The sequence below is a fragment of the Epinephelus fuscoguttatus genome, linkage group LG3 (assembly GCF_011397635.1).
Source record: "Epinephelus fuscoguttatus linkage group LG3, E.fuscoguttatus.final_Chr_v1".
In the NCBI taxonomy this organism is placed as follows: domain Eukaryota; kingdom Metazoa; phylum Chordata; class Actinopteri; order Perciformes; family Serranidae; genus Epinephelus; species Epinephelus fuscoguttatus.
In genome coordinates, this window is record NC_064754.1 from 22,428,426 (window position 1) to 22,716,783 (window position 288,358).

Sequence of the window (288,358 nt, forward strand, 5' to 3'; positions counted from 1 at the left end):
CAGGATGACAGTTACAGCAACAGCTACATGGTCTTTAGTCTTGTGGGGGGTGAGGTGATCTCATTTTGTTACGACACTGCACACCTTGAGACAACCAGGTGCTAATAGACCTATATTTTGTACAACATACAATACCACTAAAATACACTGTTATGTAAAAAGCAACATTATTAAAGCAACACCTGGCCTGCATCAGTTCTTGAAAAGCCAATAATTATGCACATGTAAGGTATAGTTGCCACTAGGGCTGGGGCAATATGATTATCTCACAATTTGATACTACCGGGTGCCAGTTGAAAATGTATTGCAATTTCTAAGTACTGCAATTTTATATTATGATTTATTGCAGTTTGGGTATATTTAAACACTAAACCATGGGGAGAAAAAGTTAATTCATACACTTCCAGAGACTGTATATCATGAGACATATTTCCCAAATCTATGCACATCATACTGTCACCAATTCAATATCTGACTAATACCTCCCCTTCTGTTCCTGAGTTATGGTGCTGATTAACAGCCAGAAAAGTGCTTCTGCAGAACAGAACTTTGGGATATAAATGTCATCATTTTATAATTTTATCTAATTAGACATTTGTGTGATATCTTGTCATTATTGGAGCATGCATTTTTGAGTTATGGGCAAAATCATGTTTTGTAAGGTCACAGTGACCTCTGACCACCAAGTTCTAATCACTTAATGGTTGAGTCCAAGAAGACTTTGTGCCAAGTTGAAGGAATTCCTCTGATTTGTTCTTGAGGTCATTAAGGAAAAATATCTCCTTTTTTACAAATATCTTTGTTTCAAATCTTTAACCACTAATTTTATTATAATGTGTTTGTTGTTATGTGATAAAATCAATATTATTTAATCAACCATTATCACGTTTGTTAAACTGTAAAATATCGATATTGGTATCAGCTGTGCTCCAGTTGCAGTGCAACCAGCAGGGGACACATGAAGCTGCCACTACCCCATCAATTAACTGCTCTGTGAGCCCAATGATGCCTTCCAGGGCAAATGGGTCTCTAGAGGAATGTTCATTTTTAACACTTGTGGTGTGTTCCCCATTAATGTGACACACATCTGCATAATTTACTGAAGTCTATAGTGCTGACTTTTCACTCATACTAATGATGTTAATTAACCAGGCATGTTGTTAGCAGGATTTTGTTGACAAGAGCACATTGCCATTTCTTATATAAATCACCACCCATATAAGATATGGAGCATCGACTACACAATTCCTCAAATTAGTTGGAAAATTGCACACGTGGCTTCTTATGTCGTTCCCACACACCACAGTTGTCCCTAAGCATGTGTGTACCTAACTGGACCCAAAACACAGCACCCCAGGCCACCTTACAGTCTGCTCCCATCAGTGCAGGCAAAGGTCCAAGAGGACAGGCTGGGCCCACTAAAGCTCACAAGCTCCCTGCTGCCCGGGAACAGCCTCTCAGCTCGCCTCATAATTATTCTGCTAGCCCTGCTAAGAAGCCAGAGACTCTCTCCCTGCTCCATTACTCACACACTGCCAAAGATACTGCATAGAGGCTCCCCAGGCTGCACCACTACACAGCTACGACTGTGTGGGTAGAGGCACACGTGTAAACAAACAGAACAGGCTCAAGTTGCGCTTTAACTTCGCATCGCCTCGTTACGACACACAAATAGTGATTAGGATGCTTTTCTGCCAACAGCTTAAAGCTTTTAACTGAACGAAGGATAAAATGTTTCATGTGTTGTAAAGCGTCAGCATATGCTTCATAAGATCTATACAAAGGCTGAGTTGGCTTCCTTTTATATGCAGCATATGTTTCTTGCGAATACGGCCATAACCTCACTATGGGTTTGGATGTGTGGGTCATGATTTCCATTTCTATCACTCATAATGCTGCTGAGAAAGATGTTTAAGGAGGAGAAAAGGGAGCTGGGAAAGTGGTAAAAGTATAGCTGAAAAAAAAAGTAAAACAGTATAATGCTATATAGACCCTTTCATTGCTATTTTGTTGGTAGGGCAACAGCTCACTGTTTACATCCTGTCTGCTATTGCATAAACAAACAGGAAATACAAAGGGATCCATTAACAATGTTTATGTTGTCAAGTTTGAAAAGGTCTATAAGCAGTCTTGAAAACACGTCCACAGATGGGGGTTATGTTCTTCAGGTCCCCATGGTCAAGCGTGACATGAAAATAACCCTGGCACAGCCGTAGATGATGACATTGCCAGTAATCTAGTTTTCACACATCAAGCATGCAAACCAGCCGCTCACATGAGCACTGAAAAGTAGCAGTTTAAAAAGAAAATGAGTAAAAACCTGTCAGCTGCCATATGTTAACCCGCCATCCCATCAGCCACATCTGACAGGAACATGAGCGTTTTAAAAATTCCATTTGAACAAAGCATGAAGCCACCTGATGGCAAGACTTAACAATCTGCAGTATGTCATAGTAGCAGTTCTAATTATATGCCAATATGAGCTTTAATAAGGTTATTTACAAAGAGATTAAAGGTTACAAGCAGCCTGTGCAATGAAAGACAGACTTATGTGGGATGGAGTATATCTCATGATGTGGAGTACGACATTTATGGGATTAAATGTGACTATGAAGCTAGTCAGCCCATATGCTGCATTTAGTAAACCAGAGGGCTGAACTGAATCCATAAATCTATGATAATGAGCTAGCTGACAGAGTTACACGTCAGTCCTGTTTCATAGTTTATTAAGTAGATGAAAAAAGTACATCACCAGTATCAAGGTTAAAGGGGAAAAAAAAACATTAGTTCCCATTTAAGATGGGACGGACCTTGTACAGATAAAACTACAAACTGTGCAAACATGCACACTCATGCCCACCTGCACGGATTCTTGGACACTTTTATGCCCTTACCAAAGAGGTATTTATGGCATCCCCAATCAGATTATGTTTTTTTATCTATTATAACATTACTAGAGTTGACTTAGGTAACTATTTTTATTACAGCTGTGCTCACCCCATTTGTCTCGCAACCAAGAGAAAAACTAAAATCCACTCATGAATCTCTGGATCACACTATGGGAACCACTGCGTCACAGAATAATCGCTCGTGGCTCGTCTTTTGTGAATAAACATTGCATTTATATGAAGAACTGCCACACAGATTTGTAAAAATGTGAGTAGAAATGTAGATTTTTAGGACACAAAATTAGTAGTTGCTGTAAAAATAAACTGAGCGTACATGAGATGGTAATACAATTGTTTAACCCCAAATCACCCTTGTGGTGGCTCCCTGAGGACACTGTATAAAGCATCTTTCCAGTGGAAGGAGCATGGCATTAGATACAGCATAACAGGCAAACACTAGTGAATGTGCTCACTGTAAAGTCTATATTGAAAAAAACACATATGGACACTTGAGTTATTAAAAAAAAAACACCTAAATAACAGTCTCATGGATTACAGGGGCATCTGTGGTCCATGGCCTCATTGCAGTAGCCCAGGAGAACAGCACCTTGGCCTGTGAAGTTCATGGAGAACAAATTGTAAATGTAATTTAGGCTGCCACAGCACTGCAGAGCCTCAGACAAGAGGATGTCAAGAGAAGTGACTGCACTGAGAGGGGTGTGGGCAAAGGGAAAGCACAGGCAAAGGAGAGCCATACAGTTCTTCAAACAACAGCTCCATCTAGTGGTTAGCTGAATAAAACTAAAAATAGGAAATTACAGGGATTTTGGTTCCTGTCCAAGGTGACCCATGATGTAAATTGCTATTCTGGCCTTTGGACACTTGGCAAGATTTTATTTAGAGGGTATCTCTCGCAAGACAATGGGCTGCATAAAACTCCACAGTGAAAACTGTAGCAATGACTAGGAATAGTGAAGCCAAGGGTGAAAATAAATTACAACACACCTTGTATGGAAACTACAGCAGTAAGATAGCCCCTTTAAAACTTCAACAAACAAAAAAAAACACTGCTACATCTGCAAAGTTTACTACAAACACAACTTTTCAGATATTTTGACAAAAAAATCTTTACACAAGGTCCACCATAATTTATGTTTCTTGGGCTTTCAACCACATCTTATTCCTCAGTGGATGGAGCTGCTGTTTCCAAAGTGAAAAATGATCCTACAAGCTCAACTTTCCACATATCATATTTTACGTTTCACTAAGGTGGGATTTAGGACAGGTCTCTGACTTCCTATAAAAAAAAATATACCTTAGAATAGACCTTTTTCACAGCAGATATCTGAGTTGTCATAGCTGGAAAAACACAGGTGAAATTGATCAAAATAATGATGGTACAGCTCCATTAAGTGTCCCAGTAGGATATTCCAGTAAACGAGCATGCACAATGCCAGGACCTCCTCTAAATGGAATGAAGCCATCATTAATGTTATTAAATACACCTGTGCTTTTCTTTCAATGACAAGTCAAAATATCTGCTCTGAATAAAGGTTTTGCTATTTTTGGTAGTACTACAATTACCTTTGAGCTGTAAAATCACTATTCTTATTTATTTATTTATTTATTTATTTATTATGTAATTTCGGTACAGTGAGGATACTTGTTGTCATCGTTGTAATTAGTGCCATTAGTAATTTTATTGTGGTTAATCTACTGGTTTTGTTTGTTTTCATTTAGTGTTGTTTGTTTTTGATTATTGTTTTGTAGTTTTCCTGATGTCTTGCTGTATTCTGTTTCTTTTTGCCTTGGATATTTAATTATATATTTGTTTCACACTATGACGGATTGTTTGCTTGTGTGGACCCCAGGAAATGTAGTTGCTACCTTGGTAGTGATTTATGGGGATCCACATCAATAAAATAAATAAATACACTAATTGAAGGGTCGGAATATGTCACGTAATATGTACTGTCTTGCTAAATTTGTAAATAAATAAGTCATTTGTAATACAAAAAGTTAACCTTTGAGTTCATTTGATTTTAGTCACAATGACATTACTAGGACGGCTAACGTTACTCCCAAAGTCAATGAACTTCAGCCTTGCTGCGTCACCGCTTTCCATTAAAGTTAACGTTAGCTAGCTATTTAGCTTTAACGTTAGCCTTTTATTTTAATAACCTAACTGTCAATATCAAAACAAGACTATTATGACAGAAGTTCACTTTGTGTCTCTCATGTTTTACATGTGAGACTTATTTATTTACTTTGACTAACTTTGAGTCGGGGAGTGAGTTAAGCTAATGCTAGCTAAGCTAATGCTCGGCACCTCAAAGACATTTGTCCACAATTATTGCATTAGCTAATGCTAACGTTACAGACCAAATATGTATAGATAAAACTTACTATTGTTCTGAAGACATTTCCGGATTCTTCTACACAAGTGGAACAAAAATAAATCCCCTTTCCACATACTGTAAATAAGCTTTAAAGAGTTTAGACACACTCCAGAAATTACTACTTTTTATTTCCTACGACTAAGCTTGTCAAATAAACATGGCGACCGGAAGTGACATAAAAACTTTGCTTACCACCTTGCCTTGTCTTAATAATAATCATCTTAATAATACATATACAGTAAATACTACATCTAACTGAATTATGTTTACACCTATATTGATTTCATCTTCCTTAATGTTATATTTTAATCATTATTTCATTTGTCTTGCCTTGAGCAATAGGTCATTAATTACTTACTATACGTCATATGGGAAACCAAAAGACAAGCTTGGTACATGTTCAATTGAAGACATGGACATGGCTTGTTTGATCCATTACTATTCTGATGGCAAGATCAAATTGCTCTGCATGTCTGGACAATTTTCTTGATTATCCATAATTCAGTTGTAAATTATAACTTTGACAGTAAAGTGACAGAGATCTAGGAATTAAAGACGTGCAAATCTGAGAGTATGTGGAATGGCATCAATTTTCTAATCTGAATTTGATTGAAAAGAAAAAACAAACAAACAAAAAAAAAACCACCATGCACATTTTACACTGGATTTTTTTTTTTACCTTCTACTCTGTTTCTTTACCTTCTGTTTCCCACTTTGATTTCCTAATCATAATGGAAAGACATCACAATGGAAAGAAGAAAGACAACACATGCATAAGAGGTTGGATTTTATTTAGTCCACTTTTAAAATTTACATTTTCTGTCGAGATTCATTAAAAAAGATAAAGCATCATCAGCTCTGCAGTCCGTATCACAAAGAGACTGCAATAAGGAAAGAGTGAAGTAGAATGAAGATGACTTAGTAGGCACATTTTTCAAATGATACATGTTAATCTAATTGATGGCAAAAATATGTACAGCAATGATTTTATCTCGTGGTAGCACATGCTCGGGACTTCTGAGTGAGAGTTCACAGGTTAGTAAAGCACAGATTTATGCAGACATAACGACTTTTTCACCGTCTATTAAAGATGTATCAAGTTGACTACATGAGGCAGTCAATTTCCCAAAACTGTATGCCAGTTCAATTTGAAATAAATTAAACCTACGACGAGAGAGAAATGAGGAATATCAATGAACTTGTGAAACTAATTGACCGGCGCTTGTCAAACTAAGCATTTTAACAGACTAGAGCAAATGTTCCTCCATATGAATCAAGAATACTGAGCTAAAAGTGGACAGGACATCCACCTGATGAAATAACTTGAGAAATAAATTAGAAATGGATAGTTGTATTATTAGTACCTGATTTTCTCTCTCTCTAGCCTAAGTTTGATACCTTTGCATAACTTATAGAAAACCTGTCACGTTCTTTTTAAAAACTCACAGTAATTCATTCATTAATCACAAGTCCTGATACCACCTAAGACAGGCACAGGATTCTACCCTGCAGAATCCACATACCTTCGAGTCAAACACACTGGATATTCCACACAAATAAAAGACACTTTTCCTGTTTATATACATAACACTTTTGTACAGTCTTTGCACTTCCATTATAACAGATTGAAGCATCTCCATGTACAAAGTAAATGGAAATCAAATCATGTTCAGTGGATTAAACCTTGAGTGAATCCAAAGCTTAAATTGAGCACTTGGTTACATGTAAAATGAACGAGTTCAACTGCCGTTGCATTGAAAGTCAAAAGTAATAAAACTATGAAATTCTTTCGCACTGGGTTATTCTGGGGATCAGGTTTGAAGTTTGCCTTATACAGAGATCGGGGTCAGTTTCAGCCATCCAAACTATCTTAGTGAAGACGTTGTAAAACTGACCTGGGACCAGTGCCCATGGAAACTTCACTCCACTTGAACGGGAGAAACTGAAAAATCAACACTGTTAACCAGCTATCCTAAGGCGTAGAGTGTTGCATTGATAAAGTACTGTGATCATGTTATCAAGTGATTTCACTTACACTCCAAAACAACATCAAACAGCATTATAATTTAAGGAAATGTTAACTGTGGATCAGGCCACCAGCCATTGAAAGGTGAACAACAGAACAAAAAAAAAAAAAAAAACAACTAACCCAATATAGGAGGCAGTGAATGTTCAAAGTTCATGAGTCTGCTTAAGTCAAACCCCGTAGACAAGTCCAGTCATTCCACCTGCTTTCATACTGCATACAGCTTATTCCTGGCTCACATCCCTTCCTACAACTGTACACACAGTGCTGTCCTAGGCCTGACAGCAGTGTAAACTAAACACCGTTGAGTGGCTATGAAGCTCCACTGGCCCCTACACATGAAGGATCTTGCTGAGGTGGAACGTGACAGCTGGACCATCCCAAAGCACAAACCAGAGCCTACACAAGCGTAAAAGGCCCAACGGTCTGGGGGTTTGGAGGGTGGGTTGGCAGTTGGGACAACATGGTCACTTGGGTCCCTTGGAAGGGGTGTCTGTCTCTGTGGATTGGCGGCCATCGTTCCAGGCCTCCCGGGTGCTCTTGAGGGCCTGTGTCCGTTGCTGGTCCACAACCACGTAGTCAACACGCTCATCTGATGCTGCCATGCCAGTTCCATTGCTTTTCATCTGAAGAACAAAAACACACAAAGGTCTGTCTTAAGGCTTTAGCACACCAAGTCCATATTTTTCGCATGTTTTTTAAAATACCTTGTCACCTGATAAAGAGTGTTATGCACAGAAACCTTGCACACTTGAGTCTGATGCATTTTATTGTTCTATTTCTTGCAAAATCACAAATCTAAAGACACTTTTGCTCCCTTGCTTCTCTCCGCTCACCTCTCTAGACTGTCACCACTCTCTGCCGGGGTCCTGCATTTGGCACCGGGGCTACCAGAGTTATGAAATGGTACTGTGCTGCTATTAAATTGTATTATCAATGCTGTTGTGTATTGGTGGATAGGCTAACATTACCATCTCTTGTCTAAAATTTCAAGAAGGATATAGCTTGTATATATTTCTTCCCGTTTCTTTTTGCGGTTGTATGTGTCCCGCAGGTTATACCACACTTCCTTCACTGCTTTTTGCTCCAACGACTTTTAAAAGGCTTTTGACAGATGCAAAAAAAGCAGGAAAAAACAAACTGGTCCAAAAACGTAAATGAACATTTTCTGAATGTGCAATGGCCTTTAAACCAAATTCAGACCAAAGATTCATGACAAGCCGAAACTGTTTTAGAATGTTGCACAGAAAAGTTGCAGTACTGTGATCTGTCCTGTCTCAGCTCAACTCAAGCCTGCAACTCCTCGTCAAGTCACCAGGGGCTGGTTTTAGAACCTAAGGCATGCCGCTTCTTTAACAGACAACCAACTTGTAGTGAATAAGCTGGTCGAGTCAGTAACAAACTGTCAACTGGTCAAAATGGCAGAGTTTGGGAAGGAGGAAAGAGAGGATCATTTCATAAATTTCAAGAACAGCTGTGTCTTTGAGACACAACCCTTAAAATGTACTCAAATAAGAACAGAACTGTTAAAACAAGCACTGGTTGGTTATTTAAACTGTCATCTGAAGCCCAGATCACTACTGGAAGTTATCCCACTATCACTATCCTCATTCATATTTTAAGATGCTACAAATTATATCCAGCTACAAAAAAGCCTGAAAAACTGGGAGTTAGAACAGAGAAATATTGCTTAAGAGATGATACACTGTCTTGTCCAGTCGTATTGGTGTAAACTGGCAGGTTTCAGATCGCTGCAGACCGGTGTTCTGCAAGTAGTTACAAGTTTCAACTCCTCTCGTCGTGAATCTTTGGTCTGAACAGGGCTTGCGAGTTTCTTCAAAGTGACTTGTGAACACATGGCTCAGAATGTGAGGGCTAATAAATTCCTACCTTCCGAGGTGGGGTAGACTTGCCGGGGTCAAGATCCAAATCCAGGTACTCCACCTGTTTGTCTCCCTTCGGCTTCACCATCGGGCTGCTCCCACCATCCGCGGTCATGGGGGCACCAAGCTTCATGTTCTACATAAGCCAGGAGAGGATACTTTTATTGACAGAAGAGGAGCACTGACTGAGACAGTGTCAGTCAAACAAAGCTCACATCTTAATACAATCTAGTACTGTCACAATAACCAACATTTGTTTGCTACAATTGCAGGAGATTTGATTTCCTAAAAAGTTTGTACTTTCGCAAATAATTCAACCCCAACTTCAGAGGGTGCGCATACAGGTGCAGATGGGTTTGTGGACTCACATTTAAAGGATTAAAAATAGCACTGCAATAGAGAAAACCTAACATTCCTGGGTAAGGTAGTCAACAAATCACAGTCCGTGTAAACTAGTTGTCAAAACTGGAGCAAGTAGTGAGTGACAGAATTACTTAGATGAAACAGATCATCGCTTTATTATAAGAATAGATTTGTTTAATCAGTGAACATCTTTTCATCTAGCTGGTCCCATCTAACAGGCACCAGACTGGCAGAGTTTGTTCGCTGAAGCATTGGATGCATCATTTTGCTGATACGGCCAACAAAAATGGGCACCCAACCAACATGCCAAAACTCCAGTTGCTTCAAAGCTGTCCAATGAAAAACACATAACTTTACAAAGCAACTCAGAATTTAACATATTTTAATTTGAATTCTGAGAAGGTTTTTGCACTGGTTCTGATTGCAGAGTTTATGTTAATGCTTAGTTTATGATGCTTTCCATATTTTATCAGATTTAAGATAGAGATGAAAACAAAATTCTGGTATTGTGACAACACTACAGTTCATGTAGAACCTACAGGTAGTGTTAATTTCTAACTACAAGTGGGGTGGAGTTATTAAAACTAGGATGATGACAAAACTAGGACATTCTAATAGTAAGGAAAGTGATGGTATGTAACATCTAGAAATCACTGCAGACTGTGTATCAAACCACAGTTTCTAGCTGGGAGTGATAAAAGCACAGCAAAGTATGCACTATATACTTGCTGGATTTCTGATTTAACAACACCTGGAACTGGTAACCTCTGGTGTTCTGACAGGGCAGGCCATGCATGTCTAACCTGACAACCCTGCTCACCTCCTCTATGGTGTCAAGTTCCTCCACCTCCCTCTTTACAGGGGTGATGGGGACTGTGCAGTAGAAGGACTCCTCTCTACACAGAGAGAAAAGGAAGCAGTGACAAAGGGAATAAAAAAAGAGAAACGGCAGATGGTCAAGAACAAAATGCAGGAAAAAAGAAAATGGATGAAGCCAGAGTCTGGTGAAGCCAAAGAAATGATAAGCTAGGGAGAAAGAAATGAGTGATAAAAGAACAGGAAGTCAGCAGACAATATAAAAGCAAACGCTGGAAAAAGTTAAATTGTTACAGCAAGAAAAATAGGAAAATGATACATCTAATACCCAGACTGTAAGAGAAAGAATCCCCGATGACAGAAATGTTATCCCATCGGTGTGCGGTTGATGTAGCCAATATTATTCTGGATACATCAGCCAAGTGTGTCTGTTTCCGCAGGCACCACTGAATGACTAAAAGACACTTGATTTTGATTCCACTTCAACCAATGCCCAAATAACAAAAAGGGATCTTTTGAGCTACAGTGAGGGTACTGATTTAACAAAACAAGTATTTTTTTTAAGAACACACTACCTGGAAAGCAAAAGAACAAAAATAGAGAATAAAGAAAGCAGAGCGGCAGAACGAGAGGAAACTGCAAAGAAAGAGTTGAAGTGGTGAGGAGTCCGTCTGCAGCAACCAGTAATTTGTCCACACTAATGTATGCCTTAGGGAGAGGAGCGAGAACTGGAAAAGGGTATTTCTAATACCTTCTGTACAACAATTACAGCCTGAAATTCTAGGTTGCATGGTGAAACTTTGTCTGCCCCACAAAAACTCCACTGTATTTATGGTGCATCTGTTGTGAAAACTGTTGTTGTTCGTATGTAAATGATGTAAAAATAGTTTCAACAAACACATATCACAATAAAAATCAAAATAAACATTTAGATTTTTTCTTGCTGTGATTATCTGTGATTTGAGAATATAAAAAAAAATCATGCAACTTCTTAAATCAGAGGATAGTTGTGTGTTACATACTGGTTCATCTGTGGACATACTAGAGACCATGGCTACATAATTCTCATCACAGTCCTCGGAGTCAGTGCTGGAGGCCGTACTATGCACTGACGGGGGTCTTGTTGGCATTGGAAACCTAGAGAGACTGAGCAGCATGCACAATGTTTACACACCGACTTCCAGACAAACACAGTCTCTGGTGAGCACAACATACAATACAGACATCACAGCTAAAAAACCACTGCAGCCAGAAGAGTCCCTGCAGCACAAAGCACAGAAATAGACCTCATCCCAGATAAGACAACAGACTGCATTAAGTATCATGTAGCTCTGAGGCATATCCCAGACCAGTTTGTATGAGCAGTGCTACTTTGGTCACAAAGTGACTACAGTAATGCATGAAGTGTTAGTGCCTACTTCTTTAGTTAAGTGTAACCACTACAAAAAAGGGAATGTTCACACCAAATAATATTGTCACTACAAAAAAGAAACGCAACAGCAGCTGCTTTGGTAACCTGGAGATGAAGTGCAGCAATTTATTTTTATTGTCTCTCTAAAAAGTAAAATTTTTCTCAACTCTAAAAAGCACTCCACTCCTCCCGATAACAATTGGCTCTAAAAAAAAATTACTTAATCAATTAAATAAATGCTTACAGGGCAGCAGAGTGGTGTGAACATGCCCTTAGCTGTTAGCAAAATGCAGAACTACAAAAAAAATGCTGCAGATCATTTTAGATACTTACTCCCGAGCGAATGACCGTGTGACAGGCGAGCGGACAGGCGTACAAGGCTCTTCCCATTCTGGCAGTGGTTTTATCTCCAGTGGAGCGGGTCTTCCTGAAGCAAGGTACACACACCAGTCAGTCGCTGCTCAAGACGCACACTTTAGCGACATGTATGTGAGGCTGACAAACGTTAATGGCAGAAAAGTTGCATATAATGTATAACGACCTAGGTGTTCATAATATAACACTGTAAGAGTTCGAAATCATTTCTACTGCAGATCAAGACTAGAATAAATGATGCATAATGAATATAGATGTAAACAAGCTTTTATTTAGAAAAAAAATGTGTTTAGAATGATTACAAACAGCTGAAAAATAGATGAGAAAAACTAGCAGAAATACAAAAATCTGGGCCATTTGTAGTGCAACTCTCTTTAGTTTCAGTAGTTATTGCTTTATAAATTAATAGCAGCGTTTTTCTTCTCATTTATCCCTTCAGCGTCTTGTATGTCCTCATCACAAGCTGTTCATGTCTGCTGCAAACTGTGGTGAGACTTTTGTAGCAAGAAAACAACAACTTTTGGATGTGTGAGGGAAAAAAATGTGTGAAACATAGTTTAAACCAATAAATACAAACTGAGAACAATGGGCCTTTTGTACAGTGAGAAACTCTGTGCAATGTAACAGCTTACATGTTATCAGAGCCTAATAATGTCACCGTTGGACTAAAACATTGTAATCTAAAGAAGGTAGCCACTGCTAGTTTGCACACAAGCAGGAGAGATCATCTGTGTGAGTCTCTCTTTCATTAGATGATATCATTGTTCAATTTCCTCCTGAAGAGGTATCTACTTCTTTCCAGAGCCGAGTGAGTGTCTGTCTGACAGTAATTCTGTTGTGGCTGCTACATCTGAATGTGTGTTTTGGATGCAAGATGTGTTAGACAACAACACAAAGAGAAATGTCTGGAAAGAGAAATGTTAGTGAGTAGTCATATCAGAGTGAGGGGATATTTAGGTAAGGTGGTAGTAATTATTCTTTGAGGCATGTTGCGACTCCAAAACTGAATACGGTGCAATTCATTGTGCATAAAGTGCACACTCATCACCCTCCTGCTGGGATTTAAAATAATTGGACTGGATTAATGCAACAGCTCTGACACAATGCTATATTCTTAAACCTATTTGGGTAGCTATGGAGTAACAAGAGGAGTCCCAGAACATGCAAAGAGTCGAGATGAAGTTTGGACAGGTCAAAGAATGCAAAGTTTTCACATACACAATGGCAGTTCAGTGTGGAGTACCTACCCTTGCGTCGTCCCCTCGGGAATTCACCTACGGTTTGAGAGTCAGTTCGCTCTAAACCGACACCTTTTGCTCTTATTATTTTAGGACTCTGACCTGATTGGTGAAAGAAGACTTTGCTCATTACAAAATTTATTTGGTGATCACAACAGTTTAGCCCTACTGTAACAACTGCGCTGCCATGCAAAGCGAAAGACGAGACTTTGCTTGAACAACAAAACTACACCCTCACGTACACCCAATCACCTTTTTGTGCAGCACAGTTATCAAGAGGATGATTGTCATGACAACAGCAGACCCATATTGCCCAACATGCACCTCACTCCATGCACCACGGCTTCCCACACAAAGACTGACATCACAGCTGTGCATGCACGACGAGCTGTGTATGAGCACTGAGAGTACACTGAGGAATCATGTCATGATGAGGAGAGGACATACAAATCTGCAGTCGCCTACTGACGAGACACACACTGTAGCTTCTTTTGCATTAACACACTGATCACAACATTTTTCTGCAGTGCTGACAAGACCAAAAACCTAAATGTGCCGGAATATCAAATTAAGATAATTAATTTCAGCGGAATCACATATCATGGTGTTAATTAAGCAAAAGCCGCTGGCTGGCCTTGACCACAGATGCCAGATGCAAAGCCTTCACAACCAAAGCAGAGAGAGAAGCGCTCAGAAGATGAACATAGCTGGTAGTGAGTTGAATTAGTCCACAGTGTAGAGGAATTTTGCATGGCTCATGGTAGAGAAAGAAAAGAATATCATCCAAAGTAAAAATTAAAAGAGCTATCTGTGCTAAATACTGGTTCTAAAATAAAGTACAGCTGCAAGGACATCCAAGTTGCTTAAATCCAAAATTTTATACCGAGAGCAGTGGATATAAGGTTTAGATCTAAACTATAATAATGATCTAAATTTGTGTAAAACCTTTCAAATAATCAATTACATTAAAATTGAAATGCATCAACAAGATGGCATCAAAAGAGGAAGGCAAATCAGGAGGGTTTGCAGATATTTCCACTCTGTTCAAAAACAGAAGTTAGATACACTTCCATTTCTTAGCTTTCCTGATAAAACCAAAAAATATGGTGGAGACAGTCAAAAAAAACATAACGTGATGAATAGTGCTTAAGATAAATTTAATGTCAACAAAAAAAAGGATAAAATCAGGGTTGCTGGACAATATGAAACAGAGAGAGGAAGTGACTTTAGTTGTTCTTTTATCTCAGACATGTGTTAGGATGTCTTGGCATGTTTCGGCGGAAACTTCTGCCTTCCTCAGAAGTGTCACTTGGTGGTGGTTGTGAGGAGTCTTTATCAGCTGATCAGCTGAAAAACTTCTGAGGAAGGCGGAAGTTTCCGCCGAAAAATGTCAAGGTATGTAACATCCTAACACATGTCTGAGATAAAAGAACAACTAAAGTCATTATCAGAAACTAAAGACATAATGAACACCAATGAACTAGAGAGAGGAAGTGATAGCGAAGGAAATCTAAAAATGACAGGGCCAAAACTACATAAGAGAACAATTCTTTTTAACGCCTTACATTCTGGACATTATTGATCAAAAACTACAGGCCTCGATATAAAATGCACTAATATCCCCTCAAATTTGGTTGCAATAATTAAAATTTTCTAAAAGCTGTTTAAACATGTTTAAAATGCAAGAGGATCTGGTAAACACAGTTGTGCTGAGGACTAGCTTATAACTGACTGGCTACTGGCAGCTTTACATTTTCCTCCCCTAACTACAGTTTATATATTCTGGAATGAACTTTGTCCAATACACTGCACAACACAAATTATTTAACATACAGAATTTAGGAGGTATGAGTACTCCCCGTGTTACAACAATCACACATTTTTTAAACAGTGGAGAGTCACTGCTTGTAGATGTACATCCATGTTTCATGAGCACTTGAGATTTCCAGTTACGGCTTTTTTTGCGTGAAATATGAGTAAGACGTGAAACTAGTTGGCCTTCAGTATAGCAGCTGGATGATTTGGAGAAATAAAAATCTTTTTATAACTTTTAGTCATGGAAGTCCATGACTGCAGTAGACGCATGCCAAATTTGGAAATGACTGACTCAAAGGTCACAGAAAAGAAAAAGACCACAAGTGATGCATGAGAGGATTCCCCCACTGGGAACAGTTAAACTCCATAACATGTCCTATTTTCTTCAGTGACATTAACAGCCCTTGCTTTTGGTTTGCCTACATGACGACTCCCTGTCTCCCTGACATCCTTCAATTCTCTTTCTCTCTCTGCCCATTACTGAGCCTTTCAATCTGCCCAGATTGTAATTCCCCTTGCTATTAGGTCTTTCATCAAAGAGCGCCATTCAGCTAAAGGGAACAAAGGGGATGGAGGTGACCACTCCGTGCTTCGGTCACTCCATGGCACAGGGACCAGCCCCCTCCAAAACGATCTACAGGCCTCTTGAGCTCGGGACAAAAGTCCTTTTGACAAGGAGCTTACTGTGTTGGATATAAGAGGATGTAGCAAGCCCTAAACTAATTTATCAAGAGGTGAAATAAGTTGGTCAAGGGCAGGGGCAGAAGAAGATGATGGTATTTTATACACCAGACAAACCAAGGGAGACAAAATGAGACAACACATTTTTTCACATTAATAATGGCAACTGAAGTATGATGAAGAAGGACACTGCTTAGAGATGGTTGGAAATGGTGAAATGTTGTGCAGATGGCTGTATGACCATGAGCCAGCACTGTGAGAATAGCAGCTGAGTGTGAGACAAAGCGTGGTCAGTTGTTGCATTAGTGAAATCTGAGCATACTGAAGCAAGTTAAGTGCAACAATACACTTCAGCACACATCAACCCCGCAGCAAGAACTTCACAAACCTACAGAATATTTATGAACCACAGTCAAAGCCACACGTGCATACACAGCCACTGTCCTCTCACCTTTGCGGTCAGGTTTGAGATTTCGGTCCACAGGCGGGGGCTGGCAGTCACTGAGCATTGGCCTGCGAGGAGGGGTCTTGGGACTGGAGCGAAAGCCCATGTGGGCGGGTGGGGGGACCTGCTTTCCCAGGGAGGGGAACTCCATGGTGCTTGGGGTCATGGGCACATAGTTTGGTTCGTGCAAGGGCTCCGACAAACTGCCTGAGTGATGGTTTGACGGGGAGTTGGCACTCATGGGTACATAGTTCTGGTCTACCTCTTCTGTGGACTGGCTGCCCACTGGCATCATTCCTTTGTTTTTCTGAGGGTGACAAGGCGTACATACATATTTACAAACAATGGATAGGCATAACTGGTATGAGGCTGCTGCTGAGGCCACAGAGGAGCAGTAATAATGTTCAACATTATCTCTACATAATAGTTGGTAGCTAACACCCCATCAGCAAACTAAACACTGAGCAGTCATCTGTAAACAGACTCTCTTTTTGTTTTGGATATTGTATTTGACAAAAGCACAAATAAAAAGAAGCCTGAGAACCAGCAACAGCCAATCAATATTTTCAGTATTTCTTTTAATTTTTCCCCACCACACCAGACTATCCGTTATTTTGCCTGCACATTTCATGTACATAAAATATTGAGCTTATGCACAAATGCTAAAAGTAGTGGGTGGGTGTTGGCCCAATATTAGGCCAGGTCATCTGCCGCAGCACTCCATCACTCTCCTTCTTGGTCAAATAGCCCTTACACAGCCTGGAGGTGTGTTTGGGGTCATTGTCCTGTTGAAAAATAAATGATCGTCCAACTAAACGCAAACCGGATGGAATGGCATGTCGCTGCAGGATGCTGTGGTAGCCATGCTGGTTCAGTGTGCCTTCAATTTTGAATAAATCCCCAACAGTGTCACCAGCAAAACACCCCCACACCATCACACCTCCTCCTCCATGCTTCACAGTGGGAACCAGGCATGTGGAATCCATCCGTTCACCTTTTCTGCGTCTCACAAAGAAACGGCGGTTGGAAACAAAGATCTCAAATTTGGACTCATCAGACCAAAGCACAGATTTCCACTGGTCTAATGTCCATTCCTTGTGTTTCTTGGCCCAAACAAATCTCTTCTGCTTGTTGCCTCTCCTTAGCAGTGGTTTCCTAGCAGCTATTTGACCATGAAGGCCTGATTCACGCAGTCTCCTCTTAACAGCTGTTCTAGAGATGGGTCTGCTGCTAGAACTCTGTGTGGCATTCATCTGGTCTCTGATCTGAGCTGCTGTTAACTTGCGATTTCTGAGGCTGGTGACTCGAATGAACTTATCCTCAGAAGCAGAGGTGACTCTTGGTCTTCCTTTCCTGGGTCGGTCCTCATGTGTGCCAGTTTCGTTGTAGCGCTTGATGGTTTTTGCGACTCCACTTGGGGACACATTTAAAGTTTTTGCAATTTTCCGGACTGACTGACCTTCATTTCTTAAAGTAATGATGGCCACTGCTTTTTCTTTAGTTAGCTGATTGGTTCTTGCCATAATATGAATTTTAACAGTTGTCCAATAGGGCTGTCGGCTGTGTATTAACCTGACTTCTGCACAACACAACTGATGGTCCCAACCCCATTGATAAAGCAAGAAATTCCACTAATTAACCCTGATAAGGCACACCTGTGAAGTGGAAACCATTTCAGGTGACTACCTCTTGAAGCTCATGGAGAGAATGCCAAGAGTGTACAAAGCAGTAATCAGAGCAAAGGGTGGCTATTCTGAAGAAACTAGAATATAAAACATGTTTTCAGTTATTTCACCTTTTTTTGTTAAGTACATAACTCCACATGTGTTCATTCATAGTTTTGATGCCTTCAGTGAGAATCTACAATGTAAATAGTCATGAAAATAAAGAAAACGCATTGAATGAGAAGGTGTGTCCAAACTTTTGGCCTGTACTGTAACTTGAAAGTGTTACGTCCCTATAAACAATTCCAATCAAGACTGTCAAAACATCCACAGTCATAACACAAACATCTTCCCTTTAAGCACTGTTAAATATTTTCTTATCTTCAGACAAAAGGTGTAGGAGATGTTTCTTTTACCTGCTTGACAGTTTGGACTGTGACTCCAGTCTTCCTCAGAAGTGTCATCTGACATGTTGCTGACGTGTCATTTATCATCAACACGTCAGATGACACTTCTGAGGAAGACGGGAGTCACAGTCCTACACCTTTTGTCTGAAGATAAGAAAATAATGAACAATTTTAAAAAGAAGACAAAATTAACCTAATCAACCCTTTAAGCAGTCAGCTGCGACTTGAAAGCGCTCCAATGTTCAACAGAATTGAGTTTAAAACTGGTGAACTTTGGTGCAACACTTACAAAGTAGCTGTTGAAGCTTTCGTTGAAGTCAAACGAGCAGCTTTTCTCCGAGGGGAATGATCTAGGAATGTCATAGCAGTCCTGGGATCCAAAATCTGCAACAAAATAAGAACAAATAAAATCACCAAATATACATGATTGCAAAAAGCATATACTGCAGCTTTATGAAGATATTTAACACTTAATGATTTTATCAATAATAGAAGAGTGCCACACATAGTTTCCCACAGCAAAGCTATATGCCTATTTAGCTATGGCATAATCTAACAATACAAACAATACAGGCCTAATTAAAATATTGTATGTGTTTTCATGAATCTGCAGAGCTTTTATTCAGTGGGAGAGAGATCGGCAGCAATACAGTATGTAATGGCTCTACCGTGGAGCACATCATTATTGTTTTTTGCATTCTCATTAGGCACTGATGCAGTCGCTAATGCATTTCACTTACGGCCACAAGAACCACAGCAGTTCCAGGGAAAAGCTTGTAAGGCAAATGAGAGTGTCAGCTGAGGAAGACTAAGTGGGGGGAGACCATGACGAGGAATAATTACAGTGAGAAACATTATTTCTTTGAGATATTGTAACTGCCTCCAAGACAAGCAACACTTGCAGTTTCAAATGGGTCAGATTAAATCCTGTTTGTTTCACAATAGAAACAATTCACCTGAACCAGGTTGTGATTCTTTAAAGTGTATTTTCAGTTTGGTACTCCTTACACTTCCGGACACCCTGGCTTGGTTATATGTCATCAAGATGCAGAGCAGAAACTTATCTTCACCCCAGTCTAATGTTGGGAGAAATATCCACAACAGCCTCAATTCTACTGAACGTGAACTCACACAACACATCATCTAATGAGCCCCGGATATCCACTTTTACAGGTGTTACGCACGAATAAGACTGGTTCACCAAAGACTTCAGACACTCTTGGGTTTTTGTGAGTAATTATCTTTCCACTAATACCTATGTAATGACAATTGTCACCACAAGAGGGAGGAGTAAATGGCAGAGTATATTATGTTGTGTCCATACTTACTCCAGAAGCTTCTCTCCTCTTGTCAGAAAGTTGGGTTTTATTTTAAGCCTTTCCACAAAGGATGTTGTGCATTGATTTCAGATTGATGCTATAGATGTAACATTTTATTATTAAATCTACTTATTTTCTAATTTTACTTAGCTGTTACCTGCAGAAGGCATCTTGTGTCTACACAGAGGATCCTCTCAGGCTCTGACTTTTCAGATTTTAGTACAAACTTCCCTTGATTACAGTGGAAGTGATGACAGAGCTCAGAAATTGCTGTTATGTTACAGGGACTTGTAAACCCCTATGTTAATAGATAATACATTTATCACATGTTTGTCAGATTTAGAGGACAGCACCAATGCTCCCAAGGTTAGTGATGTGTAGTACAGTATACAATATGTGAAACAAAAAAGGCTCTACTGTAGCTAGCAAAAGATATAATGCAAAAGAAGGTATGCATTTGTCCACATAGGAAAGGACATGTCGACTATAGATATGAATTGCTGCACAAACCATCATCAAGTTCCTTATTCATCACCCATAAGAGACATCTGTAGAGAACTGTCCGCTCTGTTTTTGTCTGACAATTTGAATGGACTGTGAACAGAAGAGTAAAGGTGAAAAAAGGATTTGCAGCTGGGAGAAAACATGCCAAGAGCTCCAGTGATGTCTCTTATCATCCATCAAAAGAAAGTGAAAAGGGTGCCGAATGCCTACATAAAAGCTGAGCAAAAGCCGTATAAGGTTGATGAAAAATATCACTGCACTTAAAGGTCAAAATTTCATAGAGGGAAAGTGGCTGTGTGAATGTGTATGTCCTGTTAAACACTAAATTTAGTCTTTAAGTTTTTCCAGGCCGTAAAGCCCACTTTATAATTTCAAAGCACTTTTCTAATGCATTGGTGATCTCTACTTAGACAACATCAAAAGAAAAAACAAAACACACAAACAAAAGAAAAAAAAAAAACAACAATTCTCCCTGACACAAACCTTTGCGGAGGCGTGAACTGTCCACAGTGCCAATAGTGTTGCTGCGTAAAGCCTTATTCCCAGCACTAGTAGGCACACAGTAGTTTCCGTCCGTCTCTGACGCTGAGCGAGGCACACAATAGGTGTCCGTAGGTGAGCGTTCAGCAGGGGGTGGCGGGAGTCCTGAGGTGGAACTGAGCGAAGGCTTGGGTGGTCTAGGAGGGGGTACTACATCTCCCCCACCCTCTGTGCCTCCTACCCCTGTCGACGCTGACAAAGTGCGGGGCACCTGGTAGGTACAGTTTGCGCCAGGCGTAGGTGGGATATCATAACTGATGGAAAGGTTACGCATCTGCGACTCCATCGAGGGTTTTCGTGACGGTGTGTTGAAGACGTAGAGCTCAGAGCCGTCCACGCTGTCTGGATGGGCCAGAGGGGAGGAGGCTGACTTTGGGAGCAGCACAGTGTCCTGGGAGTAGCTGCGAGGCAGGTGGTAAAGGCCGCCGTCAGTTGAGAGTGAGGCACCGCGTGATGGAGGCGAGTCGTAGATGGAAGAGGCGGAGGCAGGGGCTGGGTGCTGTGGGAAGAAGCCGTTGTGCGAGGTGTGTTTAGCTGAGGAGGTGGAGGATGTGGGCGTGCGGTGAGAGGGGACGTTGTCATTCAGGTCTGTCTCTGAAGAGGTAGACTTGGAACACTCAGCATGGGCTCTGAGAAGACAAAACACCAGAGAATTAAATATCCACTACTGATTAAGGGACACTGAGAAATCCACTCAATAATGGCAAGCCTTCACAACACTGTCTGCAAGCCATGATTAGTAACTCAAAGTTATATACAGACATTTTATCACTAATCTTTGGCACCTCTTTCCATATTAGCATCTCTTGTTGGGTCAAGTGAAGGTGGATGCTGGGTAAATGTTAAACATGCAGGCAATGACAAAATAATAATGTTAGGTAAAGTACAGCACACTCTGTTCTGATCCACAAGGTCAGCTCATTGCAAAAGACTCAAACACTTCAAATCTAGAACTAATAATCATCTACAGAAGTCATGTAAATCTACAGCATAATTTATGAAGTGTTTGTGTGTCTCTGTTGATCTGTCTTGTTTTTTTAATACATGTGCAACACTCCACACAAGCAGGCAGTTCCAGCTGGATGGCTGGCCACTCACAGACTAGCCTGGGGAGGAAGAGTCTTGCTCTCACACTCCTCCAGGAGTAAATACTCCTGGTCTCCCTCCAATGGAGAGTGAAGCTGCATTGAGCTACACACCACACAGCGGCGACAAGGACGAGAGTGGCAGTACAGTTAAAATGCACAGAAAGAATAAATGGGTTGGAAAAATGTACAGAGAGAAGCTTATGTCACAGTATAGCACTCCAGCAAAGTGAATACGGAGACTCAGATGCAAACAAACTCACCTGTTGGGTTCGGGCTTTTTGCTCTCACAGTTGACCAGCCACAGGTAATCCTGGGGCTCCTCTGAGCTGGACTGAGAGTCCAGGTGTCGCACACTGACTGGTTGGTATGGAGGGGGCACGCTGGACAACACTGCTGCTGGACCGACAATATTACCCAGTGCTGGGTGTGGTGGGGTGTCCACTACCAGGCCTCCGATGGCTGACTGGTGAGCAGCTTTTGCTGCCTCTGGAGGAGAGAAACAAGACGGCGGGGGTTAACTCCTCTCAAGACTGTTAATGTTTATGTGTCACCTACTTTAGTATATCAAGCCTGCTTTAAAGTGCTAAAAGGTCAAATACAACAGCACAGATACCTTCAAAGGGGGTGGGACTCTGCCACTGAATTTGTGATCACCTCCAATAATGACAGAATTTAAGACACTGTTATGAAATAAAGCCTTAAAGAGACAGTTCACCCCCAAATTAAAAATACAGATTCTTCCTTTTACCTGTAGTGCTATATATCAATCTAAACTGTGTAAGTTCCCAATTGTTGGGAGATATCGGCCATAGAGATGTCTACTTTATCTCAAATATAATGGAACCACATGGCACTCAGCTTGTGGTGCTCAAAGAACCAAAAATACAGCTGAAAATCCACAGACCTTGTTATGAGCAGTTTCAAGGAACTATTTTCCCTCTACCAAACTACACCCACTACCCATATCACCGTGCTAGTCTTTCACAATCCACCCCACTGAAGGAACGATTTCAAGAGTTTCACTGAGCTAGCTAACATTACAGTCAGCCGAGGTGGACACCGTTAATGTTTACATCTCGCTATAACCAGCATGAGCCTCTTGTCCAAGAGTAGACGCAGGCTGTGTGTTCATCTTGAGTAAACAGGTCATGATATCTGAAGGAAGACATTGCTGGTGAGTTTTTCAGAAGCTTATTTTGATGCTTCAGGCACCACAAACCGAGCAACATCTAGTTACATTATTTACATATTTGAGAGAACGCAGACATCTCGAAAGGCGATATCTCCAACACTCTGCAACTCACACTAAAACTATGTAGAATGATAAACTGCACTACACTGGGAAAAATATGTATTATTGATTTTTGGGATGAACTGTGCATTAATACTTCAGGCAAAGAAACAGAGGTTCTGCTTTGTACAACAGAGGCCATATAATGAATGAGTTACATTATTATTTGGAGTGTAATCTAGTGACTAAATTGATGATAAAAGACAAGATGCCATCAAGATCTGTCAGACTGGGCTCAGCAGATGTCAGAGAATGACTGATGAGCCTTACACATTGTTCTGTGGCCTTTGTGGTAATAAATCAGGGCGGCACACGGCACACATTAGAATATCACCAGCCAGACATTAACTTCATGTAAAGCATCAGTAGTTCAGCAGTTGCTTTATTCACTTCAGCTGGACCCCTCTGGATGCATTTCATTAAATCCAGTGGACATATTGGACTCATTTCACTGGATCCATTTCTTTTCATCGTCTTAAACTAAATTTACTACATCTGTATTGGTCTTACTGTAATAACGTTGGATTATAACCACTTTGCTGTGTTTTTTTTTAACCTATGGCTCCTACTGAAGGAAGTCGTGCCCTGCTCCTTCTGTGAATCTGTAAAGCCCACTGAGACAGTGCAGGTGATGTTGGTGACTGATGATATTAGGAAGAAAGTAAACAGTAAGCTGTGTTTGCCAGAGTCAACTCGGGCTAAGTAAACTTGGACCCAAGCTGTTTCCTAGCAACGTAAATCCGATGTAACAGTCTATAGTCCCCAGACTGACACTACAACAACTTTACATCTCTTTAAAGTCCGAGCCTGAGCGGCTGATGTGTGTAGGCTTACTCTGATGAAACAACAACTCAAGGACAGATCTCAGATATCTTTTCAGAGTAGCTTAACCCCAAATGAAAGCTGTTTGCCTGCAGCTATGACACTGTGTGCCCCTTCTTAACAGATGCAATGAGCTACAAGAATCTATATCCTCACTTCTTACTTGGGTGGATTTCCTGGGGGAAATAAAACCTTTTCGAATACAGTGCACTGTCCAGCTTGAGAGGAATGACATTATATATGTGACAAGATTCCTTTAATAACACTGGCACTGATGACTAATATCAAAGTTGAGGCACACCCCACTCATTTCTGGGAGTTTACACAAAAAAACATCATGAATTAGAGCGTTCATCCTTCTTGTCACGTCCAACACATACATGCATGAAACCCACTTAAAAGCTTCATTTGTCTGACTACAGTGTTTGCCTTCAGAATCCCACACACTCCTTCCCAGACAGCATTTCCTCAAGGTCTCCGCTTTGTCACAAAAATATCAGAGTCCTTTTCAAACTGTTCTGCTCAGAGCTGATTGTTGCACCACACTGAGAGCCAACATGGCTGATGCATATGCTCAGTGATATATTTCTATGTATTCATTCCACATCTTTGTACTTTTCTTCTGCTTTTTTTCACAGTTCTCCTCCCACTCTCTTCTATAACCGACATGGTTTTCTCTTACACAAGGTCCCCTCTTTCCCTTCTTTTAAAAGTCAGGTTCTCTCTTCGCAGTGCATCATCTGCTCCTCTCTCCTCCTCTGCTATCTCCTTCCCCTTTTCCCATTTGTTTGTAAAGGCTGTATGTGCTGATTCACACAAGACAAGGGGAAAACCCCCTCTGCTCATAATCATCTACCTCCTACACTGTCTCTAAGAGCCTTCGTTCCCAGGCCCTCCTAATGTTCCCTCCTCTAATATCTGGCCAGCCATGAAGCACTCTAGCATGGCCACACACACGACAGAAGATGGGGAGTTGTGTCTCACACGCAGAGAGAGGCAAGTGAGTGCAAAAAGGGAGAGCCAAGGACATTCTTTTGTAATAAGAACTGTGAAGAACGCTATCTGCAACGATATTTGTCTGCTGGACCCAGTTTCTCCTTGAAAGGGCTTAACTGTTTGTTTGCACATCGGGGTTTTAACAGCCAGTTCCAATAATTGTGTTGAAGAGGTGCCATGAATGTTGTTATCAGGGTTGCCCTACAACACTGGCTATGTAACAGACGCGGAGGCATAGTCACAATGCTGTGGAGAGGACGACCTTGGGGCAGAATAATCAGTGACTCAGTTGCCAGGTTTGAAAAGTGCATTCTTCTCCTGAAAGACTCTAAGTTGCGTGATATGTCATACAGTGAATTACTTCTCGTCACACTAAAATGCTTACGTATTTAGCTGAGGAGGGGGGAGAAGCTATTTAAGACTGAGATCCAAATAGCAAAGCTTGCAATCAGACTCAAAGACAGAGAGGGGAAACAAGAGTATGCAAACGAGAGAGAATGAGAACCAGATTAGAGGGAAAGAACTGAAGAGGGGCAGCGAGACCAACAGGCACACAATGCTTTGATTATCCAGTATTGGGAACAAGGGTAACGTGAGACTCAACACAACACATGGATCAACACATGGATCATTAGACCTCGGCTGAGAACTTTGCTGAATAGAGGCCTTCTGGCACATTCGGCTAGTACACCTAACTCCTTCACAGAGAAGGGGCAGATATTTGAGAGGCACAACAGTGGCATCAAAAGAGAGACCAATCTAATGTACAGCAATTAGCTTATGAGCTAATGTATTGTTCAATTGTGGTGATATACTGGCTTACAGGTGGTGATGAAGTACACCTTGACTCTTACAACCAATTTTTCTTCTGTTTACAAAAATACATTATAGGAGGTGTTTAATGTGACTGCTGGTCATTGACAAGAACTTTAAATTCAGGGTTATCACACATTTTCATGGACAAAATTTCAAACTTATCCCTGACTTTCAAGGACCAATAATAATTTTTCTCGCCCTACTTGCCTGGCGTTTTCAAACATATCAGATTCAAACTCTATTCAAACATAATGTCAGCTAGCTGGAGGGAGATAGGAAACGCAGGGAGAAAATGAAGAAACATACATGATGGTAAGCGTCACACATCAATGCATATTAGAGCGCGTTAAGTCAGCAGCTACAGAAAACAAACTTGCCATTACGCTACATTGCGTGGAAGGTTATCCATGCTCTAACAATGTCATTACGCGCGAAAAATGTACTTAATAAAAATAACTGAAAGTTTTGGGAAAGTCATGGAATTTTGTTAAGGTCTGGAAAATGTGATAGTGAAATTCCAGGTTTTCCCATGACTGTGGGAACCCTGAAATATGAGGCCAAAATATCCCATATACAGCTGCTGCCCTCTTGTGCTGGTGACGTCGTTTGGAGACAGAATCCAGCAGTAGCAACCTCCACGGTTTCGAGTTCCTGCTTACTGACCAATACTGAGAAACACCATTGATCTTGAGCACACCGACTGGCACACACAGCTGTCAATGACAACGTCAGACCTCCTTTAATTAGCATCAATTAACAACTTAAAACCAAACTTATTCCTTTTCCAGATTTTCCATGACTATGGGAACCCTGTATATTTAGTTTTGTTCTTACAACCAAAAAATGGCGGACAGATTCAGCGACATATTTGTAAAAGCATACCCGCAGCACAGTGCATCCATTACAATCAAATAAACCTGCTACACTGAGCTGAAGCCACGCTTGCCAGCACAGGCACCGCATAGCTAAGCGCTTTTTTTAGACAGCTGATCTATTTTTTTGGTAATTTATTTTCTCTACATGCAGCTCTGCAGTCTTTCAACGAGTAAAAACTACATGTGAGTAAAAAAACAAGTACATCTATTTAATAATGATGAAAGTGAATAGCTCATTGTACCAGAGGCAATGTGACACAGCAGAGAACATTGTGGGTGTTTTTATAATTCACATTGCTATCAATCAAATCAATGCATCCTGTATTGAAAAGCCATCTAGTTAATTAATTCAGTACCAGTTAATAACGCATACGCTTTCAAACCCTGCATAACCAACTGCATTACCACTTATGCTATACGGCAAAATTGAATATGCACAAAGTGAAGCTGGCAGCAACCACACGTTACAAAGATGGAGTCCATCCTTCCCTGCTTACGTGACACGCATTGCATCTGTGCCCCATGTAGTTCTGCTGTTAGTAGCTTACTGAAAAACTGTAATGTGTTTGAAGTCACATTTTTTTTTATTCTGTTTTGTTTTATTCAACATTTAGTCAGTGGAACTCAGTTTTAATTTAGGTCCAATTTCATTCAGTAAAGTCAGTCATAATTCCCTCAGACAGTCTCATAATACTGTGATGGATTTTGCTGCGGAATGTTTCTCGAGGCTGTAAAAATTCCAGTGCGAGGTAAACATACCTTGAACTTTGTGTTGAGTCATCGAGACTGAGAATGTGCTACTGACTCACCGTACTACTTTCACATCATCTAAAAATGAAAATTATTTATATCACTACTATTTTATATTACTGAGGTCTTCTGCTAAATTGGGCATCACAATTTACTAAGTAGAACTCAGGTTTAACAAATAAACACTAAAAATATGTACAGTGCGTCTCTAAGACAGACGAGCCTTTTTGGGGAAACTTAACGTTAATTCGCTTTAACATTGCATGAAGCTAAAATTAATACTGGATTATGCTGAAGTAAGTTCTGTTTGTGGGTCATAAGAAATCATATATCATCTTCTAGCAGGAGTAGATGTTTACTGTAAGCTAGCTCCGCTCCATTAAATTTAATATAACAATATAAGTTAACGGAGTAAGGCAAGCTTCGTTAAAAAGAAAAACAACCGACACTTTGAGGTGGCTACTGTGATCTATCTTAGGTCTGCCTGAACAGAGCCAGTTATTTCGTCTCTTCTTGATTTGTCAGGGCATCATAAACACAGATTTTGCCATGATTGTAGTTGTCAATATTTTTTTTCAATTCACGCTGTTGTTGCAATTTAGATCAGAAAACAAAAGGACAATTACTTGTCACCCAAATTTCGTTGACAAAATGAACAACACTGTTGGTGCATGAGAAGATCGATACTGCATTAATTAGAGGTGTAAATCAGTGGTTGCATCATGATCCTCACTGTCTTTTTCTTGGCTGTTTACCACTATCTGCTTGGTGTTAGGCTACTACATCACATGGTGATGTTAACAGTGGATGGATTTCTGTGAGGATTTCAGATGCTGCACATCACCTCCTTAGTGTGCATACCTTAATGTCACTGCTGTAGTTGTAAACTGCGGTCTTTTATGAATAGCTGATATCATTGGTATTTTATAATTTTAGCAATACATTAGTAAACGACAAACCTAATCTAGCAAGTGAGATATTAGCAGTGCAATCACAGGCTCCAGCCTCAGAGACAAAAGGAACAGAACTGAAGTCTTCAAGGATGTTCATCACTTATCTTCATTTCAGTTGTATTGAACAACTTTGTACACTACTAGTGACCTTCATTCAGATTTGTTCTAAAAATGAATATCCTTTAAACGCATAAAGCAAGTCAAAGCAGATTACCTGAGATATCTGACCACTGAAGCACAAAATATACAACACATAGTATAGAGTGAAAACATGTTGTTCTGATGAAGTAAAACTTTAATCCCTATAATCTCAGCTGTGCACTCACAGGTTGAAGCAACAGTTACAGCGGCAGCAGCAATGTGTGGCTGACTATCTAATGCCAGTCCTTACCGTCATCGGTGGGGTTAAAGCCACAGATGTCGCAGATACAGCGAACCCACTTATTCATCTCTTCTTCGGTGTCAGCCACCAGGTAGAAGACACGGTCGATGGTCTTGATGTCGAATATGAAGCTGTGCTCCAAGTCCTTCTTGTTGAACGTCAACCCAGCGTCCACCTGAAGTGACAACAAATCTTAGTTTAATAAGACATCAGTCAAAAAGAAATAGAAAGCTAACTCTTTACAACCTATTTAAGAGAAAGCCACATGAATGGATAAGTAGTCAATCTAAAATAGGTAGTTGATTGATTGATTCGTTGGTCCATCAGCTATCAGTCTGACAAGGACTTAGCCAGTGGGGACAACAACAAATATTTTGGCGTTTCCAGTGTAGCCAGCAGGTGTCAGGGCCAAGACTTTCTCCTTTTTGCACCGGTTACTGTATAATAATCTCTATAAACACATATTTGCATATGAACACAGATAATTAAAAAAATATTCACTATAATAACAAGAACAAAAGCTAAACTGTCATCCAACAGTAGCCCGTGGGTTCAAAGATTGCATTTCAGCCAATGTATTAGCCCATTCAAACGTGACTGTTCAATAATACTCAGACTGCAAACAGAAACCAGAATGTTTCTAATACTAAAATCTCGTCCCATCACATACAGATTCAGCATTCGTATACATATATCTGTTCAAACTATCTGAAGATGTCACCATGGCCTCTAGAAAAATTTAACAAGCATTTCCACATTTTTTTTTACATTTTGTTGACCAAACAATTAAAATTAAAAAAAAAGTATTAGTTGGCAAGCAAAGTAAGTTCTACCTAAAAAACTCCAAGCGTGCTGTTTTTGCCTCGTTGACGACAATACAGTTACACATATAAGCAACAGTTTTTTCCAAATAAATACATAAAAGTCAAAGTTGAGGATTTTAAAAATATCCGCCTTATAGAACCACCTGTTAGGTTCGTGACAGCTTAACTTTTCTTTCTGAGGAGAAGAGCAGCTTAAATGTTATCAATTATAAACCATTAACCTCTGAAATGTCATGATTATATAAGGGACATAAAACGTGATTATTTAAAATTGACCTTAATTAATAAGAATGAATCACAAACTCAGAAATGTGGAACACGTCTTTTCAGTTTGCAGGCTGATAGTAACGATGAACCGTACCTGCTCACACAAGTTGAGATCAATCACGCGGATGGGCTTCTTGGCATGGTCATTCTTGTAGTACTCCAACACGTCTGGGTCGCCTGTCAGACGGCCACTGCGAAGAACAAACCACCGCTTCTTCCATGCCTGCAAAGAAATGAGGCCAAAGGTTATATGTGTGTTCTCACAATGACTGCTCCATTCCCCAGTGACCATTGGCAGTGTCCAAATGCTTTATTTTTCTCAGTTTAGCCAATGTGTCCTAGCATAGCTTGTGTCTCTGTATGCACTCTCCACCAGCTGCACTGCCCTCACTGAAGAATACTCAGGGCCAGAGGGAAGAGGCCCGCAACCAGAAATATGTGTCTGGGACAACCAGAACAAAAGCCACATAGTTTGGTCTCGCACCCTGATTAGGGTGAATAACCAAATCTATAAAGAGAAACAGGCAATTAGGTCTTTTCTTTCAAATGGGATTTGTTGTCTATGAGAAAAGGGCACCGCAAAGCAGACAAAAGAGTTTAAATTCAGGCAAAGCAGACAGAGAAAAAAAGACGTAAGCAGCTGGGAGATTTATGACTTCACTCTGGGTACATAAATAAAGGACAGTTTAGTAATGAAATCCTTTACTGAAGTACATCAAGGACACAGACAATGTGACACCACTTCCATCCCTTCTTATCTGGGATAACTTAATATATCAGTAATATATTATTGAATTATATGATCAAAAATGCCCCCGTGCCACTGCAATTCAAAAAACAAAGCTGTCTTACCCGTGAGCTGGCAGAAAAGACAGCTTCAGAACTTGTTTACATATCATGCATAGCAGTCATATCACAGATTGTTGTTTAAAAGATAAAGGTCAGTGGGAGTGAGAAGCCTCTTCGGGCTTCTCAAAAATAAATACGAAACCAGAGGCAGCTTAATTTTGGCACTACACTGACACCGCTCTGTTTCCAGATTATGGGCTCCACCTCATGCTGTTTGTAGTTTTATTTAGAGAACATATCCAGTGATTCATTTAAATGCAGACTCAAGAAGGTCATGAACTCTTAAATTTTGCTGAGTCATGGCAGTTGGGCTGAGTGTGTTGTTGTAAGGCTCAAAATAAGCACTCCAGAAAATACTAGCAACACTTTTCTGAGCAACTGCTGGATTATATTGTAAAATATGAGAGTCATCCAAAAAATATTGATACTTTTTCAATGCTTAAGTTAGGACAAGTATGTATTGGCAACAAAAAAAAAAAACAAATCAGATGATTGACTGAATGTCAGAAACGTCCCCATTGCTGTTTGAAATGTGAATTTGACAAAACCAGTACTCAAACAAGCACCACTGAGATCAGACAGATCAGGAAGCGTACCAACAGAGTGTGAGGAATGCAAACTAACACTTTATTGTTGTTGTTTTGGGGTAAGATTTTAACCGTATTAACAATGCTGTTGGTGTGGAGGTTTTTTTTTTCATCCCTTAGCTGTTTTTCCATCCACAGGGTGTCCTTTGTTAGTGGGCCAAGCCCTGACTGAGACAGCATGATGAGCATCAGACCTTTCCCTCCACAAACAGGATGAAGAAACATGCAGACCCGAAAAGCCCCACCATTTTAAACTGCTGACACACAGACGTACAGGAATCACACATTAAATAACACGCACTGTTCCATGTGAAAAGAATACGCTGTTCACATCCCACACTGACATATTGCACTCACACATGCAGCATATGTTTGACACACTGTAGTTCAAAAGGACTGTATTATATAATCACAAACACACCCATGTAGTCCAAATGAGGCTTAAACCTATTAAACCTACATCCTTTGAGGCAGACCCATTTAAATGCCAAATTTAACCATAAACGCTAAAGTGAACGTGCAACAACAACACTGATGTGTCTGTGTTATGTTGGTCAGACAAAGACAGTGGGTGTGGAGAGGGAACCTCTCTCTCTGGCACATGACAAAGCAATCTTGGGTCAAGTTACCCTGTGGGGACCAGAGGGACCGAGAGCTTAGGTTACAGCAAGGCCAGGCCCGCCCAGGGTGAGTCTGTTGACAACTGGGTAAGATGTACATGCTGAAGACAGAGGCAAGAGAGACCTGTTTAACAAAACTGCCTAACAGTCATGGAGTAGGAGTTCCTTTTAAAATTAATAGGAAAACAACACATAAATTTCATCTTAAAAACTGAAGGGATTAAAGTTCAGAGATGAAAAAACTTATACAGGTGTGGGATCAAAAACTGAAGAAAGAAATCAGACACAATATTCACACAGTGTTCTGATACCTTCCAAATGCAATATTATAATCTTGATTAGATTTTGTCAACTCTAAAGCTGACCCAAATGCTTCAGAGCTTCAATCATTGCCATGGTAATCAACGTTCAAATCAGTACGGCCCATAAATTAAGGAATAGCAGTTCAAAAATATCCATTGTGCATCAGCATAATTGTTATTAGTTTTCTCAGACAAGTACTTTCAAGTACTCCAACTCTCTCATCTAACATCAGTCACCAGCAGTCCAGCATTACTGAAACTGTGACCACACGTGACAGGCTTATAGGTATGCCAGCAAGATGTCAAGAAAGTCAAGCGTCTGAAATAGCTTCAAAATTTGCAAAGATGACACCCAACAAGTCAAGTGCCAGATATGCTTAAGGATACAGGTATATCACAAATGTACAACAAGCTTGGCAAATCACAGATGTCTTGCATTGTACTCTTTTTGCTAGCTTATATGGCTAATGTTACTGCAACCTGCATGCTAACAAACTGGCTAATTTTCATCTTATTTTACGTCTTATTTTAAGTCCTCATTATCCTACATAGCCTCCTATTCAGGACAGCCCAAGTCCAGTCAATATTATAGAGCAGCCACGGCAATATACAGTAGTATGCATAAACACATACATCGGATAGGTGGCTGCGACCTGTAGTTTATGCACTATTACAAATCAAACTGCTTTAAGAACAGCACTTATACCCAGAGATCATAAATGCATACCTTTATAAAAGGGCTATAACAGAAAGAATGTTTTGTGAAAAACACTTGAATCAAATACCAAATCCAATCAAGTATATACATCACATAAATTATTCAAAAAGGAAGCCATTACCAGAGAGTACTACAAAGAAAAGATAAATATAGCAAGCAAAAAGGAAGACAAAAGATAGATATATGCAATTATTGTCCCAAACAATACAAGTATAAAAGATTTAATAGGACAAAATTGGTACAGCAAAACAATAATCTAAAAGATAACAGACAGGAGGATGTACCAACAACTCCTTAAGTAAGACAGGCACAATGTAGTCTTCTCAAAATATGTGGTAATAAGTTATAATATAAAATAATTTAAACAATGGAAACTTACAACAAATGTTTATGGTCTAAATCAAAATGTAAAACCCTTGGGGTGGTAGGATGCTAAACCTGCTAAAAGCCAATATCTGCCATTCAAACAGGAGCTGCCCTGAAGAGAATCTGCATCTCTCTGCACTGCCACATTAGCGTGGTCACAGCCAGTAGTAGTTCTAGGATGACAAGCTGTGTGGTAGCTTGAGCATCTCTTCTCCATCTGTGGACTTTCACACAGCTTTCCTTGTGCACAATTATGCACACTTGCACCGATTTATACCACTTGATTTGTACCACCCTTTCAGGACCAGACATGTGCATAAAAATAAAATGTATGCATGATACACAAATGAAAACACACCTCCCAGAGTAAGAGGCAGCATAACACAGCTCTTTACTTCCCTGATGACCAGGCAAACACAGCTACACACACTCAGAGAGCCACTCTAACCTGGTGCGAGTGGTGTGTTTCATTGACATGCATACAGACACTTTCTACATGCACACAAGACGTCAGCAAAGTGGAAGAAATCAGGTTAAGGCAGGAAGTCAGAGAACACATTTACATGCAGCGCAATAACCCAGTTACTGTAAAATCCACATTTACATGCAGCTGGTCAGTAATTAGGTTTCTCCTCCACCTCCCACCACATTTTTGGACAAATGTGGTCAGATTTAAAGTGTATTAGTGATATGCACTGCAGCCTGAAGTGTTCTCTTTTTTGTAAGAGCATTTGGACTGACAGCACAGTGGGAGAACAGGCACTTGTAGTGAGACGACACACAGTTTTTCCTGCTGAGCGAATGTGTTTGAATTTAAAAATCTACAGCTCTGCTGAGGAAACTGATTTATATGGACTCGTTTATTTTAGTATTTGTTTCACTTTGGTATTACTCATACCAGATCCAGTGATGCACCGCTAAAAGCAATCATCCTGCCTTTCATCCCTCTGAATTGCTTTTGCCGTGACAAATTCGTCATGCATACACGCTCTGAAGTCAGACTTGTTGGAATCAGGTTTCTCTTGCAGAAATCCAACTGTGTTAACCGGGTTACCCTTGACTAGATTAAGCAGACTTGACCCAGGCCAGCAACACTGAGAAGAACTGAGCGGAAAGAAACATATCAACTGCACCAATTTCCACCAGAATTGTCTTTTTTTTGCCAAAAACACAAAAGCTTGTGCCAACAGAATAATTTGACATATGACATAATCAGACAGAAAGTCCACACATCTCTTCAAGTGTGCGTAAACACACGGACTATCAACATGACAGAGCCCAGACCACACCAGAGCACTTTGTACCCGATGCCACAAACACACACTGGAACAGTATGACCAGATGACCTTTGCCAAATAGTGAGTCCACCATTACATACCTCCTGTCAGGGCTCATAAAAACACGATGAGACATGTAGTCCTGCTTTTTGTTTTGTATATTCCATTGTGGCCAGTGTTGAAGAAAATGGCTAAATCCCAACTGGTCTGAGCCAGACTGCAGTATTTATACATCTATTCTTAACACAGTCTGATTCTGAACCATTCAGCTCACTCAACAGTCACAGAGTCCACTTCAGCTTGTAGGAGTCTAGTGTTCACGGCCCCAGGGTTGGGAATGGGACGGCATGGGACAATACTGGACTGTGATGGTGGGGGCTCCCCGAGCATGGCAGCTGTCCCTGCCAACCCCTCTCTATCCCCCTCCCCCGCTTTCTCCAAGCATCCTAGTGTGCTCTGATAGGGTGAGACACAGGAAGACACCCTCTATTTGCCCACCCAGGTCCTAAGGCCTATGGGGGCCAGACAGAGAGGGCATTGAGGGTTTGACTAAGAAGATGACAGGGGAAGGAATGGTGGGAGGGTTGAGGGCAGATGCCATCTCAGTGGAGTCACGCTGCCGTCAGAGGCCTTCTGGCCCAACATCACTGCAGCATGACAAAGGCAAAGGTGGGAGTGAGAAGAAGGTAAAGTGCGTAAGGGGGGGTTACATGAAACAGACAGTGTGATGTGGTTTTTGGAATAAAATGGCAAGGAAAGGACAAGATAAACTGCATCATCCAGCACAAACCTCTGCATCTACAGGAGGTGGGCACAATATCATGAACCACAGTGAAATCTAATGTAATCCAATAAAAAAGCCCATGAGGACAGTGATGTTGTTAAGCATGTTATCACGCTAAAGCTCCTGGTACTTTGGAAATTCCACTCATGCTGACCTACAGGAGGTCAGTAACCCACTACTAATAAACCACTACACACAGTGCAGTCTGAGGACAACTCACTTTATCCAGATTAACATCTGTCCGAAGGTTGGCCAGAATGATACTCTGGGTCATTCACCCTCTCACAATAGAAAAATAAAAACAACATTTTTTACAAAGACCCAGAAGGCCCAGACTATATCAGGAGCACAGGGCAGTTACACAGGGACACAAACATTGTCTCAGAAATAGGTTTACTCCAATCTGCAGTCTATGGAAATGGGCCAACCTGCCCTGTTTGGGCCAGTTCATTCAAACTCAAGTTCATTTCGTTTGGGCAGGTGTGAACACAGCAATCACACTCAGGTGTGAGTGTGTGTGCACCAAAACAACCAGACCGAGACCTTCTTGAAAAAGTGGTCTTGGTCCCGTTTAAAACGAACTCTGGTGCAGTTAGTTTGTGGTGAGACCGTGTTCCGACCTCATTCCGAACCAACTGCAGTCACATGACACACTGTTTGGGTTAAACATGAGCATGTTACAGTCCTGGAGGATTATTAATGTGCACCTCCTCCTGTACTGCCTTAATATGCACATTCAGCACATCCAATGCATCAAAACATTGTTTTCTAGTTGGAGCCGCGCCTCGTTTTCAAACTGTATGGTTTGACTAAAATGAACAATGACAGCAATATAGTACACAATGACCAGCGCTAAAATCAACCTGCGTAGTTGTCCCTCCATTGTGACATTAGAAAGTGTCACATTTATCTTGAAAGTGTACCCTTCTTCAATGTTTTGTTTACTTCCCGGATTGTTCCCGCATGGAAATTCGGACCAATCAAGATCAGCTTTCTAGCACAAGGCATTTTATCTGGTTTACTTGTAAAGGCTGCAACGAGAACCCGAACAAACTCTAGGCAATTATGCAACTTTGTAACAAAATTAGTAACTGATTCAGACCAAAGCAGTGACTCTAGGTCTGAAAAATAAATAATGAGTGAATGAGGGAAACACAGTCATTCACTTTCTTGAAGAAAGTTTGATGAGAAGCCAATATTACTCTCATGTCTGTATCTACTGTCAGCAGCCAGCTAGGAAATGTTCTTGCCAATAAACCCTCTGGAAACATCCATTTGTTTACAGTTGTTGTGGTATCAATCTCTTACCTAACTCTCGGCAAGAAAGACAGGTGAATATGTGAGCAGTAATAAGTGTTGAACTATTCCTTCAAGACACTGACTGGCATCAATAGAGGCATTATGCCTTAAGTCATCTGTCAATTCTAAGACAAACCTCATCCATTACAGCTCCACAGCTTTTGCTTGTGCAACATTTCAGTCTTTTTGCTGTTGCCAGTAAAAAATGAATGAAATGAGCCATAGCATCCCACTTAATAGACTTTGGAAAAGTCCTACGTTGTACTTCACCACGCCAAAATCCATACTAGCAGAAGTAGAGAAATGAACCAGACACTATGGCACCACTGCATGTTGATGATTGCAGACATGGCAAGACTTCTAAATGCACTAAGACATGAACAAAAAGATAGTGGCAATGAGCCCTGTGTTTTAGCCTGCAGCTGCTAAAAGTAAGTGTGTGGCCGAATCAGTATCCTATTACATGCGTTTGATCTAATCTATTAGTCTAAATTTGTGAAACTAGTTGTTGGTGAACCATCCTGATGACAACATTCAAGCTCAACTCCAGTTTTACTGCGCTTAAAAGGCTAATTGTGCTTCATGGTTTAGACAGATTAATGCAGCCTAAAAAACCTTTAAGTGCACTAATTGCTAATGCGAATGTACTGTCATCATCACAGGCTGTTAAACTACATACTTAAACTCATCCTGCATATCTCTAATGGTATTGAGACAGGCCTTTGGGATACTATGTTTGTGCAGCAGCAGCAGCAGCAGCAGCAGTTGGGACATTGAACAGGACTGTCTCTTCAGGACATGGACAAGTGTGTTGTTTCTTTGACACTCCTGCTAGACAATATGTGAAAAAATGACACCAGAGTTATTTGTTTTTCAACTGGCAGTGTTAATGCAGTCACAACATGTGCCCGCTTTGCACATAAAATGCAATGGAGCAAAGACAATTGTAGGGCACTTGAAGGACACTAAATGGATTGCCAACACTTCATCTTCAGCACCATACTTTCAGACTTACTCTCGCCATGACACAGTGAAGGTTTAATATTTCAAATTTACTGTATAAGCAAGTTTACACTTAACCTTAGGTGACCTATGACTTCATAGATTTAAACGTCTCATGCTGCATGTGTACACAATCAAGACTTCTGCACAGACAACAAGCAAACACACTTCCAATCTACTTTGATGTTTCTGGCACTAAAAGGCAACTGAAAACACTACCCCCCTCATCTGACTCTCCAAACTGTTGGCAACAGTTTGGAGAGTCTCATGCAGTTTTAGTCCTCGAAAGCATACAGATAACCAGATAAGCGTGACTTAGTAAAGGGCACAGCAAATAGTACACAGGCACTTAGGATTCAATGCTTCTTTTGAAAGGCCAGGATCTATGCCTCAGGATGTATTTAAGATTTTTGGTCTATGCACTCATACAATAATCTAACAGCTAAATAACTAAAAAAAAAATGTATCTATCATGTTACAAAACTAAAACTGTGGCTCTCTCTGGAAGTAGAATCTGCGCATGGCTGTCCTGATGTACTGTCAGAATTGCATTAGTTATTTTGCCACTCAGAAGAGTCACAGATCAGAGTACAAACAAAGAATGGCTGCATCCAAAATTCCATACCAACATGCTTTTTAGTACGCTAGGACAGTATTTTAAGATTTATTAGTATGTCCAAGTCCTTACAAATTAAGCAAATAATTCCAAAACTGCACACTATTTCCTGAAATATCATGGTATGCAAACACTGGACACTATACTGGCATTGATATCCCACAATGCAATGTGATATTGACGACAACATTCATAACAAAAGACAGCGAGCAAGGCAGCTCTATAATGTCAATAAGCCACAAATATGTCTCTACAGGCAAATAACTTTGGTCATAAGTCTGCTGCCTGACGTGCAACTTGGAAAACACTATATGAAGTATTGCAGTAGGGATACAATTACATATGGATGACATTTATTATATAATTATTGAGCTTTGTTGGATACAACATGATTCTGGCTTTTTGTTAGCCATGCTAGTGGTGTGGCTCCAGGAATGTTGGTCGGTAACTCCACCACTTTGAGCCAGACTGAAATATCTCAAAAACAATTTGGGTGGTATGTCATGAAATATGACACACACTTAAACATTAAACCTGCTAAACATAAGCTTGTTAGCATGTTGATGTTAGCATTTAGCTAAATAAAGCATTATCTGGTGACGAAGATGCCTGTGACGTAACGTTACACAACAAGTTCACCAACCGACATGTTGAAAAACCAAAAACTCTGAAGAATTCATCATGCTTGCTGATGGTAGTAGAGCTGAGGTTGACACAAGTTACCATAATTATGCATCTCCAACCAGCAAGGAGGCTCTCAGGCAGTGGTGTAGTAATTACAGCTCAGTGCATCCGAAAAGACACATACTACTGTTTATGTACACAAAAGTATGTTCAATGATGGTACAGTAATTGGATGTGTAGTGCACAACATGTGATTTGAATACAGCAAATATCTCTGTACACAATCCATACAATAATCATATTCAGCAGAACTTCAGTATCCACAAAATTAATTTAGTCTGCATATTAGACACAATATGTTACGTACGTAATCAGCAGGGATCAGCAGCACAATGCACTCAAAACCAGAGGCCCTGGTGCAGTGTTCATCGCTACATACAACAGTACGTTGCTAGGGTTAGCTGAGCTTTGTCCAGTTCACCCATTAGCTTAGCTCACAGAGTCTGGGTGCATAGTTAGCACTTAGCAGCATGCGAGTGGCCGGGCCATCTGTCCCGTCTGAGTGGGCTGTGGGTAAATGACCTGCACCCCAGCTGCACTGACTCATCCTGACTGGGACAGCTTCTCTGTTTGTTCTTCAGAAAAACACAGCGCTAGGGAAAGAGCGAGGGAGAGACAGGGCGCAGGGTGAGCACGAGGGAGAGAAGGTCAGGATTTTGGTGATAACAGAACAAATTAGTATTGTTTAATCTGCCAGAAATCACCACCAGACTACATCTTATGGCCACACAGAGGACAGACCACCTTTTACAGTCCGTTGAGATGAAGAAAAAAAAAAAAAACTCTGACGCTCACAAAGTCTCTCCTTCTGAAGCAGGAAATTAAACATACAACAGTAACCAGTGTGTCAGTATTTATCTGCGTACTCTTCAGGGCAGAGCTTGTTAGAAGGAATAAGGATGCTTAGAGCAAGGCGAGAAAAATGTAAATGAAGCATCAGGTGCTGTGATCTTACTCAGTGTTCCAGTGGAAAAAAATATACTTGAAACTCATAACTTAATGCTATATCAGAGGGCATTTTAATCTTGTTTGATTTGCTCGATAGCTTCAGTTCACAGTGTTAAAATGGCTTCAGTTGTAAACATTTAGGCCGGTCATGTACCTGAACAAGTGGCTCTTCAAGAGTCAGTATGCATAAAGGACTTGGAGATGTGTCATGACTGAGGATGAGTCAGTAAAAGGTTACACTACAGCAACACCAAAACAGGAATACTCATTTTTTATGTATGACTTTAGCACACAACAATTTCCAAACATGAAAACAAATTCACCCCATCTTTCTCTTTGTGTTGGCTGGCAATCATGCATCATGTTTGGACATAAAGAGGGTGTAGGGACACAAAAAACAAAGAATGAATTTCAAAGTGCATGTGACATTTCCAAAAATTTGAGCAGCAATTTGAGAATTCCTGAATATTAAATAACTGTATTTGCTGACGCAGAAAAGCAACAAAAATATTAAATATTTCCATGACACTGCAATCTGACACAAATGCAGTAAACAAATACGCAATCTTGTAGACCGCAGTGCTTCCCTAAGCCCCACTATCAGGACCATAGGACTAGTGCTGAACAAAGGCTGTTCTAAGAGGAGAGTGTCAAGAGCGTCAGAGGTTTTGGCGCTCACCGCCTTGGTGACGAGGTCTGCAGAAGGAGAAGGATAGGAGGGACAAAAGCGCCTCTATGCTGAGTGCCGCAACTTGTATAAATCAGTCTTTGTTAGTGAGACATGACTGGGATTCTTGCTAAACAGCTATTTTTACATCCTTGAGCACCAGAGAGGGCAGTTAACGTACAAGCAAGAGTGCATGGCCTTTGGCTAAGTGAGGCTGTTCGGCCAACGTCATCAGCCCTCCGCCTGCTGGAATGAGTGGGGACTTCCGTCAAAGATGTGCATGCCTGAGGTCTAGCATCCCGGACAGTGGTTAATAGACAGCCAACTCTGCCACCACCTCCTGACCTCAAAGTAAACACTCTTGATGGAGTCTTGTTAGATGAGCCCAATGCATTGCTCAACGTGACATGAACATCCATAGCAGGTGGATTTGTGCAATATTCTAATAAAAATAAATAAAGAAACAAACTGTCACCACCTTCACACATATGCTGATCCATCCATATGTGCTGAAATCTAGAACCAAGTCCAGATGTTTTCATGTTGACCCATGACTGGACTCTAAAGTAGGTGCTTGTGATGAAGGGGTCAGGTTTTATTTCTTTTTAAATCCGCACAAACCCACCTCGCCTGACCTGCAAACACATGCGTTAATCAATCACTCGAACCTGACCCTCAAACCAGAGTTGAAAGATTCTGGTAATGACCATCACTAATAACAACCTGCATACTGTGGGCCATATTGTTTGTTATTCCCAGCAAATATCACAATATAAAATGTGTGTTTTCTGTTTTAAAGACTACAAATATAAGACGACAGCAAGTAGTCAGCCATCTTTTAAAAGGTTACATCTTGGGTATGGTCTCAAGCGCATAGCTGATTTATTTATAGCTGATTCATTAGAGCACAGCTGATAGGTTCAGTATTTTTTTTATATATTGTAACAGAAGTGCATATGTACAATTCAGTGTTGCTTGCTGTTAGAACATCATTTTAGGCCTACATATTCTCTTGGGGAAATATTTTTTTTACCTGATATTATGACCGGAGAGACTTACATACGTCAAACAGATTTTCCTGGTCTAAAACCGGATCACAGATACCCTAAGCGAAGCAGCCTGCTGTGCGTGTTTGAGGGAGAGAAAGAGGAGAGGGGAAGAGAAGGTGGAAGATGGACTATTGCACAGTGTTCCTGTGAGTTATTAATACCTTACTAAGAGCTTCTTAATGACCCGCCCACCCATAATCTGTCAGATTTTCTAACAAGCCTACCCCGACTGCACAACTTGTGGGTCAACCCGGGGGACCAACACGTTGTATGTCAAACTGCACATCACTTGTAGGGGAACAGAGTGGGACTTTACTACAAGTATGTAGGTATATTGTATCTTGGTGTTATCTATCGTTATTTGTTTGTATAACAATAAAGACAAACACCTGGCTTGCAGCTAAGAAGAAAATAACTTGGGAACAAAGACCAATAGCAAGAGATTCTATGCAAAAATCTGTATTCCTTTAATAACACACCACTATGTCCTCAATGTACAGTTGTAGTGTACAGTGGCAGCTCATACAGGCTATATTACTGAAGATTATGACATCTATATACTTAATTATCTCTATGCAGTCCATTTTAGACATTAAGCATTGTGTGTGTACTATTTTTGCTTTGTTATTTTGCTTACAATTATACTGTTTGCTCACATTTCAAGCTAAAGTAAACTAAACTCAGGCAGTGTAAGTGTAACTGTCATTCAGTTTCATATCCTGGTAACATCGTCTTTTTAAAAAATATAATGTTCTGCTTTTTTTATGGGGAAAAACATTGTGTAACTGGCTCCAAAATCAGTAAGAGTCAATATTATAGGCTCTAAATAAACTTTGCCTTAGCCTTGACCCAACAACATTGGTGCTATGGCATTATTCCTATCTATACGTAGACAAAATGTTGCAGAGACAATCATGCATGCCATTTGCAGGTGAAAGTTTTCCAGTTATTGTGCATGACCAACCTCTTGGCCAAAGCCCTAGCCATCACCACCACCAAGACTGAGATAGAGCACCACACAACTCAACATGATAGAAAAAAAGACTATTCAGTATTCCCACAAATGTTTACAGATTATCCATGAGAGAAAAAAATAAAACCTTGAGTGAAAAACAGAAACCCTACCTTGAAAGCTGTGTATCCACAGGAGCTGTTTTCATTCTGTGTCTTGTAGCATTCCTGTTACTCAAAGTGAGTACGCATGTGCTGCGTGTTGTTTTTGTTGTTGTTTGCGCCTTCTGACTTTATCATGTGCTGCAGTGTGTGTGCGAGGGTCTGTAGTTTGTGACCTCTCCCTCCTCTGACTTCCTGTTCTATGTAATCAGGTTGTCCCAGACCCTCTTAACCGCCACTACTAAATCAGAGGGGGTGGGACTGTGGGGTGTGCCTTCAGTTTACAAAATGAAGTGGGAGTGCACCCCAACACATGACAGCAGAATAACTGCTTTTACCAAAGTATTTATTCCATTTTGGTTACAATCCAGCTCTCTCATTTTTTATCATTTGGGCCAACATTAGAATAAACTGTTATACAACTGCATAACCACAGAAATGCCATAACCCTGCCTGGCAGCTTTTAGACTGAAGGGCATGGAGCAAACATGAGATCACACAGGTTTTTAACAAGTTCAGTTTAACCAAATCACACTCTATGAAACACTTAATAAGGGTCAATTCTGTACAGCTATGACACCCTGCGTCCTTAGATCTGTAATTATTGCAGCAAGGTAAACATCAACAAATTCCCTGAGTGTCCCACTGCCTTTCACTCCCTACATGGCATTGATTTTACATGATCTTTCACAGTGTTATGCCATAACTGACATCCTGTTTCAAGAGGAAATACATCACATTAAGGAAGTAAAGACGGTGTTTCATGGGGGCCTTAAAACCTGTCTCGTCTAACCACTCGTCCTAATGGTTCTAATGATACAGCCCCTGTCCCCACATTTCAGCAGTGATATATGCCTTTCTTCATTTCCATTGCTAATCGAAGGTCGGCACAGAGCTCATAATTACAAACAAATGACTCTCCTTGTATTTCTCTTTCTAGTGTTGCATCTGAAGGCTCGGTCCTCTTGCCTGGTTGTGAGCCTTCTTCTGCTTCCTAAAGAGACTTTATGATTCTGTTTCCCATCTGCACTCTCAATAAAAAAGGTCAGAAATGCCACAGCATGGACAGCTTCCTCTACATGCATGCTTCAAAAAAGCTCTCCCTTGGCAGCCCACTGACCCCAGACACTTCTGTTAATGCCGCAATGATAGCTAGTCAGTGACTGGAGGTCTTTTAAGTCAGGAGATAAGAAGGGCTTACAGAGCGCATAAAAATATAAGAAAGTTCTAACCCACAGTTCCATCCAGTATTGAAGGACTGATTTGCAATCCAGTCTCCTGCTTTGTATTCAATCAGAGCATGCAGGTTTGATGGTAGCTGTTTTAGCATTTTAGTGACAATGATGTGCTTTTCATTATGTTCTTCTGTAATAACAAAGTTCACACTCTTAAGCACAAACACAAGTGATGCTGCCAGGCAGCCCTGAGGAAACTCAGGGTGCTTTCACACCTGCCCTGTTTAGTTAGGTTCAATCGAACTGAAGTCTGTTTGCCCCCTAAGTGCGGTTCGTTTGGGCAGGTGTGAACACAGCAATTGCGCTCGGGGGCACACAAAAACAGCTAGACCAAGACGTTTTTAAAGAGGAGATCTCAGTCTGGTTACAAACAATCTCTGGTGCAGTTCATTTGTGGTGAGCAATATAGTACACGATGACCAGCGCTAAAATCAACCTGCATAGTTGTCCCTCCATTAGAAAGTGTCGCATTCATCTTGCAAGTGTATTTTTCTTCAACGTTTTGTTTACTTCCTGGATTTTTCCCGCATGGAAATTTTGTCCTATCAAGAGCAGCTTTCTTGCGCAAGGCATTTTATCTTGTCCACTTGTAAATGCTGCCGTGGGAACACGAACCAACTCTAGGTAATTATACAACTTTGTAACAAAATTAGTCCCTGATTCGGACCAAAGAAGCAAATTATAGGTCTGAAAGCACCCTAAGTCATGCACAGGAGCCTTACAGACTGCACCTTTCTGCATAAACTGAAGTTCTTTAAACTACTTTTTAACCCTGACGACAGCAGTCTTGAGCTCTCAACAACAGAGGTGTAGATGAGCAATGATTTTGTGCAATCAATGTGGCAAATCAGCCGTGATTTGATTATCTTCAGATTTAATTTAAATTTCACTCTCCAATAATGCTTCACCACACCTGCGGCAACAAGAAACTATAGTAAACGTAGTCCTTATCTAGGGGAACAACTGACGAATATTGATTGCCCAAATAAACCATTTAGTAGGAAATATAAAAGTCTATTTTCCTTACACCCATAATAGGATTGAGGCCAAAGGCAGCAGAGGAAATAAACAAAAAGAAATGGAGTGAGAACAAGCTAAAGATAGGACCACCCAGGCAAACAGACTGCAGCAACAGCAACACTACACTAGGTGTGACTATGCGTGTCCTATTGAACCCTTGCATGTCCATCTCAGAAACACACACAGCGAAAATTGTAACTCCCAACTGGTTCTGAACTTTTCAATTATCGTCCGTGTCCACCGCATAGCGCTGCTCCCATGTGAGAGTCAACCTCTTCATTTCTCTCCTCTCCAAGAGAAAACAAGAACAAATCTTTGTTAAACTGAAACATCACATCCTTGCTTTGTGTGCAAGCGCCCCATCTTCCCACACAGGTCAGAGACACAACAGTGAGAATCTCAAGTCTCAATTCTTCCACAAGAACCAAAGCTCAAGATCCACAATTCCTCAGAAACTAGACATCCATTTTTAATGGACTGCAAATGGCTAACCTTGCTCTAACACACTGAGGCCTTATATACTGCATGTGCTCTTATTTATCTATGTTCTAATTAGTGTTTTGCCTAAATTATCACAGGATCACAAGTATGATGAGCAACAACAATATATCAATATTCAATACCAATTTTCAAAACCACAGAGAAAATTTGACGTTCAGGGCATAACATTTACATTTTTTAATTGAAAAGTAAAAGTAACAAAGCTATAATATGACAATGACTACTTTTCTTTTCTTGGTTAGTAGCAGAGAACAACAGAATGGCTGTGTAGTAAACATTAACAATGCGAGAGAGCCAGGAAGCGCAGCTGGAATCAGTGTATTAATACTGCGGAAAATGAGTACAGAACTGATATGTATCGGTAAATCAATATTTCTGACAGCATTAGTACTTGGATCATTTACTTGAACCATAGCGCAGAATAGGGGTGGACAGCATGGACAAAATTAAGATAGTGATATTTATCAGCATTATTCTGATGGTAAGAGGTGAAACTAACTCATGTTCATCTATGGTGTCAAAAGGATTTTTAATTTTTACAAGATGATTATAGTCCTATGATTTTCAAAAAACTCTCATGCTGCAACAGATTGTGGGAAAATTCATCTGGACATGGAGGCTGTGAACCAGACCATCTCAATGGGAAAATCTTCTCAAGATATGATTACATGAAACAATTATAAATCATAATGTTGACTTGTTTAACAACCACATTGAAAGGTAATGGGGTTTGGCACAGCCGCTGGTGTAGCAATGCGAGCCAGCACCAGCCTCTGTAGAAGCTACAAGGCCAAACAAGTTAGCTCCACACAAAAAAAAAAAACACAGAGCAGTTGTTTTATGCAGCTGGGAATATGCTATGGAGGTAACACTTGTGCATTCTTGCTTTGCTAGAAATAAACTGGCAAACTGACATCTGCTGTGTAATGTAAAGACGGTGTGCATGTGTTTTTGTGTGGGATAAAAATAGCCTGGTTTTTGCCCAGTTCTGTCAACACTATCTGATATTACCAAAGGTTTCAAAGTCAGAAAGTGAGCGCAACTTTTCTAAACAACAACTTTGAGCAGCTGTGTCTACATAAAGAGCTCCTTCTGAGACTGTGGCATACATCTGCATGCTTGCATTCTATATGCACGCTCATCAACAGTGTATTGATCCATAAGAGCACCTTTGATCAAAACAAGCCACTTCTCTCCCTTCATCATCTGCACAATCCCTTGCTCGCTCCCCTCAATTTACCATCCCACGGTCGCTCCTCTTTCATGTGCAGCTGTGAAATTCTCACCCAGCCAGGCGCCATCTGACCCAAGCCCTAACAATCTACGGTAACTGTCCAAAGAACACAGACCTTGGTAGTCATACTGCTATCTTTGCAAACAGCGCACACAAAGACCAACATTCGCATCAAAGGCTGTCTGAAAGGCAAACAGGTGTTCTTAATTTATGGACTTTTACAGGTGACCTAATAACAAGGCAATGTCATGATTTTTCTAACTATTTTACATCACAAACCAAATATTCTGGCAGAGATGAGGAGCCACATCCAACCTGTCATTAGGTCTAGCACTCAGAGACTCCAGAATAATTAACCAAAGTTTAAACTGTTATCAAACTTAAGCTTCCAATAAACTTTGACAGAAATAAAAACATCTGCAGAGAAAAAAGAGCTGCTTACCGAAGGTTTTAGAAGGTATTGTGTTCTCTGAGGCTTTGTTGGAGAGGTATTCTCATTAACCAAAGTCCTATTACATACAGCCCAGGATCACGCTACTGCTTACTCCAATGTCTTGCAAAGGCAAATGTGTAATTGTTGTCGTAGCTGCACTAACTCTTTCTCGTAGGGCGGGGACAGGAACTCTCAGTCAAGTAATCATTCCATATCATTCATGGAGTATCCACTGACAGAGGGAGGGAAAGAACAAGACAGAGTGAGTGAGAGAGAGAAGGTGGGGAAGATGTAGCAGATGACAGCATGAGGAAGTGAAGGAGTGATCGGTAGTACCGTGGCTCTTGTTTATTTGCAGAAAACAGGGATGATTCAATCAATTTTCTACCAGCCACATTTGACATCTGTCACCTCCGATTGCAATAATGCCCCTGAGGAGCTGAACAGCTACCCCCTGGTCTCACTGCACAGCTTTCAGACAGGTTAGGTTCAGACTTAAACTGTGCTCAAACTCGCAGGGTAAAGCATTAACTCGCAGGGAGCAGGTTTAAACATTAACACAGCCTCACATCATGTATGACTGAGGGAGCACAGAAGCGTCAGTAGTTACGCATAATGTAGGAAACTGTTCAGCAGTCGCATGAGTCGCCTTTTCATCAGAACTAAACCAACTACCTCTTGCTGTGTTTTCCAGGAAACATGGGGGCTTTGTGAAACACAGAAAATGAGAGAAAAAACACACACAAGGCAAAATAACATCCCTTAGTGGAAGTTTCCACTTTGTTAGCGCTTTTTATCTTCCTGGTCATCTGTTCCCAACACACACTCTGTGCAAAAAGATTTCCTGTTTTGCCTCCTTTTGTCACTGTGGTTGTGTTTGGAGGTCAGTCGGGAGCTAACTTTAGAAACTCCTCTATATTAGCATTTACCTAATGCTGCAACTTCTGATGTCTCTTCAGGTGTCCAGAAAACTAGGGATTGGGTTCAGACCCCAAAAACAAAGTAGACAATGACAGTCTGTCCTTTCTTTGGACACTCCAAACTCACTAAAGGGAGTCCAACACATACTTTTACCATCTATGCTTAGAGTGGACAAAGAAGAGAGGAAATCACATTTGCACTGTGAAAAACTAACCAAATAACCAAAGTTGATGATTTGCTCACATTATATACCGGTATGCAAGTTTTTGCAGAATGTTTGACCTGTCTTGGAGGAAGTAGTAATCCCTATTTGATGTTATTTGTGAATAAGAGACTGATCATTTTGGTCTGAAATTATACAATGCAACCTACTGCATACACACAATATACATGCAGCTGCATTATTCTAACTCCACTTAATTCAATAATCAAACATGTCCCTTGTTTGCAGCCATCCTCCAGCATACAAAGAATAAAATGAGCAACAATATAACTAGCACAATCACAAATTTTGAAAGAAACTGTATCCTATGTGCTACCTGCTAGTCATCATTTGTGGGCAAACTGCAGACATTGGTAAACTGTGGGAATCATTGTCTACTATTGTAATCGTTACGCTTTTTAAAAATGCTAATTAGTGCAACAGCTAATTATGTAGCACTTAAATGGCTATTTAAGAGCTGCAGACAAGCTGTTAAAAGGCTTTGGATGTCCTGACAAGACATAATAAACAAAATGCCACACTGTCAAGTGCAGTTACAATAACCAATACAATATATGGACACAACAATCCAGCACTGAGCCTGCTGCTGACCATAAAAACAAAGTGACACCTGATTGCAGAACAAAGGCTTGCAGAGAAGACAATGTAATCATGTTCGCAAAATGAACTTTGCGCTTCCAGGCTGCTGTGGCCTCAAGTATTCTGATTGAAATTCAATAGCAAACAAAGTTAAAGTTCTCCTCACACGAGAGCTGTCACTGCACTCATGTTGGCCATTTCTTAACTTGGACAAGCCTTTTGCTTATCTTTATAGGATTTAATACAGTTACAGAACACTTACGGTCATTCGTATACTTCATTGTAACCATTTGGTTGAAGGTTGTTATTCTGCAATCACAGATCACACATCAATTCTCTTCACAACTCGATGCCCCAAACAACACCACAATTAAGGTAGCGTTCAGGTTATGCAAGAGTCATCAAATTTCCACCCACTTCCCGTCTTCCATGTTTTTGGTGCGTGATCGTGCCAAACAAACATCTCCATACTCATGTTGAAGAACAATCGTGTTATAGTGAAATCCATCTCTAACCTTCTGCTAAAAGTAACAAGGTAACACTATTTGTAGAATGCTGACAACAACCATATTCAAATGATCAAAAGAATAACTAAACGCTAAATGACAAGCTTTGCGATTATTACATATTATGCAATTCATGGCTCTTTACCTGGTTTGGAAGAGTCCAAGCTTTGCACGGATAAAAACGAGAAACATTGCAAGAGAAGCGCGGTAAGCAAGCTGCTGACCAGCCGCTGTTGTCGAATGAGTCTGGCCACTTTCCTGCCTACCCTGCTGACTTCCCTCCCCTCCTCTTTACTCCGTAAAGTCTGCAACACCCTGCTCCAATAACCCCTGACCCGCAGGAAGTAGACACAATGGACTGAAAATAACACACCACCTCCCCTGGCAACAACTGCCCACCCCAACCCCCATTACACACCGCCTCTACACTACAGTACACCTACAACACGCTGGCCCAAGATAGGTGGGTAGGACCAAAAATATCAGCCACTATTCAACAAGCTGTGCCCACATGCTACAGTGCACCATCCCACTTTGAATTCCTGGCGTGGCTTTTGAGTCACTCCTGCACATGCACGAGTCAGGTCCATCTATGTTATTATAAATATGGACCTTCTGAGATATTTTTGCATTCAATGTTTCAATAAGAGCCTGCAGTGGAACAGCCTTGCAGCTCTCTGTGAAGCAAAGGGTTTCACACTACAGCAGGCTGTGGGTTGAGCGGCAGACTCATGACGGTCCCACTGCTTCCTGTAGGGGGACCACTGCATGGTGAGATGGATGACTTTTCTCATGGTCAGGCCTGAAAAGCATCTGTGGGTGAGTGGGTGGGCGTGTGTGTGTGTGTGTTTATGTGTGAGTGTTTGGCGTATTGGTTAAGTGAGGCCATGTTCAGATATATTTGCATTAAATAAATTATCATACACCAGTGAAGCACAAAATTCTAATTCATATATTTTAAGGCTTTTTGATTGATTACAAGTCAATAAGATGTTTTAAGAAGCTAGATAGTAGGTGCCTTGTTTATGCTGTTAGTCCACTCTGTGTGTGTCTAACCCAATCCCCATCCATGCAGTGAGCAGCAGCAGTCTAATCCAATCAGTACAATGAAAATTATTCCAAATTACATTTAGTGGCCAGTGAGAGGTTGCCTTAGACATGATCTAATTAGCCCCTCTCTTGCTGGAGTCCATCCACTAGGAAATGGATTGAGATGCCATACATAGAGATAAGGAAATGGACTCTGATATGCACTTCTGTGTTGCAGGTGGTGTTGCATTCAAAACAGTGCCACCTGGTTACTCATACCCCTTTTCCACCTAAATTATCAAGTGTATGTAGGGTTTTTTAACACGGGAAAACCTGTTTGAATTGGCAATACAATGCTTTCCCATTGCCATTTTTTTTCCTATTGCATTACGTTCGACATCATAGCCATGCCACAAAACAGGTTAGTACTTACATATTCAGTCACTCTCTCAAACTTGGTGTCGAGTAAATTTTTAATTATGTTTTAGAACTGCTTGCACAGAAATGAACGGATTTCTTTGCATCATTGCATTGTGCCAACAAAAGGGCAAAAATGAGTGGGTCCAACCAGGTGTCAAATTCCCATCACTGTCGACTGAAGCTGGAGCCAATAAATAATTTATATAAACTTTATGTACAAAAATAGATATGTTCATTTCAAACATTTCACACTTCATTGCCCACATACTTCCATGGATCCTTCATGTTGGCATAGAAACATAGATGTCACTGGGGGGCAGAGTCAAAAGTTTCTAATGAGTCAAAAGTTTCTAATGACACGTTGATGGTGTAGGAGGTTGTAATAATGTACGTTTTAACAGAGGCAGCGTTGCAGACAGCTGTGGTCTGAGGCCATGAAATACATTAATACATGTGAACAGACAATGGTAAATGGTCCTGCATTTGTATAGCCCCTTTCTGGACATCTGACCACTCAAAGCGCTTTTTACACTACAAGTCACATTCATCCATTCACACACACATTCATACACTGGTGGCTGAGGCTACCATACAAGGTGCCACCTGCTACTCAGTTTTTAAGACACTCACACACCGATGGAAGAGCCATCAAGAGCAATTTGGGGTTCAGTATCTTGCTCAAGGATACTTCAACATGCAGACTGGAGAAGCCGGGGATCAAACTGCTGATCTTTTGATTGGTGGACGACCCGCACAAAAAATGTGCACAAATCCAGACAAAATTAAGGACAAATACTTGCTGTCCTTAGTGGGTGTTAGTGGGTTTTTGTCCAGTGGGAAAGGGGCTTCAGCAACACAGGACATGAATTAAGATATAAGTACAATTCAGGCTCTGTTATTGCAGTCAATAAAAAATTGAAACTATCAAATTAATACTCACAGTAGTGGGAATTAATAAACGCTGCCCTGATTTTTTGTGGTGTATTTCTTAGATCAGAAACACAACATGCTTACTCTAACTCCTTGCATTAACCATGTTCGGTGTCCTGTTCTACGAGCTGAGCTGCTGAGCATGCCCGGGCACGTAAGTTACAGACACACCTCCTTTCTCCGCCAGTCCCCTGAAACCGGCACACACCTCCACTCTCTGTTGTCACATTCACATGATACTGCTTCACTTTCAGCTGAAAGAGAATGTGCGTGGTGCAAACACATACCTCAGAGGTTGTGTGCTGCGTGTGTGTTCATGCGATCGCTGTGCAGTGATTCACATTTGGGGAAGAATGCGCGGAATCCCCCGTACGCATTCATTTTAAGCCACCAATATAGGCGGGCGAAGATAACAATGCAAAACATTTTTCCAACTAAGCTATTACGCAAACGGCCCCAAAACAATGTCAGCATTTTTAAAACATTTCCCTCTCTCTTTAGCTGTGGGTTGGCTTCTGTGGGTGTGTGCTCGCATGCCTGGAGATTTGTTCTAACAGCTTGCACTCATTCGCTCTCAACTCACCTGCACTCACCATCTCTTTCGCACACAGCTTCCCTCAACAGGTTTAATTTACTAACCTTTTCGATGTCTGAACAATTGCAATGTTTAACTAATTCTGAAATGCCCAATGAACACATTTATACATTTGTGAATTTTAAGTTTAATGGCCAGCTAATGCATGAACTGTTGCCTGCAGAGAGGCCAAAAGGCAGGTTTTGAAACCACTGTTAACACCACATCCATAATCCATTACCTGCTCTGTCTACTTTAAAATGAACTGTCCTGACCCCTCTGACCAACCACAGCTCCCATCCAAAAAGCTTTCACCGCAGCATCCCTCGGTTTTTACATCAGAAAACCACACACATAATGATGAGAACTTCAGCAACACATACAGACTGGATTTTGCTGTGATGATGGTGATAAAAGAAAAAGATCTAACACTCTTACCAATTCATTTTTTGTATGTTTTGGGCCATTTCCCTCACATTTCCCTCAGCTAATAGCAAGACAAAATAACAGGCTGCAGAGTCACAGAAACAGAGCCCTCTTTGAGCCACTCTAATGTGAATTATAGCGTATTGCTCCATGTGCAACAGTCCCTACAGTTATATGAGGACATTTCTTTCCGTATAAATTATATCAATCTAACAATTCCCACCCAATTATGCTAAATAAAATTATTATATGCGGTGTCCCATTTGCAGTTTTGAAAGTGACACAGCAGGATAAATGCTTCTGATATATACAATATATTTAATCTGTCATACAGCTGAACTAGACACAGATACTATGAGTGCTTGGTATCATTATTCCTTTACTATATACTCTGCTGGAGCATCACTTTTATCAGAATATAGGCCATCTTCTCAACGCCCCATTTACCATGTGATGAAATTGTATGGTACCTTTTTAAAGTGTGTCTTGTTTGTCTATTTTTGCTGTATTTAATAATAAGTATGGCTTCCATTTGTATCCCTCGCAGTACTACAAATAAACTACAATACCCAAGAGGTGGGGCTTCAACCATGTGGGATGTGCACAGGTGTGCTGCAAACTGACAGTGATTAAAATGGGATTGGTTACTTTTACCGGCCTGCACATTGCTGAGTCGTGTATGTCTGATGAAGGTCTGATACACTGAAAGCTTGGAATAAAGTGACACACTGCATAAATGTAATTGCACAGGAATCTCATCAATCAGTTTGGACTCATTAGTCGGGTTTCCATGCAACTGTGGAGCAAATTTTAGTTGAATTTTCAGAAAATTCACAGAAGAAAATGTGATTTAATGCACTTTTCCCTACACTACTGTACTGTGAATACTGGCATTTGGTTGGTTCATCAGGATAAGCAGTAGCTGGTGCTAATTTTGGTTCACTTTATCAGTGCAGACGAAGAGGGCGCAACGAGATGACGTAATTAAAAGAGTGCCAGTCAAACTTCAAACAAAGGCAAACAATGGATGCATATTAAATGACAGCATACTGGACAATGCAAATAAAGAGTTGTGTACACCTAATTTTACAGCTATCTGCTCTTGGTAGAGTTCTGGGAACAGCCCTGTGCTCATACATCAGTGTGTTGAGCCACTGAGAGACGATGAAGAGAGCTTGCAGAGGCCTGTGCAATGATGACACTTCATGACTGTATGTTATCATTTGCACTTAGTCACATTTAGCTTGTATTGATAAATCAACTTTTCCAGCTCCCCAAGCTGAAAAACTCCTTTGCGATATTTCAAGATTCTTCCTAATTTTCTTAGCATTTACTCTCAGGTTTTTTGAGATTTGGTGGATTTCAACAGATTAACTCAACAGATTACCATTGTTTTCATGGCTGGTGAGTAAAGCCAATCTATCAGCCTCTTGTATATTTTACCAGATTGGGCTGGTGGTTGGAGCCAATTTCCAACCCTGATGGAGATGCAACTACAGATGCTTTCGGCACCTTTACCATGATTGAGCCTGGTGTAGTTGTCTTGCATTACCAGAATATAGTCTAACTGCAGAATCAAATGGTAGAACATGAGCAACCAAACATGATTACCTAAACTAAGAGGTTATAAAATCTGTACACATCAATCAAACAAAGCTGGCTCCCATGAGAAAAACAAACCGCTAAGAAAATGATGATGATGATGATGATGATGATCAAAAGCTTGTTAGACAGACAGAGTGCTATGTTAATCTAAAGCTGCAATATTCAACTTAACTCAAGGGTTCAGTGCTGCAAAGAAAGACTGCGAGTCTTAAAAAAAGGAATAATAACAGTGTATAGTTACATGAAAAACCTTCAGATGCTGAGCTAAGTATTAAGGATTTGTTTCCAAATGGTCCAGTTTATCCATAACAAGTTCTGTCCATGAGGTATTTTAATTCTGACTGGACTTTTAATCTGATTATTAGGGGAATAAAATACTCTGTATAAACCCTACTAATGACAAGGATTGCAAATAAACAGCAGCACTATACAAATCAGGTTCAAATAAGGTGTCAAGTCTTCATGACAGGAATAAAAATTCAGTTCGCACACATGAAAGATTACCAAGGCACCATCATGGCCAGGCAACATTTGCTCTATTACTTAAGTATCTTTCTCACTTTCTTGTAACTCATAGTTATTGCTTCTCCAGCATGGTGAAAATGCACTGACATCGGCTTGTAGTGGTAAGGGTAAAATCCAGGTCACCAATCAATATCTATTACCCTACAGAGTAGGAAACAACATTAAGCTCAGGACATGGAGAAATGGAGGTTGTGCATCCATTATGTGTTTAAACCCTCAGGTCCAGTTTTTGTTAATTTTGTAAACACATCAATAAAAGCCAGAAAAAAAGAAAAAGAAAGTACATCTCGTTTTTTTCAGTGTTTTTGCCCACTTCACAGGGGGGAGTCAAAGGGTTTTTCTCACATTGATGCATGCAAATAACAAAATAGATGATCTTATTGATTTCTTGTTCAAATGACACCAGCTGCTTCTCAGGGAACAAGTATCTGACTGTCTTCGTCTTGACTGCTCCTCTAATAAAGACACATACTGAAGAAACAGTTACTCCTTGACTGATATGCTCACACTACAATTACTATGGCTGTTTTATATAACCAATGGGAACTTTTCTGAAAATGATTCCCAGACTCAATGTACTTAATTACCCATGTTCGTACAGTGCCCTATTCAATCTGCATACTCCGAGGACAGTTTGTGAGTGCAGATGGCAGCCCACTCTCAGCCATGAGAACCAAAGCTGTACTAGAGATAAAGACCGGCTCATCTGACTTTAGGATATGTAACTCCCCAAAACGCATATTTATCACATTCCCACAGAATCTCCTTGTTGTTTGGTCTTTCGGTTTTAACACTGTTTCTCCCAGATAAGCAGGAGGTCAAAATGTTGCATGCTCTGCTCCACCACAACCTTGACACTTCTATCCACTGCATTCTTCCATTTGATTACCTGCTCTCTCTCCCTCTCTCCTCTGCTGTTTTCATCCTATCTGCCTTTGCTTCTCCTGCCCTCGCCAATCTGAGCTCTTGCTCTTGAGTCACATGCACTTGTCAAAGCAGCATCGTTAGAATTCAACACATTCCTTTGGCATGGCAGACTTGGTTCACATGATCACGCTGTTCCTTGACCGCTGACGAGAAGGGCTTAAACAATTCTCCTTTCAGTCCCTATTGGCCTGTGCACAGTCTAACAGCGCAGTCCAGCCAAATGTGTACATAACATATTAAAAAAAACTGTCACAGCAAAACATAGATCGTGGCATAAATTACATTTAGAGCAAACACACTAAATCACATGCAAAACCATGTTCAGTTTTCAGAGCTGGTCAAAAAGACACGGTCTGATTCAAGATGTTTCTTATACATAAAATATTCAATGAAGTACTTCAACACCACTACAGAACAGCTATTTCAACTGTACGATTTAATAAGTTATGATATGCAACACAGATGTTGAAAAAGCTATAATTCATGAGGCAAAATTGTCTCTTAAAACCCAGCTAGATTGCAAGTGTTTCTGTTACACTGAACACCTGTGACTAAACCTGCTGATCATAAAAAGCTCATGTTGGAAATTCCCTTTGCAACTTTGCAGATCTGCACCAGGACATCACACCACAGAAGAACATTATTTACTGACCATGCAATTTATATTCTCTCTTGTATTTAACTATCTGCCTGACTGCCTGTAACCAAAGAACACAAGTAGATTTGGTGTATTTCCAAATTTTAATTAAAGTCATTTCATACAAATTACCAACCTTGAGTTCTGCTTGGAATTCAAAAAGTTTGCTGGTTATCCAAATGTCATGGGCATAAGCTGAGACATCGATAGTCGAGGTATTCCACAGGTTTCTAAAACACACCAGCAATGAGCATAAAAAAGAAGAGCAGAGTGCCAGGGAAAGTTCAGACAAATGCCAAGAAAGTAGGTGGACAAGGGGAGGAGGTCCTCGACAGTCTCAGCTTCCAATCAGGCTGGAAACGAATACTCTCTGAGAGCAGGGGTCTGCTGCATCTCTGTGTCTCTCTCCTTACGTCTGTGTGTGTATGTGTGTGTGTGTGTGTGTGTGTGTGTGTGTGTGTGTACATGTGTGCAAGTTAAACCACGTCCTCTGGCTTGAGGCCAGGCCAAAGATATCGGACAGCACCATAGTAACTCTAATGCAATCAGGGACAGTGGCCACAACAGGACCAGTAGTGAACAGCCAAGTGTCATCCATCTTTTTCTGTCCATTACTGTTTCTTCTGAGGATTCCTACTCTAAAATGCACAAATGAACTGATTTTTAAAAAAATGGCCTAGATGCTTGAAACATCAATAAAAAGCTAAATTAATGACAATTAGATACAGACTGTGTCTTTTTTTATTGAGGGCCTGTCTGGGTCACAGTAACTTGGGAAATTACACAGGTCAGTAGCAATATTTCGCATCTGGTCTCCAGGCTGACACCCCAACACCCCCTCTGTCTAATTCAGCCTGTCCTCAGGCCGGGACAAACATGCACACATATTGGTGCACATAGAGCACAGAGCAAGGGAAGAAGGGCAAAAACTACCATGACAGCAGCAGGCTATATTAAGGGGCTGCAGACACAGCGGCTGGGGTCAGATCACACAGCACCACATAACTAGAGTGCCAGCTGCGTGTGTGTGTGTGGGGATGACAGGTGAACCTTTGGAGTTAAATGTGAGCAGATACAGCCGCACATTTTTCTACCTTCAAAAGCTGCCCTCGAAATTCATCACTGTAATCATCCAACATTTTCAAGCACTACACTTCTCCAGGGAACACAACAACAGATCCCTGGGACAGTCTCTTTTAAAAACTCAATTATCTGTTCAGTCATTTGGTACCCTTCATCTTGCACCTGCTATTTCATTCTTTGGTGCACAACTAGTTTTGACACAGTGGAAAATTTCTTGTTTGCAACTCAGATATAGAAAATCAGATCTAAAAAGTAGCCTACCACACAAAGAGGAAGCTTTTTACAGACCTAGGTCACAAGACATCTTGCAGCAACAGCTTTCCTTTGACAGACTGACATAAACATCACATTAGCCAGTGTTTTTCAAGTTGGTGGTGCAGAGGGCAGTCCCAGGTCTATTTGTGAGAAAGTACACTGAGAGCTACATAAAAAAACTCCTTGTATGTGTACACATACTTGGCTACTAAACGTGATTCATATTTAATATTTTTTCCAGTCCACGTTTTGTAGCCCTGAGGCAATTTTACACTGACAACAATGCGTCAAAATGAAACCTGCAATGACAAGTGTCACTGCTTAACAATTCAATTAGGCATCTAAATTTAGAAGTCAGTCAACAGTGACCAACTATATTGCAAATCAAATGATTGCTCAAGTCTGCACTTTCTGTTTTGGTTCCAGATGTGACTACTTCCTGAGAAGAGCAAGAGTCCACTCTGCACTCTGAGAGACCGTGATCACTATTTTATTCATTTTATTTTATTATATTATGTTATGAATTATTTATTTTATTTTATTTATTTTATTTTATTTTTCTTTATATTTTTTATTTTATTTTATTGTATCTTATTTTATTTTATTTTATTTTATTTTATTTCATATACTATTATCTAGGGCTGGGCAATAAGAAGAAAATCAAATATCAGGATAATTTTGACCAAATACTTTGATACTGATATTACGACAATATTGTAGGGTTGACTATTGGTCACAAAATACTTACACAATGAGATTTTTTTATTTTAAAAGAAATCAGTAATGTGGATATAATGACTAAGCGGGTACAGGAAAATAATAAAACAGCTAGAATAGTCTAGTAAGATCAGAAAATTACATCAATTTACTGCATTGTAGCCTTTAAACCCAGGAAAAGACACTGCTTAGGGTTCTAAAATATCCACAATCTAGGACAATATTAAGTCTCATTTTTTGATACTGATTTATTGATATGTTGCCCAGCCCAACTATTATCTAACAGAGATCAAACAATTATAGGTTTAATAAAGAATAAAAACCATCAGATATTACATCAGAAAATAATAATTTGTTGCATCTGGGGTCTCCCTTGTTATACTCAGACATCCAGATTATTTAGTAACCTGTTTTCATGACATCAGCCACAGTACTAAAACATAATGCTTATTTTTCATAGGGATGCACCGAATATTCGGTAACCGAATATAGGACAAGTTAAAAGCAAGGCCGAATAATAGCGGCGTGTTTTGATAAAGCAATCAAACAGCGTGCTGTGACGGGCCGAGTAAAATGTCGGCAGTGTGGCGATCCGCCCGTCACCGCACTCGCACTAAAAACAGTTTTGAGCGAGCGATCTGCAAAAACGTCTGCAAATGAAAAACTAAACAGTGATATTCAGTATTCGGTACTCGGTATTCGGCCAAGCGTTTAATAATATTCGGCTTCAGCCACAAATTTTCATTTCAGTGCATCCCTAATTTTTCATCTCTAAGCCAAGCGTCTTCTCTAAGTCTTCTCATGAGATGAGATGACTTAATGAAGCATGCTGATCTTCTGGCAAAAAGATGCAATTTAATTTGAAAATGCAATCTGATGTCTCTTAAAAACTAGTCCAGGGAGAGGCTCCATAAAGTATAAACAACATCCAGACAAGGCAATCAGAGCTAATTTCATCAAGCAGGTGTGTTTAGTCATCTGTGTCCATATACGTATCCCTGGAGACTCAGCTTAAGAGGTGATAGTGGTCTCTATGTGTAGTGAGTTTAGAGGGCCTCCTGTTGGTGAGGAGCAGGCTTTCAGTGAGTCAACTGGTCACCTATCTTAGCTCTCATGAGTTTTTGCTGAAGGCCACTGAGTGCCACATGCACACCTCAGCTACTGCTGAGCAGGTGTGCTGCAGTGACAATAAAACTTAATGTTAAAGTTTTACTTTTAAAGCAAGTATGCATCATGAAAAGGCTTTCAAAGTGCACAATTCTTCAGTGAGTCACTTATCACAAGTGAGTCATCTTTTGTGTCTCAGGGTATGTAACACCTAGAAAAACACAACATGGTATATAGCCTGGATGCCAGCAACATCAGGCTCATCACCACTGTCCATTTTGTCTGCGTTTATTAGAGAACAATTAACTGCTGGAGCAAAAGGGGCAGAGAAAGATAAATAAGAGGCTAAGGAAAAAAATGACTTTGCAGAAGAAAAGCAGAGACATGACAATATAAAGGCAGAAGTAATAAATAGAGAAAAAGAAGGAGAATATAGGACCCCTCCTCCTCTGTCTTCACCCGCCATCTGGTAGCCATCAGCGCCTCACACAGGAAGGGGCGGCCATGCCTTGCTGGGGCGCCAGGGAGCGGCTCCTCTTCCCTCCCGTTGCTGCAGAAACAACAATCGGCCAGTGCATTGCATTGCAGTGTAGTGCAGTGCAGGGCAGGCCAGCCCATCCTAGCCTAAGCTGAACGACCAGCAGCAGCAGCAGCAGCCCAGGACCAGGCACTCACACCCCAGCAAGACTAGCAAAGAGCAACCTCACATTCCTGCTGTCTGTGCCTGCCAAGAAGCACTGGGAACGGAAAGAAAGAGGGAGAGAACAGAGAGCTGCTCTCACTGGAGGCTGCCTAATGGTGTTGCTTTGAGAAGCACTCCAGTCTTTCTCATCCCCTTTTGCTTTCTCCTCACTCTCCTCAACAATGATGACAAAGTTATTGATTGCCACTGTGCTATATCCCAGACTGCATGTCACTGCATACATATCTTAAGTCCTACAACATAGGTCTGGAAGAAGTTTCCCCTGCTTTGCAAGAATTCGGGGAATGCACACAATCATAAATTTGGCCCAACTTCTGTTTGTGCTTTTTTTTTCTCTCAAAACTGAAATCTGATGGGAACAGAGACCCCAACAGCCTTTTTGTCTGGTTAGTGTAGACCATCTTTGGCCATCTGTGTTCTCCTACCAGCCCTGTTTCATGTCCAGAACTACAACTCCAGTCTGGAAATAGAAAGCAGCCTTATGACATACTATTTTTACTGCCCGGTGTCATTAGCCCAAACAGTTGAAACACGAGAGACAATGAAAACCAAGAATGTGAGACTTTTGATTTAAGAAAATACCAAATTTAAATCAAATCTATGTCACAACATCCTACTGATCAATCACAAAAGGAAAAAAACACATGACGATGTGTACAATTAGCCATGCCAAATAGCTGAGAGGTTTCTGTCATCTGCATTTAATAATAGCTGCACTTGAAACTGTTCAACTTGGCACGGTGACAAATAGCACAAAAGGATCATTTTACAACTCGACAGAAATGTATTCCAACAAAAAACACAACTGCAGAATCAGCTCCGAAGCTGCAAACAGGAAAACCAAGTCTGCATGAGAACCAGTTCTCTAAAGTCACACCATGAGCTGCTGGTGGACTTGGCACACAGGACAGTAAACAGCTGCACCAGGCACAAAGAGACACATCTGTTTACAAAATGCTCAGCCTTGACCTGCCAATTCAATCCAGCAGTTTCAGCGCTCCACTAAGGCAAGTTTAAAGAAGGATACAATAATGTAAGTCAAACAGTTTTAAAGGAACTGCGCACAATCTGTATATAGTGCCACTCACAAGGCAAGCAACATATACATTGAAACACTGTCTCACTAGATGCACCAGTATGTATGCAAATATTTCAATAACACAATCAGCTTGTTGAACATTTCTACCCTGCAGCCAATTTCTTATTGATTCCTCCTCCATTATGTCCTGCATCAGCAACTTTCAGCTGAAATAAATTCTCAAATAGCATACTCTCAAAAAAGCTGTTGACAGAGAAGCTAACAGTATGGCAGCAACACAATCAACTTCAACTTCATTTTGAAACTGCAAATGGGTGCGTGTTGGCATAAACAATGGTTTACTGTGCTTTGAAGAGCCATTCCACCGCTCAAGAATCTGCATGGAAAGTTATGCATGGACGTATCAAGTTTACAGAGCAAATCAGAGACGATCTACTGTGAAAGCTGGGCCGCACTTGACTTCAAAACACTTTTGTGCCTTTCAAACTGTCTGTATTTTTCTGACGTAGATGACCAGATCCTGCCAGAAGCTGCGCACAAATGCTGCAGGACAATGAAGGGAGATCACGTGGTGACGGAGACAGCAGGGAGACAAAGACACCAGGGGAGCAGGGCATAAAACTCAGATTTATAAAGCTGTGTATACTGCCTGTTCTGTGTTTCCAAATCATTGTGAAATTAAGTGTATGTAAACAAGCTCCGTTTAGACTTCCGCAGGTAGCCAGTCATGGATTTAGAAACACCCTGAGTCACAGGGAAAAAAATGTCATGAATGTAAATATAAAGAATGATAAAAATGCACCACTCAAAGTGATTTAAATTAAGCTTGTACATGTGCCTTTGACTGAAATGTTACAGATTGCTGTGTAGATTTAACAAACAATAACACAATCACACAAAAAAATGAACCACATTTTCCTATAAGACTACATCTCTCGCTTTATATCTAATCTCCTTATCTCTCTCCTTATCATTTCACATCTGGTCTGAAGTATGCGTGAGGTGCATACGTTCTTACTACATTCTTCTTTTACCAGTTTGTGTGGGAAATGGCATGGTGTTCGTGCATATGAAAAGTTTATATCACTGGCTCTTTGGACAGGATTTGACTCCAAAGTACTGCTGTAAGAAACATGAGAGGAAATCTTTTTTTGAAAACGTGGCGACCTGGCGTTACTTTAATGACTTACAGATAACATAAAGTCAACTGTCAGTGAGCCACTATCTCTGTGCTGGTCTGTATGTCATGGCTCAAAATCTCTGTCAGGATATCTTCCTTGTCTTTTGTATAACCACCAACCCTTCCGTATATGTATTATTCCATCGTTCTATCCATACATTTTCAACTGCTTATCCGGGGCCGGGTCGCGGGGGCAGCAGGCCAAGCAAAGCACCCCTATGTCCCTCTCCCCTGCAACGCCTACCAGCTCCTCCTGGGGGACCCCAAGGCGTTCCCAGGCCAGATGAGATATGTAATCCCTCCAGCACGCTCTGGGTCTGCCCCGGGGCCTCTTACCAGTGGGACGTGCCCAGGACACCTTTAACGGGAGGCATTCAGGAGGCATCCTGGTCAGATGCCCGAACCACCTTAACGGACCACTTTTGGCGCGAAGAAGCAGCAGCTCTACTCCGAGCTCCCTCCAGATGTCTGAGCTCCTTACCTTATTCTATGCATTTATTTCTTTATTATGAAAACAATAAAAAGATAAACACAAAAACTGCTGTTGGGACCACAGAAAGATGATGACATACCCAAAACAGATTTACTTGGTTGATCTATCTTTACTGGACAGTCTCAAAAACTGCTGTCACATAAAGATGATTGACACATCAAATGAAGAAAACTGCTTAAAACAGAAATAGGCCTGATCAATACACATTTCAAACATAATCTCACTTATGTGAGGCTGCAAAACATTAGTGAAATATTTACAGCGTGTCACAAAAATACTATGCACTGCCAACTTTCAGAGGGCTTTGCTCTCACTGGCTGTTTTGTTTTTGTGGCTGTGTTTTCCTTTGTGATGCAACGACATGATTTCAGGCTTACTACTCTCTATAAATATCCAGAAGAAAACAGACACATACTAATGTTCACTTCTATTGTGTTTTGAAACAAAGGCTTTAACAACCGTTTGGTTCATAAAAGATGTCGACAACTGAGAAAAAACATGCTCAGTGCTTCCAATCTCTCTGCTGATAAAATGATCACTTGGAGAATCTACCAATGCAATTGTCACCATGTTTGTGAGGCCTTACAGCTTGACTTTGCTGGTTACCAATTCAGCTACCGTGCAACTGATACCCCTATGTATAACACAATAATGATAGTCTGTGTCTGGGACAAAAGTGGGCCGGTAAGGATAACTACTGTAGTAGCAAAGATATGAATATTTAATGGTTATTTGTTTGTAATGGACATTAAATAATTAATGGCACATGCAATCCATTTTCAAGCTGTGGCAGATCACACAACAGTAGTCTGCTTGCTCCAAATGGAGAGCTGAGTCGTTGTGGCGGCCCAGGACATGGTCCAGTAATTTTTCTTTGTTAGCCTAAGAGGCTAATGCTGCACAAGTACCCCTCTGTTGCATCCTGTTCCGTCTGCTTGTTTGTTTGTTTCTTCGAGCATTGGGGGGGGGGGGGGCTAAACAGAAAGTGAGTGTTTGTTCTCTGTTCCACTTGCTAAGCAGATTTAATGAATCCTCTACTTAATGAAAGAGCTATGGCTTTGTTTTCATTCGACCGCCCTGTCACATTCGTCGGGTACATATTTCTCTTTACTTTGCAAATGACAACTGTTTCCAGTCAGCCACAGGCAGAGGCAGAGGTAAGGGCTTATGGCCACAGTGGTGTGTACTGTAAATGCATGTTCCCTCAGCTGAGAGGACTTAAGACCAGCATGGAGTGTGTCCTCAATCTCCCTTTACAGCCATCAGAGGGGGGACCTTCAGGGTTCAATATTTTCCTTCTTCCGGTCTACCCAGCAGCCTTTTGCTCAAGCTCTGAGGCCCTATTAAGGACTGGACGAAGTGTACAACAAAATTCTTATCTGTTTCCAATGGGTACATGCCAATGGACTACAGGGATTTAAATGGTCCATATAGCTATGAGCAGTGGGAGGAAAAAACTGAGAAACTGCCCAGCCATACTAGGGCTAGGAAATATACTCAAAAATCAATATCACCGTAATGTTACATCTTTACCACAGTCATGGTAAACTGAAGATACTTCATCTAAAGCTCGGGCTTCCTCACAACTTTACACAGCACTATATGTAGATTATGTTTTACACATAATAAACTACTTAAACAGAAGCATTAGTGTCATTGTGTTGCACCCATGTTGTAATGACTTAAGATGGAGAATAAATATAGGACGGAGCAGAAGCATGTCACCATGATGAATGGGTATTTTAGCATTTAGGCCACTGCTTGAGAGCAGCTGGGGAACACTGGTAAACATAGCGACATTAGCACAACTGGGATTGTGGACCACCCTTAATATCAGTATGTGTCTGTGGTTCATATTTCTTTAATTGCTGCAGCTTATTGCTGTGACCATGACAAAAACAATTTGCTCAATTTCTTGTTATAACAAGATAATGACGTCTTTTTTAATTCTATGGTAGACATACCGTCAATCTGCTGAACTGTGCATCCTGTTTCAGTTTTCTCCTAAAAGGCACATAACCTTTTTAATATAATGTTTTCATGTGGCAATATATTGTCACATCCACACTATCTCTCAACAGAGTGGTGCTGAAAACGACCTTGCAACTTCATCGCTGCATCTCCTTAGGTCCCTCTAATATCACGCTGCAGATGTCGGGAAGATACCAGTCTCCAAGCTGTTCTTTTGAAGAGGGATTTTACAAGTGGACCTCGACAGAAATTCACAGATTGAAAGGTACGAGAAATGAAAGAGGAAAAGGAGAAGCAGATGGAAAATGCAGTGTCAATGAAATGGAAAACCGCAGAGGATACAGTTATGACAAACTCTGGCTGGGAATCGTCCTACAAAAGCAATTGTGGTTAGATACCTTCATGCTGGCCCTGAACGAGACATTAATGGACAGGAAGTGTTGACTCCTTCTCAGAGAATTCCGACGGCAACAAAGAATTAATTGGTTACTAAGACTATAATGTAAACACTGTATGCATTCTCTGTATGAAATCTTGATTGAACTGTTTAAGAGACAGTCAATCAGGAAGCATGGAAAGAGGAACATTGACCCTCTTCAATAAAACCAAACCTGACTGGTCAGCATCAGGTTTAATTGGCCAAATTGCCTCCTCACACTTGCTTCATTGCTAATGAACAGAGAGGCAACATTTTCTGGCTTGTGTCAAGCCCATGATGGTTGGTGCTGCTCAGATGCAGCCAGGTCTGCTGAACTGCTTTCACCTTTGAGCTCCACCAATCAGCAGCAGAGCCTCAGGGGCAAACTTTGCCCTGAGTGCTTAATCAGGTAAGCAGGGGCCCCCCGGCTTCTAGTCTGCTGCTGCTCTGTGACTCTGTCTGGACATGGGGCTTATAAAAGAGAGCTGAAGGCGGTGACATGTTCACATACTATTGTAATGCCTTCTATTCTATTCATATTGTTGTTGTTTTTTCAATTCAGTAATCAAAGTAGGGAAAACAAAAGCACTACCCTCTTCCCGTTTTGGTAGCACAATGGTTGGTGCACTTTCTTTGTGCTATGGCTGATGCTTAATTTTCCAGGGAGATCGTACCAGGTGGCAGACAGAATTGCGTAATGAAAGCAAGGGTTATATGGAACCGGCGACAGTGTGATTATTCTATGGCCATGGGGCTACCTCTACCTCAGCGGGTAGAGTGTGCACCCCATATAGGCTGAGTCCTTTGCAGCGCCCTGGGTTTGATTCCGACCCGCCGCTCTTTGCTGAATGTTATTCTCCCACAGTATGTGTCTCTTCAGCTATGCTATCAATAAAAGCAAAAAACGCTTTAGCCATTACACTGTGCAATCAACACTTACTTTATAATGATAGGTTAAGGTAAAAACCTTGTCTATTTCCATGTTAAAGGTACAGTGTATAGGATTTAGAGGCATGTAGCGGTGAAGTAGCAGAAATGTGAATTCTCCTATGTGCCAAGCATGCAGGAGGACTACATTAGCGCTAGAAACTAGAGTCATACCAGAGCCAGTGTTTGGTTTGTTCATTCTGGGCTACTCTAGAATATGGTGGACTCCGTGGCAGAGGACCCGGTCCATATGTAGATATAAATGGTTCATTCTAAGGTAACAAAGACACGACGACTCTTACATTCAGCCCATTAAAAACAAATGAAAACATAGTAACGAATATTACGTCATTTCCCCTAAATCCTACACACTGGACCTTTCAACCTGCCGCCAAATGTTTACTTTAACAACACAAAGTGCTCCAGCTGTTTCAGAACAAATGCAGTGATATGGAGAGGGTTTTCTTGTAACTACATAATCGTGATTATCTGTTCAAATAAGATAAAACAACTATTGGATAATTTACATGGAAGCCTGGGTTCCAAAATATAATCCGGCTAGATTATTCTTCTTATCAATCCAATACTTTATCCATTCATGGATAAAAAAAACTGCATTTATGTAGTTGACAGCTGTCTGATATCTGTGGGAATCTGACTGCAATGTCACCACTTTCTGAGCAGACCCTCGATAGATGGTAGGAGACAAATCAAGTAAAGCAAGCATCTGAAATGGCAATCGCAGGGCAACTATCCTATGGTTTTAATTGAAAGCTGATATGGAGAAAAAACAAGCAGAAATGTGGCAACGGCTGTTGTAATTCATCTTCCAAGCAGCAACATGTGACAGTGAAGTGATTTTAGTTTGAACTTGTGTCTGACACATCTAAAATCCACTCCAATGATGGCAGAGGAAGAAAAACTGTCAGGAGACTCTGCCAAACAGAACTTCACCATCATTACCCTCTACTCCCCGAGAGAGACAGCAGAAGAGTTATATTCATTTTCTCAGAAGGCTCCAACAGTTCTGGTCTGATCTAAAATGTATCTGATTCCAGGTAAGTGCAGTTACCTAGCTTGTGGGATGGGAAACTATTGTGATCTTTAGTCTGATTACCAGTGACATGAAGATAGCATCGCCTGACAGAACCACAAGATTTTACTATGGTCAATAATCAGAGCGGTAAGCCATCCTAACTTTGCCAACAGACCCCATCATATGATCGCCACCAAACATACCACAAACAAATAACAAATAAACAATAAACAATTCCTAGATCTAGCCTTAAAATTATCCCACCAATCCTCGCAAGCCTGAAATCACAATGCCTTATTACCGACTGCATGATTTCTAATTTAGCAAAGAATCAACTTCTCTTTTTATTTTGGGCATCGACTCAAACAGCTGGTGGTGAGATACTTAATAGGTTACAGTTGAACAATTTGTCACTGGCCAAAAAAAGGATAGTCAGCACTCCTGTGGATTACACAGCCTTGTGTGACCACGCATAATGGTCTCTCACAGGAAGAGGAACCTGGCCCCAACCTCCCACTTTTCTGTTCATCAATATTTTTAGATTTTGTTCAGTTCTAGGCAGCTCACGGATTTCTTAAAAATCTGAATACATATGTTTGTGATTATGTTTGTGCTTAACAAAGTGTTAAAGGTAAAACAAATATGTTAAATATCTGGCTAACTTAGATCTTTTCTGTATGTAAGTGAGAAGAACGATATTGATACAGAAAGATATGGCAATCAATCGACAAAATGTCATTTGGACCCATTATGCAAAACAGAAAATATCCTATAACTGCACTGATTTACATTTACATTTGACTACAGAGTACAGCCCAAGCTATACACGATTCCTGACTACTAACAGTATTGGTATTTGTAGGGACATTTTAAAGTTTACACTGTTTCAAAACATGTCTTTGGCTTTTCTGCACTTCAACATTTTGTCATTCATCAGCTGACTTATACAGCAATATCAGTATATCTGCAATGGGCTAATATAAGCTGATATATCCGCCTGGACAATTCATTAACTAAGCTCTACTGTAAAAGCTGCTGTTGGTGGAGAAAGCTGGATTTGCATACTTGACTGTTGAACTGCAGTGAAAAACTACTGCAAAACATTCATGTTTGATACTGAGAGTAACATCAAAAATCTATACTGAAGAGTTAAAACCGATACCGATACACTCTGCTCAAGTGTAAAAATATGATGATTGTTGGGCCTAAATGTCTAGTTTTTGTCTTCACTCTTATGTAGGCTACTAACTTTGGCCCCTGCAGTCAACTCTTTCTTAATATGAGCGTTATCACATCTTATGATAAACCTAAAAACAATCTAGTCACAAAAGGGAATAGGCTGATGGATACCTAAAACCCCCCAAAAGTGGAAAGTGGTTTCCCATGTTTCCCGTATTTAACTTACTGGCTTGTAGTGGCTAACCATTAATTCATCTCGCTAAACTTCCTCTCAACAATAAAAGCCACTAGAACAAAAGCCCATAGTTGTTTGCAAACATTATTTTAAATCCAAACAATGTAGTTTCTTGATCAGCCATAAACCACTCAAAATCTTCTCTATAAAACCAGCATCAGAGCAGTTCTCATACTCCTCATAACACACTGTGAGATGGCCTCCTAACTATTCCAAACTACTGTGTCCAGAAAACAGTTATAAAACTGGAGCAGCAAACTGCCAATCCCCTTGAGAACAATTAAGTCCTCCACCAGCCTGCGGTTTAGTATGTTGAGAAAGAACAATTTTGTGTCATTATAGCCAACAGTTGGCTTCAGAGATTATCTCAATCAGAACGTCCTGAAGTGGGAACATTAGGTTCTCATCACCACATGCTGAACATCAGGGTGACCTCTGACACAGAAAAATGGTAAATTCCTCCTTCAAATGGTAAATAAGATGTCACTTCTAATCAGTGTCAATGAAGCTTTGAGCAATTACCACTCATAAAGGCATGCAATGACACAATAAACTTGCTCACAATTATGCAGTGAACTAAGATTTTGACTTCCTCCACAACAAAAAAGACTTTATTCTGCTGCGAGTGGGAGAAAGCCCTGTGAAAATCCTGTCTTTGTGGCTAGATTTTAGTTTTATTGCTTTCAGAAAAAACACTCCACTGGACCTGCGGTTTCTGCAAAAACATCCCTCCTCTCAAGTTGCGGGCCTTGTAATTCAAATATCAATAACAGAGATATCCACTGATCCACAAGAAAAGCATATAGACTTGACAGCTAACATGTGCTACTGAGGCTATTTGCTTTTGCATTAGCTCTGCTGTCGGCTATGAAATTTTCTTTTAAGTGCACAACAAATAAGCAGAGAGAATCACACACAAAACAGTGATATCCCTGTGACAAATTAGTGGCAGAGAAAGAGACATTGCATTGTCAGTAATTATGTATTACTTTCAAGACTGCAACACTGAATGATATGTGTGAGTAGCATGAGTGTTAAGTGTATGAGTTATCAGTTTGGGGCAGTAAACATTAATAATTATAGCAGCTCCTGACACTTCATTATGCATGTCTCACAACTTTTTACAAACACTGAAATCTGCAGGAATGGGGTCATCCTTTGATGCTTTGTAAATCATTTAACCCTTGGTGTGACCATCTACCACCTTTGACACAGAGAGTACTGGCTGCACAAGTATCGCTTCCCAAGGTAATCAATGTATTTTGTTATTGGTCCAAGAAAGTGTACTCCTCAGAGGTAGTGCTTTGGGACTGGATCGCTGCCTGGAGGTATAAACTAGTCATTAAGGAGGCTGTCTCAAAGGAAAAGCCTGAGGTCTGACCCAAAAACAACAACAATGTGCCCTACTAATGTACCCATGAGCAAAACAATACCAATCTGTCTTGGTAAATTCACTCCTACTGTACGGGGCCACAAGGCAAACTGAGCTCAGAGAGGTCACAAAGTATTTCAGGTTCAGCAAATGCAGAAATGTAATTGCTGAAATGTACACAAGATGAGGCCTAACAATCTGTCACTACGCCCAACCTTGCACATGAAAAGTGTCCAGGGAGAAACTGGTCCATTTTGTGCACTGGCTTATTTTATTACAATGTAACAAATAGGATATAAAGTGCACTTACGTAACGTCTCAACTTTTTTTCAGGAGGAGACTTTCTCAGCCACCCTGAGCACACCACATCTCCCCCACTCATATCTGCTCCTTTCTTGCTCTCCCTCGGAGTTGGAGCGGGGATTGCTGCTTGGCTTCGTTTGTTTTTGGGAGTGTCGTCTTGTACCTGAAAGAAAACGTTGACACAAAAACTCACACGGCGAAATTGAGACAGGAAAAGTTGAAGTGTTTGTGTTTTCGAGAGCGATAAATACCGTCACTCCTTCTTCGAAAGTCGACTCACCGACACGGCAGTTCTCTGAAATGCACAGACCAGATTTTCCACGAGTTGAAGTCAAATAAACGGGTATATCCTGGGCTTGGAGTTAATATAACACTCCGCGGCACCGCCTTTTGTACAAATATCAATGGTGACTTGTGTATTATGTTCAAACTGAAACGCTGTGGGGGCAAAAAACAGGCGCAGGCAACTGAAAGTCGCTAAGTTTTTGTTGTTATATGTGACGCCTCATGCTAATTCCCGTCAAAGTGGAGCGATTTCCAGTTGGCGAGATCAGATGAAAATGTCCCACAGTGTACCGGCGCATAGTTGTCGTTTCTGCGCAAATTAAAACAATCTTCACCGTAAATACAGTGGTTCCGCCGAGCTTCCTTACCAGTTTACTCCCATGGTTCCTTAATTGTGATTGACAGGGTGGCTCCGTCTTTCCCTAAACTCACCCTCCTCTGGAACATGGCGGCGTCAAGTTACAAGGACTAACGGCCAACAGACCGGATGTCTGGGGATTCCTTCAAAATAAATGTTTGGCTTGTTCAGAACGTTAGTTTACACGGTTATTGCGCTAATATTAATAGCGAAAACGGACCTTTTAAGTTAAGTTATGTGCGAATCCCCTACGTAAGTCTTTGTGTGTTAACAAAATATGACCGTTCGACCTTCCAGTATGTTCCCTCAACGCAAAGGCGATTTATTTTGAAAGTCACCACCGGATGTCAAATTCTTGTAGTTCCGCTCGCTTCATTACTACTCTAGAGGACGAAATGGGGAGGCGGCGGCGTGCAGGGAAAACTGTAGAGCTTCAACCATGGGACATGTAGTTCAAAAATCGTTTGTGTTCCGTTCCAAATAACAAAAAATGACTGCAGGGCGGTTTAGAAGGTGAAACATGATGTAGTAGAGCCAAATGCACCTTTTAGCGAACACAAAAAGAGGCCGTATACAGTTGCAGAAAAGACAAAGAAAGGATCCACCTCTGTGTGAACCGAAAGGTCCCAAGAAATCATTGCACGTGTAAACTACACTATCCATAATGCGTGTTTATTCCCTAAAGAAATCTCGCCATAAAAACTATGTAATGTTAGCAGAATGGCAGAAAGAAAAGTGCACTCATTTACCTATTATTGGGTGTAATGTTATGGCATTTTTCTCCTATTGTATCCTTGGATAGTCATTTTTATTAAAAGGGAGCTGCACATACAAACATGGAGTATATTAACAATATCAAATACTTAATGCATTTTGAACTTGTTATCATGAAAACAACACATTTATATCTGTGATTCTGTCTGCATTATTCTTTGACTTTAACTGTTTTTTAAATAGCTAGATTAGTAGTGAATTAAAGGTTAGTATGCAACAGCACAGTAATAATGAAAAGGTTATATTTACAAGGTTAACATTGATCTGGTTTACCATATCTGATCAATATACTGGACTCAACGAAGCCTCCACATCTCGTCTAATCCGCTAGCAAAGACGTGATCCCTGTGGACTCAGAATGGTATCTGAGGAATCTTATTGGAATGCTATTGTAATGGTAAACACTTCCCCCAAAGGATGTTCCCTGTTAGTCTATGATTAATGACTTTGCCATTGTGCAGGCACATTACCTCTTTCAACAGCCTCCATATTGATGAAGAAATAGGGAGCAATTAAAGGCTGCAGACACAATACACCGATTGCACTTAATGAATTCCATTTCATGATACCTTACATTTAGCATCACAGTCCAATATCAAGTAGCTTGTGTGCCATGTTCTTGATGCATCATGGAATTGGTGTGGTTTTGGTCTAAAAGGCTGTGAAGTTGCCTTTAATGCTGTGTCTTGTTGCTGTGCCTTACAGGTGCATAAATCTTTAGTTTATGGGCTCCACAGCATAAATGTGTTCAACCGAGGACATCTAAGTCACAGTGCATAACTCATTTGTAGCCACACTGGAGGAACAGACCAGACCTTATTTACTGTCAGTACATGCTAAATGAATATGAGTGCATATGCAATTTATGCAACTATAAAAGCCAATGACATTTTTCAATATTATAAGAATACACGACATTAAATATAAAGACAAGATATAGTGTCATACCATTCCCAAGCCGTAACATTTCAACAAAAGTGGGGAGAAAAGTGAAATGGTTTGGTTGATTAATAATTGAGGATCATTGATTTTTTTCCTCTCCAAATGCCCTTTGGAAGCTTTAGTGCTACTGCTGTGTTTTTACCATATCAATTGCTAATTAGTAATAAATGGCACCTCTGCACACAACTTGCTATTTCAACATTACAAATGTAATTTGTCCTATTCCTGTGAGAATAAGTGCCTGCATGTGATTTCCCAGTTCCCTTTTCTGTCCGTGTTCACTCACTTCCATTTGTGCAAAAATATTTTTGCAATCAAAGCAAAAACATGATACATGGGCTTGTTTTGAATTATGCAACAATATATGGTTCTGTATTCTTTTTTTAATCAACAAAGTTGCTTACATACTGAAAATCTGCATGTTTTGGAGTAGGATTCTTGAGATTTGAAGTATCAATAGCATACCAAACCTAACCATTTTCTGTGTGAATAACTTTATCAATAAAAATATGTTTAACTTGCAAATCCATCTAGTCATACTAAGATCTAGTTGACAGAAGAAAACTGGCACTGGTGCAAGAAATAGTCAGTGTTAGGCAGTGTGTATTGAAATGTACTGGGTTACAGATTACTAGTTACCCTGTTAAAAATGTAGCACGACTATTTAATTACTTCATCAAAGCAATGGAAGTTATGACATATGATTGCTTTTTTACTTTTTTACTGGACAATAAACCCACAAAGTCCTCAAAAATACAAGTGCATGATGTACTTAAATTTCTCCCAACAGCTTTCCTTAAGTGGAAAGAAGGTGCCTCTGCATGGTAAAAAGATGCACAGCAACAGAATTAATGTTATATTCTACAGATAAGGTTTGTCCTAAAAAACAATTAGATGTAGCCCTCTGTAGTCACCAACATTTTAAGTAACTGTAATTAAATTGCATATTTTTTTCTCAGTAACTGATTACAATTATATTTATTTTGTAATTCAATTATGTAACTCCGTTTCATGTAACTAGTTACTCCCCAACACTGGAAATAATGTACAGTAGGTGATCTATCCAAACCAAACCAAAAAAAAAAAAAAAAAACGCTCCCACCAAATCAAGATGTAGCACTAGAGATGTCTCCTGATCAATATATTCTCTGCAGTGGGGATGTAACAAGTAAGGTCACGCAGACATTGAAGTATGCTTCAGCATAGCAACACGCTCATGACTGTCGTGTTTGGCTCCTGTCCACAGTAATAATTTGCAGTTTCCAGAAATCACCTGTTGCTTTGTCTTGCCTTCCGTCAGTATCAGAGTATTTATTAATTGCGTTTTATCTTATTTTCAACAATGTGTATAGCCTTGTCTTCACCGTGACGTTTATAGTTTAGTCTCCAACATCTGCCTTTCTCTGCTGAAATACCACTTGAAATAGCTTTACCTTCAACAACCTGCCTGGTTAAGTAAGACAATACAACAAATACTGGTTTGTTTTTACTTTAGGGAAAGGTGAAGCCATTATGAATATCAACAGAGTACAGCTGATTTGTGTATTCCGACAAATTCCTCTTCAAAAATCTGCATTAAATATCAAAAGGCACATAAAATCAGCATGAACACAAAAGTCTCCCTGAATGATCAAATCAGAATACATTAAAATACGCTGTCAAACAGTTAAGTCTTGTCAAATATGTTCAAAGAAGTCATTTGCCATTTTCCAATGTAGATAACTCTACATATTAGTGGGAGGACAGCATTAAATATTCAGACTGAAAATGCCTTTATCTTGGGATTTCCCAAATATAGTATTCAACTTTCCACATATAGGTTTGTATTCCATGATTATTCAGAATTTTAAGTCATATGTACATTTATTGCATGGGATATGAAACCTGTAAAACACAGCAAAGCACACATCAAAAAAGATTTAAAATATCGTGAAAATCAAACCCCACAGCTCAGGAAGAAAAGCTGCATGCAAATCAGAAAAGTAAACAAAGGTCGTGAACTGTATGTTCAGAACTATGACAAATCAAAAAGTCTGTTTATCTTACAGATGTCTGTTATACTGTGCACTGCACATGCATGTATTTGCATATGTTTGTTTGTGTGTGTGTGTGTGTGTGTGTGTGTGAGGTAATAATAATTAACACTGACAAGCCAGATAATATGGGCATGTTCTAGACTCAGCCAGTTTCACACATTTATCAATGTATGCAACAGTTTATTATTACTATTTTATTATTATGTCATTTAAGGGAGAGAATACATTTGCACCAATAAGTATTATCTACCTCACGTTTTAAAATTTGGAGGATTATTTGAAGATTACAATGTTGAGATCACAAAAAAAATCATCTAAATCAATCAAATACTGTTAAATGATTACTGAAAGTGGTAAAAAAAAAAAAACAACAACTATTATAGTCAGAACAAAAACCAAATCTAAAATCAGAATCAGCGCAGATGCTGTGTGTGTGCATGTGTGTGTGTGTGTTTTTGGATCAGTTCAGTGCTTTTTTTCATGAGGTTATATGCACATCTATGGTTTAACGGTTCAGGCTTCTGTATGATCACTTCAGGACTTGCTTGGTGCCAGTTCATCAGGTTTCCTGCAGCATTTTTTTTCTTTCAGAAGACCAGTCTGCTAATGGTATTGAAGCCCCCTCCACCTCCACCTCCACCAGATGGGCCGCAGCTCCCTGGTGGGTTATTGTCATCTGAACCGTTGGGCCTGAATGAGCAGGAGGATGAAGGGGCCTGGAGAGCCTGGGTCCGAGCATTGAGCTCCTGTTCCTATTGACGGCACGGAGGAAAAGAGAAATGTTTCAGATTTAGACAGAACTAAATATGTATCTAACTAACTTACGCTATGCCAACAAGTTAATGTAGCACTGGTGTAGCTCAATGTGACTGACAGTGATTCAGTGTTGTCACTTAACATTATTACAGCACCCTCTAGAGGTGATTTACTTCAGTCACTTACACAAGTGTGCTGGAAAGTCAACTCAACACACCACAGTTCAATGACTCGTGAAATTACACCTCATGTCTTATAACAGGACAGTTCAGATTTGGCTTCAAGTTCAGTCGAAAAAAAAAAAAATCCTATATTCTGCAAGCTCTCAGTCATCTGTAAAATATACACTGTTTTCCCTCAGCTTCTTTTCACCTGAGAGAATCTTGTACAGCCCTTGACTTTCATAATAACCTCACGCTTACTAGAGGGGTTAGCGGTAATGACGTTATGTGTAAAATGTATGTAACGCATGGAAAATAAGCACAGTGTTCATCCAATAATATTTATCCCAAAATACCCAACAAACCTCTTAGCAGCAGATTAAATACTTGCTCTAATGCTAATCACTTCACACTTGCATTTATTGGTATAATTTATAGGGACTGACATCACGCCTGCACGTAGGAGACGCATGTTTTTTGTTCACCCCCACATACCTGTAAATACAGCTTGTTGTCCTTGATAATAGCATCCAGTAGGTCTTTCTGCAGGGGAGGCTCAGCACTCAATCTCATTCCATTTGCCATCAATCCCCCGTTTACGTTCTGCCCCGGTAGCTCCTGTTTCCTGTACATGAGCACATAAGCTGTGTCCTTGGGGAAACGTTTTGTAATGTTTTGCACTGATTGGAAGGATGTGAATGTCACTCTGCTATCATTGAACAGCAGCCAATCCTTTGCCTCCTGGCCACTGTTAGGTAGTGTTTCCTCTTGTTCGTGTGGAATTGAGAGAGCTGAGCAAGTGGAGAGGCTACACTCGGACTGGCCGTTCCCCAAATCCTCCTTGAGGGCAAAGTGGTTGGCTGGATGCTGTGTTCCATCTGCTCCGTTAATGTTACGACCGTAAGAGTAATAGTGGCCACTCTCAGACGATACACCAGAATGCATCACCACTGAGCTGAGGACATAGGGCACTGACTGGACTGACATCCCTCCTCCTCTGTGTATCTGCTCTGCTCCATCTATCCTCTCCTTCTCCTCCTCCTCCTCCTCCTCATCTTTTTGAGATGGTTTGAGTTTCTTGGCCAGATTCTCGCTGCTCTCAGGAGAGTCCACTTGCAGAGGAGAAGAGGTAGACGAGGAGCACTGTGCAGGCTTTGAAGTAGCATGCACAGGAAGTCTCATGAGTGGCGGGATGGTGACATTGTCCAGAATCTTCCTCCGCACATGGCATTTGGCATCATATGAGAATCGCAGCAGGGTGAGGATCAAGTATTCCGGTGCTGACACCACTTTCATGTTCTTCTCTGCCCGCTGGAGGGAGCTACACTTCTCACAGAAATAGGCATTCTCTTCGTCCAGGATCTCTGGAGCCAGAAAATAGTTCACCAGGTCAGGCACAGACAGAGGAGGCTCATTTGTCACTGGCACCAAACTGACATTGCTAGCTGGGGCTTTGGCCGAGCCCGGCTCAGGAATTTCACTGCCGCCATTAACAGATCCCTGACAGAGAACCTTGGCTTCCTCTGAGGACCCCTCAGGTTGAGGGCTGTCCCGAGAGGTGGCAGGAGGACAGAAGGCCAAAGAGAGGTCTGTAAAAGGCTCCTCCTTCTCAGAGATGCAGTTACACTGCATACAACGAATACATGTGATCAGCTTCCCACCAAACATCCTTTCTGTCAAAGTCCTCCCATCATCCTCAGGTTTGATTTCTGCTGGGGTCAAAGAGGTCTCTTCACCGTCCTCTGGAGAAGTCTGTGCTGATGGGTCTTTGCTGCTTGTGTCAACAGGGGGGGCAACCTTTGGCTTTACCGATTCCAGGACCTGAAGTGTTTTCTCCTCTTCGTGTAACCTTGAGATCAGGAGACGGGGCAATCAACATTAGAGGAGAGAACACAACTGTGCATCGATTTTAGGTTGTGCCACTGCTGTGATAGTGCACCACTTCTACTCTGTCTAAACAACAAGCTTCAGTCACATCATTTAGTTCTAAAGAAATTACGATTTACAGCAGTGAGCCGCAGTCATGCACACTCAACACTCACAGGGATTTTTATGTGTTTATAAATTACATTTTGTTTCGTTTTGCATTTAGTGACAACAACTGACATTCATTTGGCAAGGGGGAACAATAAAGGAAAGGCAATTTTGGATTTCAAATTTGAAAAACTAACTTGCCACAATCTGCACCACCATACCTGTCCAGAAGAAATCTGAGGTACTCAGAACAGTCCTGCTGAGAGCCGACATTGAACCAGGGAGGCCGAGATGCTTCTAAGAAGTTTCTGGGAGCATATGCTGCCCTCTGCAGGAAACAGACATGCACCACACACCCACACACATGCAGACAGCACCACGGAGTCATCAACTGTTGTTGTCACCACTAATTATATTATGTAATATCAATCACATGGGACAATACTAACCTGAGTGTGTGCAAGGAAAGCAAAGAGCATCTGGAGCCTTTTCATTAGTGTGTTGGAACCATTTAGAGGTAATGATAAAACATGTCGCCTGAAACTGAAGACAAACAAAAGTTAACTACACTCAGACTGCCCGTAAGTACCTGTATGCCTGCAACAAGCTTGTGTGTGTGTGGTTGCATATACAACTCACTCTGTGGCCATGAAGAGGGTCTGGATGATGCTGTTCATGAAGCAGGTGTTCCCCAGGTTGACCAGGCCAGTCTTGCCGGTCTCAGACTTCCCAACTTGCCTCAGAGGACCTGGGGCAAAGGAGTTGGACTGGGACGTCCAGGCACTTTGATTCAACACCAGCTTGATCTTCTCTTCTCCAGGTTTTGGGAGATCCTGAGAAGGTAAATTGAATCATTTACATACAGTCTTGATCATCAAAAGACTTTCTGAGGTAAGCAACTTTACCTTGATGGCGTCCAGTATGTGGTCATAGAGGTCAGGGAAGCCAGAGTACTGGTACATCATACAGTGTATGAGCTCAGTGAACTGCAGTAAGAAAGCTTTGCTGGTGGGGAGACCATCTGTCCTCAAAGACTGGACTAGATGCACCACATGTGGAACAACCTGGAACGAATACAAGAGAATGTTTAGGACACCGTGGTGCTGGAAGGTGCTGCTAATATTAATCACACAAATATGCAGTACGGTCAACCAGAGGGTAGCTGCACATCAGGAACCCCACAGAGGGTTCGGTCTCATTTGCTGAGTATTTTTGAGACTATTCATGTTTTTAGACACTAATGAAATTGGCCAACTCAAGGGCCATTGCTCGGCATTTAAGTGCTTCACACATCATTAGTAAGAGAGCAGTGCCGAGCCTGGGGTTCTGGGAAAAGAAGTCTATGCAGCTTTCAAGTAATTTAAGCCAGAAGAGAAGAAAATGAGAAAGCCAATAAAGTAGCCATATGACAGGGAAATGGGCTGTGAGGAGGCAGGAGATCCCATACCAAATGGAAGGCCTCAGGAGAGTGCTGGAAACTCAGCAGCATGTGGGAGAGCACAGCTAGCGCCCCCTGCCGCACAATAGGGTACCACAGACGACTGAATACCTATGGATATAAAAAACACAAAATCATTAGGTCATGAATACAAACTGGGGAATTCAAGTGAATCTTTTTACCAGCCCTAGATGATAAATCTTGAAGAAAAAATACTACAATTACCTAATTATTACTGCAGTTTATCATGTAGTTTTAATGATGTATACAATTTCCTGTCAAGCTTCTTCCTGAGGTCTATAATAAATCAAAATGAAAACTACACACCAGTTCAATTTTAAGCAGAGTGACATCTATGAGGATAGTGAACTTCTGAACGGCAGCCAGTCCTTTCAGCAGAGCAATAACCCATGTGTCAACATGGTGGGCCAGGGGCCAAGAAAGCCAGTCAATCATCCTGGACAGAGAGAGAGGAATGTAGAGTGTAAATAATGTGCAAAACTGTGGAATAATTATGGTAACATTTATTTTGGATGACTAGATGTGTGAGGTTACCTGCAGAGCGCTTTAGTCATGCTTGCGTCTTTAACATTTTGGTCTGTGGTGAGACTCTTGATGAGCACTGTGATCATTTGGACGGGGATGTGCTGCACCAGGCTGGCCAGAGCGATGGATGGGTCAAAGGCGGGGTCTGCGAAAAAGAAATTGATCAGTTGAATCACAGTTGAAATAGTACGTAATTATTCAGCCCCATTTTTTCTTTTTGTATCAGTAAGTGGGGTACATATAAGCCAGTGGTTCCCAACTGGTCCAGTCATGGGGTCCAGATTTCTCCTCAGTCATTAGTTCAAGATCCACACAGTTTATTATATTCAGCGTCATACTTGCCATGTTGTCGAGCTAGTTTGCTGTCTCCGTCAAGTAGCTGTCCGTTAGTCACTCACTCTACAGCAGGATACTGCACTTCAAAATAAGAGCTCTGACTGCAAATTCACTGTACTTCAATATGAAGTGTGTTTTTACAACTTGACACATTTGCGACCCACTTTTGGACTGTGACCAACCAGTTGGGAACCACTGGTTTAAGCTGTTCATCCATCTCCTGTAAAAGCATTTTAAAAATTCTCTTTCATTTTAGGTTAATTAAATTTTTTGGCCCCTTATCCCTTATCCAAGGTCTTCAACATTGAGTATTGAGCACCATACCTATTTCTTTATACATAACACGGCTGCACAGAGCAAACGCAAACAAAGCCTAAATAACATATCTAGCGGGGGACTGTGGTTCTGTTGTTGGGACAGGATTTTTGACAGCAGCACTTTGGAAGCACAGCTCACCTGAAAAATGTCACTGAAACAGAGGCAGAGTGACCTTTTAACCCGCAGCGGCTCTGCTCGCATCGCTCACTGACACATGCTGTCAGCGCGGCTATTTAACTGAAACTGCTGCCTGCTGCTCCACAATTCAGTCACTTGTAAAACACGGCACAGCAGGCACAGGACGTCCCTAAAATTTACTAATAACAAAATAACTGCAGCTTGTAATATCTTCACAGCTAATGCTTTTCAATTTTTGCCCTTGAAGAAAACACACTCCTTGAATCAGTGGGTTTGGAGGTAATTGCTCCAAGCAGTGACAAGTGTGTAAAATGAGGCCACTACCACCAAAATGAAGATAATCAGTGTGCTAATAATACTAAATATTGTTAGATGAACATCCAACCTATACAAATACAAACGAGAGAACTAAGCCAAGGGATCAAAGTCAGCTATTGGCAGGGCCCTGCAAAACCAAAATGAAACAAGATAACTGTTCCAGGTTGCTCAATCATGTGCTAACAACCCTGGTGTTAATGCCAAGATTTATGGAGTGAGGTGTGTAAGTCATGGGTCCGTGCTGCCAAATACTCATTACTGGTAGGCAGACATTTATAAATCAATGTGTAAAATACAAATCTGTTCATATCTTTAAGGTATACTATGCGTGGATTGTCAGTTACTGTTTGTAAACAGCATCGGCAGTGAGATTGAACGTGAAAGTCAATCCCAGATTGGTGTTTCAACTTGCTACGTCTGCATTTTTTCAGCGCTGCGTCCACAATTTTTGTAGCTTCCTCTTGGATGCATGCAGCTTACAAACTTCTAGTGGCTCGTAAGTGATGATTGAGAGAGATTACTTTAGAAAAAAGTCCTGCATAGTATACTTATAAGTTTCTTTATGACGTCTGTACTTTATTTCAGGTGTCCCAAAACTTCTGCTGTCAAACATTTTTTTTTTTTTTTTTTTTTAATCAAATTTGAAAAAAGATACTTTTGTATTCCTCTTCACTGCAATCCTATGTGTTATGGCCATTTGGAAAGGAAAAGAGGAAGGAAGTCTCACCTGTGGAAGAGATAATGGCAAACACTTCCTGCAGCGAGGGAAGCAGCGTGGCTGGATCCGCTTTCCAGATGTTTTGCAGTAGTGTGCTAACCTTTGTCACCTGACCTACATACTCTTGCAGCTCCCGTTCTTCGCTGGCAAAGCAGTGGAAGTAACTGATGGTCCTCACCAGCTGCTGGCAGAACAAAACGCCCGACTTCTCCCTCGGGATGCACTGCACAAAGTCCGACAGCAAAGTGCTCAGGTGGGCACAAAGAGCAGGCTCGGGACGTTCGCACACCATCCTTAAAACCTCCACCTGAATCACACTGAAGATCTCGAGCACCGAGGGGCAGCTGATGAGCAGCCGCAGGCAGCAGTGAACGTAGTCTATTATGACCGGGTCTTTGCGGTCCAGCGGGCCGTATCCCTGCAGGAGAAGAGTGTGGACAAAGTCTTTGCTGAAGAAAAGCTCAAACTCCGGGCGGTGGTAACGCGCGTAGGCCTCCAAAACCTGGAAGCCAATCTGCTTCTGGAAGGCATCTTCACCAAGCAAGATGAGGCGGGTGGTGAGAGTAAACAACGCCTGACACTGCTCCTCCGTCACCTCTTTCTCAGCTGCTTCCACTACCTTCTTCACAATGGCCCTCTTCACTGGAACAGAGTGATCGGAGCTCACAAGGCCCTCCAGTATCTTGTCCATGATGACGGTCTGTAGAAGGCACACGAGGAAATAATTAGCTGACAACTTCTGCACTTATTTAATATATCACAGTGTGCTTTTTAACAGATTTCCACAGCAAAAGACTCCAGTCTTTGATAAGCTTTCTTCATGGAGGACATAGCGGGCAATGGTATTAATTAAAGCCACTGTTATTAACATAAGTAACACCTGTGCTTTTCATACTACGATAAGTCAGATCTGTTGTGAAAAAAGCCTGTAGTTGCACAGGGTCCTTTCTACCAGTCTAGAGTTCACACATTGTCCTCAATTGTTGAGTGTGCAGACTGTCAGCATTCAAAGGTAGACAATTGCAACTGGAATGTTGGGCTGTAGACATTGCTGTGATGTGACTACTGAGGGAAAGAAGTTGCTTTACACCATTTGGCAACTGGGCCTTAAAGTATCACACAACATAATTAGGCTACAGTTTTTGTGTATGCAGCTATGTAGTGCACAAGACAGGAAAAAACAGTTGCAATATTATGCTAGAACACAACAAATTTCAACTACTGCATTTAAAAAATACAGTAAAAAATGTTTTGGGTGAATCTTTTCCTCAATTTTACTATTAAAAATGTCAGAAAATAAAACATAGCTTTAGAGAGCCCAAAGTGATGTCTTCAAATTTGTCTGACCAACAGTCCTCAACCTTAAAAGTGATGACTCTACTATGGCATAAATGGAAAAATGCAGCGAATCCTAAAAATTAGAACAAACAACTTTTCTGCTTGAAAAATAACTGACAAATTATTTTAGAAAATGATGTAGATTCATTTTGTGTTGATTAGTCATTTAATCGACGAATCTATTTAGTATAAATTTAAATTTATGAATGCAAAAAAACTGTAAAGCAAAATAGGTTGTTTATTACACAGTCATCACTTTTCTACAGACCGAGCTGCACTGAAGTCGAGTAACACAGATAAAGTTTATTTTTTAGAAAACAGTGAGTACTGTCTAATACTTGCTTGAAAATCTTCATATATTTTCCTAAATATTTCAAAATGTGAATCTAAAGCAGATGTAATATTTAAGGAGGCTTCCGTTCATCTGTCACAGAATTTTTGCCTCAATTTTGACAATCCTTTTTTGTGGAGATTTTTGACAGGTAAGGTAATGTCATGTTTTTGTATTTTTCCTTTAAAAACATGTCCTCAGTCCAACACATGATTAATCAGTTATCTACAGTAACAAAAGGTCTAATAAGCCAGTTATTCCATGGTATCACGTCACTGGATAAGGGCACTACACAGACAATGGGAAAAAGAGCTGGACATTGAAATAACTGAGGACATGTGGCTGAGTGTCTAGGAAACACAGGTCCATTCTGATGTTGACCTATTCAGACTGCCTGTAAGGAAGTAACAACAATCATTTTGAAAAACTTTGGGTTTTAATATTAGTACAACGTTCACGTCCCTTTGTCTTGGATACATCCCTGACAGATGAATTAAAAGATGATACCTATCTCCTAAAGATCTTGTTGGCAGCATGTAAAAATACTGGCAGAAAAACTGTCCCACTGCTGGCCTTTTTGTCAATATTGTTACACACTTAGACCAGGAGTGTCAAACTCATTTTAGTTCATGGACCACATACAGCCCTATTTGATCATCATACAATAACCTCTTAGTACCATCAGCTCGAATAATTTCCCTTTTTTGTGTGAAGAATTAACAGTACATTCTGCAGACGTTACAAAACAAATTAACAGCCTGAGATGTCTAAAGAAAAATAAGTACAATTTCAACAGTATGTCTCAGTATTTCCACATTCAGTCAGTCGACTTTTCACTGTCATTACATGTGCATTTATCCATACATTGCCTGATACAGATTGTTTGAACTAAAGCTGCTGACTGACAATATTTTGCACAATCTTGAACATCTTTAAATATGGCCACAGTAAGTATTCATTGATATATCAGAGAACAGTGTTCTGGTCAGGGTGGAAAAACCTCTGAAGCAGACTTTTAGATGAAGTAGGCAACACAGTGTTTAACTTGCTCCTGAACCATGGCATCCCTTAGTCTTGGCATCTAGGGGGCCAGATTGGACCCTTAGGCGGGCCGGTTCTGGCGTATGTTTGACACCCCTAACCTATATCTTCTAGAATAGATGACCTACTTCATACAACCTCAAAAAGAATTGAGAGAAAATGGTGTGTTTATTTAGCCAATGGGACAGATCTCACATAATTATTGTATGTACACTGTGTGATATCCTGCTTTAAATAAGGAAAATTTTCCTTGACTTTTTAAACATCCCATGATCTCATATTTATTTTTTATCCTGTGTTCTGCCCTTTGTGGATTTTGTTTATTTATTGCTCTAATAATGTAAAAAGTGTTCATATAAAATAGTTGTAAATATTTACCATTTAAATCTCTGTCTTAGATATTTAATCTGTGGTAGCTCGAGTATCAGTTCATACCATCCCACAGTTGTAATTGTAGGTGGTGTATTACTAATCAATTTAAGCAATACATATTTTTCGGGCAGCAAATGTAAGAATACTGAATAGACTTTAATATGATATTACACGTACTTAACACACACTACACACTGATGTTTTCCTCTTATTTCACAGCTTCAGGAACACAGCCACCAACCGCTATCTGTGCTTGTTGTGTAGCTACAGGCGGCTAGCTAGCTAACGCCTAGCATTAACGGTTAACGGTTATTTCTTTACGTCCGGCGGTTAAAACATGGCTCTAATGTTAATTACAATCAAACCTCTGGGGACAAATCCCCCGCATATACCAACAGATGTTACTAACATCAATCAACAACAATAAAAAATACGAACAAAGCAGTCAAACAGGCCTGTCGTTAGCCACAGAGGTTAGCTGAGTAACTGTTAGGTGCCTATGATTTAGCATAAATACCGTCATGTAGTAACACAATACAGGAGCTTCACGCTCTGTACTTACCAAAATAAAGCATGACAACAATGTCCGACCAGAATATGCTCCACTCTCGATAGATGTTAACCCTCTTTTAGTAGATAAACCGTATTATTTTGGTTCATTTCATCGCTCAAAATCAGCTGATTAACCCTACAGACGTCATTCCTATGGACAGTGAAGATGGTAGGACCCCTGTGTGAAGCTGTTTCATTGCCTGTTTCGCAGTTGTTGAATTTTGAGTGGTAAAATCAGTGTTTCTCCGAAAACTATGTTTCTAAATATGGCGAATCCCAAGATAAAAAATATAGTAAAATTCTCATTAAGATATTTGGCCACTTTTGACCCGTTTCCGTACAACTGATCTGCTGCATTCATTTACTCCTCGTACATCTCGACTATGGTGGTCTCGGGTGAAGTTGTGTTTTTTGTTGAACATAAATTGGCTATCAAATGAACTCTGTAGTGTTTCTGTTGTTGTCCCTTTAGAGAGAGTGAAGCTCTCTGTTCTTTTTAAATTAAAAAACCTGAAAATCGAGATTACAGTGACACAGGAAATTAAGTATATGTGAAATATATTTCCGGTAGGCAAACATTTACAATAAATATAATCAAGCAGCATGGGAAAACAAAAATTAAGTTGATATGATGTTTGTAAAACAAATGATGTAAAGAAATACTGCATGCAGAGTATGAGTGTAAAAAACACTATCTTGGGGTCAAACTGTTGCAATCATAAAGGTTTAAAGAGGCAGCCTGGTATGAGCCAATATAATGTAGCAAATTATTTTGTATGTACAGGAAACATATCTTAAAAATGTAAACAAAAATATATACACATGTACTCCACTGAAAATGTGCTCATATGCTCAGTTACTTACAGCTAGAACACAATTTATATATCTTATTTTGTGCTTGCATGCAATTAGATTCAAGTTTTGTCTTTAAGACTATGTGGTCTGGTTTAACCAAAAGAAACTGTTTTGTGTGGTCTACTAAGGATAATAATGTTTTTTCTTATTGTTGCATTTCCTTTCTACTATCTCATATGTGACTGATGTTGTAATTTACTTGCTGTAGGTTGCACTGTAAATACTGTTATGTGCAGACAAATAGGTAGGCACACGCTAATTTGTTTATTTATTATTATTATTCATTTATTTATTTAACACAAGGAAAATGTGCATAACAAGTCAGGGGATACATGTTCAAGGATAAAAGAAATTAGCAGCAGCACAAATATAAACAAAACACGCAACAAAAACATAAAAGGAGAAACAATCAGGTGAACAAAAAAGAGGCACAAAGTAGCAAGGCAAGATACATTAAAAGAGCAATGACCAATATATAGTTTAATGCAGTTTATGCAGCAATTTAAGTCGTAGTTGTAGTTGTAATTTAGAGGCATTTAAAATCAGCTGATGGAAAACACATTTTTCCAACAGCCGCTGAAGGCAGCATCGCCAAGTCTCGCGATAGAGCCCACACCGGGTTGGCGCTGTGTGAACGCGGGTGCCCGAGAAAAATCTTGCTAGCGGGAACGTGCTGCCTGTGACCAACCGGTGTGTCTTTCATTACAAACAACAGGATAGTTCCCATTTACCGCGAGAAAGTTCGGAAAATCTTTAACGGCTCTTATACGGGATCACACAAGACACAAAGTAACGGACGAATATTTCTGAATCGAAGAGGAAATCCGATAGAAAATGTCCGAAATCCTAAACTGCGTGGAACAGCGGGAAGAGCAGACTGAACTTGAAGAAGCCGGAGGAGCGGAGGTAAGATGGGCATTAAAATGGGCATTGTCTCCTCTCAGCACCGCGTACATCATCCACAGAGCTGCTGCTAAAGTCTCAAACCCTGTACCCATCGTCCCTGAACGTTACCCACTTGTTCCTGAGACTCAGCCGTGTTAAACTTTCACTTTGCTGATGTTAATGCGGGCTGTGTGAGCTAACTGTTAGCTAAGTTAGCCGCGGTGGCGCTACTGTTAGCTCACGACAACAACAGCTCGGTCCCATTCACTCGGGACTGAAGCTAGCGTAACAGCACAGGCCAGCCTGTTTCATAAGCGCCCACACTAGCTGCTAGCCTAGCCTTGCTAGCAACCCATCGATCACAACATTAAAAGTCCCAGCGTGTTTTTTGTTTACTCCCAGGCCTGATTCACTGAGTGAATAGCTCGTGACTGTGATCAGGCTTTTGGGAAACCTCGTGAAAGTAACTCGCAACAGCCCCGCTCAGCTGTCCCATCTGCGTCTTTGTTTTCAGTGGGACAGTGCGGCATGCAGGGCAGCCATGGCTCCTGTAACAGAGGGATGCTGCATGCCAGCACTTTGGGTTTTGTTTTGATTAACCCTAGAAGAAATAAGGGGTTTCATGTGTGCAGCTCAACAGTTGAAGTAAATGAAACAAACTTTATTGATGTTAGGCAGAGAAATTGAAGTGTCACAGCAGCAGGAGTATAAAAACATTGATACATAAGTGAGCTTAAATGGCTAGAGTAATACATTAGTAGTACCTATTATACACAAAATAAAGTATATAAAACAACAAACAAGGGTGCTTAACACTATACATACTACTATAAGTAATCAATTTAAAGTGTACTGAGAGAAACATAGTGATAAAGTAGGAACAAAGAATACATTTAATACAAAAATTGCACTCTGGTGGTGGATAAACTGTCCTGTCTCTGTAAATAGCAGTGCTATTAATAACAAAGGTTGTGTAGTACGTGTCTAATAGTGCAAATGCAGACGTGCAGAAAGTTTAGCACTGTGATTGACCTGCAGTGGGAATAGCAGCAATGACAAAAGACTTTCAGTAGTGCTCTTTCACGCACTGTAAGTAAGGAGCTGCCTGATTGTTTAGGGTTTCATGTAGGGAAGGTTAGGAGATGTCAGTGATAAAGTTTTAGGGCTGCTGTGAAACTATGCTTACTTAGGGCAACAAAAAAAGTTTATCTTAGGTGTGTCTGTTCAATGGACAATTAAGAAAGGACAGCAGAGGAGATACCTGCACACCAATACAACTGGGAAGGACAGCCACAAAAAGGTTCACAGGCTGAGATCAATGCAAAAAAGAAGGGTGCTCAAAGTGCCAAAAATAATCAAGTGAATAAAAACAGCAGCAAATGTTTCAGTCCTTGACTATTATCAGTTATTTTTTGCACTTTAAGCACCCTTCTTTTGTAATTTGACCTTTTTTGCATTGATCTCAGCCTGTGAACCCAGTTGTATTTGTGTGCCTGTATCTCCTCTGCCGTCTTGCTTAGAACTCCATGATAGCCACAAGTTAATTCCACCACACATCTCTCCCCTAACTCCTCTTTTGCACCTAGAGAGCATCCCAAAACAGAGCTGGCAGTTTGTTCAGTCTGTTCCTGTCTGATGCTGTTGTAAAAAATGGAGGATATACATTAAACAAGACTTTTTCTGTTTCCTTTTTTCCCTGGTCAGGAGAAGTCTGATTCTTCAGATGCTGGAAAAGAGTCATCTTCAGATGCAGGGCCCGATGGACAAGATGCATCTTCCTCCTCCTCCTCATCCAAAACTAAAGAGTCTGCTCCCGGATATGAGGAGAAAGTGGTAAGGACACTTGTACTGTAGCTTTCACCACTTGTCACTTACCTGTCTGTTCTTGGATGAATAAGCTGACAAGACTGTCTTCTTGTGTGTGCAGCAAACCGACCGGACCAACAGATTTGAGTACCTGCTGAAGCAAACAGAGTTGTTTGCTCATTTCATCCAACCAGCCGCACAGAAGACCCCCACCTCCCCCCTGAAGATGAAGCCAGGGCGTCCTCGCATCAAGAAAGATGAGAAACAGAATCTGCTGTCTGCTGGAGAGTGAGTACATCTCCACGTAGATTTATTTTATTTTAGGAAGTTTACTCCCATTGTGATCATGAATAACTGTTTATTTTCTGTGCTTAAACAGCAACCGGCATCGGCGTACAGAGCAAGAGGAGGATGAAGAGCTTCTGAATGAGAGCACCAAGACGACTAATGTCTGCACACGCTTTGATGAGTCTCCCTCCTGTAAGCAATGACTCTTTTAGTAAGTTATATGGCGGATGTCTATTATGAGCAGAAGTGATGATGATGAGTTTTCTTGTCTCTCATTTAGACGTCAAAACAGGAAAGATGAGGGACTATCAGGTCCGTGGTCTGAACTGGCTCATCTCTTTGTATGAAAATGGCATCAACGGCATTCTCGCTGATGAAATGGTCAGTACTTTCTCACAGTCACACTTCAATATTTTAAAGGGGGATGACAGCTATTTTTTTGTCTCCCAATATTGTTGTATTTACATGTACTGCTCCATCTCACACACACACACACACACACTCTGCTGCTTCTCAGGGTTTGGGGAAGACTCTGCAGACTATTTCCCTGCTGGGTTATATGAAGCACTACAGAAACATCCCTGGTCCCCACATGGTGCTGGTGCCCAAGTCCACCCTCTACAACTGGATGAATGAGTTCAAGAGATGGGTGCCTTCACTCCGCGCAGTCTGCCTGATCGGAGACAGAGATGAGAGGGTAGGCATCAGAATGTTATGATTGTAACAGGAAATACTCACCATGACTTGTTAAAAACTTTGTAATACCTCCTAGTTGTTAGTTTTTAATCTGCTAGTTGTACAATGGGAATTTGATTTGGCCAACAACACTACATCTCCGTACAGCAGGCCTAGTTTTTATCCTGCAAGTCAGGTTTTTAGTGCTGAATCAGCATTTTTGATCACACTAATGCAGTATGTAGACCCAGAACATAGTCAACTGGGATTAAAGGTTTGTGTGAAATTGATGAAATTGGCTTCTGGTTTGGGTTTAGTGATATGTAAGGCTGCAGCTAATGATTATTTTTGTGGTCTGTTAATTTACTGATTATTTTCACAATTAAGTCTATAAAATGTCAAAAATTGTGAAAAATGCTCATCACAGTTTACCAGAGCTCAAAGTGACGTCTTGAAGTTGCTTTTTTTGTCCTACGAATAGTCCAAAACCCAAAGACTCATACAGTGTTTAACATTTCTGCTTGAATTTTCTTTCTATCAACTAACTGATAAATAAACTAAGTGTTGCAACTCCAGTGAGATGTACCCAAACCAAAATAACTGATGCGAGATTACATTTATTCCAAGGTACACCAGCTTGATTTTCAGGATTTTTATGGACATTTAAGATCATTTAATTTGTTTCCCTGGTGGGTTGTAGTGACTACTGGATGTATGTAGCAAGCATCTCGGCAAAACTGTGTTGAAAAGATGGATTTTAGTTACTGTGTGTGGGGAGGCAAACATGGGGAGTAAGGAGTTGTCAACAGCATCCACAAGATTCTTATTTAGGTAGAGAGTCTGTCATCGAGGGACACAGCAAACCTCAGCATCATTAATGAAAAAAAACAACAGGTTTATTTGTTGGTTGTCCATCCAACTATTCACTAACAAAATGCTTAATGTGTTTGATTCAATTTCAGACTGCCCTGATCAGAGATGTGCTGCTGCCTGGAGAATGGGACGTGTGTGTCACATCCTACGAGATGCTCATCATAGAGAAGGCGGTGTTCAAGAAGTTTAACTGGAGATACCTGGTCATTGACGAAGCCCACAGAATCAAGAATGAGAAATCAAAGGTCGGACAGCCATAGAAATAAAATAGATATTTACATAGGTCAGAGCCAATTAATGTTTTTTAAGATTTCTTAACAAGGCAATTTATTTCCCACAGCTATCAGAGATTGTGCGAGAATTTAAGACCACCAATCGCTTGTTGCTGACTGGAACGCCTCTGCAAAACAACCTTCACGAGCTGTGGGCTCTGCTGAACTTCCTGCTGCCTGACGTCTTTAACTCAGCAGAGGTAAGCATCGCCGAGACATGCACCAAATCAGTGAAGATGAAAATTTCTGTATCCTGGTGCTAATTGCATTTTTCCCCCCAAAAGGACTTTGATTCCTGGTTCGATACAAACAACTGCCTGGGTGATACAAAGTTGGTCGAACGTCTTCACACTGTAAGTTTTTAATGTTGCTCATGCCAGCGTCCAACTATGCTCTGTAAATTTTAAGGTGCGTTTATCTTATTTGGGTTAAAACTCTCTTCTGACCTGACATTTCCTGTGTAGGTTCTGCGTCCTTTCTTGCTTCGTCGTATAAAAGCTGACGTAGAGAAGACTCTGCTTCCGAAAAAAGAGATCAAGATGTATGTGGGCCTGAGCAAGATGCAGCGAGAATGGTAAGCGTCCTCAGTTAAGATTTAATTTGTCCCGAGCTTCTTTGTTCTACTCAGCTGATATTATATTGTTGCACACGAGTATGTAATATTAACTCACGTGACAACCCATCAGGTACACAAAGATCCTGATGAAGGACATCGACATTCTGAACTCAGCGGGTAAGATGGATAAGATGCGTCTGCTAAACGTTCTCATGCAGCTGAGGAAGTGCTGCAACCATCCGTACCTGTTCGATGGGGCTGAGCCTGGTCCCCCATACACAACTGACCTCCACCTGGTGGTGAACAGCGGCAAGATGGTGGTGCTGGACAAGCTGCTACCCAAGATGAAGGAGCAGGGTATGTAAATTATGTAAATGTTCATGGTGAAGTGTCAGAAGAATTTATCACTATCATCTTTACATATAGTTTTTCCAGTACAGGATGTTTATAGTGTAGAACATTAAGATGCTGACGAAGAGAACAACACCGGACAGAACAACACACATTTGGTGTGATACTGATCAGACCAAATAGAGGGAAACACATCTGCAGTACATACAGTTCATTCATATAATAGATTATTTCAAACAGTTTAATGCCTTTTTCCCACATTCCTCTGACTGATCCTACCGTCTGTTCTTCTTTCCAGGTTCTCGTGTGCTCATCTTCAGTCAGATGACCAGGGTGCTGGACATCTTGGAGGACTACTGCATGTGGAGGAACTATGGCTACTGCCGCTTGGATGGCCAGACACCACATGAGGAGAGACAGGTGATTTACCTCGATTGATTACCATCTGTTTTTCTCAGCAAACCGTAAGATGAGTTTAGCAAAATAATTCTAATTTCCATGTATCTTTGTGTGTGTTTTAAGATCTCTATCAACGCATACAACGAGCCCAACAGCTCAAAGTTCATCTTCATGTTGAGCACCAGAGCTGGAGGACTGGGTATCAACCTGGCTACTGCGGATGTGGTCATCCTGTACGATTCAGACTGGAACCCTCAAGTTGACCTTCAGGCCATGGTTAGTACTCTGAATTGCTGAACTGCACGTTTATTAGCCAGTAGAAAGGAGTAAGAAATAACAGTGAAGGCTGTATAGGTTGAATTTCAGATGTTGAGGAGTTGATCAGTTTAATCTTTATATTTCAGGACCGAGCTCACAGGATTGGTCAGCAGAAGCAGGTACGCGTGTTTCGATTCATCACTGAAAACACAGTGGAGGAAAGGATTGTTGAGAGGGCTGAGATGAAGCTGCGCCTGGACTCCATTGTCATCCAGCAAGGTAACTCCTCCTCCCTGTCTAATTAGTAGCCCTGATTAAAGTAATTGTACATGAAGGATCTGGGAAATTTGAAATTGGTACTTTACAGAAAATAGTAATAGGAGATTTGAGTAAGCCACTAAGTTCTCTTTTGTTTGTTTAACAGGAAGACTTGTGGATCCAAGCGCTAACAAGCTGGGTAAGGATGAGATGCTGTCTATCATCCGCCACGGTGCCACACATGTGTTTGCCTCCAAAGAGAGCGAGATCACAGATGATGACATTGATGCAATCCTGGAGAGAGGTGAAAGGAAGGTGAGTCTGGATGCAGCAGTAAAAAACAAATATGCTTTATTATGTCTGTTTAAAAAAAAAAAAAGTTTTCATAAAAATAAAAATCTGGTCTTGTCATTTGCTAGACTATGGAGATGAAGGAGAAGCTGTCTTCACTGGGAGAGAGCACTCTGAGAAACTTTACCATGGACACAGAGAACAGCAGCGTGTACACGTTTGAAGGAGAGGATTATAGAGAGAAGAAAAAGGTAAAAAGATTAACGTCAGTACTTACATTCCAGACTTTATTTCCAACGACATGAACCTTTGAGTCTTATCCTTGTTTCCCTTCTTGATTTTTCATTCAGGTCATTACCAACTGGATCGAGCCACCCAAAAGAGAAAGGAAAGCCAATTACGCTGTGGATGCTTACTTCAGAGAGGCTCTGCGAGTCAGTGAGCCCAAAGCACCCAAGGTACGGGCAGACACCCTTAAAGCTCATGCTGGTGTGAGCATTTACACTTGTGTGGTGCTGTGTCTGCATAGCTCTGCAATTACAACTCTAAAGCACTAGTTGGGGTTTCTATGCCACTGGGTTGAGTATCTGTGCAGTTAATTTTGATTCAACGAACACACTAATAACACATCTCAAACCTAGCTTAATAGGTACAGTATTAAACAGAAGTACAAAATTTGGATCCATTGTAGCTCACAAGGTTCACAGACAAACACTAGTAATGTTTCCCTACAAATACAACATGCTAACGTTATTAGCACAAGCTTATGACATTTTACATTGCATAAAATAGCCTAGCGGCTAGCAGAGTTTATCTCTACTCATGTGTAGCCGGGAACAACAGCAGCATTTAACAAAGGTAATGTTACAAAATTTGCTGCATTATAACTGAAAAGGTTGTACAACAAAATAGTTGCCTAATACTAGACTATGCATATACAACATGCATAAGCCTATGACATTTCCCATTGCATAAATTAGCCTAGTGGGTAGAAGAATCTCCGAAACTGATATGAAGCCAGGATGAATCACACACAGGACTTAAAATGCTTTTTTGTTGGCTCTGTTGTCTTCACAATTTATTTTTTCTGTTATCTGTGAAATAAAAGTAAATAAAAGCTTTGTTTCCACTGAGGGAAATGGTTTCAGCTTACAGAAATAGCCAGGAGGTCTGCGTCGCGTGACGTGTAGTTATATTAAAACGTCAACGCAGAGCCTACGCTCTAGGTATGACGTCAGTTTGACACAGAATTATAAATCTCTCATGAGGCATCAATGCAACAACATGTAATTACAATGTTCTGATTATGAATGTTAGTCTGGTTGATCTATAACATTTGTTTGACTCCATTTCCCAGGCCCCTCGTCCGCCTAAGCAGCCAAATGTCCAGGACTTCCAGTTCTTCCCCCCGCGTCTTTTTGAGCTTCTAGAAAAGGAAATTCTGTTCTACAGAAAGACCATAGGCTACAAGGTAAACAAAGATGTTTTGTCATATGAGAAACAGACTGTTAACGCTGTTTATACACACATTTGGTTGGAGTGGGAATGTCTTTTAGAAGTGTCTCTAAGTCAGTCTGTGGCTGTGTCTCCTCAGGTTCCCCGTAATCCAGACATGCCAAATTCAGCCCAGCTCCAGAAAGAAGAGCAGGCTAAGATTGATGAGGCTGAGGCTCTCACTGAGGAGGAGCTGGAGGAGAAGGAGAACCTGCTGCAACAGGTACTGATCATACTCTCTCTGTATGTAATCAATTTATGGCTAATGTGCTGCAAATCCAAACTAATTTTTTTGTGTCTGGATCGAGATTGTGCATATTTTAATCAACTGTACCTTCATTGTAGGGATTTACTATCTGGAACAAACGTGACTTTAACCAGTTCATCAAAGCCAACGAGAAGTGGGGAAGAGATGATATTGAGAACATTGCCAGAGAGGTTGAGGGAAAAACTCCAGAAGAAGTCATGGAATATTCTGGTAATTACTCTTTTTTTAATCCTCTATTTCACATCAAACTTTTGATTTCTTTGCATGTTTAATGAATTCCTGCTTATTTGTTCCTCCAGCTGTATTCTGGGAGCGCTGCAATGAGCTGCAGGATATCGAGAAGATCATGGCCCAGATAGAAAGAGGAGAGGCCAGGATCCAGAGAAGGATCAGCATCAAGAAAGCACTGGACTCAAAGGTAGCTGACTGTCAACTACTTTGGCTATTCATTTCTTATTTAAACTACCTAATTAGCTTTATCTCATTAAGCCTGCTGTTAAACACTTAAACTCTTAAATCTTGCTCTGATCTCTTAATTGTCTCTTCATCACAGTATCCGCTCTTCATGATTGATTATTTAATTAACCGTCCCTCACTATGCTTCTCGTCTCCTTGCCCAGATTGGCCGCTACAAGGCTCCCTTCCATCAGCTCCGTATCTCCTATGGCACCAACAAAGGCAAGAACTACACAGAGGAGGAGGACCGCTTCCTTATCTGCATGCTACACAAGCTGGGCTTCGACAAGGAGAGCGTGTACGACGAGCTGCGTCAGTGCATCCGCAACTCACCTCAGTTCCGCTTCGACTGGTTCCTCAAATCCAGGACTGCCATGGTACATATGGCTTCTCTGTACTTGTAATATTTCCCCTGTATTATTTGTATACTTATTTATTTTACAAGTGTTGCCTGACCTAAAAGTATGTTGGTGATGTGTGTGCAGGAGCTCCAGAGGCGATGCAACACCCTGATTACACTGATAGAAAGAGAGAACATGGAGCTGGAGGAAAGGGAGAAGGCTGAGAAGAAGAAACGCGGCCCAAAGACCGGCTCAGTAAGTTCCAGATCCATCTCATATTACCGGAAGCAACCCATTCATGTGATTAAAGCGTTTCAGAATGTCTGTTTTTTGATGTCTTACATTGAAGAAGAATGTTTTTTTTTTTTCTCAAATGTTGCATCCGCTTGAATTGTTGCTGTTGGGCAGAAACCTTTTATGTCCAAAACTGCGACGTTTTAGCTGCATTTTCAAAATAATTGAACACTGTGCCATCGAGGCTGGTATTGTGTCTTCATATATGTTCAGGTACTTGTGTCATTATATTAATGTTTGACCAAAACCAAGCTCAAATGGAGGTTTTTCACCAGGAAATGACAAAATGTGTGTTTTATCCGGCATTGGTCAGAACGGCTTAGCCCTGGGTTAGTCTTGCTACCTGTCCAGAGTGAGCTGCGCCTCGTTTTCAAACTGTATGGTTTGACTAAAATGAACAATAACAGCCATATAGTCCACGATGAGCAGCACTAAAATCAACCTGCGTAGTTGTCGCTGTCGCGTTTATCTTGCAAGTGTGCTCTTCTTCAAGGTTTTGTTTACTTCCTGGATTTTTCCCACATGAAGACCAATGAAGAGCAGCTTTCTCACGACAGGCATTTTATCTGGTCCGCTTGTAAATGCCGTCGGCAACTCTCATGTCATTGTCTGGAAGGTGTTGACTTTTATGTGGATACTTGTTACGTCTTTCTAATAATTTTCTCCTCTTTCCTAGGCCCAGAAACGGAAGTCAGACGCAACCCCCGATGGTCGTGGACGCAGGAAAAAGCTCAAGTTGTGAGGCCGCTCACAAATTTAATCTCCTGCGTACAGTGTCGAGGGCGGCAGCCAGCTCCGGTGTCGTTAGTCCTAGTGTCTGTGTTTGTTTTGCAGGCTGTGATAATGTACTGTGTAAAAACTCCCCCTGATGGACTGACTTTGTCGTGTTAGGTTTTAGGAAGTGCTCCTTTACAAGCCTGCCTTGTTGTCACTTACCTAAACACTGCAGCTGTGCTGGTTTAGTTTTTTGTTTGCTAGTCCTTTTTTTACTAGTACTTATTGAAATAAATGTATTTATGCCTGTTGGTTGTACCACATTCCATTGCTCGAAACAATATGTACCCTTTTTATTTTTAAGAAAACATTTGTTCTTGTATCTTCCTATGTGAAGGCAGAAAATGTCTTTTTGAACATCACAAATAAAGTTCCCGTTTTTTAAAAAATGTGTGCACTCTGGTAAAAAAGACACAGATATCAAAAAAGGACATTTGTATTTGGCAGTTGAGGTGTACATACATCCAAACTCTTGAAACTGACATAAAATTAATGAGGCACAAAAGTGTAGTAACAATTGGCACATTAAAATATACTGTCACCTGTAGAATAATAATTATAACTTTTATGCTGCACTTGTTTTTTCAGGACTTGATCAACAAACCAGAAAGACATGTAGTTCATATTTTTTCAAGTTTCATCAGGGTGTAGTAATACCTTTTTTTTCATAGTCCTACATTGATATGTACACAGATAGTTTTGCATCTGATTTCAGCCACATTGACCTGAAAAAACGTAAAAAAAAAAAAAAAAATCTGCATTGTCAAAAGACTTAAATGACATTTACAATCCCTTTCAATGGCACCATATCAGTAGTGTTACTCAGCAGTGGGCAGCAGGTGTACTGCAGGCTTTTAAAGCACAACAGTGAAATATCAGTACTAAAAATCATTTATCACATCATTCAGTAAGGTCAACTAACATTCAGTCCATTTTGCTCTACTCTCCACAAAACAAAATAATGAACACAGTGAATTACAGTAATAAAAAAAAAACTTGGTAAACTGGTTATTTTTTAAAGGAGGAACAGAAACAATTATTTTCTTTCTTGAAATTTAAACAGGGTTGCCTCTTAAGTTGTGAGATAATTGTATTTACTAAACTGGGGCTTTCATGCATTTGCAAACGCTGAATAAAGTGGGATATTTTACAACTTGGCAACCAATAAAGCAGGTGAATCATTGTGAGGGGCTTCTTCGTACATCCATGATTCAAAATAGGCTGCGAAAACCTACAGTACAGTACAGCAAGAACTAACATCAGAGATCAATAAGCCTCTGAAAACTCTGGTGCGTTCTCTGCATGTAGGCCCCAGGCACTGACATATTGTGCTGTCCACAGGTTGTACTGGGCTCTATTCAGTGCTACAAGAGTTGGGCTTTAAAGGCACAATGGTGGAGAAGACTATCATAGTCTTTATAATGGGGGGCAGGTGTGTGAGGTGGAGGGGAGCCACATCTAGACCTCAGAGTTGTCTGAGCTGCTCCACATACCCGCTGGGGTGTGGCTGTAACCAGTGTAGGCAGAAGAAGAGGAAGTGGTGTAAGGAGGGAACTGTGTCTTCTTTTCCCTCTTCTTGCGCCGCAGCAGCAGAATGACGATGGTGGCGATGAGGCAGATGAGAAGGATCAGACCTGCGAGGCCCACTAACATGGGCAGGGTGGAGGTGTCAGCCATTTCTCTGCCAGAGCTTTCCAGCAGGGGGCGCTCCAGGAGGGCGTCGCGGTTTGGGGACCAGGGCTGGCGCTGGCTAACCACCATGCGGTCTGCTCTGTCTAGAGCGATGTGCTGGATGTTGGTGCCACGGTTGTTTTCAACACCGATGTCCTGGACTTCACCAGGGGAGGAGAAAGCAGGGGCAGCACGGCGGTGGCGTCGGGTGGCCATGTCGGAGGTTTGTGGCTGCTCAACAGATGTCATGCTGTGATGCAGGTACTCCACACTGCGCTTGCCGATGTTGCGGTTGGCATTTTCTCTGGAGCGGACTGTGTAAATAGTGTGGATGAACCATTCTCGACCAGCAGCCACCTGCAGAGGAAAAACATGTTTGAGTCTATCTGTCCATATCTATGATGTCTTTCTCCAATACCAGAATATATTGTATTTTAGGACCTGGAAAAGTGGAGATGAGGAGAGAGTGAAGCCGTCTGATCCTGGCTGTCTGACCAAAGGCAGACCTCCAGGTGTGTCTTGAGCCAGTGTGGCCTTAAAAGAGACATCACCAAATGCTGTGGCTTGAGTCTCTGGCTGGGCCTTGTCCTGTAGGAACAACACACACAGAAATCAGAATTTACTTCCTCTTGTTTTGGCTTAGATAACACACTAAAGTATGTGGATTCATCGCATCTTACCAGGATCTTGAATCTGTAAAGCAAAGAGGGAGCATCTGCCAGGCAGCCATACTCCTTGTTGGTGGGGTTGTACTTGGGAACATAACCATCTGCTCCAGTGCAGAGGAAGACTTTCTCTATGCTGCAGGAGAAGGAGTCGCCCAAGTTCTGGACTGGGTCCACCATCACACGACCGAAGATTGTGGAACCTAAAGCAAAGAACAGATGAAATGGTCAGTGGGACTGTAACATGGGATCCACAGGGTTAATGGTCCTCAGCTGTAGTGTTTACTAAAGTCCACTAGATGGCACTGTTGTAGTACCCTCTGAAAAAGCAGCATCAGTCCCCTCTCCGAAGCCCATGGAGCCGTCAGACAGCCACAGCTCCTTCTTGGACAGCAGGAACATCTGAGTGTTGAGGCTAAACTCGGCTGCAACTGGGTCACTCACCTGGAGCACAGAAGAAGAGTTACCGTACGCAGAACAGATTATAGGTGGCAGATCAGAGAAAAGCACCAATCTAAAGAAAGTTTGTTGTCAATGAAAACTTCTGACAAATGTAACTTCCCTAAAAACAATTAAAAGTTCTTAAAGTCTAAATCAGATATTCTCAACCAGGGGACCTTCAGGGTCTCCAGAAAAATAGGTAACAGTTTATTTTTATTACCTAATTCACTATAGAAGTGAGCCCAATGCTTTCATTTTGCTAACTTATGCTTCTTTGTGTCCTTTCTCCTCCCGTGACCTGGATATTGTTTGCTCTCCATCATCATGGAGGATCTTCTTTCCCCTTAAATGAGATATTCTCAACCTTTTTTGTGTCAAGGACTCCTAAACTGATATGCATTAGGTCACTGACCCCCATTTGATAAGATCTGGTTTTAGGTACCTCCATCTGAAAAGATTTTGGTGGTTAGAGTCTATAGATGTCAACTACAGATGAGGAGATAACAGTGGAGGAAGTGAAACTGTAGAAAATCACTCTTATGACTCTAAGGCTGCTTTTCATTATGCAAACATGTCTCTTCTCTCTACTCACGTCTCTTCCTTGCATCCTAGCTCTGAATGATCTGGGTCTATTTAAAGTGTCACCTTAAAATAAAACATCTGTGTTCTGGAGGATTTTTGTCAGGATATTTAGGCTAACCTGCTGGAAGCGAATGTCCATGTCAAACGTCAGTGGCTCTCTTGGATGGCAGACAGGAGGGATGCTGAACTCCCCATTGGGTGATGCAATGCAGGCGATCAACTTCACTGTGTAGGTCCCGGAGTAGTCTCTCACCTAGAGGTCACACAGAAACACTTACAAGGCTGTCTGTGATGTTTGTGATCATTTCACCGCAGCTGGCATGTTTTGACAGCATATCAACTTACAGCAAAGTCTGAGACAAAGCTCCACTGCTGCATGGGTTGGTTGTACGTAGGCTCAGTCCTGACCAGGGCGAGCGTGAATGTCAGCCCAGGGTGGTCAGCACATATCACCATGGATGACACGCTGGTGCCTGAAAAAGAAAATAAACATGTAGACAGTAAATCTTTAAAGCTGCAATTTGTCTAAACTACAACTGCAACTGTGTCCACTTTTTATTTATAGAGTGACCTTCTACATTGTTTGGGCCACTCGCCTCCTAACTGTAAAACCCTGAAGGGTCATTTTGACATTTGCTGAAATGACCCCTGCCACTTTCACACAGGAAGGACCCCTAATGTGGAACTCCAGAAATAGATGAAGAGAGGATGTCGGCCACAGGGTAATCCAATAGGAGGTCGCTGTATAGAATGACCGCACTGGATGGTTTTAGGGCGTGTGTGTGTGCGTGGGCACCACCCTCTTACCTGGATGAGACATAACAAACTGTCCCCTGAAGCGAGCCTCTGTCTTGAAGTTGACTACCAGGCGTCCCTCCTCATTTATACGCATACTGGTTGGGTACATGGCTCCTGTGAAAACAAAGAACGAAGTTACACAGTGCTTCACAAATGGACTGTAATCACCAACAGAGAGCAGCATCGGTCAGAGAACATACCCTGTAGCTCAGCCTCAGGTGGGCTGCCGATGCCGTCCTGCCATAAAATAGCTGTATCATACACAAAGGTGAGTTTGAGCTCTGACTGCAGGTCAAAGTGCTGCCAGCCTCCCACAGCTACGGGAGAGTGGAAGACGTAGGATACAAACAGAGGAACACGAAGCGTGACGTAAGACTGGACCAGGTTCAGCACCTGAATAAGAGACAAATCAGACATTGTCAAGGACCAGGAAGTGGCACAGTGAAATTCACCACCCACACATCTATGTATGACTTGAAACATACATTGAACAATTCACCTAAAGACAAAAACATTGCTGAGAACATAAAACCCTTTGAAAAGTCTTTTTAATGTGTCATATTAAGAGGATCGTGAGCTGAGGAACATAGGACCCAGGAAACTTAGATAAACCTTTCCAAGCAAGCTTACTTGCTAGCTGTCAGCTATTGTTAGTTAGCAAGTTGGTTTGCTTAGTTGCTTAAAAGACAGTAGTTTCAAACAGTTTATTCAAAACACATATTTGCACCACGACTCTTGTCTAACCTGACTGTCTGCAACCATTCCTCTTTTGTAGAGCTGTACTCCAACAGAGGCTGTGATATAAAGGTAGATGGTGCAGCACAGCTATTAGGCTACAATAGTTTCTTCCATTTTGGTCTCCAACTTTCAACAGACATTCTGCAATTGGTCAATATGCATGTCAAAGTTCACCAAAACATGGAAGTGAGTCAATTGTTAGATAAATGTTGGTGTAACTGGGCCATTGGAATGACTGATTTGGGTTTATTTGTTTCCTTTATGTGTGTCCTACCTGTCCATCGGTGCCTATGGAGCCTCCACAGTCATTCAGCAGCTCTGACATGTCGTAGTAGGTGGTGAACTCCCAGAGGCAGGCCTCCAAGTTGAGGTTCCTGTAGAAGCGCAGAGAGTTGGTTGAGCGCATGATCGGGCTGTACTGGTAGGGTGAAGTCTCGCCAATGATCTCAGGGTTCTTTGTTGCATCTGTGATGAAGCCGTGGCCTGTTTGGATCTCATTGAAGTCCAGCAAGTTGGAGCAGCGATGGTTGCCCACACGCGTGCCATCTGGGCTCAGGGTGAGCTCAAAGTTGGACAGAGGTCTAGTGGAGATCACTGGTAACATGCCTGTAGAGAGTGAATAGCTTAATTATCTGGGTCGTTGGCTACTAAACATTAAAGACTATTAATGGTTGTAATCTGTGTTTACTGCTCACCATCCATGTGAGGCATGTTGACTGTCAGTTTAATGAGGTTGGGGAAGTCTGGGTCATCTGGACCAGTGTAGCGGATCTTTGCAGAGAAGGGTTCAGCTCCAACAGTGCCTTGGATACGAGGCTGACACATACCTGCAAACAGTCAGAGGTCAGTTAATGATCTTCATACTGAGCATGAACGTTACATGTCCCGTCGGTCATTCACTCACCCTCCTCTTTGCTGATCACAGCGATGGGGCTAGACAGCTCCAGACCAGCATCTCCATTGGCATTGAAAGCTCTCGCTGCACATTGAACCCTTGAGCCGCTCTGGAAGTAGATGGAATCCAAAGTGATGGACTTGGTGTTGGTGAAGAAAGTATTGGTGTCCACCTCCCTCATGGGGCTGGCCACTCCATCTGAGCCAGTGGGGGCGCTGACCAGCCAGCGATACTGAGTGAGGGTGTCGTTGATGTTCTCAGCAGAGCAGATGGAGCCAGTTTTGTCAAAGTCGTGGTACTTGGGGTTGCAAGCCTGCAGGGGATGACAAGACAGATGGTAAGTGAAAAATTTTATTTCATTTATTTTACCAGGAAGTCCCACTGAGATCAAAAATATATTTTACAAGAGAGACCAAGGTAGGAGGCGTGCAAAATCACAACATATTAAATACAACATATACAACATGATATACAAAAATTCACAATAGCCATTTAACTCAGTGGCCTCTCAAGAAAAAAACCACATGCCTCCATCACCCCATTCTTTATGGTCCCCGAAGTTAATCAATGGATAGATTCTTTTGCAGATTATTTCATGCCAAAGGTGCATGGTAGGAAAAGGCAGTTTTCCCCAGATGGACTGCAGCGCCTTTCTAGTTTTCTAACCACTCAAAGCGCTTTAACACTATGCGTCACATTCACCCATTCACGAAACCATTCACACACTGGTGGCTGAAGCTACCATACATGGTGCAACCTGCGACTCAGTAACCATTCACACACACTGAAGGAACAGTCATCAGGAGCAGTTTGGGGTTCAGTATCTTGCCCGAGGATGTTTTCACATGTGGAGTGGAGGAGCCGAGGATTGAACCACCGATCTTCTAATTGGTGGATGACCTGCTCTACCTCGGAGCCATAGCTACCCCAGATCTGTCAAACCTGGGCTACATTAGCTAGAAACAGCCAGAGCTAAGACGGAGCAGGGCACAGACGTACGATGGAAATTAAAAGAAACCTGGAGGTGTTTGTGGCTCTCAAAAGCAGCAGAAGCATTACACTCACCGTCACACAAACAACAGGGTATCCATTGGGCGGCTGGGGCTTGTCTTTGGTTTTAGCAGTGTCGTCATACATGAGCAGGGAAACCACATGGGGCACGGCCGGGAAGGTAACATCTGCCACACTATCCATCTCCTCAATGTACACAATGGCTTTGTTCATCTAGCAAGAAGAGGGAAAGCATCGTTAGTTGGTTGTCAACTTCAAAAACAGACTTTAAATTGACCGAACATATTTCCCACCATCCCTCCGACAGATTTAATCTATCTTTGTTAAATTACCTTACATATTTGAATTTGTCACGTGAGCGGTACATGTCTGATGTACAGTGCATGGGCAGAATGTCGCAGTTCTGTTTATAGGTTTGTCTACTGTTTGGCTCTGCTGGGACATTCCCCTCAGCATCTCATTCCAGAGGGAAAAGCTTTTTATAAGACTCTGTGGTTCAGGCGTGCTGACAGCAATGCCAGCTGCTGCCTGGCTATTTTAACACAGGCTGACATGAGAGGGGCGCATGCTCACGTGTGTAGATATGCAGCACTGTACGTGTGCACATACAGGACTCGCTACTGGCTTATTCTTGTATGTGTGTTTGTATGTGATGTGCGGCCTTTGTGTCACCTGTATTTCAGCCACCATGTTGTCATCTGGCTTCATGTGTACAGTGAAGGCCTCTCTCATCTCTCTCTCGCCATCATACAGGATCTCAATCTCCACAAAGTGCTCCTTCTCACCCTCCTTGAATTCAACATCTGAGGAACAGAGACAGTAAAGTGAGCATTGATCAAAAACTTTAATATTTCTGGGATAAAGTCATATGAAGCAGCACTGTACAAACTGCTATGTCACTGCTCACCCTCTGACAGCGGGTTGTAGTCCTCTCCGGAGGTTGCAGAGCCGTCCTTGGTGTGGACTCTCACCACTGAGACCTTTGAGGTGTCTCCAACCCGCAGGATGGGAATCTTCACTATCGCCACGCCACCTTTGACCTGAGGCTCACGTACACTGTACTTGATCTCAGAGAAACGGATGACGGGCTCTGGAACAGGAAGAAAATTAGAATTATACGTCAGCCAGAACAACATAGACACATTTATTTTATCAAACAGAGTAGTTCTCTAGGCCACAATAAAGTCTCAGTGTCCTCAAATAAGGCTACATCCCAATGCCCTCAAACATCAGCTGCAGACTGACTTGGCAGAGATGGCTGCCATCTTGTTTTTACATGGATCAGTGTATTGTTTCCACTGCCATAAGATGGGACAAAAAAGTGTCCACAAATGAGGACAACAGGTCTAAGTTGAGCAGAGTGAAGTATAAGTTACAGTAAACTCAAAATCTGATGTCGTCATATGAGGACACAGGGTCTCAGGAAGTTAAGGTAGGTAGGACTAATTTATTTTCCACTCTCACCATTTTTAATTCTTTAGTTTTATCTGTATGCTACAGTCATTCCTTAGGTTTTGTGGATTTTTTTTTTGTGTTTATACAATATTTTTCTGTGTGGGTAAAATACATACTGTCTTTCTCATCTGTGACTGTGATGATCGCTTCCTTCTGCTCCCCGATAGAAGCTCCATACAGAGACTTGCTCTTTGGAGTTCCCAGGACGAGGCGGAACTCTTCGTCCTCTTCATGGACCGAGTCGTCCATCAGGCTGACCACACACGGCTTCTCGGTTTCACCTGAAACAAAAGGATCAACATATTTAGATAAGTGCTGCTGGATGTAGAGGAACAGGGAGATTAAGAGGGAGAGGGGAGGTCTCACCTGGCAGGAAAGTGATGACTGATGCGTCAGTGTTGGGTCTTTCACTGTAGTCCATCATGACCTGAGCAGAGCCTTGGCGAGTGTAACAGCGCACCGTGGACTTGATGCTAATGTCTCCACTGCGGTACACAATAGCTGTTACCTCCCCATCGGACTCATCCACCTTGTAGCTTCCTTCCTTGAACTGAAATTTTGGCACTGTAGAGACAGAAATCAACTTGTAATAAAAGACTTTCACTGCGTTTGAGTGAAGCTAAGGGCTGCACTTTACACAACACATATAGGATACAGGCTGCCCAAATTTAAACCGAATCGTTTTAAAAATTAATTAAATGGGGGATAAAAATATAACTGATTTAAAAGAGTATTTATTTTAAAAGACTAGCAATAGTTATATGACTTTACTCACATCAACTTATATAGAATATACTGTGAAGTTACTGTAGGCTTGGGTATACCATACTTCATCAGGTTTTGTGGACACTCACCGTCAGTGAATGTATCATTGATGGTGATGGTCGTCTTGCTAGGCTCCCCCAGCACAGCATTCATGGGCATCCGTAAGACAAGGTCAAAGGTCTCAGGCCCCTCCAGTTCCGGCTGACCCAGATCATCCAGGATGGTCACTCTGAATGTCTGCATCGTCACTCCAGGAGCAAAGTCTAGGTTGCGACTGATGCCGACATAGTCCAGTCCAGCTGCCAGACAGAGAGGAAACCATGAAATAACACTGTAATGCACAATCATGACTAAATGCTTAATGTGTCAAACTGCTGGTTTTACCTTCTGCGGAGACAGGCTCGCTCTTCCTGGAGCGCACGGTGACAGTAGCCGTCTTGGACAGATCGGTCCCTGTCCTCCAGACCTTCACCTCAACGTAGCCTGAACTCTCATCTGTGACATACTCAGGTTCCCCAAAATACAGCGAGGGCTCTGTGGGATTTTGGAATAATAGGAAAGTACAATGGGTAAATGATAAAGACATCAAAATCCCTTATGGTCATCACTTTTTAAATAAAATAAGCCAAAGTAATTGTCAAAACAGTGCATAAAATACATTTATCATTATGGCGTTTTGTCAAAATATTGTATTTTCATCAGTTCTGCTGTTTGTCGCAACAAAAGTTTCTTGTTAGATAGCAACACAAGCTTTTAATCAAGCCAGGTTCAGGGACAAATTGGCATGAATAGCTGAGCAAGCTCTCTAATTTTTGACTCAGCACAGGAAGAGAGCTGTCATCCCTCTTATCCTGTTCTCCTTCAACCTCCCTCCCCCCCACTTATCTAAATCCAGACAGCTCTGTCTGAACTCAACGCCAAAGGGCCGAGGATGCACCTGAAGAATTAGGGGTGTTCTTGTGTGTGCACGAGTGAGGGGATGTTCCCAGCGTCTGATGATAGAGCAGCTAATATGCAGTATGGCAAGGGTTTGGCAGAGACAGAGAGGCAACCATCCACTTTGTAAAGGCAGAGGGCAAGAATTCAGACCCCTGGAACACATTGTCAATTCGTCTCTCCTCACTTCTGTATAAAGCATGTTTTCATCACACTCTGTCCAGCCAGTGCTTTTAGAGATCGACTGATAGCAGGCAAACTCAGGCCTTAAGCTCTTCTGGACTATAAACTGAGGCAAGAAACATTTTCAGTTTAAATTATGATGCCAATTTCAAATAGGACCCCCTTAATAAAAGTAACCAATGGCTTTATACTTACTTAGTAAATTATCTACACAGACCCATTTTATTCTTTGCTTTTTCTTTGTGTTTAAACTTGTTTGTTTTAATCTTTTTTTTAATCTATGCACTTTTATGTATCTATGCTTATATGCATATACAAAGTGGTTCTCAAATAGCGTGCCACGGCACAGTGGTGTGCCATGATTCAAATCTAGGTGTGCCATGGGATTTTTGTGAAAACCACGCATTATTATTGCAATATACAGCTGGGCCTATACAAAAAGTTATGTATGAATTTTTAATCAGTATGTTGTGCGCATCCATTCCCTAATAGAGTCAATCTCTACCTTAAAAATTAAATTAAATTAAATTAAATTGAATTGAATTAAAGTAAATTGAATTGAATTGAATTGAATTTTAATTAAGTGTGTAGCACATCACATTATCTTACATTATTTCCTGTTTAAATGGATGTAATGTTGGTGCTTTGATAAAAGTTTAAAAAGTTTAAAATGAATTTTGAATCATTTTGTTAATAACTATTTCATGAGTAATAGTTGGTTGTCAATTGTTATTTGATATTAGTAAATAAAAACAAACATTAATGTCGTGGTTCTCCCCGTGTCAGCGTGGGTTCTCTCCGGGCACCCCAGCTTCCTCCCACAGTCCAAAGACATGCAGATTGGGGACTAGGTTAATTGGTAACTCTAAATTGTCCGTAGGTGTGAATGTGAATGGTTGTCTGTCTCTATGTGTCAGCGCTGCGATAGTCTGGCGACCTGTCCAGGGTGTACCCTGCCTCTCGCCCAATGTCAGCTGGGATAGGCTCCAGCCCCCCCGCGACCCTCAAGAGGATGAAGCGGTTAGAAGATGAATGAATGAATGAATTAATGTCGTGATGAGAGTCATAACACACATTATAGAGCCTATTGTGCACAGATATGCCTTGAGATTTTGTCTTGCCCTTTGGTGTGCCTGCGGCTCAAAAAGTTTGAAAATCACTGTATATGCTTATATGTTTTTCTTTGTAAAGCACTTTGGTGCAAAATCTGTTTGCATTTTTAAGTGTTATATAAATGTAATAAACGTAAAACTTGAAACAAATGCCTTATAGATCAGCTATAAGCCATCAACACAAACATTTGGGTTGCCAGGTCGTGAAAAATCTCTCTGTTTTTTGTAATAATGCAGTATTACATGGTGGTAATCTATTACTTAACTGGTTTCTATTGAATCGACAATACCACTGTTACAGATGCAAAAAGAGTTATTAATAAAAGGCTGCAATAATCCATCCTGATTAATTAAAGTACTAAAAGAAAAAGCAAGATTGGGGTAAATAAGGGATTTTTAATGACTTAGCAACCCCAAAGTTGTCCACATTAATGTCTTTTAACTAATTTTAAAAGCCCTATTAACCATTATTAAAGTGAAAGAGGAAATAAATATTTAGTCCTCTTATGAATGAAAAGCTGAAGTCATAAGCAATAAAATGCACCCTTGCCATTAAGATAAGATACTGCTGAGTAACTGACATTACTGAGTCATTTCAAGGGCACTATGAGTCTCCTTTCCTTGTTAAATTGCAAAACCATGTTTCAACATTTATCATCTCAAAAATGTCACTTGTGGCTACTGTTCAGCAAATGTTACACACCCTTTGGCCTTCTTTATCACTTGTGAAGCATTAAAACTAAAGTAAACATATAAAATACAATTGACGGGGCAGAGCACATGGCAATAAATGAGTTTGGGATGTGGTAATGGGATAGACTGATCAAATATAATTCTTTTTGTCTGTTTAAATGTTCTGTGAATGTGTTGTTAGGAGGCTAAAACACGCCAGTTTTCACAATAAAGTTGCTCTCAATTATTGATGCTTGACTAGAATTGGCAGATCTTGGGTTTAGTTAGAATTTGACGGATGCTGAAACAGACAACTGATGCCAAAAGAGGGATTTCTGGCACACTTTCTATGCCTCTCAGCCTCCAAGACAGCTATTTAGTAGCAGGGAGGATGAAGAGTGGGGTTGTATGGGGGGTTTGTGTGCCAACATGGCAACCTTAAAGATCAGGGGGAGGAAGAGCCAGACAAATACAGTAACAATGGAGGCTCGTTACTGGCGAGAGTCCAGACCACAAGTTTACTTAGACAGGCAGATGGTTTTACACACAAACACACGTACTCTGAACCAGATTTATGACGGGGTGTTGCTTCAGGACCCACCAAGAAGTGGATCCACAATAGAGGTTTACATTGAGGAGTCCGCTCTTGTCTCTTCACGTGTCTGGGAATGCACACTGATTATTTTTACATAAAGTTCAATTGTACTCCTGTTGCGAGGGATGCTTTCTCCACAGCACGTCTGTCTCTACAACAAGCAAGTCCAGGAAATTACCTCGGTGAAAGGCTGGAGATATGGAGGAGAAATGTAAGGAAGACAAAATGACTCTGGTGTCGCTGGTCGCAAAGAAAGACAAGAAGGGTCTCAAGGATTTTAAGAATTTTGGGGCTACAATTTGTCAAGTTTGTTAAGACGTTTTCTTTGACGGATCAAATCAACCCACTGACATCTGTGATGTATGGCCTAAAAAATAAACTGCTTGCCTTCTCAAGTTCGTAAACAGAAAGAGGCAACGTAGCCCTGAATACCATCAAACAAGGAGAAAGAGTAAAAACATGCCAGTCATTTGGATTCCCTGCACAATAGTCCCTCTCTCTGCACCACCTGCCTTTTGGTCCCTGCAGACAAAGGGATGCCCTCTGTTTCCCCCGAGCTCCACTGAATGCCAATGAGGCCTGGGGGTCGCTCGAGGAGCACAATGATGTTTGAAGCCCTTTTATCTGTCAGACAGCCCATAGTGTAGCATAACATCCACTGAGACCGTCATTCTCCCTCTCAACACCTGTCTATTGTTATCTTGTTTCTAACACTCAGACAGACAGACACAGGCAGACAGAATGTGGAGGATAACTGAAGCGGAGTGTGTAAACAAAGCAGTCAGACCCACAAACTGGAGGAGTAATGGACCCGAAAATACTGTAAAGCCATTAAGGCGAGTACAGTATCAAGGGCTTTTGCTTTGGCGACTGTGGTTATTGTGCGATTAATAGTGTGCAGATACCAAAATGGCAAAATAGACCATCAAAGGGGGCAATGAGAACAGGATCACCCCCAGCTGCCACTATAATGTCAGGAGCACTGTAACACAGCACATGACGCCATTCTGTCTTCACCTTTAGGCAAGTAATGTGTTCTGGGCTCCTTGCTCATTGTCAGGCAGTGTTTGTGATTTTTCGCTTTGTGTGCTTTTGTTGATTTGCGTGCATCAGTTTTGGATTTCAGCGAGTCTTTTCCCTTTTGCAGCAAGCAAGTATCTTTCTGCTGTCTTTAGCAAGTAAGCTGTGAATCAGAATCAGACATAGACCGGCAACACTAATATTAACAGTCACAGAAATCAGCAAGTAATAATATAGTTTTCTGCAAATATTAATGCTTTTGTCTGAAGCTTCAATGTTGGATAGTATACTGCAATCTGATCATAAATCAACTCATCTCCCTTTTCCTGGTCTGCTCTGGCATCTTTGTAGCCTACTACAAAGGTTTTCAAACTTTTGTGCCCAAGGTACAAGGCACACCTGTATTTATATCTGTGCACAATAGCTTCTATAATGTGTGTTGCTCCATGCAATAATGTGATCCAGCGTCCCACTCATGGCTTTCTCCTTTTAATTGTTCTCATCCCTCACACTGGCTGCCAAGTGGGGCTTTTGATGTGTCACACACTTATAATTCACACAATGACAAATAGATTCACTGTGTGTAAATCAGCTTATTATTGGGGGATTACTAAATTCTGATCTGTTTCTGATCTTATCTTGAATTTTCCTTTCCTCTCCTCTGGGCATACCTACGAAAAGTAATTCAATTCCTATGCAACCCACATAATCATGAGCAAGTAATTCATGTATAACCTATGTAATTGGGAAGGCTGCAAATCACATAACCAGTGAGCTGATGGTATTAAAGAAGGAAATAATATAAAGACTGAAAGTCTGCATAAGGAGGCAGGTTAGTGTGGTGCATGGGTCAAACAACACGGGACTTTCCCCCAGGAGACCGCTGTTTGAAACCCTGTGAAACCAAGTGAACTTTGAGTTATGTTAAGGTACGTTGTCACCATGTTTCTTTTCCTTAACCTAACCTACATAACTTTACTTGCCTAAATCTAACGCATTTCACTTTTCTTTAAGTGGGTAACGTCATTCATTGGGCGCTCATTTATTAAATATCATATCAACTTTTGTATGAAGATATGTTGAAACCCTACACCTGTTAAATTATGTGTTAGTTTGTTGGTTTAAAGTTGAAAAGGATCAGGAGGTTTTTATGAAAACCTGAACAGCCATCTTTAAAAGTTAGCCATAAATGTTTCTGTTTGTATCTGTAGTCATTTCATGAAGCCACTGCTTCATCTATCCAGCCATCCGTCTACAGTGTCCATGTATCTATCTGCAAAATTGAGCACCCACACACTTGAAGTTTGCTGGGGTGAGTAAAGTGTTGCTACAACAGAACAAGTCCAGCTCAGTAAACAATATTGGCTCAATAACAGGTTTAACTGCACACACAAACTTCACTCACCATCATCGCTGTCTGCCAAGATGGTGATCTTGGCGGCTGGGAAGTTGGCTCCCACCTGACCGCCCATGGGCATGCTGAGGGTGACGTTAAAGCTCTCCTCCTCCTCATACAGCGAGTCATCGATGATGATGATGCGACAGAGTTTCTCTCGCTCGTCCTTGTCAAAACGTAGCACGCTGGTGTGGTCCTCAGGTCGGGTGATGTAGTCAGAGTAGGACAGCACAGTGCTGGGTATGGTGCCAGTGGCGGTGCCTGAGGAATTATGGAAACAGAGAGAGGACAGGAGATTTCAACTTCAGTTATTCTTGTGTGGATCCTGGCAGCAGCAAGTCAAAGGATTCAATAAGGAATGCTTTAATATAAATAATTAATGTAGAAAAATGGAATAATAATAATAAATGTCATGAAATACAACTGGTTCGGTATGTAACAATAAAACAATTAACATTGACTTACCTTTATTTATTTTATTTTTATTTTTTCAACTTTTGATATTTAGTACTTTTTAAGGATACATTTGTGATATATAGTTTGTGTTCATCTCACCTTGCTGAGTCGAACAAACAACCATGAGTTCCTGGCTGGCATCTCCTGATCGCCGCACGGGCACTAACAGCTCTCCAACATCCTCCTCAATCTTGTACTCTGCTTGAGGAATGTAGACAGTCGACTCTGTTGTGGGACGGACACGCACAGATGATGAGTAATCATGTACAAGTCAATGATACATAAGTCTTTGAATCAAAAAGGCTGCATGTATGGTGGTAAGGATTTGCCCAAATAGAGTCCTACCATCTCCAGGATCCACAATTTCGACTGTTGCAGTGTCGGGAAACTCCAGCACAGCCATGACGGGGTCTGACAGCTGTATCTCAAAGGTCTCCGAGGTCTCAAACTCCTGGTCTGTGAAGATCTTGACCTTCCAGGTTGCCGTAGTCTGGCCGGGGTTGAACTGGACCTGCTTCTGGGCTTTGCCACGGAAGTCTTTGTCCTTCTCAGCTGTTCCATCCTTAGTGGCGATACCTGAGGGAGAAGGATGTATGTGGTTTGAGCAACAAGAGATTTAATTGCTGATTTCAGTGGCTCTTATAGTGACAGTGCTATTTTAATCCAGTGCTTTTCTGGTGTTTCAAACAATGTATATCATGATTTAGATATTTTATGTATGGTGCAAAGGATTCTGCATTTCTAACATTATTTATAAGGGTATGTGCTCCTTTACAATCCTCTTGCCACTTCAAAGACTGAAGTGTAGATGTTAACATATGTTGTCGTAAATCTGTTGCATGCAAGTGTCTGATGCAGCCAAACAGACCAGCATGTTGACATTTCCTAGTGACCTTTACCAGGAAAGGTTATACACGCTTTCAATCAGACCTCTTTCAGGCAAGAGAGGAAATGGAGCAGCAGTCAAACAAGAGCACAAAAGATTGGCACCTTTGGAGACACCATGTTGTTATTAGTGTTGATTTGATCTTTTCTTCAGTGTAAGTGTCAGGGTAATATGGGGATATCCTGCAGCTCAACATGAATCTGTGTAGGTTTTATAAGAGAATGTTATGCTGATGTTTTATAGAAGGGCACACAATAACAGTTAAATGAGCGATAATTCTTTGTGACATTGTCAGTTTAATAAGGGCAACATCCCTCATATGAGTTTATTGCTAATAGGTGACGGAAATGCTACAGAAAGACTCTAACAGGAAACAAAATGGCAAATAAGAAACAACAACAATGTCCTTTTTTGGTCTAAAACAAATCCATAAATATAATAATTCTATCTCTGGCTAAATCTAGTTATTAGTCATAAAAATGTAAAATGAAAAGACTGTCAACACTTACTGACGAAGGAGGTTTCCCCCAGGTAGCCTCTGCGTTTAAGTGTCACCTCCAGGAATTTGGTGTCCTCATCCACTATATAGTATTCCTTCTCCAGAGAGATCCAGGCCCAGTTGAGCCTGAATGGCTGAGGCTTTAGTTTGTTTCCACCTGAAGACAGAAAGAAGGCATTAGTACTTTATTTAAAAGACTTCCCCCACAGCACGGTACAAAGAAGAAACAATCCATTTTGTTCACGTTAGGAGCCGCTGAGGCATATAAACTACAATCTGCTCTGGGCTCAAGGATGAAAAGGAATCAAAGGGGCATTTTAATTTTGGAGGGGAAACATGATAACTTAATACCAGGGCTTTCCTGAACCTCACTTCACTGGGCCTTAAGAGGAGTTGCCTTACTCCTCATTTCCTCTGATTCTCATCCACCTCAGGCCTCAACAGGGCATGTACAAACACGGATATGTGTATAAGGTGTGCTTATGGAAAGATTCAGTCATAGTGTGATTTCTTTAATGAGCTGGCCTCCTGTAAATCTGCCTTACCTCATCATGTCCACGCTCTGTCGCTCTCCCTCTTGAACAAGGTGAAGTTTAAGTGGGAGCAGAGAGGCTTGTTTTTTGCTCCATTAGTGGCCACAAAGACATACTTCTTACACTAACATGATTTTATCTCACCGCAGTGTGACAAAGCAGCATATTATTTGGGCTCTTAACACGTTATGACCGTGATTTAGCACCTCTTTATCATCTCTGAAAGAAGCCGTGCTCGTAAAACACACATCCGAACAAAACATCCAAAGCTCAGAGTCACCTGCCACTGATCCACAACTTCAGACCCAATTCTGTCCTTAATCCACACTATCTCATGACTCATGTAATCCCTCAAACTGTCAGCTCACTTTTGGTCATTGACGTGAAACCGGCTCTTTAAGATTATGGGTTCTGCTACATAATCTGAATGTTTTTTTAACAACAGTGGCAAAGGGCCAAAATGCCTTATCTTTCAGTGAGAAGAGCCCGGTGACCTGTGACTTTTGATGTGAAATGGGTCAAGCTCACTGGGTTATGTGGATCAGAGAGGTTAGAGCAGGCTGTCTCTCTTTAGTCTTGCACGGCTGGTCACACTGGCGACAACCCCTCTGACCTGACTCTGCTAAAGATGCTTAGAGGTGCGAGGGAACCCAGGAGAAACATTCAGCAATTTGGTGGGAAAGTTTTTAAAAGCTAATATGTTTTTATGTGGTGTGATTCTCATGGATGATAAAACAGTAAAAAAAAATTTCCAGCTTGAATAAAATGTAAACAGAGAACAATGGCAAGGAGCGTCTGCCTGTCCGCACAATCGAGCAGCATTGAGCTCAGTTTTGGCTCAGTGAGGACGAAAGAGGCTGCAGTTTTTATGCTATGTGACTGGGGACAATGAAAAGACAGGGGGGTTGAGAGTGGGTATTCAGGATGGGAAGGGGGCCACTTCCTCAAACCCACATGTCAACACTGATGCCAAACCAGGCCGAGACACAAAAGGGGCAAAGCACACTCACAGAGGCATGTTCAGATGGAACTGATATGACAGTACTTCATCACATCACTACTGGCATTTAAGAGATACTATGCTGATTTCGAACCAGCTTTGTATCGTAACAGTGTGGGCCGTATGTGTAAATGAACTATGGTAAACTTTCCTCCAGCTTACGAGTGCACAGATCTCTCTGCTAGTCTCTCAGATATCTGGAGTGAACGTTTGATTGACTCAATCGTTCATTAATTCATGTAGAAATAGCACGCTCTGTTTCTTCGAATGTCAGCCTACTCATTTGAGTCACAAATGCACCCAAAGACTATAGAGTGCTGCAGGAGTGAGTCCTGAAACATGGAAATAAATTAGCATTTCTGCACTCCCGTTTCCTTCGTCTTGAAGTCAGTGGGTTTTTTGACTGGGTTTTGGTTGGATGCCTGAAATAAGGTCTGTGGTTAACACAAGCTTAGGAGTCATTTACTTTTGGTTCAACGAAAAAAAATATGCCCACCTGAGAATTTTGAAGCTTTTTTGCGTCTTATAAAAGTCAGTTACTAACAAGTAGCTAAATGAGACCTAAGAATTCCATCATGCCGAACATCGTTGTCAGAGCAAAATCTAGCAAGCCCCTCTAGTTTCCTATTATTGTTTGAGTCACCTTAATAAGCCACCTGACCCAGTAACTCAGGAACCTTTTAGGCAGGTGTACTGAAATGAGTGTGAAGCGTGGATGATGCCACGAGGTGACAGTCTTTAACCCCTGTGTGCTTGATTAATCTTAGTTTATTGTTTGATGAAATAATTTAACACCCCATTGATTTGAAATTTGTTTTTGTAACGGCCTGTTTGTTTGGAGATTTTTGATTTTGTTTTAATGCAAGAGTTAAGACAATCAGTTTATAGCATCATCCTGCAACTTTCCATACATCCTTTAAATCAATAAACTCTTAAACCATCTTCTGAGGATTGCATTTACACTTCAGAAATCATATAAGTAGTGTTAATTTGTGAAGATTATCTGTCTGAACAAACGTATAAGTATCTTAAATTTGTATTTGCCACAGAGCTTATTTTCTGCAATAATCCAAAATCCTGTGCAGAAACTATAAAAATGGCAAAACTCGTATTACATCACCCACCAGCGGGAGTGTTTATTGGTCCGCTCAACTGCAGTGCATTCTGGTAGTTGTAGGTTTTCTACCTCCTGAGCAAAAGCAAATGCTCTGTTTTTTCTCTGGTCAAGTAGCATTCATTTCCAAAGTATTTGCATCTTTCTACTGTATAGACAGCCTTGTTTTATAAAAAAAAAAACCCACATCTTTCAGGCAGTGAAATATTTTTTTAAATACCTGGTATGTCTTATTTATCTGCCACTTTCCACACACAGACGGACACATGAATGCAAGCACTCCACAAAAGCCCACGCCTGGTAAAAAGCAGGCAACATGGAGCAACAGAGCCCAACGGGCAAAGCTACCCTCGACCAGTCTCCATGCTCAGGTTTCCAACGGTCATGGCTAAAAATACAGGAAACATGTATCATGTCTGTTTTTGCTTGCCCCAGATTCTTTCGGTGTTTATACAGTGCATGCATGAAATGATACAGTTACACAACGGACTGTATGACTTTGCTGTATTCTGTGCAAAAACAATCACACACAGTAACTGTATTCTGGTAAATGTATATAAACTCTAGACTTCTGCTCAACCTGCACTGCTTCACAAGTCATGAACCTGTTAAACCAAGAAGGAATCAAATCCTCATCTCAACTAGAAGACTCCTCATTGTGGTTTGATGTACAGAAAGTCTTTGACAAACTTCAATTATCAGATTGTTTCAGTGCCGGAGAAAGTGTGTCCTGGCAGACAGCCGTATTTGGATCTGATATGAAGAGAAGCTTAGTCAGTGGCCATCATCGAGGATTATCAAATGAACACGGAGAGACAAAAAGCCTGCTTCTGTCTTGGCACCGAGCAATCAGGCAGCTTTAGGTTTCTGCATTGCTACAAGAAGTACAACAATGGAGTTTTTATGAATGAGACAAGAACACAGCTATTGCTCTGGTATTTCATAGACTGGTGGACTATATTATGCTGAACAGCAGACACCTACAGTGCACACACAACCAATGGATTTTAAGAGATTCAAAATGACTAAAAAAGCCATATATTTCTTCTAAACTGTCATAGTTTTGATGTATAGTTTTGTTTTTTTTTTTACTCCTATATCTAGATTTCAGACTCAATGGCTGTTGCATAGGTGTGTGAGTGTGTTAAAAACTGAGTAGCAAGTGGCACCTTGTATGGTAGCCTCAGCCACCAGTGTATGAATGTGTGTGTGAATGGGTGAATGTGGCTCATGGTGTAAAAAGCGTTTTGAGTGGTCAGAAGACGAGAAAGGCGTTATACAAGTGCAGGTCCATTTACTGCTCAGCTACAACTCATACAGTTTATAGAGTGGTGAAGTTGAGCGTGGTGTATTTATGACGGCAGTTCAGCGTGCCGAGATGTGACCGAAACCTTTGAAAGCATGGCTATACTACAGGCCTGTGATGTCTGATAAAAATAAATGTATAAAATGTGGGAGGATTATATCAGGAATAACTGGGAATACAAGAAACATAATAAAGCACCTCATCAAGCTCGGAGATAACTTGACACCATGTTTACATGGCTGTAAAAAAGGTATCAAATAAAGTACCTCACTGGTATCCCTATAACTTTAGGGGTACTGATATTTGTACTGGTATCGTCATTTTTCAAATGATACCCAGCCGTAATTGTAAGAGTCAGAAATAGCAATTACCAACTGACACGTGAACCGGAGATACAGGTGTAACATGACAAATATGAAACGACGTAATGGCATTGCACAAATGGCCATCGTATGACTAATATTTCCTGACGTTTTAACTGCCTGTAATTTACCTACCATCAAAACGAAATCAACTCATCGTCATTGCTATAATTAAACATCACCTTTTTAGTTTGAGAAACAGTTAAGATCTCCTCCTGGAAATGTTCTGGAGCTTTAAGCCACATCCTGTGAGATCAGCTGATGGTTTGCTCATCTTGTACTGAGAATTGTTTGTCAAACTGCTGTTTGCCAGGTCAGCATTAACACTTCAATCTCAAATTATGTTTCCTTTATGTGCAGTCTCAAACACTTAAACACCTCAGATCTGACACTGTACAAACCCTACTATATTTGTCATACATACAGGTAACCTGTTTTTGGCTTTGTATATATTGTATATTTTGGTCTTTTTGTATTTCACAAACTTTGTGTTGCAGATGTAGCACAGCAATTCCCTCTGGGTAAATAAAGGGTTAGGGTTGGGGTTTTATCTTATCATAGGTTAGCTGCCAGGCTTTTTAACCAGAACCAAGAGACATGATCACATCACTCCAGGTTTAGCCTCTTTACACTGGCTCCAAGTATGTTTTAGAACAGATTTTAAGATTTTATTGATTACCTTTCAGGCTCTTTATGTTCTCTCACGGGCTATATCTCCGATTCTCATAGTACTGTACACGCCAGGACGTACTTTGAGGTCCTCGGGCAGAGGTTTATTGTCTGTTCCAGAGGCCCCGCTAAAAACTAAAGGGGGCAGAGCGGTTGCTCTCAGGGCTCCGAGACTCTGAAACAGTCAGTGATCTCTTTTAAATCCCTTCTTAAAACATACTTTTATGTTTATGAGCCTTTCCTGATTTTAAGTTAATTTAGACTATCTTTTATTTCCTCAGTGTTTATACACCAAAGTGTTTTTAGCAGTTCCTTTAAAAGTTGTTGTTTTCATGTTTAGGCTGTTTTAATTATTGACATACAGTATAAAGCACTTTTTGACTCTGGCTTGTCTTGTCTTATTTTAATAGGAAAATATCCTTCAGAACTTAATGAATGCCAACAACACATTTTAGCCAACAGGACTGAGGAGACCCCATCTGTCATTTTCCCTGACCTGTCCACTCAGTGGGTCTGTTGTTACACTGTGTGGTCAACAGGTGCTGTTTCTTTGCTGTACAAGTGGTACAGGTGGTTACTTTTGTTCAGAATAACTACTGTCAGTGTCCTGACCTTTCCTCAGCCATTCAAAGGAATTTCAAAGTATCTCATTCACTGTTTACTCAAACAAAGTTACATGAAGATGAAAAGCAAGTAAAACAGTTTTCTGTCCGAGCTCAAGATCATCAAAGCGAAGGTCGCTCTGGCTTTGTCCGTCTATCTGTCTCTGTCCTCCTTCCCGCCAGACTCCCAGACTATGTGGAGCAGAGTGACAGCTGTACTCCACGAACCTCATCCAACAACCCCCCCTCCGTGTCCCCCTTCCTCCCTGTGTCGTCTTTGTTCGCTGAGGGGATGGACAACTGAGAGGGACAGCAGGCCACAGTCTGGGTGGGCCAGATCTACCACCATGGCATGCCTCCCTGCCTGCCTCCACATTGTTCACACAGTGTAATAGAGGGGAATCTCCCTTTCTCTGACTTCTTTTGTACAGACACGGAGGCTGGAGCTGGCATGAGTCTCGAGAAAATCAAGTAATAATCAAGAAGCCAGACTTCCCAGCAGGGCTGTCCTTTAGACGGGACTGACAGACATGAAAATGGTTCAAATTAGCTCAAAATAGACGAGTTAAAAGCCTTGGAAAAAAATAGTTGCGAGCATAAAAGTCAAAATAGATTTTTTAGACATGATTGATGGTCTAATTTATTACAATTTTTATGACACACACATTCTACCTTATATTAGACTGGCCATCAAATCCAATACATACAGTAGCTGCCTGGCTCAGCTCACATTTCCATTAGCTTTTCAAACTGACAATCATCCTAATTTCTGCTTGGATGTAAAGTTTTATGAGCCACATGTGTTTCTAAATGCCCCTGTTAGCAGCTATTTAATAAATTAGCTTCAGTGTGATTGATGCTAATTGCTGACAAGGGCACGGAATGAATATTAAAGAAGTATGCTAATGTTTTCCTGTTTTAGGGCCTGAGTGAGAGCAACTGGATCGTCTCCAAACCTTCACTAAATGCTACTTGATTTATTTTAGTGCAGTAAGTCACACACTGGCCTGCTACAAAGTGGCACATTAAGGTATTTTGGTGCAGTATTTAACTAAAAAAATAAAAGTCAGCAACAGAAAACGACAGACTGACTCAGCAAAAGAGTGTTTTTCATAAATTTTCGAGTATCCATTACCTGCAAAACAACATCAAAACGTACACAGGACATTACAGCCTGAGATTTTCCCTGCACCAGCGTCCTTCAACAGCACATTCCTCATCAGCTCACATTCACGCAGCAGTGCTTCCTGCACCATACATAGATGCAGCGGGATATTGGGTCAGGCCGGAGATATCACTAGAGAGGAAGGTCAATATGAGGCTTTGACGTTCACCAGCATGATGCAAGGAAGAGCAACCTTCTAAGAATATCCTCATCAGGTGACAAGCATCGCCATTATTACATTTCCTCATTAATCATCCTGTTGATATAAATACTGGGGAGGTTCCAGTCAACTATGCTCGGTATTTAAATACCACTGTGTTTTTAACTATGGTCCCTTAAATCATGGAGATGTCAAATGTTGATGGAAACAGCTGAGCATTTCTTTATTTTGATTCTTTAACATCTTAATAAGAGTAGGAATAGATAGTGAAAGCTATAGCTTCCTCTCTACGTTCCAAGGAGTCTCATAGGAATGCTGCATGATTCAATGTATTAATAACTTATCATTCCTTCCGGACAGTAGCAGCATGTGCTGTAAATCGACACATCACAGAGGCTCCATTGCTGCTTCAGTTTAGGACAGTGAAGTTATATCCACAGGATGTTACAAATCATGATTTGACAGGGACTGAGAGCCACATCTTTGACACTTGCTTGCCATATACTTGACATTGTGACACAGATGCTTGCAACACCTTGGAGAAATCTAATAACATCACAGATGCGGCACTGGGAGTCTTCATCTTGTGTCAAACTAGGAGGTGCAGAATCATGAATAAGGATGCAAAAAAACTAAAAAAGATATTAACAAAAAGACTTTTAACAAACATTTTCTGAATTATGTATAAGCTAATGGCAGCACCTGCAGATGCCATGTCCTTTAGCCTGCCTTAAAGTTATAGTAATGTAATAAACAGAGCTGAATGTCAGCATGCTAAACATGCTCCCATTATCAGTGCTACCGTTCTAATGTTAGCTGGTACATAGTTCCCCATCTTAGTTTTCTGATGCTGATGGTGTCCTTATTCCCAATCAGACAGAGCATGTTTCAGTAGCCTGGGGTGGCTGGTTGTATTTGTTTTCAATGAGAATGAAGCGTTTTGCTTGCTGCTTTTGCAATGCTAAGCGGCTTGTGTTTTTCTAAAGGAGCACCCTGAACGTCTCTAATGAAAAAAATTAAGTTCAGAATGAAAAAGTGCAAGACTTGATTGGTGTTTTTTTTTTCCCATCATCTACTTGGGAGTTGACAACAAGTGGTAGCGTAGAGTTCATGCTTACGTTAGCTTTTGACCTCATTTACACTTCAAAAATCATAAAGATGATCTTGCTGAACAAAATCTATAAGTACCATAAACTTTTTTTTTTTTTTTGCCACAGAGCTTATTTTCTGCAAAACCCAATGGATAAATCCCATCGGCATTTTTGTAAAGGGAACCAGGGCGACATTGACTTCCATGTCGGCCTATAAAAAACATTCCCGCAGCACTCTATACTGTAGGTCCCCTTTTAGGGATGACCAAAGGTAATGCAATTCATCCTAAGGGACACATGAACGTCTGTAGCAAAACTACAATACATCCAATAGCTGTCGAGCCATTTCAGTCAAAACCACAAATGTCAACCTCATAGTGGCACAGGATAAAAAGTCACTCTGTGTTCCAGTACTCATTCTACCATACTATAGTATGCCAGAAAAAGATTTTGTATGTCCTGATACATAGCAGTATGCTAAAAACACCAGGATATTTTAGTACAATGTTGAATTTTGCAATATGCAGGCCAGCAGGCTTCTCTGGCTATTCTGACCCACAATCCTCTGCACAGTGGCAGAGGGATACGTCACATTGACTGACACACAAACATATGACAGCTGTCAGACGTTGCAATGACAGATGACAGCGCATTTAAGTAACTGATGACCAGTCAAATAGTAATAATAGGAATATTGGTTGTTTAAATGAACAAAATAATGATAAAGATAACCAACTGCAAAAATATAATATATAATATGAATATAATATGTTAAAATTTACAATGTATGCAATTATAACTTAAAAGTTAAAACTACATGTATTGCAAAGAAACAGATATATATGAAAGAGGGTCAAATTTCAGGGGGTAATTTCATAAGAAAGTCCCAATTGTGTGCATACTGCACACAACAGTGCGTAGTTTTTAACGGCAGCTGGAGTACCTTCTATAAGTAAAAAGAAAGTATGCAATTTGGAGCACACCCATGGTATCACCAAAATCATTAGTATACATCCTCTGGTCAATATGGATGTCCAAACCAAATCTAATCCATAAATGGTGGACTCAATGACAATCTGACAGAACGACATTGCCATCCCAGAGGCCACGCCGCAAGCATGGCTAAAAAGAAAAGGACAAGGAAAGGAGTGCGAGTAACTCAATGACAGCTTGGCCAGGGGCAGCAACAGCTTTGCCATATGAGAGCAGATAAGAATAACCGCTGTAGCCATACATCATAACTCCCCACCCCTGCAGCCGTCCAACCACCATAAATCAAGGTTGAAGAAAAAGGACAAAAAGAGACAGAAAGACTGAGAATGAAGTGATACCACGGCCCATTGAAAGGGATAGGGGAAAATCTGAGAGGAAAGAAAAGGGATGGAAATGGAGAAGAGGTCAAAAGATGAACACACCACAGAAGAAGAATAGTAACTCCATGAAGGAGTCTTAGAGGAGGGGAAGGAGAGGGAGTGACAACAGAGTGGGCTGTGGTGGAGGGGGACTAAGAGGCCTCAGCTTCTAGTCAGGGGGGCCCCAACTGTGGCACCATTAGCCAGTAAATCTCCCGGTGACTGTTGACATGGGTGACATGTAAGATCCCAAAACACAGTTAGGAAGTAGGGGTGTAACATGGCCGTGTCAGTCAGCATGCAGTCCTACTGTACAACAGAGTGCACCCACTGTACGGAGGAAAATTCACCAGACAAACATACACACATTTCTAGCTCCTTTTCATTCATTTTTCCTTTCTGGGTATCATTGCACCCTCTGGGGAAGTGCCCCTCCAGAGCCGGCACCTCCGCAGTGGAAGTCTTTAGGTTATCGAGCTATCTGAGATTGGGTTGGATTTCTGCGGCACTGGGAGTGGGGTGACGGAGGGCTTTGAAAGGGGATCCCCCTGGAGCCTTCCCTCTCACGTACACACCTGTCTGCTCGGGATACCACTTCACTTCCAGGCCTTGCTCTGTCTGCGGCCCTGGAGTCTGGAGTCTCCAAGGAAGTGCATTCCTCTCCCGGCACTGAATGATCACATAACACTCAACCCACTGGGGTCTGTGATCCCTCTGCAGAGCTGGAAGACTATATTGTTGCTATTGGGAAAATCACAGCCACCGAATAATCTGAATGTAGAGGCTCAGTCTCTCTTTCTTCTCATCTGTTAATCAGTAGAGTTTGATTAGTGCTGCTATGAAATCCGAGGCTATCTTGCACCCAGATTGGCAAGCAGAGGCAGTGTTTCTGAAGACCACTGCACTCCAAAGTCAAAAGACCTGACATAAATATATTACCTCCTGGTCCTATGACTAAGAAATGAGCAGAAACCTACAGGCGTCTCAACAAGTCTGACAGTAAATAAGGGTTTCTTCTCTTAGCCTGTGGCTCACTGGGCCCATGCCTGATGGACAAGGATATATGCGAGCTCTGTATCCACTTGTAAAAAGAAGTATTTACTGCCTCACTGTCCCACACTTTGAATGGCTGCAGGGAGTTTCTGACCTGGTCACTCACATGGAGGTTATTGCTTTCCCAATAGAAATTCCCAGCAGACATAAAGAATGACCCAAAGTGAACTACAGTTTGTGTTTGAGGTCACTGCCACAGGACAAGACAGTTGAGTTTGTTTTTCTTACTGTTTTTCGAGAATTCGTTGGTAGTTTTGTAAAATTCTGCAACTTTCTTAGTCATTGTTTAAAGGGACAGTTCACCCCTAAATCATAGATACATATTTTTCCTCTTATCTGTAGTGCTATTTATCAGTCTAGATTTTTTTGGTGTGAATCACAGAGTGTTGGAGATATCGGCTGTAGAGATGTCTGCCTTCTCTAATGACACCAGATGGCACTCAGCTAATGGTGCTCAAAATGACAAAAAAAAAAAAAAAAAAGCCGCAATGTCTCTTTCTAGAAATCATGAAATCATGTTACTCAAGATAATCCATGTTTTGGAGAACTGACACTTTAAAATCATAGCTGCCAAACACAGCTTTACAGGATAAAGATAAAACAAACAAACAAACAAACAAATTCATGTTTGACCCATCAATCAGTGTTCCTTCCTCTCTCTTTGCAGCTCTCATGCTAAAGCTATTTGGGTTCTGAGATAATATAAAACACTTTGTGGGTCATCAGATCATCACATGTGTAAGATTCTTTAAAAAAAAGGAAGGCTGCATTATCAGTGCTCAAAATCAACCCTTCTCTCTGCCAAGCTTATGCTAAACTTAGTGCAAGTTACAATATTGTCAATATATATAATGACATTCATAATCGAGATCCCTAAATGCCATTTCTTTTCTATCTATATAGTCTAGTGTATGTTTGACTTAATTTACGAAGTAAGTCGTACACAGCCAACAAATCTGTGAGCAAACTCTGCATTCCTCATTGAAGCTTTGTCAGCTTCATTTATTGTTTTTCCTCTTTCTGTCTTGTGAATGATTGATGCACCTCCGACACATTTCTGCAAAGAGGCGATAAGGCAAAAAGCCCACTTGATGTGTCCTGACTTGAGAAAAGCTACGTTAACTTTTTCCTCAGAGTCTGGAATTTAACCGCTGACCAGCAGGTCTCTTGGTGTGAAACTGAATGTCCACTCCTGACCTCTCACTGAGACACACTTCAGCTGTGCTTGGCCACACACACTTGCTCAGACACAGCACATTCAAGCTTCTGGTTAAGATCTTTAAGGGTACGTTCTGTAATTTTTAACCTGGTCCCTAGTTTCCCAGGTTTTGTGTCTAAGTGACAAATGGGAACAGCAATTTTTGAAACTGATCCAGTACTGAGGAAGGCAGCTGCAGACGGCAGCCGTGAAACAGTATGCAATGTAGCCATTTGGCATGTGTGCACTGTCAGTTTACGTCCATTACAAATGCCTGTTTTTGCCACTGAGAGGTTCAGATTCTGAAAACGTATAGAGATGATCACTACAGAGAAACACTGTTTTGTTTAAGAGGAAGATCTTCTTTGTTTTAACAGAAACATGAAATCACTTTTGCTAAACCCACCAGACTCCATTTAAATAACCTGTAATTTTATCATCGTAAAACACACTTCATTTAGAGTAGACAGAAACAAATTAAACTTACAAAAACCATCTTCATTTGTGTATTCACTGTTCCCACAATCACCACCTCTAGTTCATTTGAAATGAACTTCTAATTCACACAGTTAAATGTGAAAAATTAATTAATATTTCTTCAAACTGAGTCTGGTGTTGGCAATGGCGATTTCAAGGCAGCTTCTGGTTAAACAAAAAACTCGTGTACAAGAAAAGTCTATCTCTGTAGGGTCCTTCCCATAAATTTTCAGACACTTAAAATAACAATCTGAGCCTGTAAGTGGCAAAAACAAACACTTTAGCGGACGAAAACATGCCCGTGCTGTTACATTGCAGCCTGTTTCACCTCTGGTGATCTGGGTCAGTACTGGACTAGTTTCAGAAATTGTTGCTCCTATTAGTCATTAAAACGCAATAAAAATGGGAAAAATGGTCCAGGTTGAAAAACACCAAACTTACCCCTTATTCATCCATACATTTTCCATAAGCACTTCTCCTAACTTACCCTTTAATGTAGATAAACTATGTACAGTTGCAGAAACACACATGTAACATGCAACATTTGAATCTTACAAGGTATGCCAAACTGCAATACAACTCCCTAAGGAAATGTTAATGATCTGGACTTAGTGTGTGAGTGTGTTTTATTTACTTGTGGAAAAGCATCAGTGCATGTACCGGCAGGTACCTCTTAAAGACTGCTAAGACCCTAAAGCAGCTGTCCATATCTGTGCAACTGAGGAGTCCTAAAACGAGGTCACACTGAAGCTGTGTTAAACATAAGAAGTTACTTAGCTAAGTAGTTTTGGAGATGCTGTATCAAAGAAAGGATTTAGAAATTCAGGGTAAAACATTACTGTCTATATGGGAGGTTTATAGCCCATAAGGTCAATGTGGGCATTTTGAAAGGATAGTGACTGTTTCTGTCTTTTTATCAAACTAATCTCTGAGTGTGTTTGGAAAAAGATCCTCAATGATTGAGAAATTGCAAAAGAATTAACCACTATTTGGATTAATTAATTAATCATAGTTTTGAATGATGATGGCATTGGAGGATACATTTCTATTTAGTTTTGAGAAATAGGTTACTAAATTCCATTCACATATTAAGATTAGGAAAGACTGCACCAACAGGGACTGGTCTCAGGGGATAATCTTAGGTGCAAATCTCTAATGGCCGGGAGGTTTGCTTCAAACACAAACAGCTCACCTACTTAGATTTATAAGCAGATAGGTTGACCATTAGCGTGCTCTTCACATGCATGTCCCTACATGTCCAGGACAAGGCCACCTCCCCCAGGAGTCACCCCCTCAACACTTCACATTAGTGATTCACCGCTTGGCTTAAATTGCTTTTATCTGCTATTTGATCTTTTTCTGGGTAAGCCCATGTGTCACTATGAGGTGGTGAGTGTGCAGGTGAGCACAGATTGACCAGTTTATCTATTATGTGGAATAATATAGTGTATGCCATTAATCACATGTATGTTGTGGTGTGGGTTGAAGGCAGCAGCGGTATCTGTGGCCTTTGCATATGAACTGTGGTCACGCAGAAACATGGTTTTGTTTTATGTCTCAGTCTGCACCACTGCACCTGGTTCAGCTGAGTTGACTGAAAGCTTAAACAATGTATACAGACAAACAGAAAAAGGAGTGTTGAGCTAATTGAAGCCTTTGCGTTCCCTTCCTGTGGTTAAACCTCCACCTAAAGACAGAGAAGCTAACTGGCTTTGCTTCAGGCAGACTAACATTAACAACAACACTGTTGAACAGTATAGAATTAGGAATAATAATTAAATAAATGTCTGAGCTACTGAACCTCGTCAAATGTAAATTATCACCTACTTTATTTACAATCTGGGGAAAATGTTAATTACTGGGATCCAGTCGTAGCTAATAAGAGGCTTCACTTTGCTGACAAAAAGACAGCAATTTGACAAGAAGACACTTCCTGCAGGCCCTGTCTTCTCAATGGCCCTGATGGTGATGTGGTTTATCACCAACATGGCCCTCAATCCAGCACAATTATAGACTAAACTTTCCCTGACGCATTGATCGCATTTCCACATCTTGTTTTGTATTTTATGGCTGATACTAGAATAGCAAAGGCCACCTGTTGCATTTTTATTGCTTTGCATTTGCTATATTTGTCATGCTGTTCATGTAAATCTACGTAAAAGTTAGAGGTGAGCCGCAGAGTTTATACATTGTACCGTCATGTCTGCACCCTGCGTATGTGGTTCATTTAAGAGAATTCTTTAGGATAAACAAGATAAGAGCAGATATTTTAAAATGAGGAGACCACTAGACTGTCATGTTATACCTGTAGATATTAATAACATTGTAAAAGCGAGGCTCCGATGTCAGGCGACTACGAGGAAATGTAATATTCAGGAGATAAACAGTAAAACCACAGCACACAAACGGAGTGCCGGAATACGGTGAGAAAGAGGTAAATGGATCAGTTTGAAATGTAAAGTACCCTATTGGATGTTGATGGCTTGTAAAGCACAAAATAGAGACTAGAAAATAGCACACCTCTTCATTTGAGTCCCATTAAATGCACTGAATGGGTTTGCAGAAGTTTTTGACACCATTCACACACACGCACACACACACACACACACACACACACACACACACACACACACACACACACACACACACACACCGTGATACATGTTTGAAGCCAAATGGCAACATGTTTTTGTTAGAACGTTTCCAAGAATTAATTATAAACTGAATAGCTCATCCTGCATACCTTTACACATTTAACTGTGTCACTTCAATCACAGCATGAAAGGGGGACATTTGAAATCCAGAGAAGTGCCCTGGGCTGAAGGATCTTATTGTTCTTTAACAATGAAGTTTAGAACATGAGGTAGACCGTCCTCTTTCACTTGGCTGAAGTCCCCTTTGACCCCTGTCCTTTAAACCTGCTACCCTTTCCAGTGGGGCGAAAAGAGATGGCGGCTCTATACTGGGTGTCAGTCATGGCCAAATGCCTTAAGTCTTTGTGATGCAAACACTCGAGAGATTGACAGAGAGCAGGAAGTTTCAATTTTAGGAAGCCATTAAAAGACAGATAAAGTCTGAGCACAGCCTTCGGCCAAGTGATTCCTCAGTCACGGGCCCCAGCTTAGTGTCAGTACACACAGGTATGAAATATTAAAGGATTCCTACCACTGTCTTGGACGGTGAAGTAGAAGATATCACTTGTGGCGTTGCTCCCATCCAACAGCACATAAGAAATCTTCATGTCATCGATATCGGCTGTTGGTATGAGGAAGACAGAGAGATAGGGTGTTAGCTAAAAACGATAGGTAAGATAATTGTGACAACTGACCCACTTTTACAAGGTTTAAGTTACAGCCCGAAGGCTGCAATTAAAATGTTATGACCCAAGGAGACATGTGGTTTGAAGCATTTAGGATGGTTTAAGCAAAGTGCAAATATTTATCAGTAATATACAGTTATTACAATGATGATGATATTATTATTGGTTGCAGATGCATTAATATAATTATTGTTGGTGTTATTATTGTTATTATAATAATCAGGCCTATAATCCAGACCTTAATTATGTTCATTAATAATGTATTATTTTCTTTTATGACAGAAAAATATTACTCCATATTAGTGCAGGATTGTCCTAAAAAACAATATATAGCCTCATACATAAATTAGTTCCTCTCAATCATCACTTTTCTTTCAGGGGACAAAGCACCGAACAAACTCAGATACAGTGAGGGGAAATGCCAAACGAGAGTGAATCTGGGGTTGACTTTTACTTTCACTGCTGCTGGCAAGTGTGTCTACAAATAGTAACTGACAAACCTGCATAGTACACCATTATTATATGATTATTTTGGCCCCTTGCTGCAAACGTGATATTGACATTATCATCTAATAAATCTGATTTGGCTAAGGTGTTAAGCTATCTGAAAGTCATGTTTCTGGCCAGCTGATTAATGCAAGTCCAATATTCACTCAGCTTATAGCTCTGTTTTGGTCTCCACCAGCTCCTGACGGAAATATGTGTCTCTTTAGCTGCTAAATGCTTCACTATGCTCACCAGCTGGTTGTGAGCTTTATCTGCCTGCTGTTTAGTACTGAACAGTTAGAGTACAGTGGGCTATATTAGAGCTTTTTTGCTGAAAACAGCTGCCTGCTTTAACTGGGGACAGGATGAAAGTGGGAACCAAAACAGTAAAGCCCTAGAATTAGTGAAAAATGATAAAATACTTGGTAGAAGTAAGGAGATTTGCAGAGTCAGGTGATAACTGATCAGTTTCATATTGCACATTATTATTTAATCCAAAAATACTTATTTATTACTGTTTGTTTTCAAAACTCTGTTAAGAGATTAAATAGTGTGACGTTGTCTTACCTTGTGTGAAGGTCTTGATGCTGTCATTCCCCAGGGCAGTGTTCATGATGAAGCCATGAAGAGGAGCCTCAGACACAATGTATTTCAGGACCTTCTGGGAGCTGTCGCGGTCCTCCGATCGAAGGGCCTTGCTGGTGATCACGAAGCCCAGGTGGTTTGTTGGGAGGACCTTCAGTGTGGCAGCAGCTTTGTTGACCACAATCTGGGGCACACCATTGTCCACGGTGTTGATGTGAATAGTCATCATCTGGGGCTTGCGTGTCTCATACACAGTGTCAGGGAAGACGTAAAAATCAGTATGAGTGCCGTCTGTGATAGTGAAGGAGAAGCTGTCCTCGGTGGTCTCAGTGCCGTCGTGCTTATAGCTGATAAGGTTCTCGTTTAGGTCCTGTTTGGTAAAGGTTGTGATTGGTTTGGTCTTGTTGAAAAGTAGCTGCCCGTGTACTGGCACCTGAGTGACTATGAAGCGCAATAGGTTATCTGGGGTGTCCCGATCCTCAGCTGTCAGCTCAAACGGTGTGATGAGCTTGGTTTCTCCCTCCTCCACGACCAGTTTGTTTATTGTCAAGACAGGTTTCTTATTATCGACACTAGTGATGGACACTCTGAAGGTACGGAAGACAGGATTGTAACCATCTGTCACCTCAAACTCAAAGCTGTCCATTTTCATCTCATCGTCGGACGTGTGGATGTAGTAGATCTTGTTGCCAGCGAGCTGCAGTTGGGTGAAGGTGGAAATGGGAACACCTGGGTGGTCGGTGCTCTCTAAGTGACCTCTACTAGGTGCTCTTGTGATGCTGAAGCTGAGGAATTCATCAGGACTGTTAATATCGGAGGTGCTGAGGAGGTCTGTGGTAAGAGTTACTCTCCCTCCTTCTTTTAGAGTCACGCCTTTGTTGATAACATCTGGAAAGACCATGTCAATGCTTCCAATGTTGATGTAAAAGTAACGGTCAATAAGGGGATTGATGCCATCTGTGACGTCGAACTTTAGCAGGTCACGGATTCCCTCTTGGCCTGTGTGTACATACTGGATGAGCTGTTTGTCGATTTCGTCCTGTGTGAAGTTCATCCCGAGAGTAATATTACCTAAAACATCACCAAACTTGCTGATGCGCTGAAGGTAGCCTTGGCCCGGGCCGTAACGCACGACATATGTAAGCTCTTTGTCTTCAGAGTCGAGATCTGTGGCCTTCAAAACCCTGTTGCTGATGACTTTTGTCTCTCCAATCTCAACATCAAGGCCATCATTTATAGCCATTCTTGGTGTCTCGTCGTCTACAGGAATAACCATGATAAGAACTGTTTTTTCCACTGAGTGTTTCCCATCTGAGAGTTTGATTACAAAGCTGTCTTCTTTGGTCTCTGAGTCGTCGTGCTCATAGACGATGTTGGATCCCTCTTTGATCTGTTCCAGGTTGAATTTCTCCACAGGGATGGTGCCAGTGCTGAGCTGCTGAACTATTGTACCATGCTTGGGATTTTTGATGATCTCAAAGTGCAGCTCATCTCCAGGGATGTCAGCATCAGCCGCGTTCAGAATTGGTGTATCAATAACCAGACTCATGCCCTCCATGACCACAAACTCACGGATGAAGATCTCCGGCTTCTCATCATTGGCTGGAATGATAACAATGGGAAAGAAGTGGCGTTCAGAGAAGTTAATACCATCTGAGCAACGGAAGGTGAAACGGTCTTCCACAGGTTCAACCCCTTTGTGGATGCTTTGGACGTAGTAGATGTGACCGAGGGCAATGTCTTTAATGGTGAAAGCAGTGATGGCTGTCCCTGCCCTGGATTTCTCAGAGCCTGCAGCTGGAGAGATGTTCTCCACGTAACCAGATGTTGGCTGGACGATGATGGTGCACAGGATATCATCATTGTCAGTGTCAATATCCTCAGCTTGGATGTGGTTGACAGTAATAACATTCTTCTCCCCTTCCAGTCCAACAAACTGCTCTCCGACACTGACGATAGGTGGAATGCTGTCAACAGGAAGGATGGTGACGTGAACTGTCACACCTTGGACCTTGTTGCCACCAACGACCCACTGCTCGGACAAATCAGATAGAGTAAGGTTGAAGGAGTCATGTTGTTTGACAGGTCCGATTTCACCAGATGTGTGAGCATACACCACTGCTCCATTAATGATGTCTTCCTGGGTGAATCTCTCAGCAGGAGCACCATTTACCAGGATTTCACCCAGCCTGGGAGGCTCTTCAACAATGAAGGTGAGCCGGAAATCATCTGTGTCTTCATCACGGCCTTGAATGACATTACTTGTAATCTCGGTGGCTCCGTTCTCCAGCACATCGATGGCTGCTCCGACTAGACCGGCTGGAAGCATAATCGTTGGGATCTCGTCATCAACTGGCTCAATGGTGATCTTAATGGTGATGGGTACCTCATGGAAACCGTCACTGACATCAAGCTTGATGGTGTCACTGAGGGATTCCTCCCCACCGTGGATGTAAGTTAGGCGGCCATTTGCAATGTCTTCAAGAACAAATGTTTCACTGTTTGCCATGTCAATCCCCAAAAACTGCAACTGTCCATACCGAGGAATCTGAGTCAGGGTGAAGATGATATTTTCGTCGTCTGTATCTGTGTCTGTGGCATGCAGCTCTTTCTTAGTGATGATATATGAACTTCTTTCCCTAACAGTGAACCCTGTGTTGGTGATCAGTGGGGGTTTGTTGTCCACTGGCTGCAGGAAAATGGTGAATAGTCCATCTAACGTGTTACCAGAAGTGTCTTCCACAATGAAAGTGAACTGACCCACTTTTGGAGTGATGCCCAGCTCCTGGTCTGGAGGCTTGTAAGCCACTTTGTGGTGATTAACCTGGGCCTGTGTGAACTCTGTAATTACAGTGTCAGGGTTGTCAGTCAGTACAATGTCACCTAAGGGTGCTGGATTGTTCTCGTCTGTGTCAGTTGGGGGCTTAATGATGGTGTACTTCAGGTCCCTGTCATCTGAATCTAGATCACTATAACACAAGTATTTTTTCTTGAAGTGCGTGAGCTCGTACTCCTGAACTGTCATGTGAAGGGTGGTGCCGGGAAAAATCTCTGGGGCAAGGTCATCAACAGGATGGATTTTGATGGTGAACATGTGTTCGCCAGATTGATTAGGAGGGTCATTATCATCTTGGACCCGGAACACAAACTGATCAATCACAGTGGTGGTGCTGTGGGGTCCAATGTGACGGTAGAACAGCTTTCCATCCAGAATATCCTGCTGAAACCATTCAGTTACCACCTGCTCAAACATCTCATCTGTCTCGCTGAACTTCCAGAGAGACGGGTCAGAGGGAGGCTCCACTTGCCTTAGCAGGAGCTCCCCTACAGTTGAGTAGGGCGCCTCCAAGATAAACTTAATGGTGGAGTCTTCTGAGTCAATATCTGTGGCACTCAGGATGAAGGGAGAGATCTGCATCACTTCATTCTTGAATAGCACCAGGCCGGTGTTAGCATTGATAATAGGCGGCTCATCATCAGTAGGAGCAATAGTGATGGGGAACAAAAACTCCACTTCATTACTGCCATCAGTCATTCTAAAAATAATGTTGTCGCTGTAGGTATCACTGCCGTCATGCTGGTACACCACAATGCCGGCGTCTAGATCGGCAGGTGTGAAGAATTTCCTGCGAGCGCCGAGCATGGTCAGCTCTCCATGCTTTAAGCCGTCGACAACAGTTATTCTCACATCTTCCAGGTTATCCTCATCACTAATCTCTAAATTCTGGGAGCTGGAGAGAGCTCGGGACTGCCCTTCAAACAATAGCTGCCCTGTATTTTTGGTCGCGACAGGAGCCAAGGTATTCATAGGCTTCACCACAATCATAAAGGCAAATGGATCGGACACGGCTCCATCAGTGTCTACAATTTCAAACTCTAGCTGGAAAATCCTTTCTACTTCTGAGTCCTCCGAGGGTGGCTTATACGCTATTTTAAGATCTTTGATGTCTCTCTGATAGAAAGAGGTGATGGGCAGGTTTCGATCATCTGTGCTGATGATATAGCCCTGCTGAGGGCTCAGTGGTGTGGTTATGTTGAAGATTAAATCATCTGGGTCAGATTCAACATCCTCAGCAGCCAGCATGTCACTTGTTATAGCTGTCATCACAAACTGATCAACCTCCATCATCATCATGGCTACAAAGCTGGGTTTAGGAGAGGTATTCTCTGCACCCTCTTTGATTCTAACCATCATTTGGAAATGCTCTTGCATTATGGTGTTGCCTTCGTTATCCTGCAGCTCTACCATCATTGGAATATAGTCTCTGTTTGGTGAGTTGGTTTTAGCTGTGTGCTTGTAGCGAATGCCCTGTTGCACAAACTCATTACAGTCAATCATTTGGCCATTTGAGGGGTTATTCAAAAGAGTGCCATACCTTGGAAGACCTCCAGCGCCGACCAGAGTGGCGATCTTACACTGTGTGACACCGTCCTCAAAGGAAAACTCCAGAGCCTTTTTGTCAATAGGGTTGCTGTCACCACTGAGCTTTTCGACATTGAGAGGCATATTCCTGGTGAGGATCTCAAGCTGCTGGAAAACCACCTCCACTTCCAGCATGAAAGGGATGATGACCGTGTCTGTCTGGGAGTCATAACGAAGCTGCAGCTTTACACGATCCTTGCTGGGGCTCCGAGATCCAAAATGAGTGTATTTCACTTCATCTGGTCCGAACGAACAGGGGAACTTTTTAGGGGTCAGCATCCCAGGTTTCTGGGCCAGTGGGTCATTGTCCAAAACTGTGATGTGGCAGCGGTCACCAGGCTGCACTTCTGTTACCAGGTCATTCACAGGGTCCAGAAACACAGACCTCCCAAAAGGCACCCTGATCCCATTGTTAGCAATGATGATGTTGTCTTCATTAGGTCCAGATCTGTGGTGATAAAGGTGAGCGGGGTCAAATGGCTCTGCGTCTGCTGAGGCAAAGCAGAAGCTGAGAGCAAATGTCACAAGCAGGCATTTTAAAAGTGTCCACTTTTGACAAAGTGGGAAACTTTGCAGACAACCAGCCATATCCACTGCTAGTTGCCTTGCAATTTATTTTTTACAAGTCAGCAGTAGCCGGCAGAGTCCTGTCCCAAGAGGGGAAAAAGCATCAAAAAAGTAAACTCTCTGTGATGGTTTGGGTCTTGGAGTGTGTCCTCTGTGCCTCTCTGTTTCTGTGTGGCCACACAGAGACACAAGTGTGGTGAATGCTGCAGGGCTGTGCAGGTAATAATGAAACAGTAGACAGTGACAGGCACTGGCTCCTCCTTCTGTCAGCACTGGGAGGGAGCCTCCTGCCCCCATGGCTAATTTAAGAAAGACCATTGGACAAGACTGTGAAAGCGCTCCCCCCCAACCAACACCCACTCTTCTCCTCTTCTGTCACTGAAAAAGGTGGGGATAAAATGCAGTGCAAAAACTTCTCTAACCTCACAAACACTGTCGCTGTCTGTTTATTTTATTTAAGTTGTTACAAATTTGACAGTTTATACTGTATTTATATATTAAAGATTAGGGAGACAGCTGTGCTTTTGTGGATTTTCTTATTCACTACAATTAATTTCTAAATAAATGTAAGAAATATTTTTGCAAATTACAGTGCACATAATAATTGATGTTTATGTAATAATGTATGCTGGATTATTATTGGAATGCATGGGACCGGTGCCCTCTAATGGGTAAATGCTCTGCACTGAATTAATAAATTAATAATTTAATTAATAAAGCAATAAACATTCAGTCTTGTGGATGATTAACGGTTCGCACAGTATGAAGTTGACTCTGGTCAAGTATCTCTTCAAGAGGTTTAAAAGTCACTTTGAAGTCAGGTTTATCCTCTGATGTATCTTCATTGACCTGTGTGATTTCACACACTGCTTCAGAGGGTGATGAAGGGCTCTAAGAGCGGGAACTATGTGAATGAAGTAATCACTAATTACAGTACCATCAAAGCTTCTATGTCAAGTTCAAATATGGCATCCCAGCACTATTTCTGTGTGGAGGGGAATCATTCTGCAGGGCACAACTCAACCTCTTACACCTCTTAGTTAACTGTGATATACAGAATGCAATGTAGTTATTGTGGATTTGTTTTGTATTGTAAATAATGCAATGCATTTTGTATGTATTTGAGCTCTCACTCAGGCTTCAATAAACAAAAAAGCAAAGTTTATTACACCATCAGCATAATGAGACAATGCACATGATCTGTGTGAAGAGATCCTCCAAAGGCTTTTGTTTTCTGCTCTCAAGGCAAAATGTCTCTGATCGTCGGTCGTGTCGTGTCAGTGGGACAACTCGGCACCGGAGTGGCCATTAGTCCCGCACACAGGGACAATAACCTGAAATCAGTTGGCAGGACAGGTGTATGGACAGTGTGTTGTCTCACACACAGAGAAAAGACAACACAGCTCAAAATACTGCTGAGACAGATTTGAGTTTTCTGTCCACAAGTCTCAGTTGTTAATCCTGAATAAAGCCGACATTGTCCAAAACAGCCACATAATATAAGATTTAACCCATGTAGTATGCAATCTTGGAAATCCCCTCCTTTGTTATGACATGGTCTGATGGCAGATATCATCTTTTCTTTGCCAAGATGATTTAGGAAATCCAATTATGTGTGCATGGATGTGCCAATCCTAGCGGCACAATCATTTTCATTTTAGCAAGGACAGGTGAAATCTATCAAGAAAATACATTGTATAGGCTTTTTCTGCAGTGATACTGACTAAGCACAGCATGGAGGAATCAAGCAGCCACACTGGATGCAGTGAGAATGTGAGAATGTGTACTCGGTATGGTGCACAAGGTCATGTTAAGATAAAAATACCTAGTAGCCTTTTATGGGTCATCTTTTGAGTCGGGCCTGACACTCGATGAAGTGATGTGTGTGCATTGCTCAAACACTTTCACACTGGTCTTTCAAACTAAATTGTTGAAATTTTTTAAACTTTTAAGAGTTTTTGTTGTTACTGATGTCAGTGATTATCAGTTACAGCACACCAGGATAAATCTTATATGCAGGTACACGTTTTAATAGATAAGTACAGCTGTAAATTCATCAAGTGTAGCACCCATGAAAAGTGCTCATGATCAATTAATCTCTCTAATACACAAGAATGCAAGATTAAAAATCTGTTGTAGGAAATAATTTGCAGGGACAACTTTAAGCAATCAGTATATGAACAAGTTTAATTTGATACTGTAACTTCAACAATTTAAATTAGTATTCTGTAAAAGTTCCTCTATTTATTGGACATGATAATACTTTTGGGACAACACCGTGAACCACTCAGCAACCTTCCCCTAAGCGTGGGCCAAATAGCAGAGATGCCATATGCATCCAGGCATTCTGTATCACACTTTTCATTGCATCCTCTAAATAAATCTTGCCCTCCTCACTTGACTGGCCAAGAATAAAAACGGGGACACACACACCATTGGGTGTAACTATAGAAACAAACACACCAAGCTTTTTATACTCTGTTACTCCTGGATTTCACTCACATTTTTCGAATGGGGAAAAGTGCACTGCAAAAATATCAAGACAACTGAAGTGAAATGTCAGATATGGATCACAAATCCAAATAAATTTTAAAAGAGAAAATACTAATATTGATTCCTGACCTTTATTAGAAATGAAACTACCTCTCCAGCTCTACTGGTTGATACAGAAAGAAAAACAACTCCTAAATGCATCTGTTCTTGAGCTGCAGCGTGGCATTCATCAAGCCATTAGTTTGACTTTGTCCAGTTTAGATATCAAAGACACGACATGCCTTTAATGAGCGTCTAAGGTAAACACAGGGAGAAGTTGGGTGGAGGCCAGGCCCCGCTACCCAGGATCAACTCTTCATCCAGGGGGCAGCTCATGATGACAGCAAGCAGTAATGACCTCATGATAGATGGAAAACAAAGCCCAAGTGGATACTGTCCCTGTATCTCTAACAGCCACACAGGGAGAAGACAGGATTTGCTTTCTTTCCTCCTGGTGCAGTTGTTGCGTCTGTCAAGATGAGGCTGCGTTCAGATCAGATCTTTCATTAACCTCTGGAGAAAGATGTCTTCCTTAAATAAAGTACTTAAGTAAACATGTGAGTCGGCTCTTTCTTTTCTTTTTTTTTCTTTTTTTACTGAGACATTTGTCATGTTCTCAGCACATCAGTGATGGTGGCTATTTGTCCTTTTAGCTGTGGGGATGGATCAGTCCTCCACTTTGGTTCAGATCAAAATGTCTCAAATAACTACTGAATGGATTGCCATGAAATTTGGTACAGACATTCATGTGCTCCTCAGAGTGATTTTTGATAGCTTTTCTCAAGCCTACAATATTTTTGTAAAAGCAATGCATCAAATAATGAGACAACAATTTGGCAATGAACCCGCAGAGAATTATTACCTGAACTTAAAGCTAACCTCGGCTTCACAGAGTTTTGTGGTGAGTTTCAACCATAGACTAAAAGAAGTGGACATACCACCATGATGTCAGTTTGGCATTTTGGCCATCACCATTTTGTTTTTTTAGAGGCAGAAGTGAAAATATTTGGACAAGAAAGTGGAGCCGTGCAGGTGCAAGGGCTGGATCTGACCGAGAACTAAGGTAGCCACGCCCTATAGCTTAGCATATCCCGCAAGCGTAAGTTTGAATCTCTGTGGGACCGTAATTTACAAAATGAACATCACGCTATGCTGAAAAGACTTGAAACTAGCACTTGAGACCATAAACTCATTAGGAAAATGTTTATAGGGGTAATAAATCAAGTGAGAGGAAGGGTCATTTCCTCCGCTCTGAATACATTCTGACGTCTTTTTCACAACCAGTGGAGTCGCCTCCTGCTGGCCAATATAAAGAATGCAGGTTTAAGGCACTTCAGAACTGGCTTCACCTTTCAGACCCAGAGATAACCCCTTAGTTTCAACTCATTATTTAGCTCCCTGGCCTGCCACCTTTTTGTTTCACTCTTTTTGCTCTGTAAGTGTATTTTTTGGCTGCAGCAGGCAACTGTTTCTAGCAAAAAATGTCTAAAAACTGACTGTACTCAAAATTAGCAACTAGCTGGAGGACTTAGCGCAGGATAAAGAGAGAGAGATTTCCCTCAGGAGTTGGTAGAGACCAAAATAGAGCTAAAAGAGAGGGCATGTTGGACTTACATTCACATCAGGTGAACAGAAACACGACTCTCAATAATAATGTTGCTCTGTAACTGCTGGATGTGTAAATAGCAACTGTTTGCTAACAAGTTAGCCTCATCAACTTAAAGGTGATGTTGTGTCAATGTTATGTTGACAACTTCTTTCCGGTTTCATCTTGCTCCATCCTCATTTTTATTTGTCCTGAATTTTAGTTATATACAATAGTTTTCTGGTTTATTCCCAGCTGTACTTTGTGTTTAGTGTTAATTTGCAAATGTTATCATGCTAACATGCAAAACTAATGGTGTGTCTCAAATCACATACTTCCGTTTGTACACTTCTATGTAGTATACTGTGTGCACTATGTACTCATTGGCGTACTGCGAAAATTTCGACAGAGTGGCGTTGTTTCAAACCAAACACGGCTGTTGTGCACTCACCGGAAATGACAACCGCAAATTAGCTAGTTAGCAAACTAGCATTAGCATTCAAGTTATTGTTCGTGGTACAAACACATGTATTTGTACAATGCAGCGACATTCACGGTCACACAGTCCTCGGCCGCTATTTCCAGTTTGAAAAGTGCTCAAAGCACTGCTGTACCCACTCAAAAAACTGAAACACTCACTTTAATTAAATTTATTTTGTCAACAGATTCCAACACTAAAAGCTTAAGAACAGAAAAATTATATATGAAAATATTCTAAATAGGAAAATTATATGACTTTGGACAACCTAGTTGATGTCATTGTTTAAAAAAATAGGTCAGCAAATGTGACCTATCAAACTTAAATTATTACACTAGAGACCATCTTGGGATTGGATCACACTAGCCATGATACAGCCATCTGCTATTTAAAACAAATGTTGGCCAGGGGCATGAAGTGTGGCTCAATGGCATCTTAACTACTTCCTACCCTTCTACTTCTGGCCTTGTTGCTAAGACCACACCCAACTTTAAACTCAGCCTTTATTGTGACTGCATCTTGCACAGTGCAGCATTATTGCATTGACAAAAATCTGTTCATAGACAGATGTACAGTACAGACAGACAGACAGACAGACATACAGACGGACATACAGTACAGACAATATCAGCCATAGCGATGTTGTTGGCTTGCTAAACATTCCACAACTTAGCACACTGACAGAGGCTTTGATGGATGTTTTCCCGTTTTCAAAGGAAACACTTTTAATCCTCATTCTTCACATTCTATCACTCAAGAGCATCTCAACCATTCATACAGCTGATGAACAGCTCAGTCCAGCTGTGCAGGACTCTTGATGTGCATCACTGATAGAGAGCGTGTTTGTGCCTCGAGACAATGCAGAAGGTCAACTACAGGTAAAGGTCAGCAGCATCAGAGCTACTCTACCAAACACACCCAGCTGCTACCCCCACATACAGTTCATTAAGTAAATATATAAATTTCAGCTTGCTTGTAGGAAAATAACAACCAAATGCATTTAAACAGATTTACAGCTCAATTTCCCCCCCCCATTATCTTGATACATGATCACGCAAACATCCAAATCTCATCTTCCTGCATCAAGCATGTTTCTTGAACCCATCTTGTTAATGACCATCATCTCGTGTCATGTGCTTGACTGTACAGATACTTTCACATTTTACTCGTTCAACTCCAGTCGCAGTTCATCATTTAATTTATGTTTTGTAAGAGGAAATTAATGTCATGCTCCCGGAACAATTCCCTGCCTTGAAAGCAACAAGGGAACTATGCAATAAGCTTTTTCACTTGTACAGGCACTCAAACTGCAGAAGAGACGTGTACTGGGAATTTAACCTGCAAACACCATCTCCCATAGGATTAAATGATGAGATACCATGGCATGTCATGCAATAATGGATTTGGGGATCTCAAAAGAAGCTGCAGGGCCGATGTGTTCATCCATAAGATCAACATTTTGTGTAAATAATCTTGTAAATAGCCTTTATTGTGTAAGGAGCTTGAGTTTTCTATGTTTTCCTATGTTTGTCTTGTTCCCTTGTTCTGTCTTTTATGGGATATGTGACATATGGTGCACAGGCTGTTGTCAATTATTGAGAAACACAGCCACAGTTGATTAATTCCCCCACACCTGTGCACACCTTTGAAATGGGTGAAGCAGTTTCTATTTAAGCTCAATGTTGGAAATAATGGTGTTGAACACTCTTGATGAAGAGAGATATTTGTGATTGCTGCTTGTCTTCTCTCTGTTTGTTTCCTTTTGCTGGCCCCTCTTGCACTAGAGATCTCAATCTCCCTGAGAACACCTGACTATATATATATATTTAAAGGATTACCGGGAGAATGTGTGAAGTAGTCCAGGAAAGTACCTCGGACAGATTCTTTGAAAACAAGCTATGACGTCAGAGAGGTGGCTCACCCCTGATAAACTTCTTGTCTCCTTAGAATAGCTGAAGAAGATTGCCCTTACATTCTCCTCACTACGCGCTAGCATCCTAATCATCCGGTCTGTTGTAAATATACACAGCATATAAATAGAGGATACTGAGACCTGAGACATTTGGATCCAGTTCCGAGGAGGAACAGGTTTGTGTTCTGCTGTACTGGATGATTTGGTGCAGGGTGTCCATGACTGCGGTCAGGTTTGAGGGGCAGGCGCACAAATTTTAGATCCGCTCCTGCCGTCACTGCCGCACCGCAGGCTCAGTGCAACATTTCATCTGCTTAATGGTGGATTAAAGCATCCTGCGGGCGGATTGATATAGGCCGGAGCTATCACTTGTCTTTAAAGGAGAGCGGAAGCCCATGGAAACAGGCTGGATATAGCAGCTGGATCAGACCCAAACACTGGGCAACACACCACTGTAGATGGAAATTACAAAAATATTATATGGCTCATGAAATTAAAGAGATTCATATATTTAGGCGAGTCCTCCAGTGATGAGCTGAAACCCCACACACCAGTTAATTGTCCTTTATTGGGTGTTGAATGGATAACTGTTTTATCTTAACCACACTGAGTGAAATAAAACAAATAGCATCATAAAAATATGATTCATCTTCCATCCAAGTCTTTGTTTAAGGTTTAATTAGCAGCAATAACGACCTCACTACACATCTACCACTGGACAACACCGGTTCCAAAATCAGAAAGATAGCTCCTGACCCAGGAATGTGTGCAGCACAGTGTCGGGGATTCCTGTCTTTTAACACTGTCACTTTGAACTAAATGTGTTTGCACCTGGAGCTCATGTTTGCACTTACAGTAAAAGGAGACGGGCGATCTAAAGAAACAGTTCGTGAAAGTCAGCAGGGGAGCAGCACAGATACAGTATCCAGGACTCAACAAATGCTATATGACCTGATAATTATTTTTCTCAGGTCAAAGGAGCACATGAAACCTGTCAATTATTTCAGTATATCAGTGGATGCCAGTATGTGCTGTTTGTATATTTCTATATCCTCCTGAGACCCCAGCTTTTGTTTATTGTGCATTTTTAATTTCTCCTCATTATTTGGGATGAAAAGGACCTGATAAATATATATATATATAAAAATAAACATTGTCTTTTAACAGGAAGTAGGTTTTTTGGGGGAAAAAAAGTCCCCGAATGAGAATATTGGCTTTATTTTTAATGAAACAAGTGTGTAATAAAGTATAAAACAGTTCATTTCAAAGCCTGAACACAGCTGTGCAAATGCTTAAGTACAAATAATGCAATGTATCTAAAAACATTATGATTTATTTTTATAATCGTCCTCAAATGAAACAACAGTGAAGTCCCAACGTCCTCAAACGAGACGATAATAAAGTCCCAATGTCCTCAAATGAGTCCTTCCTAATTAATAGCATCTTAGCATGTTACTGTTGCTAAAGTTGGTCAATTTGTTGCTATATCAAACTGCAAACAATATTAAGTATAATAAACAAGTTTCAACCATAAACTGTGATCAGGTTTTGAACCTTGTCACTTTTGTGTCGAGATCAGCTGCAGACTGACTTGGCAGAGATGGCTGCCATCTTGTTTTTATACGGACAAGTGTATCATTGTCTTACTTAAGGCAGCATATAGATGCAACACCAAAAAGAAAAAAAAGTCATTATCAGATATTAACATTACTACGAAAAATCTTGTAATAATATAAAAGAAAACATCACATACAGTATAACACAAAAAAAAAAATATTTTATTAACTGATACTGACATTTTTTATTTATTTTTTTCCTGGCGTGGCATTAATACGTTGCCGTACTCATCACCACTAGATGCCATAAAAAAAAAAGTGTCCACGATTGAGGACAACAGGTCTATGTTAAGCAGGATGAAATATAAGGTGCAGGAAACCCAAAAGGTAATGTCCATATATGAGGACACAGGGTCTCAGGAGGATATATTTGATCATAATGTGGATCTATCACTGATTGATCAAGACCACTAAACAAGGTGTGAATAAATTCCTTCTAATTGTAAATAATATCAAAAACATATGGGACAGTTAAAATAAATCCTTTAATACATTCATAGGACATTCATATTATTGCAATTATTCAGCATAACGGAAACTTAACTACTGAATGGGAACAGCCTGGAAGAGCAAAATGCAGCATCTACAGTAATAACATCCTAACATTGATACAAGAGCACTTATTTCAGACTAACAATCCCATTTTGTCTTATTTTTCTGTATATTAAATTCTTGTTGTTATTATATATTACATATGTGTACCAAAATACTCTTATGTGACAAAAAACGTGAAAAATGTATGATATTTTACGGATATCTTTGATCAGGGAGTCTGCAGTGAATTTAGAAAGCCAATGCTTGTATTTACACCTACATGGCATTATAATAGTATTTATGTATTTACATTATTTAATAACCATTGATAAGATGAACAGCTTAAAACCTTTTGTACCAGTAACACTTTACCCTTAGTCCCCCTATTTAAGCAGTATAGACATATTTAATGCTTTAAAACACACTATAATGTAGTTGTAAGCCACTTTAAGGACATTGTTAAGTGTTTATTATTGTTTAGTATTTGCCAGTAATTATAACTTCTCCTATGAAGACATGTTTTACATTAAAACAGCTGTATTTCTATACTGTAAATCCACAGCAGAAGTTATAGTCATTGACAAATACATTAATGAACACATATATCTGTTTACGACCACATTGTATTGTGTTATAAACAATTTATTATATGTTTATATATTGTTTATGAATGCTTCTTTTGTTCTTAAAATATTTGTGACAGTTAGAAGTAAGAACTCAGCCTTAATGGTATGCGGTTTACCCAGTGAGCTACCGGGCATCGCATATACTGGTCAGGTCTATAGTAAATAGGGAGGACTTGAAATAATGTGTTACCTAGTACAAAAAAATAATAACATTTAGACTACAAATCTAGTAAATTGTGAACATTTGTAAAAAAAAAAAAAAAAAAAAGAAAAAAAAGAAAAGAAATTCAGCTATTGGTAAAATACTTGAAAAGCTGAGCTCAGCTGACGTTTAACTTCAAAAAAAGCTGCTATGTTACAAGAAAATTTGTTTCCAACCAGGAGGCAACAGACAACTAGGTCTCACAGTTGTGTCCTCCACCGTGGTCACTTCTTCAATCTGAAAGAGAGAAAGAAAAAAGCACAGAACAATGAAAACAATGTATCCTGTCCCATAGTCACGTGTCCTGCAATCACCTGCTTTTTCCCCTTGTAACTTCTGCTTTGGCCAAGTTTATGTGGCCTTTGCCATGACCTTTGACCTCTACAGAGAAACATCTGTTTGAGGGAAAGGATAGCTGACATAATCCTGCCCCACATCTATTGATGTGATTTACGGTTAACCGTTAAGCAGCTGCGAAAAAACAGGGTAGTCACTGAGCGCTATGTGACAGCAGCAGAGGGAGGATTAATCTGTGGATTTATCCCAATATTTGTCTAAATAAATACATAATTAGCTAATTCTATTACTTTTTACTCTTTACAGCCTTCAATTAAAAGCCACTGCTGATACTTTCAACAGGTTTAAAGTCCCACTGGGCTGCTGCACTTTGACAATCATTCAAAACCAATTGCATATTTCAAAGTGCTATTTTGTTCTCTCTAATCTGAACTGCATCCAATATGAAGGAGTTTGGTTTAAGACCTGTGACTACTGAGGCTCAGGTTGCAGGTAAGACTCCACGTTGATCTTAGTTTATACAGCTATGCTGAGCTGAGCCACAGGGATAGATTGGGATCTGTGGAGACCAGTTAGCCACTATAGTGAAACCTGGCTGCTGAGAGATTGGGCATTCCAGGGGGGATTTAGCTGTGTGGAAGAAAATGCTCAACTGAATCCCATGCAAGGATGTTCATCCTTTTCAGTCACCCTCAAACAGAAAACCCACAAATGCCTTTCAGGTAAAACAATGACACTTTGTGAGAACATTTTTTTTGAGGTTAAGCAAGTCTTTTGTGCGTCTTCTACCTAAGACTTTTCAAGTAATTGTTTGTGGAGGTAAAATATATAGGTTAGAAGTTAAAATCTTAATGTCCCTTACATCTCCACACCTGAACATTATGAGATGTGTCACCAGACTGATCTTGTGTGTACTTTTTGAAGTGATGAATGTCTTTATTGGGGCTTTAAACGTGACAAGGGGCGTGCACAAAAACAGAAGTCAGCACAACTGGAACGATAAAATGGATCAGAGCAGATGACTGATTACTCCAAGGTTAAGCATCCTGAAAAAGAATGAGGGATGTTGTTCACAGCAAAACACGACACAGATATACGGCTCAGTTGTAAATAATCGGACAAAGAATTTCACGCAAATAAGTAAACATGTCAGACACAAAACTGATTTATTATTAAAGGTATTCAAGTAATGCAGAAATATGTCATATTGACCAGTTCAGCTACAAGTGAAAGTATTGTGTCTGAGACTAAGATGGTACTTACAGTTGAGTCAGATATATACAGATGTTGTCTGATGAAGTGTGACTAAAATAGGGTCAGGTTCAGGTTTGAATCAGGGTTAAATAAGGTTTGGCCTGAGGTCAGGGTTAAGGGCCAGTCACACCAGCGTTTATCATTGCAAATATTGGCAACAAAATCGATTCATTCATATGCAGTTGTTGCCATCAGAAGATTTACCCTTAGGAGGTAAGTAAATCTGCACACTTGCATGCACTGAGTTCAACTTAGGGAAACTTTGACACATTAATTTGTGCCACTGGCTGATAGAAAGCCATCTCAGTGGTGCTGACCTTTGAGGGAATGATGTGCTGGATAGTCCAAAATGGCAAAAGTTGATGTAGCTTATTAACTTTGTCACGCCAAGTACTTTTATTTAACCCTCCTCTGTCAGAATACACTGCTCACCAAAAGAGGAATGGTGTGCAGAAAGTTATGACACAGGAGTCGATAGGGTAACTACCTCTTTTAAAGGTGCAGTATGTTATTCTGGAGAATGATAGATGATTGTTGAGTCTCATTCCCAGGTTATTATCACTGCTTTGAGTTGGGAGTTTGTTCCGACTACCAGCTGTTGGTCGTCAGTATTTGACAATCGGAAATGAGACTCCACAATCAACTATCTTTCTCCAGAGGTGCATACTGAGCCTTTTAAAAGAACTGAGCAAACTTATTGTTACCTCAGCAACCACACTTTGCTAGCTAGCTAGCCCTTCCGTAGCTCTTCACCATGTTAAATTAATTCTGAGAATAAACTGGACGGGTGAAGTAAACCGCCAAAAACACTGAAACTAGAAAGAAGTTATGGTGAGCTATTTTGACAAAATAGCCTGTTAGCGGCTAGCTCAGCAGCTATAGTTTACTACTAGTTTACTACTACTTGCAAGGAGGGACTCATACATTTCTGGGGTGAGATACACAAAAAAAACAACAGCAAATGAGTTGATGCTGAATCTTTCCTATTAAAGTCAGAGTAGTGGTTCCCAACTGGTGAAACGCAATCCAAAAGTAGGTCTTGGGTCCATTCTGAATGGACCGCAAGTGACTCATGAACATTTCAAGTTTGTTAAAAACAAACTTTATTGTGAAGTACAGTGACTTTTTGGCACAGAGAGTTTATTTTTTAGTGCTGTTTGCTGCTGTAGAGTGAGTGACTAACGGACAGCTACTTGACAGACAGCAAATTACCTTGACGATATGGCCAAACACAAATACGATGCTGAATGTATTAAATTGTGTGGACCTGAACTAATGACTAAGGAGAAATCTGGACCCTGAGGCTGGACCAGCTGGGAACCACTACATATCAGCATCTCGTACGTTGGTACCTGTTACCTTGTACTGATTATTACATGCTGGTGGTGCTGAATATACTTCTCAGGCTTGATGCGCAGATCTCATAAAAATTCTTCACCACTTTGACATGAACGTTTCAACATGAAATGAGTGACATCAAGCGAAAGGAAACTAAAGTTTTAACATTTTTAGCAACTTTCATTGAGCATCATCTGAGATTCCACCTGTGTTCACTTTAAACTGTGTGTGAATGATGAGAGAGAGAGATGTAATAAAGCCACGGTGGTAGTTTGACAGTTTGACACTGCCCGAGGAATGTGGAGTCGATGCCGGAGGCGATACCAGCAGGTGAATGAATGTCCGTCTGTCAGCAGGCCTCCTGATCACAGCGGCTCTGCCAACTGCACAAAGCCAGGCCAGGAATGTCTAAACCAGTCTGGAGAGGACAACAGGAGAGGAAACTGCCCCTACAACTGTAAACCTCCTGGGGTTTGGAGTCGCAGGTCACTGAGAGAGTCAGCTGCATTGGGGTCCGGGCATGTGGGCGTGAAAATGGTTGCATCTTCATGCTGTGCTGATTGTTTTAGAGCAAATTTAAACTTTAGCCATGTGAGCAGCCTGGCTCTGAGGATTGCGATGTTGGTTGGTCAGTTGATGACTTGACAAGTTGATATTTTGACAGTTTGGCTTCTGAATGTACTTAAAGTGCCACTACTATCTGGCTTTTTATAATAGTTGCTCAATGGTGCCCCCATAAATTTTTCATAAAGGTGGACAGATGGGAGCACTGAAAAACCTTAGAGTGGCACACCAAGAAGTTAATCTCAGGACTTTGATTATGCTGTTGTAGTATGTAGGCTTGTTAAAAACAATGTCAATATCGAGAATTAAGGAATCGCATACTGATATATTATGAGTTCTTATTTTACAATTCATGTTACTAATTATCTGATATGCACAGACTACTACATTTTACAGTGCAGTAAAATGTTTTACAGTTTTACAGTTAACATTTTGAGCTCCACAATAATCCTGTTTTAATGTGTTATGAATTGAAATATGTTAGATTATTCATTGTTCTTCAAATACGCTGGTTGTCCTTTTCCTCAAAAAGACAAATATTGAATCTTGATTTATTTAATTTGAAATTTTAATTTGAGTACAGTGGATGTAAGGAACAAAACATTTCCTGGGAACAAGCCCTCTCAAGTTAGGGGAGATTCGTGGGTACACATGAACCCGTTTTCATTCAGATATCTTGAGGTGAGAGTTCAAAGGACTCAGTGCTTTATTTAACACCCTTCCCACCAAGCTATGCCGACATAGCTGGCACAAACGGATGCCTCAGGCCCTGTTTAGATGACAACGGTTTCTCTAAAAACGGAAAAGTTAGTCCTTTGTGTTTTAAAAAACTTCTGCGTTTATAGAACGACGTTATTGAAATGATATCCGTTCACACGGAGCCGCAAAATCTACTGGAAATGCTGTAGTATGCACGCCAGGCCAATGGGTGGCAGTGTAAATTTGCAAAGCAACACCACAGCATGACGCCATGTGCCTGCGCTGAAGCGCCTTCCTCTACAACGCGGTGATTACAAATCAAAACAAGGAAGACACAATGGTGAGATAACCATTGATAATGGTGAAAGCATGCACGGATAACTTTGTCTGGATGGACGACGAGGTGGAGTCGCTACAGTAACAGATCTACGCTTCACTTCAAATCAACAGGGTGAGCAGCACAAACAGAGCTCGGCATTGTTGTTGTGACGGTCAACTTTCTCGCGCATGCCTAGTGACTGTAACTGTAACGCGCATGTGCGAAAAGTATTGCAAGTTTACACGACAACGGAGACGCTGCTGTTTCCAAAAAATTGCACTCTGGAACCTGTTTTCAAAACGTTGCGTTTTCAGGCACCCAAAACGCAGCTGTCGTGTAAACAATCGGCCAAAACGCAACTAAAGTTTACCGTTTGCAGTTGAAACCATTGTCGTATAAATGGGACCTCAGGTTGTGTGGTTTCACAAGATTCCACTTTCACATTAGTGTAAAAATGAGTGTGTCACAGCCTCTTAAAGACAGTTATATCTGCCTCCAATTATTTTCACCAGGAGGAGCCAATGGGGGCCAATAATATTATCAGCAGTATCAGTTCATCACCTCCAGATTTGTCATACGAACACATGTTAGCTAGGGTCAGCAATTAAGTTGAAAGCTTTAAGAGGTCATGAGCAGGCTTTTTTGTTTGTAATATGTCTGCTGAACTGTAACGATGTGGTGTTTGGTTGTACCGCTGTGGTTGCTAAATTACTATTATGGGTATAAGAATGTGTAGCTACCAGGTGCCTGTGGATATGTTGAGTTCTAATAACAGTACTGTTGGTTTGTTCAGCTTTGTCTGAATAGATAAATAAAAAATTTGAATGACAAAAAAAACACTGTCATTTTTAGCATTCTGGCATTTAGTCCAAAATACTACTGTCCCGCCCACCAGAGTGGTTGTTTACTTTAACAGCGCTTTCAGTGATTTATGATCTCTGTCAATCATGACAACCATGTTTGCTTGCTCTGAGATTGTTCATACACACCCAAGCTTACACCCTGATTGTACAAATTTCCAGACAACAGTAACTTCTCATTATCTCATCATCAACTAGATGGCTGTTTCCTCCTCAGAGAGGGTGACTTACAAAAAGAACAAAGCACTAGTATCTAGGCAGAGTAGAGGCAACACTATCGACACATCACAAAATGTCAAGGGTCAATTGTATGCAGCTAACCCACTTTGACTCTGCATCGTGTGACTGGAGTGCTCGCTCTATTTCTATATTCTCTACAAATTGTTTTCACTATGTAACCCTCACCCTCCTGTTTTCTCGTCTTTGACAGACGTGCAGCATTGTGTCAAGAAGTGAAACATGCACTACTAAATTAAGCCCTATAAATGTTTTGTGGGCCACCTGCCAAAGTGGACTGGACTACAAAGGAGGAATCTAGAAAATGTGGCACTCCAGTTGTAAATTGTCTGAAGTGTAAACAGGGAAGGTCAGGGCCTAACATAATCTGACATCTCTTAAAATACATGGATGTAAGACAGGGAAAGTAGAAGTGATATTTGAAGTGACACCTCACTTCTACCTTGCTTCTAAACACCTGACCTGTGTGTTTTCTGCAGCAGGATAAAAATCAGCTTCAACTCAGATTTACAAAATTGCATGCTCTACTTTAACCTGACATTTAGGCCAACCAGTAAGCAATTTATCAAGTCTCTTCCCCTGTGTTTCCCGCAAATATTGTTTCACGTATTTTCCAGGTTCTGTCATGTGCAATGACCTTTGTTGAAATGTATCCTGGTTTGCGCCACACATCACAGCAGCCGCCGTACATCCAATGCTGCAGAGACTTGCTCAATGACAGGCAAAGAATGTGGGCCAGTTGACTCTGACATTGAGGCCACATTATTCTCCTGCAGTCACTGCGTACCCTTTAATTAGGATTGTTCGACCTGTGACCTTTGGAAAGGACTTCAGCCCAGAGGCCTCTGCAGGTCAGGGAAGTGAAGCAGGAAGAGGACACACCCTTTGGTTTTGATCAAGAGGCATAAGACAGGAAGCTAACCTCTCAGGTTAGGATACAGTATGTAGACCAGGCCCCTTGGAAGTGCGCTGGGCTTTGAGGACAAATTTGTGGTGGTCAAACTGTGGAATTGCAACTTCTGGGTCTATCACGTGATGTCAGTGAGCATAAAATGATTTTTTTCCCCTAGACTTGAATTATGACAGAAAAGTCTGTTAATCACTGGATAAATCTTTCAGAGCATCACAGCCCCTGCAAGATGACTCATTTTACTATCAGGATTTGATCTGTTTGGTCAGATAATATTTGGAAAATCTAGAAGAGCTGCAAGATTAAATCATTTTATCCCCATTCAAGTTAGCGGAGCACTTCTGTGGTGGAAGTCTCTAGTGCAGCTGCTCTATGTGCCTAATGAAATGGAAGAAGTGCCGATCATCCAGTTAATTTTGTATGCAGCTGTTGAACATTTTGGCTGCATACACCACTGAGCAACTTGCATAGAAACAAACGGGGTCCCGCCTCCAACGCTCCTACTGATCCCTTCATTCATCCCTGATACAGACACAAAGCAAAGTATCAACCTGGTGTTCATGTCCGATGACATCATGCTAAAAAGTTCAGGATCTGGTTTCCGTTTAAAGACGATCAGATTGACCTCATTTGTCATTGTCTGAGACTGTGTCTTAACAAAAGGCCACCATGACCTCATAAGGAGCTCAGTTTCAAAACTCACCTAAACTGTTTGAAGAACATCTCGCCTGCTCATCCTGTGTTGTTGGGTGCACAGTTTACAATACAGTATGCTGACGGGACGTAAAAGGGAAAGGCATCCTCAGAGGTCAAAGGCTAAACACAACTGACAGTTTTATTATTTATTTATTCATTTTGTCCAATTACTGCCACATGTATGCCTGGAATGACTAGTAAATATTTTGTACTTATACACTGGCGCTTTAACAAGTGAAACTGAACCTCTGTTCTTAACCTCTGCCACAGGATGTGCAAGTTGCACTGGCAGCAGTTTTGTTTCTGCCCAAAATTTTCAGGGATTTAACTACAAGTACATACAGCTCAGTGACTACATAGGTCATAGTCTGTGCCTTTTCTTCATTCCTCATGTGTCAGCTGTTTTCCCCCCTCCCCGTTGTTTCCTGTGGTGCCTTGTTTGTCTCACTCTGTGTGTCTGGGCATGGTGCTCATCAGTCCTGCTGCCAATCTGCCTCCTCACCTGAAAGCCATTCACTAATCAACCCCAGCAGTGCAAATACCCCGGCTCTGCAGTTCAGTCTCAGCCAGATTGTTCAGTCTACCTTGCGGTGCTAACCATGGCCTATTTGTTGCTTATTGCCTTTATCCTCTTGAATCGAAAAACCCTTTTCTCTGTGCCCAGACTCATTAGTCACCTGTTTGCCTGCCACTCCAGCCTGCCAAACTGTTTCCAGGCCTGCTCAGCCTGTCTGCCCTGTTTCTCCCAAGTGCCTTGGATTAACCCAAGACACTCCTTCTTGCTTTATTGAAAATGAATCCAGTCTGAACCAAGCAGCTGTTTGAGTCATGCTTCCGGGTCCAGTTCTCTTTGTACTCTACAACAACACAGACAACATGTCTTCACTTTTCCCCTCTGTACAAAAATACACCCGCCATTTGGCTCTCAACATTTAGAGTCAGATTCTGCGCAGTGGCGATCTCCGTGGTTTTGAGTTCCCGCCCATACACCCATCTGAACAACTGCAGCTGCGCCATTAATGGCGAGCACACCTACTGGCATAGCTGACAGTCATGATGTACCACCCTCTTTTGATAGCATCAAATAAGTCATGAAAACCAAAGTTATCAGAAAAACAAACATTTGAAAAAACATCTGCATGAGAAGAACCACCTTAATTGACAGAAACCATTGTTTTTTGATGTGTACTTTGAGTTTTTAGTTTGCCACATGTCCCATCTGCTAACATGGAGAGAGTGGGGTTTATAGGTAGCCACTTTAGTTGCTTTGGCAAAAAAATATCTAGAAATTAATAACAGCTGTTTTTAACATTTTAATTTTGACTTTTCATTGTCGTTGGCTTGCGTGATTCTCAACTATAAAAATCTATCACCTTTTCCTTTGAAATTTTGCCAAACCTCAACAGCAATAGCTTGCGTTGGATCTCCCAAGCTAAACTAGCTATGGATTCCAGATTAAAAAGTCTTGGAGGACAATAGAGAATTTAACAGTGTATGGACATATTCCTTTGCTCTTACCAACAATCCTGCAAAGATGAAGTACCAAACAATCATAAATAGCCCACTGCAGAGTAGCCACCTTGTGGTGAAACATATTAATAAAGCTCATGTTACTTTCCGTATAAGGCTCAAATATGTTTTGCAGCTCTGGGTAAATTTTTTAAAGAGCTTTTTGGCCAAAAATGGCTCTCTTAGTAAAGGTTACTGACCCCTGGCCTATACTGCAGCCAGCCACCAGGGGGTGATTGAAATGTTTTGACTTCATTTTTGGGGGGCTAATGTGCCGAGCATCTTTATTGTACTGTCTATAGTACAACCTCATTTCCTTTAGAACCCCTAAAAACTTGATTAGGAACAACTTCTCCGACCGCTACGTTAATTATTCACTAAATAAACAATAATTAGAGATAAAATTTAGAAAAAGGAAAAAAGATATAAAACTTTAGCAAATTCTGCTGGCTTCAGCTTCACATTTCTTGTACAGATATGTCAGTATTGTTGATCACCTTATTTAACTCTCAGCAATGTAATACTTCTTTAGGCGCTTCAGCATTAGCCATTACTCTCATGCACACTCCAAAACTCATATGCCTAAAATATCTCTCTCTTTTTTTTTTTTTAACATACAGTACACACTAGAGTCCTGTATATAATCTGACAAAGCTTTGTGGGTTGACAATGATAAACAAAAACAAACCAAATGCATGTTTTCATGAATGGCTGCCGTTGTGTGTTTGCCAAGATGATGGTGTGTGTGAGTGTCACTGTGTATCCCAAAACACTGACAAGAATGAACCAACCGTCTGCATGGTAATGTTTATGAAACTAGTGATTATCAAACTATGAACATTCCTTGGGGATGTAACATATCAGGTCTTATTTACTTTATATTTACACAAGAATATTGCTTAAGAAAACAATGTCCAATTCTTTTCTCCTCTAATGCTGAATGACACTGAGTTATTGTTGAGGCATTTTAATCCAGCTGTTATGCTATCCAGGTGCTATCAACTCTTACATAATGTAACATGAAGTGATATCAGAGAGCCCCTCTTCACTTCAATCTGTAAGTACACGTCTGCCTGTCATCACTACTGTGTGTCTTGTGTGTATTTTTTTCTCACTAAGCACTGTGCATTTGGTGTTTGGTGATGACACATTCAGTCGTCAGCCTTGAAAACTGCACGTGCAGCACATAACCTGGACGCTTTAATAGCTATCCAGACGACATTGCAATTGCGAAGTTTTCAATTTCTTGCCCAAAACGTGATATTTTGTGGTAGGAAGTCAAGAGAGGAAGGGGCAGAACCAGCCTCCACCAGCTGTTCTCTTTAGTCTGCGTTTTCCGACAGTCCCTCCCTCCTGTAAAGCTGCCCAGGTGTAATGGCTGACCTGCCAGTCTGAACCACATCAAACCTTACAAGCAGGAAGCTCCCCTTCACTGTTATTACTGAGATAAAGATCATCACATGCACCATTGTCATCCTGCACAACATAAATCTGTGTTTACACCTGAAACATCGGCCGAGGAAATTATGACTTCTGCTATTTCTGGGAAGCAGATGAAAAACAAATAGTTTAAGAATAAAATTAGTACGCTTATAGTTTAAATTCTTAAAGCTTCCTAACATTTATCCTGAGCATTTAAAGCATGAACAGTATAAGCACTCAGCTTCAGATCCTTGACCCTCTTTGTCTCCATGACCTGTCTCTGAACCAGCACCTTTCCAGAAACAGCCTCTGCAAATAAAACAAGCTGCTTCCAGCTAACTACTAACCCTGTTTGTCTCACACAGTAAAATCTCACTCTGTCACTCTCTTTTACCTGCCTCCTCCTCACTGTGAAATATCATCCCAGGCATTGCAGACAGTTTCCTCCAACATTGGCCATTAAACATGAAAGCTGGGCTCTGACTGGAAAATAACAAGTCCCAGGTCTAATTATGCTGGTTTAGTTTATGACCTGTCAGCTCATATCCATTACCCACAACTGCAGAATGGTGAGCAGCCTTTCAACTTCTGTTTCCAGCCTGCTCATCACTTCCCAGACCAGGTGGGAAAGAGTGAAGAGTTCACTTTTCGCTTTTGTCTTCTCCTTTTTAAGTTAACAGTTTTACAACACGTATTGATTGTTTTAGTTTGGACTAAAAAAAACTGCGGACTTTTACTGAGAGCCACAAAATTTCTCACAGTTTCTCACAGTCTGCTAAAGACATGATTCAGTCGTCCATGAGAGGCATTTTCTTTAACACTGAGTTTAATTGTCACCTCCAGACTACAGACAAATAAACCTTGATCTATAGGTTTTCTGATTTTGGACAGGAAACATGTCTGTCAAATTTTTCCAGTGAACAGTAAAACTAACTGAACATTTTCACAGAAGACACTTCAGTCAGATGGAGGTTTAAAGCTATGTTTGTATAAATTTAAGAGCTGTTTACACAGAAAAGTTTGTCATCTTTAACTCTTGGAATACAGCCAGCATTTTAAACATGACCCATCTTCATTTCCAGTTGTTTTGCATGAGGACTAAAAAACTGACACCACATCAAAAGCATGTTTGGCAGGTTGCCAGCAGTTTTTTTAACTATTATATTACACACTGTCAGGTACACGTATGATTAGAGACCACAAATCACTGAGACAAAGGTGAACAAGCTGTTGCTTACCATAATTTTGCATCATGTTGCATGGTGTCTTTTGATTTGTCTTACAACTTAAGAAAATGTGACACTATCAGACAGAAATCCAACTAGATGCTATTTATCTAAATATTGTTAAAGGTCCAGTGTGTAGGATTTGGGGGGATATATTGGCAGAAATGGAGTATAATATCCATAACTCTGTTTTCTTAAGTTTTTAATCACCTATACATAAGAATTGTTGTGTCTTTGGTATAAGCCAGTTATACCTACATATGGAGCAGGTCCTCATTCACGGAGTTCACCACTGTAGCCCAAAATGGATGAATCAAACTGTGGCTCAAGATACGCTTTTGCATTTTTGCTACAGTAACCATTGTTCTCCTACATGCTTGGCACATAGAAGTTCCAGACCTTTAAGGTCAAGAGTAAGTGAAGCAGAGCCTGTCTCCTAGAAACTATGTTCATATATTGTGCTGTTTTCCCAGTTGTGTCGTGTTGAGAAATTTAGTTGCTTTCTGGATTATGTGTACCGTCCGTCCATCTTCTAACTGCTTCCTCCTCTTGAGGGTTGCGGGGGGGGGGGGGGGGGGAGCGGCGGGCGGGGGGGACGACTATCGCAGGGCTGACACATAGAGACAAACAACCATTCATGCTCACATTCACACCTACGGTCAATTTAGAGTTATCAATTAACCTAATCCCCAATCTGCATGTCTTTGGACTGTGGGAGGAAGCCACTGACACGGGGAGAACATGCAACTCCACACAGAAGGGCTCCCATACCCGGGTTCGAACCAGAAACCCTCTTGCTATGAGGCAACAGTGCTAACCACCACACCACCATGCTGCCCTATGTGTACCATGTGTTATACTTTTTTTTTTTTGAGTACATGAAGTTCTACATTCTTGTACTGCGCAGAAGTTAAAGGAAGGTGGTTGGGGTGGTGATGATTGCTGAACAAATTGGGGTTACTTCCTTCTGTGTGTGGTGAGGTTTAGGTACTTTAGAATGGCTTAGGTAAAGATGGTGGTTTTGGTTAAATATATAGTCATATATTACTTAAAGTAGGTTGGTCTTTTTCACAGAAGGCATTTTGACATTAAGATAGTAGTAAAAGCACAGGTAGAAATAACCAAATTAGTGACAGCTGTATTTCATTTAGCTACATCAGGGTCCTGTACTGTGCATGCTGGTTCACTGTCACACTGTCATGGCTCACTTGAATTGAAAAGAGCCATCCTTGGACGCATTTTCCACTGACATTTGTCAGCTGAAGATCTATATTATACATTTATATATATCATTAGATGTAATTGTTATCCTTTTAGTTATCTTGAAGACCCGTTGCATGTGAGCAGGTATCTTGAGAGCTGAGTGTGTTTGCTGAGATGGAGATGCTTGGGATTTCTGAAGCCTGTGTTTTTATTAGAGCGGAGATGATCCGTGACTGCTTACACAGAGCATCTGAGCAGTTAGCTTCTCTGATGTGAGCTTATCGTCAGCTGTTAAGAGCGGCGTGAATTCCTCGGGCCTCAGGCTTCAGCCCCAAGTGTTTCTGAGCAGATAGGAAGAGAGAGGGAGCACAGGTGCAGTTCTGAACTTAACATCCTGCAGCACATGATGATTAGACAGAGAGGGCCCATGTTAGTACCCGTGTGAGAGGAATCTCATCCATCAGTGGAAGATAGAGCAGAAGGAGCCAGGAAGAGAGAGGAATAAAGCCAGGTGAGGTTCACAGAATGATTTTGGTAGCAAAGAGGTGGATACCACGGGTAACTGAAAAGGGCCAGTGCCCTTCCAAAAGTCTGGATGCTGCCCGGAGCAGCAAAACAAATGAGTGCAAATGTGGGAGCTGGCGAGCCCAGTCCAACTGACCTCTGAGGTGCCAACTCACCCGGGTTGCATTGTATTTCTTTTTAAATCATTCTCATAATTATTTTATACTTTTTTTTTTGCATTTTTTTAGAAATAATTAATGCATTTATTTAATATTTTGATATATTATTATATATTTATTTTTTCATTATTTTATATTAATTTTTTATATGCTTTTAAAATGAAATATTACTTTAACACTGATTTATATGATGTGTTTCCCTCTTTTTATTATTAGCTCAGCTTCTTTCTCCTGTCTCTTCTTTATCAGCTACAAATATACACACACTCACACACATGCACACAAGTGCCCTATATAACCACCCTCAGTACAATAACAGTTTACTTATTTATAACACCTGATTTTTGCTTGTTTGTTTAGGTTTGGTTTGTCCTGTTTCATCTGTATTCCTTTTTCCATCTACCCCCATGTATGCATTGTATGTAACTACCTACCTACTACTACCTACTGATTTTTTTTGTACTACCCTTTGACCTTTGCACTTAAAAAATGCTTTCAGACCTATAGATGAGCATGAAGATTCATTTTCCTGGAAATAGTCTTTCAAATAAAAATAAAAAAAATCAACTTGGCGCACTTATGAACTATTCCCTCAGTCTTGATCAGTGGATTGAGTTTGCTCAGCTGTCATCGTGTGTCATCACCTAAGAGTGGAACTATGGTCACGTCATAATGAAGATGTAGGTCATAGGATGCAATTAATAGTTTGTGAAAAAGCTAATAAGTGGACCTTGAGATAATATTATTTTGCAGCCAGCCCTGTATTTACTTAATGCACATAGTTCTATTAAAAATAATAAATTAGAAAAGCAATCAAGGGTAAAGTAGTAATAGTTTGAATGATATACTACATGTTGTGACTTTCTCAACCAGCAGAGAGGCTCCGTTCTGGGTGCAGCTTCCAGTGTGTATTTATAAACTACTGGATGTCAGACTGTCAACGTGATTTACAATTTTGGGGACAAGCACACTTTATAATTTTAGATTTAATGGTTATGACTCCTCTATTTTTAATTCCTTAATTCAGGACGGGAAGCTGTAACACAGCACTCCCAGTGGTCGTATGTGAGGGCTGTGGAGCTGCAGTTTAGGGTGGGGGTTTTCCCTGTGCTAACACCTGAGCTGGCTGAGCAGAGGAGCAGCTGCAGCAGAGCGTCTGTGAGCTTACCAAGTTCCTGAAGAGAACCACACAGGGGCAGAGAGGCGGTATGTCTCACACAGGACAATTGAGAGGAACATCCCAGAATGTGCTGCTCCTCTCCAAATCTGTTTAAAAGAAGCCAGGGGGTAACAGTAGGTGGTTTAGAGATGTGAATCATGATGTTGTACCACTAGGAAAGAATCCTTTTAGGGCCAGTATGGAGAGAAAACAGTGACAAATAGTTCAAGGTGTATGTCACCAACACACTGGGATAGGTTCAGTTCTTAAAATGTTTCTCATGAAAAGGAATTTTCTTGCAAACGGAAGAAGATTACGCAATATACAAGGAAATTAACAGACCGAATGACAGCATAGTTGTAAGTTCTCGTTTTTGTCACTTGATTATGAAAATGTGTTGAAATGAGTCATGCTGAAGTAAGTCGAAACTGAGATATGAACATGCAAGCCTACAGTAAATTCAACAAACTACACAGAGGAAGCTGTCTTCTTTCAGTCCTGAGTGGTTGAAGACATATGTTTTAATCAGCAGATGAGTGTTTGTACCAGGCATATCAGTAACAAATGTTAAATACCAACCTCTCAACTGACAGACATTGTTGCTGTTGTTCTCATTTGTCTCCTTCAACGACTCCACTGAGGTCTTGTTGGAGACAGTGCCTTCATCGTCAGTTTTCTCCTCCACATTCTGCTCCACAGGTGCAGCAGGAGGAGGCTGCTCAACGACATCCTCTTTGGGTTTGTCCTCAGAGCTGTCTGGGGACGGGGCTGGGGGTGCAGACTCAGCGCTGGGTTCGACAGCAGGTTTATCGGCCTCAGCTGTGAAGGACAGCAAAAACAAACCACAAAACTTGTTCAGTGGTTTTCGGGAACATTCTGTTTCTGTTACAATTAATCCAGTTATAGCGTGACACTTAGAAATCAGAACAATATGGATTAAATGAAACAACACGCTGGTTGAGTCATAATGGAATATACTGGAAACAACATTTATGTCATGCCATAGTTACAGGAAGTGAGACTGTTGCAATAAATGCATTGCATAACGTTGTTAAGACATCATTTAAACTTCTATGACATTGCAGATCTGATATTTGGTTCACTGCGCTCTGTTCAGTGGTGAAGGAAGTACTCAGATCTTTTGCTTTAATAAAACCTCTGATACCACAGTGTAGAAATACTCTGTTACAGGTCCTGCATCAAGTTTATTTTTATTCAAATACAACTTAGCTAAAAACTAAAACCAGGTGTTAAAAGAACATTTTAGAGAACTGAAATAAAAATGTAAAAATAATAAATATTGTGTTCTCACAATGTCTTTAGTTTTAGATTTTGTCAATTTGCTCAAATTTGTTAGCACTACAAGCACGAGGAGGCGCTGGTGAATGTTTATAGAGACTGGGATGACAACATAACTGTGAGTCAAATGCTTTCACAAGGTGCTTTTTGTATTGTAATATCTATTCTGAACTTCTTAAATCTAACAGGAAACTAAACTAAAACTAAACATTTAAAAGGATAAATCCTAAACTGAAACAAACAAATCCTCTGTGGAAACAAAACAGAATTGAAAATAAAATAGAAATAAAAATAAAATGTAAAAACTATTGAAAAACACAAATTATTATAACTTTGCTTTGCATTCCACCTCATACGTAAATAAAAGTACGTATAAGCATCACAAATATGCTTCCAAAATTAAAAGTCATTATGCAAAATGGCCCATTTCAGAAAAACATATATTATTTAATTGGATTATAATTAGTTACGTAACAATGTGTTCATCACTTAAATGATGCAGCCGATAAAGGTGGAGCTAATTTTACTGACTTTATATACTGCTGGATAATTTAATAATGATAATATATCAGAATGTATTGGCTGATTTTATTTTGTATCAAAAATCTAAATCTGCAAAGTAATGTAAGTTATCAAATAAATGAAGCGGTGGAGTAGAAAGTAAAACATTTCCCTCTGAGATGTAGAGAAATAGTAGCATTAAATGGAAATACTCGAGTACTAGTACCTCAGAATTGTACTTAGTGCAGTACTTGTACTTGGTTACATTCCACCACTGGTTCTGTGCTTAGCACCCACATAATGACAGTATTTCCATACAGCCTGAAGTGGTTTTGCCCTCACTGACAGTCAGGGGGGGATTTCTCTTGGGCAAAGGCATTTCAGGAGGCCACCATGTTGGTAATGAGGCGGCTGATTACTGACCAGTTCCTAATGAGCCACAGTCATGCAGCTGTTGGAGGCTGTGGGAAAGTAGGGCGGCCCCATCATTATCTGACCCTGGGTTAGGTGGAGGGAAAGCGGATGATAAAGGGGAGAGGAAGGTGACCATTGCTCTAGACATTACTCTGCCATGAGTAAGATGGCTCCTCAGGCATCATTCCAACCTTCAGAGACTCGTCACGTCCGTCTGGTTTATGGCGGGTGACTAGACACTTTATCACAGGTGGACCCCTGACCTGACTGTCAGCTCAGCGTTCTCCTTTGGTATACTCAGAGTGGACATGTCATCTGTATTTGGTACTTGTGTGAAAAGAGATAAATTAGAATGCAGTATTTAAAGAAATAGTTCTATACACTCTCTTGCTGTTGCACTGCGCACTGAGATAAAGCCAGGTGGCAGTTGACGTACTTGAGAAAGAGTGTGTAGGATTTAGTGACATCTAGTGGTGAGGATTGCAGACTGCAACTAGCTGAAACTTCTCCTGGTTAGAATTCCTTCAGCGTTCATTATTATTATTCATTATTCAGGAAGTTTTACTGTGAGCCATCATCCGCAGGGGTCTTCAAAATAAACAGACTATGTGATTAAAACCCATAAAAAACCAACACTAAATTAAGCAGTTTCACATAACTAATAAGTGTTTCTCCAACACCTTTCAGCTCGTTAGAGACGGGCTGCTAGCCCAGCACCTGCTAATATTTGCTCCTCTTTTTTCTCTCATAACTTAAAAGCCACACGTTTAGGAGGTCTTTTCTGGGAGCCGAATTATCCACAGAAGTCTCTTTCTCTCCAAAGCAAACAGACCTTGTGATTTAAAGTGGTAAAAACACTGAATGAAGCAGTTTCAAGATGAAAAAACATTAGCGCTTGTCCGATGTTTCGTCGTGAAATGGCTGCTAACTGCAGTAGTCAAAATGAAAACATGAACGGCCCTGTTTAGAGTCAGGGTTTAGCTTGTCTGTTCTGGGCTACTGTAGAAACAGTGCAACATGGTGGCCTCTATAGACGAGGAACTGCCCCTGTGTAGATGTAAACAGCTCATTGTTGGGTAACGAAAACACGACAATTCTTATTTTCCGGTGTTTGTACACTAAAGAAAACATACATATTATATTATATTCAATTTCTGCCAATATATCCCACTGAATCCTACATGCTGGACCTGTAATCTTTTCTCTATCTCTCTTAGTGGAGCACAGGCCATACACAAATCTTCTCCAGCACTCTTAGTTCTGGGTCGCTTTTTACACTTCCATCCAGGTGTACTTTACTTCCTTTGCCTCTATGTCTGATGATTTCCTCTGACGGTTTCTCTTCCCTTGTGGGTTCAGTGTTAGAGCCTCTTTGGTTACATTGGTTTTTGGGTCTCCAAAGTGTGTGTCTGATCCAACCCCACTTCCTTTTCCTCATCTCTGTGTCTGTTCTCTTTTGATTTAATTTCTCCGGCATAATTTCATTTCTTGTAGTGTTTGGCAGATGTATCTTCAAGATATCTTGGACACTTGTTGATACAGGTCTGGAGTTTGTTGGTGGACTGAACCATAGAGCCTCCCTGATGTAACACTGGTGTTGAATATCCTGAGTTTGGTGTTTTGGTGTTTGTCCTTTGAGTTCCAGATGGACCTCAGTGAAACAAAAGCTGTTTCAACCCTCCCAATCTGGGCTTGAATGTCTGCATCTGTCCCTCAGTCTTTGCCCACAACTCTTCCAAGTCTTCTAGCTTTGCTCCTTCCGTGTTGTTGATGTGCATTACTTTGGTCTGGTCTGGCAGATGTTGCTAGTAGATAGTAGTTACCTTTGCCAAAATACTGGAAGCAAGGGGAGTAAAGCCAGTAAAAAAAAAAAAAAAGAAAAGAAAGAAATAGCCAACCAGCGACTCTAAAGCTTACTTGCGGAGCAGCAGCTGGGTGCTGTAACTATCCCGAGTATTTTAGATAAAATAAAATAAAGAGATTTTTTATTGGGCATTTGAGAGAAACAGGTGACATAACAGCACACGGCCTCTCCCTATACACACAATACATCCGTAACATTAAGCAATAGACAGACACACACACTTCATCTCTTACTGTACAGCAGTTTGATTGATAGCAGAACGAAGGAAAATTTATACCTGTTCCACTTACAGTTTGGTTACCTGTAGCTCCTGCCTGAAGGCGTCAGCTCGTACTCTTTGTGAAGGATGTACTTTGGGTCACAGGTGATTTTAAGGCCCTGCTCTCTGACTGTCTCCTCACATATTTCCTGGAAAGCATGCCAACTATTTTTCCAGCCCTTCTGATCAGGTATGGGAAATGTGATTTGAGTTTGACGGACAAGTTACCAAACCATGCAGCGGTGCCATAATGAATAACAGACTCGAGAGCTGCCCTGTAGAACAACAGCATAATGGTGTTATGCATGCCATGGACCCTGAGCCTTCTCAGGAAATGCAGACGCTGACTGATTCATGAACAGTCATACTCCACCTGATGAGTCAAAATGAATATCTAAGTGCCTAAATGATGGTACTTGCTCAACTCTTTACGTGGTGATTCTTACTGGGCCACTGTCACCAAAAGACCTGGGACTGAAGACCATTTCTTTTTTCTTTTTTCTTTCTGACATCAGATTGTGCCCCTAACACCACTGCGCAACCATGGCGGCATCACCAAATGTAGTTGCTTGTGTACTTTCTACATTCTTTCACCTGCTGTTGTCTGCTGTTGTGAGAAATGCACAGGACCATCAGATTATAGGGGTTCACTTTCATTTAGTGATGGACGAAATGTCCAAATAAATCTTTCTGAATGACTTTTTAATGTTCAGTGTGCAGGTCCAGGTCAGCCGATCGAACATTTAACTGCTCATGCTCCCCAACTTTTTCCACTCATCCACTTGCTGTTATCGTAGGGTGGAGCTAATGTTGCCTTGTACGGTGAGTGAACGTGAAGCGATTGAATTGGATGCATGGAGACCTCCACTAGCAAAGGCCAATGGAGGCCAATGGTGCACTCACATGTTTCTTGGACGGATGTTCTATTGACAAAGCTGAGTTTATACAGTAAGTTGTAATGTGGATGCCACATAGATGCTACAAAGATGATGTGTTGCATGGCATGCAGCTCAGAGCATTTAAACAACAGGTTAACAACATAGTGTAAAGGACACAGATCAGGTGAGCCATGATATGTGATTGGGAACACATTTTTCAGATTATTCTGACACCACATGCAGTTTATGTTCCGCCTTCATGGCCACATCTCTTGAAAAATGTATTCTTATCTCAATGCAACTTTTACCTGGTTAAATAAAGCAATAGAAAGAGGAAGTCTTTGCACTAAACCCATAGAAAGTGCCAAATGAGACTGCTGATCCTTTGCAGGTGAAATACTTTTCACTTACAAAGGAATGCTCAGTCCTGTTAAAAGTTGACAAATCTTTGATAAGTTTTGCCTTTGTCACTTTTGTTTCCTTTTGTTTAAAATGCCACAGACCAGCCATGTTGTATGATGTGCAGCTTTGCAAAGTTTTAGTGCTAATAATCAAATTTTCCACTTAGTTGCCTGGTGGGGTTTATTTTAGTCATCAGTTGGCCCAATGATGTAATGATGCGTTCCTGTAACACTTCACACTTATCACATTAGAACTGTGTGTTTTTAAGGAAGCTTCTCATCACTTGAGTCTCAAACATTTGAGTAGCTTCCACTTCAGATCCAGACAGAACGTCTTAATATGGTATGTGTTAATATATTTAAAATTAAAAAAAAAAAAAAAGGCGAAACAGTGTGAGTGTTTCAATGAGGTTAAGGGTGTGAGATGAGTGAGATTGTGGCTGTTAAGATGAACAAAACTGTGGTTATCTTTAGTCCTATCTCACGCACAGAAGTTTCTAGTACGTGCTGCAGAAGCTTAGCCTTGGGGTATAATTTGATAAGCATCTGGCTGATTTCTTTAGCGTTCACTTAACTAATTGAAACACTTGAGATACAACAAGTGAGTTTGAGTGCACTGGACAAGCAGTCATCATTATCAGCCTGATCAGATTCTTCTTCATCAGTGACGAAACCCAGATGCTTGATTAGACATGTCGCTGCCCTCCTGCTCTGATTGCTCACAGTTTCATTTCTTTTCTTTTCCGTGAGAGGAAGAGAACCATCTGAAAGATAGCTGCTTTTCAAAGCAGCCAACAGCACTGGCCATTTAAAGAAAGTGTGGCCCAGGGCAGAGAGGCAGGCCCGGACATGAAGGGTACGTTTTACCTTTCTAGGCCAGCTTGGGTAGATGTCTTTGAGTAAGACAAGAACGCTTCAATCATTGTCACACAAAGGAAAATGTCAAAACAAAATGATCAGAGTAAGCACATATGGCTGCAAATGTGTAGTTGAAAATGTGGCAGAAAATATACAAATTAAAGAGGAAGCAATTCAAAAACATTTTGGCCTCGTTATCTAATATCTATCTTATCTATAGTTCTAATATCTATTTTTTTGACATGCTGCATATGAAGAGAAAGGCTTTGATAGATTTCCTCATGCTTAACACGCCCTGTCAGCTGCAGTTATGGCAAACTGAGCATGCTTGTATTTTGTTAACTTGGCTTCCATTTCCATCAAGTGGTAGACGTGAGTACTGCAGGCCACATTTTCAGCTTGTCTCTCCTCTCAAAGAAAGGAAGCGATGCGTGTCAGTTGTGCATACACTCTCCGTCGCAGACATTTCAAAATTTTCCACAGAAGTCTTTAGCTGATCTGAAATCATCTACATACGTTGTGTGAGTCAGGCTGCTGTGAGAGTTTCAGGTTTCCTTCCTATGAAATTCACACCAACTGTGCTCACAGTCCAATCACAAAACATGCTCTGTTTGATGACATTACTTGACATAGCCTATAGTAAAAATTTATCTTTCTTTTTTTTTTTTTTTTATTACATATCAGCATTAGGATGACAAATCAGTTCCTGTAGTGGAGCACATTTTCTGATCAGGTTTGAATATTTTAAATGCTTGCAGGACATTCACAGTATCTCACAGTATCCCTGAGTGTTGAGGGCTCACAAACTCTACTTCCTTTTATTCGCTTTAACTGAAGTTGTAAAAGAGGAAGGAAAATATCACACAATTAGCCCACAAAACACTTCAAAATTCACAACATGATTTGCTACAACTGAAACAAATGTCCTGTTCTGTGTTCTTTGAGCTCGGCTGATACAATGACAATGAAAAATGATTCTCATTCAGAGGTTTGTACTCACCTTTCTGCTCCTCCTGTGCTTCAGGTTTTGCCTCTGGTTCTTGTGGCTCTTGTGTAGTAGTTTCTGCACTTTCAAAGGTTGTCAGACCTAAAAAGTGTACACAGAACAGGATTTATAATATTTCTGCACAACGTTGTTGATATACACTATGAGTGTGTTGCACTGACCGTTCTGAGGTGCAGAATCAATAGGCAACTCAGGCTCAATAGTGCTCAGAGGGATGTTGGCTTCATCTGGTCTGGAAGTAAAGTCTACAGAGTAGCGCTAAAGAAAATGACAATTCAGAACACACACGTTAGTGCCACAACATTAAGAGCATTGGTCGACAATTTGGGAATGAGACAACTGATACCACTTTCATGTCTGTATGCTTAATATAAGGCTTCCTCCAGCAGCAGGAGAATCAGATTAGCATAAAGACTGGAAACGGGGTGATGTTTGTGTTTGTTTGTTGTAAAAACAGCAATGTCATGATGTTACCTAGTCGCTAAGCTATGCTAACCTCCTGCCAGCTGTACCTTCATATCTTCAAAAATAAGGTATCAGTGTTCTCATCAACACTCAGAAGAAGGCAAATAAGCACATTTCCCAAAGTACTGAACTATTCCTTGTATGGTGTGAAAGCAAATGGCTCCTCTACTCACCCTTCCTCTCTTCCGTGCGAAGTAGCAGGCAACTCCAAATGCAAGAGCTACGATGATGATCACAACTAGGATGATGATGCCTGAAGGAGGTAACACAGTTTGAAATAATATTTATTAAGAGGAAGACATTTGCTCACATTGTGGAGATACAATGTGGTCTCACACCAAGACATATTTCTACTGTTGAGGGCTAAACTTACAGTAGGTGGTATCATGCACTGAAGCACATTAAAATGCAACTCACCAGTGCTGTCGCTTGTTGCTGCTGCTGCTGGCTTTGGCTTAGCAGTGGTGGCTGTAAAAAATGCAAACAAATGTAACATCAAACAGCGCCACTGAATATGAATGTCAGTATAAACATGCTAATGAGCAGTCAAATGTCCCTTCTGTTCATGATACAGTCAGAAGGGAAAGCTGTTTAGTCCATTTTTAATTACATATTCAACTAGTTTAAAGCTGTACTAATAGGGTTTTTTGCCACTTGGGAGCAGCAAAACAGGCTGAAAACACAGTGGTGACATTATCACCTTACCAACCCGGTCTCACAGAAACATGCAAAATGACCACAGCCTGTCAACAGCACATTACGTGGTGGTGGTGGTACGTAAATGCGTTAAAACAATGCCAATTGGAAAGTCAGTTGTGATCCTTTGTCATGGTAGACACACAAATTCCTTGGTTCAGTAATATCATGCAGTGTGCAGTGGTGAATTTTACAACCCAGCCTGCATTTGTATATGGGCCCCATGTAGTTAGCAAATGAGCTGAAAAATGGGCCCTCTATGGGACTGTTCACGGGTTCCATAATGGCCCCACGTGGGTGGGTTTACCCAAGTGGGCTCCACATTGGTTATGCAACGGCTACCTGGGTACCAAGTGGGTATGAGGCCCAAAATAGACATAGTACTTTGGGCCCACTTGAGTGAAACCACCCATGTGGGCGATTGGCATGGGGCCATTATTGAACCCTTGGACAGTCCCATACAGGGCCCATTTTCAGCTCATTCACCACCCACATGGGCCCCAAATACAAATGTTGGCTGAGAAGGCCGTATGAAAGGCAACAAAGTCCATGTAGAGGGGAGGTCAAGGTGGGGAATGGGTCAGACAAACACAGGACTTTCACCCAGGTGATTGCTGTTTGTGTCCTGTGTGAAACTATAAGTTCTTTTTTTTAAATGATCAAACTTTTCTTTTTTTGACGTTCACAGCACACAGCAATGAAAACATAATTGTCAAAATGATGAAATGACAACCACAATGCACACAATGAATGTCTGAAAGACACTAAAAGTCAGCGTGGATTTCTTTGAACTTAGAACACTCACACATTACATAGTTACGTAATGTTATGTAATGAACCGACAACACTTTATGACGTACTTACATCCCATATGTAACGAGGGTTATTTTAACCCAAACCACAATCTTTTCTAAACATAACTAAGTACTTTTGGTGGAAATACACCACCTATGTCCATCACGTAATGCTATTGGGCCCAAAAAGACTTTTCCCATTAACTTACATGGGAAAGGGACATCTATAATTGAGTGGATGCACTTTTTTTGAGCTTCACAGCCCCCAAGATCCCCAACAGTCCCTATGGATTTGATTCATTTGGTCCAACAACATTTTGAAAGTCTAGAAAAGCTGCATGATTGAATCATTTTTATCCCCAAAGTTGGCAGAGAGCCAAACCTGAAATTAGCCACCACACAAACACTTACCTATTTGCATTTTTAAGGGACACAGCGCTACATCTGCATTAATTTGGAGTTGTGTTTCTGTCCACCTGATAATTGTAACTCCAATATGCACCTTCTCAATAACTCCTAAGGGAAATATCTGGCTTCTAGCTGCTAAAATCTCCACTGTGTTCAGCTGATAGTTGCTAACTCTGATAACCCACATGGGTTCCCAGAGTCAAGTCAAGTCAAGTCAAGTCAAGTCAACTCAGCTCAACTCAACTCAACTCAACTCAGCTCAGCTCAGCTCAACTGACTCAAGTCAAGTCAAGTCAAGTCAACTCAACTCAACTGACTCAAGTCAAGTCAAGTCAAGTCAACTCAACTCAACTGACTCAAGTCAAGTCAACTCAGCTCAATTCAATTCAATTCAATTCAATTCAACTCAACTCAACTCAACTCAACTCAGCTCAACTCAACTGACTCAAGTCAAGTCAAGCAAGTCACAGGAGGCAACATAAATATCAGGTACACAGCACACACATTCGGACATCAGAGAAAAACACGTCAGGGGGACTCAAATGCTAATGGATAAAAGTAGCTCTTTAGCCTGAATGTCAGTGGAGGAGGAGGATACCGTTCCCCAGTTTGGGGGCAGACAGAGTAAAGGCACGGTCACCCAAGCTTGAATTTGGAGTGTGGGACAGCCAGGAGCCCCAGGTCAGGGGTAAGGGGGCTCGTGCATCATTCATACATAGAGACACAAACAGAGCCAGGACAAACATGACTCATCTCCAGTACTAGCTGAACAAAGATTAGATTAGACTAATGACGGAGCATCAAATGGTACAAAATGGTTTATTTGTCAGAAGACTCAACTCACTTTTCTCTTTGGGCTTTGGTTTGGTTGCAGTCTTTTTAGTAGGCTCCTTGGGTTTTGGTGTGGTCACTGAGGACATTGTGGTGTGGCTTGTATTGCCAGGACTTTCATCACCTGAATCGGAGAACATGTTATTCCATAAGCAAACAATGATACAGACAGGAACAAGAAAGACATGATGATGAGTGGACGGTCTGTAAAGTCCAAAATAATTGTTTTAGAGAGAATCCAACACTTCGGGGTACATAGTTACGATAATAGCTCTCACTCTTCTGCTTTGTTGTCAAGGGTGAAATGGTGCTGCTGCCCTTTGTCACATTCGTGCCACTGCTGGTAGTGACATCCATTTGTGTTGTGTTGATGATTGGGCTGTTATCAGTGGTGGTGTTGTTGTTGTTGCTGAGAGTTGTTACAGTGATGGCGTAAGTGACGTCTGCGCCAAGTTTGTCTGAAGCTGTGGTTATTGCTCTGACTGTTGTATTTGCTGTGACAGAAGCCACAGCAAAACCTGCAGAAAACAAAATGGCCTTTTCAAAACTATTCAATAGGTGAACACAAATGTGAGCAAAGCTAAAGCACAAAACACTAGTTCGAGATCAGATTCAACAAACTTTACTTTATGTTTTTCTTGGTGTTTGTTGGTTTTCAGTTTTTGTGTCTTTGCATACATACAATAAAGAATTAATCACACAAAACAAACTTCACTGCAGAGTAATGTGTTAATGTTTAAATCAGCCCTGCACTACGACTTGCAGTACCTCTGTTAACTGTAAGCCTTAACGGGCACCAGCTATGTAAGAGCTGCTTGCTAAGGTGTGGCCCTGCTGTTTTACTTATGCACTGTGACTTCGGGTTTTTATCCATTAGCAGTAACATTTTATTATATTATAATTTCCATTGTTTTTTTTAACACAACTAATTACCTGATGCCAGATAAAAACTGAACATCTAATCTACAGGGTTCTCAGTAAAAACACTTTTGTATTGACAACAAAACTTAACACTTTGTTAGTGATAAAACCAATGGTTAATGCGGCGTAATCTCGTACGTTTCAATAATACAAGTAAACATATACATAAAGAGCCTTACCCAGGATAAAGAAGGAAAGACCAAGCGAAGGCATTGTAAGTTTGTCTAAAGGCAGCAGCAGGTGGAAAAAGCTACAAAGTCTAGATTATTATCAAAGCTCTGAGCCCGGAGGTGATGCTTTCTTTTGCTGCTTTTCTTCCTCAATGCCTCAGAGCGTTGCATGCCTCTAAAGGAACCAAAAAAGAGGATCAACGCCTCTGACCACAGCAGGATGCATCAAAGAACAGTGTTGCTTAAACAAGTAAGCGAGAGGAAACATACTGCTGGTGCATTGCTTCAGACTCTCCTTTCACTGCACTCTTCTATTTTGATTCACTGTAAAGCTAAAATTCATTTTTGCAAACAATATAGCATATTTGCGCAAGCAGATATTTTCCTCTAATGTTTACTTCTTAGTGTTTGAGTGATTTGCAAATTTATTTATTTATTTTATTTCCTCTAAGCCACTGTTTCCAACCTTGGGGTCCTGACCTCCACTAGGGGTCGCCAAACCTCACAGGCGTACTTGATTTTAAGATGTGTAAGACAGTGTTTGTATACCTATATCTCAGGATTTCATTCATGTCTGTGAAGAAATCTAAATGAAATTGTTATTTTAAAAGTATAGATCATTATTAAAAACATAAACTTTAATAAATTCCCAAGGGATGAGGGCACAATGTGGACCTTCATACAAGCTATATTCACAGAGCCTTCACTCTCTGCTAAACATCCTCATCCTGCATTATAAATGTACACAGTAAACAATCAAAGAGCTGATAGAACGATGGCCAAGTGTCAGGGAGAGGAAAACACTGAATCCGGTGGTAAAGAAAGCCTAAAAAGTCTGTCGGATTGTTTAAAAATACATGAAACAGACAGAGCATTGTATAAAGAGTTCCTAAAAACATCAGGAAAACTCATCTGATGCAATATGCTGAACTAAACTGTTCAAAATTCATCCAAATCATTTGTTTTACACAAACTTCCTGCAGTTATTGCACGCACTATTTGGGTTAATCACACAGTTTATCATTTGTTCAGTACTGTTCTTGCTATGCACTGAATATAATATAAAATATCCATGAAATATGTCACTTAGTCAAGTGTTGTCAGTTAACTCAGTGACAGAAAAGGTTGGTAACCCCTGATCTAAGCAACACACTGTAAAGTCATAACGACCAACTGTCTGTCTTTTTCTTAAGAAACTGACAAAGTTGCACAACAAGTGACTTGGTGCAATTGTCCCACTCTTGTCAGTAACATTTTCTGCTCGCTAGATGTCGCTGTGACTAAAGGGAAAGACGCCAGATGGGGAAAAGACACTTGCCTTCTTCTCTTGATGAAGGTAACTTTAACTCTGCATAAATTTATTTCCTGTCTAGTGTACTGTAAAATAAATGAAGCACAAAAGGTTCACATAATGTATTAATGATGCATACTGCATGCATACTACATTTATCAAACACCCTAACCCTACACATTATGATGATAGTGAGAAAGCAATGATCAGAGAAATTGACAACTATTTTGATTATTAATTATATTTGTAATCTATCAAGCAAAGAGCCCAAATTCTCACTGGTTGCAGCTTCTTAAACAATATGAAAATCTTTGTGAATTGGACCGTTGGTCGAATAAAAACCAGACATTTAAGTGCATCTCTTTGGTCTCTGGGGGAACGTAAGTCTCTGTCACTATTTTCTGTCATTGTACAGACCCAACGATTAATCAAGAAAATAATCTGCAGGGAAAACAACATGCCTTATTTGCTGTAATATTGCCATTTCTTTAATGTTTATATGTGTGTGTGTGTGTTGTCGTGCATGTGTGTCAGTGTTACTTCTCTTGTGTGGGTGGAGTTGTCGTAAGGGTGTATGTGTGCTCAGCCTTGTAGGTTCATTTATTACTGTTTATTTCCCCATGCCAGTGGTAATCAGCAGCAGGATTAGTGTTAACTGCCACCCAGTCACTGGCAGACTCCACGTGGGCCACCGCAGGCCCCTCCTGCCTGACTGGGTCTGTGTGGGACCAGCTTGCAGTGACGAGGAACTGGGGAGTCCGCTAATCCTGAAGAAAGACCCCCGTCTGGCTTCCTCCTCTCTGGGCCACCTATCACCACATCACAGAGCTCAGGCACCAGCACCAGGCCTGAGGATGAGCTAATCACTGAGAGGAGAGGAGAGGAGAGGAGAGGAGAGGAGAGGAGAGGAGAGTGTGTTTCTAAGTGTATGTGTGAGGGAGACACAGAGAGGGGAGAGAGCTGGACCACCCACCCGGAGGATTCAGAGGCACAGGATTCACAGCCCATTCTGTTGACCTGCCACACCGCCCCAGCTCTGGGCAAGGCCCTCCCCAATTGTTCCGCCTGCTAACATGAGGAGGGGGGTTAGACAAGGGGGGATGGGGGGGTGGACGAGCAGTAAACAGTGGGCTGAGCTTCTCTCCTTCAGTGCACAAAGGGGCTGAATTGTGTCGGGACTGGAGCACTTTAGAGTGGCCCTGCCATGGGGCCTGAATGAAACATCTGTGGAGGCTGAGCCCGAGGGAGAAAATGCTATTTTGCTGTTCAACCACACTGACAACCTGTTTTCTCTTTCTTTACCCCCCCATCCCACACACCACCACCACCACCACCACCACCACCTCCCCTCACTGTTATTTCTCCCTTGGCCTTGTAAAACTATTCATACTGTATACTCACATTTGCCAAGCAAGTAACAGAGAAGCAACAGTAAAAGAGAGAGAGAGTGAGAGAGATGACTTGAAGGTTTGAATGAGGACTGGAGAAATGGAAACTGGATTTTCATGTATTTTTTTCCACATCCTCCTGAACCTGCACATCATTTTCTTTTTCAGGTCAATTTCATTCAGTGAATATGAAAACTATTAACAGTAGTCTGCACAGTGTGCTGACTGGATGTGAAAGCCCGTTAACTAGTTTGCTCCTGACATAGCTGATAACAAAAATGTTGAGTCCTGATGAGCTATATACAAAACTGCTTAAATGGAGTATCATTTATCAAGTGTTTTGCATAAAAGAAAGGATCAGCATGCAGGGAAAAAGTGACAAATGTGATACTTAATCTAATTTCAGTCAGGACCACTTCAGTCAAAAAAACTTTATTTCCATTTGCAGTATTATATTTGGTGGTATGACTCTGTTCTGGGGCCTCTCTGCTTTTCCCCGGGCCTACGCAAAAAGCCTCCTTCACGTGCCTTTGTGGAAAGCATAAGGCAAAGAGAGCACACCTCTCTGCCCTTCCACACGCCTGCGTGGAAAGCCTTAAGGCAGAGAGAGCACACCTTCCTGCCCTTCCATGCACATACATGTAAAGCCTAAGGCAGGGAGAGCAGCAGCAAAGACCCCCGGGAACAGAACAGATCAGCATCAATGACAAACAGAAATGACATTGATAAGTCAGACACAACATGAAAAGGAGGAGCTGGGGTGGAGGCAGGTTGCAAAGCAGCTTGCAGAGGAAGCAGCAACAGTAGGCAGAGCGGTTTAAATAGGGCGCCCTGAAGGAGATTTGCCAATTGGTTGCATAGAAAGAATCATGTGATCTATCAGTTGACTCCCTTCCATCAGTCAGCTGCTCCACCAGTTGATTGGGCTGTTTGAGATCAACTGATGTAGCTATGATGTGAGCTGAGCTTGACATCATGTCCTGTCTGTTTTTCCATAATCTGATTGCAAATGCTAAAGAAAATCCAGTTTATTACATATTTGGGTCTTGGGTTTCTAGTTTGGGCCTTCATTTCTATTTATTACAATAACATTGTGAGATCTGAGAACATGATGACAGTGCCACAACAATGTAGGACAGACAAGCCAACAATTAATCCATATTATCTAAATCAAATTATTTGGAATTATATCACAAGTAACTAGCCCAAATTTTGGTAATAATCCCTCGTATGTGTGCACACATGTTCAGGAGGAATGGGAGGTCAAAGTTAAACCAGGATGTCAGTGAGTCTGTAAAAATGATGGACAATCTGGAGTACATTGTTACTATTTACAATGACCAATTCAGTCCCACACACAAGACACAAGATATACTATGCAGGATTTTCAAAAGACAAACAATGTCCAAACTCAAACAGAAGAAGAAGTGATACCCCTCAGTCATCACCTATGACCCACTGTGTGTGGCGGTGTATAAAACTGAAGAAACTCATGCCCTCTCCATGTATTTTCTTATTTTCTTCTCATTTTCTGTGTTTGGGACATTTTTGGGTGTGTACCTCCACAGCTAACAGGTGCCAGACCTTAGGCAGCAGGGATCCAAGAGACACAGTGCAGAAGAAACACAAATATAGCGAGGCAAAATTCCAAGTAAGAGTAAATGTGGGGTTGGCTGGTACTTTCATTTTCACTGATGAGCATGTTTACAAACAGTAATCAACAATCCTGCGCAGTATACCTTTAAAAATAATGGAATCAAATGGTTAAACAGTTGTATCTGGCGGAAAAGAACCTGTCAAAGAATCCAGACAACCACTAGGGTTCTGCTAAGTGACTAACCCCCTTTAATAAACATACCTCAATGTTAAATCATAATTACAAAACACCATATAAGGAAGTGCTGGAGGCGGCCAATCGTGCAAATCAGCAGAGTAAAAGGCCATGCACACCAAGTCTGCATTTTTCGTCTGCGTTTTTAAAATCCTTCCTCTGATAAAAATCTTTACGCACAGAAACCTTGCTGCGTCCCATGTGTTTTATTGTTCCATTCATTGCAAGTATGTGCATTACGAGACATAACGGAATGACACATTTGTTCCTTTGCTTTCCTCCACTGGAGACACCTTCATGCTTTTGCCACTCTCTGCCCGTGTCCTGCATTTGGCGTGCAGTTACCTGGAGGGGCTGAGCTGTCCTCTCTCTCTGTCTCCACACTTTTGCTCTATCTGTGTGCATTCTTCATTCTCTGTTACATCCTCTGCATCATCATCATCATCATCATCGTATACGATATAATATTACCATCTGACCTGTTAAAGGTAAACTATATGAGGTATGAAACAATACTGTGCACCCCGTCTTCTCTCTTGTTGAGAAAGTATGTATCTGTCAGGTTACGCCACATTTTCTGCTTCTTGGTCAAACAACTCTCGTAAGGCTTCTGACAGATTTGTAAAAGTACAGAAATCAAACCTGTCCCAAAAACTTTCATGATGTTAATGATGGACAAAAGCTTCGGAGTCAGTGCGTGAACATAACTGACACAGCATACGTTTGTATTTATTTTAAAACGTGCAACAATTTCAAACAAAAAATATGGACTTGGTGTGCAAAGGCCTTATCAGTGATAAGTGGCAGGGTACAATGTCAACACTGACAAACACAACCAATGATTTTTAAGCTTCTAGAAACCACAAACTGTAAAAATAATGGACGTAGCGACCATGCCGTCATACACACTACTCATACACAAAACGGCCCACCCTTAATCATGCCTAACTTTAAGCCTTAATAGAATACAAACAATGAGTTATATAAATGTGTTAAGAAAAAAACACATGTTGTGGCTACATACCGCACACAAGACAGGACTTAGAAAGAGGATCAAAAATTTATTAGAGCAATGCGTTTCACTTACAGCTTCACCAGGCTCTTCTATTATTGAGTTATATAAATATTTACCCCCAGTACAGTTGTCATGAAGGGTTAAGGGGTAAAAAATGTTTTTGTACCAGGCTGTTAAGACGTTTATTTCTGCTGCAACATTCTAACATGGGGGTCTATGGGACTGAAACATTTCTGGAGCTAGCCCCAGGTGGTCATTCAAAGAACTGCAGTTTTTGTGTTGACTGTTCATCCTAAGACAGCTCAAAAACTCCAGAGTTAAACAACGTCTTATCCTTCAGTTTTGCACCACCATCATCATCATCGAGAGCATACTCATCTGATCCACAACATTTTGGTACGGCAGCACAGACAGTCACATGTACAAAAAACTGCAGTGCATAGTCAACAAATCTTCCAGGATCATTGGTTCCTTCTTCCATCAGTTGAATTATTAAATCAAAAACACACAATCAAAAGAGCAACAAAAATAATCTCATCCACCTGGTGCCCTGTAGGAGGCGCTATAGATCCCTGCCCACCAAACCATCCTGTTTTAAACACAGCTGTTTCCCCACTGCAATAAAGACTCCTTGTCGACACTGACAGCCATACTGCACTACAACTTCATGTCAGTCGTGCATATTGGGTTAAAAAATTTTCTCGTAATGTCATGTGACTAATGTGATGTGATGTGATGTTAAGGTTGTCTGTTTGATGTAAATGACACTGATATGTACTGAGCTTACCCAATTCCACCAACTTTGGCCATGTGGTCTCTGTTAAATGATCGATTGATTGATTCATACATTTTTCAGCCCTGGAGGTTGCTGCTTGAAAGAAACCAATAGAAGTGCTCTGCCTTCACTAATGCTTACTTAATTTATGGCCAATATATACTGGAACTATTCTTAAAGTGTGCAACAGTGTGTGTGTTTGACAGCTGATGTCCTTAATTCAGATGAATTCAGTGGCGTATGGAGGCTATCATGGATGTCGAGGCCGTCCCTCCATCCATCAACATCACCTCCTCTCTTCCAGAGAGAACCCCCACACTCTCAGCCCTCTTTCGCCACAGTCCTGCTCCACCATATGCAGCTCAAAGAGGGGGACCACTGAGACATTTCAGTTTAATTGAAGGGGAAACAAAGATCCCTGCTTACTTCCTGGTCACCCATTTTCTTTAATCAATTTCCTCCCTTTGGTCCTATATCATCTGTAATTACTTTCCCTTTCCCGCCCCTTGTGGGTTCCTCCTGGAGCAAAGGTCCACATACACACACATACAAGCACACACACACTTATTGCTAACCCCCTACCGTAAGAAGGCAATACCTTCAGCATCAATACTTGTTGCCCCCCTTTGGCTTCCTCCAGCCTGAACAATGGAGAAGGCCCACTGGCTCCAGAACCCCACCAAGCAACCCCTGACCCTGCCCACCTACTCGACTAAACCCCTACACGCACGCACGCACAAACACATACACACACACACACACACACACACACACACACACAGGTTCATGTGGTATGTACTCTTATATTCAAGTCGTAGACACTGTCACACACAGCTCACACGAGTCTGCAGTGAATGGGGGGGACGGAGAGGACGAGGGGAGGCAAGTCGGGGGAGTAGGGCCACTTTAAATACCAGCTCAGCTTGTAATCACTGGAGTTTGAACTCAGAAGACTTCTTATGCTAAGAGGTCAAGAAGCCAGAACACTCATTCGCTCCTTTCTTTCTTCAGTGCTGCCCTCCGTCACTCACTCCTCTCAATGGGGTCTCTCTGATCCATAAGCTGGTTATGTACAGTGAAACCAACACTGACATCCTGAGGAAATCTCTCAGCAAAACAACGAGCACGTTGTCTTCTATGTCGTCTCCAACATAAAAAAGACAAATTCATCGTGGCACAAGCTGGACTTCCTCTTGCGCTCAAGTTACACAAAGTAAATCTTCTGCCAAACAGACAACTTGTGGAAGAGCTGAGCTTCATTCGCAAATAGTTTCAAAGGGAATCCATTAAATTTAACCTACCTGCTGAAGGAAGTGTGAAGACAATGCCTGTAAATCTAGTGTTGAACCCGTTGCTTACCTCAGGACATTTTGTGTACATCTGGTATAGGCTGTATGAAAATGCCCTCCAAATTATACACCTTTATTGGACTTCACATTTCCCAAATATGACCACCCAGAGCACACAGCTCATACCACCCACACACTATTGAGTGGATTTATCACTCAGCTGATGCCAGTGTGCTTGGTGAATGAAAGCAGCTTACAGTATTGGCATCGTTACCTTGTTTGATGGGGAAGCGAAACATCAGAAACTCCTATATAAACAGGTATTAGCCATGGGAAAAGCAGAGGAAAGGTGTTGCCTGCAGGCAACAATGGCAGGATTAATGCCAAGGAAAGTGCAATATTGTAAAACATAAAGAGGTGAGGAGGAAATGTTTGTGTGTGGTAAAGACAGGTCTACAATTGGCCTCCAGTTAGTCAGCAGTGCAGTGGGATACAGATAGCAGGAAAACAATGGTGTCAGCCAGAGGATACAGAGGGTGCTGCAACTAATGATTATTTTCACTACCAAGTAATCGTTTAATTATTATTTTTTGATTAATCCAGTAATTATCTAGTATTAAAACACAAAATGCCCATGATCACTACCAAGAACCAAATGTGAAGTCTTTAAATGAAACCCAATTGCCAGAAAAACAATGCTTGTGTTGCATGTTTTAGCAAACTACATTAATTTTACAATTGTATACATGTACATATCATATTTATAACAGATGTGCTGAAATGTTTCTCAACACCACTGTGTCAAAGGTGCTGTCAGGTTTAGGGACAAAAATCAACTGATCATGTTTTGGATTAAAACACCCACGTTTAGTGGCACAAAAGCCGCTGGAAAAGCAGGGACGGGCTGGTGAAAAATCCCCAGGTTTGGTGGCTCAAATGCTACTGAGAATCATTGCAAAGGGTAAAAACACATGGGATTGGCTGCTCAGTCATTTGGTGGCACAGAAACTGGGTGGAAAAACACCCAGGTTAAAGCTCCTAACCCTATCTTTAAGACTGAGCCCAGCCACCCCACAGAGGAAACTCATTTCGGCCACTTGTATCCGTGACCTCATTCTTTTGGTCACTACCCAGAGCTCATGATCATAGGTGAGGGTTGGTCCAGCACACCAAACCGCAGATCCATCTCACGCTCCATTCTACCCTCACTCATGAACAAGACCCCAAGATACTCGAGGCAGTAATTCCCTCCCAACCTGGAGGGGGCAATCCACCATAGAACCATATCCTCAGACTTAGAAATGCTGACTCTCATCCCAAATGCTTTACACTGCAAACTGCTCCAGTGCCTGCTGGAGGTCACAGTGGGATGAAACCAACAGAATCACATCATCTGCAAAAAGCAGAGCTGTAATTCTGAGGTTCTGAGGTACTGAGCACCTCACCTGGTAAGGGGGACTTTATATTACCTGATTAATTCATTAGATTTGTTTTTAATTTTGTGCTTTATTTAACTTAAGCCAACACAGACAGGAAATCCTATGCATGGTCAGAAATCGGAAAGTTTTAACAACTGCACTGTAATTCATATTTAATGCTAATTGGGCAAGTGTGATATGGTTGAAAGCTTCAGATCAAGTGAGTAAGTCGACCATGAGTGGAAATTGTTACATCAACTACTGTTTCCAGGATCAAGAGTGAACTTTAAAACTCGACTGATCAGTTGATCAACGGAAAGTTAAAGGTCAAGCATTTTGATAACTGGCTGTGATTCATTTGAGTTACACATCATGTAATATTTGCTGATTCCAACATTGAAAATATGAGGATTTTATGCTTTTTTTTTCTCTTTTCTGTTTTATGCAACACTCTCTCATACCAAACGACGGAATAGGCAGAATCCACTGACTTCCAAAACAACATATGTGACCATTCTCAAAACATCATGTCACTTAGCTTAGTGTGCTATTCATACTAGCATCAGTGTTGACTTCGGGGCACAAACACATGATGTCCTGGCTGAAAGTCCTGTGTTTGTTTGACCTTTCTACCTCCCTTCCAACCCACCTTCTGGGGACAACCTACAACATTACTTGGACTTTGTCGCTTACAATACATCTCCTCACTTCCTCCTCTGCTCCAGTAGTAATTACGACAGTCACGAGAAGGCGCCACCTTACTATAAACATAGTTATGGGTCGTAATAAGTTGCTTACACAGTTGACCTAAATGGCTGTTTTTTTGGTGAGAGCCAGCTGATTTTATATGACCAACATTGCACTGGTTTTAGTGGGTGTTCAGAGTGATAACAGCTCTTTGCTGAAGAAATACAAGGGGTTGTGTTGGTGGGGATTTCAGGTACCAAAGAAATGAATACATATGATTCAAGAAGTCCAGTTTAAGTACATTCATGAGGCTGATTCCAAACCACTGCACAGTGTATTATAGGGAAGGCAGGGTGTTCTTATACACTGTTAGTACATATACCTTTGAAAAGTGATGCAATAAGACGTAATGATACACTGAGAAAGAATGTTACTGCTGAAAAGTTATCTTGACAACCATTTTATCTTTTGTAGAGACGATCACACTAGTAGGCATGGTGTACACATTATAATCTTATATTCGTGATTACGATTTTCCAGTATTTTATAGACTAAACAATGAAATGATTCATTGTGAAAATAGTTGGATTAATCTTTACTTGCAGCTCCAAGGTCAGTTATGAGACACTTGTGCTTAGGACACGTGGAGATGAGACAGAAACTATAGTCTCTTTCTGTCAGTGAAACATTTACCAACCAGCTGTATTTAAATTCAGACACACTGGCAGAACTCCAGTGCTTTCAGCATCCCATCATCTGTACGGTGCCACCTAGGCAGCAGATAAAACCAACTGGTATCTATCTAACACACACACACACACACACACACACACACGCACACACACTCACAAACACACACGCACACACACGCACTTGACATACCATTGATGTGGGCCTTCTTGTGTGGGATTAAAGAAGGAAGACAGCAGGAAGGAAAGGACAAGACGGATTCTGGCCCCAGAATTTCTGGAGTATTTTCAAAAGTCTAATGTGCAAATGATAACGGTTCATCCAAACAGTGTGTGTGGTCAGGTGTTGACACACACGCAAGCATGTTCACACACACAGATGTGCCCACACACATACTGTACACAGACGCACACACACATCGACTCAGTGATTGGAGCCTTTGGTCTTCATCAGGTCAATCAGTGGAACCGTGAGACCTGGAGGCTGGATGTCCTTCTGCTTCCAGACTTCAATGTGGCCTGTTCCAGTAACTGCTGAGCAAATACAGACCATCAGTGAGCAAGTGTGTGTGTTTGTCTGTGTGTGTGTGTGTGTGTGTGTGTGTGTGTGTGTATTTGTGAAAGAATTAAAGAGAGGGGAAGAGGGGGAATAGTAGTAGTAGTAGGGGCTGGGAACAAGCTCTGTGTGGGGTACAAAATGAAAATTAGAGGGTATGACCTCATTGTCATTTACTGCAACACACATTACACATTAAAGATCCAGGTCATTAGCGCAGCCATCAGCTCTGGGGCACCCATAATGTTCAGGGGTCAGCTCGGACATCACGTACGGGAGGTGTGGTGCATGTGTTCAGTAGTTGGGGGAATACGCTCTGGATGGAGTTTGTTTTTTAAAAGACGTATGTTGTTGCTATCACATTGGGGGCCCACCTGCGGCTGTCTGTGAGCGCGTGTGAGTATCGTGTATCTGCTTGCTTCATACACACAAAGCAAAGCCCACCACAGGCAGAGCCCACCACAGAAGGTGCACAGATGTGCCGCTGGCTACAAGCAGAGGTAGGTCTCGCATTCAGAAGTGATAGCTCTCATACGGCATACGGCATATGGCAGTAATAGTGAAATCTGACATCATTTCCACTCTGAAATATACGGCCAGAGAAGGAAGACAGATTGTAAAGCATTTTAGTGGAGAAGGAATATTCATGATCTTTCTTTAAAAGATTAGGTTATGTATGGACACTGATAAGGAGAGCGTGTAATCACGGAGTTCCACTTCACTGGTGGTTTGTGTGACAGCTGGTGATTGATTTTGTTTGTGTTGGGGATTTCTGAAAAATATATGTTTAGCCTGAATTCAGAACCACATCAGTCAGAAGACCACCAGCTCCTTCCTCAACATGAAGGCTAACACATTTCTGTCCTCCACACGCACACATCAAGAGCTTCATGAATGTAATTAAAGGACTTGTTCACCCCCCCCCCCCCCCCCCCCCCACAAAAAAAAAAAAATCACACCCCTCATGGTATCTGTCCATACTTTGTATTCAGTATGTAGCTTTATAAAATAATGGGAAATGGAGCTGTGTTTGTGCTGATCACAGACTAGAAAAAAATTATATTTAAATTAGGATCTAAAGCCATGCTCGCTGCTCTGTGAGGCTGTGCTTAGACACACTGGTGCTATGAGCTACATACAAACATCGACAAACATGGTACAAAGTTTACCACGTTAACTATCTTAGCTTAGTGTGTTAGCATGCTAACAATAGCTAGTTAGCACTAAACACAAACAGCAGCTAAGGCTGGGAGTGATGACTGTCTATCAAAAAAATCCTCCAATTCATCCATCCATTTTCTAACTGCTTATCCTCTTGAGGGTTGCGGGGAGGCTGGAGCCTATCCCAGCTGACATTGGGTGAGAGGCAGGGTACACCCTGGACAGGTCGCCAGACTATCACAGTGCTGACATGTAGAGACAAACAACCATTCACACTCACATTCACATCTACGGTCAATTTAGAGTCACCAATTAACCTGCATGTCTTTGGACTGTGGGAGGAAGCCGGAGTACCTGGAGAAAACCCACGCTGACAGGGGAAGAACATGCAAACTCCGCACAGAAGGGCTCCCCCACCCAGGATTGAATCAGGAACCCTCTCGCTGTGAGGCAACAGTGCTAACCACTGCATCACCGTGCTGCCCCCTCCAATTTATCAGTAGGCAATTTTAAAATTTTGAACAGAAGGAACCCACCCCCATCCACTGATGTTTTTTAATAATCACATGGGTCTAAAATATGATAACACACCATGGGAAGAATGAACATGTAAGAATCCGTCCATCTTTGATTAAAAGCTGTTTTCAATGTTTACTTCGCTCTCTTTAGAACACACCATTAGAAAATACTTTTAAAATTATTCTGTTATTCCTCTGACTACTGTCTCTTGTCATGTCTCCTTAGTTCTCTCAGTGAATTGTTGTCAAAGTCTACAACAGTAAAACAACTTGTCTTGCAAGACTCTCATGTCCGATGTTGATCCATTTTCTCAGTGTCAGAATCTATTTGCCACATCTTTAAACTTTAAAAGCGGAATGCGCCAGTGACTTCACCAATATACCGATCCGTTACAGCTCACAAAAGCTTCTGTGATATCGTCACAGATCATGTTCTCCAGAGCTAAAGTATAGTATATTGTGATTAGTCTGAAGAAACACAAATAAACTAGAGCACTTCTTCCCCCTTATAGCAGAAAGATAATCAGTGATTCCAGACCCTTCTTCGATGGAGACATGCCGTTAATATGAATGAAATTCAATGTGTCTTTTGCAGAAGGTGTGTCCCTGTTACTATGGAATTATCTTGGTAGAAAGTACAACAAAAATAAAAAGTGTGGGTTTTTCATTTTGTGAGCACCAGAAAGGGGGGTGAGGGCATTAATCTCAAAGCACAATATGTAGAAACCTGACCAAATAAACGAAAATGATCCACATAACAAGATGAAGGTAAGAGAGAATTATCAATCCTTGTATTCCAATAACAAACACCTCTGAGTGAATTCAAACCAAATGACTTTCAGACATGAAGAACGCGGAAAACAATATCCCTGCCAAGAACCAAAGTCGGGATTGACCCTTTTTCTCAAGAAAACCGCAAACGTAGCCGATTAAAGCTATATCACACCATGCCTGCCAATACCAACTGGCTTGATCTGCCATTTAAAGCCTTCTAATCCATCATTAGCGGAATGTTAGGTCTGCTGCTGCCACAAGCTTTTCCCTGCGCTTGAGTGCGACCACGAAATCTGCTCTGACTTTCTGCCACCAGGTTCGATGCTTGCATTGAAACACGTGCACACGCACAATGAAAACAGTCTCACTTCCTGACAATGGTGAGCCCCTCTCTCCACCTCATAAAACTTGTTTATCTCATTTTAAGTTCCCTCAGTAAAAATCATTTTTATAGAAAGTCTCCCTGCTTGTTTATTCCCAACAGCTTCCTTTTGATCCAGTCCCGCAACAAGTGTCATGCTGAGGGCATGGTGTCAGCCTTACTGTAAATCAGGGACCCAGTTTTCCTACTACCATGACACACGGCACAACCAGTAATGACCATGGGGAGGGTCGTGGTGGAAATGGGGGTGAAGTGGGAACAGAGCAGGGGTGTCCAGCAATGCGTCACTGATCCCCCGAGTGCTTTCATCTCCTCTGATAAGTGCCATACCTAATCAGGTTAAAGCAGCGCATGCCACGGAAGGAGAGGAAATTCCGGCCAAAACGGTAACGTATCTGTTCCGCTCTCATGCGTCGCATTCCTCCAGCTAATTAGGAGGTAAATATCTGACCCCGGAGAGAAAGCGTCCACATTAGCCCAGCCAGTGTGGTCCATCTGCACTCTCTCTTTCGCTCTCCTCACCCCCCCTTTCCTCTCCCCTCTCACCCTAATTTAGCACACAGATGACAAAAAACATAGGGGAGTTCTCAGTAGGTTTCTTTCTTTCTTCTACAGCTCCCCTCCTTTTTCTTCTCCAGCGTTAGGCCCCATCATTACTGACAGGCTATCAGTTGTTCTCATACCAGATTATCTACTGCCAATGACCTCCGGGTCGTGGCACCGTGCTCTCTGCCACTTTCTCTCTTTGCTTTGCCTTTGTCTCGCCACAGATACACTTCAACGAGGTTTTAGGCTTTGGTGACTCTGAATCAAAGATACTATTGATTGTAACTCCAATTTGAGTTTTGCTCGTTGGGCTAAAGGAGAAGCTTAACTTAAAACTGCCTCTGAGTTAAGTGATGAAATAAAATAAATATTTTACAAAGGATATTTATCACAGATGAGAAAAATGGAAGGCTTTGGTTACACTGTTTCTCATATGTTTCGTTCTTATCTCATAATGATCACTGAATTATCATCTGCAGTTGAAGGTGATGGCAAGATCTACAGCTGCAAGGAGTTAAGAGCAGAAGCAAGGACATTTTTTCATCACATAGTGATGGTAATAACTGGTAAGTATTCAGAACTGTCAAACCTTTATTTGTGATGGGAGTTGTCTTATCCAGAATGACAGTGCCCACATCCGCATGGGATTACTGAGTGGTTTAACCAGTATAAAAATCATGTGGATCGTTTGCTCTGACCCTCACAATCAATTGAACATCTATGGGAGATTTTGGGGAGACCAAACCACACATTGCACAAGCACATTCTTGAAGCTCTGGCAGTGATATGTAATGTTTTGCTTGTCACAAGATGGTGGTGAGTTTTATTGACTGCCAGTGTGTTTGCAGTGGGATTATAATGTTTAATTTGTTTACAGGACCACTAAATCTTTGTTGTACAAGAGCGAATTTACGTCTCTGTCTTGTTTCTGTCATTCTGTTTCATCTGACAGCTTTTTTCACTGTGGGTGACCTCAGTTGAACTGATCATCAGACTAAATTGCCGTTTAATTTCACTTCATTTACTAAGCTTCTGAAAGGGATACGATCGCACCGGAGCCGTCTTTGGAACTTCATGAAGATTAACATGGGCAAAAGTCACTCTTACACAGCATTCTAGCAGTATTTCATGTTAGCAATGATATTTCATAAACGACATCACCAACTACAGACTTAACTTCTTCTTAACTTCTGTAATTTCCAGTATGTCAGGTTTTCTCATCAGTCCTGTTCAACACTTGGTGGTCAGGCAGACTTGCGCACGCAGCTCATCTGGAAAAGCTCTGCTTCAGTGATGAAGGACACTTAGATGTCCGTTTGGAGCGTCCACACTGAGGCGTATCTGTAGAAACTGGAATTACATTTCAAACCACCTTCAAATGTGGTTTGCAAAAATTTGCAAAAATCGCATTTCATGGTTTTTTTTTTGCCTTCCAGTCTTTCTAAAATCAAAAATGGATTTGTGCTGGCAGTCTGAACACGACCTCCATCTGAGGTGATAACTAAACAAGTAAAATGTTCAGTAGATTGGGAAACAGTGCCGTAATCCTGCTATGGCCTCAGTTTCATGTGACCTCGCTCAATCTGGAAATGTCATTATCAGACAAAGGTTTGATTAGATATATTTTTTGGATGAAACACCACAGCTCTGAAAGTTTTTCCATTGCATTGAATCATGTCTTTAGTGTGAAAGAGGCATGCCAGGATTTATCCACCTTCGTGTGAATATCTCACATGTAACCTTGGTGTGGATTGGTCTGGACAGCTTGCTCTGATGCTGTTCTGGCGGCTTACAGTGGCCAAACACCTTACTAAGACGCTTCACATTGGGTTTTCATTGGTAATATATCTGTAATAACAGTCTTTCAGGTCAAAGCAACATGTAATCTTGTGGTTAGTTTGAAAGCTCTATCTCCAAGACACAGCAGCAAACTGCAGGTAATGCGTCTCATTGAGTTTCCACGGCTGACTTTGGTGTGTGCCATGTAACAAAGTGCACCATACACCACCATTATTTGTTGACTTAGCCTTTCATGCTTTAAATATAAAGAGGAAACAAGCAAGGATGAAATCAAATGAAGCCTGAAGTCCAATGTATCTGACAAACATCACGTTTTTTTCCTGTCAGAACCTTTGTGCTTTGTTGATTTCATCAATCTGCAGGGAAAACATGTTGCAATGCGCGTTCAACCCTGGCGTCCACCTTCAAAGAAACCATAACTTATCCAAAAATGATTTTCCTGTCATTGTCAGCTTCATGTCATAATCAATTTCTGCAAGATTTTCCACGCCACACTCCGACAGTTAAATCAAAACAGTCCTTGGGTAATTTGGCTGCTTCCATTCACAGTCCATGTATTTATAACTGCGCAAACAGACTCACTTTATGTCTCATCAGCTGACGTACACAGCATGCCACACACATAGCAGCAGGAAGCGGCCCAGTGTAATACACTTGAAGCTGTTTACATTACATTACAGAGAGAGGAAGGTGCTCGTGAGGCACATCATCATCCTGACCCATGATCCTGACCTGTGTGCAAGTGGATGTCAAGCCGCAATCCACATGTTCCAAACTGGACTGCGGTCAAGAGCAACATTAGCAGGGGTTTGGCAGGAAACTTCAAGATTGTGATTGAACTGCAGTGGGCAGGCAAGCAGAGAAGTACAGACAGCGTGTGCTCTCACCACCTCCTTTACGCAACGCTGCACTTGCGTGTCATGAAGCATAAAGTTGAGCTCTGTAGCAGCAAACAAGATGTAAAAATCATCTGGCGCATAAGACTCGTGTAGGAGTGACAAATGTTTCCAGGGCCGGTGACAGATCCCTACGTGTACAGAAGCTGTCATGATCCTTGATTGTAGAGACAGTGTAAAGCACCAAAAAAGGCTGCATCAACCTCAGTGTGTTAAACAAGGCATTAGTCAACAAGGAGGGGAGGATGGAGCGGTGATGATACTGCTGGGTTATGTAGCTGCAGCAGCATTATGAACACTAGAGTGTAGTAACCCACATAAAGTGCTCTAACAGACCACATTTGTGTGCAACAGCTAGCATTTACACCCGGGTGGCTCGCAGTGTTTTTTTTCCTGCTCTTTTTTTGTTACTCATATTTACTCTGTGGAAGGTAATTAGCGAGCTGATCAGAAACCATATTTATTCCCCTGTGGTCAACCACAGCACTCTATCCACTTTGAAGTGTTTGCTGAGCAAAAACAACAACATCTAAATGCTTCCAGATATTAAGACAAGAACTATTCTCAGCTTGCTGTGACGTGTTTTTTATATCTACTGGTGCTTTTAAATGGGTGGAAAATTATGGCTGACTGAAATAAAGTAATTCATATGTACACATGTGCTATATATGGACTACAATATGGACAGATACCACCTCTGTGGTGTTCCACTCCATTCATTTTCTATACTCCTCTTAATTACAACCAATTATGGCCATAGCTGCTCATTATGTGAAACATTACTCACCGTTGAAACACTTTAAATATTATGATTTAGTTGGAGAGACATCTTGTGTGTCCCCACCTAATAAATAATTATGTATCAAATGCTCTCCCTTAAGTTTGGGAACACCTCGGAGCAGCCCTCTGTCAATGTTTTCTCTCTCAAACCTGCAATAACAGATTTTTGGAGCAGTGGAGACAAGTTATGAACCCAACATTGACATATCATCAGCTTTTAAGTGGATATCTCAAAACTTTCTGCAAACAGTTGTTTATTTACACATCCAGCAGTTACAGGGCAACATTATCATTTATTTGGAGTCATGTTTATAGCCACCTGGCAAATCCAAGTCTAATACTCTCTCTCTTTTTATCTCTGTTTGTTAGTTCTGTGTCTTCCGACTCCTGAGGGAAATACCTGGCTCTTTAGCGGCTAAATGCTCCACTATGTCCACTATGCTGTTATGTGCTCGGAGGACAGTGTACCAGCCCGTTCTTATTCCCAGGTCTTAAAAAAAAAAAAAAGACAAAAAGAGACGTACCAGGCTTTCAGCTAATTCCAGCGTAATATTTAACGCTCAGTTATTCAGTTATTTTTTCAAAACCTAACCGAGTAGTTTTGTTGCCGAAACCTAACCGCAACCTTTTGACAACATTAATCACTGTGCTACGATCAGTTTCACCCAGGAGACAGCCGTGTGTCACATACAGACGTTAAAAGGTGCATCTTATAGACCGACTGTATAAGTTCATTTAAAAAGCTTTATTGTTGAAAATAAGCTGCCTTCTCAATCTGAAAGTGACGCTATGAGGGCAGTGGGTCGGTCAGATAAACAATGAGCTGAACCTCGCTATAAAACTCCATAAAGCCGAGTGGAGCTTCAGATTTGGATGATAATTCTCTGTAGGTTCATCATTATGAGCGATCCATTGTTACATGTTTTACACTGTTTGATACATTTTTATATTTAAAAAATTACAGCTGCTCATAAAAAGCAGTCTCTTATGACATAATATTGAAAGATATGGGAAGAGCTTGAGGAAACTCTCAGAGGAAACCTGGATGATTTCTTGATGTATGCTCAGTTTGGTTTATTCTGTTAGAGTGTATGTTTGCATGATTATAGATTCAACCAAAATCTTACCTTACCTTTAGGCAATTTTCTCTGCCATAAGGCAAGTCTCTTAAGCCTAGTTCACATTACACGATTTTCACCCTGATTTTGCGTCGCAGAGACAATCATAATCTTTTGAGTGCTCATACCTGGCGACGTGTGTTTCTGTCAGCGGGAGTCTCGCCAACTGCGTTACGACCTGTGTGTGTGCACACCACAAGATTTCCCCCCTGAGCCCTCGTCGACAGAGCCCCAGATAATGCGGTGACGTCACCAAATGTGGAGACGACACATCGTAAAGGCATGGATATTCTTTATTATCCTGGGTCCAAACACAACGCGCTCCGCGTTGTTGTTGTTGCTTGCCGGCCGGCTTGTCAGTGTTGCCAGATCTTGGGAGAGAAACAAGCAACCAGGGCTATGGAAACAAGCCCAAAAGAAGTGACTGCAGTCCGACATACTATCATGTGTTTAAATAACTTATTAGACGGATGTTTAGAGAGCAAGCCCAAATAAGCAACTCCACTTTAGAAACAAGCCCAAAGTCGCAGCTAATAAGCCGACCTGGCAACCTTGCGGCTTGTCCTCTTCACATTTCTTCCGTCCTCCTGCTTACTGACATGGGACGTATCCCGCCTCTCATTGGCTGATGCTCTTTGTCAGTCGTGTCACACTTCTCCAATTTTTTCCAGCATGCCAGATATCCAGTCCCAGTCACAGACAAGGGGGCGACTTGCTCGTAGGCTTGTTCACACATGAGGACTCATCGTGGCAGACTATCTGCCCACTCACCTCCGACCCAAGGTGGCTCTCAAGATCCTCTACGACGTCAAAATTGCGGTGAAAAGTATCAGTATGGCTGTTAAACGTTATGGAGAATATTTGCATGGTAAAAAAAATCTGTAACACTCACAGGTACAACAACTAATTCATGTATCGAATTATATTTTTATTTTTCATTCTTTTTTTTCTTATATTTTTAAATGTGTTTCTCAGAAAAACTGCACCTCAAAGTCTGTTAAGTATAGCTGTTATGAAACTTCATAAACATCACATAATCTTCATCAGCATATTGACAGGTTTGCCAAGTGGTCATGGACATGTAGATGTTTTGTTTTTTTTTCCTGAGCACTTCTTCTTCATGACTTCCTGTCAATGTTATCTTAAAAGTTGAGTGTATTCACGACTCTGGAAACAGGAGTCAATCAAACAATCTCACATAAAGGTCCATTTAGTAGCTGTTTGCGAGCCTTCAGTCATACCACGTCATCTTGATTATCAGAGTTTGAGTTTACATTTGTATTTTCCAAGGTCAAATGTGAACTTTGAACCTCAGTGTTAGTTGTTGTTAACATTTTCCATAATTTTTGGTGTTATAAACAGTATATTGAGATATTTTTCAGTCTCAACATAAAAAATGTTTCTCCATCCACTGCATCGATTAAGCGCATAACTTGAAACATATTGATGTCAAACTCCAAGCAAAAATATACTGATTTATGATAAAAGTCAAAGCTTACATATGATGCACAAGTGCTGCTCAACACACACATGAACATGCATGCACACGGGTCAGTGGTCTGCGGTTTGAGCCTTCTTGTAGCCAGACAGCATGATGAAGTGTGTAGAGACCAGAAGAGAAAGGAAAGTGCTTCCTGGGCAGTGATGTGTGACAGGAGATATCAGAGAACTGGTGCAGGGTCAACCGTCACTGACAGCCACCACACCTCTTGACATCCACCCGAGACCCTGGGAGTTGTGCTCAGCAGATATGGGTCAGTGGAGGCTGGAGATGTGCGGGTTCATCACCTCAGTGTGTGTGTGATTTAGTTTTTGTGTGTGAAGTCTGTATGTGTCTATCAGCTTGTCTCCACACTATCTGATTCCTGGAGGAGCAGCGCCGGCCACCCAGGTGGTCCTGAGCCGTGAGGAGAAGAGTCAGTGAGCAGGTAACCTAAACCTTCACACCCATTGCCTGCAGCTGCCTGATCTCCTCCCTCAGGAACCGGGGCTTCTTTTACATGCTCTGCGCTTTGTTCCCCACCCTGCAGAACATTAGCACCACAATGACCTCCACAGAGAAACTCGAGTCCATAAAAACCTAATGGAGTAGGATGAAGGAGGCAGGCTGAGAGGAGCAAAGAAAGGATGCCAGATTTTGTCAGGTTTATATTCCGCTAAATTCTTGAAAAATGGGTCTTCATAGCACTACGTTGGACCTTGCGGGAGGGGGTTCGTTTTTTAAGTAGCGACTGCGGTTTTCGATGTGGGCTTGCACATTTTTCAAAAGTATCCCCCTATCAGTGGTGAGGCAGGGGGAGAGAGGAGGGGACAGCCATGGCATGTAATAATTGCCTGTCATTTTTCATCAACATTCCCGACAATGCATGACCCAGACTGGAGCCAGAACACACACTTAGGGAGCTGACACACTGCACAGAAATACATCACTTGGGTCAGAGGGTCGACCAGCGTCATGATTACTGGGACCAGGAGACCCTGCATATGTGTGTGCGTAGAGTGGGGGGTATAGTCCTCAGCATCATGGCTGGGAGTTTAAGACAGGAGCTTCCACTGTTGGAAAAAGAAAGCAGAGAGAGAGAGGATGTACGGCTTCTCCCATTCATCTCCATGTCTGCATGTTCGTCTTTTATTTGTACCATCAGGATGCATTTCTTGAGAGAAAGTCAAGCACACAAGCCCTTGAGCTGAGGGCCCTCTGGGAGAGGATGGCTGCGCCACACAGACCCCCACACCCCGAACCCACTCTTAGCCCCCTTCTCAAATTAGATCCCAGGTCTAATCAGAGACAGCTTGGCGTTGTGGGTGGAAACTAGCCACAAACCTCATCTTCAAACGACTGTTGGTTGCTGTGAGAGGCCCCCCTGTTCTGTTGACTGGGCAGGATGGAGCACTGTACGAGGCGCTCTCAATTCTCTTGACCACACAATGGAAAATGGGAGAGACCACACAACAATGAGTGATTTCCAACACAGCGGCTGACCTTAACCAAGTTTCAAAGTGAAAACCTACTGGAATAATACTCCCGAAAGAACAATATTCAATGCCGTACAGTGCAATAGCTTTCTTTCTCCTGAATGGCAGGTTGGAGTGTTGAACAAAAAAAGCTACATCAGGTTTAACAGAGAGAGCAAAGAGATGATAGATAAACTGCATCTGCCAATTAGAGCTAAACCACCAGGTACAGCTGAGACTGATGGGAATGTCATTAGTTTTGCAAACCAAAGTATTAGATGCATTCATAACAGGGATATCAACATATGTCAATCGAGAATATTTCTGAGCGGTTGTCAGTCTACAGGTTGGTTTTGCTACTCTTCAGTTTTCTGCACTGCACACCAGCCAGGTCTGGTGGGAGCTGAGTAGCGGTGCCGCTAGTTTACCGCTAGAAACACCATCCGGAACCAACAGCGTTGCTGTGGAAACATTTTGCCCATCCTCCGATTTCCCCCCAGCTTGCCCTGGTTTATGAGCATCTGAACTTTGAACTGCAAACCCTACGGCCTATACTACAATTTTTAGCTCTGTTAGCAGCATTAGCAGACTTGCTTTTCCTCGGATAGCGAAGGCATGACCCAGCCTACTCTCCCTCCGGCTACTACTTGTTGCCTTTGTTGTTTCACTGGTTAGGCTTAGGTGAGGGGTGGGATTGGTTAGGGTTAGGTTATGAATGTTAGGGAAAGCCAAACAGAGGCAGAGTAAGGGGCTTGTCATACCTTACCTGTGTTGGCATGATCGGTGGTGCTAACATTGTTAATAATGCTAAAGGGTTTCTCAAAATGCTCCTCAAAATGAAGCTGCTTGCTCAGCTGCGGTGGGGTCGCCACCGTGTTTCCGCAGCAACAGCATACCGCCACCAGGACGGCGTTACCAGCCGTATTAGCCGAATGAGTGGTGCCACAAGCAGCTCCCACTGAACCCAGGTAGTGCGCAGTGCAGAGCAGCCAAGGCAAACATTGGCTAACCAGTGGACACCAAAGGGTGGGCAGTGGGCACTATGTTTCTGCATTTTATTGCCAGCTGTCTGTTAGTAAAGCCAACAGAAACTAAAATAAAAGGCAAGACATTTACAACACAAAACATTAAATTTGCACCACCTCTAAATGGATAGCACTTTTAAGTTTACTGAGTCAATGGAACACTGGTTACTGGTTGTTGGCAATTGAATCCATCATTAACCAAAACTGAGATCCCTAATTAAAAATTTGACCCGATTTGAGGTGAGATGAAAATTTACGTTGGTTGGAAAGGTGGTTAATATTCATTTCTGCACCTCATTTTATGACAGTCCCTTCAGACATTTCACTCAAAGCCATAAACGTCAACCTTTCTGTGCCACTCTTGAAAACGTCAGGGGATAACCAAAGTCACTATGACTCATCATCTGGGCACAAAGAATGTCTGTACCAAATTTCATGCCTCAATCCATCCATTAATTTGTGTTTAGTTGGTTTTAGTTGGTATTCCAGTCTGGACCAAAGTGGTAGAGTGATCGACCCACTGACAGACTGACATTGACATCCCTGGAGCCACACCGCCAGCGTGGCTGAAACTCATTTGGTTGTGACATTATTTTAGCTGCAAAAATAAATGGAGCCATTAGGAAACAAAACAAGCACACTGCATCCTGACGTGCTCATTAAAAGCTACAAATATAGTAGCAGCTATGTGACCTTGGGAGACGCAGCAGTTGTCGAGGTCAGCACTAAATTAGACAGCAATCAGCCAACGATGAGCCCTCCTAACCCAGTGGGATAAAAAAGAGAAAAAGAGAAAGCAGTAGTGGATTTCTGGCAACCTCTCCTTTGGCAAGCCCTCGTGATTATCACTTTGTGTGGAAGCATTCATTTTGCTCTCAATTGTAAGACAGAAAAAAAAGTCAGTTCCCCTTATTACACTGGTAATGATAGATTGCTCTGGCTGAGAGCACATGTCCGGCCAGGCGGCCTGCTGCGTTGCTACCTACACCACTGATGCCAGAGCAAATGGGTCCTTATTTAAATCTTGTCAAGGGTAAAATTGGGGCCGTAGCTAGTCATTACAAAGTGGCACATAAAGTCTAATTTGGGTCACGCTGTGGTGGCCTAAAAGCAGTGTGAGTACAGTTTTTACTACTCTCTATGTGTCTTTGTGAAAATGAAACAAATGTGCTTATTTCCAGCAGTGACAAATGGAAATTTGTAATGGCAAGCACTCTCTCCCTAAGGATGTTTTTCTATTCTCCAACCAATAAACATTAAGAAATGGAGTACTCCCACCAGTCAGACGACTCCTGGTGGATGTGCATATTTTCATAACAACAAATGAACTCTGCAAACAAAAGCTTAATGTAGACATGACACTTAAATTACACGTCCTTCATGAAGTAGCATCTGCTATGGAAAGAAAGAACATGTAGATGTCGTATTATGGTCTGAATTCTTTTTTCATTAATAATAACTCCATCTACAGCCAATCTTGCTTTCTCCATAGTGAAGTTATTAATGTTGAGTGCTCATTACAGCTGTTCAAACACTGGATGGCGGCCAAATGACCCACGCTCTAGGAAAACACGGCAATCTACTCTGGCAGCGTGTGCTAAAGTAATGTGAAAGGGAGCATAATAACGTTTGTCATAACTCATAGGACACCGAGGACCTGCCGAGAGAGGCCTTCAAACCCAAACACTGTGTGTATGAATGTTTGTGTGTATGACACAAACCAAAACAGGCAGCTGTTCACACCAGGCCAGCAGAGAGAGGAGCGGATCCAGTGACTGAGGCCCTCCTCAAAGTGCTCGTTTCATCTGTTGAGGAGGTCCAGAGATCAGAGGGACAGAGAGGGGTAGGCATGGAGGGGAAAGTCTCTTATGGGGCCGATGTCAGGGGCCAAAAATAGCGGAGAACGCCTCTCTCTCGGTCTCTCTCCCTCTGTGACTCATCCGGAGTGTGGTAATTAGCAAGAGACGGTTCGCCACCATCGTGGCTGGAACCACACAGTGCATGGTGGTGACAAGGCCCAAAACAAACGCTCCTTAAAGAGGGACAGGGTGGCAGGGGAGGGGGGGGGGGGGGTTAAGAAGGGGAGAGTCGGAGAGCGGGAGCGTGAGGATATGTCACACTTGGAACCGATTGGTATTACCAAATCCTTCCAAGGACCAGGAGGAAGCAAGAAGGAGGGGGGAGGAAACCAGCACGACAAGAGGTGAGACAGAGAAAAAGTAGAGACGAACAAGAGCTGTCTCATTGCGAGGATTATCATCCCTTCCACATTTTTACCCTGGATTTTCCACTAATAACTGAAGAGAGTTGAAAAGTGGAACTCCCTGCTTTTCTCCCTACCTTTGCTGCATTTTCTCTCGATGGCACGCACTAATGGAGGTCTGTTCAGCAGCTAACCCAGGAGTCATACCAGGAGAAATCCCCAGTTGACTATAATGGGCTCAACAGGCTCTTGGACATTAAATTACACTGCCTGCACATCAATTAATTCACCTCCATTTTCTGCGCAAACAAAATGGTCCATTCACATATCATCGCAGACCCCGCTGAGCAAATAAATGCCTTCATCATCTCTGTATGTTTTGGGTCAATGTTTTCTTTGCATTTTGAGTCATATTGATTTATGTCTGGACCTGGTAGCGTGTGTGTGTGTGTGTGTCTGTGTGTGTGTGTGTGTCTGTGTGTGTGATAGAAAAATACAGAGATACAGCAAGAAGAAAGTGAGAGGGAGACAGGCAGACTGAGACAAGGTGTGTGTGTGTCTAAGCGTGCACTTGTGTTTACTGTAGACCTATGAGATGCTACTGGAAATAAGCCATTAAACCTTACATAGCTCGCCATATAAAAACCACATAATATGTTTTGTGGGAGGGATTGTTGGGGATCAAAGACAGAGCAGCAGATATGAGTTTCTGTTCCTGGCTAGTCGAGGAGGGGGGTTGTCATACCAGACATGGTGAGCACATACATTTCCTTGGGCCCTGGGCGTGTGCTGAGGTTCTGCTGGGTGGACTCATTACTCACTGTGAGCCCTGAGCCTGGGGTTGACGGAGAAGCCTGTGTCACACCCACTACGCACTGACCGTTGTGTAATCCCTCCTGGGGTTGTGGAATGAGCTTGTAATGATGACTGGTTTGATACGGTTTCACCCTCGCACACACACGCAGAGAGAGGCTCGGGAGGCATCCATGCAAACACAGACTAGAGCCTGCTGTGATGTAAGTGATACTTCCCTGCGAGAGCTTCTGTCCATAGCAGGAAGCACTTGGTAGAGGTTCAAGTCTGTAAAGCATTTGACGTTTTGTAGCAAAATCAATTAAATCCAATGGAACGCGGTGATCTAAGTAAATCTGAGTTAATCTTTTCAACTTTAGCGAACTCGAGCCATTGATCAATAGCAAGCCGCCTCCACAGTGCAGACTATGAGGGAACAGAAAGTTGGAGAGTCCAAAATGGAGGATGCTATCGTAGTTTATAAGCAGTGTGTCACCATTTACTTTTATCTAACTGTCCTCTGTCATGACTGCTTCACAAAACAGAGCAGTTATGAGCCTGTTTAGATGTGGTATTAACATGTGTTTTGGTCACACATCACTCTTTACACCTGTGCCTGTCATTTGTTTCCAGCTAATCATATGTGTTTAGATTCTGTTATTGCCTGAGTCACTTATGCTAGAAAGTCAAACAGCCCTGCGCACTGTTATTACATTCGCACTCTCACTAGCTGCTCGCTTGTTACGTTAGCAGTTGTGTCAATACAGCTGGAGATATTGCTGTCTGCAGAATTCAACACATGTCTTTAGGGCAAAACAATGGACAGTCATGCAACACTTCCTTCAACTCTAGGCCTGGGGTGGTTGTGGCTTAAATGTAGAGCACGTCGTTCACTAATCAGAAGATCGACAATTCGATCCCTGGCTCCTCTTGTCTGCATGTTGAAGTATCCTTGAGCAAGATACTGAACTCCGATGGCTCCCGATGGCTGTTCCATCAGTGTGTGAGTGTGTTAAAAACAAAAAACTGTATGGTATGGTGGCCTTGACTACCAGTGTATGAATGTGTGTATGAATGGGTGAATGTGACTCATAGTGTAAAAAGCGCTTTGAGTGGTCAGATGACTAGAAAGGTGAACAAAAGAAACAACCAACAAGTCCTGCATTGATGATGTAGTCACGACGCATTTGTGTTTCCACTACGAACGATATGTGGTCAAAGCATCTCAGACCGCCTCAGTGATGTGCTTTGGAAGATCAGATCACAATACGTCTTGGTAGTCGTTTGCAAGTGTATTTAGCACCGTCCGCTTGTGATCATATAACCCAAGATGCATCATGATACCAGGTATAAACAGGCTGCATGAGACAGGAGTTTGAAATAACTGTGTTGTCCTGTTGTCAGCGGAGTTAACTAGTGTGATAGCTGACAAGATGAAGGATGAATTTTTGCTAAAACTGCAATACATCACATTTTTTGGTAACAGTGGATCAAGTGAAAGTGTGTTAGTGAGCCAGCATGAACAATACCTGGATCCTGACAAGCAGCTCACTGGAATGCAGCCATCAGTAATTTGATCATTTAGACCTGTGCTTTTCCTAATGTGACTTTTGGATGTCAAAATGTATTAAGTAAAAAAAAAAAAGGCCTATCTGCAGTCATTCATAAATTCCACAGCTTGCATAAAATCTTCATATTCATATTATCTTAAATATGCAGGGACATTCTCATTTAGAAAAAGCAAGATCTGAACCAAGCCAACCTGTTTTAAAAGGAGGAGTGGTGTAGCCCTCTGACCTGCTCACACTCGCGCAGCATAATTAGGCTCACCACCGTGATTTTGTCTCTTTATCAAGAATGTTCACAAATCCCTGTGAATGACATCATCTTGTTCTGGGGAGATGTAGCCAAACAGACAGAGAGAGAAGCAGCACCGAGCGTAGCATCCAGATCCAAGCCCTCAGCAGTCACTCTCTTGAGCCAGCAGACCTGGACACCAGCAGAGAAAAATATGCCAAATACCTCCCCCCCTCAACTACCACCCCACCCCAACCTTGCCCCCCCACCCCTATTATTTCTGCCCCTCTCCCTGTTCTTGAAAGCTTGGTTACATCATCCTCAGTGTCCACATTTCAATAATGCCTCTGAAATCTCCCACTGGCTACAAGACTCAACAAGAGGGGGGGCTGCTGGGATGAGGAAAGAAAAATAGCAGAATGCGTGATAAAGAATAACAACACACATGCAGGAATCACTGAGCGTTCGCTGAGAGACAGGAGTTTAAAACATTTGGAACATGCCAATCGGATGTAGCTTTCTGTCTGTCCTCTTCTTCCCTCGTAATCCCTCCAAGTAGATGTGTAGTGGTAAGCGTTTGTATTGACTCAGGCCGGTCAGCCGAGCTCTCTTTTCAAACCCCCCCACTCCCCTCCATTCAGCCAGTGGTGGGGGGGGCTCTGAGCTCCATGCAGTCCCAGCCATAGCAGACATTTTTGTGGTGAAATCATTAAACCCACGTGCAGCTCTCTCTCTGTGGTCACTGGGGGTCGTGCTCCTCTGCCTTTAGCTGAATAAATCATAAAGTTTGCCGGGGGACCACACAAGAAGCCAGCGCAGTGCAGCCAGCCCATCCAGTCTATGCAGCCAGCGCAAAACACATGCACACGCACAGCCCCAGACCTTGTTATTTTTCAGAAAAACACCAGCAGCGAGACAGAGACAGAGGAAGCGAGACAGAGAGAGAGAGAGAGGGAGAGAAAGGCGAGGAGGCAAAAAAGCGAAGGCACAAATAACAAGAGAGAGAGCATTGCAGTGGAAATAAAGTCAAGGAGATGATAAAATGTTTAAAGTTAACAAGGTATTAACAGGTCCTCCAAAACAGAAAAGGTGCACGTACAACTTGGTGGAATTAAACACACAGAAAGGGAAGGACTGAAACAGTGTACAGTGAGGGAATGAAACTGAAGCTAAAAAACACTGAAGAATCTGAAAAAGATGTCAACAACATTTGCTAGTAACATCAGTTTGGACGGAACTGAAAAAACACAACATTTTTGTGACGGGGCTCAGGAGCATCATAAAGGAAAGAGATCCTCTCTCCCTCTCTGTCTCTGTCTGGATGACCTCGCCAGACTGATCCTTCAGACAAGACCTGACTACTAGAGGAGGAAGCACTGTCCTGTCTGAGGATCACATACTGTCTGGGGAACACTTAAACAGACCGGCTGAGAATGTGTGTACGTGCGTGTGTGTGTGTGTAGGTGTGTCTGTGTGTGCACGTGTGGGTGTGTGTGTGGGTGTCTGTCTGTATTTGCGAGTTGCACCAATTAATACCATAAATTACTGGAACAGATCACTACTAAAACTGTCACTGTGATTTTATAGAGGGAAAAGCTTCTGTTTGTGGACACTTCAGAGTCACATTTCCATGTGAGTTTGTACCAGAAGAACTGCGCTGAATGTCTTTGCTCCACTGGTGGAAGTATGCAGACCTTTTATTTAAAGCTGCACTAATCAATGTATTTACATTGACAGATCACATGACTGCATTTGAGGTGAAATGGCCAGCTTGTACCAACGATCCCACAGCACCCCTCAGCTCTACAGACCTTGTCAGTGACTTTTAGTTTATTGTTTCGCTTGTACGGCTCCCAGCTTTACTGTTTGGTTCAGTCTCACCACTTGTTTTCTCTTTCCAGGAGAAAAATAATATAAAAATAACAACCATACAGCAGAAAAACACACTTAGCAACTAGCTTATAAACATACGTGGAGCTTTTAGCAGCTAAAGAGACAGATATTTCCCGTAGAAGTTGGTTGAGACCAAAGCAGAGCTATAAGAGAGTGAATGACTTAAATTCATCAATTCAAGTTTCTGCAAATGACAGATATGTTAAATTTGCACATTTTATAATATGTTGAAACATTACATTTCTTTACAGTTTAATTTTTAGTTTTATGTTGTGACAAGGCTGTGAAAACACTTGGTCATGTTTAGAAAAAGATAATGCTTTGGCTTAAAATATTCAGCATTGTTGACACAACCCCAGCTGAAAATGTGCGGACCATGCCTTAAAAAATACCAAGGCAGTTCTCTTCCACTGTTCATACATTTTCTGATGAACAGTAATGCACCAAAATCTGTACATATCCCAGGTAATGATGAGCCACTAATTCTTGCATAACCCACATATATTGGAAGGCTGTGATCATGTGACCGATGTGCTGAAGGGAGTAGGAAAGCAGTTGTGAGCGGTCCATGAAGAGGAATATTGGGTGATGGATGGGTTGCAAAACACAGGACTTTCCCCTGAGACTTTCCCCAGGGGACCACTGTTTGAAACCGAGTGAACTTTGGCTCATTTTAAGGTACCTCACTTTATTTCTTTTCCTCAGCCTAACCACAGTAACATTACTTGCCTAAACCTAACCTCCATAACTTTTAAGTTAATTATGTAACTTTACATTAAAGCTATAATGTCATCTATGGGGTGCTAATTCATTAGATATCATATGAACTATTGTGTGTGCATTTTTGTAGGATATAATACAAACAGCTGTATAAATGTGCCCTAAAAATACCTGCTTGTTTTTGCCATAACCAAATGTCATGAGCCTTTCCCAGCTGGCATTGGGCGAGAGGCGTGGTACAGCCTGGAAAGGTTGCCAGACTATCACAGGGCTAAATGTTATGATGTGTCATTAAAAACAAAGCTGATCTCAGACTGTGGTCTGCACCTTGGCAGCCATCTCACCTAGGTCTTGCACCATTAACCATCCCTTCCCTCTGTTGAGAAACTTAGCTGTAATCTTACATCCATCATTTTAGAATCAATGCGCACAAAATGTAAAAATGTAACATATCAATGGTTTGCAGAAACATACAGGTGGCTGGGCTGCTAGAAACATGACCTGATCTGCCCCAAGTGGCCACAATCAGTTATTGCAGGTTGCAAGGAACAGTAGTAATACTAAAATGTAAGAATACTTTTCACGTGTAAATCAGGTTCAACTAAAAGCACATAAGTATTAGCACTCAGTAAGCAGCAGAATGCCCACTGACCGAAGTATATTATTAAATAACATTATAACTTAACCCTTTATGATGCATCAACATGTATGCAGGCTTATAATGCTGGTCATGAGTGAGCAAATGTAAACCTCTGACCATCAAGTTATAGTAACAAAATGATCCTCACAGGTTTTGTATGTCATTTCTCAATCTGAAAAGTAACCGGTAACCACAGCTGTTAATTGATAAAGTGGTGGCGTAAAAGGTAAAATGTAAGGTAGCATTAAATTTAAGTACAAGGGTAAATATTTAGCTGTGTACAGTATTTGAGTTTGTACTTGATCACTGCTTAGCTCCAAACATACAGACCAGTCATTACCTATGTGAACCATGTACCATCAGCACACCAGCTCCCACATTAAAGTCGTTCACAAACCTTTCCATCAATCCTTTTTTGATGTTTTGCACTGACTTTCTCCAACTTAAATTCAACACATCAACAGATCTGAACCACCACTGCCACATAACTCTGTTTTTTAACTCCCCACTGGCCTGCTTTGTTGTCCGCTCTTTCTTCACCTCCATCAAGCCTCTGTCACCTGACTAAAAGGTGGGGGTCGTCACGCGTGTCATGGTGAGAAATGTAAGTGGCAGAGCAGCCTGAAGAAAGAGGAGAGGGTAAGGGTGGAGGTTGAAACTCTACCCTCACCGTTAACGCAGGCCATAGCACCTCTCGACCCTGGGCCACACATTTCTGAGTGAACTTTGGCCCTGTGACCACACCAGTGGTGCTGTGTACCTCCTCGAGTCATACACACACACACACACATTTCCTCAGACACCCTCTGGCTGGCAGGCAGGCAGGCAGCCATTACCTGGAGATTGTATCAGTGTCAGTTTGTGGGGGATTCTTGCTCCCTGGGGTAAAGCACAGAGGGCAGGCGCCTGATCTCTCTGTGAAATGTTAATGTGGAACAAAACAGCCTGAACTCTGAGTGTAGCAATATGTAGAGCCCTGCTCATTGGTCAAGAAACTCTATCCCCTTTAGCATCAATTGGCATGCGACCAAACCCAAAACAAATCAGACAGCTTTGAGTGCTTTGCAAAAGCTTTGTAAGCACACATTGATGGTTCCACAGTTGGATCACTGAGGCATGCTTTACAGTATATCTTCAGCCTTCATTAGACTGAGACAAAAATCTCCCATTCAAGCTGCAGTAAGAGTTTTCATTAGCACTGGTATTTTCAATTTTGAAGACAGTAAATTGGCCAAGGAATGCGTCTTGTTCCTTATCAAAGTCTGGATGCCAGGGATCTGGAAATGCCTTGCTTTGTTGAGCGTTTAGTTTATCTGTCCCGTAATTGCACATTGTAAAACTGTCTTTCTGGGCTTCTTGCTATCCCCAGTGGCCAATGTAACCATCTGGCCCTCGCAAAGATCTGAGCAGGAAGTTATGCGAGACGTAAGAGGATAGGAACTCTGATAATGGATGTTTAGCCTCACATAAAGTTGGCTGATTCTTCAGCTATCCCATCATTGTGTGAAGTACCTGTCACCGCGTGTTTGACAAGCTTTGCCAAAGTCGTTTCTTGGTTGTTGTTGTTTTTTTGCACAATGCACTCTGCATTGGTGTACAGGTGGAAAGCACGCAGACCACTATGTTACTCGACCTAGTATAAATGGTTCATTGAATCAGAAGTTCTGGCATCTCTTTACCTAAGCGCAGGTGGATGGAGCACACAGCCAAGTCTTTGTGCAAACTAACATTGCAGTTTCACTATGGGGGAGCACCTGCTGTATTCTTGCACAAATGTGTCTCTATCATGAGTTTATGTGTCAACTGCATGACATGGTAAAACATTTTTTCCTTCATTATTTTACCTTTATATTGCTGATATCCTGTCATTTCGGGGCTTGTAAGGTTATTGAGACACATGTTCTTTGTCTATCTTCATCATGCTTCAACAATAAATCACTCTGTTAACACATATGAGCAGGTGGCTGGCAGCCTCCTACCAGCTGAGTCACACGCTCCAATTGTATAGGGTGAGAGTGTGCATGATTACGTCCAGCATCCTACCCGGAGGGTTTCGGAAAGCTGGAGTCAGGCGCAGTGATATTAAGACAAGGAGGTCCGAGGAGAGTCACCCCTCTCAGGGCACCCCCTCTGCACAGATCCCTCTTTATGCTCCTGTTTATTATGGTCCCAAGTAATCCATGCCTTGTGCACTACACCAGAGCTGCCATATGTCAACATCTTGCTGGTGGTTTGCAGGGTTCCAAACAACAGATAGGGTGCACTGAACCTACCATGTAAACTTTATAAAACACATTCAGCAGAACTATAATTATTTACAAAACCAGAGCATGGGAATATTTTTAGTAGGGCAGGGGAGATTTTTTTTTTGCACATAACACGAGTTTGTTGCCCATGGCCTTTGTGATAAAGACTTTATTCAGAATTATATTTCACAAGCGCCTTGACAAAGCAATTGGCTAGTTTAATTTGATATCAAAGCTTATTTACTGAAGTACCAGAGAATGCTGTATTGTATAGCGTGTTTAATCGTAGCGTTTTATTTTCTCAGCTTTTCCCAGAATGGCTAACACACAGGTTTGTGTGTGTCAACATTTCACCTTCAGTGTTTAGTGCCTTAACGGTCTAATGGAGGGTTCTGCAAAATTTAGTCCACCTTTCCGTGGAGCAGGCGTGGCAAAAACGGGTGGGGAGAGGGGTTGTTGGTGAGGAGCAAGGGGGGTTATTTTTGTGAGCACCCCTACAATGCTCCACCTGTGCCTCAGCCATACCCCAGAGGACCACCCACTTAGGGAGAGAGAGGGCAGTCGAGAATCCCTATAACCTCTTTGGGTGGGCAATAAGGCCTTGCGCTGAAGTAGAGTGTTTGAGACAACTGAAAGACTCAGGAGGAACGACTCTCAGCGAATACTATCACACCACCAGCGAAGAATGGCAAGTGCTGGTGTGAATTAAAGAGGTGCTACATAAGGGGAAGCCTCCGTGTGTGTGTGTGTGTGTGTGTGTGTGTGTGTGTGTGTGTGTGTGTGTGTGTGTGTGTGTGTGTAGCAGCAGCAGTAGTAGATGTATGTGGTGTGGACGTTGATTAATTATGAGAAAAACAGAAGATTATATTTATTGCTATGGTAATTATATAATGGATTTACAAACCTTAATTTCATCCTAAAACTCAAGCGAATCAGAAATCACCACTCAAGACACCATGCTATAAATATCAAACTTTCACAAATTCTTTAACACCTCTCATCCCTGTAATCGCCACTTTCAGGGTGAATTTCATGCAGATAAGCGTAACCAGACAAATGCAGATAAACATTAATAACTGTCAGTTGTGATACCAGCATGAAACAGCTAACAGCAGATGAGTAGCAGGCCTGCACAGGAGACACACGGAGGTCTTGGAGGTCAAAGACACACTTCACCATTACTGACATAATGCTGAGCAGGTTTGGTGCAGAGGGAATCCTTATGGTAATACGAAACACCAGGGACAAGGATACAAAGTCCAGGACTTTATTGGTGTATTACAGACAAAGGCTAAGACAAAGATCCTAACCATCACCTCTGATCGGTTTTTATTCTGATAAAATATCTTCTTCGCTTCAACTGATCGTCTTAAACACACAAATCTGGGTAGCCAGACTTTACACATTATATCGTAACTACTTAAAGTCATTTCATAGTTAGAAGTGAAGCATAGTCATTGTTTTGCAGGTCCAAAGTAAGTCTCAAGTCTTTGCACTTAAGTCCCAAGTCAAGACAAGCAAAAACTTGGAGTTTTGAGTTCTAAACAACTCATAATGCACTCTTCATGAAATTTAAAGCCAGCAATAAATGAACAATCTCATAAAAGCTTTTTAAAATGTGCACTTATTTGTTAAAACAAGTTTATTATACAGTTACTTAGCTGTTAAGCTAATGCTAGCTAATCATTAACTGCACTAATATTAGCCTTAACTTACCATCAACATCATTTGACAGTCGATCAACTGTCAAACAAAGCTGTAGCGTCTTCGGCTTTAATCTCTGACCAGCACATTTTGTTCACTGCAATTCTTTTTTGTTGAACACGGTTTAATTTTTGTATGCAAACCAAATTAGTCGTGGTATCTTTTTTTTTTTTTTTACAACTGGCGCACAATAACATAACATAAGTTCTTTATCGTGGTTGTCTCCGAAACTTGATTGGATGCGGTCGGATTGGTTCAAACTAAGTGGATCATCTGAGGAATTATGTGTCAAATTGCTCTGAATGAATATTAATATGTTGTTAATATTGTTAATATTAGTTGATTCAGGAAATAAATAAATGAACTGACTCATTGCACACTTTTTAAATAACATACTTTTTATTCTCTGGGCTTCAGGGAAACTGTCCAGTATTTTCAAGTCAACAGTCTGAAGTCTAAGTGAAGTCACTGGTGTTTAAGTCCAAGTCAAGTTGTTAGTTTTGTTTTATTTTGTTAAGTTGAGTCTGAAATGATCAAATTTTTCACTCCATACCTCTGTTTTATAGTGACCCCTTTGCTCAAGTTTCCTTTCAAACTAAACATGCATTTAAAACTGTTTTGCCTGAGTCAGGGAATATTGTCCAGCTGCAGGCGTAGCTTTGTCCATTCGGGCTGCTCTGGTGATTTTAGTTCACCCCTTTCCTAAGTAGGCTAGAAGAAGATCTGGTCCTGATATAACAGACATAAACCTCCTTATCTGTGAGTGTAAAGCTGAAGGTCAGGGTTTATTACAGCCTTGTTTGACCCTGGGGATTTAAGGCATTGTCGAGCTTCAGCTGAAGTGCTTATCAGATGGTCGAAAAGCATCTGAAATATCCTCCTCCTACATCTTGTCAACATCAAAAATTTAGAGGAATTTTTTGTATTTTGGGGACTTGTTTATGTGCCTATCAGGCCCACTTTAAGCAGCGTTTGGCAGGTGTGTAAAAGTGAAGTTAATTTCTTGTGGAATTACTCCTGTCACTTTTTCAATGTGCAAGTCATCACTGTTTAACCAATATCTGTGCTTGTAAACATTTTTGCAGTGTGACATGATTGAAGGACACATCATGAACAAGTAGTCCATTTCAGGCAGACCCTGGACACTGAGTGACAGAGCACTTTAACAACATAAAGTGAACTTTAAAAAGAAAAAAAAAATACACATTCGTCACTTGTAAGCAACACATGCTTCATCAATCAATGCTTGGAAACCAAAGACCTGACATGAAAAATACACAGCATAGTGTAAATTACAACATCTTTTCATTGTTGGTCACTCTGGCTGAAAGTAAGTGTAAATTATACATAATGGCGAGGTGTAAGGATGAGCGTCTGGTTCTGTTTGCTTGTATCTATCTTTGCTTATATGTATGTGAGTGATTGATGGCTGAGGAAAGAGGTGAAGGCCTCCTCCCCGGTGGTCTGACTGGGCTCTTAGCCACTGTGCAATGATCGCTGCTGCTGCTATCCCTGACCCACATCACCACATCATTGACACTAAACCGACCGCCAATCTTCCGCTGGCCCGTTGCCCTTGGCACCGTCTGTGCTGGAGCTGTTTGGATTATCACCCCAGTCCATAATGAAGACTGAACAATAATGAAGAGGAACGCTGTATCCACAAACTACAAGATAAAGTTTGTTTGTCTACCATTATTGTCAGCCTTACTGATATTTCCCTCACTTTTTTTGGAGACGTGGTGTACGCTGCTGCACAGGCCAACCCTGTGGTGCACGTGTTAAGTGGCAAACACAGGGAGGATAAAACAGCTCAGGAACACTATCCCATGTTCAAATAAACAGAGGTGTGTGGGGTCTGAAGGACAAACACACATTCATTAGGTGTCTCGGTGCCTCCAGGGCCATAGTGTTTGCGCAGTGATGCACACGCACACACACGCACACACACACACACACACACACACACACACACACAGACACATACATACACACAAACTCATGCACAGTTGCCATTACTCTCTCTTTTTTTTATTTCATTCTCTCCTTTTCTCAGACACACACACTTACACACAGTCCAACCCCCAATTAGACAATCAAACAGCTCCACTGACCCTTAGCTTCTCTGGGATTTGGAGTTTACACCCCGACATAGGCCGCCCATTCCTGTTTACCCAAGAAACCTCACTGATGGATTGTATTGTTTGGCCTTTCGCAGCTATAATTGGCTCTGTTGTATAGGTTAAAGCTTGGGATATATTCTGCAGACCCCAAACATGCCACGCATGGCCTCTGGGTCAATAACACTCATATCAGTCCAGGGCCCCCTAAATGGTAAAGGGGTCAGGAGTGAACGTCACTGGCTCGCTAACGACATCAGTCGGTGGCGATGACTTCAACGTCTTACCCCCGCTCCGTCTCCTCGCTCCCAGAGACACAAGTTCGGCCAAGCATGCCTTCTAAACCCCCCCAGCACCCAGTAAATATTTAGCCAGGACTCCACACTGTGACACACAGCCAATCCAAACAACCTGCTAAACAATTATCATTGGCATAATCTGTATACTGCACTGCCTCCTTTATGTATCCTTGTGTCAATATAGTATTTGGCTTTAAAACAGTATGTGATATTTCGTTAACTTGAAATGTCAAATCATACTGACTGTCCACTGACTATCATTATGACACCACAGAAAAAGAAAATATACATTTCAAGCTGTAAAGTCAAAGCTATAAATAATGTCCAGGGGTTGGGTTCACTAGCATTACTGCACCACAAACACAACATTATACAATTTTGTATGAAAAAACAAGTTAAATGCACACGAGACGATCCGTCTTGAAAGTAAGGCCAGAAACATAGATACAGTGACTGCAAACATGGAAAACCCCAAATGTCGAAATAGTGGTCGAACTTTTAGCAGCAAACAAATTTTACAAACTGCACATCACAACTGCAGCACAAGAAACTGTCTAAATGTAAAAATTATTCACCATAGACCCAATTTTTTTACATCAAGGTGGCAAAAAGAAAAAAAAAGTATTTACAACTTATTAGAAGTTTAAAGTTTGAAAGGGGTTCCTGTAGACTGCATGTTATGATGGAAAATAATTTTATCGTGTGTATCTACAAGAGTCATAAATGACTATGTCACCGGTTGCTAAGCATTCAACAAAGACAGGTACAAACACATGACACCTCTGTGTTTGGCCACTGGTGCAGTTGTCACACTTGGATATGCAAACATTTGCTAAAATATGGCTTCCCCTCCTCCGCTGCTCGCTAATGAGGCTGCAGGCACAGTGATTTAAGGATGTCTAGCATTTTACAGTTGATCTTGGAGACCCTGCCATGTCCAATAAATGTGATGGTTTGCCTCTATTTTTTTTAAATGCATTCAAATTTGTGTTACACTGTCATGTTACATTTCCGTCTACACCGGAGGTCTACAGCGCTGATGAATCAACACGGAGCTTACAGTAACTGGGCTGTATTCCAACAACGATAGAAGTTTGTATACTCTGACTGTGGCTACCCATACTGCCAAATACTATTTCGATTACCAAATAATGCTGTGCTGTTTGTGAGTTAGCTAGATAGACAATACCCTGTGAGCACATGGTTTCAAGTAAGACAAAAGAAAATACTGGGCTTTGTAACAGACAGTAAATGTTGTAAGTGGGAAATATTCTAACTCAAACTGCATTTGATGCAAAACAAAGGAAAAAGTTGTTTGGTACATGTGCAAAATGGAGGTTGAAAGTCGCTTAGGGAAAGATCATGTTTTGGCTTAAAATACCCACTTTTGGTGGTACAATCCCGGCAACAAACAGTGATGTCTCTGTAAAAAAAAAAACAATTCTGGGTCCCTATCCCCAGTGACAGTGAGGGATCACTAAAAAACACCCATGTTTGTTGGTTTGAAAGCGTCTGGAAACAAGACAATGAGTTGCTAAAAAAATCCATATTTGTTGGCGAAAAAGCAGCTGAAAACAAAACAACGGGTCACTACTAAACACCAATGTTTGATAGCTAAAAAACACTGGAAACTCGCTAAAACATCAGCCTTTGTTGTTCTTGACCAGCGGTTTACGGTGGTCTGCAGATGGGCAGACATCTTGTCTAGATGGCCCGCCATCCACCATCCCCTCCACCTTCAGATGAAAAGGTCAGCTCATATACTACATCACCTTAGAAACACTGATGTGACACATATGAAACATACAAATGTAACGTTTTGGTGGTTTGCAGAAACGTACAATGCCAACATTTTCTTCTGGCGTCTGGACTGGGTTTGCTGAGAGGTGGACTGCACGTAATGACAAATGTAAAATGTAGACAAAATTCTGCCTGAGTGGACTTTGTGCACCCTAAAGAAAAGCCTACTGACCTTTAGTGACCTCTATCAGAGACCAGAAGTGCAAAGATTTATAGAAATAATTTTCTCCTATATTAATCAGTAGGGTAGCTCTGCCCCCCATTTAGTTTATTTGCGACTTATACAATTATGGCGTTTCTGGCACAAGTAAAAAATGTCCAATTTGAGACAAATAAGACGACAAACGGAGCAGAGATCCAAGAGAAACTTAGAAGGTTTATGATGCAAACTAAAAAATTATTCATGAATGAGGTGGTTCAATTAAGAATTTCCAAAAATGACTATGGCCAGAGTGTTTCTGCCCCTAGCACACTGCAGATTACAAGCTCAAAAGTAACTTCTAAAGCAAACCTTACACAGTAATTACTTAGTAGTATTGATCCACAAACTCATCAGAACATCCACAGATATGCAGCATTATTGTCATTTCTCTTTAGCAGTTAATTAGCATGTTGTGATGTGTGTCAAATGATCATGCTGCTCAGTTATAGGACAACGGAGATCAATATCTCCTCTCTTGAATTGAGCGGCGACATTTTATTCATCAAATAACCAAATAAATGCACAATACTTGAACAGGACAGTGTAAAATATGAGGCAAGTTCAACAGTGTTTGAGCATCACTGATGGGATCCAACCGCAACAGCACTGTCCAGTTGACCACACAAATATTTGGAGTACGCAGTGATACTTGGCAGTCTCCTTCTCCTTGAAACAGCATGCAAGCCACAGGTTGTGAAAGACTAGTAGGGAGAAAAAATTCACTTTCCCAAGGAAGAACAAGTGTTGAAATGCATCTGAATGTTGCACTGTGGTGCACAAATGATTTATGATCAATTCATCCTCTAATTTTCTTGCTGGTTTATCTCAGCAGCGTTGCTGAGTTCGGTCAACTCTCCCTTGGATATCAGAATTCACAGAGCTCTTTTGGTGGGCTGAGTGCACCACGAGAACATAAAGGCTCAGTTCATTTAGCATCTTAATAAAAAACATGCCATATGGCTTCTATGTCTTGGCCTGTAAAATCATAACAGCCTTACTAATCAAAGACATTGTGTTAAAGGAATACTGGTTCCAGTTGTGGCCTGATGTTGGCAAGACACCCCATTTCCTTCTTTATATTCTTTTGCCAAAGGCTGAATAAAAAAAAGTCAGTCTTTTACAGCAAATTAGCACAAACTGTACATCTATGAGTACCGACGTCAAACACCTGCTCATGCAGGCCACTATTCGTTTAACAGTATTTCTGTTCACAATTTTGTACAGTACCAGATGGATTTCAAAACAGAACCCTAAATTAAAGGATTGGATCATGGAAAGTACAAGCACTGCACAGGTTTTGAGACATCAGCTTTACCACTAACACCTCAATATAATGGAGGTGAATGGAAGTTCATCTGTTGTGTTCACAAAATTGAAACAAGACTTAGAGTCAACAGCCAAGCTACCAATGTAGTGAGGCTGTACTTAGGCACAGTTGTTGTTTAAGCATGTAAACATGCTCACAGTGCAACTATGGTGACGGAGCACATGAAAGTTTACCATGTTAGCTTAGCATTTTAGCATACTAACATTTCAATGTATCCTCATAAAAGGGTTCCACTGATATCTTGGGAAAATGCACACAACACGATTAGTATGTTATCTAACCAATTAGTGCCAACGACAGACATTTTGTACTTCACATGAAGTTACATATGTTAGGATTAGGCAGGTTAAGGTACTTTGGTAAGCTTTAGGAGAAGAAAAATGGTGACAATGTACCTTAAAATGACTCAAAGTTTACGTGGTTTAACGTAGTTCCGAACGCCGAGGGAAAGTCCTGGTCTTTGTGCAAATAATTGGCTCATGATTATGTGATATATATACATTTGGGAGCATTTCTTTTCGTAGGTATATGTAGGACCAGCACTTAACACAGTTCAGCTAAGGGTTGATGGAAATGTGATTTGGCATAAATCAAAATTACTGGACTATTTTGATCTGATTATGGCAGTTCAAGAAAAGTCAAGGGATCAACAACATTGCCAAAGTTTGCCCTGAGGGGGACATGAATGTCAAATTATATGACATCTTTCTTAATACCAAATCTTCTGGCGATCCATCCAATAGTTGTTGAGACAGTTTAGTCAGGATCAATGATGCAGTAAGACGTGTTCTTAAAATTTGGGCCATGGCCATGTACAGAATTCAAACTTCTGCTTACAGACTTGTTAAATAGAAGACGCCAGCTTACAAGCAAAGCACTGCCTCTCTGACAAGGAGAGGATGGATAAGCAGCAGAGGGAAACATTTTATCAGAGTCTTAGTACATCTCAAGTCATGTAAGTATACTTAAAGTCCTTGGTGGTCCAATACTGCTATCAGCATCTGGAATGTACCACAGTGGGGACTGCACCCAAAAAGTTCTGTTCTGTATCTTTGCAATTAGCCGAAGATAAACTTGGTGTTTTACACTGTCCTGATTTATCCTTTGTTTCTTAAATTATTTACAAAATGATCTTTCCCACAAGAAAGTACAAACATGTAGCCTGTGTTTATGGTCACTGACTTTCGTTAATTTGTTGTCTGCTTTAAACGGCTATGACGGGAGTACGAAGATAATGATGCAGTGTTTACGTTTTTGAGTGTTTAGTGGTAATAGGCCGACAACTGTTTGCCTGTTTTGTGCTCTTATGCGGACGGGCTTACGCACATTTATGAAAGACATCTGCAGCTCTCGGACCATGTGAGAGACAGCTTGTCTGTCCAAGTGTCAGTGTGATGGAGGGTTTGAGGAATGGGAGGGGGACATACAGTGGCAGACAGGGCAGTGACCCCATCCGTCTGAGATGAACCCTGCTGGGAGAGGTCCGAGGCCAAGGACGCAACTGCTCAATCACATGCAGTGCGTTTACATGCACTTTGGTAATGGGGTTACTGTCAGATTCTTGCAGTAACTTGAATTATTTAAAGTTGTGCAAATGAAAAGAGACCTCCATTTCTTGGCTATGTGTACACTTATTTTAAATGCAGCAATGAAAAGAAAGATTGTTAGCGGTAGCTGTTGCATTCTGGTGTCCAAAATATTTAAATCCAAAGTACAACTCAAAGTGAAATTGACACCAAGACAGATGAGTCTCACTTCAGAGCCTATTCTCCAACTTCACTACTACTGATCCAAATGCTTCTACAATAAATCAGAAGAAAAAGAAGAAACTCCTTCAGCTGCAGAGTCATGTATAACTAACTAATAACATTGAAGACACCTGTTTTTGCTCAAAAATATGGTAGAGGGTAGATTAGAAACCTGATAACTGCATGTAGCAACAACAGCTTTTACATTAAAGAGATTATTACAGTATACATATAGAATCCACTCTGTGATTTCCTAATTAACTTTTTCCTAGTAAGCTGTTTTCATGTGTGCATGAAAAACATAGTGACTGACTCAAAGCTGCCATCACTGGGGCCAACATGAGGACCACCTTCTGACACAGCGCTCACTCTGCTGCTAATGAGAACCTTAAGGCCATGAGGAGGTAGAACACATCTGACTAACACACAGCCGAGCATGACCAATTCAGAGACTCTGTAGCTATTAAAGTGTGAGGTGATACATAAAGAGTAATAGCAGGGGCAAGGTGGAAATGCACCTGGACATAAATAATGAAACATGTTGATGTCACACTGAGTTTAGAGCAAGTGAGGCTAACAAAAGCAGTAGCAAATCTGGCACGTTACAGTTTTCAAGCTGTTGAATCAAAGCTACCACTAAATACCTTCCATGGCTAGTATGAACCAAAAACACAAAGGAGACCACAGTTTGAATTACATTTAGGGAGGCAATATGAAAATGTATACTGTAATAACTGGGCAGTGTTTTCTAGCAGACGTACCTTGGACTAACTGAAAGGGATTAGAACAAAAACATCCTGACAGGAGAGGCTGGCACGTTATAAAAATGACTCATGCTTGGTAACTAAATCCCAGACAAAGGGGAAGTTTTCACTTCGGCTTTTTGATATAAAAGAACAAGGGCCAGACAAGGAAATATTACTCTGAAATGAGACCTCAAAACAATTCCCTGGGACAATAAAACACAGTGGGTTCCCAAACAGTGACCTTTGTGTGGCGGGATGAAAGGGAAAAAAAAAAAAATCTCAAAACTGATTCCACACCACACCTAACCGCCTTCTTAGGAGCGCCTGTTCCATTCGGCTCTTTTCCTTCTGTTGTAAAACGATCCCAGCGCAAAGAGGCTGTGTAAACTGGGATTTCACAATTGACCACAAGCCCTGGGAAAACCATATAATGTCCACTTTTGAGGGAACTCGTACAGCACTGCACTATCATACCAATCATCCCTCCAAACTCAAGCTGAGGACCACCTTGAGAGCTAGTTTTCCAAATAGTAAGATACTTTCCATTTGCTTAATCTAAATAAGGGTGGAATTGATTAATCTGGCTGGTGTGTCCGCTAGCCTTTTTGTTTGAATGATAAAAGTTCAATATACAGTACATGGCGGTAGAGCAACACTGCAGGCAAGACGAAATGTTCAGGTTTAGAGTGAGAATTGATGCCTTCCATATCCACCAAGCAAGCAAGAATTTGGGGCATAAACTTACTGGAGTGGTTTTAAATAAAGGCAGAAATCCCACATTAGAATGTCATGCCGTTTGGTGTCACCTGTTCTTCCTACCTGTCTGTATTAATAAGGGTAACAAGAGTAGAGCACACTTCTTTATGCTAGATATTTTCACTCAAGCTGAGCTGCCCAAAGGCAAGTTGATTTCCAGCTAATGGCATTGGAGGGCCTTCATCTATCAAACGTTCGAGCCAGTACATTTAAAAACCATAGTCTTGCAGGTGCACACGCACACACACAAACACCAGTCCTCTGCCTGGTTTACTCGGATGCCATGAGATGAGAGGAGCACTCAATAGCTCGGGCCTACCTGATGGAGAGCCCGAGAGGCCAAGCAGGAACAGATGGGCTGAGGACGGCGGGGTACTGGGAATGAGGGAGCAAAGGGAGGGAAAGACGGGAGAGAGCATCGACAGTCAGGGACCACCATCATTGCTGCCCACACCAGACTATACTTACCACCACTAGCCCGCCCGCCCGCCCCCATCTCATCCCACCAAATTCATTTGCAGCTCAGTGATTTTAGACTGTAATGAATCTGCAATTTGCACACATATGTACGGTGCCTAACATGGTACTACTTTGAGATCTTTTAACCCCCCGATGGAAACATTTACAAACAAGTGGCCACAAAGAGTCATCAATCTGCGCATTAACTTCTTACTTGCCTTCAGGGGATTGTGCTATTCTCTATTATAGGGTTCAGAGAGGACCAAAGAAACTGAAACAGGGAGGAAATGGAAATAGTCCCTTTCAAAGCAGACCAGAGGCAATTAGCCAAGTACCAGCAGTACTGGTCACCTCAGTCCCTGTCTTCCTTTCGCTTTAAGATTAGAAAAGACGTGATCAAAGTGATGGGAGATAGACCCTGGAGAGGTAGAATGACCACTTCTAAGCTGCCCGTGTTGGAATCTAAAGAGTAACTGTGCCAACGAATCTGGAAAGGTATCTATCTGAAGCAAATGTCAGATCAGTTTCCTGTACGGAGCAGCGTAAGCCAATGCTGCTGTATTTATCTCCCCGGAGCTATGTCATTGTATTTGTGTGTATTTGTATGCATCAGGCATTGAGTATCGTGTAAACAGTGACGGGACACTTCGTGTTCTCGACTTGTGCAACCTGGTATGTGTCTCGTGCCACCGCGCCAGGGAGCCCTGGGTGGCTTCAGTTACTCATGCCATGTGTATACTTTAGCCAAACAAGGCCTAAGGACACTCCAGGGTGGTACAGAGGAAGGAGGGGCGAGGAAGCTAAAGGCGAGGTAGTGTGGTCTGATGGTTGAAGCCAGTGATTTAGAGGCTGTTGATACCGGGCAGACAGCCCAGGCTCAGTCACTGACTCACTGTAGATGACGCTGCATAAGTCACTACACTTAAAATGTCCTCATGTGTTTAGAAATGTTCAAGTGGAAATCAGGCGCGCTCACACAGCTGGAAATCGCTACTGGATCTGATTTTCTTGTTTCTCTCTCGCTTTTCCCTGAAGCTTTCATAAACAGATGGCCGAGGCTCATTAAGCTGTTGTCAGGACTATTAATGACATTGTGAACACTTTTGGAGTTCTGTATGCCTTAGGGCTTGCAATTGCCAAAGCTGGGCCATTAAAGAAGGTGTGAGAATAACACAATGCTGCTGTGTGCTGCAAGGTGAGGGATGGAAGCCATGAAAGAGAGGTATGCACATGGCTGAATGGCTGTTAGCAGCGGGCTGAAGTTAATAATTTTATGTTAGTGGTGGGCTGAGAAAAATGGTACGTGATGTGATGTTAATCAGGACTGTAGAAGTGGAGCGTTAGAGGCATCGGGATGTTTTGACCCTGCAATGCTATTGCTATTGCTATTGCAGTGCTGTATGTATGGCATGTGCTCCAATTCTGTGGTAGAGCTGAACACACTACAGTCATAAGTACCTGCCACTAATATTATGTTCCAATCCAATCCAACTTTATTTATAAAGCGCTTTAAAACAACCACTGAGGTCCCAAAGTGCTGTACAGAGAAAATAATAAGCACTATAAAATACACAGTTCACACAGTACCTTTGCGATATGTTTCTATGCAAATGTATGAGAGGTGGCAAACAGTCTATAGCAACCAGCAAACACTGGGGCTGAAAGTGAGGCTAACACGGAGGTGGCAAAAACTGCAATTCTTTGACTGGCCACTTGAGGCAGGCTTCAGAAGCCAGTCAATTCCCATAAACCCCCATTTTAAAATGCCCAACTTTACAGCAGAAATAAACATGTTTACAGCCTGGTACAAAAACAGTTCTGGTCTCTTTTGGCTAATTTCTCTCTTAATGACAACTGTAGGGGGGTGAATTTCATAACACTCACCCGTTTACATTTTATTAAGGCTTCAAGTTGCACATAAGGGGCAAGCCGTTTTGAGTGACAGGCTGTCTGCCAACAGTGATTTCAGTTTCTCAGCCAGATCCACCCCTTGCTCCTTTACAGCTCCAGCCTCTCATCAAAATATGATCACACCTGGCTTCAAAAAAAAAAAAAAAATAGATGGCAATGGCCAAAGTGCCAAACTAGTGGCTTCAAAACAGGAGCCTACAAACCAGTGAGTGACACCACTAAAGCTATGTCTATTATCAGTTATGACTCTGTAAGGCTGTCTTAGGCACAGTGGTGCTCTTAGCTAAATAGCATAGTATAGCCTAATGTTTACCATATTAGTTTATTGTGTTAGAATGCTAACCTTTGCTAATTAGCACTGAACAAAAAGTACACCTCAGGCTGATGGGAATATCATTAATATTGCAGATAGTTAATCACAAACTATTATATTAGAGAAATTGAACAAACTGGACACTTTGACTTGAGGACCCCTTAAAAAGGAAGGGAATCAATCGATCAAGTGATCAAAATTCATTCTGTGGAGCCTGGTTTCACTCCGAAATTGTCGAAACTTGCGGCGTCAGAAACCAAAGAAAAAGGTGTCCTTTAATGGTGGCACGATACGTGGCCGGTTGCTGGTATAGTTTTACAACGCCCAGTCAGGGGGAAACACGGCGGGACAAGGACAAAATTTATAGGCCACCAAAGTCGGACTGAGGTGGGCAGGAAGGGAGGTGGATGGGTCCAATAAACACCGTCTTTCACCCAGGAGAGTGGGGATTCGGGTCCTGTAAGACTCTAAAGCCAAACCCTGTTCTTTTTTCCTAAACCCAACCACGTGCCTTTGTTGTTGAAGGAAAAAAAAAGTCAATTCACGTGTTGTACCAATGTAATGCATTTATTTTCAAAGAGACTGTACGTAAATGTTAAATTTCCTGTGAAAACAGAAGTGTAATTTGAAAGAAGACAATGCATGTAACAGGCAGAACTTGACACGGTGTCCCGGAACGTCAACAAGCAATGCACCCAGGGTACCTTGCACATCCTATGTGGACTCGGAAAGTCCATGACCAAAACGTCAATATGAGTAAGAATGTGTTGTTCAGAGGGGAATATGAATGTGTGTACCAAATTTCAGTGCAATCCATTTTATAGTTGTTGAGGGATTTCATTTAAAGTTATAAATGTGGACCTCATGTTGGTGATAGAGTTGGTTGATATTTCAGTCTGGGCCAAAGTGGCTGACCAACAGACAGACAGACAGACAGACAGACAGACAGACAGACGGATACATCAGCATGGCCATCCATAACGCCATGCCACCAGCATGGCTAAAAACCTAATCAGTCGAGAACAGATGGAGGTTGAATTTCTGATTCAAACATATGTAAGAAATCATAGCAACATGACTTTTAAGGGACTGAATCCAATTTTTACAGCTATTTGGAAAAGACTTTTTGTTCCATTCACATTCATAGATTAATACTGAGTACAATAATGGCTAAAAGTCCTTTTTTTTTTTTTTCAGCTCCACAGATGAATTCCGCTGAACCCACAACTTCGTGTAGGCCACCTCTAAGAACGCTCGGAGACAACTTTAGGTGGACTTATGAACTGTGAGGTGTGAGGTAGTGGTTTGCCTGCTTGGAATGGAAAAATTGAAAAAGCACAAACGGAGCTCTGTCATCAGTCCTGTTGTGTATGCTCATGATTATGATGCTGAGTTATAAGGCAAACAATGCAGAAACAGAATGGACAGGGAGAACAGAGTAAACTTTCAACATCTCCTCAGTCTGGGAAACAGTGGAGACGGCAATGAGAGCTTGCAGAGCTCCAGACTCATGTTGTTGATCCTTATGTGGTCACACGCAAAACCTAACCATCATCCTCTGGGATATCCTCTCGGAGGGTCAGACGCTGAGTGCATGAGAATTCCCCCACTGACCCTGCAGAAATAAAAGGACAAAGCAGGTGGTATCTTTTCAGGGAAATATCATGTTAATGTTTTATTTATATCAATATTGAGTTGCAAGCATGACCCTGAATGAGCCAAATTAACGCAAAGTGAGTTTTAGAGTTAATCCCCACACCTGAAATGTGATGCAATGAATGCAATAAAACCAAATTACTTTTGAGTAATGTGGAAAGCGAGTATTGCAAGAGGCAACACTTTATAAGGCTGTTTGCTTATTTCTTCATGTGTACGCATGTGTGTGTGTGTGTCTGCTCTGAGCCCCACTAGGACTCTGTCAGCTTAGAACTGCGGTCTGTCGAACTGTGATTCTCTCTAATGGTCTATCTCTCCCAGCAGATGTACTCTTCTCTGCTCCACAGCTGCATCCCACATGTTTTCACGCTGTTCGACAATGCAGTTATATTCTTTTTCTCTGCTCGGAGCTCTAGTGTTGGTGGTGGTAGTGGCAGTGGTGGTGGCAGATTCCTTCACTGCATATGGTCTCGTTCCTACCCTCCTTTACATCCAGAATACTGCAGTAGCACTTTGGCTATACTTGGTCCTGAAATGTCTCCAGCTGGGTAACGTAAAGAATGTAGAGGGTGGGGGGTCAGATCTGGCAGAGTCTGCTACGGCTTCATAGCACACACAGTCATTTCCATAATTGCCCACAATCAAACCAACCCCTCCTGGATTCCTCCCGCTCCAGATTCCTGTAGATAAGCTGAGCTGGGGCTCTGGTGAGTGCCGGAGACCCCCAAGTAAGAACAGGTGCCGCTAATGTAACTGATTTCAGATTCTCTGTGTATCCAAAAAGGGGGGGCTGTTGTTTCTCCAGTAATTGCCACGGTTGGACATTCCCTTTCGGATCGCTATCGTGTGACTTTTCTGAAGAAAAGGAATGAAAGAGGATTTGTCCCACATTTGGTTCGGTATTATCAGGAGCCAAATTAAGATGCTATGCAGTATGTGCAACTGTAGGGGCAACAAATTGCCGCGCATGGGGTCACAGCGATTGATTCACATCGTAGCCGATTTTCCACTGCCTAACACATGTGGATCTTCATTCTGTGGCTACCAGAATAAACCTTTTAGACCATATTTAGAAACAAAGTCAAACACCCATGACATAGTTTGTGATGTAACACAATATTCCCCATTTTCATAATGCCAGAGTCTTGCAGAAAATCTCCACGCTTCTCCCATAGGCTCAGTTATTCCAGAACAGAACAAAATGTAGGGATCGTTTTTCAAATATTTTAAAGACTTGGCTCGGGTACATGTGGCTGTGTAGTAACTCCAACATATGGATGGCGGTGGAAGATGCATTCAGATTCCTTATTTATGTAAAAGTATCAATGTAAAAATACTTCACAGCAAGTGAAAGTGCAAGAAAGTAAAAGAACTCAATGTGCAAAAGAATGGTAACTGTTCTGAATTATGATTGCTGATGCATGAACTTGTACAAAATATTGTATGTGGTCATGGGGGAAATCATTTTAAGTACTTCATATACTACTATACTACACATATTTTATACACTGACCATATGTTTTGCATGTAAAACCTGAATCAGCAGAGTAACTAGCTTTTAAAAAAATGTAGTGCAATATTTTCCTCTGAATGTAGTGATATAGAAGTACAGGGTGGCAGAAAATACTCAGTATAATTGTACAAAAGTACAGTTTTTGAGTAACTGTACTTAGTTACATTGCACCACTGAATGTGAAAGACTGTCAGCTGACACTAATACAATCAGAAAATGAGATTTACATAACTAATAACCAAGCTGTTAATTTGTCTACCGATTAAATAAGTGGTTGTATTTGTGGACATCATACACATGAGGCTGCAGCAGACTTGAGCAACAATCCTCTTCACTTCTGCGGTCGATGCAGCCCAGCAGCGAGCTTCCCTCCGCCTCCACTCTCCGTCCTCGGCTCTACCAGGTAACTGTTTACCTCGGCGTGGACGCGACTGTGGCCACATGCGCGCCCCCGCGAAGTCATACGTCACCGCGCTCGCTCCTCTTCTCGCGCGCTGGTTAAAAAGAAGGAGGAAAGAGCACGGGAAAACATGTGAGCGGTCTGAGGACTTTAGTGAGAGACAACTTTTATGTCTTCTATGTTTTTTTTTTGACCCCGTGCATGCACAAACCGCCGTGCTGTGCTTAAAAAGGAATTACATCTGAAGGGACGTCACGGCTCTTTTGCAGTTCACGGTGTTTTTGACTTTTTTGTGTTCATCAGGATAAATTGGTGTTATTGTTTTGCTTTTATTTTATTTTTTTATTTTGTATTTCTGAGTTGTAGGCTACTAGTATATAAGCAAAAGCAACATTAATTTATTTTAAAACACACTTCTGTATCGCAGTGAGGCAGTTTCAGGACACCTGTTCTGACAGGACATTTTTAATTTTCTTGTAATTGGCTTCTGCTACTTGGAGAAATATAACCCACAATAAAAACACAGACTATCCAATTATATAGCAATTTAACCTCACTCTTTTTCTCCAAAAGGGAGGCAGATCTTGTTTTTTATTATTGTGTTTTCCTATATTTTTGTTAATTTTATGATTTTTTGAAACTATGAAGAATTTGCAATTTGTGCTCGTCCTGGCCATCGCGGTCAGCGTGTGGGAATGTGGAGACGCAAAATTCGGCGAGAGGGGAGAGATCAGCCCCAGGAGGAGAAGATGTTACGACGGAAGCTTGCCCAAGCGGCTGAAGAAAAGGGAGCGAAAAGTGTTGCTTGACGGCAGCAGCAGTGGAGAAGTTTGCCACAGGTTGTATCCTCGTGTGTCCTGCTGTCCCACCAGGAGAGCCGCCTATCAGATCCTGCACCGCAGGGATGCCAGGGTAGGTTAATGTCCGTGCACAACGTGCATTTTCTTCACATTAAAGGAGCTGGGGTTTTTTTACAGCTTAAAACGCCTCAGGAGATGCGTTTACAGCCCTTGTGTATTGTCATGCTGCCTCTTGGTGCCGACAGCTGAATTTGGGGATTGTCGGGAGAATCAGCCCTGGGCTATGCATTGCCTCTGAGTGTCCTGATGTTAAAGTCTTATTGTAACATACCGTGTTTTGTATGTGACCTAACCATGCCTTTGTGTTTTTTTATATTATATTCGGGTAATACATAACTGATTGACTCGCCCTGCAACACTTGCATGTGTAATATGCACTGCATGTGTGTATTGTTTATGTTTTTAGTCTCGTAGGACATCGCTATATCCGTACATAGCAACTTATTATGCTCGTATAGTGTCCGTTTATCTTTTATGTTCTTCTTTTCTTTTCTTTATTTGCTCACCAGGTCAGAAATCAAATGAATTTCCATGTTTCGAGGACACATTTTTGTTTTACTCAATCTGGTGCAACTCAATTCAGCTGTCCAGTGCGCTTCGGCGTTACCATGGTAATCACTCTTCGATTTACGTTACTTCTCGCTACAGTCAACTGTCAGGAGAAACGGGTACTTGCTAAAGTGTTGAACCGTAAACCCGGAAAGGTAGGAGCCCGGTTGTACCTTTCAATCCACCGTCGACCGTTGTTTACCGAAGCTGGGAGCTGGTAGTAAACTGTTTTCTTGTCGTCTGTTTGACAGCCGTTAGGTCGCAGCGGTTTTTCGGCGTTAACGTCGCGACAGGAATTTGTAAAGCTAGCTAACGTTGTAACGTCAGGGGGGAAAAGTTCCGTAAAATGTTCTGGACTCGCGCTTTTACGTAACACTCATTGACGTTACAACTAAAGAGGTAAAAGAAGTGTAAAAATGTCGTGTAAGTTAGGGTTTTAAATGTTCAGTTTCCGTAGGGGGGAGGCAGGAAAAAGGGGCGACTGTATGCCCCCAGCTTGTAGCGGATTCCGTTGGATCCGTACCGGGCCATTCTCATGTAAACCACTCCTCGAATCATTCAGTGGCTGGGTGGTATCTTACTTTGTGTTGCGACAAAAAGCCATATTGCATCATTTAATTTGCTCAAGTCATGCAAATAAGAGGGGGGGAAACTGAATAGGACGAACTCGACTTCTCCTCCTCCCCACTACACTGCCCACACACGGAGCCCTTTCTGATTATGGCAAAAGAATAACAACAACACCATTGTGTTTGTTAGTTTCACTAATGGGAGAAGCTGGAGAACATCACTCTCCCCCAGTCATCGGCCCTGTCCAAGTGTTAATGCCTTTGAGAGGGTGTGTGTCCTTCAGTATATCCCCCTGCCAACCAACTTACACCTATTCCCTGAGGACAAGTGTTTTGTTAAAGCTTAGCATTGCCTACATCAGTGCTCTCCCCCTCTCTTGCTCCCAGTCTCTCTGACCATATGAGGTTTGCAGGGTGTCACTGATTTATTGCAGTTGAAAGACAAGTGATTTTTTTTTTTTTTTTTGTCCAAGTGTGGCATTGTATATTAATATATTTGTTCCGGCAATTTCATTGGCAAAAGCTATTATGCAGATGCTCTCCTAGAAAGAAGTAATCCTGTTAACAGCTGTTCTCCCACATGAAGCTATGCATTGCAGCTTGGTGTGACGCCAACTTTAGAACATGTAATGTAAACATCTGAAATAAGCCTGGGAATACGTTAATGACAATTTTATTTTCTTATGCTGCTATTGCACCATGTTTATTTGATTATGGCTCTATTCTTGACCCGCTTTAGCGTGTCCTCAGCAAAAGTGCAACAGCTGAGCCTAGTTGCCATTTTCTCCCTGCTTTTGAGGAACGTACTCACCGAGATTCAGCAAAAGACAACAAACAAAGGTCCACTTGTTCTGGTTTGGATGATGGCAACATTGGAGCCCATCCCAGCAACATATGGACACAGGGCATGGCTGAGAGCACACAAATGCTACTCTCCGTGGACCTTGTGCCAGCCCATGGCACACAGAATCAATGGGCAATTTAGAGCAGGAGGGCAGGCATGCCCACAGCACTGCATGGCATGAGTTTTGAGGGCACGCAGACAGAGGAACACACCACACATACGGAGTCATAGCCAGGCTGGAGCTCCCTTTTTGAGGAAAACGTCAACAGTTAGATAAAATATAGAACAAAAGTGGGATTCAGATCTGAGTTTATAGACTGCAATTTCTTTTTCTTCTTCAGTTTGTCCGTTACACCACCTCTTGTGATGAGAGATTTTCTGTATGTGTTAGTTTATCTTTCAGGTAGGCTCTCAAGGTTTTGCCAGATGTTCTGCCACCTGTTGGGTAAACACAGCTCTGAATAACTTCTAAACACAAAATCTTTTCCCCAGTTGCAGTTTGTTCTGCAGTCTGAGTGAAGTGTAAGGCATCCATATGTTGGCCTTGGGTCCGCTGGTCTAATTGACTTCGACAGACTGCTAATTTGTTGATACCAGAGTGGGAATGATGTGCCTGTCTATCTCTAAATTGGTGTTTACACATGGACCTCACACAAAGCAAAGCACTACCAGCCTGCCTGCCTGCCTGCCTGGCTGCCCAAGCAGCGCTGCTCTTGACCTAAAACAGATTACATTGTGCTTTATTACAGCTAATTTGTTATGTAAATAATCCTGCTAATTTCTTTTGGATTAACTCTTTGTGTACTTTTGCGTAATGACCCCAAGTCTGGCTTTGAGGCTGTTATTTGGCTTCATTCATTTCATGCTCCGGGATCTGTCAGACATTGGGAATTGTAATTTGACTTTAACTGTTTATGAACTTGGGTAAGTAAGCAGTGAATGAGATGATTTCTTTGTTTATTTCTCCAAACAGACAGGGTGTTCCAACCTCAATGTTTAACAAATTGGCATCAAAGGATATAGGATTGGATATGACAGAACATGTTGTTAGGATAGGAAAGAAATTTGAAAACATAAGTGCACCTCAGCTTAAAAATTCCCATTTGCAAGACTTTGTTGTAATTCAGTGTGTGCACATGGGATTGTAAAAACTCTAAAGAAATGTTTCAGTGGGAAAATGAGAAAAAAGGCTATACCACCACAACCAGTGAAAATTTGGAGTGTCTTTGCAGTGTGAATGGTGTGAACGTTCATGCAGATCGTGGCAGAGATGCTGCAGACTTTCACACTGTGCAAGTGACTGTCTGTCACCCTCCTCATTCTTCATTCTACAGATGATGCTGGGAAAAAAAAAGAAAGTTGCCGTGCGAACAAACTGTTCAGCACAATACCAACCCTAACAATAACTAACCGCATGTCAAATCTGCAGATCATGTAGAATATAAACAGACTACATAATGACATTGATGTTTTGCTAATGATGTGGTGTGTGAAGTAATGGGTTTAGGACATCTTGTGCCAGCAAGAGAGTATGTCGCTTTGCATTCGTCATATGGGAGAACGATGTTGTTAACGTACAGTCATTATCTGAATGTGTTGTTGTTGTTACTTTAAAGCATTCGTGCTAAGCAGAAACCACCATCTTTCTGCGGGGTACCTGGGGTGAGATTGGCTAATTTAGGGCTTTTAAGTGGTGAGGCATGGAAAGTAGTTAGGCATCTCTGTGTGTTATTGTAGTAATGATCTAAACATCTAATCAGAACCATTCATTTTACACATTACATAGGCTGATCTGTAGCCTGCGTATTGAAAAAGTTAGGTAAAATCTTTTAAAGGTTAATATTTGCCTTTAAAATGTAATCTGGGCTCACTGAAATCATTTGGAAACATCTCAAATTAAGTCATCTTGAGTTGTCAGGAATTTATGATGACGAAGATTTTAAAGTGCACCCAACAATCTTAACTAAAGACGTAAAACTTAACAGCCCACATTTTAATCAGGCATTGGTCCTTGTTGCGTGTGGTCTCCAGATTTTCTCCACCAACAACACCGAGTGTGGACGTCTCCTGGAGGAGATCAAGTGTGCTCGCTGTTCCCCCAATGCCCAGGTGTTGTTCCACTCCTTGGACATGGATAAGATGCCACACAGGGAGCCAGACCTGCCACGGCTCTGCCAGGACTTCTGCCGCGAGTTCTACTACACCTGCAGGGGGCACATACCAGGTAATTACACAGATAATAATGACCATGAATGTGACTTGAATTATAGCTCCTGTGTGGTTACCTGGTGATACGCAAGCAAACATATACACGTGAATACAGTAAGTGAAAGCAGGCATACGTTAGGCATGCTCATTTCAGTCTCTCATACATTTGAAATGAAACTGACACCTCGAATTGTGATGAATTAAAATTCACAGCAGGCCTCATTTCTCATTGAGACTCAGCCTGCACATGTAGAACTGGCAGATTTTTGGACTTATGCAAGAAGTGGTGCGTCAGTAGTCTGGTCTGTGAATATTTATTTATCCAGCTCTTACCTCATCTGACCTCACCTCCATTTGTTGCTGAGCTTGTCTCATCCGTTTGCTTGCTCGCCGCCTTGCTCCCTGCTTTAGTGTTGCACTTCAGTGCATCAGTAAAATGACCTGCCACACACTGCCTATACAGACAAAACACCAGTTTGCTGATTAGTCTGCAGTCTGATGCAGCACATTTGGCCTAGCAAATAGCAGAGCAATATTTGTGCGTTTTTTATGATGCAGTATTCAGCCTAGCCGTATTTATGGCACCAGGTGCAGAAAGTTTTGTTCTCTTGTCTCTGTTAGATTTGTTCGGATCATGCAAGTTTATTTTAATCAGCATAAATTTGCAAACATTTGAACTGTTTTTGGAAGACCTTGAGTGTTGTAACAATACACAGATTTGAGGCATTTCCTGACATGTGAATGGAAAATATTAGATTTGCAAAGGTGGGTGTGAAAACACGCACGAACAAAAGCCGCCCCAGCCTGACCAGTCTACCGAAAAAATTGGACAGGAGCAAAATGAATTATTTTATGACCTGTTCCTGGATGCTGCTCACCAGACTCAACTCCTGGGGCTGATTCTGTATGCGGGATGCATAAGCACCCAAGCTGTGGTCTAGACATGACTGCCTGGCACCTTGCCGTCCTCAGACATAAACTGTCACTTAAAAACCTGTGTCTCATGCTCTCCCACCTGTATGTTTTCATTTGAGTAGTAAGTTCACATGAATCTAAACATTGTCGAAGTGTTGTTTTACGGGCCCCTGTCATCTTTGACTACAAGCTCTACTATGAGATGGCAGAATCTACAGAACAGGCAAAGAAACCCACTGATGCAACAGTTTTCCTTGTGGATGTGGTACTGTTAAATGATAGGAACCCCTCTGCCCTCTGAAAGCATTTGGTCTTCAGAAGAATTTCCTTTGAAGGGATGCAAGATCACAGGTACCTGTGCCTTCAGAGTGCATACCAAACATGATCAAACACTTTTGGACTGTCTTTTCTCCTCCAGCCAAGTCTTCTTCCAATCTCTGTCGCCACAAACTGATTAGATCTGCTGAGATTTGCAAACAGAGAACAGTTTCAAACACACTTGTCTGCAACCCACCCACATGGTATGCTGCAGCTCAAGTCAAATATCAAACGCATACATTCCATCTGATTCCATCCTCGTCTGCATCTAATGGCCTGCTCGCATATCTTGTACAGCACTTGAGCTACAATTGAGGTTGGCGAGTGGGACTCAGCACAGAGAGAGGGAAGAGGAAGAAGAAGGCTTGTCTGGAGTTACATTACTTGCTCATGAGCTGACAGACATATGGGCTCAGAGAGTCAAACCGAAAAAGCTCAAGAGAGGAATCCAGAGAAGAATCCCCCCCCTCCCTGTGTTCAGCGTCATGCTCCTCCCCACTCCACCCCCCCACCCCCCTCCAGCCCTCCACAGATCAGCATATGTGGTGACGAATGACACATTTATTTTTCTACAAAGGTTGTGTGTATGTAAAACTGCTGAAGTGCATCAAGATGTCAAGTACTTTGGGTGGGCCACCCAGGTTGCCTTGGAAGATAACCAGATGGAAGTATAACTTTAGCGCTGGGGAGCCGGGAATATGGACAGAGTTCTGTCTCTCCCTCTCTCTCTCCCCCTCTCTCTCTCTCTATCCCGCTCCTCGCTGTCTCTCGTTCTCTCCTGTCCTTTTTTTTCTCTTGCTCTGCTCTTCTTCTTCTCGTACTTGGTTCATACTCTTTTTTCCTGTGCGCACAGTACAATGAAGGTGGAACATACATAAATACTAAACACAAATAAATTAATTATATTGAATCCTACTACAGAGATAAATCTCTCCTATAGAGTCATCCTTTGTATAAGCCTTAACAATTGTGTTGTCATTGTAGCTCTGAATCTTATCATGCAAGGCAGTAACAGTCAGTGTAACCACAAACATGAACAGACGATATGTCCTTTACTTTTGCTAATTCAAAATAGCTGGCCAAAGGTATTAAAATGAAACAGTAGCCTTTACAGCATCCATAACTGTCGTCCTTCTCCCATGAAACTCCCCACCAGCCCTTGATTAGGCCATGTACTTAGCCCCCATTTCTCCATAAAGCCATTTATTGCCTTGACTCTCACTTCTGCATGGAGGCCTCCCACCTTCACCGTACTCCTCTTCTCTCATATCTTCTTCCCTTCTTCACTGATCCCCCCACCCTGCACCCGAGGTCCCCAACCAGCATGGTTAAGATAACTGCAGACACAAGTGAGTGGGTGGTATAGCCAGAGCTCTGTGAGTGTGTGTGTGTGTTTCTGTGTGTGTTTGATCTTCATGTTGTGTTTAGATGTTTGAGGGGATATCCTATCACCTCCAGTATTTGGTGCGGTCAGCGCTTGTGGTCGGTGTGTGGCAGAAGAGGGAGATGAAAGGAGGACAGGGAGAGTCCTGTTTGTGTTTTTATCACTGGTGTATTTGCTCTCCTCTGTCCTCTGAGGGATTGACTAAAGGAAACAATATTGGCAAGATTGTTTTTAGGTCGCCAAGGGCCTCTGAGACCCACTGCACACTTTGCTTTTTGCCGGGAATAGTGTTGTGACTGCACAGGCTGCAGGATTAGCTGTGTGTGACTGCTGTGTTTACGCAGATCACTTTTTGCTCTGGCACTCAAGCATTTTAGGTAAACCAGCAGACCAAAGGGAAATCAGGAATGATATGATGGCAGTTTTACTCTGAAATCACATGCTAAACTAGTAGACTATAGTCAGTAAGTCAAGTCAGATTTATTTTTAAAGCCCAATATTGCAAATCCCAAATGTGCCTCAAAGGGCTTCACATTCTGTACAGCCTATGAAACCCTCTATCCTTAAACCCTTGATTCGGATGAGGAAAATCTCTCCTTATAAAACACTTAAGCAAAAGTTGAATGAAAGTTGCTGAGATACAACTCAGGAAGCATTTGCAAGTACCACGTCTTTGTTAGGCACACAAGGAAAGAATATCTCTCACCCTGAAAGCATTTCTTTCTTTATTCATAATTACATGCCATATTTAACAGATTGATTATTTCATTTTCCATGCTGTGCCCACGTGTTGCTCAGTAATGCAAAACAGTCAGACTTGTTTGAAGGAAAGTGCTTGAGTGTATTCATCAAAGAACAATTATGGATGGCCATGAATTGCAGAAATAATAAAATGTTTTTGCCCTCCAATTAATTTAAACAATACAATTTTGCACAGTAAAAACTATCATCGACCATTACCACAGTATAGTACCTACACTGAAGTGACCTTTAAACATGCTGATTTTGATACTTGATAGTAAGAGATGGGACACAGTGTACCTCTTATCTTGTGTGTGCAGTCAGAATTTGAATGTCACCCTACAGATAGCCTTTTAAAGTGAACTCTTATGACATAATATTACACAATTTTTGCTACCATCATTTCAGATGTCTTCAAGTAAATATGGCCATTTCCTAGTCTTCTGTGTCAGTGTTTTTAATTTGGTTTTATTTTTCCAATGTGCAATGAAGTTTTGTTTCCGTTTATTTTTTTCGGGGTGTGTTACGGCTGTGTGAGCAGAGCCCATACACCAGCTGGATGAGGGGAATATGATTTGAAAGGTCAGGGCTCTGTCACTGAGATCAGAGACTGCAGATGGAAATCTCTGTATACCTGCTGCCTACAGATGGCTACGTAGAAAGGTAGACATCGGAAAACTTTCATATAGCACATGAGCTGTTACACGTAAGAGTTGCTTTTGGGAATCAGACAGAATGGCAAACTGGATTTTTGCTGTTTATTTAAATGTGTCTTCTGGTTAAGAATGAAAGCAAAGTGTTACTATGTTGCTGGACAGACTTTGATGAAAGACAGAGTTTTCTTTTTTTCATAGGAATCCATTAGGACCAGTCCAAAAGCATAATTTATTAAATTAGAATAATGATTGTGTAAACTTAAATTGAGAATGCAATCTTTTTACTCTCTGGAGGAGGCATAGTTCACAGCAGAGCCCTGTCTAATCTGTGATCCATTTGGTTTGGCCCAGTTTCTCTTCACTTGTTCATTTCAGCCTAGTCTAGCCAGGATTTGGTTTGGCTCATCAAGCATAACTCCAACCCTCCCCAACACACGAGCACATCACATCCTAGCTCTCTTCCTCTGTCTCTTTTGTCCTCCCTTACACATACTTGTGCATTCACACAGTTACAGTAGGGCTACGTACACTGCACACGTCACTGGCACACAGAGTTAAAGTATCATAAAAACAATGCTAGTAGAATACTCATTGGATTTTCTCAGTTTAGGTGTCTACACGAGCCTAGCGTTTGAAGTCATTAAACCATGCAGTATCTATAGTAAGTGTAAGAGCCTCTGTCTATGTCTGTATCTGTTGTGTTTGCTAGAGCTGTTCCAGGCCGATGTGGATGAGTTCTGCCAATACTATGGGAGGAGAGATGCCAGTCTTTGCTTTCCAGATTTTCAACGAAAGCAACCACAAGGGCAAGATTCCAACTACTTGGGAGATGAGAAAATAGACGATATTAGCAGGTTTGTAGCCCAACTTTTATTCCATTTGAGGATCTAGTTTCTCTAGAAGATATACGTATTTTTATTTTGAATGAGCTTTGGCTAGTTCTTAAATGTGCTTCAGCCAAGTGAACTTTACAGGCCTTATTAGTACTTATGAGTTCAGATTCATGACATTCAGTCGTGATTTTTATGTTTTTATAGAATCAGGCGTAGCCGTGGTCACGTGTTGTGGGTTCACTAGTCCATTTTGACATGGTCCATACTCAGACAGAAATGCGATGCCATCTCTTCTCTAATCCTAAAGTTTGTCCAGACTGCATTTGCTCAGCTTTGCTCACATAATGAAAATGCTTATCCTGCGTCATTCTGGTTGCCTCCCTCACTGCAAAGGTCTGTACATCACAGAGGGCTTTGCCCTTTTGTCCATGGGGGGATCCCTTTCATCTCTGTTTTCCCTGAGGCAAGAAAGCCAAGCAGCATGTGCACCTGAATAGCAACCAACATTCAGTCAAATAACTTACAAATGTTAGAGAGTCAGGGACTCATTTGTTGCTTCTGCGCATTATCCTCTGAGAGATCTGCTCTGGTAAATGAGCAGGACTTTCTAACATTTGGGGCTACCAAATCTAAGACACAGTTATGGGCTAACATTGTGGCCTTGGTATTTTTTCATGGTGGTATGTAGCTTACCTGACTGCATAGAAAACAGAATAGGACAAGAGAAAATCCACCTTAATACAGTACCAGCAGGTGTGTTAATTAGGTTATGGGCTGGTATCAATTGTGGCCAGCCACATCACCTTCTCTTCTACCCCTTAAAATCCATGCTCTTTGAATCAGGTTTGCAGCAGGGAAAGAAACAAGGGTTCTTGGCCCTATCTGTAAAGTTTGGTCAGGTACCAGCACATTGTAGGGTGGACATGGGAGGGTTAGCTCAAACTTCTTGTGCTACCTGGGCTAGTTCCATTTAAAAGAGAGATGACGCATGTGTCTGATGCCCTGGTAAGCTGGTGTTTTTGTATAAAGATGGAAAGATGGAGGGAGACGATTGGTGGGAACAGGTGGTGGTGAGGGAGCTCAGTGATATAGAGAGGAGGAAGAAGTCTTAGTTGTCTTACAATAGACACAATAATTAACTTGATTTGTTTTTAAATATGTCCGATGGTTAAGAATGTTCCCACCTTGTCAAACGTCAAGTCACCAAATTAGTAAACCAGCAAAGGTGTGAAAAACCTCACTGAGCCTTAGCAAAATGCAACATCCCACTTTAAAAACAAGGAATGAGAATGAAAGAGCACACCTGCTAGATTTGTCATATTAGACAAATCTTGAGTACTTGCAGTCCTAGACAGCAAAGTGAGATATTTAATTCAGCAAAGCATTATCATAAAATGATTTAGGTTAAACTGTTATGTCTTACAGCTGAATATTTTGTACTTCCTTCCAAACTACTACTACTTACCTCATAACTGGATTATTCACCACCACCATTGGTCTCTGACCTTTTGTCTCTCTTGTTACCCAGGAAACACAAACACAACTGCTACTGTGCCCAGGAGGTGTTGAGTGGTCTGAGGCAGCCGGTGGCCGTGGTGCACTGTGGGGATGGATCCCAGCGGCTCTTTGTCCTGGAGAGGGAGGGAATTGTCAGGATACTCAACCATGACCTCGAGCTAATCAAGGAGCCCTTCCTGGACATCCACAAGCTGGTGCAGAATGGCCTGAAGGTAGGAATGAGCCTGTCTTCGTTGTGTTAACAGTGTTGGAGGAACTCCAGCAGTAATATAACTTGGATGCAATTTAGCACAGTCGTAAACAGGAAGGAGGGAAGGAACTTGGCTGATGAAGTATGAAATAATGTTTGCTACATTGCAAGAGTAAAGAAATAATGTGCTAGAGCCTTAACACAATTCTTTACAACTGTTTGCACCTATGTAAACGTGTGAGGAAGATCTCCAGCCAAGACAAATCCCTTGAAAGTGGTGCCTGCTCACTATTAGTATTCAATTATATAATTACACCAAACGAGCAGTCATTCATCAAATGTGATCGTGGCTAATCATTACGCTATTATCTGCTAATTAACTGTACATACAGCACACATTGTACTCACTGCTAATTTTCTGCTAATTCTCACAGGATGGGTTAATGGCTTTCTTAATCTCTCCCATATTGTTCCTATAAGGGTTCTAATATCCCACATGGTTACCGAATACTTTACATAGTGACTAACTCAATACCCCACATGGTGACTGGAATGACAGTTAAACAGCTGTCTCTCAGGTTTAAGCTGTAACCTCGTCTACACTCTATTCAATTCAACAAAGACGTTTTTATTTTATTTATTTTTTTGTTTTCTCCTGCTCCCACCATGTAAAGAATTAGGGATTAGTGATATATATATATAGGAGAGATAGTATGATGATGATGATAGGACAGGGTAGAATGATGACAGGAGTGTCAAGGGGTGAGTAAGCATTTGTTCTACTTCTGTTTGGCTTTGTGCCATATCTAAGAAAGGGTAAGACGGTAAAAAAGAAATAAAGGTGCACATGAAGTATCTGAGATCATCCGAGCCTGACGCAGACTTTTGGGAGTTGTGTCCTAGAGTCATCTGTGTGTTTTAGTGTGGTGCTAGTGTTTGCAATATTGTCTGCATCTCAGATTTTGAATTTGAGAATTGTTCGGAAATTGTTGAGACCGCACGAGATGGGCAAACAGGGATATTTGTGGGGCACACTCCCAGACAGGAAGTTTATCTATCACGCATGCCTCCTGCTCCTCCACTGACAAGACCATTTGCTTATAAGGAGTCAAACGGAGCACAGCAATTGAATATGCAACTGCCCCCTGCGGGATGCTCTCATTGCTCTGCTGTGCTCTCTTATCATCATTCAGTCCAAACTGGTTGTGGATAAAGTGATCATTATGACAATTAGACGTGGCTCGATCCCCCACAGGCCCCAGGAGTCCTATTCTGTGATGTTGGCTGCCGGAACGGGCTCCCAGCCACACGGGGTGAACAGAACCAGGGGAGGGCTAAGGTGTTTACTGGCAGCATCAACAGGATGGAGCTGCCTTTATACAGAGAGAGGAACCCAGGCCCCCAGGAGACAGGGCAGATAACGGGTTTATCATCAGCTCCGTGCACATGCTTTGATTGTAATGTTCTGTGTTTCCTTCTGCTCCTCTATCCCCCTCCTTCCATGGATCCCCCCGGTGCCAATTAAGCTGAACTGCACAGAAACAATGCTGTGCTGTGGTGGTGTGGGCTCCTAGCTGCGCTGTGGGTGTTCTCCTGAAATTCAATCTCTATACCCCCCCCTCCCCCCCCCCCTCACTGCACACACATACACACACATTCACACACACTGCCCATGTCATCATCTCCACAACTAGCTCACTTTCGCACACCTCCAACATGATGGTGAATTGCGAACAGTCCTCCTGATTGGCCAGAGCTATCCTCCAGGATGTGGTTCAGAATGGGTGCCTGTTGCTGATTTTGACCGTTCCTAAAAAAAAGTCCTAATTAATGATAGATTTTAGTCTGATACTAATAAGGGTACTTGAGACTTAAAAACATGAAATAACAATCAAGTCGAAGGAACAAGTCGTCAAATACCAATGCTTTGCATGGGCAGTTTGGTCCGACTACCAACCCAAAACCCACGTTGCTTCAGCTTGTAAGCGCTCTCGGTAGTTAGACGATATAATATAGAATATAAGTTTAAGTGATCAAGTAAAACATTGGGTCTAAACAATATTCCGTATACAGTGCAATACTCTCTTAAATAAAGTTATTTAAAACAATCTTCAGGCAAGTTTGCATTAGAATTAGACTTTCTTGTTTGTGTCAGTAGTCAATTAAGGTTGTTTTAGTTACTTAAATTCTTCACTAGTGAGGACACAATAGCTCGATGTTCATTCTGTACATGCCATACAAGCACAGGTGTGGCTAAGTTGGTGTATGACTCCATCTTCCTTGTTGTTTGATTGGATAGCAGTGATTCAAGCGCACAGAAGTTACATAAAGCTTTACAGAGAAGCTTTCAAGATGCACCAGTTAAAGCTTTTTGATATACATGTCGATCTTCCCATAATTCTGTGGTGTCTGTTGGTATTTGTAGACTTTGATGCTAAGCTTCAGCCTCTCTGCTCAAACAACAACAGGATCTCACACTGTATAACTCGAGAAAAGACACTCGAGAGTAGCGCGTGTTATAGTGACAGTGAGTTTTATAAATGCAGACATCTGTGAGCAACAACCCAAAGCTGACAGTCCCCTGACATGGATTAGCCTGTGTAGCAGGGGTGAGGGGGCCTGCAATAAAATATTTCACTGTTGAAACAAATAAGTCACAGCATGTTATTCTTTCTGTCCCTGCTCCGCTGACAGCTGCTCTGCATTCTCAGCGGCCATCAGAGGCTCAGAGCTGCTCTCAAACGGACTAAAATAAGTGGCCTCATCTTCACTATAACTCATACTAATCTCACAATTATCCTCAGACAGCTGAATATCTGCAAGTGACAGATTAAATGTTAACAAATAGAGCAGTTAGGCAAAGTATTGTCTGTTCTATGAACTTAATGGCCCACATGATAGATTATATCTTATTCTTTGTTGGTGGGAGGATTAATGTGTCATGACATTGCTGTGAACTTCACACGATTTATGTATCAACAGGTGGGGGAATTGCAGTGGAGATATGATTCTCATTGCACAAGGGAAAAGCAGAGAATACTACACAGGAGGTGTGTGTATTGTCTGTGTGTGAGGGAGGTGCGAGCATAGATGCTTCAGGTAGTCTTTGAGTGAAGGGCGTAGACATTGTTTTGCTCCAATCAACTCATGTGGAATGCCTTTTAGTGAAGGAATGCACACGAGCCAGTGAGGAAGGATCAAAAGGTCCAGGGTAACAATGCATGAGCCAGCGCGTGTGTCAATAGGACTCAAAGACAGCTGCCCCTGCAGAATTGGAAATGGTAGCGTTGTGTGTGTCGCTGCCTCCACCACTCAGACAGGACCGGCATTCCGTGTAATGTACCGTGAGATGTGAGATAACAACCGCTCCTCATCCCTGCACCTCACTTTCCCAGCTTTCTGTGGAGTGACGCCAACACTTTGACAGTGCCAAAGCCGGAGCCCCAGAGAGCAGAATTGGAGGGAAAAGAGGAATGCAGAGGCAGGTGTTTGTGAAAAATGAAGAGATAATACCTCATGAGAGATTCAATCAGAACCCCCTGCCTGGCTGTGGAAGAATGATGGCAGTCATAAAAGGGGAAAATGGAGGGAATGTGTTTTAAGTTGACACAGTAGAGTCATTTGTAAAGTTTGAGGTTTGGATGTGGTAGACATTACGATAGACAGCATTAACATCTGTTGTTAAGAGATTATGAAAGTAAATTATTATTATTAGTTATCTAGAAATCTCGAAGATATAATTGTCAGTACCATCAAAATACAGACGCTCCTCTTTCTATTAAACTGGTACAGAAATGCTGTAATGAGGCGATATATTGTAGTGCACAGTACGCACCATCAGAGGTCAGTCTTTATTGGTGGAACATGCAGTTGAACTGACAAGGACGGTGACTGCAAGTAGCGGGGATGACGTTACGGGACAAAGCTGGCCAGCAACAGCAGAGAAAGACAATGAGGGATACCAGCATATTTTCACCTCTAACTCTGGGAATTAAGGGTTGGTGATTGTTGGAACAATGGAACGACTAACCAAGACAGTTTTGGTGACTTTTTGAGTCTCTGTCAAGTGTGTTTTACAATGAGTTATCAAGGTCTTAGTTCAGACAGATAGAGAGAAACTTAAATTCATAAGGTGTACAGTTATATTTTTCTATAAACCTAAAGAAATTAGGTGCAAAATATTTTTTTGAGTTTAATAATAGCTGAGAGCTTGTAGAACATACACTTGGCGCTCCACAAATACCTTCATATACCATTTACCCCAGTGAAATGTCAGGAAAGTATGAAGGTATAAAATACATATTGCCCAAGCCTAATATGAATGTTAATTGTTTTCAGTAAAACAGAGAATCTCTCTTGCACTTTCCTGAAATTGTCCCTCATCCACATCCATGTATTCTGTAGGTTAAATATATACAGCGTAACACTCAAGTATAATAGTCTGCACATGGTACTGTAGTAGCTGATAAAATCTGCCATGACATAAGGCAAAGCAAAACTCCTAAATCTAACTACAGTTTTAAACCCACAATGTAGAAGCTAAGGCCCCTGAAAATTCACAGCTGACAATTTGTGAAACCTGCAGTTTGTACATTCACTAAATGAGCTTGTTTGTACAGTATATTGGTTTTTGAACTGTGCCAAGAATATCTTACCTGCTGCAGCTCTGGCAGTAGTTTTACCATGATCAGTGCTCAGGAGCCACAGGTTGACAGTTTGTCTTCTTTTAATCAAGGTATCTCCTTGGATTGGCTCTGCAGTGAAAGGTTCTCTAATTCAGTGTTTGTTTCTTATGGCTCCGCTGCCAGCTCTGCTGTTCAGCCTGCTGCTGAAGGAGCTAGTCATTAGCAAGGGAGCTAATATTTCAGCCCATTTAACCACTGTGTATCTTGGTGGTCCCCCTTTGGCTCCGGATCCAGGCCCCTTTGGAATTGTGGTCTTTGACCCACTCCCTATGGTGAGTTTATTTTGGGGTTGTGGGTCACTGCATCCCCAAATCCAACATATGGATCCAGCATTTCAAGGTGAAGTTGAGAATTTCTCTTCCCAAGATGAAATCTTTTGGCATTCTTTGGCAAAGTACAGTCACCTCTGCTCCGACTAGTATCCAGCTGTATATAACCCCTTTTTTATTTGACATCAATGATCTGACATTTAGTGGTACTCGTAAATTTGTTGTGGAGGAACTCTGCCTTTCGGGGTGGAGATTTATTTGTCAACTTTCACAACATTTCATTTCATATTCAGATTGATAGAACCCCTGTGGCTTATCATGTGGGTCTCTGTTGTTGTTCATTGGTACTTCAAGTACATTCCTTTGCGAAGAGTCATCTCTTTTGCATTCGCATGTGGCCTGTGTCACTGCTGTGTTTGACTGGGCCGGGTCTAATGTAGTCCAAACAGAACTACGAGATCCAGTACACCAATTTATGATGTGTGTTCCTTGGCCTGTGACATAGACTACACCTATCCAGAGCCTGCCACTTATGTTAAGATATATTTTTTTCTGAATTCCTTCTTATTTACTATTTTGAGAGGGAATACCTAAAGGATGAGACAGCTGTGTTAATTGTAGACATGATACTTGTTTGTTTGCCATGAGTGAAATAACTTCCCTGCATGATGCTCACTTTTGCTTTTTTGATATTTTCCTCAGTGGGAAAAAAAGAATCAAGCTGTTTTAGAGGGATACAATCACACAGGGACCACTTTATAAACATTCTTCACACCTAAGCCTAGCATTCTGTTCATTCTTTTGTCAAGAAGAAATAGTGAGGGAGAGTACAACATAAAAAAAGGGCCGACCTGGCTTGTCTTGCCTAGGGAATGAAATGCTGTAGCTGATTATTACAGCTAACTATGATGGGAGGACCACCAGGGTAGTGACAACTGATGTAGCTGCCTCCGGGGTGAGACAAAGGTTTACATATTACACAAGCAATTTAGATGTTTTCTAAACATATTGCCAAGACAGTGGGAGTTGGCAGCTCCCTGCCCCCCCCTCCCCCTCCAAGCCTTGAATTTTGCATGGATTTTGTGTAAACCAGGAAGGAGCGAGGGGACGGGGAGCAAAAAGCACGGACTGAAGCACTCTGCACTTTTGTGCTCTCTATGAACTGTGAGTGAGCTAATAAATTCTTTCAGCCACTCAGCGTAGCATTCACGGATATCCCCCAAAGATTACACACACAAATCACTGCACAATGGAGGCCACCGGGAGGGCCTGGGCGTCACAGGGGCCCCCCGACCCTGTGGACAAGCGCACATAACCAGGCTTCGGAGAAGACTGGGCAAAGGCGGGGGGTTTGTAGAGGAGGTGCAGCTCTACCCAGAGTCAAATGCTGTATAAAGGTTGGTAATGGTATATTCAAGGAGGTTGGTGAAGGTGTGAAGTAAAACAGGCAAGGGTAGAAAAAGAGAGAATGGGAGAATAGCAGGGGTGTGAAAGGGAATGTGATGGATAAATAAAAAAGGGGGATTAGAGAGGTTGAAGAATTAAAGGAGGTGGGGGGTGATGGGTGTGTAGGGCTTGCATGTAGTGGTCTTGGTGATGATGAAGATGACCGAGGGGGGCGATTCCAACCCCACACAGCCCGAGCAGAAGCCAAGCAGGGACATAATTAACTCCTGGATCTTTTGTGTTTCTCATCTGACTGCAGGGTGGAGATGAAAGGGGCCTGCTAAGCCTGGCATTCCACCCCAATTACAAGAAGAATGGCAAGCTCTACGTCTCCTACACCACCAACCAAGAGCGCTGGGCCATCGGACCACACGACCACATTCTCCGTGTGGTTGAATACACCGTTTCGAGGTAATGGGAGAAGTGTGTGCCAAATCTACCTTAAATATAGATCGTTTACGGCCTGAAAGGAAATCAAAACCTCAGCTGCCTCACAGTCTTCACATTAAACTGACCTATTAACTACTGAGGATTAAAATATCCTAGATGCGCATCTGTACATGCAAAACCCACTTATTTAACCACTGAGAAATACAGGAGAGTTTACAATACTTGTAATTTATAACTGTAAAACGAAACTGAAATTATTTGGATGCTGTGAAAAAATCCTGATCACAAAACCCTGAAGGAATTGATTATACTATTGGCTATTTGCATACAACAACACTGATTTGACACATTTTTGCCTGAGACCATGGCAACCACAGTAAATACCAAAGCTTCGAGAGCACACAGCGTAATATGGGCGTTCATTTGCAACACTGTTATGATGATAGTGATGTTTGCCTGTTGCTGTGTCGATACCTCACACTCCCTTCACAATGACCTGTAATTAAGACAACAATCTTTTCTCACGAACGTGCTTAAGTGTTACATTTTAATTTGCATAATCACAGTTGTATGTTTAACTTAATGATCTAATCTTAATTATATGCTTGGCATGCAGTCTTTGTGACTGCAGCGTATAGTCCTTAATTTGAGGGTCTAATAGAGAAATGACAGTTAAAGTATTTGATGGTAGTTTAAGGGAGTAATTTTTTCGTCTTTGGCAGGCTGCTTTTTAAAAAATTGCAGGACTACCCAAAATAACACATCATGAAATATTTGTTGCTGATACTGTGAAGCCAAATCCTCACTTTGCACTAGAAATTGTGCAACATTTCGAAGCCTGTGTTACATCTCCACCCACTGTCTTTGCCTTAATGAGACAATGCATTAGACTGAAATGTCTCTAGACAACAAACTATTTAAACTCATTTAATGTTGGATCTTGTTTGGTATGTCATGTCAGCGTTTCTTATCCATGCCTCGGTGTATCATTTTACTCAACAACACAATTATTCTTTAAAGTAATTAGAGGCAATCAGAGTGTGCACTTATTTTAAAAAAATGTCTCGCACAGTACATTTTCAAACATTACATTGCTCAGGGGCTTTTACCGCAATCAAGAGCTGCCACTTACCATGACCCTAGTACAGTTATAAATATATATATAAGATACATAAGAGACTGTAAGATATATAAGAGACTGTTTGGAAGTATGCATGTGTAGAAATGTTGTATATACTCTTGATAGTTACTCTGTATCATTTATTTTACCCTCAAACAGAAACCCAGTGATAACGACATGTTGTGTTTTGCCTTAGAAAAAACCCGAACCAGGTTGACACCCGGACAGTCCGCGTGCTGATGGAAGTGGCAGAGCTGCACAGGAAGCACCTAGGCGGTCAACTTCTGTTCAGCCCTGATGGTCTGTTGCACATCGTCCTGGGAGACGGCATGATCACCCTGGACGATATGGAGGAGATGGATGGACTCAGGTGAGCTCAGAGGTTTAAGAATTGTGGTGTAAATGATCAAGTGTTGATGTGTGCCCTAAGATTCAATCGTTTTCCTAGCTCCCACCATCGTGAAGGTGTATTTTGTTTGTGTGTTTGAATGCAGTGATTTCACAGGGTCCGTCCTGAGGGTAGATGTGGACACGGACTGCTGCACATCAGCATATTCCATACCACGGAACAACCCGTACTTCAATAGCACCAACCAGCCACCTGAAATCTTTGCCCATGGATTACATGACCCAGGCAGGTGAGTGAAACATTTCGAAAGGAACTTCATCAGTGTCACACTGAAGAACTTAACAGCTATGCCTGGTAAACGAGATCCCCTCTTCAAAATGTGGCCACTACGATGGATTTATACTTTTACTGTCGAAAAATGGGTAGCTTACAGAGCAGATATCTGTATATGCTGTTTTATTACAGTTGTTTCAGAAAAGAGTTTCGTAAACTCAGGCTGTTCTTGCCACCTCATAGGTGCTTGGTATCAAGACTTTACTTCTGTTTGCCCCGTATTCATCCTGTTTTCTGAACTGTAGGTGCGCAGTAGATCGGCTTCAGTCGGACAATGGGAGTCTACTCATCCTCTGTACGGATGCCAGTGGCAAAAACACATCAGCAGGAAGAATACTGGAGATAACTAAGGGGAAAGATTATGGTGAGTTACAATTTCCATGACAATTTCCAAAAATATTTGTAATATTTTACCCTTTTTTATGTTTGGAAGCAGTTCATTATTTTGCAATGTTAATACAACTCATGATAAAAATAACTGGTTGCAACCTTTGTCTGAGTTTTGTTTGATGGCGTTCTGTCTTGAGAAAGAAATGAAAATACATTAACCTCTTGGATAACCTTTCACATTCATTCTGCTGAAAATGACATCTGTTTTTACGAATGTCTTTCATTTTGTAAGAACATGGTGTTTTGGCAACAAGTTCAGAAAACACCCTGGGTTGAGCGCAGAGACAGTGAAGGTTGAATGTAGAAATGATGTGATCGAGAAAGATTCCCCCCTTGTGGAGTGCGGATTTGCCAAGGGAATGCGAGATTGTGTCCACACGTAAGATTTAAAGCTGTCAACAACAATAATCGTCAAGATGATGGTTTAGCATTGTTGAAAACACAGCTGAGAGGGGCCTAGCTCTTCTCACATTGAGAAAATAATCAGTAACATCAGCACCTTCACATTCCTTAGCTGTCTTCTCTTTGCAAAAAAACAAATTGCTGCTGTTTGTTACAAATTACATTGGGCTGGTTATCTCTGCCACAGTGAGTGTTGTTTTGGCAACCCGAATTAATCTCTCGACGTTGATCTTTCACTCCAACTCAAAGTGCCGGTTATTGCTACAGACTACCTCTCCCTTGGCTTGATGCTTGATTTAGACAGTTACCCAAACTGTAAAGTGATTGCAGTTGGGAAATGAGCACACCAAGTCTTGGATCGTACATTTTTAAAGGCAGCAAACCTCCATTCATATTTCCCTTTGCCAAGACAACTGTAATCCAGAAAGCATGCCATATTGCCTCACCATCACACTCATGAATAAAAGATTAATACATTCTCCTCCAGTTTTGATAAAGACATATTAAAGTCTCAGTTGGCTGCCAAGGAAGAAGTCAAATATATTGCCATCCAATTTAAATCAAGATGCACTCTTTGCTCTTTTTTTCTTATTGAAGTGTTTTGCTAATCGGAACCACACAACGATTATGTCTGACAGACTTCTGACAAAATAAAGGAAACATGGTTAATCCTTTTGATTCCAGCACAAACAAAGCTGCACTTACTATTATGCATAATTTATAATAATTCCTCAGTTGATTACAGCCACTGAAGGATGCAGATTGGCCAATATTAGGATCAGATATTCTCAGAGAGATGGATTAGATTGCCTCTATCATAACATTTTGTCTGCTGGTGTTGGAATCAGACCTTTGCCTCCATGTCTCTCCCCAGAAAATGAACCTTCGGTCTATGACCTGCAGTCCAGTGGAGGAGCACCACCTGTGGGGGGCTTCATCTACAGGGGCTGCCAATCTAGAAGACTTTATGGAAGCTACGTGTTTGGAGATAAAAATGGGTAAGAATGAAGAGGAAGGCCAGCTGTTGAAACAGTGCTGATGAATGATCTGGCTGAAAATGCAGTTGCTACATGTTGTGAAATCTAGATTGATTCCCTGCGCACTTGTTGACAGGTAACTTTATTTTTAAGACATTGTAGTGACTTTATCCCATTGGCGTTCAAGTACATTTGATTTATGAGTTATCAGACGAACATCTTAAGTTCCACTGAGATCAACATGACTCTTTCTTCTCTTCTCACACTGAAAATCTGTCCCCTGCATCGGCGCATGCCAGAGTAAACACTAAGTTCCATCCACGTGGGGGGAAAACAAGTTTTATGTTACTGTCACCACAACGGCACGGCCCATTCGTTGTAAATGGAGATTAGACATCCTGCTCTGTGCTGTTCACACTTTTCTTTGGTTTGTAATTTATCCTACTTTGCTGATGTCAAACATTGACGCTTGAGTAAACAAAGGAAGTAAATAGCAAGGGGGGAAGTACACTATCAGGAGTTGGCACTGTGTTTAAAACAATGTGTGGTCGCTTAATTCTGTGCCTCATTACAGTCTGAGGGCATACTGTTGTGGCTAAGTGAAGGCTCCGGCATGATGTTTGTTTTGAAACTAAAAGCCAAGGTCTTAAATAACACCATGTGAGACATGGGGTGGAAAAGGAAGATGGGTCAATGAACCATGACACAAGAAGTAAAAGTTGTCCCTGTTTTCAGATCTCAACTGTAATTTGCCCAATACTGCTGCAAGTGAATTGCATTGTTGTTCTCACTTTTACAGCAACTTATAAATGTAAGAAATGTGTGTCTCATGTATATTACATCATAAAGCAGTACAAAACTAACAGTCTGAGATAACTGACAAAGTAACGACTGTAGTAATTCACCAGCTCTATGTGTTGTGTTTGTCTCAGTAACCTGCGGATCCTCCAGAAGTCTACATTGTCGACATCAGCAAGTGGTGAACAGTGGCAGGAGAAGGCTCTGTGTCTGGGCTCAGCTGGCTCCTGCGGCTCCATGCTCGTGGGACACATCTTGGGTTTCGGAGAGGATGAACTAGGTCAGAGGGGCAATGATAAGAACTTTACGCAGTTATGCAGACTATCTGTTTCTTCTCATATTTTCAGTCTAGCCCTCTTCCTCTTTTCTCACTTCCTTTGTTTTGTTTTTCCTCTCCAAGTTCACATGAGTGACAGCTATGTGTTTACTTATTTTCTGAAATCACCTTGGGGTTTTAAAACATGGACCCTTGAAGGCTTGTTGGCTTTAAATTACGGATGTCAAAACTATGGAAAAATCATGGCTTGTTCTTTATTTATCAATGGTACATATGTGAACATCATGGCGAGGAATTTTCCAGTTGGTTATTTTGGAAGATTTTTTTCACTAACATAGCGTGATGCACAAAAACACAATTGAAATCTGGGAAAGTTGCAACACCTAGCCAACACAGACTAACAGTCACAACTACAGGGAAACTAATGCCCCTTTTACTCTACCTCTATGGCACATTTTCAACAGGATATTAAATAGGGCATACTTCCTCCTGGATTAATTGTCATTTCCATAAGATAGCAATGATACTCCTAAGACCCACTTATGAGCTGCGTGTCGGGCCACCTACAAGGCTGTGTTTTGCATAGGTAGAGATGTGTTACTATTTACCTGGGGGTACTGCCGCATTAAGATAAGGTAGGGTGAGCTGAGGTGAGCAGACTAATATGATACAGAACATTTTTACCAGCTGGACCCCCACCACACACTCACAGAATTATTAACTGTCAGCTCTGGTGTTTCTGATTAAAGTGAACACATGATGTGGATCACTCACACAGCCATCAGAAATGTTTGATCCCAGTTCTTGCCAGGTCTTGGAGTTATTATTTGACGAGGTATTTAAAGATCCCTGCATTTGATCATGATTTGCAAGTGGTGCAAGAATCATGGAGGGGGTGGGCTTGTGTCCCGAAGTATGGGCCCCACAGACACATGTTTACAATTTGTCCCCTTATGGAATTTTCTTGCGGGCTTGTTCCTCATTAAATTATCCGCCTGGTTCCCAGTCATGAGTATCCAATTGTCCCATTAAACTCTTTCGTAGAGTCCTTTGGCAAGTGCAGCAATGCAGAAGCTGTAGCTACACTCATCCTTCCCATCTCCTCATGTCCTCCCCTTTCATCCTCTTATGTCCTATTGCCTCCTCTCTTCATTTTGGCACAGGTATTGCATGGATGGCAGAAAAGTTTATCACTGAGACATATGCTGCGCATTAAAACTACGCAATGCACATAATGCTGATTGCCCATTTCCATGTGACTGTTCCTCTTTTGCAGGTGAAGTCTACATACTGGCGACCAGTAAAAGCATGGCGCAGTCACACAGTGGAAAACTCTACAAGCTGGTGGACCCTAAAAGGTACAATCATGAAGTACATTTTCTCTCTCTCTCTCTCTCTCTCTCTCTCCAGGGGGTGGTTTGTTTCTTATTTGAAAAGGGGTTTTGACTGAACCATATTCTTTCAACCATCATATGTTTGTAAACCATGGTGGTATATACAGTTGGGTCTCAGTTCAATAAGTAAGTGATCCCTCATGGCTTCTATTGAGACTCCAGCAAACTAGCCAACCATCCCTAATTCCATGCTGGTTTTGTTTTATGGTGAAGCTAATATGATCCCACTTACAGTATATCATAAAAGACACTCATGCAACTGACTCTCATGAAACCACGGATCTATAGTTAATCACCGCAGTGACGTCTTTTCTTGCTCATTTTCCTCCTCAAGTCCTCACTACCTATACACAACCCCTCCACACACACTTAACACATCGCTGTGACCAGAACTTTTGTTGTCACATGACCACTTGCGCGGGCCAAAACAAACGCTGAGCAGTAAGTGGAGAATAAGCACAGCATTTCAAAATGTTAGTGTAAAGTATTGCTAACAGCAACACTGACTTAGCTGGCCGTGTTCACCTTGGTAACTATTGCCTGCTGGTTATTTTCAGAGCGTTTGACAGCGGGGTTTCTTCTGCTGAGAGTAAGGAAAACACAAAGGCACCTGTTGTCAAGCACAGAGACCTCAACATATTTTATTTCAGCTCATGAAGAAACACACACATTTTCATGCATAGAGCACATTTTGTTCATCATTATGTGTGTGGAGTTCGGCAGCAATCCAGCACACACACATACACTTGATGCACACACACTAACTTAACTTTGAGCGGTTTCCATCCAGTCTATTTCCGCGCAGTCGAATGCTTAATTAGTTGATGTTAAACAACTGGAATGTGTGGGGAACATGCGCGTGAGTGCAACTTCATAATTCAAACGTGTGTGCGTGTGTCACATTGTCATAATCCCTACCATATGCATCACAGTATTAGAAATCATCCTGATGGTGATGGATCTATAAACTATTTGTGCAAAGCCAAGTACATGTGAAAAACATTTTGTCACTCAAGACTAGAAAATATGCAGACAGGGCATGAATTCATCCCACATGATACAGTAGGGATGTGTAAGCATTTGTGTCTGATATATTACCCTGGCAGTAAGGAAATCACCGCAAACATAAGCAGACTTTGTAATTCAAACCAAATGCATATTAAGTTTCCAGCTGAACCCCCCATGTTTCTGCCTATCTTCTTATCGGCACTTGTGCAGGAAGTTGAGAGAGTGAGATCCTGCAGGGTTAGGCCCATCTGCTCAGGTCAGTGAGAAGTGTTGTGTCCAACTTTGAAAGTTCTGAATGCACAGGAAAAGTCCCAAAACAAATAGTATTTCTTAAGGCTAGTTTTGATTTGATTAAGAGAGGCAGATAAAGTAAGGGAAGCAGACGCACAGAGGGATAATTTGCATGCCTCAGAATCACAATAGAAACATATCCGCAGCTGATTATTCCTGGGTGACGACAGTGCCACCCAGGCATTAGCACAATTAATTACACCACAGATGTTTCAAAGGGGCCCTGGTGGCTCACTCTGTATTTATGTTTTCTGGCATGGTTGCTGGACGCATTTCTCCCAGAGAACAATTCTTTCCACCGTCAAGTGGACTTGTTTAGTCTGTGCGGACCCTGTGGTGTTGGGAGTCTTGACTCCTAATACACTCTGGCTTCGTTATTATGATCTTGTTACAGGGAGGATGGAGAGGGGGTGACGGGGGGAGTAATTGGGGTAGCTAACGTGTCTGACCTCAGTGCGTTATCAAGTCTGGTGGTCCTACCCTTTTTTCTTTTCCATACTGCGAGGACATCTGGACCCTAAAGCCCCTCTCATAAAGAGGTTTGTTTTAGAGTATGGTGGTTTTTGTGGTCCAGTATAGCATCTAGCGCTGTGTTTTGATCAACTGTGTGTTTGGGAACATAGAGGGGAAAAGAGGAACTGTTAGGGAGGGCGGCAAAGGCTTACAGGGAAACATCAGCCATAAAATCCCTCAGCAGTGTTTGTGTAAACATGTCCTGGCCAGATGACTTCATTTCTAGGTATTTGTTTGTCAGTTGGAGTACCCCTCCAATAATAAATAGGCCACCATGCATTTTGAAACATGCTGAATGTGTGTGGTGTGAGAGGAAGACAGAGACAGAGGGCGAGACGGGACTTGTTTGTGGTATAGCAGTTGGATTGAAATATTTCCTCTCATCATATAGTCTATATATGGTGACTGTGAGATGCAGTTTAAAGCTCTGAATCAGTAGGAAGTGGACCTTTGAGTTTAGATTCTTTTCACTATATTTTGTTTCAAAAGCTAAAAGTTACAATCTTGAAGATCTGCGTTTCGTCCTTTTTGATGGCACCTATGGCAATAAGTGGTTTTTGCCGGTGTTTTTATGAATCTGAGGACTCAAACAGTGTCGCCTGTAGATATACGCTTGTTTTTGTTTCATTGTCTGTAGTCCTTGCTTTTTTTTTTTTTTTTTTTTGGTTCAACCACAGCAACTTACTTGCAACACTAGGCAAGACTGGAAAATAACGGTATGCCACCTCACAGACAAGTGAGTTAAAGAGCAAGACTGTTACATTAGCTCCAGCTTTCTGGCGGACCAGCCACTGCTGGGTGATGGAAAACACCACGGAAATGTCGCCACAGACACCCAGTTCATAATACTGCAAATGCAGGGGCTTTCATCAGTGGGCCATAGACTCAGCCACCATTGTGTTACCTTTTTTGGCAATAGATAGTGATGAAACAGACATTTATTTAAATAAACAGTTTTCAACATGGACGTGGCTGAGCCGGGGGCTAGCAGCTAACGGTGATAACTCCACAAACAGCACTTAACAACAACAGTGCTGACAGAGCTTATGGTGAGAATGGGCCCAACAAAACAATCCCGATATCAGCAGTAACCGCTGTATGAGCAGCAGTGATGAGCTAGCCAGTGGGATATATACACGCATTAACATGCAGGCATGGCCGGACCGGCTCACCACAACAAACAACAGAGATAGCATGACTTCATTCTCTGCTAGTGACACCATCACTCCACTATATCTTTACAGCGCAATAGTGGTTTACTGCTACATTAATGCTCTGGATGTCGCATGCAGAACCGTGAAGAATGGGCATCCATGCACATATATTTTATCTAAGGCAAGACAAGTTTATTTGTGTAGCACCTTTCAACAGCAACGTAATTGAAGATAGTTTACATAAGACTTGTAACTAGGATATAAAAAGACTAGATTGTGTAAATAACACGATGTCTGATGGAGGCAGAATATAATTTTTGTAGGTTTTATGACTTTGTTGCTTATCATCTTCTGCTTTTCAGAGATCTACTTTCTATATTAGCCTGAAACACACAGTACATGAGCAAAGCGGTTGCCCTTAAACTGAGTGAAACTTTGGTTTGCCCATGATTGCCTGTAGGCAGGCATTCACGGGCATGTTTGGCTACCTTTTAGTCCCATCGAGTCTGCATTTGATAACATAATTATTTATACAGTGAGAGCATTATATTTGTGCCAGGAACAAATAATGCCAGAAAGACCCTTTTCTTTTTGAGAAGAGAAACATACTAACAAACAAAGATATTATGATAGAGGCACAAAACAGGGATTTGTTTCAGCCCCTCTGTGTATATACAATACGTCATGGAAGTCATATAGCAAAGTTAGATGTTTATCATATCATAATTCAAGAGGCACATGTTGCACTCCATCCATGGAGTTGGACAGAGTCAGCCTTACATGTGGCCCTCTGCAATAGTTTATTTGTAGCATATAGAGCCAGACCTCCTGCTGATTTCTGCTGTAAAATGCAATTTGCCTTTCTGTTAGCTACAGCCCCTCTCCAAAGAGAAGAAGGGAAAGCAGTATTATGAAAGACTTCACACTTTCAGGTTTTGTCAGCTGCAGGCTGGGCTGATTGAATTACAGTGAGCAGAGACCTTAAAAAGACACAGTGAACTTCGAATAGGGTCCTGGGACCTCCTTTATGAACTGCATTAGCCATGGAAGTCACAAATCACTGGATGTGCAGGGGAAGGAGACAGCGGGTGCTCATTTGTGGATATATTTATCTGTATGTGTGCCTCTCTGTGTTTTGTGTGTACAGATATAAACTGTGTGGGTGGTGCGTACACGCGAACATGCACATCTGTGAGCCTGTGTGAGCGTGCGGTACGCTAGCTCCCAGCATGCTACAGAAAAAAAGCCTTTTCTTTATTTTCCTATCCCTCCTAAATCTTCCTACATCTCTACTGTGGTCCTCCCCTCGACAAAGCTGCTTGCCAGTCGCACTGAATAGCCCTGGCTCCTACAATACACAGTAAATTTCTTGCACAATTAAAACAAGGAATGAAGCTACAAAAGAAGCCCCCAAACAATGGAGTCGGATGACAAAACAGCAAAAGAGACCACACTGGGCCGTTTGATTAAGCCATTGTTAGGGCGCACAATGTACACCACTCCACAGCCCTTTTCTCACATATACCTCACGTCAATCAAACTGGCCCTGCGAGCCAACAAGCTAAACACACACACACACACACGCACACACACTGATAAACATAATAATCAAACAGATCAGGAACAAATCTCAGGCAGAGCATCCACACTGCTGTGACGGCGCAGACCTGAATGCTCTGAAGTTCTCTGCCTTATCTGTGCAGCCGTGCAGTCATCCTTTCTCTATTTTCATTTTAATTACGACATGATCTGAGTTGTGTGCAGTGTTTGTATTTTTGTTGTCGTCATCATCTCTCTCTCTGTCCATGTAACTAACTCATGTGGGAGCACTGTCGCCCTTCTCCCACTCCCTCGCTCTCACACATACACCACCCCTCCCAAAGTTGATAAATTCCCACAGTGGCTGTTGACCCAGCTGCCTTTGTCAAGTGGCGCTACCAGCAGGTGCTGTTTTCACAGCCACCCTGGCAGTCGTACAGACTGTTTAGTAGCGCTGCTGACCCCTGCCTGCTATTAACAGTGTTAGCTACAGACCCCCCAATCCTCCAGGGACTCTTACTCTTTCTCTCTCTCCCTCTCTTTCTGTTTGCTTCCCTCCTTCGCTCTTTTTTTTTTAACTACATGCAGCCTGCAACAACAAAAGCCAGCACGGATGGAGTCTGGAGTTGGGTGCTGATGGGAGCATGGGAATCAAACCCCCCCTCGGCTCTCCATCCTCCAAATTTAAAGCAACTTTAACACACACACAGTCACAGTATTGTCACTGCCATCAGTCAGTGTGTCTGTCGGAACATTTGCAACATAGTTTTCAAACTTGGACGGAAACACCACAAAACATCGTAGTTACAGTTTACTGAGTGATAGATTTTTTATTTAAGGCTGAAATGTGTGTTTTCCCACACAGTCAATCCGGTACAGTCGGTTAAACAAATATTTAATTTGCACAGCTAGTCAGAGCAGATGAGACACGACAAACAATTTTTTCCCACAGCGGAATGCTGAGAGTGTCTAAGAGTGAATGCACAGTTAGCTCAATTGGATGTATATGATACAGTGAATTTAAAGTCAGATTTCAGATTTAATATACAAAATGATCTCCCTGGTTGCAGTTCGTCAACTCCATCTAGTTTTGGTTTCCACCGCTGATTGACCGTTTGCTCTACAGCCATGATTGATGAGGCCTGTTTCACACTAACACACACTGACCTCACTACTGATGCTTTTCAGCTCTCACACCACCATCAGTCCACAGCAGTCCAGTTGCCAAGCCTGTGTGTGAAAGTGTGTGTGAGCGAGTGTCCTTCAGTGTCCAGCACATTGTGTTGCCTTGTTAGCTTTTCACTTCACTACTGCAGAACTGTTTACACATCCATAGCTCGCGCTCTCTCTTTTACAAACACACACAGACAAATGTGTGTGTGAGTTTGCGGGCAACACGTGCTAACAGACGCTTCACATTTGAACCTGATTACGCACTCGCTGTATTATTTCCAGATTTGTAGAGCGTGATATGAAATAATTCTGCTTCAGCCCATTTGCTGATATGCGTGTCTGGATGTTTGTCTCAATATGGAATGATCACAATATGTCTCTTCGGTGCTCAGACTTGACGCATATGGTGTGGGGATGTTTGTGTGTCTGTGTTTTCCAAATCATGTTTATATCTGTGAGAGCCCTGGATTAACCCTTTGTGATGTTTGGTTCTCCATGTAGGGAGAATTTAAGGATAAAATGAGTCACAACAATACAAGTGCCACATTTGATACAGGTGTCGTTCCATCTTAGACAACAGATTTTCAAGTACGATTAATTGACAATATACAGAAAAGCAGCCAGTACATCAATGACAAATCTTTGGAAGATAGAGACATATACATATTTAACTAGCTACAGAGATTAAAAACATATGTCTAAATGTGCATCACTTCACATACACATTACATATCAACAAAAGCTGATGGCCTTGTCTCTCGTCTGAGATCATACACACAATGTGTGACGGCATATGTGTTGATCCCACTTGTAGCATGTCTATGGAAACTGTTGATGTGGACAATAAGAACTGAAGTGTGTTGTTGGGCGTGACTCCTCACTGACGGGCTCTTCCTAACAGACTCATTTACCATAGTGAGCCTAAAAGCAGACACAAGAAGAAGGAAACTATCCATTATGTGAGTCTAATTAAACAACCTGTGGACCCTGGAAAAGTCATTTCTGTTTTGATCATGACAACCCTGCCAATTTCTCCACTTGGCACAGCAGCTGAGCGCAGAACAAATACAGAGCTGATTAGCTGTGTATCTTAACGGGCCAAAAGTTTAAAAAGCGGGTAGAATTTTAAGAACAAATCATCTAAACATGAGTTACAGTATAACCACACACCTTCACACCGCACTGTGCTTGCCTTAGATAAATCAATACCACCTTGTTTACATCTATAATTGTTTCCAGCATAGTCATTATTATTGCATGTGGCTGTTGCCAAAAACAAAAAGATTAAGTCTGAGGTATGTCAGCGAAGACAGTAGAGTATTCAGGCGTTCTTTAAAGGTACACTACGCTGAATTGTTGGTTAGTGCTTGTAAACACACTCTCCAGTGAAAATGAAAATTAAATCCAACCCCAGATTCACTCTTATTTGGCGTTTTCTCTCATTATACTTGCATTTTTTTTGGCACTATGTCTCTTGGATGCCTGCTGTTTACAGTCTGGCACCTGGTCACTACCTTCTTGTAAAGCCCCAAGCTTACCTGAGAGCTGTGGGGGTACACTCCCATAAAAGTCCCTAACACAGGAAATAAGAAGAAAATAAGAAAATGCAGTCAGGGGCTGAGTCTGCAGAAAAATGCAACACTACACACTTCCGCTGGGTCATAAGTGATGATTGAGAGGAATTACTTCTGTGTGAGTCTTTTGTTTTTTAGGACAGTCCTGCATAGTGTACCATTAAGGATTCAAAATGTTAAGGAGTGGCCTGACTCAAGACGTAAGCTCAACATTTAAGCCAATTTGACCACAGAGGCCATGACTTACCCTGTGACCCCAGAGGAAAAAAAATGCATGTTTTTGTGTTTGCTTCCTATTAGACAACTAGAATGACACCCAGCTGTGTTTTGGGTGCCAATTACCGGAGTTGGGAATTACCGACCTATGTGATTTTTAGGATTCTGATATAGTAAGTAAGCCGAAATAGCTCAGTTGGGAGAGCGTTAGACTGAAGATCTGAAGGTCCTGGGTTTCAGCAGAAAGGCTTTTAACTCTATGTCGTTGTCACACTCCTTGTACCCTGTGTGATGACAAGAAATTTAAATCTAACTTAACATATATGCTAATATTCAAAATCATGTGAATGAGATTGTCAAACAATGTCCTTAAATTGTGATCCCTAAATACCTCCTCTTGGAAGTTTGCAATTGTGACACATGGGCGGCTGTGGTTCAGAGGCAGCGTGGGTCATCCATCAATCGGGTGGTTCAATCCCTGGCTCCTCCAGTCTGCCTGAACAAGATACTGAACCCCAAATTGCTCCTGATGATGCTTGCATCAATGTGTGAGTGTGTTAAAAACTGAGTAGCAGGTGGCTCCTTGTATGGTAGCCTCGGCCACCAGTTTATGAATGGGTGAATGTGACTCATAGTGTAAAAAGTGCTTTGAGTGGTTCGATGTCTAGAAAAGTGCTATACAAATGCAGTTTATCAGGGTGTGACTTACTGAAAGGCATACAGCAATAATACCAAACTAATGCCCTACTTTCATTAGTAGGCCATGTGATGCTTGTCTCTGTCACATATTGACTTTCCCTCTGTCTAACAACTGTTGCAGGCCTCATGCCCCGAAGGAGTGCCAGCGTCAGGTGGAGCCTCCAGAGCTGCTGATGACAGCTTGTTCCAGACACTGTAAGAACGGACACTGCACTCCCACTGGCAAGTGCTGCTGCAGTCCCGGCTGGGAGGGACCCTTCTGCCGAGTTGGTGAGTGCCTTTTTATTAAATGTACCTCTGCTGCTTTCTGTAGTAGTATCATCAGGACAAGCAACAACAACATGCTCACTATTTCCTCTCTTGTGTCTGTGGCTGCAGCCAAGTGTGAACCAGCCTGCCGCAACGGAGGAGTGTGTATGGAGCCCAACAAGTGCCTGTGTAAGAGCGGCTACTCTGGGGCCCAGTGTGAGAAGAGTGAGCGGGGCATGCCCAACGACCAGGAGAAAGACGGCATACTAGACCACATCATCGACATGACCTCGTACCTCCTAGACCTGACCAGCTACATCGTATAGGGGCGCGCAGAGGGGGGCTGCTCCCCGCTGTCATCCTCAAGTTGACACAAATCTACCTACCACCACCAGCAGACTCTAACGAGGTGTCCTTAATATGGCCTCTTAATCTCCCTCACATCCACACAGGCATGTACACACACACACATACATACACACACATACACACACACACACACTCACACACACACACACAAATACACACAGGATCCCCGTCAGACTGCTTTTCATCCTCATCACGATACCAAACTCTTCCTCTTTTCGCCTATAAGCTACTTGCTCTTGAGCACCAGGCCTGGCATCCAAGCCGTGTTCACACTTCGGAGAGACCTGCAGACAGCAGAGGAGATGTTCGATAAGCACGGCCAAGTTATGGAAGTTCCTCCAAGACATTTCCTCTCTCGTTCAGAAAACGCTCGCACACGGCCGACTCCACACAAACAGGAACTCTACAGGAACAGATCATTTTAACCCAAGACTTTGGATCTTTTCAGGGTTGCCTTACATAAGACCCCCCAAAAAGGAGTTTAAGGCATTTCAGCGGAGACAGTTGATTGTTCAGGGGTAAGGAGCGGCGCGGCTCAAGATCCAATTTGTGCTCATGGTCCATTCAAAACCAAGCTAAATAAATGTACACAGACTTTGAAGGAACACGCTGCACCTCAGAAGTCAATGAGAGTCATGGGTCACATAGAGCCCGCAGTACTTTGTGCTATACTATCTTAAAGGCACTACCACAAGAGAGATGAACCATGTCGTTTCACTTAGGATGTCGTATTTGTGGGCACATTGTCATGACAGTATACAGTGTGTATACTTTGTTTTGCAACACTCACTTGCTATCAATGTACAGAATGGATCTGCGACAGGGGACTGTTACCCACACAGACATAGGAACGACTGAGTGAGAACGTTTTTGTCAAAGCCAGTTTCATACAATCTGAACGGAGTTGTTGGCTCCCATGCACTGTATTCATGTTTTTGTTTCATTCACTTTATTATTCAAAATGAATTTAAACATTTTATTAAAAAGCGCAATGAGAGTAGTTCTAACATTTCACACACACGCACCACACTATCACAGGAATGGTTTTCCTTTCATTGCGTCACACACTGAAAAAGAACCCGAACTCAAAACTACAAAGGGAAGAGATAGCGCGGTGATGTATATTTCCAATAGAGCTTACCTAAGTACTACTTAGCATTGCAAAAAAAAAAAAAAAAAAACTATAGCAGTACTATTGTTATCATAGAGGAGGGTTTATTTTTTTAAGCGTAATAATATATGGGAGAGAATGGTGTTTATAGAAAGCAGTTTTACACTAAGCTTGTCAGTTCATGTCATTTCATGTTCTTGTACTTATACACATGCAGCTTTTTCCTCTGTTAAGAAATGAAGACACATGAGGACGAGTATTTTTTTCTACTTTTATTTTCATGCCCCCCCCCCCCCCCCCCCGTGGTAAAAGTAAAGCATGTCTGTGCCTGCGTAGAGTAATTCAGAGCAGTTGGCTGAGTCCATCTAATTCTCATCCATGACATGTGGTTTCATTACCACTGTCAGAAACGTGTCTCTGTTGTTAGATGATCAAACGTCTCATCGGGCCACCAAGTCACTGTGGAAGCTGCTTGCAGTCAGAGACAGATCTTAATCTGCAGAGAGAAGATTTAAGATAAACATAAGAATCTGTCTAATGGAGATAATGTCGATTGAACGTTACACTCTAATGAACATCTGACTCCTCTACGTGTAGTCAGAATGCAGACTGGGATCGTCTGGAGCCATATTGATGTGTTGTGTCTTTTCAGATGCCAGACAGAAGTTCATACAGATGCAGCACACACACATGCATGCCCAAAATCTGTTCAGCTTTCTTATTAAGAACTTTGATCTTCAATCATTTAAATTCCATTTCAGGAGTCTCGACAGGACCATCAATCGTGCTAACAGTTGCAGTTTTGCTCTCCTCCCAACTTTTATTTTGAAAAACAAGTTTCCAAGCATCATTAATTGAAGTTCAGTGTCAGTAAAAGATGTATTTGTTCTTCATCTCCCACCTTGCTTGTGTTTGCTGAAATAAATCAACTCTGCCTGGTCAAAATGGAATTCATGCTGTAAAATGGAAAATTATAATTTTTTTTAGCACTTAATGTGAAAGTTGCATTGTAGCTGCTGAGACGGCGTGGTGTGAATAGAATAACCATTTTCATTATTTAAGTAGTTACACAAATAAATAATTATTTAAGTTCTTCTATGTTGTTTTTACCATTGTACTGTATGTGACAATTTTTTTATTCCTGTATTGTAAATAAAACTAGGGATAACTTTGTTTCTCTACAGAAATATCAATATGTCTATTAAAATTTATAGCATGTCTGAAATATTTGCCTCTCCTTTGTTTTTGGTATTTACTAATGGTAAAACTTAAGGTTTAATTAATTTCTGAGGACGTTTTTATTGAGTTAACTTTAATTACTGGAAAAGTAGAAGTTTCCTCTCGAAAAAAAGTTCACTTTAAACCTGAGTAAATATTTATTCAGTAGTCATGTATCATTGCAAACTTCTTTCTTCAACTATGTTAAATTCTTAATGAAACAATCACATGGCACAGCCCAGTATCAGCTTATAATCATATCAAATGACCGTCATTAGCAGATGGAATTGTCCAGTTGTTAGGAAAACGTAGATGTTAAAATTTTCATTTTTCTGAGCACTTAAAGCGCCTGTCCATGTGGGCTTATAAGCTCACTAGCCACTTCATCAGGTGCACCAGGCTAGTACCAGGTTGGGCCCCTTTTGCCTTCAGAACTGCCTTAATTCTTTGTGGCATAGATTCAGCAAGGTGTAGAAACATTCCTCAGAGATTTTGGTCCATATTGACATGATAGCATCACACAATTGTCAGCTGCACACCCATGATGTGAATCTCCCGTTCCACCACATCCCAAAGGTGCTCTATTGGACTGAGATGTGATGACTGTGGAGGCCACTGGAGAGCAGTGAACTCATTGTCATGGTCAAGAAACCAGTTTGAGATGATTTGAGCTTTGTGACATGGTGCATTATCCTGCTGGAAGTAGCCATCAGAAGATGGGTACACTGTGGTCATAAAGGGATGGACACGGTCAGCAACAATACTCAGGTAGGCTGTGGTGTTTAAACCATGCTCAGTTGGTACTAAGGGGCCCAAAGTGTGCCAAGAAAATATCCCCCACACCATTACACCACCACCACCAGCCTGAACCGTTGATACAAAGCAGGATGGATCCATGCTTTCATGTTGTTTACACCAAATTCTGACCCTACCATCTGAATGTGGCAGCAGAAATCCAGACTCATCAGACCAGGCAACGTATTTCCAATCTTCTGCTGTCCAGTTTTGGTGAGCCTGTGTGAACTGTAGCCTCAGTTTCCTGTTGTTAGCTGACAGGAGTGGCACCTGGTGTGGTCTTCTGCTGCTGCTGTAACCCATCTGCTTCAAGGTTCGACGTGTTGTTCAGTCAGAGACGGTCTTCTGCAGACCTTGGTTGTAACCAGTGGTTATTTGAGTTACTGTTGCCTTTCTATCATCTTGAACCAGTCTGGCCATTCTCCTCTGACCTCTGGCATCAACAAGGCATTTTCACCCAGAGAACTGCTGCTCACTGGATATTTTCTCTTTCTGGGACCATCCTCTGTAAACCCTAGAGATGGTTGTGCGTGAGAATCCCAGTAGATCAGCAGTTTCTGAAATACTCAGACCAGCCCATCTGGCACATTCAAAGTCATTTAAATCAGTTGTTGTCATCACTGTGAGGTTGCTAGGCAACCAGAGGAGACTCTAGGAAGTCACTGCTTCAAGCCAAACAATTGTCTGGCACATGACTCCTCGTAAAACCACAACTTATCACTTACCACCATCACTCACAACTAACCACAACTCGTTTTTACTCTAGAGATTTGTGCAACTTGTAGCACCTGTTAATTAGTGTGCTTAGCGTTTCTCCCTGTTTGTTTTGAGCTAAGCTAAGCTAACTGGTAGCTAGCTGTATCCTCATATTTAGCCTATCATACAGATGTGAGAGTGGTATTGCTCTCATCTATCTCTCTCATGAAAGCAAGAAGGTGTATTTCCCAAACTGTTCCTTTGAAACATAAAATAAACTATAATGTCTCTGTCTTTTCTTTTCTTTTTTTCACGTGGGGACCATTTGTGGGCTCGTCTTGCCCTCTCCCCCTGTATGTCTCATTTATTATAACTATAAAGAATGGCCAAAAAAACACCTCTCAATCTCAACTAACAGGAAATTATTTAAAAATTACAGAGCTGTAAAATAAAGCATGACCTTAGATTTTAGTCTAGACATAATCTGTCATTATGGGATGGTAATTTGATGTATAAGAACCCTGTTCTTGAATGTGGCCCCATGCTGCGAGTTGTCTCATTTCTGGTAAGTCAGCTGCAATATTCCACTGATGGTTTGTCCTCCAGCCAGGTAAAAAGAGTAAAGAGAAGGATGTTTAAGTTAAACTAGGGCCAACGTGGCTTTAGGCCCAGGGTTTTCCTCTTGCTCCTGCTTGAATGGAAAAGCTGCCTGCAGAGTTGACAGAGGGGAGAGAGCCGAGAGATGGCTGCTATGTCGTCATGCAGCGTCATGGCATCGCTCAAAAGTTCAGCCTGAATATGTCCTCACTTGAAGTGGAAATTCTCCACTCTGTTTTTCGGAAGTACGCAAAACACGTCCATGCACGGAGGCACACACGCAAGAGCCACTGCTGATGGCAATATTAATTTCCTTCTCAAAATACCGATGAGGCTTTGTGTTGTATAATGATAGTAAGTGGAGACCACCCACCTCACTCTGGTCTCCCTTGCACATACACACAAGTGCACACACACTGCCATATTTAGAGTAATGCAATACTAAGTTGTCTATGCACTGTTCAGATCCAATCAAAATTGCATAAAGTGGAACTGTCCAATAGCGCTGCGAGGTCCAGCGTATATTTGAGTTTATACACTATCTGTGGCATGAATCATTACTTTTCATTTGGAATAGTTTTCTTTTTCCTTCCCAAAGGGCCCTTGTCTGGCTATCTTTCCCAAACAGTGTAACCCAGTACTTTGAATAAACATGAGGAGCCTGTATACCAAATATTTGCAAGACTGAGATGGCTGGAAGTGCATGCTATAATATTGTATACATGAGTGAAAGAGTCGGCACAAGCAATACTTATAGGGTAACAGGAGGAGACAGGAAGAAACAGGGAGGAAAAAAAAACAGGAAAAAACAATACCCTCATGATTAAAAAGAGACACGTCATTCCTTTTCTGCTCATCCAGACGAAAGTGAACAATTCATTATGCTGTATTTACTTAGCTTATTATGTCCTGTGGGAGATACAATAGATATGGAATAGCTGCTTTGTTTAGGGACTAAATCTGCCTTGTGCTTCAGAAATCAAGTACAGAAATAATTAATAGACTCACACAAAGAATAATATGACAGTGTATAAGAGCCATTGTAGGTAAAAAAAAAAAAAAAAAAAAAGATAAAATTCAAGAGAGACAGGGCAAATATATTCAGAGAAACTTTGTCTGCAAAATTTCCAAGATTTAAGTGGTAAATTAATGAGAAAAAAACATGGATGTTAACTAAGTTTAAAGAAACAAGAAAAAAGTGATTATTCTCTGAGTTTAGAGCGGTAATTTTACAAGAAAATTTACGGAATAAAAGTCGCAAAATTGTGACAAGAAACTGCTTCACTTTGAACAGAGACACCGCCGCTTTCTGTGTATTACACCTGCAGTGGATGACCTAATCAAATTATACTTTGCAATTGGTTTCAGCAAAAGCAAAAAGTCTGCCTCCAGGGCTTTCTTCCAGGAAGTTAGGCGACTCAGTATAAAGAAAGACAAAGTCCATGTAGAGAGGAAGTCGTGGTGGATGAATGATAAAGCACAGGACTTTCACCTAGGAGAGCAGCGTTTGTGTCTTGTGTGAGCCAACAGTGGCTCATTATTTTTAGCTGACTTACAATTTTCAGATTTTAGGATGTATAAAGCTGCTGAATGCACACTGTGTACATAAACTCCAATGCTGCCAGGTTCAGAGAATATTTAAGTTTTTCTCGGAAATAACCCCTCTCCCCGGCTCTCTTTTTCTTTTGCCATGACCCTAATATGCCATCATAAAGTGACCTAGATTGACCTAAAATAATTGCGGTTGAAACTTTTATAGGAGGCCAGTTGACCCCATGCAAACTAGAGAGTGATAGTACTCGCTCCTGTATTCATTCCATCCATCCATCCATCCATCCATCCATCCACCCATCTATCCATCCATCCATCCATCCATCCATCCATCCATCCATCCATCCATCCATCTATCCATCCATCCATCCATCCATCCATCCAACCTTCTATCCACCCACTTTCAACTGCTTATCTGAAGCCAAAGCTGAGCAAAGTATTCCAGACGTCTCTCTCCCCAGCAACTCTTTCCAGCTTTTCCTGGGGGACCCCAAGGCGTTCGCAGGCTAAACGAGATATATAACCCTTCCAGCATGTTCTGGGTCTGCCCCGGGGCCTCCTACCAGTGGGACTTGCCTGGAACACCTCTAACAGGAAGCGTCCAGAAGGCATCCTGATCAGACGCCCTAACCACCTCACCTGACCCCTTTGGACTCGAAGGAGCAGTGGCTCTACTCTGAGCTCCCTCTGGATGTCTGAGCACCTTACCCTATGTCCAAGACTGAGCTGAGCCACCCTTCTGAGGAAACTCATTTCTGCTACTTGTATCCGCGATCTCATTCTTTTGGTCACTACCCAAAGCTCATGACCATAGGTGAGTGTTGGAACATATATGGACTAGTAAACTGAAAGCTTTGCCTTTCGGCTCAGCTCCATAACCACTCCAAGAATTGCCACCTTAACATGGTGGAGGGGTTTGCATGTCCCCGTGATCCTGGGAGCTGTGTTGTCCAGGACTAACAGCCCATGGTTGGTTTCCCAAGCTAGTGGTCCCAGGGGAGGGGCCTGACTAAGAGTGGTTCAAGAAGACCATGATGAAACTGCACATTTGGGGACAGAGCATGGGGGCACCAGGGACCCTCTCTGGAACCAGGCTCGCTGGCGAGTGTCTGGTGGCCGGGCCTTGGGCTATTCAGGCTTATCCTGAATGAATAACATGGAGCCGCCACCCTGTGGGCCCACCACCTGCAGGGACTGGCATCGGGGCCAGGGGCATAGTGTGCAGGGCGTGTTGACCCTTGGTGCGACTCCTGGATCCACCTCTTGTGAAAAAAATGTTTACATTCTATGTCTCATTTTGTCAAATGCTTGTCTGTATTATGATTTTATTATGTGTGTCTGTTCTGTTCATTTGATATCTACTGCACATCTTTCCATCCTGGGAGGGCAATCCCTCCTCAGCAGCACTTCCTGAGGTTTCTGCCTTTTCTTCCCTTATTAAAGGTTTTCATACTTTCATACTTCTTTATCCAAAGCAAGGGATGAAAAAGAAAGTGGGTGCCCTGACTTGATTCGTCTCCTGTGAAGGTGGACTTTTCTACATTTAAAGGATAGTTGTGATTTATTACACTTTGGCTCTTTTTTTTCGTTGTTGTGGCAACTGCGTTTTGATCTGTTATGATACAGTTTTATTCAACATGAATGGTCTCAGTGAGATCGATGTGTCACCAATCTTTTGAGAGTTTTTCATTTTCACTGTACCTTGCTAAGTGCTGAGTTCATGTTTGCACAGTGTCAGTGTTAGCACCTTTTTTTTTTTCATGTCAGTCTCTTTCAGGTGTAGCACTATTTGCGCAGGAGAGACCTATAAGCTAACACCGTTCTCTAAAAATAAGCATTAAGTGATTATTTAGGTGCCCTTGTGACTGTGAGGTTTATAAGTACAAACTTCAGTGGCACTACGGTGACTTACACAGTGGAAAAACCATATATAATTCCCTCCAGCCGTATATGGAAACTTGAAAAGTGTAGAGTTGATGTGAAATATGTGTTTTAATGACCTAATTGCTCAAAAGCCTTTTCAAAGTTTTATAAATATAATATGATAGAAATCATTTTTGCACAGTAAAGGCTAGCCCCTTTCGTACAACTAAATCATTTTAAACGCAGACCACCATGTTTTAAGGTATTTTAACTACCTAAACAAAGAAATATTTTATCCCAAATTTTCCCTGATGTCTGGCACCGCTCCTTTATCACGCCCACATTACAATCCATTATTCTAACTGCTGACTCAAGCGACTTGATTTTTCTGATACCACCCATGTCCACCCATGACACTTTAATGGAAACATCACCCAGAACTCACCATTATTGTGACATCCCTTCATGTCTCATTTGACTCTCCCTGCACCATGAATAACTGTTTCCACTGTGATCTAACTCTACGTTACCACCTCTCCACCGTACCACAAAGCACTGTTAAATGTACAGCATGTTGTACATTTGGCTCGAGTTTGATGTCACGTGTTAACATATGAAGTCATGATGTCTTGTCAGGGACGGATCCGTGCTGGGGAGCAATGCTGATTAATGCAGTGCATTAACATCTGTGTTTGTCCACATTGGCACTGGTCTCCTGTGATTTTGAATATAAATCGTGGCCCCTCCAGTTTCCAGCATATTGATTCATGTGAGAATATTGTATCTGGACTGTGTAAACATGTTTCAGAGAGTCTGTACCTGCATGTGTACATGTGTGTGCATGTCAATCCCCCCGGTTGTATATCTGGTTTTGTCACACCCCTAATTGCACATTGTATTCTGTGACCTCATGTGTTTACTCTTGGCTGACTCGGGGAGTACTACTGCTGAAACGCACGACTGAGGCAGCTGAAATCTCATATTCCCTGGCCCCGATCACTTACTAATGAAGACACACTTTCCAACCAGCCTGCTGCTGCTGCTGCTGCTGCTGCCTTTTCCTTCTGCCTCACTTAACTCTCGGCTTATCACATAACAAAACAAACCCCAGTCAGCGACCACCTTGGAGGAGGTTTGGGTGGTTTCATGCACGGCTGTTGCTTTTTGTCGTTTTTTATTAGCTGAGAGACTTTTTTTCGCCTTCTTCACACCTCCACTATCTCATATTTCACACTTCTTCATTTCAATACCTCACTTATTTACACCAATTTCCCATCCTGATTACTTCCTCTTTTCTTCTTTATACAAGCTCTCGTTCTCACACGCCTCTCCGTTCATCTCTCCGTCCACTCTTCATTCCATCACTCCCCCTCTCTCCTTTCCTTCCTCCCCCTCTCGCTCTCTGCTCCTGGATTCAGAGCTTGTTTACTCTCCCGGACCACAGCACTGACTCGCATCCATGAAATGATGCAATTAAGGTTCCCACTGGGGCTCAATCTGTCATGTTAACACATGCTAAACCCCCACAGAGGGCTGAGAGCAGCACTGAGTGCTGGGAGACAGGTAAGACTGACGGGGGTGAGGGGCGGTGGGTTGTAAAATGAAGAGTGTGGTGTATTGTACTGCAGGAGATGCACAATGTAACCACGATTAATGATACCACAAACACTGACTGGAGAGAAACCATCAGTGTGTGTGTTTGTGTGTGTATTTCTGGATGCCCACACATCATCCCAGTAGTCTGTTCCTAGATATTACCTGTATTTGTATATTTATGTACATCTTTTTGGCTGTGGTTCAGAGGTTGAGCCGGTCGTCCACTAATCGGAAGATCAGCAGCTCAATCCACAGCTCCTGCAGCCCGCATGCTCAAGTGTCCTTGGGCAAGATACTCAACCCCAAATTGTTCTGGATGGCTGTTCCGTCGGTGTGTGAGTGAGTGGTTACTAGTAGCAGGTGGTACGTTGTATGGTAGCTTCAGCCACCAGTGTGTGATATGTAGTGTAAAAGCGCTTTGAGTAGTTGGAAGACTAGAAGAGCGAGATACAAGTGCAGCCCATTTAGCTATGAGAGCAGTCTTCGTCAATGACGTCATAATTAAACAAGGCTCCTTCATATTTTGGACTTGACTGATGAGTTTGCTCGATGAGTTTCACCTGCTTTTGTCATTCTTTTCTTCATTATCAAATTTTGTTCATCTTGTTCAGCAGGGACACTCTTGCTTTGCCCAGGGGCCACTTTTGTGAAATGACAGGAGCCCAAGGGCCAGTTAATAGATAAACATAAATAAAATTAACCTCTAAAATGAAGCTGTATTTTTATGGAGCACGGTTTTCATGCACTCTTGCATTTTATTTACATTTAAAGTATAAAAAAGTGAAATAAAACCCCACTGTGAATCAATTTATTGTCATTGCTAATGGACATACAAATGTTAAATATGTGATCACAGCTGTGGTTTATTGTGACAACCTGAATCTGATTTTTTCCACTTACAGTGGCCCCTGAGGGAAACGTTGACAAAATATTGACTTAATATCTCAAAATAATGAGAAACGATACAAAGTCATTATTTTTGAGACACTAACTCATTATTTCAACAAAGTTTCTCAACGTAATGCCTTACAGGACCTTTTTATTCATCACATGTGAAAATGGGCTTCCATACTTTCCTGATTAGGAAAAAAAATGCAACAAAAATGCTGCTACAAAAATCACAAGTATGAATGAAATGTGCTCCTGTGAGTTAATGTACAGTAGCATGAAGGTCCTTACAGTGCATGAGTGACTTTGCATATATCACATATTACTCTGTGTGTGTGTGTGTGTGTGTGTGTGTGTCTGATCTATACAAATGTGTGTGTGTGGCTGTCAAAGACAACACATCGCTCTTTGTCTGCTTCCCCTCTCTGTGATCCTCAGCCGGGCTAGGTAAACAACCGATGTCGACTGGAATGGACCACCTAGGTATAAGTTTCCATGTGGGGGTATCCCCTCAAAGCAAAGCAAGGAAATTTTCCGAAACACATTAAAAAGAGTTATGCAAATGGTTTACGGCAGCGCTCGTGTGGCTGTATTGTTATATTAATCTGTATACACTGTGGCTCATCTTGGCAGGGCCCTTTGTTTGCCTTCACTCTTAATCTGCAGGGCTCATCTCGAGCTTACATCACTCCGAGTCAACAGAGGGACATCCGCCGCAGCCTTACTGCTAACACTAGAGCTGACACTGGGGTCAAATAGTGTGTGTGTGTTGTGTGCGTGGTTCTCTCAGAGTGTGCGTCAACCAAAGAGACCAAGCAAAGCCTAAAAAGGTCCACAGAGTGTCCACTGACGTCCACAGGCACCTGACCACTGCACCACTGCCTCGTCTGTATCTCTCATTTACAAGATAAATGGTCCAGAACAAATTTTCTAACCAATATGCATTTTCTGATGACTGTGTCCTTGCACATATTTGCTCTTCAAACACTGACTTCCCTCCAGAACTTTCCCGCCTTACGAGAAACAGGGAAAAGGGAACAGCGAAATGAAAAGAAAGTAAAGCACAGTTGGTTTTTCTGTGCTTGCAAAGATGTGGTTTCCTCTGACTGAAGTGGGGCCATAGCTTGCATCAGCCTTCTGTCCGTGTGTCTGTGTGTCCAGGGCCGGTGAACTCTGCCAGATGCCTGCCGCCTTGTTATCTGTACAGACATGGCCCGTTCTGCTGAGCTGTGTGGGCCAAACAGTTTATCACACACCACTAGCAAAGAGGTTGGGGTCTTACACAACTGATAGCACACACACACACACACACACACACACACACACACTTGCACACACACAAAAACAAATGTACTCCCCTGCATGCAGATTTTCCAGGACCATTATCCCACTGCAGCAGGTATCTGAGGGATTGTAAAAAGAAAATATTCTTGGTCATTCTCACCCTTGAAATTTGGTTCAGACATTCGTGTCGTTCTCAGGATGAATTGTACCAACTTTGTTGTTGTAGTTTGATTTCTTAAAATTTATATTTGTCCGTTACTTGTGGCCAAATGTCTGCAAAACAAATGATATTCCCATCAGCCTCAACTGTACTTTGTGTTTAGTGCCTATAAGCGAGTATTAGCATGCTAACATGCTAAAGTAAGATGGTGAACATGGTAGACTTTATATCTAATTAATATCAGCAGTTTAGCTGTTGATGTTGATTGTTGTCACTGTGAGCATGTTAACAGGCTGACTTTAGTTTTTAGCTGTGCCGAGGTACAGCTTCACACAGCTGCTAGCAAGGCTTTTTTCCTCATTCAGCAATTAGTATGTTATCTTAATGAATCAGCACTCCTACCAGTAAGGTTAGGTTAAGGAAAAGAATCATGGTTTGGTCTCGTCACGTTTCACAGTCAACATAATGGGACAACATAATGTGACATGACATTTATTAAAACTGAATGTTGACTTTTGATTTTACATGGGACATAAATCCCAGTCTTGTGGGTCAAAGTCCTGTGCTTGTTTTACTTACCCACCATACTGACCTACGTAGACTTTGTCACTCTTTATACTTTGCGACCTGACTTCCGTCTTTGAGCTTGTTGTCTGAGGGATGACAGCCTCAGTCATGTGATCCCAGCCTGCTGGCTCATGATCACGTGGGTGATATACTAATTGTAATGAATTACTTTTCATAGGTTAGTATGAACAGAGCCAGGCTAGCTGGAAGCAAATTACTACCAGCCCAGTCGCTAGAAGAAAATATTGACATTGTACATTTCTGCAAACCACGAACATGTTACATTTGCACGTTTCTAAAGAGACTAGGTAAAAAATAAGTAAGTCCGCATACCAGGAAGAGCCTGGATGTCTGAGGAAGAGCCATCGAAACGTCACTCTGCATTAAAATCCCTCTAATCAGGAGCTACTTGGTGTGCGGACTTATTTGTTTTTTACTTCACCAGATGTTTCTTTGGGCCAGCACCCATTCCATTGGACGTTGGGATTTGCATGTTTTTTGTGCTGTTTGTAAAGTGACGCAGTTCATATTACATGGATATGAGCTGACTTTGTCATCAGGAGATAAAGAGGACGGTGGATGGACCACTGATTGAGACCAACAAACAACAAAACCAGTTGTGATTTTGCAAGTCTTTGCTGGTTCCAGTGGCTTTTCAGGCACCAAACACGGGTGTTTTGTGGCGACCTAATACTGTTCTTCATGTAGCCTCTTAGACACTGAGACATCGCTGCTTTTCCTGCCGGGATTGTGCCCCCCAAACTTATGTAGGCCCATTTTAAGCCTAACCAAGATTTTCCTAACTATAACCAAGTGTTGTTTGTGCCTTAACCTAACCCTACCTTAACCACAGCTTTGTCTGAAACTTAAAATTTCAGTGTAAGTGCTGCATAATAACATGCAAATGTGACATATCTGTGGTTTGCATAAACATACAATGTCAACATTTTTTCTGGTGATTAGGTTCCCCGGCTTTAGCTCAATACTTAATGTACAAACATAAGAAACTGCCAAAGAACAAACTCTGCAAGAAAGCAAAACATTGCCCAAAATGTTGAACTATTCCTTTAGGCGTAATTAAGAAAAGCTTTTAATGTGTCAACACTCACAATAGGAAGAAAAACCTTCTTGTCTAATGAATCAACATTTTACTGGACAACAAAAAAGGCAAAGCAAGGCTTGGTAAACAAAAACACCCCATTGTTTATGGCTCTGCTATCACAACAAACTGCAACTGTGCGTGGCCTCTCAGTCAAACCCACACACAATTACACAAATGCACCCCCATAACTCCAACTCCTGCGTCAGAGCACACTCAACAAAATGAATCATAAATAAATCTAGTTAGTGTTATTCCAGAAATGGAGGATTACAGAGTAAACATGCCCTTCTCCTCTGAGAAATATTGAACTGCATAAGAAATATTGCTCATCCCTTCTCAGGAAATATTGCCCATTCATTCTCATCAGTGCCACATAAGGTAAAAACACATATGGTGTATCATTTTCCTTGGCGAAGCTGTGGTGTTCTTCTGTAGTGCCAAAAGAGCCCTAATCCTCGTTTTGGTACAGAGACTGCCTGAGTTGGTGGTGGTGTACTGTGTGCATCCTAATCTCTCCAAAGCTCTGTGTCTAATGGCTGCACTGCCTCTCTGTACACTGTGTACTTCCAGTGTAGCTATAGCCTAACAGGCATGGCAAAGTGGTGACAGGAAGGCGTTGTTACATAAACATACCAGGAAGGAAGGAAGGAGGGAAGGAAGCAGGGAAGGAAGGAAGACATTAAAGGCCCTGTCTGCAATTTTGTAATTGTACAAATTGTTGGAGATGTGACTGTGAGAATGTTTTTTGAATTAAAAGTCAATGTAATCATAAATACAAGAAGACTATAGGCCTGTGCTACGAAGCAGGATTTGAAGTTTATACTATTTATTTATACTTACGCAAAGTTCACTTTAGTCCAGTGATTGGGCAATGACTTATGAAGTCAGAAACCAACGAAAAAAGGCATCCTTTAATGTCGGGATGATATAGGGCAAATTGTCATTATAGTTTAACGGTGCACAGTAGTGTCGGCGGGGGAGCACAGCAGGACAAGGACAAAAGTTAAGGCAGCGAAAGTCCGAATGGGGTGGGTGGGAGTGGTCGTGGATGGGTCCAACAACCACCAACTTTTACCCAAGAGAGCAGTGTTCACGTCCCGTAAGATTCTAAAGCCAAACCCTGTTCTGGTTTCCTAAACCCAACCACGTGCGTTAGTTGTTGAAGGAAAAAAAATGTCAATTTGCAGTGTTGTACTGACGTAATGCGTTTATTTTGAAAGAGACTGTATGAAAACAGTAAATTTCCTGTTAAAACTGAAGTGTATTTTGAAAGAAGACAATGTATGTAACAGGCAGAACTTGACAGGGTGTCCCAGAACATCAACAACCAATGCACCCAGGGTACCTTGCATGTCATATGTGGACGTGGAAAGATGATGACCAAACATCATTATGTGACCAGTCCTAGACACTTTTGGTACCACTTCATCTCATATGATATGAAGCAGCCTCCTTCATTCATGGTACTGATGATATTGCTCGTAATTAACACCGCTGCCTCTTTCACATAACCATGCTTGTGGCTGGATAGGAAACCCAGAGTTGACTGGACTAGCTGATAACCAGCTTTGTAGTACCGGTTATCCGGACCGCCAATGTTAAGGTTAGTCAAGCCAGATAACTAAAATATATCCTGGGTAAGCTGAACTGGCTTCATAGTACAGGCCTCATGTCTCTTTCATTCGTGTTCACAGAAATCACTGTGTGTAAACAAACATCACGGCATCAGAAAACATTTGTTAACCAAGATTTTGTCATATGTTTGCATCATACAAGACCTGTCAATCAGTTTAGTAATAATAGCAGGCTCCAGTCTTGTATTTTGAACTGTGGTGGTGGGACTATTTGTGTATTTTCGTTCTGCTTTTATTCTGTCTATTTAGACTTCAGTCATCTGTCAATCATTAAGCCTTAAGATTCTCAGATAATAGTGAGAAATGCCTGTTGCCAAACACAAATATGTTCAATTTTCAATTATGTAAAACAGAGAAAATCCTTACATTTGTGGATTTCTGAAGTCAACAAATCTTGCACCTGTTAGTAGGATAAATTGGTTGTCTTCATAATAATATAAAGATAAAATTATGTAAGCATTGTGCTTAAGAGGAAAATCCAGCCCAGTTGCGGGAAGTGACATAGTGTATAAGCTGACTGTCATCAAGAGGTGAAAGAGATGGTGGATGACGTGTCACCTAGGCGAGACGACTGCCAGCGATAGACCACTGTTGAAGACCAACAAACGACAAAACCAGTTGTAATTTCATGAGTCATTGCTGTGTTTCCAGTGTTTTTAGCTCCCAACTGATATTCCAGTGGGGGTTTAGTCTTTTTAGAGTTATTACTGCGTTTCTAGCAGGAATTGTGCCCCACAAACTGGGTATTTTAAGCCAAAACATTGTTTTTCTTACCATTACCGAGTGAATTTTTGTGCCTGATGGATGGCGATACACCTGCAAAGTTGCAACTTACTGCAGATCATTGTTCAAGACCAACAAACAATAAAACTAGCTAGTGATTTAGTGAGTCGTTTCTTTGTTTCTTGCGTTTTTTTAGCCCCCGAACAAAGGTTTTCATCAGCAACCCGTCAGTTTATCACGCGAGAATAGTGCTGCGAAAAGCAGCTGGTTTGTTTTTAATAAGATGCCGCTGCTTTTTCAGTGGGGACTGTGAGCACAAAAATGGGTGAGTGAGACAGATCACTCCTGATGTAGCACAACATCCCTGTCTGCCTAATGATGGATAGATCATTTCACAACACTGGCGTAAGCTCTATTCAAAAATTGAAAAGGAACTGACTCAAACAGGAAATACTAAAATTCCTGAGATGCCTGTCATCAGTAAGCCAGAGTAGATATGTGTATTTACAGCACATGAAAGTAAAAAAGATCACAATCACAATGTGGGAGAGGATTACAATATGCACGCAGGTAATCAGCATCACAGTGATGGATGGAGTGCGACTTCCTGAACATTTCTCTCCCCCAAAGCTGTTACATTGTCCTCCTGCCACGTCCGCCCCTGCTGTCCTCATCAGGCTGCAGGTGTCCCGTCTGCTGACCTCATCCCTGACCTTTACTCTTTAACCCCTCACACCTGGGCAACTCCTTTGCATACCCTCTCTGAACCTTGACCCCAGGCTGTCCATCATCCCGAGGGTCACCTGGTAAAAGCATCAACCAAAAATCTATGGTAGCTCGGTGGTGATGAAGCTCTGCACACAGCCACTCATAAATCAGGAAAACACCCTTAAAATAATGACGACGTTTCATTCTATCACACTTTGCTGTTTTGTAATAGATGATCTAAATATTTATACAAGTTGTTAGTCATGTGTACAATTTACTAAAGACCATAAACTTCATTGTTTGAATCTCAGTTACCATTTTGCATTTGGTGTCTCAAAGAGCATGTTAAAAAGGTTTAAATAACAACAGCTTCCTGCATTTCATCAGGAAATAGAGAAAAACATAACATGGGTACACATGCGCTGGCCGATATCTGCTTTACATATACACTCATACATACATTCATACTGTAACCTTGAATGTGTATCAGAACCAGATGTACTTTTACACTTTTTCATGAGCACTTGAAGCTATGCATATGAATACATGAATCCAGAGTAGTGTGTTTATCATGCGTACCATGACTGATACTGTATATTTCTTGCGTTGAGTCAAATAACAGAAAACTTTCTCTACCAGTCACTTGTTTACTTCTGCACTCTTCTGCACCAGCTGGGCAGCTCCTGTGCAGGAAGCGGCTGCCCACAGTTTTATATGATGTGGCTGTGTTTTGGTTTTGTCAGTCCAGATTACTGAAAGTTAGAGAAAGTTGTGCTGTGCTGCAGAGAGGGACGTTGATTCTAGTGGTACTAGTAGTGCACAGAAGCAGCCATATGAATGATGTGATTCAATGTGAATATAATACATATAACACACTCTTTATTTCAATCCCCAGTGTAGTATTTTAGTAATTTCCGAGCCTTAAAGGAAGCAAACTTTGGAATGTATGGTGTTCACTTGATAAGTAGCAGAGGTGGGACCAAACTGTTGTTTTGCAAGTCACAAGTAAGTCTCAAGTCCTAAACATTGAGTTTCAAGACCTAAATAATTCATAATGTGCTCTTTACCAAATGCAATGCTATTTTAACAGCAGAGTAATAACAATACAAGTGGCATGGTGGAGCAGTGGTTAGCATTGTCGCCTTACAGCAAGAGGGTCCTTGGGGTAGGGGAGCCCCTTTGTGCGGGGTTTGCATGTTCTCCCTGTGTCATTGTGGGTTTTCTCCCAGAACTCCGGCTTCCTCCCACAGTCCAAAGACATGCAGGTTAATTGGTGAATGGTTGTCTGTCTCTGTGTGTCAGCTCTGTAATAGTCTGGTGACCTGTCCAGGGTGTACCCCGTCTCTCACCCAATGTCAGCTGGGATAGGCTCCAGCCCTCCTGCGACCCCCAACAGGATAAGTTGTTATGTAAAATGAATGAATGAGTAATGCTTCTTAAACGTTGAATTTATTTGTTAAAACAAGTTTGTTGGAAACTGTTGCATCTCCAGCTGAAGTCTTTGACCTGCACATTTTGCATACTGCAATTCATTTTTTGTTGACCGCCATGTAGTTTTTGTACACAAATGAAATTATCTTTGGGCTTGGAGGGAAAGTAACAAATATTTTCAAGTCAAAAGGCTCAGGTCCAAGTGAAGTCACAAGTCCTTGGTGGTTAAGTCCAAGTTAAGTTGCAAGTCTTTGATTTTGTCAATTTGAATCTAAAGTCATCAGATTTGTGACCTGAGTTTGACTCAAGTCCAAGTCACATTACACAAGTCCACACCTCTGCTAAGTAGTATGTGATTGTCTTTAAAATTATTTTCACCATATTAAGTTTTTGTTTCTAGAAACTGGTGGTCTATCGTTTGATGCCAGTAGGAGTCGTCAAAGTCAAGATTTTTTAAAACTTGTTGAAGAAGCCTGTGGTTACTAGTGGCTCCCAACTGGTCCATGTTTCTCCTTAGGCATTAGTTCAAGGTCCATGCAGTTTAATGTATTCAGCATCATACTTCCTTTGGACATGTAGCTGTCTGTTAGTTACTCACTCTACTTCGGGAAACAGCACTTCAAAATAAAAGCTCAGTGCTGAAAATGCACTGTAATTCAAAATACAGTGTGATTTTTACAAACTTGACTACAAAGCTGGTTCTGTGTTTATTGGGATAAATCACCGAGGTAACCTATGCTGAACAGTTAAGCTGCTGTGGAGCAGGTTAACTTCAGAGTACCAGATCACAGGGTGTCAACACCCCGACCTCTGACCAATCGGATCACTAAAGAAAAAGTATCCATGGATGTAACCACTGTATGAGCGCTGTGCAGAGCAGCAGTGATTAGCTAGCCATGCATGCACTAACATGCATGTGCAACTAAACCAGCTGCCACAACAAAGAACAGAGAAGCTCAAATTACAGTTGGTTGCCTCTTATTTGAAACATGCTGTCCATGTATAAATGTCATGCTGAATATTCCCAGAATCATGTTTAGTAAGATGTAGGCATGCGTACAGAATATTCCCCAATTTTTCCAATTTTACAGGAAAAACAAAGTCTAACTTTGTCTCTTTCACAGTAGGTGTCACAGTAACTTTTTTATATGGGGGGTATACATTTTCAGATTTTACTCTTTTTTTCCAGAGCTTATTATGTAATTAATTTCCACGTATCTTTATCTTTTCTTGGCAAGTAAATCCTTCAAGTTGTGAAACTTCAAGCGGCCCTTTGACAATTAAGTCCAAATGAAGCAATTAGTGGCTGTGTTTAACTCCAAAATGATGACCAGCAATTACTAAATTAAGTTTAATTTGACTTTCCAGTGCACTGGTGGTCGTTTCATCTCTGTGGGAAAGATCTGAAAAGCAAATATTGAAAATGCATCTGAATTGTCAGGAAATACACCCGCATGTCACTATTACATATGAAAAAGTACAATTTAACAAGAGCAGAAGGGCTGTCTGTACGGACTGTGTGATTGACCACCAACATTGTTCCCTGAATCTTATTTTCACTTCGGGGGACTCACTCCAACCTCATCATTTATGACGGATATGTTATATCTTTTGAGCAGGTGGGGGTGGGGGAGAGGCTTTACACAAATGACATCTGATCTCTTTGTGGGGCATCCTTTTTCAAGTTGAGGAATCAAAGACCACCAATGTGTTACACCTCTAATGTGGTCAGACGAGGAGGAGGAGGAGGATCTGCAGATTTGGCGCAGACCCACTCTTGAAATCTTGATCCGCTCCCACCAAGTCCATGCTGGCAGATGGAGGCGAGTGCAGCACAACTCTATGATCAACTCCTGCACTTGCCACACACTGCGCTCACACCGACAACATTTATCATTCTGTTTTACTGTTGACGGCCACTTTCTTTTTTCTTCCTCCATTTCCCTCACTCCTTTCCTCCTTGGCAGGCAGGATTAAGTTTAATTGTATCGTTTATGACAGATACGGAGTGAGGTTTGGCACTAATTCAAGGCAGACCGTGCACAGCCATTTTTATGGTTTCTTTCCACCTCACTTGCTGATGTGTGGTGGTGACACATTTGACAAAAACCATCGAAGACGGAGGTTTGGGTGGGGGTAAGGCTGTGTCGGGAGAGATTGAAAATGAGCTGAGACAAAACTTTTACACACACCAATTTTCAATTTTCAGTCACCCTTAACCACACCTTCTTTCCTGCCATCCAGCACCTCATACAATCACGAACCTCTACAAGTTGGCTGAATCTGAAATTTGTTTGTGGTTTGAGCACTTCTACACTTTGGTCTCCTCCACAGTGGTGGCACCCCGAGGCCACCTACCCACAGTAATCTCATAATTAGCTGAATGGGATTGGAGGAACCTGCCAAAATCGGTGCCATTTGTTGTTTTGGGGTCAGATAAATTGAGGTGTCGACTGGGAACAGAAAAGTCTGGTTTGCTGTAAAGTGACTAAACTAAAAGAATAATGTCAGCCTTGGTGGGGACAGGTATAATCAGTTTGATCTGGGCCCTCTGTGAAGCTGTAGGGAGGATAACACGACATCAAAACTTGTTTAACAGCTGATGTTCATTCATCGGACAAATGTGTGTGTGTGTGTGTGTGTGTGTGTGTGTGTGTGTGTGTGTGTGTGTGTGTGTGTGTGTGCGTGTGTGTGTGTGTGAGACTTTGCATAGCGAGCGGACCACCAGGCGCCCAGACATGGACTCCGCCTTTGAGCTTAATACAACTGATTGCACTCTGATCAGTGCTGGTAATAGTTAAGGCTTCAAAGGCTCTACCTCTGAGGCTGCCAGCAGTTATTTCCGACCCCTGAGATCGTAGTTCCAGCCTTTGGAAAACACTTAGTCCTCATTTATGTCTGTCTTTCAGTTTTCATGAATAATCATTTATCATTTTATTATATTTTTCAACTTTTTACTGTTTTAGCACAAGTTGACAAAACAAAGGAGAGAAAGGACATGATTTGGTGAACTAAAGACACACATATTCAGGGTATAATGTTAAAATATAGCTTTTACAAACAAACAAAAATGAGTACTAATGATAACAAAAAAAATAATATTACTATATATTCAAAATCAAACAAGTTTTGTTTTCACAGACCTACAGATTTCCTGATTTTGTATTTTGCTAGAATTTTTAGGACTTCTTGTCCCAAACAACAACATTGTCAATGTGAAAGTGCCAAAAAACTGCAGTTCCTCTAATGGCCACTTGAGGCTGGCTCCAGAAACACATAAATCCCCATAGACCCCCAAGTTAACAACTTTACAGCAGAAATAGACATGTTTACAGCCTAGTACAAAAAATGGTTTTGTTCTCTATAGTTAATTCCAACATTCATGAAAACTGTACGGGAAATCTGGTCTCATTCCGAAATCACTTAGTAGCGGAGCTTGAACAGTGATTTCTGGCATCAGACACCCACGAAAAAAGTTGTCCATTCATGTTGGCATGATACGTGGGCAGTTGCTGTTTGTCAGGGACCAAGCAGTGAGGCAAAGAGAAAACAGGATTTGGTTGGAAAAATAGGGTTTTATTTACCAAAAAAAATTTATTTGGCCAAACCATCTAACACAAAAGGGGAAAACAAAATGGACGCCTAACTAATACAAAGGAAGAACTAACTACACAAGTCCCCCCTCTGACATGGCAGGTGATGGTATGGTCTGATGAGGTGGCCACAGTATTTAGAAGCCATCTGCCCTTGGCCATGCCTTTTGCCTCTCCAGGAAGTGACCTCCCACCAGCACGGTAACTCAAACAGAGAACAGAGAATTATTAATTTAACAAAAAATAACTCATTCTAGCCCTATAATGTGAAAATGTGTGCACTCCATTTAAACAGTGTATGGCTAAAAGGAAATAAAGAGAGGATGTGGTTGCCTGCAAATAAAATTAACTAGTGTACCTAACAAAGTAGTGAAGTGAGCATGTAGATTATATTACCACTTGTGTTTTTACTTTTTGTGGCCTAGGCCACCACACCGTTATTGTTTAACAGTGCTGGCAGCATCAGGGGGAAACGCAGTGGGACAACATTAAGTTAAGGGGTCAAAAGTCTGAGTAGGATGGGTGGAAGGGGTGGTGGATGGGTCCAACAATCATAGACTTTCACCCAGGAGGCCAGTGCTTGCTTCCTACCAAAAAGCCAAACCCTGTTCTTTTTTTCTAAATCCAATCACATGCCTTTGTTGCCTAACCACAACCACGTGCAAAAGAAGTCACTTCACAGTGTTGCAGCAACATGTGTTTATTTGAAAACACACAATTCTTAAAACAGGCAGAATTTGACACGATGTCCCAGAACGTCAACAACAAATGGACCCAGAATACCTTGCACGTTATATGTGGACGCAGAAAGTCCATGACCAAACACTGATATGTGTCGAGGTCAGAGTGAGAATGTGTTGGTACGGGGAGCTGAAGTTTTATATGGCTCGGCTGATTACATTTTATTAAGGCTTAAAGTTATGCAGAATTAAGGGCAGGCCGCTTTGAGTCACAGGCTGTCTATGTAGCATCACCACAGTCTATAAGTGAGATCTACTTATGCTCCTCCCCAACTCCACCCTCTCATCCAAATATGGTAACTTCCTGGCCCTCGGAGTCCAAGATGGTGAATTACAAAATGTCAAACTTGAGGCTTCAAAACAGGCGTCCACAAATCAATGGGTGACGGTCTATTGCCTGTATTGGCTTCAAGGGACAGTTCAGCAAATGGGAAGCTGAGGGTGAGAGGGGATTAGCCTAGCTTAGCATAGACACTTAAGGCAGGGGGAACAGCTAGCCTGGTTCTGTACAGTGTTTAAAAAATGGGCCCACCAGCACCTCTCATCAGCTGAAACACATTTTACTTACTTTGTTTAATACTTAAACTCTGAGTATAAAAAATGAGAGGCTGCGGATTTAGAGGGAGCTACAGAAGGAACAATGTCAGTGATACAGTGACTTGCTGGAGTTTCGCTGTCAGTGTGAAGTTTTTCGGCAACCAAGCCCCCATTTTCAAAACTTTGAACAGAGCCAGGCTAGCCATTTCCTCTTGCTTGTAATTTTATGATAAGCTAAGTTAAATGATATGTAGCATATGGACATGTGACTGGTGTCAATCTTCTCATCTAATAGCAAATTTTTGTAACAAAAAAATCCTCCTTTAAATTTGAGTTTGATAGTCTTGCCCAGGGAGATGACAAAACAGTCTGCACTTAAGTTTCCATTACTTTGTCCTGCTGATGACGACCATGTGATAAGGTAGAAGAAAACGGAATAAGTGGACCTTGAGTGGAAGTTGCATAATCAGCTGCTGTTTCTAATGTCAAGACTGAACTGTCAAGCTGACCTGAACGAGAAGTCCTAAAAGTGCTCAGAGTAATGACACCTGAGCATCTAATAATGACGACTGTGTGATATGGCCCAAAACAAGCGAGTAAGTAAACATTGAATGACAATTGTTTTGTCACATTTTTCAGGTCTTTGCATTCCTGTACCTCCATACCTCCTCTGTCTTCCTCTTTTCTCCCTGCGTCTTTGTCCGTCTTTCTGCAACTGCACACAGGTGAGCTGTCATACCTGCACCCTATAATTACATCGTGTGACTTCCCCCTCCACTCTTCAAACAAACACACACACACTTAAATGCCTGGAGGACACCTCTAGAATTGCCTTTTAAACACACACACACATCACAAAACGAGTCTCGTTTGACGAAGAGAGGCTTTCTGAGGATAGATGTCGCTAATATGAACTTAAAAAGTTATTATATAAACTCTGGAGGAAGAAAATGATTGGAATAAGCCGACGGATCTTTGTGGTGATGCTGCATTTTATTACGCTCTCCATGGCTCATCATCAGGACAGGTAAGAAAGAGTTAATGAAACTATCAGGACAAAAAGAATCTGTGTAATTTAGTCAGCTCCTTTAAAAAAAGGAAGGGGTGTAGGTCTTTCTCACATAGGCTGTTGGGGGGCTTTTCCAGTGTGAGCATGTGAAATGAACCTACTTGGCCTGTGTCTAATCATTTAATAGCCTCTTACTGCAGTGTGGGTGTGAGGAGATTTAACAGCAGCTATGAATGAAGGTTGTTCAGTGGTTCTGTAGGCCATGTAGTTTATTGCACTTTTGTTTATGACAGCAGATTTTAATGAGGGAGGAATTATTACTGCTCAGAATTTAAGGACTTTTCTTGTGAATTCTTGGGAGTGAGGAAGGTGTTTCATAAGTAGTTACGGTATACAGCTGCAGTAAACGGTGCTCAAAAGATCTGGTAAGCTGTAAAATGTATGAGATATTTATCTGAATATGGGACTGTAACTTGGTGACATTTCGGTGTAGACATTTGTTGCGTTCAAATGCTCCTTGGATGGTCATATTTCCCAAAGTGAGAAGTCATTCGTCCAACTTTGGTGTGTTAATGAGCTTTAAGTTGTATTCTGGAAATAACATGGACACTACAAAAAAAAACTGTTGTATCTTATTGCCCAGAGCATTTGAACAACCCGTTAATAACAGTTTAAAGCTTAATATTGCTAAGTGATTTTGTCTTAGACAGCTACTACAAATTACATGATAGCAAAAAATTGACATGCAAAATGTGAATTAATAAACATTTATTGGCATCAACCTAACATTTACTTCCATCTGCCATGTTTCTGCATATATGACGTCAAATTTGACCTGAGGGGGCATTGACGTGAATTTTCCCAGTCGTGAACTAATTTTCTGATTATTACCACACCACATGAATGCAGGGTAGACACATTATTTTCCTAATCCCATTTTCTACCTCTCATATGTTTTGCCTATTAGTACCTTTATTATTTCCTTAAAAAGTTGTGTCCATGGCTTGTACTTTAAGCTAACACTCCCACAGTGCATCATATTATACAGTTGTGAAAATGACCATTGTGTGACTATGGACATATTTTAAGAACCTATCGGTAATGACGCAAAATGATGGTGACTGATATTGTTCTCAATTTTCACTGCTCACTACAGAGTAAACTTCTAAGTGTTGGCTATATGGGAGGTGGTGAATGAGTACATGAGGGGGTAATTTGGGGCTTTAGGTGTATCTATGCTAGATTAGTCTGCATTGTACTTCCTTCCTTTGTTAATCTCTCTGGCACGAGAGACAATTCAAGAAGGTTGACAGTCTCTACTGTTGGGATATCGTTGGTCTAACTATTGTTTATGGTGTTTTTTTTTTTGTTTTTTTTTACTGTCATTGAATTTTTTTGTCCAATACCGTTTTCAGTTTCAGTAAAAATGAAGGTTGCTGTCTTCAACCTTCTTTCATGGCATCAGTCTGTGTGAGTTCTGTGCTGAAACTGAAGCCCCGAGGGCTGGACGCCGCTTAATGATCTGATAACCTTTTGTCCCAGCCTCCGCAGGTCAGCGGAGGATGCGCTGGAGTACACTGGGGGTCGAGCACGGCCAGGACTCTGCAGCTATGGTCAAACTACTTCCTGTTGTTTGAGATGGAGGAATGTTAATGGCATTTGTCAGCGTAAGTCATTCTGCGATTCAGTGACAGCACAAGTACAATGACACATTACCCACAGTTCACAGGTTATCTGTTCGGCATCTCAGCAAAACAACAAATACTGGGACATAAGTGTGAGGAAGAGTCTTGCATTTCTGCTTCTTTTCTTTTTATTTGTCCTCATATTTTACCTGTTTTTATGATAACATAATAATATGTCTTATATATATAACACCCTAAAACAGGCTGCTTTTACTTTTAATACTCAAGTACATTGTGCTGTTTCTACTTCATGTAACTCTGCTATAAATGCAAGATTTTTAAAGCTGCAGTAATCACTATACTTCATAGGCATTGCATCAAATGACCACATGTAATGTGAAAGGTGTCGCTCGTATGTATTAAGTAAGAGAGTACAATTCATTTAAACAGCACTTATCGCAGACATAGGTCACAAGTGTTTCACAAGGGCAATGTAAAACAAGAAAGAAAACACAGAAGACAAAGCCACGTAGTTAAAAGTGCAAAATTATTTGGACAATACACTAAAATAAATAAATAAATAAATTAACATAGACAACAAGAATACAGAAAATACAGAGCTACTCAAGTTACCCAAATGTCTGTCTCAACAGGTGCATCTTTAGCAAGCTTTTAAAAGAAACTTGTTTGAGACCGTAAGTGAGCAGGCATTATAGCTTCAAAAGCTCAATCATTGCGAGTTTTAACATGAGTGCAAGGGACAGACAAAAAATTTACCATATTTGATCGAAGAGAGTGAGCTGAAGAATACGGGTGAAGTAATTCAGCTACATAAGAGGAAGCCAGACGGTGTAACTGGATCCTATTATTAGCAGGGAGCCAGTGAAGGGATCTCGTAGTGTTAATAAACACAGAGAATCAACATGCAACTCTGTAGTTCCTCTCAGCTCTACAGAGCGTTTTAGCATCTTTAAGCTCATTGTTTTGATTATTTGACCCACAACTTGTTTTCATTCACTCTTGCCGCTCACATCAACATCATTTCAAACACCAGCAGTGGAAAATGCTCTGATAAACCCACTGTGTCCTACCTGATCAGCAACCAACGACAGATAATGTTAGCTGGTGAACATAGTAGAGCATTTAGCAGTTACACTCAGGAGCTGGTGGAGACCAAAACAGAGGTAAAAGGAGAGTTAATATGGGACTTAAATTTGCCAGGTACCAGTAAACATGACTCCAAATGAATGGTAACATTGCTCCACATCTGCTGGATTTGTAAATAGGCAACTGCTGCTACCAGAATTGTCATATCAATGTTTTGTCTACAGACCAAACCTCAGCTTCCAAGTAGAAAATCCTCACACCACATATATAAAATGAAATGACGCTGAGCAAACGCTGCCTCAGTTGTGTTCATCCACCAATGAAAAGGCCTGCTAGAAAACATTACCTTGCTGTCAGACAGCTTTTTCTAACTGGGGAGCTGAAGCCGCTATCTCAAAGCCACCAAACTTCATTTACAAAAACAGTCATTTTACTTTGCAGGAAGTGGGATATGCTGGTCTTCTGCTGCCTCGATTGGTTAAGGTGTATGGTAAAGCGGAGAAAATATTCCAAATATAGCATAAACTGATATTGAGATTTTTAGTAGGTGGCTAGATTACGTTTGGCTGCAGCCCCATCCACCGCAGCAGCCTCCATTGTTTAGCTTCCGTGCTGGTAGATTTGGTTAGGGTTGTGTTTAACTATAAATCTTTAAACGTTACAGTTTCAACTGAAACTTGACGACAGAAATAAACAAGTTTGCCGTTTTCACATGTCTCCAAAATTCGAATCATTTGCCAGTTGCCTATCTGAAAGTGACGTGATTCAGTCTATGGCTTTTTCTGTCGCCTTCAAGCTGACAAAAAGTTCCGTAGTGCTGTTTTAATTTTCACATTCATGTATCATACCTTTATAATAGTCATGGATCTTATCATATACCAGTGTACAGAAGTTAATGATGTTAGCATGATTCGTTTTATATTATGTCTACATCCTCTGCAGCTGTGTGCAAGAAGCCCTGTGTTAATGGAAAATGTGTGGGACCAGACAAGTGTTTATGCTCCACGGGGTATAAAGGCCCTCAGTGTGATGAAGGTAGAGTATAATGCACAAAATCATTGTCAGTCTTATGTTTCTAATTTCTTAACCCATTCTCCTGCTTCATTTACCGCAAGGATTTCGAATAATGTTTCATATTGACTCCAGATGTAAACGAGTGCGGTTTCCTGGAGAGACCATGTTCCCAGCGCTGCATGAATACACACGGTAGCTATCGCTGTTACTGTGAACCTGGATACACACTCAGTGCAGATGGATACACCTGCACCAGTGAGTAATTTTCTGTTTAAGTGAAAAATTTGAAACTTCTGTATCTAAAAACCCAAATGATGAAAATCTGTTCATTCGCAGATTATATTTCCGATGTCGGATCAGTTTTACACAAAAAGCCATCTGCCATCTTTAAACCATAATGTGAGGTTAAGGTATCCGAGTACCTGGTGCTCAGTTTACGTACCTTTTTAGGCTAATGTAAATATTTATGACAGAAATTCACAGTTTATATTAAAGAAAGTGATATCATAAGAAAGTTTATGTGATAGGGGATTTAACAGGAACAACATATATGTTGTATAAGTATGTGATACATGTAAGATACTGATTTTAGTTTTTAAGCAGTGTTTGGTCACCAATTTTTGTTTATGATTTCATTACCAGTCCCAGTTTTGAAGAGACTGTACTGTGCTGTGTGTATGTGTGTGTATGAGAGTGTGTGTGTTCTCTCGGTGGTGATCCAGTGGCCCATTTCTCTGACCGATCCTCAGCCAGTTTCCCTGTCTGTCTTCCAGGAGAGGCCGCATGTTTCTCCCTGCGCTGCCAGTTTGGTTGCCAGATGGAGAGAGGGGGAGCGGTGCGCTGTCTGTGTCCCCCCGGCCTCCACCTGGCCGCTGACAACAAGACCTGTGAAGGTAATGCTCCCTCAGAAACACCCCTCAGCCTATCGCTGCGGTGAATCACCGCACAAACACACCTTGTTTATATTTAGTGCTTTTCATGGTTCTCGTTAGCCTGCGCTGCCATTTCTGCTCACTTCATTACTCAGTCTGACATCATCTTAGTCTTTAGGAGGGGTTGTTGTTTAGTCCTAACTAATCTTTGGTGTATCTGCTGACATCATTTTCAGCATGTCGTGATGAACCCACAGAGAATTATCACCCCTCAGTTCCAGGGGTATTTCAGCTTGTTGTTGTGGTTTTGTGGACCGCAACTTTACTGTTTTGGTTCACTCTCACCAGCAATGAGCTCCAAAAAACCCTCTGTGTGCTTCCTACCCCTGACTGAATGGCAGGACAGACAAAGTTAGCAAATGGCTTGTGAACATAGTGGAGCATTTAGCAGCTAAATAGTCAGATATAATCAGGAGTTGGGAACACACAACAATACACAGCAATTTAGGTCACTGAAAACAGAGTTTTTGTAACACTATGCACAAGGTGAAGATGTTCAGAGACTCCATTTTTATTTTTTTCCCTTGTAACATCAGAGTGTGTGCCGTTTGATCTGGTCAAAATATCAGAATCAGAAATACTTTATTGATCCCTGAAGGGAAATTGTTTGCGTTACAAAATAGTGCTGCTGGCTCTAACCTTGCTAACAAGACTTTTTACATGTTTACACATAAGCATTACTAATAATGTAACTCCACTGTATTAAGAAACATTCATTCATTCATTTTCTGTAAAAGCTTATCCTGTTAGGGGTCGCGGGGGGCTGGAGCCTGGGCGAGAGGCGGGGTACACCCTGGACAGGTCACCAGACTATCACAGGGCTGACACATAGAGACAGATTCACACTCCACAGCCAATTTAGAGTCAACAATTGACCTAGCCTGCGTGTCTTTGGACTGTGGGAGGAAGCCGGAGTACCCAGGAAAAACATGCAAACTCTGCACAGCAGGGCTGGCCCGTACTGGGTTCAAACCAGGCACCCTCTTGCTGGGAGGCAACAATGCTAACCACTGCACCACTGGCTGCTCCATTTGGGCTATAAAATATGGTACGACAGTCATTGCTTAAGGTAGTCTGTCTTTAATAGCTTTTTCCAGCATTTGATTGGCTAATATCTTCTTCTTTGCATAGATTTAGGGTTAGGGTTTGGCATGCTGTTTACAGCACTTCAGTTGTGTTCTGCATTTTTATTTGGATGGGGACGTATTTTATTGCAGTGCTTGTGTGGAAAACCCTGTTTTCAAACATATCCATGTCCCTGTGGACCATGCCTGAATTACACCCATCAGGGGAAATGAATGGTAAAGTTGCTACTAGGGCTGCCCCCGACTAAGAATTTTCCTAGTCGACCAATAGTCGTCATTTAGGGCCATTAGTTGACTAATCACCCACATGTAATTATCAAATTACATATTTTGGGCGGGGCAACACAATGGTTTGAGTTGAAGGTCTGAGAAAGAATAGTATCAGTAACATTGTTAACACTGTGCTACATTACAGAGAAATACAAACCGTACTAATGAACCTTCATTAATATAGGCCTATATTTTATCTACAAGGCCACGTCACACACTGAGCGAGCCGCCTGTTAATGACGCTGTCGGCAAAGCAGTAATGATTGTGCTAAGTGGCTAATGGGCATGTAGCTACTTCCATGTTTCAGATGATACGTCGTGTTTGTAGTTGACCAATGAAGATGAGTTTACATATCACCTTGGGTTCGTCCTTCACCTTCTCAAAATGATCCCACACTTTGGATTTCCTGCCCGACATGTTATTAACTAGCCTGTGGAATAACCACAGGTACCAGTCCTGGAGATTAATGTGACTCCTGTCTGACTGCTGAGCGTGGCCACTTCCTGTGTCTGTCCTTTCAAATTAAATTTCCACATGGTCCAGTCATATAGGTTTTGATTTATTTTGAAAGGGCGCAGCTCCTAATAGAGTTTCTTGTTTGTTTTTTGTTTTGTTTTTTTGTCCTCTGCGACTAAGCAACCAATGAAATCTTGCTGACTAATGACCTTTCTGGTCGACTATTAGAGGGCTGCCTTACTACATGCAGTATCTTTGGGTCTGCCATTTTAGTGAATGAGCAAGTGTTTGCTCACAAGTTCGTCATATTTTCAGCAGGTGATAATATGTAAATACTGAGTTTGATATGGTTACAAGTGGCCAAAAACATAATTTAATGCAGGATAAACAAAGTCTGAACTTCACTGCCTCATCATAAAATCTCCTCTGTGACTACATAATGGTTAATCTTGAACATATTAAAGCAAAGAGCTGTTAAACAAGACTTTTTTAATGGCTGAATTTAAACACTGTTTTAAAAAGGACAGGCACTCGACCTTGATGAGTGTCATACAACAGTGTAAGAACTAATTCTGTCCACAATTCATCAAAATGCAGATTTCGTTCCTGAGTTTCTAAAAGCTTCCTGTTGCCCAGGGAAAGTTCCTCGATGTTCCTACAGTGACTCACTGTAGCTGCACATTCATTTGAAAATTGTCATTCAGTTATTCTTTTCTTTTTTTCAATTTGTGTGCTGTTGCCACCATCAAGCTTTGCCAGATCGTTTCCATTTGGCTTTATTTGTGGAGCAGGTGATGCACACAGCTTCCCATGCTCAATATGTTAACTACCTGCAGTGAACTTACCAGTGGCACCTCTCCACTGGGTCTGTCCACCTAATGGTGAAAAGCCTTTAATTACCTGATGTAAAGGAAAACATACCCTGGACTCTCTCCTCACTGCCCAACCGCTTTATGACTGAAGTCCCCCCTCGATAGTTCAGCAACAGACACCTCCTGTCCTGTAATGAAGCCGCCCTTCAACAGCCTCTCTCACGGCTGTTAAGGCATTTTCACACTGTGGGAGAGCTTTGGGTGGGAACGATTCAACGTCTGAGACAGAGAAATCATAGCTTATGTCACACCAGTGCACAACTGTGTTTAAAGTAGTGTGGGACAAGGGACTGTCGATGGGGCAGTAAAGTTCACATTCCTCTCATATTTATTGTCTGACATTTTGGAAGGATTTGTTAAAAAAAGAAAAGGTGTGATAAAAGACTTTACTGGTAAAAATAGATATAGCTGTGTGTTTCCTGACTTACTGCCTTGTCATAAATTTAGAGAACCATTTGTGTGTCATTAGTAAATGCAGTCCAGAAGACACCATAAAGAAGCTTTCTCTGCGCACCATAAGTCAAACATTTGTGTTTTGGGGTCATTCCTTGTTTTCCACCCAGAACGCACCTTTCAAAGCTTCAGTACAAAGAGGTGGTTGCAAGGTCAAGGTGCTCATTTGTGCCTCTCATGCCTCTCTTTTGAAGGTAATTACTGTTTTGAGCAAAGACAAGAAACATTTGAGCTGTGTCGTGTGGACGAGAAGGCCAACAATGTGGACTGTTGTGCAATGAAATTAGCTAAATGTGTTGCTGCTGGCGTTTGACACATGTTTGTGTTGCAGATGTCGATGAGTGTCGGCGGGATTTGTGTCCACGGCGGCAGACCTGCAGGAACACTTTTGGCAGTTTTGTCTGTGTGTGCCGAGATGGCTACGTGATGGGGACAGTCCAGGGCTCGGTGCAGTGTCGAGGTGTGGTCTTTATTTTGTTATTAAACAAAGTTGATGAGTTAAAGGTCCAGTGTGCAGGATTTAGGAGGATATATTGATAAAAATAGAGTATAATATGATAAGTAGGTTTTCTTTGGTGTAAAATCACCTGAAAATAAGAGTTGTTGTGTTTTTGTTACCTTAGAATGACATGTTTATATCTACATAGGGGGCACCTCCATGTTTCTACAGTAGCCTGGAACAGACAAACCAAACACTGGCTCTAAACAGGGTCATTCACATTTTTGCGTTTTTCAAGTTTGAAACTGCTTTATTCAGTGTTTTTACCAGTTCAAATCATCGGGTCAGTTTGTTTTGGATAGAATGAGACCTCTACAGATAACTTGGCTCACGCTAAAACCCCTTGAATAGCAGGTGCTGGGCTAGAGGCCCATCTGAGACTTGCCAAACACAGATTTGTAATGTGAAACTGCTTTATTCAGTGTTCTTACAGGTTTTAATCACCTGGAGTCTCATTTATAAAACAATGTGTAGGATCCATACTAAAAATGTATGCACGAATAAGAGCCAAAAATTGTGTGCCCAAAAAAATATTTGACAATTTCTACAATCAGGCTTCCACCTCACCATCTGCGTCGTCCTGTCTCTAAAATGTTCATAAGCATGGGTCAAAGTTTCTTCCATCAAGTCAGTATTTTTACATCACAACTTTTGCGTGGGAAGTCACGTACACCTTTTTTGGCCCTTGTTTTGTGCATATGCAATGTTTATAAATGAGACCCCTGGTTTGTTTTGCAGAGGAAGAGACCTCTGCAGATAATTCAGCTCCCAATCAAAACCTCCTGAACAATAAACAGTGAAGGAATTCTAACCGGGAGAAGTTTTAGCTGGTTGCAATCTGCAATCTTCACCACTAGATGCCACTTAATCCCCCCTAAATCTTACACACTGTTCCTTTAATGTGATTTTTGAGCACTTATATTGAGTAGTTCCCCATTGCTGTTAAGCAGATGGTCACATGTTTCCCATGAAATCTCAAAAAATTATCTTTGTGTGAAGATGTGCTTGAATATTAAAGTAAGTGTGAGGTGTTTTTGTTTTACATGAAGATTGGGGAGAGAGTAAAGGGGAAAACATGCATCAGGAGACCTTCATGAGAATCGAACCAGCGGTGTAAAACGATGTCTGGTGCGTTTTAGACCAACAGGCCACAGTGTATGACATTTTTCTAAGCCACATTCAGATCTGTTCCATGTCCAATCCTGTAAATGACTAAATGGATCACAGCACAGCTCCACATGTTCTCCTCATCTGCGTTAATTGGCAGAGAGAGGGATCATGTGAAGATGTGCTTTGGCAGCAGAGGCTCCACAGACCATGTTTATTTGATGAGCACTCATAGCTCACCCACTCAGCTGTGGGCTCACCCACGAGCTGTTTTTGTTTTCATCCATGTGATGAGCATTGCAAAATTATCTCTCGAGCAGGTTTGAAACAGACACCCTTTGCTCTCTCCATACTGATCTCATATGACTTAGCTATGAAGCAGCCTCGCTCTAATACATTCGTCATTTATAAACATCTCCCTCTCCTCCGCTTCGCAGATAAGGACGAATGTTTAATGGGGTCTCACCGGTGCAGCCGCCATGCTCAGTGTGTCAACACAGATGGTTCCTACACCTGTCAGTGTTTGGAGGACTACTTCGGCAACGGACACACCTGCTGGCCCAGGAGAGCCCCACAGTCCAAGGCTGCCATGTACTTCAACTACAAACTCTCCAAAAGAACCAAACCCATACAACCTTCATCTTAGAGCTACTTCTTACAAACCAAAGGGGAAAACCAACATTAGAGGTTAACTTAAGAGGTGCTCAAGTTAAAACGATGGTTTACAGACATGAGGACGTTTTCAACACTCACAGAACAAAGTATTTACTTAAGTAATGTTAATAATTTTCAACTCAACTGGAAGCCCGTTTCTGTTTAAGGCTGTTATTTCTCTTCCCCGTCAGCAAGGCAAAACCTGGAATAACCCCCTCAGCACCATTAGTTGTCTGTTTGATGTCTGTTGAAGGAACCCTTCATTTAACAAATGCACCGCAACAGGACCACACTCTGTACTTTGCCTGTGTGTGCTTCAGCCCAAATGGACTGTGATGACAGGAGGGTTTTCCTTGCGCTGGCATCACCAGTGTCACAGGAACACCAGCCCTGTTATTGCACTAATTTGTCCGACAAAATGCTGCACACAGGTGCAAACACTGCTAATGAATCACTGGTAATTTATTAAATATTCAATTAGGTGTAAGTTTTCTTCATGGAAAAAAAAGCAGTTTTGTGAGACTTCATCAGAATTTGTTAATAAAAGGCTGACCTCTGGTGGATAGATAAGGGAAGCTACTATATCAGCTGCATTCACACAAAACTAAAAGCATGTGGGTGACACAAGACACTGTGAAATATTTACTGTTGTTTGCCGTATGATGTCACTGTAAAAGGTTGTTGTGATA

General features: G+C 41.5%; 8 protein-coding genes and 1 long non-coding RNA gene across 16 annotated transcripts; 4 read left to right on the forward strand and 5 right to left on the reverse strand.

The window, feature by feature from the left end:
• Positions 1 to 6,057: 6,057 nt before the first annotated feature.
• Positions 6,058 to 71,171, reverse strand: gab1 (GRB2-associated binding protein 1). 8 transcript variants are annotated; one of them, XM_049567240.1, is made up of 13 exons: positions 70,714 to 71,170; positions 70,470 to 70,625; positions 29,933 to 30,061; positions 28,757 to 28,922; positions 22,123 to 22,348; positions 20,718 to 21,403; positions 18,701 to 18,795; positions 16,347 to 16,647; positions 13,409 to 13,501; positions 12,120 to 12,213; positions 10,380 to 10,455; positions 9,204 to 9,332; positions 6,058 to 7,939 (listed from the first exon to the last, which is right to left on the reverse strand). In XM_049567240.1, the coding sequence occupies exons 2-13, from the start codon at positions 70,539 to 70,541 to the stop codon at positions 7,781 to 7,783; spliced, it is 2,226 nt and encodes a 741-aa protein (XP_049423197.1). In that variant the 5' UTR covers positions 70,542 to 70,625; positions 70,714 to 71,170; the 3' UTR covers positions 6,058 to 7,780. The 8 variants fall into 8 exon arrangements, with proteins under 8 accessions (XP_049423197.1, XP_049423188.1, XP_049423179.1 ...); XM_049567231.1 differs by lacking the exon at positions 10,380 to 10,455 and adding an exon at positions 11,398 to 11,521 and having other exon boundaries at positions 70,743 to 71,168; XM_049567222.1 differs by lacking the exon at positions 10,380 to 10,455 and adding an exon at positions 11,398 to 11,521 and having other exon boundaries at positions 70,714 to 71,168.
• Positions 71,172 to 74,294: 3,123 nt separating this feature from the next.
• On the reverse strand, positions 74,295 to 85,409 carry usp38 (ubiquitin specific peptidase 38). The gene is made up of 11 exons (XM_049571907.1): positions 85,205 to 85,409; positions 81,570 to 82,260; positions 79,742 to 79,877; positions 79,514 to 79,643; positions 79,196 to 79,297; positions 78,654 to 78,812; positions 78,388 to 78,581; positions 78,198 to 78,291; positions 77,970 to 78,076; positions 76,270 to 77,623; positions 74,295 to 75,609 (listed from the first exon to the last, which is right to left on the reverse strand). The coding sequence occupies exons 2-11, from the start codon at positions 82,249 to 82,251 to the stop codon at positions 75,445 to 75,447; spliced, it is 3,123 nt and encodes a 1,040-aa protein (XP_049427864.1). The 5' UTR covers positions 82,252 to 82,260; positions 85,205 to 85,409; the 3' UTR covers positions 74,295 to 75,444.
• Positions 85,410 to 86,700: 1,291 nt separating this feature from the next.
• Positions 86,701 to 96,965, forward strand: smarca5 (SWI/SNF related, matrix associated, actin dependent regulator of chromatin, subfamily a, member 5). The gene is made up of 24 exons (XM_049571622.1): positions 86,701 to 86,955; positions 88,639 to 88,767; positions 88,862 to 89,028; positions 89,120 to 89,220; positions 89,309 to 89,409; positions 89,546 to 89,725; positions 90,666 to 90,821; positions 90,917 to 91,048; positions 91,133 to 91,201; positions 91,313 to 91,422; positions 91,535 to 91,761; positions 92,054 to 92,175; positions 92,278 to 92,430; positions 92,559 to 92,691; positions 92,837 to 92,985; positions 93,090 to 93,212; positions 93,312 to 93,419; positions 94,319 to 94,432; positions 94,556 to 94,678; positions 94,801 to 94,933; positions 95,023 to 95,141; positions 95,344 to 95,556; positions 95,665 to 95,775; positions 96,491 to 96,965. Exons 1-24 carry the CDS (start codon positions 86,884 to 86,886, stop codon positions 96,554 to 96,556), a joined length of 3,111 nt encoding a protein of 1,036 aa, XP_049427579.1. The 5' UTR covers positions 86,701 to 86,883; the 3' UTR covers positions 96,557 to 96,965.
• Positions 96,966 to 96,975: 10 nt separating this feature from the next.
• On the reverse strand, positions 96,976 to 135,017 carry frem3 (Fras1 related extracellular matrix 3). The gene is made up of 24 exons (XM_049571621.1): positions 129,819 to 135,017; positions 128,612 to 128,701; positions 113,375 to 113,521; positions 112,325 to 112,555; positions 112,079 to 112,204; positions 111,533 to 111,784; positions 105,994 to 106,143; positions 105,699 to 105,908; positions 105,211 to 105,408; positions 104,961 to 105,125; positions 104,297 to 104,479; positions 104,062 to 104,192; positions 103,444 to 103,602; positions 102,388 to 102,691; positions 102,179 to 102,310; positions 101,758 to 102,089; positions 100,946 to 101,138; positions 100,755 to 100,859; positions 100,293 to 100,420; positions 100,066 to 100,200; positions 99,242 to 99,368; positions 98,940 to 99,127; positions 98,701 to 98,847; positions 96,976 to 98,616 (listed from the first exon to the last, which is right to left on the reverse strand). The coding sequence occupies exons 1-24, from the start codon at positions 134,845 to 134,847 to the stop codon at positions 98,047 to 98,049; spliced, it is 9,432 nt and encodes a 3,143-aa protein (XP_049427578.1). The 5' UTR covers positions 134,848 to 135,017; the 3' UTR covers positions 96,976 to 98,046.
• An 8,398-nt stretch (positions 135,018 to 143,415) lies between these two features.
• Positions 143,416 to 170,619, reverse strand: si:dkey-27h10.2 (uncharacterized). The gene is made up of 10 exons (XM_049572209.1): positions 170,462 to 170,619; positions 169,640 to 169,879; positions 169,375 to 169,485; positions 167,050 to 167,100; positions 166,806 to 166,885; positions 166,329 to 166,425; positions 166,162 to 166,248; positions 159,267 to 159,506; positions 158,697 to 158,794; positions 143,416 to 144,548 (listed from the first exon to the last, which is right to left on the reverse strand). Exons 1-9 carry the CDS (start codon positions 170,493 to 170,495, stop codon positions 158,742 to 158,744), a joined length of 993 nt encoding a protein of 330 aa, XP_049428166.1. The 5' UTR covers positions 170,496 to 170,619; the 3' UTR covers positions 143,416 to 144,548; positions 158,697 to 158,741.
• Positions 170,620 to 218,208: 47,589 nt separating this feature from the next.
• LOC125885977 (uncharacterized) lies at positions 218,209 to 222,521 on the reverse strand. The gene is made up of 3 exons (XR_007448958.1): positions 222,174 to 222,521; positions 220,487 to 220,685; positions 218,209 to 218,637 (listed from the first exon to the last, which is right to left on the reverse strand). It is a non-coding gene; the product is annotated as an uncharacterized LOC125885977 (long non-coding RNA).
• Positions 220,709 to 255,198, forward strand: LOC125885976 (hedgehog interacting protein). The gene is made up of 13 exons (XM_049571861.1): positions 220,709 to 221,503; positions 225,445 to 225,637; positions 230,345 to 230,489; positions 231,997 to 232,198; positions 238,836 to 238,987; positions 240,283 to 240,456; positions 240,581 to 240,724; positions 241,014 to 241,132; positions 242,435 to 242,558; positions 243,470 to 243,615; positions 244,889 to 244,970; positions 253,295 to 253,443; positions 253,552 to 255,198. The coding sequence occupies exons 1-13, from the start codon at positions 221,234 to 221,236 to the stop codon at positions 253,746 to 253,748; spliced, it is 2,097 nt and encodes a 698-aa protein (XP_049427818.1). The 5' UTR covers positions 220,709 to 221,233; the 3' UTR covers positions 253,749 to 255,198.
• A 20,268-nt stretch (positions 255,199 to 275,466) lies between these two features.
• Positions 275,467 to 282,277, forward strand: LOC125883540 (epidermal growth factor-like protein 6). Its single transcript, XM_049567881.1, has 5 exons — positions 275,467 to 275,509; positions 279,137 to 279,261; positions 281,269 to 281,361; positions 281,473 to 281,595; positions 282,114 to 282,277. The coding sequence occupies exons 1-5, from the start codon at positions 275,469 to 275,471 to the stop codon at positions 282,275 to 282,277; spliced, it is 546 nt and encodes a 181-aa protein (XP_049423838.1). The 5' UTR covers positions 275,467 to 275,468.
• Positions 282,278 to 285,762: 3,485 nt separating this feature from the next.
• On the forward strand, positions 285,763 to 287,748 carry LOC125885978 (nephronectin-like). Its single transcript, XM_049571862.1, has 2 exons — positions 285,763 to 285,869; positions 287,453 to 287,748. Exons 1-2 carry the CDS (start codon positions 285,836 to 285,838, stop codon positions 287,659 to 287,661), a joined length of 243 nt encoding a protein of 80 aa, XP_049427819.1. The 5' UTR covers positions 285,763 to 285,835; the 3' UTR covers positions 287,662 to 287,748.
• The last annotated feature ends 610 nt before the right edge of the window (positions 287,749 to 288,358 follow it).

Excerpts from the sequence above, each read along its gene's own strand:
- gab1 (XM_049567231.1), bottom strand. The coding sequence starts at position 70,541 with ATGAGTGGGGGAGATGTGGTGTGCTCAGGGTGGCTGAGAAAGTCTCCT. Across the intron at positions 21,404-22,122 it reads AAAAAGCCCGAACCCAACAG|AGCCCATGCTGAGTGTTCCA; the intron begins GTGAGTTTGTTT and ends TTGTCTTCTCAG. Across the intron at positions 18,796-20,717 it reads CAGTTCACGCCTCCGCAAAG|ATTTTGGATCCCAGGACTGC; the intron begins GTTTGTGTCAGG and ends ATTTTGTTGCAG.
- usp38 (XM_049571907.1), bottom strand. The coding sequence starts at position 82,251 with ATGGACAAGATACTGGAGGGCCTTGTGAGCTCCGATCACTCTGTTCCA. Across the intron at positions 79,644-79,741 it reads ATGACTAAAGCGCTCTGCAG|GATGATTGACTGGCTTTCTT; the intron begins GTAACCTCACAC and ends CTCTCTGTCCAG. Across the intron at positions 78,813-79,195 it reads CTCCTGAGGCCTTCCATTTG|GTTGTTCCACATGTGGTGCA; the intron begins GTATGGGATCTC and ends TATTCGTTCCAG.
- smarca5 (XM_049571622.1), top strand. The coding sequence starts at position 86,884 with ATGTCCGAAATCCTAAACTGCGTGGAACAGCGGGAAGAGCAGACTGAA. Across the intron at positions 89,029-89,119 it reads AATCTGCTGTCTGCTGGAGA|CAACCGGCATCGGCGTACAG; the intron begins GTGAGTACATCT and ends GTGCTTAAACAG. Across the intron at positions 89,410-89,545 it reads GCATTCTCGCTGATGAAATG|GGTTTGGGGAAGACTCTGCA; the intron begins GTCAGTACTTTC and ends GCTGCTTCTCAG.
- frem3 (XM_049571621.1), bottom strand. The coding sequence starts at position 134,847 with ATGGCTGGTTGTCTGCAAAGTTTCCCACTTTGTCAAAAGTGGACACTT. Across the intron at positions 101,139-101,757 it reads CCATAGGCACCGATGGACAG|GTGCTGAACCTGGTCCAGTC; the intron begins GTAGGACACACA and ends TCTCTTATTCAG. Across the intron at positions 100,421-100,754 it reads GTTTGTTATGTCTCATCCAG|GCACCAGCGTGTCATCCATG; the intron begins GTAAGAGGGTGG and ends TTTCTTTTTCAG.
- si:dkey-27h10.2 (XM_049572209.1), bottom strand. The coding sequence starts at position 170,495 with ATGCCTTCGCTTGGTCTTTCCTTCTTTATCCTGG. Across the intron at positions 166,886-167,049 it reads AGCAACAAGCGACAGCACTG|GCATCATCATCCTAGTTGTG; the intron begins GTGAGTTGCATT and ends TACCTCCTTCAG. Across the intron at positions 159,507-166,161 it reads AGCACAGGAGGAGCAGAAAG|CTGAGGCCGATAAACCTGCT; the intron begins GTGAGTACAAAC and ends TGTCCTTCACAG.
- LOC125885976 (XM_049571861.1), top strand. The coding sequence starts at position 221,234 with ATGAAGAATTTGCAATTTGTGCTCGTCCTGGCCATCGCGGTCAGCGTG. Across the intron at positions 221,504-225,444 it reads TGCACCGCAGGGATGCCAGG|ATTTTCTCCACCAACAACAC; the intron begins GTAGGTTAATGT and ends TGTGGTCTCCAG. Across the intron at positions 225,638-230,344 it reads CTGCAGGGGGCACATACCAG|AGCTGTTCCAGGCCGATGTG; the intron begins GTAATTACACAG and ends TGTGTTTGCTAG.
- LOC125883540 (XM_049567881.1), top strand. The coding sequence starts at position 275,469 with ATGCCTTTTGCCTCTCCAGGAAGTGACCTCCCACCAGCACG. Across the intron at positions 281,362-281,472 it reads AGGCCCTCAGTGTGATGAAG|ATGTAAACGAGTGCGGTTTC; the intron begins GTAGAGTATAAT and ends TATTGACTCCAG. Across the intron at positions 281,596-282,113 it reads AGATGGATACACCTGCACCA|GAGAGGCCGCATGTTTCTCC; the intron begins GTGAGTAATTTT and ends TCTGTCTTCCAG.
- LOC125885978 (XM_049571862.1), top strand. The coding sequence starts at position 285,836 with ATGGGGACAGTCCAGGGCTCGGTGCAGTGTCGAG. Across the intron at positions 285,870-287,452 it reads GGGCTCGGTGCAGTGTCGAG|ATAAGGACGAATGTTTAATG; the intron begins GTGTGGTCTTTA and ends TCCGCTTCGCAG.